The following is a 264,310-nucleotide window of genomic DNA, read 5'->3' as shown; positions in this document are numbered from 1 at the left end:
ACACCTGAAAAAATTATCTTCTTACCTCATTTTAAGATACGCTTGTGGAAATGTGATTCTATTTACTCACTAGTAAAAGACTAGCGAGAACTTAAGAAATTGGGAACAGTTTCATAATAAAACTATTATATCTGAATATTTTGCATTTAAAGAGAATGTGTTTTATATAAATAAGAAAGTGCATTTGACACTTTATGGAATTAACTTTTATCAGATTTGTATGGTAGCAAAAGAAATCTTCAAATGTTATAAAATTTACAATGTAAAGACTGCTCTTTTTATTAAGTCTTTAAAAGAGATGCATTTCATAGTTTGTACATTATGGGTATGGCTTTGGAATAAATCTTTTTATATTTGATTTGAATACCAGACCATTTTCAGAGTTTTCTTTGTCTGAATATTGTATGCTTCCTTTTTGCCAATCTGGTACCTCTAAATTATAAAAATTAACTTGCTGATGAATTCAGTTTAAATAAAAATTACACCTTACATTTATTTAGCAGTTTATTATATGATGCTTTCACAAATAGCATATTGCATAATCCTCATAAAAATAACATAAGAATTGTTCCCGTTTTTCTTTTGAAGAAAATCAGATGCTGTTCAAGGGACTTCATTCACCAAGGATCACAGGTCTTCTGATGCTACATCCATAGTCTAACATTCATTCACTCGTTTGCTCATTCAATAAATGTTGATTGAGCAACTACTATGTACCAGTTACTATTCTAGGTTCTGGGGATACTGCAGTTAAAAGGACAGGAAAAAAGTCCTTGCCCTCACGGAGCTTGCATTCTGGTGGAGGAGACAGATATTAAACAACATAACCAAGTAAAGTGTATTGTGTGCCAGGTGTGATGCCTGCTGTGGAGAGGACTGAAGCAGGAATGAGAGATGGGGAGCGCTGGGATGAGGTAGCGTTGGCGGGCTTAAGTAGAGGGTCACCGAAGTCCTCACCGAGGCAACATTTGACTCAAGAGTTGAAGTCGGCGAGGGAGGAAGCAGTGCAGATAACCGGGCAAAGAACATTTCAGGAAGATGAAAGTACGAGCAAGGGCCCTGAGGCAGCAGGGTGCCTGGCATGTCTGAGGAACAGCAAAACAGCCAGTGCAGCTGGAGTGATCAAGGGGCAAAGGAGAAGATAAAATCAAAAAGGTAATGGGACTGGGGTGCACGTGGCAAGGCTTTGATTCTGATGAGATGGGAGCTATTGGAGGGATTTCAACCAAGGAGTAATGATCTGACTTACTTTGAACAGGGTAACTCTAGCTGTTATGTTGGGAGTAGGCCAGTGGGATGGCAGGTCGTGTTCTCCGGAAAACAGGTGGTAGGATGGCAGTGTGTCGGCAGGTAGTATTTTGGGGAAGGTGTCCATGATCAGCACCTGTGAGTGAGGGGCCTGGCTTAGGCGGAGGGAGAAATGGAACTGTCCTGCAGTAGCAGGGAGATGCAGAGCTGGATGTTCCTTCAGAGGGGTCCCAGACGAGGCAAGCGTTCCTCTTAATCAATGAATCTTCGTGTATGGGCCACCCCACTGATGGGTGTAACCTTGGGCAGGACAGCTCCCTCTAGCTGAGGGCAGTGCCTGGAGAGGAGCTCAGCTGTGATCCATCAGCCGCCTCATTCCCAGCAATCTGCTGGGGTGGGGGTGGGGCCTCCAGTGGTGTCCTGGTGGCTCAGTGCAGCATTCACTAGGGGCAAGTGGTGCCACTGAGCTGTTTCCATTCTCCCTTCTACTGCCTGCCAAAGGAAAGATCTCAAGGCTTCATGAAATTCAGGCTGTATTTGTTTTAAACATGAGTTATAGACAACGCCAAGTATTTCATATTGTATAAGGCTAGAGTAGGCTTTGTGGGCCATGGCCCATATTATTATTATTTTTTGCCCCCACCATCTTTTCAAAATGTAAAAACTGTTTTTCTACTAGATGTTTAAATAGAGAGCAGAGAGGTTAAGGAACTTTCCTAAAGCCACATAGCTAATAAGTAACAGATGGACTGGATATAGCAATTTCTTTGTAAAGGAATTTAAAGTTAAACAGGGAAGTTTATAGGTAACATAGGGAGGAAAGGAAAAATGAAGGAAGGAGAAAAGAAGGGTGGGAAAGAGAAGAGAGAAATTAACTGGGGGAAATAGGAAATAGAGGAAGTAGTCCTGGAGTTAGGCCCTTTCTTGGTGTTACAAAATAGTTTTTTTGAAACATAATTAATGGAAACAGAATTTGAAAAATATTTGCTTTTTTGAAACTAGGCACATAAAAGTAAATCAGTTCAGGTATGATTGTCTTAGAGAAATGAATTGTTTAAAAGAACCTATTCCCAACCAATGGCTATTGCCAGACACTTTAATACCTTTCTTCTGTTTTAGCTTATTTGGCGCGTGTCAAAATATGTCGTAATCATCCCTGTGATAAAAGAAGTGGCTTAAAGCAGTGCACAGGTGTGTGGGCTCTTACTTTGGGAGGTAATGCACATCTCGACCACGAGGTGGCAGTCAAGCCCTTCCAAAAGACTTCTTTATGCTCGGAAGGCCGGTGTAATTACCCAAATCGCAGATTCCAGAGTCCTGAGCGCCAGGAGTGAGGCCTTCTTTCTGTGTGTGATGGATTTTTTTCATTGCTGATTTGAGGGAGAGTAGGCAAATTATCACGGGAAGTTTTCAGATTTAAGTGTGGAATTTCTTAGCTGCACCCAATACCTGAACACCTCGTGCAAAGAGCATTTGACCCCCGGGGAAGATGCTTTTCAGTGACTAGAGCTGCTTAATGGAATGCATTTTTGTTGATGTACAAACAAATTTTCTTGGGATGGGAGCTCTGTGTTAGGATCTATGGGTGGCACATTAGCGCCTCCATTATTTTTAGGAGCTAATTTCTTTCTCGAATTGGTTTTATAGGTGATTGCAAACTCCATTACTGTTGTCATTTAGTTTGAGCAGAACCAAACTGTGAGCAGAGGAGTTCACCGAACGCTAGACACTCAAGAACTGTGCAGTGTTAATTAAGGAGTGCTTTTCTGCATCAACAATGGAGTGCTAATGCCGGCCTTCCCGTGGATCTGACCTCATGCAGCTCTCCAAGTGTGTGATATCTTTTATTCTTCACAACCTCTAGTCGCAGAATTTAGGGCTGTTTTTGCTGAAAGGGACCTTGGAGGTCCTTTATGGCATTTGCCCATTCCACAGTGGTTTATTGACTGCCCACCCAGGCGCTTCCGAACCAAGCGAGGAGGGTTCCTGGGAGAGACAAGTTGTGTGGACTAAAGAATTCAGATATAGACGTCAGGAGGCCCTGACTTCTCAGCCTCGCAGCACGTAAGCTGTGTGATCATGGCCTGGCTGCTCAGTTTTCTTACTTGTAAATTAGTGGTAGTAATATCTATTTGGCAGGGTACATTTAAGGATAAAATAATGAAATAAAGTCACACTTGGTTAGTGCCTGGCTCAGAGCCTATGCTCAGTAAATGCTATTGTTGTGTTTACCATGACACATAGAACTATCATTACTTAAAGCTCTAGTGCCTGGGGAGCATTTTCATTCTGATCTTCAGGCCTCTCCCCAGACCAGGTAAATTGGAACCTCTGGGGTGTAGCCAGCTGACTCTAGTTAAGTATTCCCTGGTGGTTTCCATGCACAGGAGCTGGGAACTGCCGGTTGAGGAGACAGTGATAAAGCTGGTGGCACTAGACAGTGCATGGCATCCAAGTCAGCACTTGTCAAAGTATATTCCACTGGGTAGCGATATGTTACATAAAAGACGGTTTACTTGGAAATGCTGCCTCAAGCCAAATTAGAGTTGGTTATTATTGCAGGGCTTCTCTGCACCTTTGATACACTATTGTGCATTGTGAATCTCTAAACAGTAAGATGTAATATGTGCAGTTTCCAACTGTATTTGACCGCTGGATCTTTTTCTTAAGTAGCGTGAGGATCAGTGTTGGCAAGAATCCCCCTCCAGGGAGGCTGCCATGAGCATTTGCTGTGACCACGGCCTTCTCTGGGGAAAGGGGTACCAGGCAGAGCTTTCCGCGTGAAGATGCTTTAGTCAGTTGCTAAATTTAGCTCACCTTGTTTGTGAGCTAAATCAACTGTGCTACCTGGTCATTGGGACCAAGGATCAATAGCTGAGCCAACGTCTATCCAATTAGGAGGCTGCAAGACAAAGGGTAAATAAATGACCCACTCAGATCCTTTCTGCAAGGGACATTTGCTTGCGAGATGCAAAAACACCAAAGTCCCTCGTTACAAGACAGCAGATCTGAGCTACTGCTGCTTCTCTGGGGTCAGCACACCTCAGAGGCACTGTCCAGTTATCCACAAGGCCACTCATCCCCTCAGGTCATGGACTGGAGTATCGCCCTGGCCATCTGAGAGGTCCTAAGGAGCACGGCATGCAGTGCTCCAGATGTCATTATCTCCACACCACACCCTGGAGACGCAAGGCCTTGGACCAGGCCTTCCTACTCCATCCAGCTACCCTAACATCTTTTGCCTCTGAAGTTGCGGTCATTCCATCAGCAGGACAAATGTAGGTAGAAAGTAATGGTAGTTTCTAGAGAAATCTGGAAAATAAATTGCAAGGACACAATTCTGTTGAAATGCCTACTATCTTGGGTGGAACACTAAGCTGGGCAGAACGTTACATAGGGTGCCAGAGAAATCAAGCCAGTTTGATATCAGGCAGCTGGATGAGGCATCAGCAAGTAGGCGATCCAAGTCCCAGAAGAAAACACGCAGTTAAAGTGGTGTGGACATGCGAATACAATCTGTGCCAAGATGGAAGTGAGGCAAGTACGAGGCACATACTGAACAGACTGCAGGCGAGGCAGGCAGAGGCCAGGACTAACATTGGAAACGCAGCTAAAAAGGAGACCGGAGGAGCAAAATGGGAAATCTAAGGAAGCAAGAACCTGCCTACTGTAGCAACCCTTTAAACTTCTAAGGCAAGTGGAAAATGGGGAGAAAAGCAAGAAAGCACTGATTCACAGTAAGAGCAATTCTACACTGACAGAAAAAAAGTAAATCTTCTAGAGAAATACCTTTGTTTACGTATCATTTTTTAAATGCAGGGGATATTCAGCAACTTTCAGGGGGAGAATGTACACAAGTTACTTTTAGAAGTGTTTATGGTTCATCTTTGTAGATATGGAACCAGGAGATTTTCCTGCCTTAGTTTAGAAGGATGTCACTAGGTCTGCTTTTCTGTAAAATTAAAAGCAAGATATGATGGTGAAGCATCTCACAGTACCATCACCAAACTGAAACATGGAGCCAAGATGGAATTCTCCTTCCGCCTGCCAGGTATTGCTATGCAAATATATCGCCTTTCAGAAATCACTTTGTAATACTATCTATTTACTTTTACTAGATTGTATGTTCTTGGATAGTCTTGCTTTTGCAATTCAAATAGTATTCTATTGAAAAGAAGAGATTATAATGGCTTCTACTTTGTGCAAGCAATAAATCTGGAGGATGGAAAAAAAGTAATATGCAGGAAAAGGAACCCATTCTTTTTCGGCATTGCTTTAAACTAGTGAAAAGGGCCAACAGCTGGGAAAGATGTTATATTCTGCGTTTTGTCCTTTTGCTTCTCCTTCCTCCTCTAACAACAATTTCTCCTCCTCCTCCTTCCAAAATTAGCATTTAAAAGTCTGCTTTCTCAGTGGAAGTAAACAGCACCCATCAGCCAGGAATCCTGCAGAAAGGTCTTGGCTAGTTGGTTCCTAGTGGACGGGATCCTGTTCCAAGTTTCATCCATGGCGATGAGACATTGCAGCCGATTTTGGACTTGCTCTGTCAGCCTGTGGCCGTGCTGTGGAAGAGATCCCACAGCAGCCTGTGGGTAATACCTGCATCACACACTGAGACTTCCTGAGACCCACTGAGGGTAATGACAAGTGCGGGTACATGAAGTCTTACAAGAAATTAGAGGGCTTTGCAGAGCCATGACCAGAGGCTGTGGTAGAGTGGTGATGGTTTTAGGACCTGGTGTCAGACAGGCCAGTGCTGCCGCTTTCTGCCCCAGTGACTCCAGGGAAATCGTTTGCACTCACCGAGCCTCCGTTTTCTCATCTGTAAATGGGGCTATTAAAGGCATCAGCTTCGATGTTGTTGTTAGGATTTATTTGGTCATTCCATGTGCAAGGCACTTTGCTGGGAAAACAATGATCAGGGAATAGGGGAGACTGATGTTAATCAGACAACCACTTGAGTGAGGGTATGTAAGGATAAACTGGGGTTGGCGCCCTGAAAGGAAGGAATGAGCTGTAAGCCAGGAAAAAGCTTCTGACTGGGGTCGGAGGGGTAGAGGAGTCAGTGAAGGTTATTCCCAGGGAAAGAGTCTGGGAAGGGTATTCCCAGGGAAACGGGGAAGGTTAATCCCAGGGAAACGTAAGATAACAGTTAATATCCAGCAACTAGTGAGGCCTCAGTAAACGGGCGTGTAGGAAGAGGAGGCAGATGAGGAGGAAGGATGCTCAGACACAGAGGACTCGGGGTCCTGTGCTCAGGAGCGCCAGGGGAGCCTTTGTGGAGGTGACAGCTTTAATCGGAAATGCCCCAGCCAGGGCCACCAAGGTCTGCAACTCAAGAATGCTCGTCCAGAATGGACAGTCAAGGAGGGCGACAGCCTCTGGGCAAAGGCCCTCGCGGACCAGATGGCTGGACAGAAGTCCCAGGCTCCAGGCCTTGGGACTGGACTTTGCTTCCCACTGAGTGGGTTTGTCAGCATCACCTGAGGACCTCGTCAGTAGAAAGGTGTATGCGAGCCTTCCTTCTCCCTGCCTTTGCATTCTCGGCTGGTAAGTGCAGAGTTTGGACCTATATCTAACTTGTGCAACTACTCATGAAGTCTCTGAGTACCTGGCAATGGTACGCGCATCTGTGCACGTATATGCACCTATGTAAACCCACAGTTCAGTTGTGTAATGTAGCCAGGTGGCTCTGCTGTGGGGGCGGGTGGTTCTGGGCCTCATTCCAAAGTCTTCTTACAAAATACATGCATTCTTAATTCTGAGCAGGGGGGGCTCACTCATTTGCTGAAGTGTTTAGAGTGGGCAGAGACCTACAGAAAATCCTGCTATAGCCGAAAACTTTCAATTGTATATAGGACAACGATCAGGAGGGGGCAAAGAAAAGCTGGGTGTGTGGAAAAAAAAAAAAAGAAGAATGAATTGCTGTTTGGTGGAGTTGGGGGGGAGCTCTCTAGGCAGCTGTTACGAACGATGCTTTACTCAGGGAGCGTGGAGTGGAGGCCGGGGCCTGGCAACGAGAGACTGGTCTCATGGAAGGTCCATACCTGCCTCTTAAACACAGAAAAAAACGGTCTTCACTTAGATGGGAAGTGCTCATGGCCGCTGTGGGCGGTGATTTTTGTCAGCATTCAGCCTTTTGTCCAGCTGGTCCCTGACATTACCCAGGACTCCTGACAAGTTTGCTTGGTGGGTCTTATGGCCTCCTGAAGGCCTTCCCCTGGCTAGAATGGTTTGGACTTGGCCTACGTGGAGATACAGGTTGGATGATGGTACCTTAGGGGCAGAGTGTATCTTGGGAACATTTATTAGACTGGTGCTGAGGACAGTGCCCCCATGGCTTGGATCTGGGTGCCTTCTTCCTGCCTTTCTTTTTTCTTTTTTTTGTCTCTGAGTCAGAGTAGTTTAGTTTCTCATTAAATGCAGTAGTAGCAATTAGCTTTTGAGTCAGTAAAAAAACAAAAACACAAAACCTTTCCCAAGCAACAAAGTGGAATACTTAGAAGGTGGTGTTTGGTTGCAATCATGTCAAAATGTAGACTCATGTGTATTTTAAATTGTGAGTGTATGACATGTGCCACAGTCATGGCCAAGATCCAGTGTATGCTGACCTTCACCCCATGCTTCCCGCCACCCCTAAGCCAACCTCCTCTTCAACAAGTCACTGAAACTGACCTCACACTCCTAGTTTTACACATCACGGAAAGAGCAGCAACATTATTTATCACCCTGAAAAATGCTGCAGGGAGCCCAAGGGTGGTGTGTAATGGTGATGTCAGTGGGAACAATTCATTATTCCATCAACCACTTGGCATGTCAGTCAATGAAAAAATATGTGCTTTAGAACCGACAGCTCAAAATAGTCTTTTCAAGATTGGCATGCCAAGATCTTGATAGTATAATGAATTATTCTTTAAACCTATCATTTCATCACATCAATTTGGCCATACAGACTTTTCTTTTAAAGAGGTGGGTGGGGAGGAGCATGACTAAATTACAGAATTTACCTAAAACAGCAAGCAACATAAATTTGTAACCTGGGAAGGAAAGACTGGAAAGAAGTAGAATTAGAAAGAGTGTTCCTCGGGGAAGATATTGAGGTAAACACAATTATAATTCACAAAAGTATAAGAAAAGTTCCTTGATTTTTATATGACTCTCAAACATGAAAAATAGTTTATTCTCATTGGCTACCTGTAGAATGACACCAAAATTTTTTTTTAAATTAAAGTTTATTGGGGTGACAATGGTTAGTAAATTTATATAGGTTTCAAGGTACAATTCTGTAATACATCATCTACGTATCACACTGATGATACCAAAATTTTATTCTAATTTTCCATAATACTGCACTGGGAAAATGTGAGGTAATTTATTATTCTGTTTGCATTGTGATGCAAGCTTGCTAAGCAATATAGTTCCTGATTATTTAGCACACAGGTGTTTAGGGCAGTCTTGGATTGGACTTTGAGTTTAGGTGGAAGATCAATGTTTTACAGTTAATCTCCATACGTAGATTATTGTCCCCACACTTTTTGTATTTTTTTTTAAAAATACTCATGTGACTAATTAATTCCTTTCATTCTCAAGTCTGACCTCTTCAAAGATTTGCATCCATCTCTTCTCCCTTAAGTGTTCTGAAACCAGGGTGAGAAATTGCACAACTCGCTTGCTTTACAGGGAGTGTTTGGCACATTGGCATGCATTTTGGGTGACTTCTGAGCCTGGCACATAGCATGTTTAGATTTCAGCTGGTCAAATTGCTTTTGTCCTAAATGTCAGCTTTATTTCCAGGAACTGCAGCTGCCATATACATTTTTATTTTTCTCAGATGTCTTCACTGAATTGCTAGATGTAAATAGTTATTCTCTGTCTTGTTAAATAATGCCTATTGTTATGTTAAACGTAATGTTATGTTAAATAGATGTCGTGTTAAATATCATCACAAAATAACAGCGACACCCATTTGTTTTCAGGATCTTAATTGTTCACCAATTGTTTGAAAATAGAGAACAATTTCATTATCCCGCTGCAGAATATTAAGCATTTCATTGAAATATTGCAGGGAAGAAGAGTTATTTCAAATGCCCTTCATGAGTCCTTCACGGCCAGCAAAATGATCTATTCTGCATGCTTAACTATCAACCTGAAGAAAAATCTGGGTATCTGTGACCTTTTAATTTGTGCTTCAAAGAAAACATTTCTTAATGTTATGTAATAAATCAATCATTACTTGCTTAATAACCTTAATGCAAGCCTTTGAAGTTAGCAATCCACAAGAGAGGCTGGGATTTTTAAAAATTGACAACTCGCTGGTCATTTGATGTAAACTGTGTTTTATTGATCAGCTGTGAACAGTCCTTGATATTAGCTGCATGTAAAGGCATGAGATCATGAGGAGTAATGTAAAATGAAGACAATCTTACATATATATATATGCAGATATATATATATATAGTATATATACAGTCTCTGAAGTGCATAGAAAATACTTTTTAGTACTTTAGTATTTGAAATTTGTCAGATAATACTAATTCGCTTTAAGGCCATCTTATTTTGTACATGACCATACTAGCATACACAATATTTATATATTTTATGGTTTATTTAATCTTGAAATGACAATTTTTGTAACTGTATTTTTCTACATATTCTATAGATCCATTATTTAAAATGCAACCTTACCCCTATTCATTCAATCCTCTTTTGTCTATTTGCCTTGATGTCCTTTGTTATCTGAAGAATTTTTCAATTTAGACATTTTTTCAACTTAAAAACAATATCCTAGTTACTTATTATTAATGCTCTATTTATCATACCAAAAAGAAGGACCCTCAATTTTTCTTCTATTTTGTAGATAAACTTCAGATAACACAGTTGCAGAAACACTGCTACTCTAATGAATAACCGCTGAATCATAGGTTTCCTGATTTGAAGTGTATTTAGAAAAAGCAACAAAAGGCAATTAATCTGATAGTAATAGGAATGGAAGTTAATATTGGCCTGAAGCTAAACTGCTCATTGCAAACATGTAGCCTGAATAGTTTACAGTCACAGAGGCTCATTTCTGTTCCTAAAAAAAGTCCTCTCATTCCCGACTGCATACCTGAGCTTGACCCCATTCTTCAGAGAATTCTACCCAAACGTTACCAAGGTCCTATCTTAGTCACTTGTGTACGTAACAGTAACAGTGCCTTTCTCTGAGCTTATGTGGGTCCCTCTTCTCTTTGTAATGAAGAGCCCCTGAAGTGTAGTGATGCTAAAAAGCACAGCTGGGTTCATAGTCTCAGCTCAAGTCTACCAGCTATGACCTTGGGCAAGGAGCAAATCCCCTGGGCCACCCTTTGGGAAGACCTCTCTTAGGGGGTTGCTGTAAGGGTCAGAGAATAATACCTGGCACCTTATAGAAGTTCCAAAAAGCTCTGGCACCCCCCAAAATGGAGGAAAACATGCCACAGTTTCTCTGGTTTGGGCTCCACAGCTCACTCAGAGCTCTCAGTCTCAAGTTGGGATAGCTTTACCGATTGCAGAGTGACTCTTCACTCTGCTCTCTGCTCCTTTCCCATTACCTTTCCATCATTTCTATTCAATAATTAATACTGAAAGGCTTTTCTTTATTGAAACAATGCTCCCAAAGGTTTTTTACATCCTCTCCAGGTTATTTCATTTTCCTTTTATCTGAACACTTGAAACCCATTTAGACAGAGTAGGTTTTATCTGTTCATTTTGCTTCTTTTTTATTTCTTAGGTAGATACTCCATGTTCTTTATAGAAATATATGAAAATACAGATGGGTTTCTTTGAAGGAAACCATAGTATTTATCAGTCCAGACCTAGGCTGTGCTCACAACCTAACACTTCCTCAGACACATACACACAAATTTTATATACACACCTACAGTATAACTTTTATCATGCTGGGAGATATATATATATAGTTGCAATGATGTTGCTAACCTTTTTTTTTTATATCAGAGGGAGTATTCATTATGAATTTGTACCAACTGACAAACAGTTAACCAAGTTTATTATTTGGAAGTGCTGAAAATGCTGCGTGAAAAACTTAGGCGACCTGAACTTTTCTCCACCAATTCATTGCTCTTGCATCAAGACAATGCCCCAGCTCACACGGCACTGTCTGTGAGGGAGTTTTTAGCCAGTAAACAAATAACGGGATTGGAACATCCCCCCTACTCACCTGATCTGGCCCCCAATGACTTCTTTCTTTACCCAAAGGTAAAGGAAATATTGAAAGAAAGCCATTTTGATGACATTCAGGGCATCAAGGCTACGACAGCAGCTCTGATGGCCATTCCAGAAAAAGAGCTCCAAAATTGCTTTGAAGGGTGGACTAGGCACTGGTGTTGGTGCATAGCTTCCCAAGGGGAGTATGTCAAAGGTGACCGTAGTGATATTCAGCAATGAGGTATGTAGCACTTTTTCTAGGATGAGTTCGTGAACTTAATTGTCCCACCTCATATATATATATATATATATATATATATATATATATATATATAATATTTCTGGGTAACCTGCCATTTACTAGCAGGATTTGATGGAACCACTCCATTACCATAAAAATATTTATATCAACATTTTTAGTGTCTGCAGATAATTTAATTGAGCTAATCTCATATCATTGGGCAGTTAGACTCTTTCTAACGATTTAATATTTTAAAAAGCAACCACTGCCTTGAATATCCTTGCACATACATCTTTGTATATCTGCCTGTGGGGACAGAGCCCCAGAAAGTAGTTTCCAGGCTCTCGGCCTCACGTGGAGGAGTGCTGGCTCGGGTAGTAGATGGCCGTCAGCTGTGGCTGATTGGCCGTCAGCTGTAGCCAGTTAGCCAATTAGCCGCTAATATAACTGCTGCGGCTACGGAGGAGAGAGAGAGAGAAGAATGGGGGCTAGCAAGAAGATGGCGGCTGGGCTGGCAAGTGTGGATGGCGGTTTGCGGACAGTGTGGATCCAGCCTCCAGTGAGAGTATAGTGCCGCCAGAGAGAATATAGTGGTATGACTCCCCTACCTATGGCTCCGTGGGTGTTCCTTTTTGGCCTCACCATATCCTGCATTCGTGTATGGGGAGCGGGAGCAGAGACCGCGCAGGCCGCCCCGCATGACAAATGGCGCAGCAAGCAGGGTCCCCCGCATGACACTGCCCAGTTACTTTCTTAGGATAAATTCCAGATACAGCACTGCTGGAGCCCAGGGCGTGCACATTTTTAGAGACCTGATGGCATACTGATGAATTTCCACCCAGAAAAGTGGCACTTTTCATTTAACCCTTTAGCAGATATGCAAGCATCCGACTTCCCCACATATTCACAACACTGGATATTATAAGTTGGCAGAAGGGTTTTGAAATAGAGTTGTAGAATAACTTTAGCACAGAAACACTGAGAGAAGAGAACATATTGGTTTAATCTGTGTTTCATGTATTGAAATCATTCTAAGCACTGTGGTTAGTAAGACAAGTTGTTACCTGATGTTTGTGACAGGATCGTGGCTGAATAGAAAGTATAACCAGCTCTGGAGAGCTGGACCACGCACTGGGAACTATTGTTCTGATTGAATAGACCCAGTAAAGGAGCAGTGGCAAACGTTGTTTAGACTGCCCAAGTGGCTGTCACTTCTCAAACTAGGTTAAGTAAAAAAGGCTACAAAGGTTAATTAAAAGTTAATACCATGCAGTTGGACACAGAGCCTGGGTAATTGTTTCTTCCACTAAGACAAGTATGCAATGCATGTTACAAAGGTCTAGAAAAAAATAAACTTGTGTGACAAAGATGAGACATTTGTATCTAAAGCTGAAGTGCTCTCCCCATATGCCCATGTTAGGTATAAGCCTGAATGCATACTGCAACATTTTGAAATTATCTACAAACTCTGAATGGCTATTCTGATCAGTAGGCTTGGGTTGTTTGTAATTGTATTTAAAATGACATGAAAAAGAACCCCACATTTTTTATTTGGTAAGTTTCAAATGTACACAAAAGTAGAGCAAGTAGTACAATGAGCGTTCATGTACCTATCACCCGCTTACAACAATGATCAATTCAGGGCTGCTGCTGTTTCATCTACACCGCATCCTCTCCTGCACTGGATTATTTTGAAGCAAATCTTTGCTATCGTGTCGTTTTACTCATAAATACTTTGGTGTATAAAAATGATTTTGAATGATTGGTCCTAATCTATGTAATTTTCTGATTCAGCATTATCAGAATATCTTTGTAAAATATTGATGAATTGTACAACCTCAGCAAAATTATTTGACTTCTCTGAGCCTCAGTTTCCTGTTGTGTAAAAGAGATACTAATGATACTTAGACATTGTCGTAGTTTTGTGAGGATTACAGGTAAGAGTTCAGTATACCGTAACATAACATCAAAGTGAGGAAAGTGTTAACTAATTGTCAATGTCATTATCATCACCGGAATTCAGGTTTTATAGAAAATGACATATGGGAGCTTTGGAAAATTGCGTGGTAAGATGTAGGAGCTTAAGAGGCTGCTGGGAAAGAAGATGGAAAATGTGGCAGGTATGTCAGAAAAAAAAATGAGTAAAGCAAAAGATATGAAGAAGGGGCATCAGCAGAAATAGCCAGTAGCCGGGGCATGTAGGACAGTGAGGGCGTGGGTATTCTGATGGCAGTGGCCACATTCGGTGCTCCATTTCTTGGATAAGAACTTGGAGAAGTGGAACATCAGTGGAAGATGGATAAGAAGGACACAGAACTTGAGTTTCAAAAAATGTTAAAATCTATTAAAGGTCAATTTCTGTCATAGTAATAAATGCTATTGTAATGGAGAAGTTGAGCTATACATGGAAACAGTTTTCGAGTCTTGCCTGATGGGTCCCTAATTTCCAGAAATGATCAATAATGCGAATTTATGTGACTAATGCATGTAAATCATCCGTTGGAATTTAAGTTTTGGAGATTTGATTGGCTTTCTAGCTATGTTAATCTTATCAAATGAAGACAGTTAAATGATTCCCTAGATGATTTTGAAATTTTGAATCTGAAGTGGCTATATCCATTATTCCATTCATTGGATACCTCCTTTATTTTCTTATTTATTCAGTCACTACCTAATTCATTCAAAAAATGGCATTAGATAATTTCACAATGTAGAAGCTTTCTAGATCCTTAAATATTTTATGTACATTAGTCTATTTTAATTTTTGTGCATCAGAAATGACTCCAGGCACTAACTTACACAATGCTTGCTCTTTTCAAATCTTATCTGCCCTGTGACCCCTCCCCAAAGGATTAAATAGCCACAGAGATACTTTGATGAATGAATTGCAGTACAGGAGTTAATGGCTGATAAGGTGTTAATGGGTGCTAATCCTCTTAGATACCATTTGCAATTAACAGAGACAGAGACTCCAGACGCCTTGATGGAAGGAATGGATAATATGGACATTTTATTGGCAGTGCCTATGAGAGGAATCTGTTGGGGCAGGAGGGCATTTGGTGTCTTCAAATCAAATCACACAGGAACAAAATGTGTAACTTACATTAAAGACTTCGGATTTTATCTTCAACAGTGTGCCTCCCAAATAAAATGTAAAGTGACATACTCATATTTGAATTTCAGAAAGGTCACTCTAGATTGTATGGAAGCAAGACTGGAGGCAAGGGAAGTAGGAGAGGAGTGTGGAAGTCCAAGAGCTAGGACAATGGCAGAGAGGATGGAGGGAAGTGGGTTGGTATGAGAAGTGTGAATCTATAGGACGTGATTATCAATTTAGTGCAGAGGGTGAGGGTGAAGAAGCCAAGAATGATACTCAGGATGCAGACTTGGAAAACAAGGTAGCTGATTGTATCACTTGTAATAGCAAAGGAGGGATAGATGCTGGTTTTTGAGGAAAGATGGAGAGTCGGTCCCATTTTGGATGTGTTGAGTTCAAAGTGCCTGTGAGGTCTCCAACTGGAGGTACCTGGTGGGTGCAGGAGTCTTGGAGCTGGGAGAAGAGATGTCACTAGCATAGAAATGGGGGTTGAACCGTGGGAATGGATAGGAGCAAAGATAGCAGTAAGACAACAGAGAATGTAGGAGGACTCACAGGTGCTGAGCCCCCTTACATCAGCCTCTAGGGTTTGCAGTTTCGCCTGGTGTAATTAGTTTCTATGAGGAGAATCGTGCCTAATGTCAGGGAAGGTGGCAGAGTCATTGGGCCATCTTTCAACATTTATGTTGGCTCTTGCAGCAGATTAAAGATGGCCATACAGTCTTCGATGTTCCTCCCATCTAGAGGTGGGGTCTATTCCCTCCCTCCTTCCCCTCACTTCTTAAATCTTGGTGGGCTCTGTGACCACTGGTGAAGGTGACATGGTGGCCATGCCCCGGTCCAGGCATTGAGAGCCTGGCAGCGTCTGATGTCTAGCTCTCTGAGTCCTTACTCCTGGGTACCATGTAAGAAGTCTGACTGCCCTGCTGGAGAGACCTCATGAAGCGGCGCTGAGACAGCAGGAGAAGGAGAAAGGCCTGGCTGAGCCCAGCCTTTTAGCTGTCCCTCTAAGGCACCCGTGAGTGAAGCTATCTCAGACTCTCCAAACCAGCCGTCACCTGAACACCATGAGTGACCCCTGTGACCCCGGTCACACCACGTGGAGCAGAAGGATTGCTCAGCTGAGCTCCGTCTGGATTCCTGTCCCACTAAATTGTGATCTACAATGAAATGTCTGTTGTTTTAAGTTGCTAACTTTTGGGGCTCTTTATTCAGCAATAGAGAACTGAAAGGGTTGTTTGTGCCTCATTCCCTCCTAATCCAAGTTTGTAAAACGTAATGTCTTCAGTTGAGTGTGCTGTTAAGCCAAAGGGACTTATACGTTGGACTAAAACCTGTATTTTCATCTACTGTAAATCAAGGATGATAATACCTGCCATCCCCTCTTCTCAGAATTATTTTAGAGCTCAAGTGAGATAATATATGTGAATGCACTTCATAAATTATAAATCACTCTACAAATATAGATGAATTTAAATAGAATTGTAAAGCACTCTACAAATATAGTTTAAATAAAATTTTATTGTAAAAAAGAAAGTTTTAAACTGGTATTACAAATTTTTAAAACATTGTTAATGTACAATGTTAATTAGTGTACTTATAATTTTAAGTTAGTTAATATCAATTAGAATTACTTTGACTCTCCATAAATTGATTTGGAAACTTTTTTAGTTCTTCTGCTTATTTAGTGTTTTGATTCTTTGTAAAAGGATGGAAGTTCATTTTCACCTCTTCTTTCAGCTCATGTTAGTCTAAAAAGGCCCTTGTTTACTTAAAGAAATTGAGCAGATTTATTTTGGCCTAGAACAAGAAACGGAATTGGATCCAAATTGATCCACAGCAGTTACGGCCTTCCTTGCATGCCTTGATGCTAGCTACAGCTGACTAGCTTTTAAACATTTGTCACATTACCTCTTTAGTAAATTGAATTACCAAATTAGCATCAGTTGCTCAGCAATCTGGTGATCTGGTACCAGTTTCCTTCAGGGTAATTGAATTAATTTGTGTAATTTAAATGAACGCTAATCTTGCAATTTTTCCATCACAGTGCCTTTGAAAAAGTGGGTGGATGGAGAGTTCAAATTGAATTGTGATCCTTAATAGAAACATAGAGAGGGATGCTTTCTAGTATTTGTCTTTAGTTATCTGACACATGCCTGTAATGGCCAATTCATAGTAAAAGCAAAACAAAGTCAGATAGGAAGTGGGGGTCAGCTGGAGAGGATCCTGTAGACTAGGGTTTCTAATCTGGACATTATTGGCCATTTTGGGCCAGATAATTCTTTGTTGTGGGGAGCTATGCTCTGTATTTAGCAGCATCACTGGCCTCTACTAGTAGCAACTCCCACCCCTCAACTCAGTTGTGATAACTGAAAATGTCTACAGACATTGCCAAATGCCTTGAGGTGCTGGAATTGCCCCCTGCTGAGAACAGTGGTTGTAAACCATAGAGTGCGTTTTTTCATACGAGGGAAACAAAAAATTTTGACCCCAACTCCTCCCCACATCTTATCCCCATTTCTCCAAACCACACATTTTCTTATCATGTTCTGTTTAATCAGTCCATCTCCAGTGGTCTTTTCCAGGGCAATGATCTTTTGTTTATCTCCTTTGATATTTTACAATGAACCACTCTTTATTAGACCCACTTGGAAACTGACATCCCCATTTAAAGGTGAATTTTAAAAAAAGCCATCCTGTAAACGGTCATAAAACACTTGGTGTTAGGTTCTTAGAGTGTGTGATGAATATTTTAATAGTTAAAAATATAGCTAGGCAGCAAGGAAATGATTTAATGTTGTAAATAAATCTCTTTGTGGGATTTAATGTGCAAAAATGGATAACAACGGCTTTAAGAAATCATTCCCCAAATGATGGGATATATACAATGGTACACGCTGAATGTTGGATCCATATCTGGAGACAGTGTTCATTACATCTTTCTTGGATATCAGAGGAAGAATCTAACATCACTTTTTCACTCTTAGGACCTCATCTCTCTCTCAAAACTAAAAGCCCATAAGGTCAACTTTCTGGGATGTAGTACTGATACCAGACCCCTGAAGACACATTCATCACCTTCCACTAGATATTAACAGTAAGTTGTAACACTGAAGTGGTGCTTATGATGTGCCAGGAGCTTTTCTAAGTGCTTTACGTGTGCTAATACTCAACCCTATCAGCTGATGTCAGAGTTGGTAAGCTAAGGCCTGTGGGCCACATTTGGCTGCAGCCTGTGAGTTAAAAATGCTGTCTACAGTTTTTAAGCTGTAGAAAAAAGGAATGAAAAGAAGAATATTTCTTTACAGCTTAAAATTATATGAAATTCAGTAAAAGACAGGATACAGTACTGTTATCCAAAATATACAAAGAAAACACGAATTTGAAAAAATATATGCACCCCTATGTTTATTGCAGCACTAGTCACAATAGCCAAACATGGAAACAACCAAAATGCCCATTGATAGATGATCAGATAAAGAAACTGTGGTACATTTATACAATGAAGTATTACTCGGCCATAAAGAAGAATGAAATCTTACCATTTGCAATTACATGGATGGACCAAGGAATATTATGCTAAGTGAAATAAATCAGACAAAGGAAGACAAGTACCATATGATCTCACTTATATGTGGAACCTAAAGTACAGAATAAATGAACAAACAAAACAAAAACAGACTCAGAGATATAGGGAAAAAAAACCTGAGGGTTGCTACATAGGAGAGGGGTGGGAATGGGGGAGAAGGTAAAGGGATTAGAAAGTACAAATTGGTAGTCACAATATAACCATGGGGATATGAGATACAGTTGGGGAATATAATCAATAACGTTGTAAAGATTTTGTAAGGGGTCAGATGGGCACTTATCAGGGAGACCACTTCATGGACTGTGTGTATGTCTGACCACTGTGCTGTATGCCTGAAGCTGAACTGAATAATATTGAATGTCAAGTCAATGGAATTGTAATAGCTATGTAGGCTGTCAGAAGGGTAGTAGATTGGGGGAGGGGAGCTATCACTTTGTGAGTGGTGTAAATATCTATTACATTGTATTGTGCACTGAAACTAATAAAAAATATACAAAGAACTTTTAAACTTACTGATAAGAAAACAAACAACTCAATTAAAAAATAGGCCAAATATTAATAGACACCTCACCAAAGAAGATATACAGATGGCAAATGAACATATGAAAAGATGCTCCACATCACATGTCATCAGGGAAATGCAAATTAAAACAGCAATGAGAAACCACTACACACTGATTAGAACGGCCAAAATCTAGAACACCGACAACACCAAATGCTGCCAGGGATGTGGAGCGACAGGGACTCCCACTCATTGCTGGTGAGAAGGCAAAGTGGAGCAGCCACTTTGGAAGACAGTTTGGATGCTTCTTACAGAACTAAATATACTCTTACCATGTGATCCAGCAATCATGCTTTTTGGCATTTACCCAAAGGAGTTAAAAATTTATGTGTACACAAAAATCTGCACAAGGCTGTTCATAGCAGCTTTGTTCTTAATTACCAAAACTTGGAACCAAGATGTCTTTCAGTAGGTGAATGGTTAAATAAACTGTGATACATCCAGACAATGGAATGTTATTTGGCACTAAGAAGAAATGAGCTATTAAGCCATGAAAAAACATGGGGAATCCTTAAATGCATAGGACTAAGTGAAGAAAGCCAATCTGAAAAGGCTACGTACTGTATGACTCAAACTATATAACATTCAACAAAAGGCAAAGGTGTAGAGACAGTCAAAAGAGCAGTGCTTGCCAGGGTGAGGAGGAGTGGGATAAAAAGGCAGAGCACGGAGGATTTTTAGGGCAGTGAAAATACTCTGTATGATACCACAATGGTGGATACTTATCATATATATATATATATATATATATATATATATATATATATATATATATATATATATATATTCAAACCCATAGTATGTACAACACCAAGAGTGAACCCTAAGTAAGGTAGACTATGGGCTCTGGGTGATATGATGTGTCAATGTAGGCTCACCCTTGGTAAAAAATGCACCATTCTGGTGAGGGATGTTAACGGGATGCCATGCCTGTGTGGGGCCAGGGGATACATGGGGAATCTCTGTACCTTCCTCTCAATTGTGTTGTAAACCTGAAACTGCTCTAACAAATAAAGTCTTATAGAAATTATATGAGATTCAAATTTTAGTGTCCATAAATAAAGTTTTATTGGGACACAGCCACACCCATTTATTATATACTATCTATGGCTGCTTTCGTGCTACAGTGACATAGCTGAGCAGTGTGACAGACTGCATGGCCCTCAAAGCCTAAAGTATTTAGTACCTGGCTCTTACAGAAAACATCATCAACCCCTGAGCTGGTACTATTGCTGCTCTCACTTTACAGAGGTGCACATGAAACTACAGAGAAGCAGGTAGTTTGTTCAGTCACATATCAAATATGTGACAGAATTAGAATTTCAATGCTGTCTGGATTCAGAGTTCCTTGACTCTGCTGTATCACAATATGGTGACAATAAAACTTGCCAGTACAGAACTCCTGGTTTTAAAAACAAATTAGCAGAAACAACTCCCCATAATTCAGCTCTTTTTGTTATACTTTAGTCAGTTCATACAGTTCACTTATTTTTTGTACTTAGGTTCCTGAGCAGCGATTACTGAATGAAGTAAAGAGCCTTTTTGCACTCCTTAGGCTGTATTTATTCCCTTCAAAACTTTTAAAGATGAGTGTTTATAGCTCGCCTTTTAAGCAGTGGGATTTCTACCACACCGGAAGCACTCTTGAGGTGCAGTGTCCTGTGAGCTGGGAATGTGGGTGGATAACTGATTTCCAGCGACACAGGAACTAGTGTGGAAAGAGGAAATGTCAAAGGCAGAGGGACAGTTTCTAGGTCTGCTGTAATTGAAGTTTTAATATCTGTATAGAACAATTAGGAACATAAAAAAAAAAATCTCATCTAACAGTCTGGCCCAGAATTGGCCTTGCTTCATTCAATTTCTCCATTTCAGAAGATGAAAGGCTGCATCATCTGCCAGGATGTAGACTCCAGTCCCAGGGAATCATTTTGTTTCTAATCTGATGTTTGGGCCATGACGCCATCAAGATCAGCTCTTTTTTGTGTTATCTTGTTAAAAGGCCCTGGACACGGACAGGTTTCAAACAGCATTTGGCTCCACAGGGAACCAGTTTACAGGTCTTTGGTTTTATTTTATTCCTTTTGGAATTTAGAGGGGAATTCATTTCTTGTAGTAGGTTATAATAAATTCTTATTTTTTAAAACAGCCACACCAAAACATTAAGCATATGGAATATTATAGACCTTAAGTAGAGTGTATACATTTGTCAAAGCTCATCCAACTGTATACTTGAGCTCTGAGCATTTTACCTCTCTTAAAAGGGCCTTAGAGGGTAAAATGTATAGAAACTAGATTTGAAAAAAAAACAAAAACAGTTTGAATAGTTAACTATAGCACCTGCATGAGGCTGGGTAAATCCAGAATTGCTCTCTAGTAATCACTTCTAATTCTTTAGGTTTCTTGAATCCCAGATCAAGGTATCTCCTTGCGGGAGGCTTAAATTCATTCCCTCTAATTTGTATTCTGCATTCCTTTGAAAGCAGTCATTCTAAGGCCACAGAAGGATAACTGATATTTATCCCTATAAATAGTCAGTGTCAGAAAGGTAATCTTTATCTTTGAGTCTCTTTATTATGCCACATTGAATTTACAATTAAATAAAGGTAGAAAATCAACCTGGGATAAGGGGCAGTGAATGTATTTAGGGCTTATTTCCTCTAGCTTGTGAGGAAAGTGAAGTTTAAAGATAAGAAATATGACTTTAAAATAAAAAGTCTTTGGTTTCAATCGTTCATCATGCCTCCAATACATATTTCTAGTCTTAGATATAAATATTTCAGGATCAAGATGCTTTCATCTTCTGCCTTGCAAGAAGGAAAGATTGGAAACAATCTTCCTTAAAGTAAAGCAGCTTTAATCATTGTTTCTAAATCAACTGAACTGTGTTGGGGAAAAAAAAAAAGATGTAAGAATCCTATAATCCCTGGTTTAGTTGTAATGAAATTGTCCAGGCTGGGAAGGGAACAGATGGATTTTGATTAATTTCTACTAAGACCAGCAAGTGTCAACCTCAGTACTCTTTATACACTTGTCAGGGTAAATGTTATATAGTCATAAGAGGACGGAGACAAAAAGATATAAAATAAACATGAATTTATAACTGGGTTATGAATAGTTAAAGGGGGATGTACTAAAAACACCATCTCAGCAACATATCAACATTTGGATTCATTGAATTAGGGCAAAGTTTTCAGATTTAATTCCTTAAAAAATAGCTTTTTTTTTTTTTTTTTTTAAAAGAGGATAATTTATTAAAAAGCAAAGGGTCAGAGCTCCCGAGCAGGAGGGGGTCCCAAATGGGGTGACTGCGTGGGGCAAAGACTCTTACTCTTATATCTTCTCTTGCCTGTTTGAAGAAAGGAACTGACATCTTCTAACGGAAATTCATCTACCAGGTTTTTTTCGCTCTGTTTGCCCATCCTGAAAGCATTAGCAAAATAACTCATTCCTATCAAATCTGCACCGTTTTTCCTGGAGTGAATGAGTTACTTCAGAACAGAATCTGAAGTTTTAGGAAATGGCTGCCTATTGTTTATTCCACCAGGGACCTCCCTGTCTACCTAACAACATGCTAACTAACCTGTCTCACCAATAATATTTTATATGAAGTTACAAAAACTATGATCACTCTTACCCATGTTATTAATTCTTGTTGATCTTTAACTTCTTGATCGTAGTTTCATAAATCCTGTTTTTCCTTAGAGTAGTATAAATCTTTACCTAGTTCAGTGTTATGTTTTTAAAGTTATCAGAAACCTGTATTTTAGAATACTTGTAAGGTGTTCTTTTTTTTTTTTTTAAAGTTTATTGGGGTCAATTGTTAGTAAAATTACATAGATTTCAGGTGTTCAATTCTGTATTACATCATCTATAAATCCCATTGTGTGTTCACCACCCAGAGTCAGTTCTCCTTCCATCACCATGTATTTGATCCCCTTTACCCTCATCTCCCACCCCCACCCCCCTTACCCTCTGGTAACCACTAAACTATTGTCTGTGTCTATGAGTTTTTGTTTCTCATTTGTTTGTCTTGTTCTTTTGTTGTTTTTGGTTTATATACCACATATCAGTGAAATCATATGGTTCTCTGCTTTTTCTGTCTGACTTATTTCGCTTAGCATTATACTCTCAAGATCCATCCATGTTGTCACAAATGGTCCTATTTCATCTTTTCTTACTGCCAAATAGTATTCCATTGTGTATATATACCACAACTTCTTTATCCATTCATCTATCAAAGGACATTTTGGTTGTCTTCATGTCTTGGCCACTGTAAATTAAGCTGCAATGAACATTGGAGCACACGTGTCTTTATGTATAAATGTTTTCAGATTTTTTGCGTAGATACCCAGAAGAGGAATTGCTGGGTCATATGGTAATTCTATTCATAATGTTTTGAGGAACCTCCACACTGCCTTCCATAACGGCTGCACCAGTCTGCATTCCCACCAACAGTGTATGAGGGTTCCTTTTTCTCCACAGCCTCTCCAACACTTGTTACTATTTGTCTTGTTGATGATAGCCATTCTGACTGGGGTGAGGTGATATCTCATTGTGGTTTTTATTTGCATTTCTCTGATGATTAGTGATGTTGAGCATTTTTTCATATGTCTATTTGCCATTTGTATGTCCTCTTTGGAGAAATGTCTCTTCAGGTTGTCTGCCCATTTTTCAATTGGGTTGTTTGTTTTTTTGTTGTTGAGTTTCATGAGTTCCTTGTATACTTTGGATATTAGCCCTTTATTGGAGGCAGTGTTTGCAAAAATCTTCTCCCATTCCGTTGGTTGCCTCTTTATTTTGTCGATGGTTTCTGTTGCTGTGCAGAAGCTTTTAAGTTTCATATAGTCCCATTGGTTTATTTTATATTTTACTTCCATTGCCTTTGGAGTCAAATTCATAAAATGCTCTTTGAACCCAAGGTCCATAAGTTTAGAACCTATGTTTTCTTCTATGTAGTTGTGTCAGGTCTTGTGCTTAAGTCTTTCATCGATTTTGAATTAATTTTGGTACATGGTGACAGATAGCAGTCCAGTTTCATTCTTTTGCATCTGGCTATCCAATTCTCCCAGCACCATTTATTTAAGAGGCTGTCTTTTCTCCATTGTATGTTTTTTGCTTCTTTGTCAAAAATTATCTGTCCAAATTTATGTGGTTTTATTTCTGGTTTCTCAATTCTATTCCATTGGTCTATGTGTCTGTTTTTCTGCCAATACCATGCTGTTTTGATTATTGTAGCCCTGTAGTACAAGCTAAAGTCAGGGAGTGTGATACCTCCAGTATTGTTCCTTTTTCTTAAGATTGCTTTGGCTATTCGGGGTCTTTTGTGGTTCCAAACAAATCTGATGATTTTTTGTTCTATTTCTTTAAAAAATGCCATTGGGATTTTGATGGGGATTGCATTAAATCTGTATATTGCTTTGGGTAATATGGCCATTTTAACTATGTTGATTCTTCCAATCCATGAGCACAGAATGTCTTTCCATTTCTTTGTGTCTTCTTCAATTTCTTTCAAAAATGTCTTATAGTTTTCAGCATATAGGTCTTTCACATCCTTGGTTAAGTTTATTCCTAGGTATTTTATTCTTTTTGCTGCAATTGCAAAAGGAATTGTTTTTTGTATTTCTTTTTCTGAGATTTCATTGTTAGTGTATAGGAATGCAATGGACTTTTGTATGTTGAGTTTGTAGCCTGCAACTTTACTGTATTCGTTGATTGTTTCTAATAGCTTTTTGGTAGAGTCTTTAGGGTTTTCTATATATAGTATCATGTCATCTGCAAAGAGTGATAATTTAACTTCTTCATTCCCAATTTGGATTCCTTTTATTTCTTTCTCCTGCCTGATTGCTCTGGCAAGGACTTCCAACACTATGCTGAAAAGCAGTGATGATAGGGGACAGCCCTGTCATGTTCCTGAACGTAGAGCAAAGGGCTTCAGTTTTTCACCATTAATTTTGAGATTAGCAGAGGGTTTGTCATATATGGCCTTTATTATGTTAAGGTATTTTCCTTCTATACCTCTTTTATTAAGTGTTTTAATCATAAATGGATGTTGTATCTTGTCAAATGCTTTTTCTGCATCAATTGATATAATCATATGATTTTTGTCCTTTATTTTGTTTATGTGATGTATCACATTGATGGATTTGCGGATGTTGAACCATCCTTGTGCCCTGGGGATGAACCCCACTTGGTCGTGATGAATAATCTTTTTAATGCATTGTTGTATTTGATTTGCTAGAATTTTCTTCAGGATTTTTGCATCTGTATTCATCAGAGATATTGGTCTGTAGTTTTCTTTTTTTGTGTTGTCCTTACCAGGTTTTGGTATCAGGGTAATGTTGGCCTCATAAAATGAGTTGGGGAGTACTATCTCTTCTTCAATTTTTTGGAAGAGTTTGAGCAGGATTGGTATTAGATCCTCTTTGAAGGTTTGGTAGAATTCACTAGTGAAGCAATCTGGTCCAGGACTTTTGCTTTTGGGAAGGTTTTGGATGACTGATTCAATTTCCTTACTGGTGATCAGTGTGTTTAGATTTTCCAGTTCATCATGGTTCAGCCTAGGAAGGCTAAATGTTTCTAAGAACTTGTCCATTTCTTCTAGGTTATTGAATTTGTTGGCATATAGTCCTTCATAGTATTACTGGATGATCCTTTGTATTTCTGTGGCATCTATGATAACTTCCCTTTTTCATTTCTCATTTTGTTAATTAGTGTCTTCTCCCTTTTTATCTTAATGAGTCTAGCCAAGGGTTTGTCAATTTTGTTAATCTTTTCAAAGAACCAGCTCTTTGTCACATTAGTTTTTTCTATTGTCTTTTTGTTCTCCATTTCATTTAGTTCTGCTCCGATTTTTGTTATTTCCTTTCTTTTGCTGACCTTGGGTTTCACTTGTTCTTCTTTTTCTAGTTCTTTAATGTGTAATGTGAGGTTATTTATTTGGGATTTTTCTTTTTTCTTGAGATAGGCCTGTAATGGTGTAAATTTCCCTCTGAAAACTGCTTTCGCTGCATCCCCAAAATTTTGGTAGGATGTATTTTCATTGTCATTTGTTTCTATGTATCTTTTGATCTCTCCTCTAGTTTCTTCTTTGACCCAGTCATTCTTTAAGTATATTGTTTAATCTCCATGTATTTGTGTTTTTTCCTGCTTCCTTTTTGCAGTTGATATCCATTTTCAAAGCCTTGTGATCAGAGAATATGCTTGGTATGATTTCAATCTTCTTAAATTTGCTGAAGCTGATTTTATGTCCCAATATATGGTCTATCCTTGAGAATGTTCCATGTCCACTAGAAAACAATGTATAGTCTGATGTTTTAGGATGAAGTGCTCTATAAATGTCAATTATGTCCATTTCATCTAATGTGTCATTTAGGGCTGCTATTTCATTATTTAGTTTCTGTTTGGATGATCTATCCATAGCTGTCAACGATGTGTTTAAGTCCCCTAGTATACTTGTGTTTTGGTCAATTTCTCCTTTTAGTTCTGTTAGTAGTTGCTTGGTATATTTTGGTGCTCCCTGATTGGGGGCATAAATATTGATGACTGTTATGTCTTCTTGTTGTATAGTCCCCTTTACCATTATGAAATGTCCATCTTTGTCTCTTGTTACCTTTTTCACCCTGAAGTCTGTATCATCTGATATCATTATGGCTACACCTGATTTTCTCTGGATACCATTTGCTTGGAATTTCAATTTCCACCCTTTCACTTTGAGTCTATGCTTGTCCTTGTAGCTGAGATGTGTCTCTTGGAGACAGCATATGGTTGAGTTTAGTTTTTTGATCAAATCTGCTACTCTGTGCCTTTTTATTAGTGAGCTCAGTCCATTTACATTTAAGGTGATTATTGATATGTGAGGATTTCCTGTCATTCTATCTTTAGTTTTCTGGTAAGTCTGGGTCTCCATTGTTTCTTTGCCTTTTTGTTGTTGTCTATTATTTCTGTGTGGTGGTATTCTATGATGTTTCCCTCTGTTTCTTCTTTTATTACAGTATATATTTCAGTTCTGGATTTCTTTTGAGTGGTTACCCTTAAGTTTATGTAATAGAAAGTTTGATATTTAGAGTATTCCATTTTCTTCAGCACACTTACTTTCTCCATTCCCATATTCCGGTTCAGGCCTTTACTCTCCCCATTTTATATTTCGGTTGCCACAAATTGTCCCTGTTGATGGTGGTCGAATAGCCTCCTTTAGTATTTCTTGTAGTGCAGGTCGTGTATTAGAAAATTCCCTCAGCTTCTGTATGTCTGGAAAGGTCTTTATTTCTCCTTTATATCGGAAGGATATCTATGCTGGATATATTATTCTTGGCTCATAATTTCTCTCTTTCAATAGTTTGAATATTTGGTTCTACTCCTTCCTGGCTTGTAGAGTTTCTGCTAAAAAATCTGATGATAATCTAATGGGCTTTCCTTTGTAGGTTACTGTCTTCTTTTCCCTGGCTGCCTTGTGGATTCTTTCTTTGTCGTTGATTTTAGACAGTTTCAATACAATGTGCCTTGGAGAAGGCCGGTTGGGGTTGAGGTAATTAGGTGTTCTATTTGCTTCTTGGGTTCGAGGATCCAGTACTTTTCACAAGTTTAGGAAGTTCTCATCTATTATTTGAATAGTACTCTGTTCCTTTCTCTCTTTCTTCTCCTTCCAGTATGCCCATTATTCTTGTATTGCTTTTTCTGATGGAGTCAGAAAGTTCTTATAGAGTTTTTCTTTTAAGTCTCACGTCTCTTTCTTCTTCCATCCGTGTCATTTCCAGGTTTCTATCTTCGATGTCACTGATTCTTTCCTCCATCTGGTCAACTCTACTACCTAAGCTGGCTATTTCATTCTTAATTTCTTCTATTGAGTTCTTAATCTCCAGAAATTCTATTTGGTTCTTTTTTAAAATTTCAATCTCTTTCATAAAATATTCATGTTGTTTTTTGATTGTGTGTCTGAGTTCATTAAACTGCCTTTCTGTGTTTTCTGGTATCTCGTTGAATTTTTTCAGAACTGCAATCTTGAATTCTCTGTCATTTAAGTCACATATTTCCATATCTTTGAGTTCCTTTTCTGGAGACTTTTCACTTTCTTTCTGAGCTGTCTTGTTGTCTTGGTTATTCATGGCAATTACTGATTTATTATTTCTCTTCCTAGACATCTACAGGAGTGGCTTCTGCAACACATTGATAGGAAGAGGTCTTTCTTTTGTTTTCCAGTACTTGTTGGTAGAATGTTTTATTTTCTATCCGACTGCAGACTTTTTTTCTCTCTGTCACTGTAGTGCTATGTTTTCTCTGCACTATTCCAGCTTCTCACACAATGGGAGGATTCCCTGGGAGATGGGCTTCTCCCCTGTTAACAGTTTGCCTGGGTCACAGGGCGCAGTGTCCGTGTGGGTATGCAGAGACCTTTTGAAGTTCCAAAGCTCTTCCTGTACCAGATTCAGAGCCTATGTGTTTCAGCAGTTCTGTTTACTCCTGCAGGGATCCGCCCAGATAGGTGGGGTCAGGGGCGGGGTGAGTTGTGTGAGGTGGCCCAGAGCAATGGTGGCGACCACCACCATAGCCAGCCCTGCTTCCACAGCTCCCTCCCCATTGCCGGAACTAGTTGTGCCTTGAAACTTTGTCTGCAGACCACAGTTCTCAGAACAGCAAATATTCTGGTCTTTTGATCTGACACTGCTATTGTTCCGCTTCTAGCACCAGGCAGGTGGGGGCGGGGCAAGTTCTGGGAGGGTAGGGAGGGGGCGGGTAGTCTCAGTGCCTAGGGCTTCTGTTCTGTGCGGCAGTGAGGGCTTAAATCACCGTTTTCAGCCTTATTCCCCTCAGTCTTTGCTCTGAGGTCTCTGCCGTGAACGTTGGGTTCAGCCATATTATATGCTGTCCCCTCAGCCGTGTGGGCCATAAACAGAGCCCTGGCAGTCTGAGTTCTTCCCTCTCTTGCAGCTGCGGTAGTTCCGGGATACAGCAAGCTCGGAGCACTGAGTAGGTCTGCATTCTGTGCCCTCTCGTCTCTGGCTCCAGCTCCTCACTTCTCCCTTCTCTTCTCCCCAGCTTGCGTGATTCGCCCACCTTTAGGTGAATTCAGTAGTGGACCTCTTCGTCTTGCCTGTCTGCTGTGCAGGGAGTCCTTTGTGGAGTTATAGTTGTTTGATTTGTTGTAAATTCCAGGGGATATTTACAGAGGTTCACCTCACGCCCCCCATTTTGATGATGTGTAATATATAGTTTTGTTTTTTTTCCCCACAAGAGAGGACCCCTTGCCCTTGGACCCCATAAAGTAGGACATCGCAAACGATGGGCTTAACACTGAGAAGAATGCAGACAAGCCTCAGGGAGCTGAGAGCCTGTACCTCAGATTCAACATTTATGATTCCAAGATGACAACTGAAAACAAGGATGAACTTTACATAGATGTCATTTGGAATGAATGCATACAGTTCAGTTGCCATAGTTCACTAGTTTTATGGTTGATATTTAGGGTGTTGAGGGGAGAATTCTCAGCTCCTTATCCTTTGCAGGACCTCCTTTCTCCTCCAGTCTGTCAGCGATCCAACTGAAAGGGGATACAGAAAAATCCAGAGGCTTGGAGTTTTAAACTCAGTATTAACTTGAAATTAGAACTGAAGATTAAAAAAGGCAAAAAACAAAAAAAAAGAAAGAAAAAAGGAATCTGACATGGCATTGGTCCCACATTTGCGTAGAGTCTGAAGTGTTTACCTTCAACAGAAAATCAATAACTGCTTGTTTTAGATTTAAAAATCCTTCTGTCTGGCTATGTCTTCTTCCCAGCATAATTTACATTGTCCATTTCTTTCCGCCTGGTCTATGAGGTGGTCACAGACTGAGAGCCAGCTGAACAAATAGAATCCTAAATATAACCTTCAATATCATCAATACTTAACACATTGCCAATTAAACACAGTATTCATCATTAAAAACAATCTCATTTCTCTTTTAAAAACGAAACAAACTCCAACCTTGCTTTTCAATACTGGGAGCCAAAATGAGATCTTTCTGAGAACATAGAGAAAATGTTCTGTCCTGCACAGCTATAGAGTGATATATTTACCTAAAGCAAAGTGAGGATTATTAATGAAGCATGTGATTGTTATGTCATCAGCCACTAGAATGTGGTGAGTAGTAAATGAATTAGGTACTAATTCAACACTTAGATACTCCATTTCCCCCACTGTTATATTATCTTGTCATCTTAGCTGCGACTTGGAGACAGGATCTGCTTCGGGACAAGGATGCTGGGTCCACTGGAATGGAAACACTCTGTTTGAGAAATCTGACCCGAGGATCATGATTTGATAGTAGCCCACCTTCCTGGTAGTTTCTGTCCATTTTCTGTCTGTCAGGTATGTAGGTGGAAGCAATGGCATCTGTCAGAGTCCTGGCAGAAAACAGCCAGGGCCGACTTCTCCATTACACATAGCAGGCTTCGTGCCTAGAGCCCATGCTACTTTAAAGAGCCCATGAAAATGTTTTTATTTCTTTTAAAAATCATAAGAAAAACATGGATATAATCCAGTCTGGATTCTATTCATCTTTATACCAGCACAGTCATGAAGTATCATTTTTAATATTTGTTCTGGAGGAAGGAGCTCAGGAAGGTAGAAATGCCAAGGGGACAGAAAACTCATCATGTGAACCGAAAACGGATGGCAAACTCAGAAATTTTAACTGAAGAGAATGGAGCAGAGGCTCTTTGCAAAGGTATGGTTTGGGTTAAGAAAACCAGTAAGAATGAAGCACCCAGGACCCAGCAAACATGGAACCATCATCACTTTAGGACCTGAATCAACAGGGGCAGGAGCCATTGGCCAAACCCAACCACAAGCTAGAGGGAAGGTGGACCAGAGGTTTGGTCCATAGAGGCCAGCTCGTAGGACACAGCAGGGCAGATGAGAGTGAAAAGTAGATTGGGGAGGGGATGGTTCATCAGTGAAGAGTCATCACTACTGGGACTCGTATTCCAACTACTCCCCATCTCTGGAATTTTTAAGTGGGTGTAACTCTTGCCTATGTATGGGACTAATAGGATTTATGTATGAATTATAGAAGGAGGAGCTCATTTTCTGGTTCAAAAGAAAGAAAAACACGTTAGAAAGGATAGTACCCCATCAAGTGGCAAGTGACCCAATCTTGCTCATTTGCTTTATTTTGAAAACTTCTGCCTTTTAGGGTTTACGTTTTCCATCCCTTCACAATCATTCTAATCCAACGAGGGGACATTCTGGAAAACTGGTCAAGAAAAGCCTTTGAATCAGACTGCCTGGCCCAGCTTGGGTATTGAATAGCTACATGACCTCTCTTTGCTTCAGTTCCTGTATCTGTAAAAGTAGGACAATGGTAATACATGCTTCATAGGAACATGGGGAGGATTAAATGAAATAATACGTTCAATGAAAAAATATATAGTGCTTATATAAGTAAGCACTATTCTAAGTGCTTTATGTATGTTGATCCATTTAACCACATGGAGAAAGGCAAAGATTAAAACATGAAGAAAGACAAATTTGTGTGGTATTATTTGGGTATCTGCATAGAGCTGTGCCTGAAACTAAGCTCCCACTGGATTTTTCGCATATGTGAATCAAAAAATATTTCCTAATTTTATGAGGGGTTCTTAGCTAGGTAAATTGAATTTCTGACATTTGCAGCCAAGACAGTTCCAATAAATGCTGTAGATATGTATGTTATATATATATTTATATATACATAAATAGACATTTGTTAGCTAAATAAACCAAGGAAAAATGATAGAACGCATAGGTAATTTCTTTTAATGCTTGGGGATGCTGCTGTAGAGTCTTCCATTAAGAGAATTAATGAAAATGACCTCAAATGTGCTTGACACCTATGATGCCTGGTGATTGTGTGTATCTTATTTCAAATACATGCACAACCACCCTATCAGGGCAGTATTAGTTCTATGCCCACTTTATAGAGGAGGATATGATGCACGAGAGAGCTGGAATAACTTTCCCAAAGTCAATTAGCTGGTGGTTGATTGAGCTGGGATCCAACCCCAAAGCCCATGTTCTTTCTCTTAATAGGCTTCTTCCCACTGTTGCACTCAGATTGCAGGGATGGGTAGCCCATGAGTTTAAACCAGTATGGTTTTGCCGTCTTCTTTTGTTTTACAGAATGCTGGGATAACTGCAAGAACAGCAAAGGATGAAGAGGTCAGAATTGAGGCAATGAACACAGCTCATAATAATGAATGAACTCCATGCATCGCTTTTAAAAGGGAACTGGAATAACTGAACCAATGGAGGCTTTCCTCTACCTGTTGCCACACACTGTGTGTATATTAATAGGAGAGCTCTCCATGTTTACTTCTGCAGCAAACTGATAATTTTCCTACCATGTTATGTGCTTTGGCAACTGTAGAAGAGTCTGAAGTGGAGCCCACTGGCCCAAATCCAGAAGCTAATTCTTTTCTAATGATTCCTATTTGTTAACAATCTTCCTTCCCTTATTGAAACAAAAGGCAGGTACTAATGTTGGGAGGACAGTGTGGGAGCAGATGGTGTTTCCAGAGCCCAGAGCCTACGCCCAGAGCGCCTTGGTTCTCCCAGGGTGGTCTGGGGCAGAGGTGGAGGGCTGATGTCTTGAAGCTCACTGCTACAGACTCCAGATTCTGAAGGATTAAGCCTTTGATTCAGCCTTTTTCATATCCTTCAAATCAGGAATGAAGGATGGAGGAACATCTCAGACCTTTTCAAGCCCAGTATACCCATCCCTTGGGGCCAATAGCAAATGATTGCCTGTCTAACTTTCTCTGAACCTTCCCCAGGCCCAAATCCTTTCTCTTTCCTCTGTGCTTCCATAGCTTTAATACAGCACTCATTTTATTTTCCTCTAATGCTTTTTAAACACATTTATTTCCCTCTCTTTATAATATAAAGTCATTATATTCTAGATCACTGGAAATAAGAAAATACTCATAATTCCATTATGCAAAAAGAATCATTCTTAAATTTGTACTCTCTTTATGTTTTAAAAAATATTTTATTTTCTAGTTAAAATCCTGTATCTCCAAAAGGGCAACAATCTCTTTATATTTGGGTGGTTGACGCATAGTAGGTGCTTGGGCAATATTTGCTGAATCTACCTGGTTGACCTGAGCAGAGATCCAGTGTTGATTTTATCTTGCTTTAAAAAAAATTTCCAATTTGTCACATCAAAGTTACCTGAAAACCTCACCAGTCAACAGACCATAAAGAAAGAAACTTCTCTTAGTGAGTAAAGCTCTCGTATCTCTCAGTCTTCTGGCTCTTTTCTTCTGACTTCTTTCTGTCTCTGCCTGTTTTTTCTTTTTTTCAAAGCTTTATTGAGATTTAATTCACGTCCCATAAAATTCACCAATTTAGTATAGTATACACTTCGTTAGTTTTAGTGTATTGACAAAGTTGTGCAACTATTACACCACTACTTAATTTTAGAACATTTTCATCACCACAAAAAGAAACCTCGTACCATCAACACAGTCCCCATTGCCCCCTCCCCAGGCCCCGGCTGCTAGTCTACTTTTCTATGGATTTGCCTATTCTAGACATTTCAGATAAGTGGAATTATACAATATGTAGTCTTTTGTGACTGGCTTAGTTCATTGAATAATAAAATGAAACAAAATGTTTTCAAGATCCATCCTTGTTGTAGCATGTGTCAGTACTTTATTCCTTTTTGTTGCTCCACCTGTTTTTTCCTGTCCGTTGGTTCTTCACCTTCTTTTATTGGGGAACAGTGTGTACTTCCAGGATTTTTCTAAGTCAAGTTGTTGTCCTTTCAATCTTAGTTGTGGAGGGCACAGCTCAGCTCCAGGTCCAGTTGCCCTTGTTAGTTGCAGGGGTCGCAGCCCACCATCCCTTGTGGGAGTTGAGGAGTCCTACCGGCAACCTTGTGGTTGAGAGCCCGAGCTCCAACCAACTGAGCCATCTAGCCACCTGGGAGCTGAGCGGCAGCTCATTGACTTCATTCTAGTTGTGGAGGACGCAGCTCGTTGACCCATGTGGGAATCGAACCGGTGCCCCGTTGCCCAGAGCTCATGCTCTAACCAACTGAGCCACCCGTCCACCCCTCTTCACCTTCTTTTAGAGTTCCATGATAGTACGCGTATGTCACAGGTGATCTGATGGTCCTGCTATTTGATACCTGCCTTCTTTACCCAAGCTGTGTCATATCAAATGTATTTCTTTGCTCACCACTCGCAGGATCAAGTAACAACCCATCTTAGAATTTGCCACACTCTAAGAAGCTCTGTTTATTTTAGTCTTATGTAATGTGCATTTACACAATTGGGTGTCTAACCATCAGAAAGCAAGCACTTTTGAAGGTAACAATCTCATGCACAGAAGGACATGCACATACAGAACAGTTCCCAAAACAAGACAGGCAATCAGGAAAAGTAAAATAGAATTTCTACATGAATGTGTTGTATACTTCATTAAAAAAAGTACATACCTGCCAAGAATTTTAATTAACTGGAGGAAGGATTGGCATCAACTGGGTTCTAGAAAATAGAAAATTTATGTGATGTTTTAAATCGTGCTTATTGTCTAGGTAGTATTAGAACCAAGAGAAATTGGTTCAAGATTTATCTGGAGCTTTAAAATCTAGCCCTCAAATCAGCAACTGTCAATTACATGCTGCCAAGAAGATCACTTATCATTAATGGGTAACAAAATGGATCACTGGGATGTTAGGATAATTCTTTGTAATGAGTTCTGGCTCTAAGTACAATTGAGTTGTTTTCCTAACTGTATTTCAGAGGTCTAGGGTATTTCTGTATCTAATCGACTCATTGCTTTTTCCTCTGCATATTATTAAGGCACTCATCAGCCTTCAATAGCTCTGCAGAAACTGGCTTTGGTTTAAAATTGTGCCCATGATAGAAGGAATGTTTCTACAAACCACTTAAAATATTATTAAGCTATACTCTTTTCCACCTCGGAATTTATTTAATCTCATTAAACCTGAAAAATGGCTAAGCAGTAGGAAGCATTTTCATTTTTTAAAAAATCAAAACATGAAAAAGGATATAAGCATTAAGAGGTAATGAACATTGGACACACTCTCTATTCTAACTGTTTAGACTTAAAACACTATAAAATACTTGGACGTCATTATCTAAAATACTTATGATGGTGTTGTTTTTCCTCGGTAAGAAATTAATTGATAATAAATCCGTGTTGGAGAGTAACTGGAAGTCAAAACAGACTGTACCAGCTTAATTTGGCTTCAGGGATAAGAACAAAGCAGATGTTTGAATTAGTATCTTTAAATATTATCCCTTTAAGTCAGCATTTGGAGTTGAGATTGGTTGTGGAATTTTGCATGGGAAGCTGCAGATTCACTTGTCCAAGGTCTCAGCCTTGACAATGTTTTGGGACTTCCAGAATCTACACAAAACTGTACTTAGACGCAGAACTCATAATCAAGAATTATCCTAATATCCTAGTGATCACAAATTTGCATGTCATCCACGAACAGTAGACACACTAGTTTTCTCGGGATTATTCGATTTTGGCCGTATATATGCTACCAATGTCAGCGCTAATAGCAAAAGCCCAGGATTCAGGGGAGGCGGGTTTTAATACTCTGTTGCTAAGTAATTCTGTTGCTGTGGGTGTCATGTAACTTCCACGAACACCAGTTTTCTTATCGGTCAAAAGGGACTATTGGTAGCTGCCCTGCATACTTGGTGATGTGGAAAGCACTGCGGAAAGGTAAAAACATTAGAGAAATAGAAGGTATATTTTAAGCCATCAAACTATGACTCAAACCAGGGACATAGTAAATATTATAGACACAACTCTCCACATATCAGTTTTCTCTGTTGAGAACATTCCTTAGAAATTTATCCTAAGAAAACAGTCAAAGGTATACATGAAGATATTCATCAAAGGTTTACCCATGATTGTGAAAAACTGGGGTAACCTAAATGTTTAGTCATAGGGGATTGGTGAAATCAATTATGTAATGCTATGTTAAGGAATGCAATGCTTCTGTGAAAATTTATGACATATTGTGAAGTAAAAACAAATTGCAAATTATAAAACAGTATACTATATGGCTATATGGCCCCACCTTTTGGTTTTCCAGAAATAAAATACATGTATTGGGAAAATCTTATGTAGATAAAATGTTAACAATGATTATTCTTGAGTGGGTAGAGTATCAATTATTTTTCGGGTGATTATTTTGTGTTCTTAAAGTTCTCCGTATAAAGAACTATAACTTTTTCATTAGAAGATATTTGTGTGTATGTGTGTGTAATCTCTCTCTCTCTCTTACTCTTCTCGCTCTCTCTCACTCTTTCTCTCTCTCTCTTGCTTTGGTTCTCACCTGGGGACAATTTTGCCCCTCTCTCCATGCCCCTCCACTTTACCGCCCAGTGGATACTTGGCAATATCTGCAGTTATTTTTGGCTGTTACAACTTAGAGGTACTACTGGCATCCGGTAGGAGGCCAGGGATCTTGCTACATATCCTCTAGTGCACAGGGCAGCCCCCATAACAAATAATTACCTGGCCAAAATGTCAATAGCGCTGATGCTGAGAAGCCCTGTGCATTTCCAGCCTGGATCAGACTTCTGTTGCTGGTCTTACACAACTTGGGGAAAACTGTCCACAGTGGTCTCTCTAGGTAACATTCACTCCCATTTTACTTTCTTCTTTCAAACTATCTTCTCTTCTATCCAGCCTATGGAATCTATGCCTCCTCCGAAAGCTAGAAGGGAGATTACATTTTTACCAATCTATTAAGATATGCTGTGACTTTTTGATATTCAAAAACCTGGCTTCTGGGGCTCAGAGACTTTTTCAAAACTATTATTTCTGGCATGGGTTTCAGCAGCCTGTTTTGAAACTCATAAGCCATGGATGGCTTTGTCTCTTTGTCTTCTGAGTTTTGCTTTGTATTTTCCCTTACAGTTGTAAGCATGCTGTCTAGCTGCTCGAATGTGTTGGGAGTGAGGATAGAAAGAAGGGTCGTGAAGTAAAAGTAAGTACAAGGGAATATTTAAAAAATCATCTCACACATATTCCTTAAATTTTATGTCAATGTGTGCTAATGACATACAAAATAAAGTACTGACATGATGAATCATACTTCATTTTTTAGTATAAATTTTGTTTATTTTTGAAACAAGTTTTGTAGGTTATATTTGCAGCATTCAATTCCTACTCCCTATTTTCAATATAAAGTATGTAATAGAGGGTTTTTTTTTAAAGTTGACTAGCTTACTCATTCAGTAAATATTGTTTGCTCACCTACTATGAAAAGCACAGTTTAGTTCCGACAATACAATGGTAAATCAAATTATCTGTGGCTTTTTTTTTTTTTACTTTTTGACCCCTTCTCTATGAACTTTTTTTTTAGATTCCACATATAAGAGAGATCATATGTTATTTGTGTTTCTCTGTATGACTTATTCCACTCAGCAGAATACCCTCTCAGTCCACCCATGTTGTTGCAAATGGTAAGATTTCATTCTTTTTTACAGCGGAGTACTATTCCATTGTATATATGTAACACCTCTTCTTTATCCATTCATTCATCAATGAACACTTAGGTTGTTTTCATATCTTGGCCATTATAAATAATGCTGCAATGAACATATGCATTTTTTTTTTAAAGATTTTATTGGGGAAGGAGAACAGGACTTTAATGGGGAACAGTATGTACTTCCAGGACTTTTTTCCAAGTCAAGTTGTTGTCCTTTCAGTCTTAGTTGTGGAGGGTACAGCTCAGTCCAGGTCCAGTCGCCATTGTTAGTTGCAGGTGGCGCAGCCCACCATCCCTTGCGGGAGTCGAACCGGCAACCTTGTGGTTGAGAGCTCATGCTCCAACCAACTGAGCCATCTGGGAGCTCAACAGCAGCTCAGCTCAAGGTGCCGTATTCAATCTTAGTTGCAGGGGACACAGCCCACCATCCCTTGCAGGACTCGAGGAGTTGAACTGGCAACCTTGTGGTTGAGAGCCCACTGGCCCATGAGGGAATCGAACTGGCAGCATTTGGAGTTAGGAGGATAGAGCTCCAACTGCCTGAGCCACCGGACCGGACCCAACATATGCATTTTTAGAGTTAGTTTTTGTTGTTGTTCTCTTCAGATAAATACCCAGAAGTGAAATTGCTGGGTCATACAGCAATTTTATTTCTAATTTTTTGAGGAAACTCCATACTATTTTTCATAGTGGCTGCTGCACCAATTCACATTCCCACAAAGAGTACATAGGGTTCCCTTTTCTCCACATCCTGGCCAACACTTGTTATTTCTTGTCTTTTTGATAAAGCCATTCTAACAGGTGATATCTCATTGTGGTTTGGATTTGCATTTCCCCGATGATTAGTGATGCTGAGCATCTTTTCACATACCTATTGGCCATCTGTATGTCTTCTTTGAAAAATGTTTATATAAATCGTTGGCCCATTTTTTAATCAGATTGTTTTGTTTTTGCTATTGAGTTGTATGAATTCTTTATATATTTTGTGTATTAGTCCCTTATCATATACTATATGATTTGCAAATATGTTCTCTCATTCACAAGGTTACCTTTTCATTTTGTTGATGTCTTTGCTGTGCAGAAACTTTTCACTTGGATGTAGTCCTATTTGTTTACTTTTCATTTTATTGCTTTTGCTTTTGGTGTCATATTCAAAAAATCATTGCCAACACTTAGGTCAAGGAGATTATTACCTACGTTTTCTTCTAGGAGTTTTATGGTTCCAGATCTTATGTTCAAGTATTTAATCCATCTTGAGTTAATTTTTGTTCATGCTGTAATTAGTAGTCAAATTTTATTCATTTACACGTGGCTGTCCAGTTTTCCCAGAACAATTTAGTGAATAGACTGTCCTTTCCCCATTGTATATTTGTGGCTTTGTTGTTGTAAATTAATTGACCATATATTTGTGGATTTATTTCTGGGCTCTCTATTGTGTTCCATTGATCTATGTGTCTGTTTTAATGCCAATACCACACTATTTTAATTACTATAGCTTTGTAATATACTTCAAAATCACGGAGTATGATGCCTGTAGTTTTGCCTTTCTTTCTCAGGATTGTTTTGGCCATTCATGGTTTTTTGGTGCTTCCGTATAAATTTTAGAATATTGGTTCTATTTCTTTTAAAAATGTTATTGGACAGTTTGGGGAATATAATCAATAATGTTGTAAAGATTTAGTAGGACATCGATGGTCTTATTAGGGAGACCACTTCAGGGACAGTGTAGATACCTGACCACTGTGCTGTACACCTGAAGCTGAAGCTGAATAATACTGAATGTCAGCTATAATTCAATATATATAGTCACAGGATGTGGAGTATAGTGTAGGGAATAGAGTCAATGGAATTGTAACAGCTCTATATGATGTCAGAGGAGCAATAGATTGGAGGAGGGGGTGTAAATGTTTAACTATTACATTGTTTTATACACCTGAAACTAATTTAAAAAGTAGATAAAATTTGGAGTAATAAAATTTGGGTTCAATGACTTTGGTTAAGTCACTTTATCTTCCAAGCCTAGTTTCTTATCTACAAAATTGGACAATATTGTCTTACCTGCCTGGAAAGGTTTTTGTGAGGGGGAATATTTTTTGAAAAACATGTGCCTTATAAAGTATCATATAAATGTAAACAGGAATTTTTATTGTTATTCTCAGTGTGTCATGCACAGACCTCTGTCTTTCAAAGATCCTCCCTCAAAGTTGTCTTCCAGTTAGTTCAAATTAAACATGTGAAAAGAAAAATGTCATTGGAATTTTGATAGGGATTACACTGAATCTGTAGATTGCTTTGGGTAGTATGGACATTTTCACAATATTGATTCTTCCAATCTAATCAATTCAGTTTACTTTTTATTTGTTGCTGTTAAAATATGTCATTAAAATGTTAGAATGTTTTGAATCCCCCAGGGGCAAAATGAACTCAGTGTGGAACCTTGTTTATCAAGACTGGGTGGAAATGTTGGCTTGGGCATCACCATATTCTGCGTGACACCCACCACTTGGTATTCTCTGCCTCATTCCCTACAGCCTGGCCCTATACGCCTAATTTGCAAGGTTTGTTTAGAGATTCATATGTATGTAAAAGAGATTCTCTTGAATTCTTCAGATTGGGCTCAATGTGAGGATAATGCAATACAAGTTTGGCAGGAAAATTACCAAGTCCTAGAGAACAAACTATTTGAAGTCCCTTTCATCTGTGGCACCTAGAAGCATGATCACTGTTATGTTCACAAATTCTACCTCAGTCTCTTTTGCTGATAGAACATGTAATGTGCACAACCTCAATAGATGAGGGCTGTCACTGTACTCCCTAGCTGTTATCCTTCATCTGGCAGCCTCATTCCCTTCCATTGCTTTTATGGTATCGCTAAGAATCTAAGTAGATGATGTTCAAATCCATGTCTCCAGTTTAGATCTTTCTCTGATAGTCAATATTCTGAGGCAACTTAGATTAGGGGAGGAAGCGTTCTCAACTTAGAGACTTTCTAGCTTGAAAAATTACATTAAGAAAGATCAGATATGTTCTCTGAACCTCAGTTTTTCATCTGTGAAATGGTGAGAATAAACACATTCTAATGGAGTAATACAACAAGGAAATGAGGTAACATGAGTCAAAGTACAAATATGTTAGCCATTTCTTACCTGGATACCCTACTCAAATCACAAAATTTCCAGGCACTGGAACTCCCAATAAACTGAGTCAGCAACTCACTGAACCTCTCTTTCAAAGGTGATGCCATCTCAGATCAATGTTTCTCTCTGCTTTGATCTCCAGTTGCTAGATGTCGGCTTCTTCATAACTTCAACTGCACGTTGCCCATAATTATCTGTTCTGTCATGTAGTTCAACTGCCCAAGTAGATGGATCAGTCTCTTAGGCTCCTACTTTCAAGTTCCATGAGGAAAAGTCAGATGGGCCCATGCCACTTTTCCAGTCAGGCCACAAGTCAGAGGTATTAGATGAATGGACAGTCTGTGGCTTAGGCACCCAAAGTCATCTAATTAGCTATTGTCACAATCAGGGCAGCAGGTGGGGCAGACTCCTGCAGTGTGCATTAGGAATTTATAACCGTGTGATGATGGTGGGACTGCCATTCACCTCCTTGCCTGACCTGGTCATGTGAACCCAGCTGGGACAGATTTCTCTAATTTGAAACCAGAGGATAATTCTTGTTGCATTTAGTGTCACATAGTTGGAAGGACATGGCTTTGAACTTTTGTAGGTCATCTCCCCTGCTTTTTGGAAGCCTCCTCTTGGTAAGGGAGAATGAGGCGAATCCATTAAAAATAAATAAATAAAGAAAGAAAAGCTAAGAGATGGGGAAGGCATACGTACACATTTATGTCCTTCTCTTGAGTACCTGTATCAAATTACACTTCTGGGACATCTCTGTTAGGAAACAGATAGCTACCTCTTTTTGCCAATGTCAGTTTGTGTTGAGTTTCCGTCACTTGCAATCAAGGATTGTGGCTAGTACGCTTTCTTGGAAGGGGATTTTTGGCAGGCAGGTGAATGTCTAGTACTTCAGCTTGCTTAAAACCCATGTGATTTGAGGTCTACTGATAGATTTGGTGGATAAGGCCCTGATCAAGAGTATTCCAAATGTTAGATGTCCAAGTGAAGAAACCTCTTAAATCCTACTTTAACATTTACTACCTCTTAATAAATAAAGTTGTTCGAAGGCAGAGGCGAATTCAACTGCAAAAATGAAAGTCAAATGGGATATGGTTTTTGTGGCCTGTATTCAAATAGGGCAGATGGAAAGAATGTTGGAGTAAAACCCAATACTTATTTTTCTGTTTTCTCCAAAATTTTGCGCTAGAGGTCTAGAGGAGAAAATAGGACAGGTAAGGACGGAAAGCATGCTTACTTTTCCCACCATTAGTTTGCCACAATATCAGCTTTTATGATACAAACTCAACATGCTCAGAACCCAAGTCCAAAGACAATTGACTGTCTCCCCCTCTTCACCACTGTCTTCATCTAGGTTGAGTCTGTTCTTGGGAAGGAAGTTGAGTTTGTGAGTAGGAAAGGAAGAGATTCTCAGTACATGTCATCACAGTGTGATATGAAGTAGATGCCCCTAAGAGTTGCAGGGTTAGAAAGGGAAGAGAAAATTAACAGTGGAGCCAGGTTAAGCCCATCATGGGATATGAAAGCGACTACCTCCCCTGTGTTTTCAGGATGTCATTCTCATCAGCCTATCACTGGGCAAGCATTTCTGCCAATAGAGTCACTCCTATTTCATAAATGTCAGCCCCTTGTTGATTTAGTTGTGCCTCACCTTCCTGATTTTGCCCTATGCCTAAATTATTATTATTATTGTAATATTTTTCTTTAATTGGAATACTTTTTAAATCTCACTCTAAATAACAATATCCATGAAATCACGTGACTATTGTTTAACTTTTCCCCCAATATACATTAAAATAAATTACAACTATTAAGAAAAATTCTTCTGTGTTTCAGCTAAAATTGTTTTGTAAACCATCTATGGGATACAAATCACATTTGGGAAAAAACTGGGTTAACACACTGTTTCTTGTGTTACTGCACAAATATGTTAGAAGTATGGGAGGGATCACAGTTAGAAGCTTTGTATCTGGATATCATTAGCCGGTTTCATAAGGTCAAGCTTTAGGAGTCTAAAAGGTGAGAACCAGTATATTTTGATGGAGCACAGGGGTTAGAGAAACAATCATTTTTTTGTTTATTATCTTTCTCCCCAGCTAGACTGGCAGCCTTGTAAGGGTTGGGTCTGTGTCTGTCTTGTTCACCAGTGAATCCTAGCAGGTAGCGGAGAACCTGGCACATAGCAGACACTCGATAAATATTTGTTGGAGGAAGAAATTATGAACTGAATAAGGATTCCATCCAGGTCATCATGGTACACATTTTCAGTTCTGTGAGTGCAGGGATTATGATGCCTTTTTAAACTGCATCTAAAGTGTCTAGCACAAACAAAATGTAAAAAAATAATATTTTTGTTTACACAAAAAATGTTTAGTCTATGTCTGGTCATTTGTATACAAATTGAATCACATCTCACATTTTAAGCTTTAAAATTTTGCCATTTTAAACTGATTTAGAAGAACTGTTAGTTTTTGAAAATTTTAAATTGTGGTAAAATACACATATCATAAAATTTACTGGTTTAACCTTTTTTTCATTGGCATTAAGTAAATTCAAGGTATTGTGCAGCCCTCGCCATCATCCATTTGCTGAACTCTTTTCATCTAGCGACACTGAAATTTGGTCCCCATTAAACAGTAACAGCCCATTTTCCCTCCACCCCTTCCTACATACTCTGGCAACCACCATTTTACTTTCTGTTTCTAGGAATTTGGCTACTCTAGATACCTCGTATGAGAAGAATTATACAGTATTTGTGTTTTTGTGACTGGCTAATTTCTCTTAGCATAATGTCTTCAAGTTTTATTCATCTTGGAGTGGGTGCTAGTTTCCTTCCTTTTAATTCTGATACTATTCCGTTGTGTGTAGATACCACATTTTGTTCATCCATTCATCTGTCAGCGGATACTTGGGTTGCTTTTACCTTTTGGCTATTGTGCTAATACTGCTACTATGAACATAGATGTACAAATATGTCGTTGACAAAAATTTACAATGACTTAATAAGCGAATCAATGAAAGAATGAATTAATAAATGACATTAGTCTTCTGTGTAGCTGGAAGCAAAATGACCACATTGGGTGTTGTCCGAATGTAAGGGATGAGAAGGAGAGAGGACCCCAAAAGAAACATTATTCCTTTGATGATTCCACCCGAGGCCAGTCCTGCTTGGAACTGGCTCGCATTGCTCCATGCAACCGCTCCAGTGTGATCTGTCAAAATGCTCTCCCACGTGGGTTCACAAATCCCTCTTAATGCTAACTTGCCCTGAAGTGCTGCTCTTTTTCAGGCATACATTATTGAAGCAGCTGTGGTCAGTCAAGGGAAGCATAGTGAAACCACCTGCGCGTTCCAAAGTGCATGGGCAGATGCCTTGTCTGAGTTCCTGAAGTTTAAAGCAAGGCTGACCAAACCATCCCAGTCAGGAAAATCATTTAACAGCTCAAACGGCTGGCCACTTCCTAAGTGAGGCGGAGGAATTCAGCATCCAATGAGAGAGACCTCACATCTTTTTCAACATTTCAAGTTCCCTGGGCTTTCTCCCTGACCAGGACGGTGGGGAAACCACCAGAATAGAAAGTGATTCACAAAGACCAGCTGACTCCATTTTCAGATGTTCACGCTCAGGCAGGAGGTTTTATTAGATTCGGCGTAAAGAGGGCCAGAGCTGGCATCGTGCATTGCGCTCAGCATTTAGTCTGGCAGGGGACGTAATGTTCTCTACTCTCTGAGTGAAGGGAGGGACCTCCTTTGTGTTGGGGAGCTGTCAATGTATGAGATACGGATGTATGTCAAAGTAGGCTGAGCTCTAAGAAGCTTGACTCACATTTCCTCAAAAGCTGCTGAAAAACAGACAGACTGGAAACAAAAAATATCACTTGTTTCTTTTATCAAAGTTCTCCCAGTTCCCAGTTTGAAGCAAGGGAAAGCAAAGCACATATCTGGGTAGAAAAGTGAACTTGAAAGCTAGAGGGCTGGAGTGAATAAAAAAAATATTAAAGAACAGTGCTTTGAAAATTTCAAAGACAAATGCAAAGGAATAGACAAATGCTTTTTGCTTTCTGTTCACCCACTCTAGCGCAAATCTTGCACTTAAAGAGACTGGCTCAAGGCATAATCCTGCCATTGAATTGTGATTCCAACTGTGGGCATATTAGTTACCCTCTTTTGAGCCCCAATTTTCCCATCTGTGAAATGGAGATTATAGCCAGGGAATTTACCCTGTAGGATTATGAGGACAGTAATCAATCTGAAATCCTTAGCACCGGGAGCCACACACAAGCCCCCAATTAATGTTTGCTATTATTCTTATTAGTCTCCTAAGTAAAAATGACACTCAAAGTACATGAGCATTGCAAAATTTTAAAACCAAAGCTTCATTTGATAATGAGAGGATTTTATAAATAGGCCTTGGCGAGTCGGAATGTTCCTTCTCCAGGCACAGTCAATCATCGGTGTATTGATTAAGCATCAGCACGTGCCCAGTTGTGTTCTGGAAGTTACACAAATGAAGAAAGTAGACACACTGTCCAAGTCACATAGTGTTATCACATACACAGATGTCAAGTAATGTCTTGTGAGTGTGTGTGTGTGTGTGTGTGCGTGCAAAACCCTGTTGGCAGGACCTACACAGGTTCTTACATAAGAAAATAAATAATTTAACCCCATTTTTATGAAAAAGATGTTGATTGATTTTGTATAACCTCTAAGGATGCAAAATGGTAGCAAAGAGAGAAAGGAAGGGTGTTATGGAATGAATAGCAGGGGTGTTTTCTTACAAGAGGACTTGTTATCTGTTTCTGGAACAACTTTTGCCAGATCTTTGCTTGGATGTCTTTTTATCGTGGCTCAAATGTCACTACCTGATAGGGACCTTCCTTGGGCAGTCAATCTAAAGTAAATCCATTCCCCATTCTTTTAATCCTCTAGCCTTAATTTCTTTTTTTTTTAAAGCATTTATTCTGCTCTGAAATTACCTTGTTCATATATTTATTGGTTTGTTTACTGTCCAGCTATCCCCATGATGATGACCAGAAGTCACATGAAAGCAGGGATCACATCTACCTTGTTTGTCACCACATTCCAGAGTCTGGCACACAGCAGGCTTTTGATAAATAGCTGATGAAGAAGTAATTGAATAATTCAGTCTCATTGCGCCTTTTTTTTTTTTTTTTTTTTTAACACAACTTGCTTTTTCTTGTGGTGAATTTGGTTAGTAAATCTCAATCCATCAGATCATTTTGGCTTCTTATTACTATACAAAATATATCAACCAGGTCATTGGAAATTTGTAGATGAGTCACTGAACTGTACCATCTTACCTTAGAAACATACTTGTGTTTCTAGGGCTGCTGTAACTCAGTAACACAAGCTGGGTGGCTTAAACAACAGAAATTATTGTCTCACAGTTCTGGAGGCTGGAAGTCCAAGATCAAGGTGTGGGCAGGGTTGGCTCCTTCTGAGGGCTGAGAGAATCTATTCCATGCCTCTCTTATTGTCCTGTGGTTTGCCCATAATCCTCGGCATCCCTTGCCTTGTAGAAGGATCACCGGGATCCCTGCCTTCATCTTCTCATGATGTTCTCCCTGTGTCTGTGTCTGGCTCCAAATTTCCCCTTCTTAGGACAGTAGTCACCTGGGATTAGGTCCCACCCTAATGACCTCATTTGAACTTGATTACCTCTATAAGGACCCTTTCTCTAAAAAAGATCACATTCTGGAGCACTGGGGGTTAGGATGTCAACATATGGAGTTTGGGGGACACATTTAAATCCCTAATGACACTAAACATCCAGGATGGGAGAACATGGTCTTAGGTTGAGCCTCACAAAATTGCTTACATTTTTTCCCCTGTAAGGACAAGAAAACCTCAGTGCAGGAAAACTTGGAGATAAAACACTTAAGCAGGATTGAAGTAAACACACAGATCCAGGTCAGCACCATATCTGACACATAGTCTTGAATCAATAAATATTTGGTGAATGAATGAATAAATGTGGAGTTCTTCTAAATGACTTGCTCCCTTGTTTTTGCTCAAATGTTACCCTCTGAGTGAGAACTAGCCTGAACAGCCCATTTAAAATCACAGCCTCCCTTTCTGCACTTGGTTTCTCTGTGTAACACTTGTACCACACTCTGTACTTCACTTATTTGTCATGTTAATTGCCCGCCGCCAACTAGAAGGTAAGCTCCATGGGAGCAGGAATTTGTACTGTTTTGTTTACTTCTGTCTAGACCACCTGCTGCAGTGCTGAGCACAGAGTAAAATGCTCAATTTTATGGGGTGAATGAATGAACGAATGAATGGTGTCAAGAGAGAGCTCTGGCATGTAGTTTCAAGTTTTCCTTGGATTTGTCCTTATGCTACATAGAATCTCAGCACTGAGGGGTATATCAAAGATCACGCCCTTGTCTCCCATGTTTGAATTCTTTCTTAGACTGGTGACAACTTTGTAACATGACTGTGTTTGGCGGCAGAGCCTCAATTTTGATAATAAAAGAGGGAAGGATTCAAAATTTAAATGATACACAAAATAACATGCTGTGTGTGTGTGTGTGTGTGTGTGTGTGTGTGTGTGTGTAGAACAAAGGTAGGGAGAACATAGACAGGAGGCCTGCTGGAGAGTTCAAGCAATAAGCTCAGAGAAGGGCAAATAAACCCTGGAGTGCAACTGGGGCAAGATGACGCCTAATTTTATGTCAATGCAGAGTAAAAAGGCCAGATTGTAAGGCAAAACAATGACAGCGCACAGCATAGGGGCATAGAACACTGCTTCTCAAACTTTACACATTGCTAACCACCTGGGGATCTGGTTACAATGAAGATTCTGATTCCCGGTGGGCTCTGAAAGGCCGCATCCTTAACAAGTTCTCAGGGGATGCCGCTTCTGGGTTACACCGAGGATCAGAGAACTCGGCTTCTGGGAAGATACTTTCTGGGTTGAAATACACGCAGTGACCACTAATTAACTATGTGATCTTCAGTAAGTCATGTTAGATACCTGTCTGCGTCTCGGCTTTCTTGTCTATAAAATGGAGATCAGATGAGGTATTCTCTGTAAAGTGAATACTAGTTAAGTGTCACTGGTTATTAGTGTTACTTCACTTGGAGAAGGGAGAAAGGAAGAGGATTCGGCATGCGGAGCGAGTCAAAGACATCTTAGCTGTATTTTTTTAATAATTTTTAAAAGAAACTATTCAGGTATTGACGTGTGTACGGAATTACCTCCTCTCCCTTGCAAGCAACTTACATAAGAAGCCAGATTAGTCATGCATGTGCTACGCGTAGGGCGGCTAAGGAAGCCTGTTTGCAAACTGGTTTGAGTCCTCGGATGGACACACGATGCGTGGGGATTGTCTTCTATTGCGAGTCGAACCGTTATGCAGGACTCAACGCGGCTCGCAAGTATTCAGAAAGAATACTTTTTCCCAGCAGCTGCCGAGTGGTGGCCACAGAGAGGCGCTCGGGAGCGGCTCCAGGAGCGAGGGCTAACGGCTCTGCCACCGAGCAGGGGCGCGGGGCGGGGAGAGGGCCGACCCACGTGGACCACCCGGCCGGGCGGGGGCAGGGGCAGCAGGCCAGCCCGGCCAATCAGCGCGGCTCGCGGCGGTCCCAGCCCCTCCCCGCGGGCGCGCTCCCAGGGTCCGGCTTCACACTGCTCACTACGCGCCGCCTTGGACCGCGCTGACTGACCCCGCGCGCGGCTGCAGACCGACCCCAGGCCTAGGGTCGCAGCTAATGCTCCCGCAGACCCTGCTTCTCCCGTGGCAGTTTCGAACTTGTCTTTGGAGAGACGTGGCAACTTTCTTTACAGCGAGCCTGAGGAGGTGATGGGCCGTTCCCGGGGTGCCCGCGGGGAGGCGGCACCGTGAGCGTCCTCCTGTGCGGAGATCGGTGCTTCGACTTGGATGCGCAGACTTCACTGCCGGCTGTAGTCGAGTAAGAAGGGATGAAAGGGGAAACGAGGGGCGGGAAGATGGGGTTGGGGTGGCATTGGACCCCGTGCTCAGTTTCTGTCTCATGGGCACCAGCTGCCTCTCGGACTGATACAGACTTGACCCGGCTGCTCATCTCTGTGCTCTGGAGTGCGGGGTGGCCTGTGCGGTAGTTGGCGTGCACCCAGAAGTTAGGAGCCGAGTTCTGAAGTGAGGATGTGTGGCTGGGGAGGGGCAGCGGCTGCTTCCAACTTCTGGGTTCCTGCCTGTCATTTAGAGACCCCGGGGCTGCTCCGTGGATGCAGGAGAGGCCACGTGATGGATAGGTACGAAGAGAGGGAGGGCGAACTCTCCGTGAGGTCTTGTTTTGGAGAAGACCGCCTTGGGGCTTCATCCCTTGGGGCATCATCCGTAGATCCCAATAGGAGCTAGCTGGAGTTAGCAGGTCAGCCTCTACCTGAACCCCTGGTTGCAGGCCTCTTGGTGGAAGGGGCCGCGTGCGTCTGGGACGCACGCGTCTTCCAGTTGGAGGAGCAAAGCTTCCTGCCAAGTTGAGAACTGGAACGGGTCTGGAAGTTCTGCCTCTTTCGAGTTAGGCACCTCAGATTTGTCCACCAAGCCGGTCTGTCTACATTTCTTTCCCCTTTTCAAACCTAATCTTGCCTCATTTGTCCTATCAATCTCTTCTAGAAGGAAGGACAGACATCCTTAACCCTAAACCATGAGCTCATCTTTGGGGAGGATGGGAAGTAGAAAGCCTGATATCCCGCTCCCAGGAAGGCAGCCCAAGCCACATACGGTGCCACTGGTGTGTGTTTCTCCGGAATCAGTATCACTTAACGTTGTTTTTTTTTGGAGGGGGGGGGAAATCCACAAACCCCCCTGAGAACCTCAGCCAAGCTATGAATCAACTCTCCCGTGAGATGTATATGAAAAGATTCATGGACTCTCTGAGACCTACCCATGTGCCTGCCCATGTCCCTACCAGGATTTAAGGACCCCCCACTCCCATTGATGAAGAGTCTGTATCCCTGAACTCTTTTCCCCTTTAACTTTTCAGTGGCTGTCCCTCCAAGATGAGCAAGGTTGATGTGATGTGACAGGCGATCCTGGTGTGTGGGGATGGGTATGTTTAAAGCTTTGGGCTGGCTCTTTCTCCAGTATCCTCTGTACAGGGATTGTCCACAACAACCGGCAGACCCTAGCTGCAGACTCAGGCACCCAAACCTGCATATGTTGATGGCTTAACTCACTGATCACACTGCTCCCCCCCACTCGCCACTTGCTGCACACGACAAGGTCGGGGGAATTTGTCTATGTGTCTGAGCCTTGTTCAGGCAGAGACTAGATTTTTAAAAAAATGGCTAAAATTATTTAGCAACATCCATTTCACAATGTAATCAGTATTTTCCACTAAGTCACTTGAGAACAGGAGTATGTATGACTTGAAGAATTCTTCAATAGCTCGCTGTGGGTTTTACAGTCAGAAGCATTTCTGCTAAGTGTGTAGTCATAAATCAGTGTACAAGCCCAACACTTCCTTTGGATTGGAAATACAGATCTTAATAAGGCAGCATGAGAGCAGTTTTCAGAGTCATTAAGACTAATGATGACTTATGTCCTCCCCAACTGACCGTGTGAGTTGGCTTGGCTCATTTGTGCAGAAAGGTTTCTTCATTTGTGTGGACATTTCTTGGTCAATATTTTCATAGTTGAAAGCTGAATTTCAAGGTTTCTTTTCTCAGTTCTTCTGCGTCATTGTTCTGCATTGCGTGACTTTGCTCTCTTCCCTCTGTACCATCTTAGCTACGCTTTGACACTTTAAAGTTTATTATAAGGTTTTAAGTCATGGTTTGACTTGGCCACTTTTACCTGTTAATGATAAGAAAGTTACCCTTTCCAGAGAAGCAGTCACTGCCAATTCACTTAGTTTTCAATGACTTTAATATTTTTTTTGCTTTACTTCTCCCTCAACATACAAAAACCTACAAATATTCCTAGTTGATTATTGAATATTTTTCATCAGAGGCAACCTTTCCATATTTCTAGTAGTACAATGTTCTAGGTCACTTGAATTTCAATATTCAATTTTTGCTCTTTTTAGAGATGTGTATTGTTTGATGACCTAGTTATATTTAGTCACACACACAAAGGTTCTTTGCTTTATCCCATTACCTCCTTTTCAGTGGCACATAGCCTTTCTCTAATAGCTGCTTTTATCTGCACACCTCACTTATTGTTATATGTAATATACTACTTTGTTATGTAAATGATGTGTTGATGCATGTGATATTAAAACTGCATTCACTGGGGATTAACCCAGGGTATGACATCATCACCAGCCAATCCTCTATTTGATTTGAACATGCATTGACAAAAGTCACATTATCATATTGAGAGAGGGTTTCTATATTGCCTGTGATGAGAGAAAAGAAGAGGGAAGTCTTTGGATCTTCCTAACTCTCAATTAGCTGCTCAGTTGGAGAGTTTTGGGGATTTCTATACTAAGAAGCTTAGTTTAATAATAAAATTATCAGATTGCAGTTTTATAGATCTCTTTAGAATTTGCATAAGTATGTTTTCCTTCTTATGCCTTCTTCCTCTATGAGACTTTTTCACCCTGCATTCTGGCTCTATTTCTTTACATATATGGAGAGCCATCATAATACATAGACTAGCCTTTAGATTTTTTTTTTGTCCTTGAAATAGGTGGAACATCGATAGATAGAGGGATTCATTTCTTTGTGTACGTGTGTTGGTTTTGTCAGGTGTTAGATATAAATCTGCTAGGATTAGCAAAATGACTTCAGGTCCTGAAGCCAATCATAAGCGTGCTTTACCCTAATTTGTTGAGAAGATTCAGGAATGAGGGTGGAGGTCAGGCAATAGGAAAAATGTGACCACAAAGGGATTGGTGAAGTGATCTTGGCCACATTAATCACTTTCTAATTATTTGTTTTGAAATTCAGTCCATACTCAGAGACAGGCTTGAGCTGTCACATGGAGTGGTGCTTTGTAATTCAGCTTGTGATCTTTGAAAACCCACCTCTCACAAGATGAAATTAACTTTGGCTTCTTCCAGTTGCCATTCAAGTTAAATCCATTTTCTTCCATAAAGTCAGTTAAAAGTGCTCTTTTTTTAAAAAAAACAAACAAACCAAAAACAAATTTAATTGCACAATCTGCTTTAAAGAAAGACTCAAAGGATCACAGAATTTTAAATCTGGAACGTACTGCAGAGTTCATTTTTCTAGAAGTTTAAGGGTAGGAGGTATGACTTGAATCCCTAGGATATGGAAAGAACTGGGGTTAGAATGCCAGGGCCCTCCTTCCTAACCCAGTGGGGCTCTTTCCAGTAGAGGCCTGCAGGGAATGACTGTTGTGATGGGGTGGGACCCCCTCATTTCAGCCGTCTCTTCAGAGGAGGACCACCCCCACGTCTTTCGCTGTCAAAGCTCAGTTGAACCCCGCTCAAGGACGGGACAGCTGTGTGCACAGCCAGCTTGGGTCCCTTTCTAGTAACTGTCGCAGCATCTGCAGCTACAAAGGAGACATTTAAAGGGGAGGTGGCGTTGGAAGAGGTTTGGGTGGAGTGACTCAATTTGGACCTTTTTGAACACATGGAAAGGCTCATGTTAAAATGACGATGAGGCAGTTTTAGGTAATGATTTAAGATTTACTTGTAAAGAGAACTCAGAATATTAATTTGTTGTGTGATAGTCTCCTCTTTCATAATTTGTGCTTTTTCAGTTGCTCTAAAACCAAACTAATAATTTGGAATAAAACCCTCCATACTGGCATGGTTGAGAGTAATGTAACTGTATCCTACATTTAGTGAACACTTAGTGTGTGCCAGGAGAAGGGTGTTGATATTGATGGAACATTCTGGTTAATGGATGGCACTCTTTATATGGGTGAACTACTGATTTTCCAAAGCCTGAATCTAAAACCACACTGAATCTTTTTCTGTCACTGTTTTTGATTCAAAAGATGTCCGGATTTCACAGTAGCAAGTCATTAGCATGGACATAAATAATTTTAATTCAGAAGTGTGGTGATGTCAGATATTAGGAACTTCTTGTAAATAAAATGGCAAACAAAAGAGAAGATGCTGTGTTTAAAAAGATTGCCACAAGATGTGGCTAATTTGTCTCCTTTCATGAGATTGTTTGTAGTATTGTTAGTGCAGAAGACTAAAGCATTCCTTATAGAAGATACGAAGATACCCTTATATTTCTTATAAAGGGAAAACACTAGGCTTTTTTTTTCAATAAAAATATGGCACTGCATACACAATAATCTATATTGGCTCTGTTAGTGCTGTAAGTTCATTTCAAACTAGAAAGCAGTTGAACATTTCTGCAGCATTTAAAGTGTCTGAACTAAAGATGGAACTGTCAAAAGCTAGAGTTACTATTATTATTAGTTTTTAAATGACCATTGTGTCTGCTTGAATTCTCTTACTTACACATCTATGCCATATGTGCTCAAGTTTTCTCTGAAAATTCATGGTTTTCTTTCTTTCTTTTCTTCATTTTCAAGTCCTTTGCTTAATGAATCATGAAAATATTGATGAGTCCTTGGTATACCATGGGTACCTTAGGGCTTAAAACCCCAGACTTAGATACAGCTTCTGAAATAATCAAAGAAGGTTTCCAGCAAGGAAGAAATTTAAAGACCGTCTAATGCAGTGGTTCTCAGCTGGGGGCAGTTTTGTTCCCCAGAGGAATACTGGCAATGTTGTGAGACATTTCTGGTTGTTATAACTGGGGTGGTATTGGGTGGGTTTCTAGTGGGTAGAGGCCAGAGATGCTGCTAAACATCCTGTAATGCACAGGACAGCCCCCACAACAATGAATTATCTGACCCCAAAATGTCATGAATGCTGTGCCTGAGAAACCCTGTTCTAGTGCAACTTTTTAGTCCCACAGCAGTGAAATGGATTATCCGGTATCCCCACCTCCTTATTTCTGGCAGGGATCCCAGATTTTGAAATGCATAAGCCAGGATTCTTTTAATCACTCTAGCCTTCTGATTTGAAGATTTCTTTCTTTTTTAATTTATAAAGATAATACACGCTTGGGGTAGAAAATTCAACATTATAGAATCGCGTAAAAAAGGAAGTAAAAAAAATGAACCCAATTCTGTCATTGACAAAATTCCTCTTCATATTTTGTAAATATGTATGCAGTTCCCTCCTTCTGCTTTTATCTTCATATAGATAGTTAGATCTAATTGGTTTTTTATTTTATTTTATTAGTTTCAGGTGCACAAGATAAAGCAATACTTAGACGTTTATCATTTATATCCCTCACACTGTGTGAACCCCCCTCCCCCCATCCACTATCCCTCTGACATCGCACGGAGCCATTACATTTCCACTGTGTCTATTCCTAATGCTGTACTCCGCTTCCTGTAACCATATGCATATATATATATATATATATATATATATATATATATATATATATATAAAGTTATAGTTGGCATTCATTATTGTTCAGCTTCAGGTGTACAGTGCAGAGATCAGGCATCTACATTACCCCTGAGGTGGTCTCCCAAATGGGACACATGTCCATCGGATATCCTACAACATCTTTACGTTATTGATTACGTTCCCCAAATTAGTTTTCAAAACCCCGTGGCCATCTTGTGGATACCGACTATTTTCTAAACCCCTCACCTTCCCCCTTATCCCCACCCCCCGCCCTTCTAGCAACCCTCAGTTTTTCCTCTATGTCTCCAAAACTGTTTCTGATTAGTTCATTCACGTATTCTTTTCTTTAGATTCCGCATATAAGTGAGATCATATGGTATTTGTCTTTCTCTGTCTGACTTATTTCACTTAACATAATGTTCTCTAGGTCCATCCATGTTGTTGCAAATGGTAAGATTTCTTTCTTCTTTATGGCTGTGTAATACTCCATTGTATAAATGTACCACAGTTTCTTAATCCAGTCATCTACCGAAGGGCATTTTGGTTGTTTCCATGTCTTGGCTATTGTGTATAATGCTGCAATAAGCATAGGAGTGCATAAAGATTTTTGAATTGGAGTGTTGGATTTCTCCAGATAGATACCTAGGAGTGGGATTGCTGGATCATAAGGTAGTTCCATTTTCAGATTTTTGAGATACCTCCATACTGTTTTCCATAGTGGCTGCACCAATCTGCATTCCCACCAACAATGCACAAGCGTTCCCTTTTCTCCACATCTGTGCCAGCACTTGTTGTTTGTTGGTTTATTGATGATAGCCATTTTGACTGGGATGAGGTGGTATCTCATTGTGGTTTTTATTTGCATTTCTCTGATGGTTAGTGAGGTTGAGCATTTCTTCATATGTCTGTTTCCCATCTGTCTGTCCTTTTTAGAAAAATGTCTCTTCATGTCCTCTCCCCATTTTTTAATTGGGTTGTTTGTTTTTTTGGAGTTGAGTGAGTTTTTTATAAATTTGTGATATTAACCCTTTATCAGATATATCATTGGCAAATATCTTTTCCCATTCAGTAGGATCCCTTTTTGTTTTATCGATGGTTTCCTTTGCTGTGAAAAAACTTTTAGTTTGATGTAATCCCACATGTTTATTTTTTCTCTTACTTCTCTCGTACGAGGGGCTATATCAGTAAAAACCTTACTCCGGGTAATGTCTGTGAAGTTTCTTCCTATATTTTCTTCTAGGAATTTTATGGTTTCAGATCTTACATTTAAGTCTTTAAGCCATTTTAAATTTATTTTTGTATATGGTGTAAGGAGGTGGTCCAGCTTCATTGTTTTGCATGTGCTGTCCAGGTTTCCCAGCACCATTTATTGAATAGACTGTCTTTACGCCACTGTACATTCTTGCTTCCATTGTCATAGATTAAATGGCCATATGAGCATGGATTTATTTCTGGGCTCTCTGTTCTGCTCCATTGATCTATGTGTCTGTTTTTATGCCAGTACCATGCTGTTTTGATTACTGTAGCCTTGTAGTATAATTTGATGTCAGGTATTGTTATACTTCCCACTTTGTTCTTATTTCTCAAGATTGTTGAGGCTATCCCAGGTCTTTTATGGTCCCATATAAATTTTAGGATTATATGTTCTATTTCTGTGAAAAACATCGTGGGTAGTTTGATAGGAATTGTGTTGAATATGTATATTGCTTTACTCGGTATGGACATTTTAACTATATTAATTCTTCCTATCCATGAATGTGGTATGTGTTTCCAACTATTTGTATCTTCTTTTATTTCTTTCTTCAGTGTCTTATAATTTTCTGAGTACAGATCTTTTACTTCTTTGATTAAATTTATTCCCAGGTATTTTATAGTCTCTGGAGCAATTGTAAATGGGGTAGCTTTTTAAATTTCTCCTTCTGATGTTTTATTATTGGTATATACAATGCAACTGATTTCTGAATATCAATTTTGTATCCTGCTACTTTATTAAATTCATCTATCAGCTCTAATAGTTTCTTGGTGGAGTCTTTAGGGTTATGATATATAGTATCATATCATCTGCATATAATGACAATTTTACTTCCTCCTTACCGATTTGGATGCCTTTTATTTCTTTTTCTTGTCTGATTGCTGTGGCTAGAACTTCCAGCACTATGTTGAATAGAAGTGGAGAAAGTGGGCAATGTTGCCTTGTTCCTGATCTTAAGGGGAATGGTTTTAGCTTTTCCCCGTTGAGTATGATGTTAGCTGTGGGTTTATCATATATGGCCTTTATTATGTTGAGATATGATCCCTCTATTCCCACTTTCTTAAGGGTTTTTATCATAAATGGCTGCTGGATTTTATCAAATGCTTTTTCTGCATCTATTGATATGATCATGTGATTTTTATTTTTCATTTTATTAATGTGGTGTATCACATTAATTGATTTGCGGATGTTGAACCACCCTTGCATACCAGGGATGAATCCCACTTGATCATGGCGTATGATCTTTTAATGTATTGCTGAATTCTGTTCGCTAATATTTTGTTGAGGATTTTTGCATCTATGTTCATTAGCGATATCGGCCTGTAGTTTTCTTTTTTTGTGGTGTCTTTGTCTGATTTTGGGATCAGGGTGATAGTGGCTTCGTAAAAAGTGTTTGGGAGTCTTCCCTCCTTCTGGATTTTTTGGAAGAGCTTGAGGAGAATAGGTGATAATTCTTTTCTGAACATTTTGTAAAATTCACCTGTAAAGCCATCTGGTCCAGGGCTTTTGTTTGTTGGGAGATTGTTGATTACTGATTCAATTTCCCTGGTAGTAATCAGTCTATTCAGGTTTTCTGCTTCTTCTTAAGTTAGCCTTGGAAGGTTGTACACCTCTTGAAAATTGCCCATTTCTTCCAGATTGTCAAATTTGTTGGCATATAGTTGCTTATAGTATTTTCTGAATTTTTTTTTATTTCTGTGGTGTCTGTTGTCACTTCTCCTTTTTCATTTCTGATTTTAATTTGGGTCCTCTCCCTTTTTTTGATGAATCCGGCTAAAGGTTTGTCAATTTTGTTTATCTTCTCTAAGACCCAACTCTTGGATTCATTGATATTTTGTATTGTTTTTCTGGTTTCTATTTCATTTATTTCTGCTCTGATCTTTATTATCTCCTACCTTGTACTACCTTTGGGCTTATTTTGCTGTTCTTTTTCCAGATCCCTTAAGTGTGAAGATAAACTGTTGATTAGTGATGTTTCTTGTCCCTTTGTAGGCCTGCAATGCTATGAATTTCTCTCTTAGCACTGCTTTCGTGGCATCCCATAGATTTTGGGTCATCGTGTTTTCATTTTCATTTGTCTTGAGATATCTTTTGATTTCTTCTTTGATCTCCTGCTTGACCCATTCATTATTTAGTAACATGTTATTCAGCCTCCATGAATTGGTGTGTCTTCCAGTTTTTCTCCTGTAGTTCATTTCTAATTTCATAGCACTGTGGTCAGAGAAGACAAGTGGTGTGATTTCAATTTTCTTAAGTTTATCAAGACTTGTTTTGTCGCCTAACATATGGTCTATCTTGGAAAATGTTCCATGTGCGCTTGAGAAGAACGTGTATTCTGCAGCATTGGGGTGAAATGCTCTGAAAATATCGATTAAATCCAAGTGGTCCAATGTATCATTTAAGGCTGTTGTTTCCATATTGATTTTCTGTCTGGAAGACCTGTCCCTTGTTGTCAGAGGTGTGTTGAAGTCCCCTACTATGATAGTGTTACTGTTGATCTCTGTCTTTATGTCAGTCAATATCTGTTTTATATATTTAGGTGCTCCTATGTTGGGTGCATAGATGTTTACTAGGGTTATGTCCTCTTGTCGGATCGATCCCTTTATTATTATATAGTGCCCATCTTTGTCTTTTAATATTTTCTTCATTTTAAAGTCTATTTTGTCAGAAATAAGTATTGCAACTCCAGCTTTTTTTCATTTCCATTTGCATGAAATATCTTACTCCAACCCTTCACTTTCAGCCTGTGTGTGTCTTTTGATCTGAGGTGAGTCTCTTGTATACAGCATATACAAGGGTCTTGCTTTCTTATCCACTCAGCCACCCTATGTCTCTTGATTGGAGCATTGAATCTATTTACATTTAAAGTGATTATTGATAGGTACATAGTTACTGCCATTTTTGAATTTGTAGTTAGATTGTTTTCATCTTTCTTCTATTTACAGAAGTCCTTTTAGTATTTCTTGCAATGCTGGCTTGGTGGTAATAAATTCCTTTAGCTTATTCTTTTCTGGGAAGCTCTTTATCTCTCCATCAACTTTAAATGATAGCCTTGCTGGATAAAGCAATCTAGGTTGTAGGCCTTTGTTTTCCATCACTTTGAGTATCTCCTGCCACTCCCTCCTGGCCTTCAATGTTTCTGCAGAAAAGTCATTTGATAGTCTTATGGGAGTTCCCTTGTATGTAACCCTCTGTCTTTCTCTTGCTGCTTTTAGGATTCTCTCTTTGTCTTTAACCTTTGCCATTTTAACTATAATGTGTCTTGGTGTGGACCTGTTTGGGTTTATCCTGGTTGGGACTCTCTGCACTTCCTGGGCTTGTATGTTGGTTTCCTTCATCAGGTTAGGGAAATTTTCAGACATTATTACTTCAAATATGTTCTCGATCCCTTGCTCCCTCTCTTCACCTTCTGTTATTCCTCTGATGTGCATGTTGTTGCGCTTGATGTTACCCAGAGGTCTCTTAAACCATCTTCATTGTTTTTTATTCTTTTTTCTTTCTGTTGTTCTGTTTGGGTGATCTCTGCTAACTTGTCTTCTAAGTCGCTGATTCGATCCTCTGCTTCATCTAACCTGCTGTTAATTCCTTCAAGTGAGTTCTTTGTTTCGGTAATTGTGTTCTTTAGTTCTAACTGGTTGTTCGTTATGATTTCTGCATCATTCTTTATGTCGTCTCTAAGCTCCTTAAACATTCTTATCATCAGTGTTCTGAACTCTGTCTCTGATAGGTTGGTTACCTCTGTTTCATTTCTGGAGGTTTCTTCTGTTCTTTTATTTGGGACATGTTTCTTTGTTTCTCCATTCTGGCTGACTCTCTGTGTTTGCTTTGATGTATTAGGTAGATCCCCTGGAGTTCTTAGTTCTTGCTGGGTTATCTTATGTAGTATGTGTCCTTTATATTTGACTTGCACTACTTCATTCTTCTACTCTGCGTGTGCTCTAAAGGTGACTCTTGTGTTGTATATATTGTCCTGTTAAAGAAGATCTTTAATTGCTTTTCGCTTGTGAGTAGGTGGGGTTAACTCCTAGGCTGACTAGTTGTGAGACTTGGCTCTGCCCACCACAGGGTGTTCTGCTGCGTGAGGGTTGACCGCTTAAATGTGGTTTGGCCTCTATGCCCTTTGTGCCTGTAGAGAATTCCCTCTGGGTGTGTCACTTGTAGGTCAAACCCGGTAGTACTCTGGTTGGTCCTGAGTTAGCCTCTGGGTATGTTGAATCTTGTGCCTCTTAAGCTGGGCCCTGGTAGGGCAATTTCAGAACAAAGCAAACCACCAAGCACAGCAACAATAACAACGACAAAGAAAAAATCGAATACATTCACATGTAAAAACAACCAATAACCCCCACTCAACACAGGCAAAGATATCAAAGATATAAAGACAGAACAGAACAAAACAAAAAGCAGTGCCAGTCTTGGCTTAAGCCCACCAAGTAATCTCCAGGTTGTCCTCTGCTGTACCAAAGAGTCCTCTGCATATTGTGCAGGCAGAGCCGTTCACCTGGTGCCCAGAGTGACGTTGGAACTGCAGATTTAGATGCATGGGGCTGAGAGGTCTGGATGGTAGTTTCTACAAAGTCAGTGTAGTTTCTGCCCTTGCCTGCACATATGCGCACTGAGAGTAACACCACCAGCCCTGTGTCCAGTTCTCCTGAGTCTTAGGGCACTTCTTCCGTGTGTGTGTGTGTGTGTGTGTGTGTGTGTGTGTGTGTGTGTGGCGGACGGGAGATTTCTGAGCTGCTGAAAGCCCGGAGCTGCGTCTGCCACTTACTGCTGATCTCTGGGAGTTCCTCCGCAGATGTAATTGCTCCGCCCTAGGCAGGCCAGAAAGGGTGGGGGCTGGGGATGGAGGGGTCTTCTCTCTCCCAGCCCAGCCGTGTCACACTCTTCCCGCAGGCCAGAAAAGGTGGTGGCTGGGGGCGGAGGAGTCCCCTCTCTCCTAGCCCAGCAGAAACCATACTCCTCCCAGCCTGTTCCCTGGGCCAGAGCCACCCACCAGTCTTCCCAGAGCCTGAGCACTAAGGCTCCTCTGTAATCTGACACCACTCCTCAGTTCAGGGGCCAGTTCAAGTCTTGGAAGGGCGGGGGTAGGATTGGAATAGCGGGGGAGGGGCCCAGGTATGGAGTTTGTGTCCTTTGTCTGGCCTAGGGCTTAACTGGAGGTATCAGCTGAGGTTTTTGCCTCAAATGCTGGATATGCTGCCCCCTCGGTGTGAGAGATCAGCTGTGGGACGCAGGGAAAGAGCCCACCTCCTGGCTTTTGTGTTTTCTGTTCCGTCCTGGCATCCCCTGCGTCTCTGCAGCTGTGGGTGTTGGCTGCGTTTCCACAGCCACAGATGTGGCCGCACCTCCACAGTGGAAGGTGCGGGCTGTGTCCCCACAGCAACAGGTGCGGGCTGCGTCTCCACTCCACTTCCTTCCCTCTTCCCCTGCTCGCCCAATTTTCCCACTTGCCAGTAATCCTTGCACGAGTCTCAGCTGTTCTGGGTGATGATCAGAGAGTCCTTTGATGGGTTATAAATGTTCCGTTTCTGATAAGATTTGGAGTAGAACTCAAAAAATGTGCCCCGCTGCCACCATTCCTCTAGACCTAATTGTTTTTGATAAATGGGGTCATACATCATATAATCTGTGTCCTGTTTGTTTACTTTGCAAAGGCCCATGGGAGGGCTTGTGGTGAACTTGATGCTGGGGAACGAGGCTGACACCCATGCGGTCACCTGACACCCATGCTTTCAGTCGACAGCCATGTGGTCAGCAGACACCCACTCGGTGTGTAGACACCCATGCGGTCAGGCGAAATCTCCTTGATTACGGTGACCTCCTCTGCAGGGCTGACCATTCTACATGAATTCATATGAGACTCATATGCTCTGGAGCATGATGAATTCATGAAAAGAGTTATATGCTATTTTTTTTCATGGCTGTATGTTACTCTGTTTAAAAATTCACTTTAATATGTCACGAACTACCCAAAAGTTAAAAGGGATTCTGAGTTCCTTTTAATGCACTCCTCTTTATCCAAGACAGCAAGATTCATAATGTCAGTACTGGAATAAGTCCTTCAGTTCTGCCTTATTTATTGGTGTACAGTCTAAAATTTTAAGTAGTTGAAAGCCACAAATATTTTGTACACTGGGGTCTTTAATTAAAGCCATCCAAAGAAAATGTTTTGGGGGTGAATTCTCTGCATGTGTCAGTGGGGGCAACAGATCACTGGGGCCTGCAGGCTTCCTATTTCCGTTGTTTGGCAGCCCATCCAGAAGCAGCCACGTTGTAATGTAAACATCTGTTACCTGTTCTCTGCTTTTGGAACTGACTATAATGCAACAGGCTTCACATCGGAGACACACAGCTTTCTTCATCTTTATTTCCAGATTAATTCCTTCTCAACACACACCCACACCCACCCACCCACACACAGACAGAAATCAAAAAAGCCATAAAATTGGTTACCGTGGGCCTGGTTGAAAAAACTCAAATTTTCTTCACACTCTGTCCTGTTCTTTGTGCTGTCGAGCCTGCTAGGAGCATGGAGCCCCCGTTAAGCAAGCTGGGGAATAACTGAGTGTATCCCTCATACCAATCTCCTTCTCCTTGTGCTGAATTTCTACTCACCTCAGGCCTAGGGGCTGATGCGCAGCCGGGATTTGGGAAACGAACTGGTTAACATTTAAACATCCCCAGTAAGGCCACGTAGTACCAAAGCGAGGAGGCAGGGAAGGGGTGGGTGGGCAAGGAGACGTTGAAGTGGAATTGGACCTTAGATAGCAAATGTCTATTTCACTAGGTTTTCTGAGGGTATTTGCCATTTTTATATTTGGGAATATTTATTAAGTATTTGCTTTGTTGACCTTGCAAAAAATTGTAGTAGCATCAGTACCTATCATTTGTTGAATAAGGATGTCGTTGGATACTGCACTAAGCATTTTAAACAATTGTGATGAAATACAAATCACATAAAATCTCCCTACTTAACCACTTTCAAGTGCACAGTTCAGTGGCATTAAGTACATTCACATGCTGTGCAGCCATCACCACCATCCATTGGCAGAGCTCTTTCCTCTTGCAAAACCAGAATCCTATTCCCATTAAACAGTAGTTCCCCACCCCGCCTCCAACCCTGGCAATTACCATTCTATTTTCTGTCTCTACAAATTTAATTTCTCTAGGTACCTTATACAAGGAGAATCATACAATATTTGTCTTTTGCATATGGCTTATTTCACTCAGCATAATGTCTTCAGGATTCACCCATGTTCTAGGGTGTGTTGGAATGTCCTTCCTTTTTAAGAACAGATACTATTCCATTGTATGTATGAGGTACAACTAAGTTAATTGTATGTACAATTAAATTCATGAAATTGTTGCAATAATGTTGCTAACCATTTTTGATATCAGAGGAATTATTCATTATGAATTTGTACCAACTGGACAAACAGTTAACCAAGTTACTATTTGGAAGTGCTGAAAAGGCTGCCTGAAAAAGTTAGACGACCTGAAATTTTTGCCAACAATTCATGGCTCTTGCATCACGACAATGCACCAGTTCACAGGGCACTGTCTGTGAGGGAGTTTTTAGCCAGTAAGCAAATAACTGTATTGGAACACCCTCCTTACTCTCCCGATCTGGCCCCCAATGTCTTCTTTCTTTACTTGAAGATAAAGGAAATATTGAAAGGAAGACATTTTGATGATATTCAGGACATCCAGAGTAATATGACAATAGTTCTGATGGCCATTCCAGAAAAGAGTTTCAAAATTGCTTTGAAGGGTGGACTAGGTGCTGGATTGGTGCATAGCTTCCCAAGGGGTTTACTCCGAAGGTGACCATAGTGATATTCAGCAATGAGGTATGTACTTTGTTTCCCCCAAAATAAGACCTAGCCGGACAGTCAACTTTGATGCATCTTTTGGAGCAAAAATTAATATAAGACCCTGTATTGTATTATATTACATTACATTACATTGTATTGTATTATATTATATTATATTATATTATATTATATTATATTATATTATATTATATTATATTATATTATAATATAAGACCCAGTCTTATTTTACTATAGGCACATTAGTAAATTTTTGCTCCAAAAGGCACATTAGAGCTGATTGTCGGGCTAGGTCTTATTTTCGGGGAAACATGGTAGCACTTTTTCTAGGATGAGTTCTGGAACTTAATTGTCAGACTTCGCATGTATCATACTTTGTTTATCCATTCATCTGTGGATGGACACATGGGTTGCTGCTTCCTTCTGGCTATTGCAAATAATGTAGCTATGCACATGGGTGTACAAATATCTGTTTGAGTCTCTGCTTTCAATTCTTTTGGGTATACATCTCACAATTGGAATTGCTGGATCATATGGTAATTCTGTTTTTAATTTTTTGAGGAACCACGATACTGTTTCCTGCAGTGGCTGTATCATTATACTGCACTAAGCATTTTTATGTGCTACCTCATTTAACCCCAACCTGCCCTACAAGGTAGACACAATCATCATCTCCTTTCTGTGCACAAGGGAAGTGAGGCACACCAGGATGAAGCCACACAGGTAGCTTGTGGCAGAGTCACAGTTTCAACTCAGGCAGTGTGGTCCAGAGCCAGAGCTCGCACTAGATCCTCATTCCTTCAATTCAAGAAATATTGACTGAACTCATGGGTGTGGCCCCGCTGTGGTGGGGGAGAAAAGATAAATAACAAACATGTTTATCCCAAGGAGAAGCTCTAAAAGTCCTCATCCTGCCACACTGAAGAATTTGGTTGAGACTTCGCGTTCCCATGGGTCAGACACTCATTGTGTGATTGGTATTTTATCAAAATAATAAGACACCAATAAATATACACTGTGGTTATTTTGCCTGCTAATATTAGTTGTGCATCATATCTTCTGCAATTATTAACCATGTAGCCCGTGGTTTTTAAAATGCCATGCTAGATTTTGCTTCTCGTTGGAGGTGGGGTTAGTGGTGGGTTGAGACAGCACAAGAAAATAATGCAGCTTGGGTAAGCCTTAGGTAGGAACTGAGTAATGACTACATTTTTACTTTACAGCGACAGTGGCAGAGGACATGGGCATCTTTCCTACCCAAAGCACAGCTTAGTGGAAATATTGCAGAGGAAGGCATGTTAGTCACTTTATAGAATTATAACTGATCAATTTTGTGGAACCCGAGTCCTTTATAAGCACCCTATGTTGATTCATTATGGGGATTACACAGTGGAAGAGGCACTACTGGATTGATATGCAAAAGCAAGATGTGAGGATATTTACATACACTTGAAATTAATGTTTGCGCGAATAGGTCGCTGATGGGGTATTCTAATTTGATTTTAAAGGCCTAGAAATAAGCCTGTGTTTGCGGGGGAAAGGTCCTCCTGGAATCCTGTCTGTCAGATGTTGGCAGCTCATTTGCAGGGTTTCTGTGTTACATAGAGGAAAATGGCCTGTGTTTGGAACATGTGAGCACCATGGTCTTCACGGGCAATCAGAGGCAGCGGAGAGCACCCCTAAGCTCGCCATTGAGACTGGCCCAGCGTGGTTCACGGTGGTGTTCTTCATAGTGGCGGAAAGGGGCTTGTCTTAATATATACATGAATAAAGTACACTGATCATCCTACAGAAGTATTAATCAGGAAAGGAAAATATTTCTCAAGCCTGAAACTTAAGGTCACCCTCGGAAAAAGGACTGGCAAGATTCCTAGAAAACTGTTTCTTCAAGACATTTTGATATTGAATTTACTCTTTTCACATTTACAAAGGACTCAGGATCCCAAGTGTAAACTCAGATTCCAGTTTGATGTGCAAATATTTCTGAACCATAGCGTAACTAGACATGAACTTACAAACAGTTGACTACATCCGTATATGAGTTTCACAGTCCTCATTTACTTAGAAGTAAGTGACAAGGGGAGATGGATCTAGAGTTATACTGATTGCAATTTTTTTTTGTCCTCTGCATAGTCTGGATCTTTAAAATCTATTTCATATTGTCAATTTTGTTTGGTATGCTTGTCCTCCATTTCCGGTATTATTGCAGTTTTTAATATTGTCACTTAGACCAGTGCTTAAGAATCACTTAGAGGGCTTTGTTAAGACACAGCTTCCCACCCTGCTCGCCTAACCCCCAGCTACTGGTTCAGCTGTGGGGCTGGAGCCTGAGATTTTGCATTTCCAAAAAGCTGCCCCACATGCTGGTGCTGTCTTACCTTGGACCACACTTTGCATGACTGTAGTTCACGAGTTGGAGTTAAAAATTTTTTAGGTGGAGATTTTTGTAAATCAACACTATTTTAAGTAGGTTGTGAGTTTCTCATTTTGTAATATACTGATAAGCTTGTCTACATAGTATAATTCTGAAGATTACTTTAAATGACTGAGCCAAAAATACAAATTGCTGATTGCATCAGTGTTCTATAAAAGAAACTCATTTTGATAATGTCCCTAAGTTGCTTTTAGAGCATAAGGTGCATTTTCTGTATTTGAGGACTTTTAAACTAAGAATTGCTAGCTGTTTAAATGGATGTTGAGGTAGTTTTGCTGCACGTGGCACATACCCAGCGTAGTGCTTGCTTCAGTCGCCTGGCTGATGTCTATACTGAGTAGGAAAAAAATGTGGCTTCCTCTTTCAAATCTGATTTAAATTGTAATCCTACTGGCAGGTGACAAACAGGAATTTTGTTTTTGTTCCTGTATAGTTAAGACTCAGCAGATGTTAAAAGGTGATGTGGATTTAAGATTTCATATGTCCTGGGAATAATTGAAGATTTAGTCAGGACCAGAAGATGGAGTCACAGATAGAATTATGGGATGTGAGGGGTATGGAAAGCTTTTGTACAGATGCCTGGCTTGTTGCATTTTCCTGCCACTTGGAGGAATAAATTATCTTCTGCATTTGTTTAAACGAAAAGCTGCCAGTGGATAGTAGTTTGTCTTGCACAATTAAAAAAGTGTGAAGTTTGCAAGCAGAAGTCTTTGCTGAATAAAAACAAATGTAAAGAGCTTGATTTTTAAAAGTCTTTACTCATTTAAAAATTGGGATTTGTGAGATTTTTTTTTAGAGATGGTCTAGCTTATATAAACGTGTGGGTGTTGGCAGGAAGGTTAGAATTGACAACCACCAAGAAGAGTGGATGGCCTGGGTCAGAGTCGTTTAACCTCCTCTGTCTCCAGAGCTGTGTTTTAATTCCGTGGCTGGTCTGCGGAACTGCCGTGCACTCCCGAAGGCTGTGGCTTGTTGCATATGACTAGGTTTGTACTAACATTTCCTTGGGACCTATCCGTCACTGTTTTCCCTTCAGCAGGTTTCACTTTGGTCATTTCTGCCCAACTGTCAAGATGCTACAGCTCTCCTCCCTGGCGGCCTGCCGTCTTGCCCTCTGTCCCCGACGAGCACTCAACTCCAGACAGTTAGAAGATGAGGCTTCCAAGTTGCGTGTCAGACTAGGGCACGATACAAGATACCTTACATGGAAGACTAAACAGCAGAAGCATCCAAACTGCCCTGATTTTTTGTTTTTAAAGAACAAATATACACTTAAAAATCCACGGCATTCGATGTAGATTGGAGCCTGGTGTGTGTGGGTGGTATTCTTTGCCAGCTAGTTGGTGTTAGGATAGCTGCTAATACTGTACCATTTGCAGGTGATGCTGCCAGTCAACCCAGGATCACAGCGACTTTGTGGAAGCCCCGCTGGTAACGTGCGTGTCGTAAAAAAAGTAAAAGTAAAATTAGGGTTATATAAAAAATAAAGTTCTCCTTTAATTATTCTCCCAACTCTTTTCTATCCCTCCCTCCCCAAATACTAAAAGTTTGGTTAATATTCTTCTGCACATATTTCAAATATTTAATATACATCATGTCTCAAAGAAATCCAAACATGGGGAGGAAGAATGGATTGATGTCATATGGTAGACTCGCTCGAACCATCTGAAGTTGACTTGTCACTGTTCACTGATCCACAGAAGTAGGAAGCATATCTGGCATTTACCTTCATTTAAAAAGTATAAGGTAGAAACATCATAATATATTAAACTTTTAAATTTACGTTATTTAGATTATGCATGTTTGCTAAATATATAGTATTGTGTGTGAATTTTTTCACTTAAATAGTATCATATTTTACCTCTGGCTCTATAATTGTCTTCCATATCTGTGTTGATACATACATAGCTCTTGTCCATTTCTTTAACGGCCATTATGAATGTACTACATTTTATATTTAGCTGTTCCCCTACAGATGGGCATTCAGGTTTTTTCCATTTTCCCCTATTACAGAGAGTATTAGGAGAATGTTCTTGAACAAATTCATACCTGATCTTACTTGAGATGCAGTGTTTACTGTCTGAAGTCCTCTCATAATTACATGTGCCTTTGTAGCCATGGGCTAGTGTTTTGGGGAGTAGAATTGGAATCACCAGGTCAGAGGGTGTGTTTTGGAGTATCAGGTTGCTTGGGAATGCATCCGGAAAATGTGGGGCTTCAGGGACTCTCTTTCATCATTATATTCTCTTGGAATTAAGAGACATAAACTCCAGAACAGGTCAGGCCCTGGATATTGTAAACAATCTTACGAGTTCCAAAAGAATTTTCCGAGATGAGGGAAATGTTCTGAAAATCAGTGCTGTCCACTGCAGTAGCCACTAAGCCATTATGTGACTGTTGAGCCGTTGTGGCTGCTGTGGACAAAGAACTGAATTCTAAATTTTATTTTATTTTAATTAATTTACCTTTAAATAGCCACAGGTGTATAATGGCTGCTGTTTTGGACAGCGCAGGTAAAACGTATTCACCATCACAGGAGGTACACTACCGTACTATTGAATTTCAGTCCCAAAGTGTTTTAGAAAGTGACTGACTCATGGAGAGTTGGAAGTCAAGTCCGTTTTGTTCAACAAGAGGCCCAAGAGTCTTTAACTGAAAATAGAGAGAGAAATAATCTAATGAAAACAAGACAGTGTTGTTAAGATTTATTGGGCATTTCCCATTCCTCCTTCAGTGACTGTGCTCTGCCCTGGCTGGGCTCCCTGATGGGAACTGCACAGTTCCAGGCAGTTCTTTGTAAAGTGGATTGATGGCTATGTAAATACAGCCATTAACCTTAAGCACCTCAGACAGCTCCTTGGGCGCTGCAGTTTTCTTGCCCTTGAAATTCGGGTTGATGGATGCCAAGATATTACAAAATATATATATTCTTTCTTTTCCTCTAACTGATTGAAGCTGTGGACCTTCCGAGTTACAGACCAAAGGAGCTAGTGAAATTGAGGGCCTACTGGGTATAAATACTTTGGCAGGGCTTTGGGATTCTGTTCTTGCATAGGGATAGTTTGAAGGTTTACTTTTGATAATAGAAGAAATAGGACCTTGTGTATTTGCAGGTACATCTTATTTTTAAAAAATACACAAATGGAGTTATAATTTGAAATCACTGGCTATAGGAAGTTGGTGGAAAATTTGCTTTTAAAGCAAATGGTGATTTATAATTCTGGAATTTTGTATATATTTTAAAATTAGGTGTACCATGCCATTAAAACAATACCTTCTCTTTTCTTGAGAGACAGTTCTAGAAGTAGTTGAGTGGGGACGGTGGAGACAGAAGACAGATAAGATTCCCTGTTTAAAATGCATCTGGTTGTAGGAAAAGCAGAAGTTATATTAGAAGTAGGTTTCTAGTGCCTCGATTTTCCTCTCTGATGTTACCTGACACCTCTTCCACTTGCTTACTCTCCTGTGACCACACTGGCCCTCCCTCATTTCCTAGAATACACTAAACCCATCCCTTCTTCAGTGGCTCCATCCCTTGATGGGCCATTCCTTGGAGCGTGGGTCTTCTTTTTTTCTTTCCCCTTTTTTTCTTTTGGCGTCCTCCTTCTCATCAGTAAGCCTCAAATGTTACCTTGAGTACATAGTTTCTTACCTTCTCAGAGCCAACAGTGATCTGGCCTCTTACAGAGCACTGGTGGGGGTTTCCAGTTGCTGACTACTGGAAATGCTTTGAAAATTGCAACTCAGTGTCTAAATGCATATAGTAGTCATTCCTGAGGTTCTGCTAGAAGCCATGGAGCCTTCTGCTGATGTATGGTGAACTTCCATAAAGCTGGTCGTTGGTGTGAAAACTCAGGGGTATTGGATTCAGAGTTTGGGCTCCTACCTTATCATATGATCCTAAGGGAAATGCCATAATTTCTCTGAACTTTCAGTCTGTTCTACATCGACACATGGGGGTGGAAGTCTCTGATTCTGCTCTTGGGTTTGGATGAGTTAGAAACACCTATGGTTTTATAATTAAATTTCACAGGAAACAAAACCTGAAATCTCAAACCACAGAACAGCTTAGTCTCATAAAGAGTGCAGTTGAGGTGATTTTTACATCTGAAATCTGTTATTATGTTAACATGATGAGAAGTACGATGAGGCAGTATAATACTATGTGAACTGACCCATCTGAGAAGAAGTGTTTAATCTGAGAAGAAATACATCTCGTGGCAAATGTTGCCTTCCAAGATGTTGGAGTGTAATCTTCTGGGAGGTTCCTGAGGTAATGAAAGTCACCAAGTTGGAGAATTTGTGTTTCTTTATTTAATCTCTAATGGCCCACCTATATGAAGTACATGCATACAACACAGGGTTGTGAAGAAATGCTAGTTGCCTACATAATATCCGTTCTCCCTTCCTTTGTAATGGAGTCCCAATTTTTAGGGAAGCACCTGCTGCACAAAATCAGGACCTTTTCACAGCTACTATGGTACCAGGGTGGTCATGTGAGATACATATATACAGATGGTGCCAAAACAAGGTATACACATTTTAAGAAAGGAAAAAAACTGCATTAAAATTATAACACAATGAATGATGCTAGCATTCATTTGATCAACGCCATCTTTTGAGTGAATGTTATACTACACATTGTTATGCAATTCAATTCAACTTTGAAAAGTAATACATAGATAACTTAATCTCTTAAAATGTGTACATTTTTGGCACCCCCTCAGTATATAGAAGGGTCAGGTAGTGTTTCTGGGGAGTCTTCCTAAAATTGAGTGTGGAGCCCTTTCTGGATCTTTTATATCCTGGAATGTGATGTAATAGTCGGTGCTTTAACAGCCATGTTCAACTTTGAGGTGACATCGAGGATGAAGGGAGATGGGAAGAAGGCTGAGCACCGTGACAGAAGCAGCCTGAACCCTGAGGATTGTGTGGAGCTGAAGCCTGTCTAACACTAGACTTCACTTTTGTAAAAGAGCAAGCCAATTTGTGTCAAAGCCTTTATTTTCTAGGTCATTGTTACCTGCAGTGAGGTGAAATGATACATGTGGAATGCAGTGACAAATGAGGTTAGGACCCTACCCTTAATAAGTTCCTAATGCAGTAGAAGGATTTATAGTCTGTCAGTCCAGAGCTCTTTTGAGTTATGTGTAGACTTGGCTTTCGTTCTGGAAAACCTGAGTGATGGGAAGCAAACTACACAACAGATTTGGAATTGGAGGAATGAATACTTCCCAGATAGTACTGAGAGCCATTCCTGGGGAGCATTGAACAGAGATACTCTGTGGTTTGGGGGCAAGAAGTGAAGAAAACTGTCAAGGTTATTAAAAGCCATCAGAGAATTCTCCAAATTGCCAATATTGAAGTTAGTTACAACTCGTTCTCAAGTAAATTGAAGTCTTATCTGTTTGATGTGTTTTGACAGGAAATGTATATTTACTGCCTGAAATGACTCCAATTGCTGAGCTCTGAACCACAGTATTTCATAAATGATTAACATTAGACAGAGCCACTGGAAGCCTCGGACCTTTTCGTAAGCAGCATTCCACAAGAAAGAATTTCTTACAATTGCCAGGTATTTACCCTATTTCCAAAAGTACACATTCACCCTGGTAGGTTTTGAACTTGTCTGTCAAAAATAGTTATTGCTTTTGAAGATAGAGAAATAGTCACTTAAAAACTAAGGAGATAAGCTGATAAATTCAGCATATGGTGATCAATTCAATATTTATTGAATGAGGATAGAACTTTCTCTTATAACTTTCTTCCTCCCTCCATATACTTCCCAAATGCCTGTTTTGCATAAAGTGATGGCTGGGTACGATTCTTGATTCTAATATGGTTTTCATGTTCATTGAACTTCCAGCCTAGTAAGCAGATTTAACTACAGAGCAGAGAGCAGGAAGGCTATTCCATGTGTAGGAAATAAGCCTGCTGAAAGTTCAGAGGTGGGAAAATTCATCTTCCATTACCATTTGGCAGTTAAACTTTCTTATCAACCAATTAGCACCCCAATTATTTTCTACTGGTACATCTCCAACAACAGCCTTAAATGTTTATACTTTAAAGATCCCCTAATGGCTTGAAAACAGAAACGTACACTACAGTTGGTTGGTTTTTAAACAACTAACCCAAGGGCAGAGGAAACATTCCAGGAAAAAATGGACAATTTTGCAGTGTGATACAAGAAATGAACTCATAACGTCTGCTCATGATGGCTTGTGATTGTTGTTGTCTTTTGTGGCAAGGATCTCTGATTGGCCTCTAGCTGCTACTGAGAATGCAGAGCCTGGACACACGCTGTGTGCTTGTAAAGTCGGAATTTGGAGCCAAGGAGCTTATCCTGGTGGGTACTGGAGAACAGTCTCTCAACGAGAAAGGATTCAAAGAGTGAGGTGACTTTGTGAGGCAGCAGCAGTGGCAGGACAGAATTGATCTACCAGAGCCAGGAACAGCGAACTTTTTCTGCAAATGGCTATATATGAGGTTAGTGCAAAAGTAAGTGCGGTTTTTGCAATTATTTTTAACCTTTTAAACCGCAATTACTTTTGCACCAACCTAATAGTAAATGTTTTAGGTGTTGCGGGTCACATGGTCTGTGAGAACTACTCAGCCCTGCCGTCAGAGCGGGGAAAGAGCCAGAGACAATATGTGAATGAATGACATGTCATTTTTGGACATTGAAATTGGAATGTCATATAATTTCCGTGTGTGAAGAAATATTATCCTTTTATTTAAAACTTAAAAACCATTCTTAGGTTATAGGTTGTACAAAAATAGGCAGTGGGCTGGATTTGATCACTGGTGTAGTTTATCCACAGTGGACTAGACTAAAGGCCCCTTTGAATCCCTTTCTTCGGTGAGATGTGTGCTGCTCCATAGCCCAGTGATTTCCAAACTTCATTCACACACTGCCTTTATAGTTTTGTACCATTTAGTCCATATTTATATTGCAATATATTTATATTGGAACTTATATTCAGTCTCATCTTAAACAATAATATGTATGAAATAGTAAATTTAATGTTCTGATTAATGAAATATAGACTAGATGCACCACTACTTAAATAACCTTTGAAATTATTAACTAAAATGAAACCATATAACTTTGTACATAAAATCACAATGTTCTATATCAACTCAGTACCTTTTGTTAATATTTAAAAAATTGAGATCTAACTTATAATAAAGTACCCAAACTAATCATTAGAGCTTAATGAATTTGCACATATAGACACACTCATGAAACCACTACTCAGACAAAAACCACTACTCAGACTTTCCAACACCCAGACAAGTCCCTCTTCTACACCTTCATGTAAGTGGAAACACAGTAAGCATTCTTTCCTGTCTGGGTTTTTGGGTCAACATGTGTCTGCTGTTGTGAGTAGCAGTAGTTTCTGCCTCACTGCTGTGTAGTATTTCATTGTATTAACAGGACACTTCACTTACCAATTTTAGTATTGAACATTTAGGTATTTTCTAGGTCTTGGCTACTGTGTATTAAGCTGCTAGGAAGATTCTCATACGTGTTTTTGGTAGGCATATGCACTCATTTCTACTATATATCCTTGTGTTTATTTTATTTTTTATTTTTATTTTTTAGACTGAGTATTTGAGCCAGTGCTATTTCTTGCCAGAATTATTAAGTAACAAAAATAAAACATAGTTAACACTTATTTAGTACTTATCCTTTGTCAAGCACTATTCCAAATACTTTGGATGTATTAGTCCATCTTTTATTAGTCCATCATTTTACAGATGAAGAAACTGAGGAACAGTGTGAGGAAGCATTTTGCCTGGTTCACATAGCTAGTGACTTATCGAGCTTGAATTTCTTTCTGTCCCTCTCTGTCTTTCTTTCTCTAATTGAGAACATTTTTCAAACATTGATCGGATTAGTAACATTGATTTCTCCAAGTGGTTACCATTCTGTAGGACCTCATACTGGACCGAGGGCAAGCAAGGAATGCATTGTAAACTGAACACCAATGGCCTATGGTTTGAGCTTGAGTTTGAACCTAGGCAGCCTGCCTCCGAAGTACTCTGCTCTTAACCATTCTGCTAAATAAAATAAGCTTTGTCCTGGGCGCTTTGCTGTCCCAGCTGGTGGGGTCCCTTCCCGTGCTCTCTGTCCTCTTCCCTGATGGCCAGCTTTATTTTGCAGCCCCTTCTGGCCACCAGAAGGAGGCAGAACTGAGTTGTCTTCAGAAAACTGGACTCTGAAATCACTTATCTTGGCTTCAGTCCTAACTATCTGTGCAACCCTGGGCAAATAATGTGAGTTCTTTCAGGTTTTCTCATCAGTAAAATAAAGAAAATACCAGGTGAGAATTAGATGGGAAATGCATGGGCAGCACACAGCTCAGTGCTTGGCACACAGGAAGTTGTCATTAAATATTAAATATAAGCAGCCATTGTATTTATTTTGGTGGGTGTTACTCAAAATAAGTGTCATTTAGGCCATTTAAACGCATGCCTGAGCACCTGAGAGTCTTCCCATGTTAATTCCTCTAGGACAGACAATTCCTTCATAACCCCAAGAGTTGATTTCTATTAGTATATCCTGGCTGGGGAAATGTTTTGGGGCAGGATTCGTTCTCCACGTGCCTTCAATCATGTCTCTCCCAGAACCCAGCCTTCATCAGGAACCTGGGTGAATACTTCAAATCCCCAAAAGTGAGATCCATAAGTGGTTTAACACACACCACACACCCAGCGGAAGATAGAAGAGAACCCATAGTATTTTCCTTTGACTTTGTTCATCTCTAGTGGTTTTCGGAAGCCCAGAAAGAGTATTTTTGGGGCTTTCCAATTTTTAGGCTGTAACAGAAGAACAACTGAGTTTGATCTCTCAGGGCTTAAAAGAACAGCCATGAACCTGCGAATGCCTGAATGGGAGACAGTTTTCATTTAAAGCTGTCATCACTTACCTCTGAATGAAGACGCACACTCACGTGAGTAAGGGTTGATTATGGCATGCTGCCTGCTTGCTCTTCTGGTTCCAAACACTTAGAAAATGCAAAGGGATGGTGAGGGGTAGATGGGTAACCAGCGGCGTTCCCTGTGCAGACAAAAACAACCACCCAATATAATGTTGCTTGTCCCATTTTGCATTAATGCTACTGTTTTGCATTTAATTAGTGGCCAGTAGATAGTCAGGCATCTAATATTTTGGTTGTGTGTCCTTGAGCTGTGGCAGTCTTTTAATCACGGCAATGCCCACCCCCTTGCTGTCTTTTGCTGTACTATTCTGCAAGCAAATAAAAACACCAGATTTGATAGGACTGGTAACAATGGAAGGGAGATTTGGGTTTGCAGGTCTTTCCTGATGTCTCATGATTAAAGGGGCCCAGGCAGGTGTGGAAAAGGAAATTGGCTCATCTGCTGTTCAGGAGTGGGCTTCTCTTTGATGTCTTGGGAAGTGGGAAACTGACAACAGGGAAACTAATAGAATGGAAATAATGGATAAAGGTGCGGGAAATATTCTGTGAGCCTATACCCAAAGAATGAAGGAGCAGGATCAGTGATTCGCTCGAACGTAGCTGATGAAACATTGATCCAAAGGGGCAATGGGAGGGGCGCGATGCCTCAGAGGTGAGGTGTGGAGAATTGAAATGATTTCACAGCGCTTGGGCTGATGATCTGGGCACTAGAGCCCTCTGCGTGGGTGAGAAACATATTACTGCTAATAAGGCCTCTGAGCCAAGGCGGCCCCACCTGCTGACATATCCTGACACACGTGCCCCTTCCCCCGGAAGCGTTGTGGCATTTTGTTTTTCTGTTTAACCTTTCCTGACATACTGGCATAAATTAAGCAATCTTCCCTCTCTGTCCCCTAACCACTACCCAAGATTACAAGTGCACTTGTATTTTTGTGTCTCCCCTGTTTATTGGTTCTCTGGTTTATTTATAAGGCATGCAGTGGCTGCTGGTGTCCTGCACATGGACTCTCAGACATGAGTTGAACAAATGATTAGTTTTGGGAATTCTGCTATGGTGAAGACATGCTCTGTATTAGGGGAGCCCCATTTGAGCTTCCAGTTCTGGTTCAGGGTGGTGTGTGTGTGTGTGTGTGTGTGTGTGTGTGTGTGTGTGTGGCTGTGGGCAAGCCAGTTCACCTCTCGCAGCTTCTGTTCCTCCATCTATAGAACTGGCTTGATCATTCCCATCCCCTTGGGGATAAGTGACCAGCATGGGGACCTTGTCCAACACGGCGCCTGCCACCTAATGTCCCTGTTAGTGTCCCCTCAAACAAAATTGACGGGGAATGTAAATCTTTTAAAAAAGAACATTTGGCTCTAATTGGACAGCACCTTTTAATTGTTGATGTTTTGCCTTTGTCTTATGAGAGAATGATAGAGACATGGGGGAAAGCAGTTAAGAAATCTCCAAATGCAGTCTTCAATAGAAAAAAAATGGATTATGGAGGATTAATCTTTATAGTTCATTTTATCGACTGGCTCGGCATAATTGCTCTTCTCGGGAACATCAGCAGCGTCTCTGCTTTCAGCAGCAAGCTGCTCAGACGTGAACCGTGCTCTGAACAGGTTCTGGGGCTACAATTTTTGAAATGTAAATTCAGCACAAGAGACGGATACGACGTTTGACCCTCTTGTTGGGAATGTGAAATTCAAAATGAACAGATATTTCAGGTAAAATCTATCATCAAATCTTTTTTACATGCTTAGTAATTTAATAGGAAGTAAGAGTTGATATTTATCAGACAATGAAGTGCCAAGCACTGTATCACGCTTTTATTGACGCTTGATTAGGACATACTTGTGAGGCTGGGGCAGTGGAACCTGCTTGCATGCAGGATTTAGTGCAGAATTAAGTGCGTAAAAGAAAAATCATGTATAGTCAGAAAAATCCCATAAAATCTTTCTGTGCACACCCCTGGAGAAGAATCATCATCTCCAAAGTTTGAGAGTCACTGAACCTACTACACAGGAAGGAACAAAGGAGTGTTTTCATGCAGGAGTCTGGGCATTCAAAATTGTTGAATAAATGCATGTTGAATGAATTCTGCTTATAACCAACCAAGTTCTATAGTGTGGGTGATATGTTGAGAATTTTTAAGTATTTCTTTGGCTGAAAGTGTTGGCTCACTTCTCTTTTAATTGTAAACCTCTTTAACCTAAATCTATCCCTACTAGAATTGTTTTGGTGAGGTTTAAATGCTGTCGTGGAGACAAACCTGACCCTGGTTACATTCTAAAATGAGTTTGTATACTCAATGTGCCACTGATGGCTCTATTGTGCTGTTGGTGTCCTTGTTTTTATAGCAAAGAAGCTGGAATGTGCTAAGTGACTTGTCAAGGTCATTGTCACAAATACCTGGGTGGTTGTGCATGATCTCACCTCCTCAAGTTCACACCTTTGTGAAATTACCTCTCCTTGAGTGTGGGCAGGACCTGACCTGCTTCTAACCAATAGAATGCAGCAAAGTTGCTGAGATGTCACTCTGTGATTGTGTTTTCTTATGTAAACTCTGCTTGCTAGTAACCTGGCCCTGGAGACTCTTTGATGGCTTGGAGACGTAGGTGGGCATGTTGGGGAAGCTCCTGTGGCAGGAAATGCAGGTGGCCTCTTGAAACTGAGGGCAGCTCTGCTGAGAGCCAGCAAAAACCCTGAAGCTCTCAACCACTGGGATGAAGGTGTAAATGTTGTGAACAATCGTGCAAGTGGGGAAGCAGATTCTTCCCCAGTCCAGTCTCTGGATGAGATCCCAGTCCTGGCTGACATCTTGATTGCAGCCTCATGAGACCCTAAGTAGATCACCCAGCTAAGCTGCATCCGGATGTCTGGCCCACAGAAACTGTGTGATAATAAATGTATGCTGTGTGAAGTCTCCAAGTTTGTGGTAATATGTTATGCAGCAATAGATATCAAAGATAGTCACACAAATACCGCGTTTCCTCAAAAACATGACCGGGTCTTATACCGTATTTCTCCCCCAAAAAAGACAGGGTCTTGTATGAATTTTTGCTCCAAAAGACGCATTCGGGCTTCTTTTTAGGGGATATCTTAGTTTTTCATGTACAACAATCTACGTTTATTCAAATACAGTCATGTTATCTTCTTCTGGAACATTGTCATAACATACTAAATGTGTTCATCTGGCTGATGATCTTAATTGGGGCTTATTTTCAGGGTAGGTCTTATTTTCGGGGAAACACGGTAGTCCCAGGATTTGAATCCAGTCCCATCTGATGGTAGACATGAGGCAGATCTGGAAAGGCCTTAATGACCATCTAGTCCAGCAGCCTTTTGCTGGATGCCTGGATCTTCTACAACATCCCTGGCAAGGTAGTCAGCTTCTGTGGGGCTCCTCCAGACTACAGGAATTCATTGTCTTATGAGGCAGCTTCCCATTTCATTGATTGATGGGTTGATTCCCTTATTCAACAGAAGTATTTTCTGAAGGCCTCCTAGGTGCCAGGCACTGTGTTAGGTGCTGGGCAGAGAGTACAGTGACCATGGGTCCTGCCACTTAGAACTGACATTGTCATAATTGTTCAACACTTATTTCTACACACCCATGAGTTTCATCTTACTGTAATATCTCTCTCTAAGTCCTAATTATACAAAGTGGGCTCCAAAGTATATTTCCCATCCGTTTCTTACAAGACAATACTTCAGATATAAACACTATTGCATCTTGTCCCCCTAAGTCTTTTCCTCAGGCTTGCTATCCTCCAGTTACTGCTACCATTTGCCATATGGCCTTGTCTAGAGTTGTGCAGCCCAGTACAGTAGCCATGAGTCATAAGCAGGTACATTTTTAAAAATTTAAATTGATTAGAATTAAATAAAATAAAAAATTCAGTTCCTCAGCCATACTAGCCACATATGAAGAGCTCAGTAGCCATGTGTGAGAGTGACTACTGCATTGGAGACAGAACATTCGATTGTGGTGGGAAAAGCTGCAGGACAGGGCTGGGCCAGCATCTTGGCCACAGATGCTGAATAAAACCTGGGTTTTCCATGGAATCCTTACAGTGAAGTGAATAATGTAATATCTGTCATTCTGGTCTAGCTATTTCAGAGTATAACTGAACTATCTCTTCTAGTTTTAAATAATATACTTTTATTAATAAAACATAAGATCAAAGTAACATTTTTGGCAGCCATATTGCATTCCACATTTTAAATTCAAAGTCAGTTAAGACATTTACAAGTTATCTTTCTCCATGTGCTACCAAAGAGCAGTGTTTCTTCGATCCTGTCCTTCTCCACTTATGGTTTTAGATCCAAACTTAATATTTTGCATTTACCTCTAGAGAATTCCCTTTTGTTAACTTTCAATGGATTTTTTCAATTGGAGTTTTTTTCAGTTTTGCCTCTGACTTTTTATAACCATTGTTTTCGTTCCTAGCTTCAGGTCATCACCAAATGTGTTGAATGCTGGCAATATCACCATCCAAATTACTGATAAGAAGATGAACAGGATGGCGCCTGGGTAGAGTCCAGTGACGTACCACTAGAGACTCCACTCTAAATGGACATAGACATAATTAATCAGCACTTTGAGAGGAAACCTTTGAGTGGGTTATTCAGCCTACTGATTTTTATTACGGTTAGCCTTTATTTCCTTACAGTTTTACATGAGAGTTTTATGAAAAACTGAGAATATCTTGCTAAACTACAGACTTTATGACCATAACGGTCTCTTGACCATCAGCGTCTGTAAGTATGAAAAAAAGGAATGAGCATTGCCTGGTATGAATTTTTCTTAGTGAATCCATGCTGATTCCAAGTAGTCATCACTGCTGCCTGCCCCATGTTAATAATGGCTTTCTAAGGTTTATTTTGTGAGATGGGCAGGTGCTCCCTGATTTATGATTAGCAGAACCTTTATTTCTCATTTGCTGATGCATGTCCTGTTCTCCAGGATTTTTCACAGTTTGCAACGATGTTTTTGCCTCCTTGCACCTCATGCCATCAATAGCATCTGGGGTTTAATTCATCAGGGCAAGGAGCCTCGGACTCATTTACAGAGGGCAAGCACTCTGACGATTGAGGTACCTATTTTAGGCCATAATCCCCTCTGAGCAGTGCCTCCCCTCCCCTTCATGGAAAGCATCTGTCCCTCTTGACAGAATGCAGACACAGACTGGAGGTTGAGTAATTCCACCTGCCGTCATCATTAGCATCATACCACCTTCCCAAGCAGGAGACCTTTGTCTTCTTGTTGTTCTCCTTGCTCTGAGCTTAACAAAAATAGCCTTTTGTAGTTCTGTGTGTTTTTTGCTGGACCCACCTCACCCCAGCCTTTTGCCTTCCTGACACTCGCATCAGAAGCTGGAAGATTTTTCATTTGAGGATCGAGGCATTCTCCAAGCATATGGCTTTAAAGGAGCCGTCTAGAGAGTGCTATTCTACTGAGAATGACAGTCGTGCATATCTCTGCCTTCACCTTCTATTCAGACAATAAGCATTAATTTCATTGACTACTTTGGGTATTAGTGGAGGATCAATTTCTCTAAACCTTCTCTCCCTTGCCTTTTTTCCTCTCTTGGCTAAAATTGCTTTATTGAGACTGTTTCATGATGGGTGTAATAGACTATGGAAACAGGTTTTCAGATGGCAGTTACTTCCATACAAGATGGAGCATCTTCTCTACAGACAGGCTTCCAACACCTTCAAAACACCATTGCCACAGAAAGTCAGCTATGCACTTCACATGGATTTAACAAAGCCCTGGAATCTGTGGTTAAGAGGACTCTGGAGTCAGATCCTCGGTGGTTAAAATCCCAGCTTCCCTACTTATCAGCTTTATGACTTTGGCCAAATTATTAACCTTGCTGTATTTGAATTTCCTCTAAGGAGGTTCTTGCCTCAGAAGGCTGTTACAAGACGCAAATGAGTTAATATCTATATCTATATATATAACAAGTTTTCAGCATAGTATTTGGCACATAGTTAATGCTAAATAAAAACTCTCTAATAGCGGCAGTTATTATTTCATACCAAGTCTCTCAAGGCTAAAAGGGCCCAGATAATTGAAATTAAAGAGCAGTCAGCTGGTAAAAGCTTCAATCCTAATGTCCAGGGAGGGACATGTGAAATCAATACCTGATTTTCTGTTACGCCAATCAGTGTATCATCACCCAGGATGTGATAACAGAATGGAGATGCAGAGCTGGCTTGGCTGTTTTGAGGACAACTCTTGGTGTTTTGAGGAGTGTCGAGTCTGCATCCTGCTTCCTTATCTGGCCTGCTATATACGTAGGACATCACTTCCCACGTACCCACTCCCACTAGCGCCTTAGTGCCTCTTTCTCATATGTGAAGATACCTTATGGTTTACTTTTATTTTTCCTTTCCAAAATGCCCTGGGACTACAGGCAGTGTGGGATTTTTTACTTTGGTTTAAGCCCCGTTAACACTGAAACTCCAAGTTCAGAGATCTGTAGATGAAAATGTGGTGGGAAAGGAAAGGGAAAACAAGGCAAGGGAAGGGAAGGGAAAGGAAGACAAGGGACGGGAAGGGAAACGAAGGGAAAATGCTTTGGTTTGGTTGGAAGTTGCCTGAGGAGTGCTCTGCAGATTACACAGACCCCGTCACCAGGTGAAAATGAGTTTCCACAGTACACCTACCCCTGACTGATGAGAGCTCCTGCTTATAATAAACGCTCCCCTCCACACACCCTGTGGGGACACTGACTGCTGCTCTAGTGGACTTCTGTGCATCTTAGGACCTTTGGACATGGTGTTCCCTCTTTTTAAAAGCTCTTCCTCCACGTGGCTCCGTCTTATTAAGTCTCTGGCTTCAAACATCAATTCCTGACTACCCTTGCTAAATCATCCTCTGCCCGCTCCCTTTTCCTCATCACTCTTTCTCCTATCATCTCTTTTTATCAGTATCTGGAATACTCATTTTTCAGATGGCTGCTGTCAGAATACAAGCTGTATGAGGGCTGAGACCTCGCCTGTCCTCTTCATTGCTGCATCCCACTGCCTGGAGCAGTGCCTAGCACACAGCTGGGCCTCACAAATGTTTGACGAGTGCATGAATTTTAAAATTCAGTGCAGGGGAAGACTCCTGAAGAAACAGGTACCCTCTGGTACCTCATGTCATATCCTGCAATGCCCCCTCCCGTCCCCCCGCCCCGCAAAGGACTGTTGTGAGCAAGTTCAGAGGTGAATCTGTGGGGAGCTGAGGGACAGAACCTGAGATATCAGCTCACTTTCTGTTCACACATGTGCCAAGCATCCTCCCGCCTTCCTCACAGAGCCTTCTCTGAAGCAGCTGTGTGCTAGCAACAGCCGCCCAGAAGAAGCTGAGAGTGCTTGTCTTTGGTGGAAACCTGATGGGGAAATGCTTTTACTCCCTGTCCTTTGGTGGATGATTCTGGGAGCCATTCCCTTCACTTCTTGGGAGGCCCTGGTGGAATCCAGCCGCCTCAGAGACCTCAGTCATGTACTCGTACACCCTTGTCACAGGCACTGCTTTGGGGACAACCCACCCTGGGACCCATGCATACTGATCCCTTCCCTTCACTGTTGCCTGCCCGCTGTCATAGCCTGCATGGACACTTGTGACATAAAGTGGGAAACCTTTTGTGAACCTCTTTCTTAGCAGTCGCCTGCTTCTGTACTTGATCTCTTTCAGGATGACAAGAGTCTCTTTGCCCTTGGACTTCTGGCACCTGGTATCCTAAAGATCATGGAAAGTTCATCTCCTTTTTTGACAGCTGTTCATGGGCAATTCACTGGTCAGCTCTCCTGGTTTCTTTCTTGAAAACGTAACTGTGGAATCCATCTTGTGATTGCTTTCCCAGGCATGTGTATTTATAGCACTGGCTTTTAGACTGTAGGCTAACTTTCAGAGGCAGTTGCTTTGAAATAGACTTTCTGAAGGACCTCTGTGGGGATAATGAGGCCATTTCTACCCTGGCAAGTTGGAATACATTACAAACAGGGGTTGAAGAAGTACTTGAAGCAATGATGCTTCCTGTACAGGGCAGATTGTTCTTTTTTAACCTTCCAAATATCATTCTGCAACTGTTTTCTGATGCTTTTGTGACTGTTTTATGCCTTACACAGAAGTCATTGAATCATCATCATCTGTCAGTTTTCTTTCAAACTTCCTGAGTCAGTACTGGCAGAACTGATGGGTGAAAGTTCAGCTTCAGTAGGGCGGGGGTGGGGGAGGAGGCAGCTGTGATGCTGCACAGGAAGGCGTGGCTTTGCCAGCTCCTAGGACACAGACTTTAACCTCTTCTGTGCCATTCGTCCGGTTCCTTTGGAGGTTTGATGAAACCAGTGGATCCTCTCTGAGAATAACGTATAGGATCATACATTAGGACTATACAAAATGTATAGGATTGTAAGAGAAGTCACCTCTACTGAAATGTAGTGATGAAAACACTAAGACAATTTTTAGTATAGAACATCTGTTTCTATATTAATGCATTAAGCAACATGATGTATAGGCAGATCCATTAACTAAATAATTATGAGTTTGTGACGGACATACTTTGAAGTATCTGAAGCACACTGTAATGTGACTCGAAAATACCAGTGGTTTCCAGTTTTGACCACGTCTCAGGAACTGCCAGATACTCCTGTGGTTTGTTGGACATTTGTAATCGAAAGAAACAATGAGTTTCAAGTAGAGGTTAGTGAAAATAAAGATGTCAGTTGTTTTCCTCATCCCAGTTCATGGACCCTGAATCCTCTCCAGGGAGCCCAGGTTCAGAGTCCCTGTTCTCAGCCTTGGCAGTTCTTTCAGGCCCATGTGCAGGCTCCAGTTTGCTTGATGGGGGCGACCCCTGCCCCAGCATCTGCCTCACAAGCAATGCCTGGCAAATGCTGGTTGAAGGGAACTGTAGCCCAGCACTTTGCCTGCCGTTGTTATGTGTCAGATAAATGTTAACGACCAGCGTGGTGATGCTGGGATGTTATCTCTCAGGATTCCTCTCTCAGATTTTTTTTTTGTTGTTGTTCCTTTCATCTGTTATAGAAATGGCCATTGATTGGGAGAACCAATGATGTCTGAAATTACTTATTAGATTGAAAATACTTTGGAAAGTGCTTTTACTAAGTTGGTTTTGTCAGCAAGCAGGGTCTGTTTGCCGATTACCATTTCACATAATGTTGTAGAGGAAACAAGTCTGCTTTTTTTTTTTTTTTTTAAGATTTTATTGGGGACGGGGTACAGGACTTTATTGGGAACACTGTGTACTTCCAGGACTTTTTTCCAAGTCAAGTTGTTGTCCTTTCAATCTTAGTTGTGGAGGGTGCCGTTCAGCTTCAAGTTTTTGTCCTTTCAGTCTTAGTTGTGGAGGGCGCAGCTCAGCTCCAGGTCCAGTTGCCGTTGCTAGTTGCAGGGGGCACAGCCCACCATCCCTTGCGGGAGTCGAACGGGCAACCTTGTGGTTGAGAGCTCATGCTCCAACCAGCTGAGCCATCCGGGAGCTCAGCGGCAGCTCAGCTCAAGGTGCCGTGTTCAATTTAGTTGCAGGGGGCACCGCCCACCATCCCCCATGGGACTTGAGGAGTTGAACCGGCAACCTTGTGGTTGAGAGCCCACTGGCCCATGTGGGAATCGAACTGGCAGCCCTCGGAGTTAGAAGCATGGAGCTCTAACTGCCTGAGCCACCAGGCCAGCCCTCTGCTTTTTGTTTTGACGTCAGGTATTCTGGTGTTCAGTAAGGTTCTCATACCTACATACAAAAATGTATACACACAGTTAAAAATAGTAGAAGAGAAAGCCCAAAAGGCAAGATTATAACTAGGGTTTGCATACACACAGTGAACGATGTAGGCGTTGTCTGAAAAAAAATGGTGGTAGGGTAAAAGAGGGAGGGGTGAGTGCCCATTTTCAGCTATTGGAAAGGCATGGCTCTCCACAGTGGTTAGGAGAGCAGGCTCGGAATGCTGGTTAATATCCCAGCTCTGCCACTGGGGCAAGTCACATTACTTTCCTGCATCCAGATTTCCTCCTCTGTAAATGGGGATAATGATAGCACCTACCTCAAAGCAGGTGGGGGAGGCTTAAGGATGTTAAAGCCTAGAACGTTCTTAGAGCTGAGCCGGGCATTTACATGGGCACTGGAGGTGGCTCTTAGCTTCTTCCCTTATTCTTGATAACTCATGTTAGTACAAGTGCAGGTTACAGAGCCCTTCCCTCTACCATGCCTCATTGGAACTTCACAGGAGCCCAGGTAACTCTTAAAAACTATTTTCAAGATAGAAGAACTTGCAGTTCAGAGGAGTTCAGTGATTTGCCCATTGAAAGGATGTGAACCAGGGGAGATGAGAAGCCGAGCTTTGGCATGGCAAGACCTACCTGCCTTCCAGTGTGTGTCATTGCATTTAGTACATCAGCTGAAGTGAGCTTTCAGTGTTCATTTCAGATTTCGCAAATGAAGAGGACTGATCCTTCAGCGCCCAGTACATCCAGTAGAACTCTCTGCATGGTGGCGACTTCATATCTGTGCTAGTCAATACCCCATCCACTCCACGGAGCTACTGATCCCTGGAAATGTGGCTAGTGCCACTGATGAACTCAGTTTTAAATTTTACTTCTCTTAGAAATCCAAAACACTAATTCAAGAAGATATATGCACCCCTATGTTCACTGCAGCATTGTTTACAATAGCCAAGATAAGGAAGCAACCTAAGTGTCCATCAATAAACAATTGGATAAAGAAGACGTGATACCTATGTATACCAGGGATGCCAAAAAAATGTATACAAGTGGACATTTTGGTCAACGTTGCTCAAGAAGTAGTTCACAGTAATCAGAAGTGTCTGGACGCTGATGGTAACCACTTCAACTACCTCTTGTAATTGCAGAAGTCGAACAGGACTTGTATTCATCTTTTGTTATTGGTATATATTGAGTATTGCAATTTTAATACAGTTTTCCTTTCTTAAAATGTGTATACATTGTTTTGCACCCTCTGTGTGTGTGTGTGTGTGTGTGTGTGTGTGTGTGTGTGTGTATAATGGAATATTACTTGGCTATAAGAAAGAATGAACTTTCACCATTTGTGACAATGTGGATAGATGTAGAAGGTATTATGCTAAGTGATATGAGTCAGACAGAGAAAGACAAATATCATATGATTTCATTTAGATGTGGAATCTAAATAACAAAATAAATGAACAAACAAAGCAGAAAAACAGATATAGACTCATAGATACAGAGAACATTTTGATGTTTCCAGATGGGAGGGGAGTTGGGGGCACTGGGTGAAATAGGTGAAAGGCTCAAGAAGTACAAATTGGTAGTTGCAAAATAGTCACAGGGATGTAAAGTAAAGCATAGGGAATATAGTCAATAATATGGTAATAACTGTATATGCTGCCAGGTGGGTACTAGATTAATCAGGGCGTCACTTCCTAAGTTGTATAAATGTCTAACCACTGTGCTGTACACCTTGAAACCAATATACTATTGAATGTCAACTGTAATTGAAAAATAAAAATTAAAAAAATAAAATAGAAAATTTTTTCCCCCTCATTTAAGTTAATTTAAATTTATATGGCTATATGTGCCTAGTAGCTACCAATTGGACAGTGCAGAGAGAGTGGCTCTTGTGTCAGAAGGCTCAGGTATAAAGCCCAGCTCCATTACCAGTTAGCTTTGTAACCTCAGGAAGATAATTTCTGGGAGCTCAGTTTCCCTATCTCTGAAACGGGATCATTGTATTTGGACTCAGTTAAAAACTCACTCCTGCTAGGCCAAAGATGAAAACTAGTTTTCAAAAGTTATAGGAGTTGTTGTGGAATCCAAGGGAAGGGATGAAGGCAGGCCAAGAACTTTCAGGGACCTGACCGTGCTTTTTTGTCTCTTTGCTGCTCTTTGCACATCTGTGTCAATCTTGTCTCGGGAAAGACTGGCCTTCTTTCACTCTGCGTGTAATGAGAGAAAGATGGCCATCCCACACCTCCCGGATTTGTATCTCCTTCAACAGTTTATTCTAGAATGACTGGCTGTCTCTCAGTTTCAATTCTGAGTTCTAGGAAGGGGAAACTTCACTTGGTTTGGCTTGAATTAGCCATGCTTGGGTTAACTACAGAGCAAACCATGCTGCCCTGTTCCCTCTTAGGAAGTTTGGTGGGGGTTAAGGGGCTGGGATTTTCTTAGTGAAAGCAGTACTTGTGAGTTGGATCCACTCCTGAGTGTCTACCGGGTTAACAAAGATACAAGCCCCAAATGGAGTCACTTGTGCTAAGCAAACCAAGACTTAGTTCTTAACCTAACTGCAGTGGCAACCTTCCCCCAACATGTCGTCTTAACCTGTCAGTGTGGAATTTTCTGGTCAGCATGAATGAGATAATCCTTTCCATCCCTCAAGGAAAGATGAGGTAATCTACCACATAGATCCCTTCTGACCTAAACCTGAAAGAATCTTTTTTTATTTATGACTTCCTTGTCTTGCCTTTAAAAACCTTTCCCTCTCTGTAGCCCTTTGGAGCTCCTCTCTACATTCGAGATGAGATGCTCCCCAATTCATGAATTGCCCAGTAAAGCCAATCAGATCTTCACGTTTCCTTGGTGGGATTTTGTTTTCTGACAACAGTTAGAAATTTTGCTATTATACAAGGTAGAAACTGTGATTGAAAAACCACATTTCTTAGGGAAAGGAGATAGGCCATCCTGGTTAAGTTTAGGTTTTCAGATGCATTCATTGATTCAACAAATATTTGTTGATTGCTTGTGCATGCCAGGCTCTGTGCTACGTCCTCTATTAAGGACTAGAGATGAGATGCAAGGTTGAGAGGAGATATCTGATCCTCGTCCTCATAGAGCTTCAAGCCTTATGGGGAAGACCTGTGCTACTATAAAAATGCAATTCTGAAGAATCAGAAGAAAAGACTAAAATTTAGAGATTTTACTGAGTAATTAAGAGAACTTCCCTGAGGAGCTGATGGTTGTCTTGAGATATAAAGATTGAGCAGGAATTAATTAGGTAGAGGACAGAAGAATGTGTCTGCTTCTGAACAATAGGATTGGCATGTGCAAGAGCCCTGTGGCAGGAAGGCTTTAAAGGGCTGCAAGAATGAGCTGGACAATATGGTAATTCATTGATTCTGTTCTCTCTGGCCCCAGTTACCAAAGGTAGTTTGGGATTGACTGAATGGTAGTGCTCCCTTTCCATGGTCTTGCTTTCCATGGTTTCAGTTACCCACAGTCAACTGTAGTCTGAAAATATTAAATGGAAAATTCCAGAAATAAATAATTCATAAATTTTAAATTGCATGCTGTCTGAATAGTGTGATGAAATCTCATGCTGTCTTGCTCCGTTCCACCTGGGACGTGAACCATCCCTTGTCCAGGGGTCTCCATGCAGTAGACATTCCCTACCAGATAGGTACTTAGTAGCCATCTCGGTTTTCAGATTGGCTGCCCTGGTATCTCAGTGCTTGGGTTCAAGTGACCCTTATTTTATTTAATAATGGCCCTAAAGCACAAGAGCAGTGATACTGGCAATTTGGATATACCAAAGAGGAGCTGAGAAGTGCTTCCTTTAGTGAAAAGGTGTGTATATATAGGGTTTGGTACTATCCGTGGTTTTAGGCATCCACTTGGGGTCTTGGAACATACCTCTCGCAGTAAGAGGGGACGACTACATTCACTGTGGTTTTCTCTGTGACACTTACCTCAACCCACAGTGCTCTTGTTCATGCTTGTTTACCTGTTCCCCTGTCTCCCCATGCTAGAATAGAAACCCCAGGGTACTTGTTCATCCTCGATGCCCAGGGCCCCACACAGGGCTGGTGCAGAAGGATGATCAAAAAACACTTGTTGAAGAAATTATGCAGTGGTGACCCACTGAACATGGAGACAGAACATGGAAGGTTGTGCCCAGCTCTTCTGTATGACTTCCTCATGTGGTCGGCCCCCGTACCACTGTCCTCTCCTTTCCGCCTTTTGCCATAAGTTCTGTGTGGCCCTTCTACCTCCTTCACTAAATCAAATCGGAGCAAAACAAAACAAACCCATACATCTACAGATCTTTTCCCTGCAACAGCAAACAAATGAACAAACCAAAACAAAAATTGAAGAATCCCCAAATATCTCTTTATTCCTTTCCCAAACACTCCTGTTACTCTTTTTCATTATTGCCTTTCCAGGAAGTTTTCCTGGGTTACAGCTCTTCTTGACATTGTTAAAGTCTTTATTATTCCAAAAACAATACTATATATTATTGACCTACTTTTTTTGTTGCTCCATGTATGTTTGTCTTTTCTAATTAGATTGTCACTTCTGGATAGACAGAAATTGGTCCTATTGATTTCCCCTAGCAGGTCCTGCTATGCTTAGTATATACAGGCTGAGTATTTTCAGCACCTTTAGCCTGAGGAGCTTTGATAGATTGTAAACGAACTTGTGTTATAGAAGTAAGAGGGAGTACCAACAAATACTGAATCCCATTATGCTCTTGTGTTTATTATATGTAATATTCCCTGTAAATAATTACCATTTCATTTAGAAACTATTAGTGTATTTTGATTTAACTTTTAAAAATGTCATTTAGTGTGATATTGTTATTTAAATTATATAATAATAATATCTTATGTTTATTTAAGGATAGTTCATATTGTTTATAAACATGGCTTTATTAAAAAATTTAAATGTACTTATAATAAAACATCGTAAATCAGTTAACATGTTAGTGCTCTCAAAATACTTCCCTTTCTTGCCACAGGAGGGCACTGTTGTCAAACAAAAAATTATTTTAAGGTTGAAAATTTAATGGTCTAAATTAAACTTTAAAGAAGCATTCTCCCTCTCAGAAATTAAAATGGCCGATATTATTTGCAATGGGCATTGTCTTGCTATGTAATCCTACCACCGTGAAATTTACTGAGTATCGATGTCCATGAGTTGTATGCCATTAATAGCTGAATCACACTGTATATTTCCTAAAATGCTGAGTTACAGCTGGGCGGCACCTTGGCAATCATCCAGTTCAACTATGTTAGTTTACAGGTGAGGAATTTGGGGAGCATAGTGGTTAAATGACCATTTATTTGGAAGTGAAACTGGAGACTTACATTTATTCATTTCCTTAACAACACATATTTAATACCCACGATGTGCAGGGCATTGTGTTAGAGATCAGGGTAGAAGAGAAATTAGATGTTATTCCTCCTTCATGCGGTTTGTTTGCATTTTTGTTGTCAGAGAACAGACCATGCCCATCCCCACTGTAATGATTAATGAAATAGAGGTGCTGTTATCGATATTTATGTACAACTTACTTTATTTCTATGAATATTTGTTACGTGGAAGTTAGGTCATCACATAAAAACTTTTTAGATAAAAGTTCAAGTGCTTGGCAACTTGTGGGTAGCCTCCGAAATATTATATTGGTTATTTAATATGTTAAATAAAGTCCTTGATACTGTTTTGATTATTGGAATAATGAGAAATGAGAGGAGAATTTCCAATTAAAAACTGGTCTAATTAAAAGAAATAAACCCTTAGAAATAACCCTAAGGATAATTGGGCCTTGAGAGATTTATGGCTAAATTGCCATTACAGCTCACATGTTCAGCCCCAGACCTGGGCAGTTTCACTCGGACAACCAACTGTGGAGTCACGCTGAGTGGCTCAGAGTTTGGTGAGTCGTTTATTTTATGTAACTTTCTGGTTTGTTTTCTCTGTTTTATGTACATGGGTTCTCAACAATCCATTATCACTTAGTGATGATTGCTTTTGTACTTTTCTTGGTCAGCGGAAGGCTAGATAGAGGTTTTCTTTATTAACAAAATAAATGCACTGTGGGCCCATACTTCCATTAGAAAGGAATGTGTCATCGTACTTAATAAGTGTGGTTTTAAGGAATTTCTCTGTTCTTAAAATGACACAGTGTGAACCTTATAAAAACCCAGCATGTCTATTTAAATTTTTTAAATCATCTCTGACCAGAGGAGCCTTTTAAAAAAATTCTCTACCTCCTAACTTAGATGAGATGGTATTGGTAACACTTGAAATTGAAATGCCATTTATAAAATTCTTTAATATTTAATAGACACAGTTATTGTCTTTAATGGCTCATTTTCAACATGCTTTAAAATGGTTCATTAGTAAATTCTTCATAGGTGTCTTAAAGCAAGCAATAAAAAAGTATTTTGTGACATATATATATATATATATATATATATATATATATATATATATTACGTTTTGTCAGAAAAATGTGCCTGCTTTAACATATGATGGTGCCCATACTCTGAATTACACAGTAATTCTGTGCACCGTGTGATAATTAGATGATAGCTCAGTGGAAGCATCAGCCATTTATCAGTGCTTCAAATACATTCATACAAACATCGATAATCTGCTAAATACATTTACTTTCGTCAGCACTCTCAAATATAAGAAGTTCATTAATACTGGTCTTGTTTCAGAATAAATTTGTCAAGAGAGAGGTTATATTTCATTTTGCTTACTTTTGTGGAAAAGCTGTTTGACAATTTCCAGAAGACAATTCAATGTGGTTGTGTTATTTATGCAACTGGAAATAGAAACATCTTTCCTCATTTCTGTCTGAAGAAAGGATGAATTATTTCATGTAGGCAGCTTACATTTTGAAATTTCCATGGGTTATCACTTAGTGGGACCAGCATTTCACCCCTTTTCTACTAGTAAAACTTCTCTTTACTCCCCAGATGCAGGTTGCTAATTTATGAAACATTTCTCCCTTCTATCATTTTTGTCTTGATTGAGTAGAATTTAGTATGGAGAAATGATTTACCACAATGTCTAAACTCTTATGGGTGTCACATCTTACATTGGTAGCTGTTAGAATTATTCCTGCTTGTGCCCTGATACCCAAGGGTCTGAGAGCCGAAGCACAGGGCTATTCCAGTAGATCACACCCAGGAGGTTGGGTGTAGTGATGGTGAGTCTGGAAATAGCTAATTATTCAGATGTGCCCACTATGGAGGTGATGCAAGATGGAGCTTGGAAACCTCCCTGGTGAGTGGGCAGGCAGGAAAGGACAGTGTTGTTTAGTAGCACGAGGACTGTTTGTTTTGTTATTGAGAGTCAGCCTTACTGTTTTGTTGCAAAAATGCTTCTGAATTGTTGGAGTGGATGCACAGACAAAAATCATTTTTTTTGTTTGTTTGTTTCAGTGATGAATTCCTTCATAGAAATCAACTGAAGTAATTTGGCCTTTGTGTATTTTGTTCTGGCTCTGGTGTATTTTCGCCGAAATGTTTTAGAGGGGTTCTGATCTGAAGTGCAGTTGTTTTCCATCTGTTTGAAAAATGGCAGCTGAAGCACTCAAGGTCTTTAGAATTCTTACCTGTTTGCTCTTAATTTGGAAAATGACGTAAGCCTTTAATAAATCTGTAGCAAATCAAAATCACTGTTTTTCTTTAGCTTTTCAGAGATGAGGCAAAATTTGTTTAAGAGTTGATATAAAACATCTTAGGCTCCAAGCCAGAATCTGCTAGCAAATTCTATTCAGTTGCCTGTACACATTTGTCCACAGAAGTTTCATCTACAGGTTGATGGTCAATGTCTTGAATTCCTGAAGAAAGACAGGTTTATTTTCAGCCTATTTACTAAAGCATGAAAAGGGACTGATCCTTTTAGAAAATGATTTTCACCAGAATTGAAACAATAGATACCTTGGTGCCTGGTGGCTTGAATTAAATCCTGGCTTAGCCACTTGCTACCTGAGTGACCTTGGGCAAATCACTTAGCCTCTCTATGCCTTACTTTCCTCATGTGTATATCACGATATAAATAAATCTTACTTTTAAGTGAGTTAATATTTTGAAGTGCTTAACGCAGTGCTTGGTCCATAGTAGGCATTATGTAAGTGCTTTTTAAATAAAAACAAATAAGCCTTCTCTGGGGGCATGGGTGAATGCTCAGAATTGAATTAACCAGAACATTTTATCAACTCTCCTCATTGTTAGAATTGGTAATAAATTCTAAATCATTTTAGAATATCTTATAAACTGAAGTCTTTTAGTACATATTTGTCTTATTTTTATATGACTTCTGACTTAACGAAAAGTTGAAAGAATAGTACAAATAAGTCTCATATATCCTTTATCCAGATTCACCAATTGCTCACATTTTGCTCATTTGTTTTCGCATTCATTCATACATTCATTAATTCAATTCACTTTTCTCTTCCTCCCTTTTTTACCCCTTTCTTCTTTTTTCTATCTTTTTTTTCCCCCTCAGAATCATTTGAAAATAAATTGAAGACGTTTGTCCCTTTATTCTTAAATATTTCAACACGGACATTCTCTTTCTTAACTACAGTATAATGATCAAAATTAGGGAATTTAATGTTGACAACACTAATTTGTCAACTAATCTGTATAATCTATAGGCTATGTTTAGAAATTGTTAATTGTCCCAATAATGTCCCTTATAGATATATGTGTGTATATATGTGCATATGTGCTATGAGGTCAGACAATTAAGTTCACGAACTCATCCTAGAAAAAGTGCTACACACCTCATTGCTGAATACCACTACGGTCACCTTCGAACTACTCCCCTTCATAAGCTATGCATCCACGTCTTTAAAACAATTTTGGAACTCTCCAAAATTTAAAGCAATTTTGGAACTTTTTCTGGAATGGCTATCAGAGCTGTCATTCCATTACCCTTGATGTCCTGAATGTCATCAAAATGTCTTCCTTTCAATATTTCCTTTATCTTTAGGTAAAGAAAGAAGTCAATGGGGGCCAGATCAGGTGAGTAGGGAGGGTGTTCCAGTACAGTTATTTGTTTCCTGGCTAAAAACTCCCTCACAGACAGTGCTGTGTGAGCTGGTGCACTGTCGTGATGCAAGAGCCATGCATTGTTGACAAAAAGTTCAGGTCATCTAACTTTTTCATGCAGCCTTTTCAGCACTTCCAAATAGTAAACTTGGTTAACTGTTTGTTCAGTTGGTACAAATTCATAATGAATAATCCCTCTGATATCAAAAACAGGTTAGCACATGCAGCAGGTTCGCAAACTTAATTGTCAGAACTTGTATGTGTATTTGTGTGTGTGTGTGTGTGTGTGTGTGTGTGTGTGTGTGTGCAGTCAACCTGAGAATGTCTCTGTATGTGTGTATTTTTTTCTGGCCCAAGATCCAGTGTAGAATCACAATTGCATTTAGTTGCCATGTGTCTCTCTTTTATTTGGGACACTTCCATATATGCATATATTTTTCATGACCTTGACACTTTTTTTTTCTTTTTTTCAAATTTACCAACATTTATTTTAGAAATCATAGTATGTGGATGTAAAATACAAATATATTTTCCACCTATAGAAAATGCCAGAAGGGCATTTGGATTTGCAAATTCCTTGCTAAATTTCACATGTCCTTCTGGGGACCTCACAGATACTTTTTAAGAATTCATATATTTCAAATTTGATTTAGTATGATTTTAACTCATGATTAGATCCAGGTTTAAGGTCACTGTGTCTTAGATTTTAAAAAGCACTGTGATATTTCATCATTGTAGGATTTTAGAATGAAAAAATGAGGAGAATTTGATGCCGTACAGATTGACATGTATGGAGTGAGGTGAGTGTAGCCAAACTAACATAAGAGATTATGAGAGTGCTTATTTATAACAAGTAAATTACTGTATTCCAAAAGAGTAAACTTCTTAGGGAATTCACCCCACTATTACCATGTTTCCCCAAAAATAACACCTAACCGGAAAATAAGCCGTAGCATGATTTTTCAGGACATCCCCTGAACATAAGCCCTAATGCATCTTTTAGAGCAAAACTTAATATAAGACCCGGTCTTATTTTCGGGGAAACACAGTAGTGAAGGCAAGTAGATCAAGAGAAAAGAAAGGTAAAGCCTTGATATTTCCTTGGTAAGAAATTAAATGTGGGCATAATTCTTTCTTGTGTACAACAGAAATAAACATCTGAAGAATGGTCCCCTCTTTCTGGGAACCTCAAAGTTTCTTGGTACCAGCAAACATGAACAGGCATTCTGTGCTTTTGTCGTAAAAGAGTGGCTGTCTCCATGTAATACCAACACATAAGGAGAAAGATGACAAGTGTAGCCTACGCTATAAATGCTGAGTCTTTTTAGTTCATCCTGAGAATTAGTGGGTGCACTAAAAAATTTTTTTTAATCTACTTTTTTTAATCTAATTTTTTAAAAAATATGGGTAATGTCTTTCATCATTGAAAATACTGTTACTCTTCAAAATTAATACCTTTTGAAGCAGACTAATAGGAAGGACTGCTCTATTGCTGGGGAACAACAGAGAGAAATGAGATGACTGAAAGGACATGCTTTTGGTGCCATGCACAGTTGTCAGTGCTCTTGAATGTACTAAAGTTTGGAAGTGACAAGAAAGAGTTAATCCTTTTACGTAAGTGCCTAGGGTGCACTCTGGGAAACCCGCACTGAATGAGTTACTGCTCTGCCTAAAATTAAGCTCCTGGCTTCTTGTCTGGCATATGAACTATTAGATCACATTTTTTTTTCACTGGTGGATCCATTTTTTAATGAATTGAAAACAAAAATCCCCAGTGGTTCTTTTTATGTGAAGAAAACAAGATAAATATTAGCCATGAAAGGTCATTTTGGTTTCCAGTATGTGGGGAGTTCATTATGATAGGTTCCGATAAATTATACTGTGTATTTCTTTCCAATAAGAGGTCACATTGTGCCCTTGGGTGGACATCAGGATAAACATACTTAATAAAGTTGGGGGATCTGAGAGATGAACACTTCCCAGTTTTGTTTTTTTTCTTTCCTCATATTTATACAATTATTCAAAGCTACTTCCCTCTTGTTGAGCGAATCACTCGAGGCCCACCTTCTCCTGTAACCCCAAATGGTGGGTCTTCAAGTCTGCTACCTAAAGTCTTCTCTAGATAAACGTGTAATTATCTTCAGGGGCATCTAAAGAAGAGAAAAAGCTCAATTGTGCTTTGTGATGGATTTGTGATGGGTTCAACAGGATTCTAAAGTAATTAAACTTTGTTGCAAGGATCATTTTTATACTGTATTTGTAACTTTAATACTTATTGATATATATTATTATTTCTCTCTAAGCCCCACCTCTGGGAGAGATGCATTTAACTTAACAACGGGAAAAATGGTGCAGTTTCATGTTCCATTTTTTTCTTGAGATGTGTTTGGTTTGGAATCATCTGAGTCCTTTTGGTAAAAACATGTTTGCTGAGTGAAAAGGTCCTTTTACGGTAGGTCTGTGCATTGAAGTGGTGTGTCAAGTGTCACTTACATATTAGTAAGTGTCCTTTGCATTTTGGTATGTTTTATATTGGAAAGACATTTGCCCTCTGCCTCCCATTAACATTTTTTAAAAACCATCCTTGCAGGTTGTTCAGCATCATTTTTGGGTGTATATCACACAAAGCTAGGGGTTCAGCTCTTCATGCTGGCTTTTCCACTGCTCCGTGAGCTGCAAAAGTTGCAGAACTCTTGGGAATGGATCATTCCCAATGTCCATTTTCATCCTTGGTTAGTGAAATGGGAGAGTGAAATTTTGCATCATGAATGGTTTGGAAGCCTCTGTAGAATTTTGAATGCCATTGCTGTTGAGGAAATTTCTACTTTAGAACTGTATTCTCTTAACTAATATGTGGCTAGTTAATGAGTGCAGAACTCTTTAAAAATACGGATGTGTGTGGCTGTCTCCCACTCACCTGAAACTGCAAATGTCATTGTAGAAAACATTATTTTGCTACAGGGAAATTGTATCATCTCAACATTAAAATGCTAATGGCTTCCTGTCTTTTTTGTTTTTTAAATAGGTCTTTCAAGCTAAGATAATTTTTTACAACGGCAGAAATGGTTGGTCCTAGCTACAAATGGGAATTTGGAGTCACGCTGAAATACATCCTGAAATAATCGTGTTTGACTGGAACGAAATCATATGAAGTCTCCAAGGTAAAAATAATTTTAACACATACCTAGAGATGATATCTTTATGAAGCATTAAGAATTTAGTAAAACAGAGTATCCTAAGGTTGATGACTTTTTAGAAAAGATTTCTTTTACACTGAATTTTTGGGAATTTGGGGAATCTTAGCTTCAAAAATTTTAGCTCTCATCTTTGACATTATTTCAGTTTGTAAAGCAGTGTTTTGGCTACTCAGTAGGGTGAAAGGTGAGATTTTAAAGATAAACCAGTTTTGTTTTACGTTTGGACAAAAACGTTCAATGCGGAGGAAACTGAAGTCTCATGGTAGATGTGGTAGGTCAGAAGTCCTTACATCGGGGCTCTGGGTTATTGAATGAAACGAGGAACTATTGCTGAATAGCTGCCCCTCCTTCCCAAGCCTCAAGCATTTCTCCAGGGAATCACAGCTATTGTTAAATAAATACTTGTTCTAGGCACTGGGACCTTACTGCTATTCACTCAGAACCTGGCACATAGAATTGTCCATTTGGCATGTCTGCCCTTGAGACTTTTGGAGTTTATTGTTGGGATTAAGCCAAAAAGACAGAACCTTTCTGATAATATGGAATAGAGACAATTGAATTCAGGGAAGTGGTGATGGGAGAATCTGAGAAGTAAAGCAGAAGATATAGAGGCAGCCCGGAGACTAGCAGAAGCAGGCAGCTGCTCCCATCCTGGGGCTGGTGGAATGAAGGAAGGAAGTAGTGTTTGCCAGCGCCTAGGGAAGGGACCTTTAGTGGCAGCTGGACTCATAGTGGACCCTTCTGGTAGGAATGGCACCATGGAGGAGAAATGGCCAACTCCATAGATCCTGCCCAAGACAGAGAAGGTGGGGAGAAATGCCACGGCCTTTCTCTTCCACCCTCCAGGCTCCAGCCAGCATCTCCTATTGCTTAAACTCAGCTGGGAGGCAGCTGATTCAGGAACCTGGGGAATGTATCCTATAGGAGTCACCCAGGTGGAGGGCAAAGATAGAGCTGAGGGCAAAACAGGCCCAACCTTGGACAGGGTTCATATTTGAAACCTTTTCCCATGACGTTTTTATGAGCATGGCATGGGCTTTTAATACCTCAGAGGATGGGTCTCCTCTCTCTCTCTATTAAAAATTGTTTTTCAATTACAGGTGACATACAGCATAATATTAGTTTCAGGTGTACAACATAGTGATTAGACGTTTATGTAACTTCTGACATGATCGCCCTGCAGATAGGTGTTCTCTTGAGGATGACTCCTAGAGCCCCAAGACTAAATTTTGCCTGTGCCATGGAATCTTCTATGTGAAGGTGGACAGTAGTGTGACGCACTGCCAAGATTCCCCTTCAGGAATGAAAGATTTATTCCCTCAACTGTTGGGGGTACTGCAGAAGATGGCCTAAAGCTTTTTCGAATTGTCCTCAATTCAAAGAGCCTCCTTGCCTAAGATGACCCCCTTTTTTAGGAGCAGCTCATATCCAGTGACTGACCAACATGGAAGTGTAAAGGCTCGACTTTTCTGCCCAACTTGGTACCACTGAGAAGGGGCATCTTCAACTCTCCATAGGGTTACCTGAGGCCCTTCCTCCCTCTACCCTGCCTTCTTCCCTCCCCTTCCACAAGTGATGATCCCAAGAGTACCCCTTAATTACCCTCCTGCTCACCAATTTCCTCTCAAACTGGGCTTCGCTGGGAACCCAACCTTCGGGACTCAGATCATCTCAAATATATTCTCCAATTTTGGTAAAATACACCCAGACAAGTTTAGGTGATACAGGAACTGACAGACAGATGGAAACTGACATTCACTTGTTTTGGTGGGAGAGATGATAGCTCACCCGAAAAACCTACTCTGATTTTGGAGATTCTGAATTGGGTAGGATGTTGTGATTGGAGGCAGGCTGGGGAGCCAACCTGCTAAGCAGGACGAGTGTGTAAGGGAACTCCGTGGGGGACAGAGGGCTAAGCAGGACGAGTGTGTAAGGGGCTCCGTGGGGGACAGAGGTAAGAAGCCGGTAGGAGACCTGGGCACCTGGACCCTGGATTAAGGACAGGAAGGTGGACTTAGGACCAGGTTGAGTCAGGCTGTTTCAATAAGGAGAGAACAATTTCCCTTGAGATTCTTGGAAATGTTGCTGACGTCTCAGAGAGTGAATAGTGGACACATGGATTGGGCCGGGAGGTTCTGGCCCGGAGACCTCTCTGGGGAATGCCGGCTGAAGGGAAGGAGAGCAGGGCAGTGCTCTGTGCCTTTGGGCACCGTTTTCTTCAGGGCCCATTTTCAGTGACAGAAATCTTGAGATTGACCTGTGTCTATAAACAGGGAAGCCAGACATATGGGTTGAATATCCAGTTGGATCTTTGTAAACCAAACATATGGAGAAACTTGGGTGAATGGATTGTTACCCATGTTTGGTAGACAGAATTCTAAAGTGGCCTGCAAAGTTTGTACCCTCTGGTGAACATGTCCTGTGTTAGCTCCTCCCCTAGAGTCTGGCACATTTGTGACTGTAATGGAGTCCACTCCTGTAATTAGGTTATGGTTATATGGCAGTGATGAAGCCATTTTGTAGATGGAATTAGGGTCCCAAATAAATCCATGTTGAGTTAATCACAAGGGAGATGATCACTTACTGAGGCGAGCCGTGCCCAGGCACTGGGCCTTTCCTGGAAGAGGAGAGTCAGACTGCAGGGCCTGTGGAGCGGCCACGTGGCCGAATCTGAATGCAGCCTCTAGGAGCTGAGAGCTGCTCCTGGCCTGCAGCCAGAACACAGAAACCTCCGTGATACAGGCCCAAGGAAATGGATTTGGTCAACAGCAGGGGGCTACTCAGAAGCTGTCCTTCTCCAGTTGAGCTGCCAGAGGAGGACACACCCAGATGGCACCTTGATTTTAGCCCTGTATGTCCCTGAGCAGAGGACCCAGCTAGAATGTGACTCACGGAAACTAAGATCCTATATTCACATTGTTTTAAACTGCTAAGTTTGGCAGTTTATTTGTTGTACAGCTATAGAAAACTATGCTCCATTTATCGGATTCCTTGAAATTTTCCCTTTTTGGGCCACTAATTGCTACTGGAAGCCAAGGTGCCTGATCCAGCCAGCAAATGTGTTGTGTTTGGTTTGCACTATGTTTTAAAACCAAAATAAATGGAATTAGTTGCCAACAAATAAATGTGCAGACTGCATATCAGAATCCGGCTTCTCCGGGAAAGTTATTGCTGGCTCCCCCAGGCTGACATTGTGCATTGTGTAACCGGCTGGGTAGGAACCAAGCCCGAGACAGACAAGGCTCCCAACGCCTGCTGCTCAGCCAGCCTGTTCACTCACTCACAGCTGTTTGAATGTTTGGCCCTTGGAAAGAGAGAGGAGCCTTTGTAACATTTAGATCAATTACTGATATTGGGGATAACAACTAGAATTTTAAAACATTGCACATTGGGCAGAGTATCTCATTTGAAAATTCAGTGCATATGAAATCTTGAATCTCCATGCTTTCCCTACTTAATAATCAGTTAATCAGTCCCCTCAATTGACAATGTAATTAAATAACAGCACCTCCAGCTCATGTAGGCTGCATGTTTTCTTTGCCGCCACTAGTTGCTCCTAGGGTTTCAGTCTCTCGTGTGTGTGTGTGTGTGTGTGTGTGTGTGTGTGCGCTGAGGCGGAAGACGGGAGACGCACTTTGAGAAACCAAGCATTCAGGCCCTTTGGAGCATAGACCCGGTGTTTCTATGTCAGTTGAGAATGTTCCAGATTTCCCAGCTGAAGGACAGAGAGAAGCCAATGCTTTGTATCCCTTTTAACACCGACTTCCTCAAAGATGATCTTAGAATCTTGCCATGGCCTGGCTGCTTCAAAGGTAGACTGAATCTCAAATTGATGAGCAATATGACACCTTTTCAACATGATATATTTGACTCAGTGTGTGTGTGTGTGTGTGTGTGTGTGAGTGTGTGTATGCACGCACACATGCACTTGGTAGCTTGTTGGCGGTCTTCTCCCAGAGGACTGTGAGGTGGTCACTGGGTCCCCGAACCTCTGCTCTCCTTTCAACATGGAATCGGGGTTCTGGTAAAAGCCCTGCTGGGCTGGCAGCCTTGGAGGCTGGACCCTTCCCTCCAGGACTTCCTCAGGGCTTTGTCTCTAGTGTTTCCCGAACATGAACCCAACCCTATGGGCCATGTCTTTATCATCTGCCATGAATTTATACATCTTGTATCTGTAAAAAGGGGGTCCTTGATCCACTGTAGTGGATCATATTATCACAGGCACCATGAGACACGTTCCAGGCAGAACCTGCTATCGCTGGAGTTTTCAGAGGCCAAGCACTCTGGCTTTTGCTTGAAAAAGTTAATTTAAAAAATGAGCAAACTAAAAAGTTAATCAAGTTCTAATTTCCCTATAATATCAAAAAGGGCAGAACATTAGAGGGAAAATGCATTTTTTATATTTTCATTTACTCTTTCTTTTTGGCGTTTGTTTTAGAATAGATGGCACAACCACATTTATGAACTGAATTGTCTTTTTTTTTTTAAATTAAAGTTTACTGGGGTGACAATTGTTAGTAAAGTTACATAGATTTCAGGTGTACAATTCTGTAATACATCTTCTGAACCGAATTGTATTTGAGCAACTGTTTTGATACTGTCCATCCACGTGAAGCTAAGTTCATTTATTTTTCCAGCTTCATTGAGATGTAATTATCACATAGCACTGTGTATGCTTAAGGTGTACAACGTGTTCCTTTGGTGTCTATGAATTGGTGTCACCATGTGAGCTGCCACCTCATCGCACAGTTGCCATTTCTCAGCAACATTCAAGTATATGAGGCAGTGTCATTAGCTGTACTATCTTGCTGGATATTAGATCCCCAAAGTTGTTCATTTTATAACTGGAATTTTAATCCTCATACCTCCCCATTTCCCCCACCACTCAACTCCTGGTAACCACCACTCTGCTATTTCTGTGGGTTTGTCTTTTTTAGATTCCACATATAAATGATATCATAGAGTACTTTTCTCTCTCTGTCTGACTTATTCCACCTAGTATAATGCCCTCATGGTCCATCCATGTTGTCACAAATGACTGGATTTCCTTCTTTCTCATGGCTGAATATTATTCGTGTAGGTGTGTCTGTACATATACTCATATATACATATACATGTGCTACATCTTCTTTATCCGTTCATCCGTGAGGTCCATATGCAGTTAAGTGTATGTTATATTCACCTTGCCTGTATTTCCACCCGGCTTTAAGCTATGAGGCAAGTCTTCTAGGCCTTAATATATAGTCAAAGCAGGGAAAGGCTCTTGGGCTGGGTGTGAAAGTTTTTGTGGTTTTTTTCAGATGCAGAAACCTGTGTATTTTGTTTGAATCCAGCTCTCTGTGTAGCTGTTAAACTTCATGATGTAAAATAGTATACAACCCCCATGTTCTATCTGGACAACTCAGGATCCACCCTAGGGATTCATAAATAGATTAGACTTCTCACCGAGACATGTTGCTAACTTGAAAAATTCTTAATTATGAAAGGTGTTTATTGAAAATGGAGCTAATGCACAGTACACATAAGGTGTGATTGGCCTTCTGTTTCCTTGTGGGAAAGGAAGTCGAGTGCCGAGCTCTTCCACCTCCCCTGGGTGGCGTTTGCCGAGAAGCCTTGCTCACCACTTGCTTCCTGCTGTCTCTTTCTCTGCAGGATGAGAGTCTGTGCTAACTCAGTATTGCTGTCACACTGGCTGTTGCTGGCCTACCTGTTAATGGTGTGCTGTAAGCTGATGTCCGTCTCGAGCCAGCACCTCCGGGGACACGCAGGTAGGCCCTTTTAAGCTCATTATGCACCACTGAGCTCAATTACTAAAACCCTTTCAAACGTCAGAGTCCATATTTTAGACTCAGGTAATTGACAAGAACTTTTGATGGTGTGTAAACAACCAGAGGAAGCATGAAACACAGCAGGATAAAGCAGTTTAACAGTTTGGTACTGAAAGAGCGTTGTTCTGGGCATCCTGTAAGGATATTATCCATGTTTTTCTTTTTTCTTTTAAACTTTCCTGAGTACACTTGCATTTTTGTAGTGATTTTTTTCCAAGGAATTCAGAAAACTAGCAGCACTTTATTAATTTTTTTAAGTACATGAAATTCATCTTTATTATTTTTAATAATTCTTCTTTTATTTATTTATTTATTTATTTTTTACTTTTGCAATTAGAGTTTACATTTAATATTATATTAGTTTCAGGTGTACGGCATAGTGGTTAGACATTGGAAAGAGATTCCCCTCAATAAGTCTACTACCCACCAGGCACTATACATAGTTATTACAATATTATTGACCATATTCCCTATGCTGTACTTTACATCCCCATGACTATTTTGTAACCACCAATTTGTACTTCTTAATCCCTTTACCTTTTCACCCAGCTCCCAACCCCCACCTCTCTGACAAATATCAGTTTGTTCTCAGTATCTATGAGTGTTTTCTGTTTTGTTTGTTCATTTGTTTTTTAGATTCCACATCTAAGTGAAATCATATGGTATTTGTCTATCTCAGTCTGATATGTTTCATTTAGCATAATGCTCTCTAGGTCCATCCATGTTGTCACAAGTGGTAAGATTTAATTCTTTTTTATGAACAGGTAATATTTCACTATATATATATATATAATTCCACCTCTTCTTTATACAGTTATCTATTGATGGACACTTAGGCTGCTTCCATATCTTGGCTATTGTGAATAATGCTCCAACAGCACTTTATTTGTATATATATAAATTCTGCCTTCAAAGGAAGCTGCAATATATATATATATATATATATATATATATATATATATATAAATATTGCTATATATATACACATATATATGTATATATATATATACACATAGCAATATTGCAATATATATATATATATACATATATCAGGGCTATAGTAAAGGGAACTTTCAGGTAATTTCAGATAATTTCAGACCCTTTTAAGATGTGTGGAGTAAAGATGATGAATCGTTTAAGAAAGAAGAAAGAAAAAGAAGGAGGCGGTAACTCTTTCATGGGCCCTAAAATGGAATGTTTCTAGTTTTAGAGAATCATGCCGATTTCTAGTGAGACCCATGTCTATACTCTGCTTATTTCTAAAGAAAGATTAACATAATCAATAAAGCATGTGTGTGTTTGTGTGTGTGTGTGTCTGTTTCTCTCTGCCTTTTCTTGTTATATATATGTTTAAAGTGACACAGACATGGAAACTCCCAGTGAATTATATTTTCCTGAATAATTTATATTTATCAGAAGACTTGTTGCCAAACAATTAATTTACTCTCTCTGCTTTGGTGATCTGAGGTGTGACAGTGCCAGGCATGCTTTGACTTTTTAGTGAAAGAGTGAAGCTGAACTATAAACCACGTATGTGCCAGAATTGTAAAGTCTCTCTCTAAAAGGTCTTGTATATGGAGAAGTTTGTTGGCTATCCTGACCCTCAGACATACACAGGTCATACTTTCCACTCAGTTATTCTGATACTTTAAGGTTAAGGCATAATTTTAGACTTAAGATAATTTTTAAAATCTTTCATGACTCAATTTTCACTCCTCAAGTTTCAAGAAGGCAAAGCAAAATAATAATTGAAATTTCAGTGAACTGGCATAAAATCCATACCATGTGCCCTGTAAGTGCCCCCAGTTAGTTGGTTATTGTGTTGTGTATCTTTTGATGAGTTTGTTCTCTAGTGTCCTAGAGTGCTGACGTCATTAGCTTTGTCTGTTTAGTACACATCTCTTTTCTTGGGTGTCAGTGGAGTCAGGTTAGCAAACAGGCAAAGCATTTCAGTGGAGTGGGTTATCACCAGCCGATTTCCAGATTTCTAGGAAGTAGGCTTCAGGGATTGTGTTGAAAAATGATTAACATTTGAAGGAAATAAAGGACATGACTGAACCTTCAATTTTTATCTGAGTGGAAATCTTCGTTTCCTACCATAATACTTTGAATTTGGAAAAGGTTGAACTACAGGGATAAATATAAATTAAGGTTAAAATTATATACACCAGAAATGTGGATAATATCTTCACTCGACAGCAGTTGGTATAAGAGATGTCTGAGCAAAACCTGGCTAAATCCTGCTAAAGAAATGAAATTTTCACCCTAGAATTTCTAGATGATTTTATTTGGATTATCATCACATATCCTCTGGTTTTGGGTTTTTCTTTGGCTTTTGAGGGATTCTTTCTTCTTTCATCTTTGGAATTTAAGTCCCTCCCATTCCCTCAGCTAAACAACTGACAAAGCAATCAAGATGGTTGCTTGCCTGCAGGGGGCTCTGTTCTCTTACTGAACCTGCTTGCTGCCTGGACAACTATAATATCTTCACAAAAGCATCCTTTGCCTAACAGCCAGGACCCCCAAAGCTGACCTCTGGCCTTCTGCAGGTAGTGTACCTGTTGAGAGTGAGGGCTCCTGAATGCTACTATGAAGTCTTACTCCCTTACATGTTTCTTATGCTGTGTCCCTGGAATATAGTCTGTGCTAGATGAATATTTATTATTAGATGATTAATTTTGTCCATTTGTCACTATGTGATCAATTATATAGTTCTCTGCTGGTGGTAAAATTCCAAATAATATAGGCAGGTGTGAAAGATATCCTCTTAACTTTTTGTTGACTATTGTATTAGTCTGGGTTCCTTAGAGAAACAAAACAAAAAAGAGATACGTACACCTCAGCTATATTGTGGGTTCAGTTCCAGACCACCACAGATAAAGCAAACCTCACAGTAAAGTGAGTCACACGAGTTTTTGGTTTCCCAGTGCACATAAAAGTTACTGTAATTTTCTAAGTGTGCAATAGCATTATGTCTAAGAAAACAATGTACAGACATAGGTTAAAAAATGCTTTATTGCTAAAAAATGCAAACTATCATCTGAGCCTTCAGCCAGTTGTTATCTTTTTACTATTGGATGGGTTTTGCCTCAATATTCATGAAAACTCAGTATCTGTGAAGTGTAATAACACGAGATGTGTGTGTGTGTGTGTGTGTGAAGAGATTTATTATAAGATATTAGTTCACACAACTGTGGAGGCTGGGAAGTCTCATGATCTGCAGCCTGCAAGCTGGAGACCCAGCAGAGCCAGCTTTTGTGGTTTGAAGGTCTAAGAGCCAGTGAGTCGACGGTGTAGAGTCCAGTCTGAGTCTGAAGGCCTGAGAACCAGGAGGTCCAGAGAAGATCAATGTTCCAGCTCAACAGTCAGTCGGAGAACAGAGGTCAGCCTTCTTCCACCTTTGAACCTGTTCAGGTCCTCAGTGACTGGATGAGGCCAGGCATACTGGGGAGGGCTACCTGCTTTTCTTACTCCACGAATTCAAATGCTGATCTCTTCCAGAAACACCCTCACAGACACACCCTGAAATAATGTCTAAGTAGATATTTGGGCATCCCATGGCCCACTCAGGCTGACACATAAAATTAACCATTAAGCCCTAGAAAAAAAGAATGTGCATACCCACATGTGTGTACACACATGCGTCAGTCACTGTGTACTCTGTACCTTCATTTCCGTCCCCATTTAACAATAGAGTTTAGAGATTTTTTTCACTTGAGCACTTATGGAGTTATATCATGCTCTAACACTGTGCCATCATCTGTTGTGTGCATGTGCCATCAGTTGTTTGTTCACTCCTAATTTTGGTGGACATTGATCTTGTTACTAGTCTTGTGCAAATATGTATGTCTTGACTTCAGGGGAATTCTTAGTAGTGAAACTCTGAGTTAAATGGCATGTGAATATGTTAGAGTAAGCTAAGTGCTGTAACAAATAGAGCAAAGATGCATAATGGCTCCAGTGAAAGAACTTTCATTTTTTGTTCATGAGTGCTGGGTGGGTCAAAGATTGGCTGCATGATCCTCCTCTATTGCAGTGTTTTTGGAACCCACGTAGGTGGAAGCTCTCTCATTTTCAACCTGTGGCTTCTATGGTTGTTCTGAACTGGTCTGCATTGCGGCCGGCTGGGAGGGGAGGTGGGCCAGGAGGGTGTACCTGGGAGGTGTTGATGAGCCAGGCCTGGATGCGGCTGCACCATTCGCTCTGTCCTGCCATTGGCTGGAGCTTCTGCCCATGGCCACTCCCAACTGCCTGGCAGCTGGGGAACACTAGTTGTGGACTCAGGAGAAGGGGAGAATGCGAATTTTGGTGAGTACCCTGCAGCCTCTGACATAGCACATTAACATTTTAATAGTGTCACAGGGGCTGGTTCCCCACATCCTCATCAACTCTGGGTGCTTTCAAGTTTTGTGTTTTTTGCCAATATAGTAATGAAAACTGCTATCTGATTGTTTTGACTTGCATCTCTTTTTGACTAAAGACTCTTATTGTGCTGGTGGACTATTTGTTTATCTTTGAGCTCTTTAATCCTTCATTCATTTTCCCCTTGGCTCTCTCTATTGTTTACTTGTCAATTGGCAAAAGCTCTTTGTGAATGGAGGACAGTGGAGTGGCTCTTCCCTTGTTCCTTCCTGCTGCTCCTCCCACCACTCCCATTCCAGTGAGGGTGTGTGTGTGTGTGTGTGTGTGTGTGTGTGTGTGTATGCAGGCGCGCGCGCACGCGTATATGTGTGGTGCGGAGGGGTGGGGGCTGTAAATTTTCTCTAATGACCTTCCGGAGAAGAAAGTCCAGGATCCTTGCCATGGCCAGGTTGTTTTCTTCCTAGTGTAGAGCTCAGCTGCTGGAAAACCCAAGGGTCAGAAGCAGCTGGGGGCTGTGTACGGAGATGCTATGAAGTTCTCTCAGGTCTTCACTCACCAAGCAGGTACCTAAGGAAGCTTGGCGGCAGGAGCAAGCTGCAGCGCTCATGGCAGGGCCTGTGTGTGAGTGTCCAGAAGGGCTCCTGGGACTGTCCCAAGGGCTTATGCTTGGTGCTGGCCAATTACAGGAACAGTGGCCCTAGGAAACCCTAGTTACAGGTTTACTGGATGCTTTTAATGGCTTGGATGAGAAGAATGGCTTATTGAGGGTTGTATATAAACAAGGAGAAATTTTACAACCCACTTCTCTAAGATGGAAATGGAAGGGAAGAAGGTGGGACTCCCCCGCAGTTTGGGGAGATGGGTTATTAGGTGTGACTTGAAGTTTCATTTTTGTTCAAACATTAAAAGCCAATACAAAATAAAAAACCCACCTAGTTTCTCTGCGGTCCCAGCCACCGCGGCCCTGTTGTCTGCACCCCAGGAGCATCGCTGCCCGTGTCTGGAGCGCCACATGGGCTAAGAGAATTTTTTACTTCGTCTGCATGCCACTCAATTATGATTTTAAAAAATAAATCCAGAGTGACGTCATAGGAATGGCGGCAGCAGGGCACACTTTTTGAGTTCTCCTCCTGATCTTATCACAAACGGGACATCTATAACCCATCAAAGGACTCTCTGCTCATCACGCAGAACAGCTAAGAGACTCGTACATGGATTACTTGAAGGTGGGCAAATTGGGCAAGCAGGGGAAGAGGGAAAGGCGTGGAGTGGAGATGCAGCTGCATGTGTGGCTGTGGAAACGCCGCCGGCATCCGCAGCTGCAGAGATGCTGGGATCCCAGGACGGAACAGAGAACACAAAAGCCAGGAGGTGGGCTCTTTCCCTGCATCCCACAGTTGATCTCTCCCGCTGAGGGGGCAGCCAGTTGGGCCCTACGTCGGACAAAGGACACAAACTCCATACCTGGGTACCTCCCCCCGCTCTTGCAATCCTACCCCCACCATTCCAGAGATTTAAACTGGCCCCTGAACTGAGGAGTAGTGTCAGATTACAGAGAAGCCTTAGTGCTCAGGCTCTGGGAAGACCAGCGGGCAGCTCTGACCCAGGGAAGAGGCTGGGAAGAGTGTGATTTTTGCTGGGCTAGGAGAGAAGAGACTCCTCCACCCCCAGCCACCACCTTTTCTGGCCTGCGGGAGGAATGTGACATGGCTGGGCTGGGAGAGAGAAGACCCCTCCATCCCCAGCCCCCACCCTTTCTGGCCTGCCTAGGGCGGAGCAATTACATCTGCGGAGGAGCTCCCAGGGATCAGCAGTAAGTGGCAGACGCAGCTCCGGGCTTTCAGCAGCTCAGAAATCTCCTGACCGTCACACACACACACATACACACACACACACACACACACACACACACACACAGAAGAAGTGCCCTAAGACTCAGGAGAACTGGACACAGGGCTGGTGGTGCTACTCTCAGTGCGCATAGGTGCAGGCAAGGGCGGAAACTGTACTGACATTGTAGAAACTATCACCCAGACCCCTCAGCCCCACGCATCTAAATCTGCAGTCCCAATGTCACTCTGGGCACCAGGTGACCGGCTCTGCCTGCACAATACGCAGGGGACTCTTTGGTACAGCAGAGGAAGGACAACCTGGAGATTACTTGGTGGGCTTAAGCCAAGACTGGTGCTGCTTTTTTGTTTGTTTGTTTGTTTTGTTTTGTTTTGTCTTTATAACTTTGATACCTTTGCCTGTGTTGAGTGTGGGTTGTCGGTTGTTTTTACATGTGAATGTATTTGATTTTTTCTTTGTTGTTGTTGTTGTTGTTGTTGTGCTTGGTGATTTGCTTTGTTCTGAAATTGCCCTACCAGGGCCCAGCTTAAGAGGCACAAGAATCAACATACCCAGAGGCCAACTCCAGACCAAACCAGAGTAGTACTGGGTTTGACCTACAAGTGACACACCTAGAGGGAATTCTCTACAGACACAAGAGCCCATAGATGCCAAACTACATTTAAGCGGTCAACCCTCGTGCAACAGAACACCCTGCGGTGGGCAGAGCCAAGTCTCACAACTAGTCAGCCTAGGAGTTAACCCCACCTACTCACAAGTGAAAAGCAATTAAAGATCTTCTTTAACAGGACAATATATACAACACAAGAGTCACCTTTGGAGCACACGCAGAGGAGAAGAACGAAGTAGAGCAAGTCAGATATAATGGACACATACTACAAAAGATAACCCAGCAAGAACTAAGAACTCTAGGGTATCTACCTAATACATCGAAGCAAACACAGAGAGTCAGCCAGAATGGGGAAACAAAGAAACATGTCCCAAATAAAAGAACAGAAGAAACCTCCAGAAATGGAACCAAATGAAACAGAGATAACCAACCTATCAGAGACAGAGTTCAGAACACTGCTGATAAGAATGTTTAAGGAGCTTAGAGACGACATAAAGAAGGATGTACAAATCATAACGAATAACCAGTTAGAACTAAAGAACACAATTACCGAAATAAAGAACTCACTTGAAGGAATTAACAGCAGGTTAGATGAAGCAGAGGATCGAATCAGCGACTTAGAAGACAAGTTAGCAGAGATCACCCAAACAGAACAACAGAAAGAAAAAAGAATAAAAAACAATGAAGATGGTTTAAGAGACCTATGGGATAACATCAAGCGCAACAACATGCGCATCATAGGAATACCAGAAAGTAAAGAGAGGGAGCAAGGGATCGAGAACATATTTGAAGTAATAATGTCTGAAAACTTCCCTAACCTGATGAAGGAAATCAACATACAAGCCCAGGAAATGCAGAGAGTTCCAACCAGGATAAACCCAAACAGGTCCACACCAAGACACGTTATAGTTAAAATGGCAAAGGTTAAAGACAAAGAGAGACTCCTAAAAGCAGCAAGAGAAAGACAGAGGGTTACATACAAGGGAACTCCCATAAGACTATCAAACGACTTTTCTACAGAAACATTGAAGGCCAGGAGGGACTGGCAGAAGATACTCAAAGTGATGGAAAACAAAGGCCTACAACTTAGATTGCTTTATCCAGCAAGGCTATCATTTAAAGTTATTGGGGAGATAAAGAGCTTCCCAGAAAAGAATAAGCTAAAGGAATTTATTACCACCAAGCCAGCATTGCAAGAAATACTAAAAGGATTTCTGTAAATAGAAGAAAGATGAAAACAATCTAACTACAAATTTAAAAACGGCAATAACTACGTACCTATCAATAATCACTTTAAATGTAAAGGGATTAAATGCTCCAATCAAGAGACATAGGGTGGCTGAGTGTATAAGAAAGCAAGACCCTTGTATATGCTGTATACAAGAGACTCATCTCAGATCAAAAGACACACACAGGCTGAAAGTGAAGGGTTGGAGTAAGATATTTCATGCAAATGGAAATGAGAAAAAAGCTGGAGTTGCAATACTTATATCTGACAAAACAGACTTTAAAATGAAGAACATATTAAAAGACAAAGATGGGCACTGTATAATAATAAAGGGATCGATTCGACAAGAGGACATAACCCTAGTAAACATCTATGCACCTAGCATAGGAGCACCTAAATATATAAAACAGATATCAGCAGTAACACTATCATAGTGGGGGACTTCAACACACCTCTGGCGACAAGGGACAGATCTTCCAGATAGAAAATCAATATGGAAACAACAGCCTTAAATGACACATTGGACCACTTGGATTTAATTGATATTTTCAGAGCATTTCACCCTAATGCTACAGAATACACTTTCTTCTCAAGCACTCATGGAACATTTTCCAAGATAGACCATATGTTAGGCCACAAAACAAGTCTTGATAAACTTAAGAAAATTGAAATCATACCAGTTGTCTCCTCTGACCACAGTGCTATGAAATTAGAAATGAACTACAGGAAAAAAACTGGAAGACACATCAATTCATGGAGGCTGAATAACATGTTACTAAATAATGAATGGGTCAACCAGGAGATCGAGGAAGGAATCAAAAGATATATTGAGACAAACGAAAATGAAAACACGACGACCCAAAATCTATGGGATGCTGTGAAAGCAGTCCTAAGAGGGAAATTCATAGCATTGCAGGCCTACCTAAAGAAACAACAAAAATCAGTATTCAACAGTTTATCTTCACACTTAAGGGATCTGGAAAAAGAACAGCAAAATAAGCCCAAAGGGAGTACAAGGAAGGAGATAATAAAGATCACAGCAGAAATAAATGAAATGGAAACCAGAAAAACAATAGAAAAGATCAATGAATCCAAGAATTGGTTCTTAGAGAAGATTATCAAAATCGACAAACCTTTAGCCAGACTCATTAAAAAAAAGAGAGGACCCAAATTAATAAAATCAGAACTGAAAGAGGAGAAGTGACAACAGACACCGCAGAAATACAAAAAATTTTAAGAAATTACTATGAGCAACTATATGCCAACAAATTTGACAATCTGGAAGAAATGGACAATTTTCTAGAGGAATACAACCTTCCAAGGCTAACTCAAGAAGAAACAGAAAACCTGAATAGACTGATTACCACCAGGGAAATTGAGTCAGTAATCAACAATCTCCCAACAAACAAAAGCCCTGGACCAGATGGCTTTACAGGTGAATTGTACAAAACGTTCAAAAAAGAATGATCACCTATTCTCCTCAAGCTCTTCCAAAAAATCCAGAAGGAGGGAAGACTCCCAAACACTTTTTACGAAGCCACTATCACCCTGATCCCAAAATCAGACAAAGACACCACAAAAAAACAAAAACAAAAAAAACTACAGGCCAATAACTCTAATGAATAAAGATGCAAAAATCCTCAACAAAATATTAGTGAACAGAATTCAGCAGTACATTAAAAAGATCATACACCATGATCAAGAGGGATTCATCCCTGGTATGCAAGGGTGGTTCAACATCCGCAAATCAATTAAGGTGATACACCACATTAACAAAATGAAAAATAAAAATCACATGATCATATCGATAGATACAGAAAAAGCATTTGATAAAATGCAGCAGCCATTTATGATTAAAAACCCTTAAGAAAGTGGGAATAGAGGGATCATATCGCAACATAATAAAGGCCATGTATGATAAACCCACAGCTAACATCATACTCAATGGGGAAAAGTTAAAACTATTCCCCCTAAGATCAGAAACAAGGCAAGGTTGTCCACTTTCTCCACTTCTATTCAACATAGTGCTGGAAGTTCTAGCCACAGCAATCAGACAAGAAAAAGAAAATCGGTAATGAGGAAGTAAAGTTGTCATTATATGCAGATGACATGATACTATATATAGAGAACCCTAAAGACTCCACCAAGAAACTATTAGTACTGATAGATGAATTTAGTAAAGTAGCAGGATACAAAATTAATATTCAGAAATCAGTTGCATTTGTATATACCAATAGTAAAGCGTCAGAAGGAGAAATTAAAAAAACAATCCTATTTACAATTGCTTCAAAGACTGTAAAATACTTGGGAATAAATTTAACCAAAGTAAAAGATCTGTACTCAGAAAATTATAAGACACTGAAGAAAGAAATGAAGGAAGATACAAATAGATGGAAACACATACCATGTTCATGGATAGGAAGAATTAATATAGTTAAAATGTCCATACCGCCTAAGGCAATATACATATTCAATGCAATTCCTATCAAACTACCAACGATGTTTTTCACAGAAATAGAACATATAATCCTAAAATTTATATGGGACCATAAAAGACCCCCTATATCCTCAGCAATCTTGAGAAATAAGAACAAAGTGGGAGGTATAACAATACCTGACATCACATTATACTACAAGGCTACAGTAATCAAAACATCAAGGTACTGGCATGAAAACAGACCCATAGATCAATGGAACAGAATAGAGAGTACAGAAATAAATCCATGCCTATATGGCCATTTAATCTATGACAATGGAAGCAAGAATGTACGGTGGGGTAAAGATAATCTATTCAATAAATGGTGCTGGGAAACCTGGACAGCACATGCAAAACAATGAAGCTGGACCACCTCCTTACACCATATACAAAAATAAACTTAAAATGGCTTAAAGACTTAAATGTAAGATCTGAAACCATAAAATTCCTAGAAGAAAATATAGGAAGAAACTTCACAGACATTACCCGGAGTAAGATTTTTACTGATATATCCCGCGCGAGGGAAGTAAGATAAAAAATAAACATGTGGGATTACATCAAACTAAAAAGCTTTTTCACAGCAAAGGAAACCATCAATAAAACAAAAAAGGATCCTACTGAATGGGAAAAGATATTTGCCAATGATATATCTGATAAGGGGTTAATATCACAAATTTATAAAAAACTCACTCAACTCAACTCCAAAAAACCAAACAACCCAATTAAAAAATGGGCAGAGGACACGAAGAGACATTTTTCTAAAAAGGACATACAGATGGCAAACAGACATATGAAGAAATATTCAACCTCACTAACCATCAGAGAAATGCAAATAAAAACCACAATGAGATACCACCTCACCCCAGTCAAGATGGCTATCATCAATAAATCAACAAACAGCAAGTGCTGGCGTGGATGTGGAGAAAAGGAAACTCTTGTGCACTGTTGGTGGGAATGCAGATTGGTGCAGCCACTATGGAAAACAGTATGGAGGTATCTCAAAAATCTGAAAATGGAACTACCTTATGATCCAGCAATCCCACTCCTTGGTATCTATCTGGAGAAATCCAAAACTCCAATTCAAAAGTCTTTATGCACTCCTATGCTTATTGCAGCACTATACACAATAGCCAAGACATGGAAACAACCGAAATGCCCATCGGTAGATGACTGGATTAAGAAACTGGTACATTTATACAATGGGGTATTATGCAGCCATAAAGAAGAAGGAAATCTTACCATTTGCAACAACATGGATGGACCTAGAGAACATTATGTTAAGTGAAATAAGTCAGACAGAGAAAGACAAATACTATATGATCTCACTTATATGTGGAATCTAAAGAAAAGAATAAATGAATGAACTTGAATCAGAAACAGTTTGGGAGACATAGAGGAAAAACTGAGGGTTGCTAGAGGGGCGGGGGGTGGGGTGGGGATAAGGGGAAGGTGAGAGGTTTAGAAAATAGTTGGTAACCACAAGATGGCCACAGGGTTTTGAAAATTAATTTGGGGAACGTAATCAATAATGTAATAAAGATTTTGTAGGGTATCCGATTACACTTGTCTCATTAGGGGGACCACCTCAGGGATGATGTAGATGCCTGATCACTGCACTGTACACCTGAAGCTGAAGCTGAACAATAATGAATGTCAACTACAAGTTTGTATGTATATGTATGCATGTGTATATATATATATATATATATATATATATATATATATATATACATATACATATGTATATATGTATATATGTATATATGTGTATGTGTATGTACTTACAAGAAGCGAGTACAGCATTAGGAATAGAGACAGTGGAAATGTAATGGCTCTGTGCGATGTCAGAGGGATAGTGGATGGGGGGAGGAGGGTTTACACAATGTGAGGGATATAAATGATATACGTCTAAGTATTACTTTGTCTTGTGCAACTGAAACTAATAAAAATAAAAATAAAAATAGAAAAAAAACCCCACCTAGTTTTCACAGGATAAGTGGTTGGAATCTTTCATAAACTTCCCCAAGTGTCCAGAGATAGTATTGATAAGGAATTAGAAAACACAAAAGAACCCCTGTTGTTTTTAAGATTCTACTTGACATCATGATTGAGCAGGAGACCACATGAACTTCTGTACCTTAAGCCTCAGATAAGGGGAAGGGGCCAATTGGTAGGTTAGCTTCTTTTAAAGGAAGCCAGAGTTAGCCTTATTATTTCCTCAACTAGCAATTTGCCTTTTGTTCCTTTTCCACCCCAGTCAGCAGAATGTTTCCCCGCAAGAGGGCAGCAAACATAAGGAAGTGGAAAGATGCTGGCATTTGCAGAACATTGGGTCATGGAACTAGTCATTTAAGGATCTTTGTGAAAGCTTCATAGGTGTAGACAGGATGAGTTTGTGGCACAGACCACTCCACATCCTGGAGACCTATCCCTGGGAATATTTGGACACTTCAAAATATTTAAATTTTTCCCTTTGAAAACAGAATCAGAGCTACTTTTCCTATGTGGCTGAACTTGGGTGCTGCTGGTTTATAAGTTTATTTCAATAGTGCCAGTTCCCCAGAGAGCTTTATGTATGACCTGTTTTGGCCTGTTTCAATTCCACCGAATGCTGTGGTGCCCAGCTACTATTTAATATAATCTATTTCAGTGTAAAGCCTCCTATTTAATATATTTTGTATAGGTGTGAAGGCCTTGTAAAACTGGAGACACTGGGATGCAGCAGTAAATGGAGTTCAGTGTTGGTGCTCTGGAGTCAAACATCTTGGTTCTGTGCATCCTGGCTGTGTGACCTTGTCCATGCCACTTAACCTCTCTGAACCTGCTTCATCATCTGTGAAGATGGATCTCATTATTGAGATCTGCTTCCTCCTTTTGAATGTATTCCATTTTATAGAGGTTCTGCACTGTTCAAATTTATGGACATTTAGGTTTTCTCTATTACAAATGATAATGTGAAATATGAATGTTGTGATTGTGTGTTTTGGTGAAGGGTATTATTTTTAACTTAGGATAAATTATTTGAAGAGTAGTCATTGCATCCAAGTTTGGGCTGAGGTTTCTGTCCCTTCTAATGACTGAAATTTTGTAGGAATCCTGCAGATGCTTTTGATTGGAATGACTATTTTAGCCCTAATTTTCCATAAGAAACCCCTATTTCTTTCAAAGATAACAACTGGGTGAGGAACATAACTTCTACTACAGTTTGTGAGTCTTACATGTGATGTATTATTTGTGAAAATTTCAAGTAATAAAACTGTATATGTAAGCTTCTATTTTTACTTTAAAGACTACAATGAATTGTACTTTTACAGATGGTTTTGAAAACTTTCTTTCCTGCATTGCCTGAGTTCTGACACTAGGGGACAGGCAAGGTTTAGAAGAGCTAAATAACGATGCAGGACTATTGCAGCACTGTTCAGTGCAAATATGAGACCCACAGATGTAATTTCAAGTGTTCTACAGCCAATTAAAAAGTAAAAAGAAACAGGTGAAGGTAGGTTTAGTAATATATTTTATTTAACCTTGTCCAAAATATTGCAATATGTGGCGGGAGCCACATTTCAAGTGCTCAGTATAGCCATATGCGGCCAGAGGCTACTGTGATCAATACTGTAGCACAAGCTAAGAAGCTGGGTTTTAGCATACTTTCTGAAAGATTCAAGTATTAGTTATTTGATTCATGGGTCAATCATAGGGTACAATGTGTTATGTCCCTTTATTTCACTTAATTTCTTTTTATGTTTTATTTACTTTTTCCCCCTAAATGACTACTTCTAAATTTATGGAAAGTACCAGATAAGTGTGGTTTGTAATCTGAAGTCATTGTGGGAAAAATGGCCCTGTTTTTTAATGCTCTGCCTATATGATCATTATTTTTTGCAAGAGTGGATTTTTAGAGAGAAATATGGCGAATAACTTGAAGTAGTGTGTGTGTGTGTGTGTGTGTGTGTGTGTTTGTGTTATGTGATAGTATCAGCCTTAAATTTACCTCCTGGAAAGCTTATTTTGACGAATAATGGGCATTTACCCACCGGAGTGAAATTTGATGATATGGGTTTAATATAGTTTTTTCCGTAATTGTCTCTGGCTTCCTCCCTCCTGACCCCCGCTCCCCCCATGAATGGTTGTTCATTAACTGTATGGATACTTTCATGTAGGCAAGACATAGGAAGATCCTCTAGTTTTATTTTTATTAATAAAAAAAGGATTGTATAATGGTCACGAAGCTTGTGTTCTGGTAGTGACTGATGATGCTCACTTGAGTCTCTCCAGGGAGATCTTACACTAAAAATCCTAGAGGCCGCATACAGCTATGTTGTAGCTGGGTCTTGCAGGGTGGAACCCAGGACATTGTAGTATTTAGCAGTTGCACTGGTGATTATTCAGACCTGCAGCCAAAAATGAGAACCACTGATTCAGAAAACAGAAAAAACATCAGAAGTTTGACTCTACCTCTTACTGAGCTACTGTTTGATACGAGTGGTGATGTGTCTCCATTTCAGTCTCACCATGCTGCAGCTAGACTGAGGAGAGGTACGTGGTGTGATCAAAAAATACGGTGAATGCTAGTGCCCAGTGCCATCCAATGGAAGGCAAGGATCCTCAATATGGGAAGCGGCCAGTCGAACCTTAGTAACAGTGTGTGACAAGTTTCAACTTGTTCGGTGCAGTTGGTCAGGTGTGAGCTATGGTTGAGAGAAGGTGTGTTTTAAGGTGTGCCATAAATCACCCTTCATCATGACAATGCTCCATGGCACATATCGCTTCTGATACAGCAATTTCTGTCAAATAAAAACATTACTGGTGTGTCCTCATCCACCTTATTCACCAGATCTGTGCCCGTGCAACTTCTGGCTCTTCCCCAAAGTCAAAATGTTTCAGGACATCGAGGCAGCTACGACAGCACAACTAAAGACACTCACAAAAGAGGACTTCCAGAACTGCTTCAGAAAGTGGCAAGAACAATGGGATAAGTGTGTTCAAAGTGAGGGGGAGTATTTTGAGGGGGATTAATGCCAATGTGTCTTTTATTGTAATAATATTTTTTATTTAAACATTCACCGCATTTTTTGATCATACTTTGTATATTTTCCCCCATAAAGGTAACCTCCATCTCCTCCCCTTTGGAAGGACTGTGAGAATACTTATGCATTTTGCACTGGCAGGACCATTCTGGATGCTAAAAGCCTCTATCTAGTGTGAGGAATTCCACCGACCTCCCTTGTAACCTACATTATTTTTCTCCGGTGCCATCTTGATGGGCTCATCATAATCTCAGCATTTAATAAGAAGGGAATGAAACATTATCTGAGGTGTTAATATTCAGCTTCTTCTCATCTCCTTGGCTGCAAGTTCAAGTCCCAGTGCTGTTGGCAAGGTCAGCTTTGCAAAGTATCTGACGAATGAGTGTGCTTCTCATCCTTTTTCATGGGAAGAAAGGGTTGTTTCTCTGACAGGGGAGTAGAGAATCTCAGTTCCTTAAATGAGCTTGTGAGCCATCTTCCCTGGCAAGCAGGCTTTTTCTCTAGCTCCTCTTTGAGTCTTTGAGGCAGAACAGGGCTTTGAAGCGTTCTCTAGGTAGTTAGGAAAAAGATCCACCTTACCCTTGAGAAGAAAGTTCCTCTTTCTTCTTTCAAATCATGCACTTAAAGTTATGTAAACAAAGCCTACAGTTTGGGGTTTAAAAAGCCACGGGTCAATATCTCATCTGTGTGTCAGTGCTATGCAAGGAAATCAGAATCTTTTGTCCCATATAAGGAAAGTAAAATCGTTGTTATAATGATTCAGGAGGAATCAGATGGGGGCAGGAAGAAAAATGAGCTTTTGTGTTATCCTAGGTGTTGCTTGGATGCTTGCAATATTTTGGCCCATATGGTGGTCTCAGAATAGCTTGCAGACAATAATGTTATTGAAGGGGCATTTAAAAACCCATTAAAAAGGATTAATTGATTGTGAGAAGATTGTGTACAAGAATTGAAAACAATTCTTCTAATGCTGTGTGCTATCCATGCTTATGTTTTAGGGAATGTCTGAAATCAGATAAGAACTATAACTGATTTAAATGGGGCCTGAACGTGGTGGGCATCTTCACTGGGCTCTCGCTTCCTGTTCCTTAAACCTGTTGCAGAGAGAGTAATGGGATCCCAGAGCCAGAAAGGGGAACAATAGAGAACTTTGTTTCAGGAAAAACTAATATGGGTGTGAAATGAAATAAATGAATCAATGCACAATGTTGTTAGAAATGGCTCATTTTTCTGTAGTTTCTCACTGTGCATAGCTACAGCAATGCAGGGGTCGGGGGTGAGGGATTTGAAAAACTTGAACCTGGTAGTGACTGAAGGAGCACCAAGTTAGTCTCCTGTCTTTTCCCCCTAAATCAAACACAGGTATATACTCCGTTATTTGGAAAGCATTTGCAAGGGATGGTGGAAGTCATTTCTTTGAAGAGGCGCTTTGAAACCTGGTAGGATTTGAGCCAGAGAAGTGAGCATGCTTCTGTTTTCTCCCCAGATGGCCTGCAGTTGTCTCACAGCCTTCCACACAAGTGCTGCCCAGTGATTTCTGACTGGGGATATCGTATGTGTTTGACCTGTTACTGGTCAGTCACATCCGATAGGAAATCATTACTGTATGTAAAGTGAGGGAGCCGCATTTACTATTTTTCCAGTTGGTGTACTTTTTTTTTGTTTTTAATTAAAGCTTATTGAGGTGACAGTTGTTAGTAAAGTTACATAGATTTTACACAATGGAATACTATTCTGCCATACGAAAAGATGAAATAGTACCAGTTGGTGTACTTTTAGGGCACCATCTGGAAACTTGAAACACCCACAGGATGGCGTGATCAGCGTTTTGGTTGTCAGGTGTGTGAGTGTGTGAGTGTGAGTGTGAGTGTGTGTGTGTGTGTGTGTGTGTGTGTGTCTGTCAGTCTTTTCCTGAAGAAAAATGACGCTGTTTGATCTCTCCAGGTGACAGCAAGAACACTGCTGGCCTATCTCTTCCACCCTGTGTTCGGCTGATCTTGAATTTGTTTTCCACTGAGCATGGCTTGTGACATGTTAGAACCTGGATTGTTTCTCTAAGTTGCTGAAACCTTAATTTGAACCCTATTAATTTTATAATTTGTGATGATCCTGAAACTATAGGCTGACGTTTACCCATGTGCTGTCTACAAAAAGAGATTTGCTGAGCAAATAAATGGTGTAAACATATTTGCTGGGATCTGTTTAAATTATCTTAAAAAACGGTTAAGTGCTTTGGAAGCATGTATTTGACACAAAGTGAAAATGCTTTTGCATTTGCTCTGTAAAGCTCTAGCTAGCTCTGTGAATTACTGAGTAACAAAGTTACTCAATCTCTCTGAGCCTCAGTTTCTTTTCTCTGAGCCTGGAAACTGATGTAACAACGTCCTCTATCTCAAAGTGTTTTTGTTATGTTTAAATGAAGTAGTTCATATAAAAAGTTTGGTGTTATGCTTGGCATTTATTTTAATTCTTAAAAACAGCTTTATGGAGATGTAATTAACATATAGTAAATTGCATGGTTGAAAGTGTGAAATTCAATAGGCTTTAACTTATACAGATGTCTACGAAACGAACTCCATGATCAAAATAATGAATATACCCATCACCCCTGAAAGTTTCCTGTGCCCCTTTGTAATCAGTCCTACTTACCCCTTCCAACCCCCACACCCCATCCCTAGGCAACCAGTATTCTTTTTGTCATTATAGATGAGTTGCGTTTTCTGAAATTATGTTTAAATGGAATCATACAGTATGTATTTTGTTTGTTTGTTTGATTCCTTTCTGCATAATTGTTTTATGATTCATCTATGGTGTTGTGTATATCAATAGCTCCTTTCTCTTAATTGCCAAGTAGTATTCTATCATGTGTCACACTGTTCATTTACCTGTTGAAGGACGTTTGGCTGTGTCCAGTTTGGGCTATTACAGATAGAGCTGTTATGAGCATTTTGAACAAGTGCTTATATGGACATGTGTTTTCATTTCTCTTAAGTAAAATACCTTGGGAGCAGACTGTCTGGTTCATATGGTAGATGTATGTTTGACGTTTTAAGAAACTGTCAAACTGATTTCCAAAGTGGTTATACCAATTCATACTTCCAAAAGCAGCATACGAGAGTCCCAGTTCCTTCACATTCTTGCCCACGCTTGGTACAATCAGTATTTTTAATTTTACCCATTTTATAGGTGTGTAGTGATATCATACGGTGGTTTTAATTTGCATTTCCCTAGTGACTAATGACATTGTACATCTTTTCATTTGGTTTTCCGTATATCTGTGGTGAAGTACCTATTCAAATCATTTGCCCATTTTTTAAAAGTTGGGTTGTTTTATTAATATTGAGTTTTGAGAGTTCTTTATGTATTCTTGCTACAGTGCCTTCATTGCATAAATGAATTGCAAATATTTTCTCCCATTCTGTTCATTCTCTCAACAGTCTCTTTTGAAGAGCAGAAATTTTTTGTTTTAATGAAGTTCAGCTTACCAATTCTTTTTTTAAATGTATTGTCCTCTTGCTGTTTTAGAACCATTTGCCCCTATCCCATTGTCACAGAGGTTATTTTCTATGTAATGTTTTGGTTGTAGGCTTTACATTTAGGCCTATGACCCATTTTGAATTAATTTTTTATGATGCACTTAATGCATTTTTAGTAGGTAAAAATATTGCTCATTATAAATTCTTCTCTTCCTATCTAGGTGAAGTTGCTAAGAGTACTTGAAAATAATAAAATCATAGATTTATTTTTAAATAAGTTAGGTATTTTAATAAGCCAGACTGATAGTCCCACACTGACTAGTCTGAATTAGTGAGTTAAAATAAATGTGTGCAGTAATTTAAACAATACAGTTATGTAGATAAGAATATTTTAAACAGATCACATCTGTGCATCTCTGAACAATGAGGAACGCCAACCTGGAAGTCAAGGAGACCAGTTTTCTTCCGGACTTAGGCAATAACTACTTGTGTAGACTATGATAGATTACTGTGACAAGTTGCTTAATCTCTTGGCCTTAGTTTCTATAGCTGTAAAACATAGAAGTCAGATGAGTTTTTAAGTTCACAGTATATATAGATCTGTCCTCTAGGGGTAGGGTACATTCTTATGGATCCTTACATCCATTTTGGTACCAGTAATTACAACCATTTTGGATTGGATAGATATCCCTCATCCATATCTGTCTCATTTTTCAAGCATGTGTTGATGGCATTTTCATAGAGAAAACATAGAATTGACTTAACAGGACTTTGACTTGTTGTGTGATTTATTCATTTTTATAATCAAAAAGTACAACAGTGCAACCACTGTCTGATTGAAAATATACTGTGCACTTTATTTTTCTAGTAAAATGTATTCTTATTCATTTTTCCTGGGGAACATCCAGCTAGAGGATCTATTGCTAAGGTTCTTTCAAGCTTTGAAGTATAATGAGGCCATGATATAAAAAAATTGGTCAGCACCTGTAGCTAGTGGCTTTCGTTCAGCATTGCTCAGATGCCAGTTTCTTCAGATGGTTCCAGCCCAAGGTGAGTAACTGGACTCTGCTCCCCAGCTCCTGCAGTGATCCTCCCTCTGCCATCCCCATGCTGCTGATGGCATGGGTGGCATGGGTGGCAGAGAGAGTGATGCATTTCACTATTAGAATATATTTGTAGATTGGGCCCTCCTGAAGAGGAGAGTTAGAATCTTTCTCTGTGAATATCTTATAATATGTGCTAGCATGGAAACCCTATGGATCATGTTAATAAACAGGCTAATTAGGGTAAAAAAGAACATCCTATAAGGACTGTCATACGGTCCATATACTGCTATGTGCCGATTTAGTAACAGCCACATGTCTACATACACACATGCACTTGCCATAAATTTTATTTACAAATTGCTTGGGTTCTTAGAGTATTTTAACATAACTGATTTCTTTTTTTTTTTTTTTTAATTTATTGGGTGACAATTGTCAGTAAAATTACATAGATTTCAGGTGTACAATTCTATATTACATCATCTATAAATCCCATTGTGTGTTCACCACCCAGAGTCAGTTCTCTTTCCATCACCATATATTTGATCCTCTTTACCCTCATCTACCACCACCCCCACCCCTTATCCTAAGGTAACCACTAAACTATTGTCTATTGTTTCTCATTTGTTTGTCTTGTTCTTTTGTTGTTTTTGGTTTATATACCACATGTCAGTGAAATCATATGGTTCTCTGCTTTTTCTGTCTGACTTATTTCACTTAGCATTATACTCTCAAGATCCATCCATGTTGTCACAAATGTTCCTATATCATCTTTTCTTACCGCCGAATAGTATTCCATTGTGTATATATACCACAACTTCTTTATCTATTCTTCTATCGAAGGACATTTTGGTTGTTTCCATGTCTTGGCCACCATAAACAAAGCTATAATGAACATTGGAGCACACGTGTCTTTATGTATAAATGTTTTCAGATTTTTTGGGTAGATACCCAGGAGAGGGATTGCTGGGTCATATGGTAATTCTATTTGTAATTGTTTGAGGAACCTCCACACTGCCTTCCATAGCGGCTGCACCAGTCTGCATTCCCACCAACAGTGTATGAGGGTTCCTTTTTCTCCACAGCCTCTCCAACACTTGTTACTATTTGTCTTGTTGATGATAGCCATTCTGACTGGGGTGAGGTGATATCTCATTGTGGTTTTTATTTGCATTTCTCTGATGATTAGTGATGTTGAGCATTTTTTCATATGTCTATTTGCCATTTGTATGTCCTCTTTGGAGAAATGTCTCTTCAGGTTGTCTGCCCATTTTTCAATTGGGTTGTTTGTTTTTTTGTTGTTGAGTTTCATGAGTTCCTTGTATATTTTGGATATTAGACCCTTATCGGAGGCACTGTTTGCAAAAATCTCCCATTCAGTTGGTTGCCTCTTTATTTTGTCGATGGTTTCTTTTGCTGTGCAGAAGCTTTTAAGTTTCATATAGTCCCATTCGTTTATTTTAGCTTTTACTTCCATTGCCTTTGCAGTAAAATTCATAAAATGCTCTTTGAACCCAAGGTCCATAAGTTTAGTACCTATGTTTTCTTCTATGCAGTTTATTGTGTCAGGTCTTATGCTTAAGTCTTTGATCCATTTTGAATTAATTTTGGTACATGGTGACAGATAGCAGTCCAGTTTCATTTTTTTGCACGTGGCTATCCAATTCTCCCAGCACCATTTATTGAAGAGGCTGTCTTTCCTCCATTGTATGTTTTTAGCTTCTTTGTCAAAATTATCTGTCCATATTTATGTGGTTTTATTTCTGGATTTTCAATTCTATTCCATTGGTCTGTGTGTCTGTTTTTCTGCCAATACCATGCTGTTTTGATTATTGTAGCCCTGTAGTACAAGCTAAAGTCAGGGAGTGTGATACCTCCAGTATTGTTTTGTTTTCTTAAGATTGCTTTGGCTATTCGGGGTATTTTGTGGTTCCAAACAAATCTGATGATTTTTTGTTCTATTTCTTTAAAAAATGCCATTGGGATTTTGATGGGGATTGCATTAAATCTGTGTATTGCTTTGGGTAATATGGCCATTTTAACTATGTTGATTCTTCCAATCCCTGAGCACGGAATGTCTTTCCATTTCTTTGCGTCTTCTTCAATTTCTTTCAAAAATGTCTTATAGTTTTCAGCATATAGGTCCTTCACATTTTATTCTTTTCGCGGCAATTCAAAAGGAATTGTTTTTTGTATTTCTTTTTCTGAGATTTCATTGTTAGTTTATAGGAATGCAATGGACTTTTGTACGTTGATTTTGTAGCCAGCAACTTTACTGTATTCGTTGATTATTTCTAATAGCTTTTTGGTGGAGTCTTTAAGTTTTCTATATATAGCATTATGTCATCTGCAAAGAGTTGATAATTTAACTTCTTCATTCCCAATTTGGATGCCTTTCATTTCTTTCTCTTGCCTGATTGCTCTGGCAAGGACTTCCAACACTGTGTTGAAAAGCAGAGGTGATAGGATACAGCCGTGTCGTGTTCCTGAATGTAGAACAAAGGGCTTCAATTTTTCACCATTAATTATGAGATTAGCTGAGGGCTTGTCATATACGGCCTTTATTATGTTAAGGTATTTTTCTTCTATACCTATTTTATTAAGTGTTTAGTCATAAATGGATATTATATCTTGTCAAATGCTTTTTCTGCATCAATTGATATATTTATATGATTTTTGTCCTTTATTTTGTTTATGTGATGTATCACATTGATGGATTTGCGTATGTTGAACCATCCTTGTGCCCCGGGGATGAACCCCACTTGGTCGTGATGAATAATCTTTTTAATGCATTGTTGTAGTCAATTTGCTAGAACTTTGTTTAGGATTTTTGCATCTGTATTCATCAGACATATTGGTCTGTAGTTTTCTTTTTTTTGTGTTGTCCTTACCAGGTTTTGGTATCAGGGTAATGTTGGCCTCATAAAATGAGTTAGGGAGTACTGTCTCTTCTTCAATTTTTTGTAAGAGTTTGAACAGGATTGGTATTAGGTCCTCTTTGAAGGTTTGGCAGAATTCACTAGTGAAGCCATCTGGTCCCGGACTTTTGCTTTTGGGAAGGTTTTGGATGACTGATTCAATTTCGTTACTGGTGATCAGTCTGTTTAGATTTTCCAGTTCTTCATGGTTCAGCCTTGGAAGGCTATATGTTTCTAAGAACTTGTCCATTTCTTCTAGGTTATTGAATTTGGTGGCATATAGTCCTTCATAGTATTTTTGGATGATTCTTTGTTTTTCTGTGGTGTCTGTGAAAACTTCCCCTTTTTCGTTTCTGATTTTGTTAATTCGTGTCTTCTCTCTTTTTATCTCAGTGAGTCTAGCCAAGGGTTTGTCAATTTTGTTAATCTTTTCAAAGAACCAGCTCTTTGTCACATTAATTTTTTCTATTGTCTTTTTGTTCTCTATTTCATTTAGTTCTGCTCTGATTTTTGTTATTTCCTTTCTTCTGCTGACCTTTGGTTTCACTTGTTCTTCTTTTTCTAGTTCTTTAAGGTGTAACATGAGCTTATTTATTTGGAATTTTTCTTGTTTCTTAAGATAGGCCTGTAATGGTATAAATTTCCCTCTTAAAACTGCTTTTGCTGCATCCCCAAAATTTTGGTAGGATGTACTTTCATTGTCATTTGTTTCTATGTATCTTTTGATCTCTCCTCTAATTTCTTCTTTGACCCAGTCCTTCTTTAAAAGTATGTTGTTTAATCTCCATGTATTTGTGTTTTTTCCCACTTTCTTTTTGCAGTTGATATCCAGTTTCAAAGCCTTGTGATCAGAGAATATGCTTGGTATGATTTCAATCTTCTTAAATTTGCTGAGGCTGATTTTATGTCCCAATATATGGTCTGTCCTTGAGAATGTTCCATGTACACTAGAAAAGAATGTATAGTCTGATGTTTTAGGATGAAATGCTCTATATATGTCAGTTGTGTCCATTTTATCTAATGTGTCATTTAGGGCTGCTATTTCGTTCTTTATTTTCTGTTTGGATGATCTATCTATAGATGTATTTAAGTCCCCTAGTATGATTGTGTTTTGGTCAATTTCTCCCTTTAGTTCTGTTAGTAGTTGCTTGGTATATTTCGGTGCACCCTGATTGGGGGCATAAATATTGATGACTGTTATGTCTTCTTGTTGTATAGTCCCCTTTACCATTATGAAATGTCCATCTTTGTCTCTTGTTATCTTTTTCACCCTGAAGTCTGTTTCATCTGATATCATTATGGCTACACCTGATTTTCTCTGGGTACCATTTGCTTGGAGTGTCAATTTCCACCCTTTCACTTTGAGTCTATGCTTGTCCTTGTAGCTGAGATGTGTCTCTTGGAGACAGCATATGGTTGGGTTTAGTTTTTTGATCCAATCTGCTACTCTGTGCCTTTTTATTGGTGAGTTCAGTCCATTTACATTTAGGGTGATTATTGATATGTGAGGATTTCCTGTCATTCTATCTTTAGTTTTCTGGTAAGGCTGTGTCTCCATTGTTTCTTTGCCTTTTTGTTGTTGTCTATTATTTCTGTGTGGTGGTATTCTATGATGTTTCCCTCTGTTTCTTCTTCTATTATAGTATATTTTCAGTTATGGATTTTTTTTTTGAGTGGTTACCCTTAAGTTTATGTAAAAGAAAGTTTGATATTTAGAGTATTCCATTTTCTTCAGCACGCTTACTTTCTCCATTCCCATATTCTGGTTTAGGCCTTTACTCTGCCCCTTTTTATGTTTTGTTTGCCACAAATTGTCCCCGTTGATAGTGGTTGAATAGCCTCCTTTAGTATTTCTTGTAGTGCAGGTCGTGTATTAGAAAATTCCCTCAGCTTCTGTCTGTCTGGAAAGGTCTTTATTCCTCCTTTATATCTAAAGGATATCTTTGCTGGATATATTATTCTTGGCTCATAATTTCTCTCTTTCAATAGTTTGAATATTTGGTTCCACTCCCTCCTGGCTTGAAGAGTTTCTGCTGAAATACCTGATGAAAATCTAATGGGCTTTCCTTTGTAGGTTACCGTCTTCTTTTCCCTGGCTGCCTTGAGGATTCTTTTTTTGTCATTGATTTTAGACAGCTTCAATACAATGTGCCTTGGAGAGGCCTGTTGGGATTGAGGTAATTAGGTGTTCTATTTGCTTCTTGGATTCGAGGATCCAGTTCTGTCCACAAGTTTGGGAAGTTCTCATCTACAATTTGTTTGAATATATTCTCTGTTCCCTTCTCTCTTTCTTCTCCTTCTGGTATGCCCATTATTCTTATATTGCTCTTTCTGATGGAGTCAGAAAGTTCTTGTAGAGTTCTTTCATTTCTTTTAAGTCTCAAGTCTCTTTCTTCTTCCATCTATGTAATTTCCAGGTTTCTATCTTCGATGTCACTGATTCTTTCCTCCATCTGGTCAACTCTACTACCTAAGCTGGTTATTTCATTCTTAATTTCTTCTATTGAGTTCTTAATCTCCAGAAATTCTATTTGGTTCTTTTTTCAAATTTCAATCTCTTTTGTCAAATGCCCATGTTGTTCTTTGACTGTGTTTCTGAGTTCATTAAACTGCCTTTCTGTGTTTTCTTGCATCTCGTTGAGCTTTTTCAGAACTGCAATCTTGAATTCTCTGTCATTTAAGTCACATATTTCCATATCTTTAAGTTCCTTTTCTGGAGACATTTCACTTTCTTTCTGAGCTGTCTTGTTGCCTTGGTTATTCATGGCAATTACTGATTTACTATTTCTCTTCTAGACATCTACAGGAGTGGCTTCTGCAAGAGGTTGATAGGAAGAGGTCTTTGTTTTGTTTTCCAGTACTTGTTGGTAGAATGTTTTATTTTCTCTCCAACTGCAGCCTTTTTTTTTCTCTCTCACATGGTAGTGTTATGTTTTCTCTGCACTATTCCAGCTTCTCACACCATGGGGGGATTCCCTGGAAGACGGGCTTCTCCTCTGTTAATAGTTCGCGTGGGTCACAGGACACAGTGTCCATGTGGGTATGCGGAGAACTTTTGATGTTCCAAAGCTCTTCCTGCCCATGTGTTTCAGCAGTTCTGTTTCCTCCTGCAGGGATCTGCCTAGATAGGTGGGGCCAGGGGTGGGGTGAGTTGTGAGAGGTGGCCCAGAGCAATGGTGGTGACCACCACCACAGACAGTCCTGTTTCCACAGCTCCCTCCCTCCCCTTTGCCGGAACTAGTTGGGCTGTGAATCTGTGTCTGCGGTCCACAGTTCTCAGAACAGTAAATATTCTGTTCTTTTGATCTGACACTGCTACTGTTCCGCTTCTAGCACCGGGCAGGTGGGGGCGGGGCAAGCTCTGGGAGGTTAGGGAGGGGGCGGCTAGTCTCAGTGCCTAAGGCTTCTGTTCTCTGCTTTGCAGTGAGGGCTTACACCACTGTTTTCAGCCTTCTTCCCTCAGTCTTTTCTCCGAGGTCTCTGCTGTGAGCGTTGGGTTCAGTCGTGTTATGTGCTGCCCCCTCAGCCCTGTGGGCCATAAGCGGAGCCCTAGGAGTCCGATTTCTTCCCTCTCCCACAGCTGCAGTAGTTCCGGGAAGCAGCGAGCTCAGAGCACTGAGGTAGTTCTGCGTGCTGGGCTCCTTCTCCGCACTTCTCCCCTTCTCCCTCGCTGGCGCGATTCGCCCACCTTTAGGTGAATTCAGTAGTGGGCCTCTTCGTGTTGCCTGTTTGCTGTGCAGGGAGTCCTTTGTGGAGTTATTGTTGTTCGATTAGTTGTAAATTCCAGGTGAGCTTTACAGAGGCTCACCTCACGCCACCATTTTGATGACCTCTAACATAACTGATTTCCTGTGCAATTTTTGTGAATTTTATTTTATGCCTTTACAATATTTGTTTTGAGAGGAAGTTCATATGTTTCACCATGGCAAAAAAAAAAAAAAAAAAAAAAAGAAAGATGATTTGCTGTGAGTGTTTTCAACTGCATCTTAGCCTACTTGCCCTGATCAAGTCCCCTGGTAAGGGTTGCTGCTAGCCCAGCCCTCTAGTGGCATCACAGAGAGCTATTTCCCCACAGAGAAGGGAGTTGACAGTCATGTGGGAGGCTGCTCAGGTGTCACCAAAGATTAGCTCTCCCTTGGGCCAGCTGGGGAAGGGAATGGAGGAAAAGTTGGTCAGCCATAGACAGCAGTGGAATGGCTGCATCACTGCAGTGTTGGGACATGGAGATTATGTGTGACCCATTTGTGGGACATCAGTGAAGTTTTTGTTGCAGCATCCCCCATCATATGCCCAGTAAATTTAATCTCCATTCCTCACATTTCTCTTCTTAATCTGCACTTCCAGTGTGTGGGAATCAGAGGACAGGTCACAGATGCCTTGATTTTCTGGTGAGTCCTACCCATTTGGGGAGAGAGGAGTAAATGAATACTTGGAAACTTCCGGGCATGGGATCTTCACTGAGGGTGTCGAGCTGGGCCAAAGGGAAAAAGCTCCCACCCCTCTACGGCAACATCCAGCAGCAAGTCAGTGTCTCTTCCGGGTCCTGGGGGGGAGCCAGCACCCTCAGTGCTTTCATCCATGGCATGTAGGTCTTCTGTAGCCTTTATCACTGGGTAAGAAAATGATATGTGTCTGTCTCCCTTCCAAAGCAGGCAAGAGTTCCTAAAGTTTTGCTGTAGGTATCTGCTTTTGTTTCACAAGATACCTGGCACAATATAATTTTAAAAAAAATCAATTGAATGAATATTTACTATAATAGGGTATTTTCTCTCCTAAAGTAACATTTCCCAGGGCCTTCATCTCAGCATTTTACGATGCAAGTGGGAAAGATTTTTCTGAGTTAGTTCCTGATAGTGAATAATGAATACATCAAGATTCCAGGTGCTGTGGAATATTTCTTAGTGAAAGTCCACCACATGACGTCTTCGTTGTCTTAGTAAGGGACACTGAAGTTGCTCTGGCTCTCCACTATCCCAAAACAAAACAAGCAAAAACAACAAAAATACATTGATGTGATCCATCCATGTAAATATCCCTGTAAGGACCTATTCAGGAATTTCCCTGGGGTAAATGGATGGATTGCATGGCATTGGTTGGGTGGGAGGGGGTGCACACGTAACATTATAAAATACTAACAGATGGCTGGCCACAGTGACCTTTCTCCTCTATAGTCCCAGAAGCTGTGTGTGAAATGCCTTCTTTAAAAGGAAGGAATTTGAGGCAAAGGTTTTGGAAAATAATTTCCGTGCTTCGCTTGATCAGTTTCAGGGTCACAGCCCAGTGATAAACATATATGATTAGCATGTCGAGTTAGGGACCTAAGTGCTAAATAAGTGCTTGTGGACTTGAACTATCTTTTTTTTTTTTTTTTTTAAATTTATTAAATTTATTGGGGTGACATTGGTTATTAGTAAAATTATGTAAGTTTCAAGTGTACAATTCTAAAAGCGTAATCTATACATTGCATTATGTGTTCACCACCCAGAATCAGTTCTCCTTCCATCACCATATGTTTGACCCCATTTACCGTCTTCTACTACCCCTCTCTGCACTTACCCTCTGGGAACCACTAAACTGTTGTCTCTGTTTATGACTTTTTGTTTCTTTGTTTGTCTTGTTCGTTTGTTGCTTTCAGTTTTATATCCCACATATGAGTTAAGTCACGTAGTTCTTGACTTTTTCTGACTTCTTTCACTTAGCATGATAATCTCAAGATCCATCCATGTTGTCCCAAATGGCAGTATTTCATCTTATGGCTGAGAAATAGTCTATTGTGTATATGTACCACATCTTCTTTACCCAATCATCTATCAAAAAACACTTTGGTTGTTTCCATGTCTTGGCCACTGTGAATAATGCTGCAGTGAACATAGGGGTGCGTATATCTTTACAGATAAATGTTTTTAATTTTTTGGGTAGATACCCTGGAGAGGGATTGCTGGATCCTACGGTAATTCTATTCTTAATTCTTTGAGGAACCTCCACACTGTTTTCCATAGTGGTTGTACCAATCTACCTTCACACCAGCAGTGTATGAGGGTTCCTTTTCCTCCATTGCCCTTTAACGTTTGTTATTACTTGTCTTGTTGATAACAGCCATACTAACAGGTATTATGTGGTACCTATGTCACTGTGGTTTTGGTTTGCATTTCTAATAACCAGTGAAGTTGAGGATTTTTTTCATATATCTGTTGGCCGTTTGTCTTCTTGTCTGTTCAGGTCCTTTGCCCATTTTTTATTTCGATTGTTTGTATTTTGAGGTTGAGTTATAGGAGTTCTTTATATATTTTTGACATTATCCCCTTATCTGAGGTGTTGTTTGCAAATATCTTCTCCCATTTGGTTGGTTGCCTCTTTGTTTTGTTGATGGTTTCTTTTGCTGTGCAGAAGCTTTTTAGTTTGATGTAGTCCCATGCATTTATTTTTGCTTTTACTTCCCTTGACTTTGAGGTCAAATTCATAAAATCGTCTCTAAGACCAAGGTCTATAAGGTTAATACTTATGTTTTCTTCCATGCAATTTATTGTTTCAGGTTTTATATTTAGATCTTTGACCCATTTTGAGTTAATTTTGGTGTATAATGACAGATAGCAGTCTAGTTCCATTTTTTGCACATTTCATTCCAATTTTCCCAGCACCATTTATTGAAGAGGCTTTCTTTTCTCCATTGGCTCCTTTACCAAAAATTATCTGTCCATATTTATGTGGGTTTATTTCTGGGTTCTCAAATCTAGTCTATTGGTCTGTGTGTCTGTTTTTCTGCCAATACCGTGCTGTTTTGATTATTGTTACTTTGTAGTATAAACTGAAGTCAGGAAATGTGATACCTCCAGCCTTGTACTTTTTTCTCAGGATGCTTTGGTTATTCAGGGTCATTTGTGATTGCATGCAAATCTGATGATTTTTTTGTTTGTTTTATTTCTTTAAAAAATGCCATTGGGATTTTGATGGCGATTGCATTAAATCTTTGTATTGCTTTGGATAATATGGCTATTTTAACTATGTTGGTTCTTCCAATCCGTGAACATGGAATATTTTTCCTTTTCTTTGTATCTTCTTCAGTTTCTTTTAAGAATGTCTTATAGTTTCAAGTGTATAGGTCCTTCACATCCTTTGTTAAGTTTATTATTGTTAAGTACCTAAGTATCTTAAATACTTTATTGTTTTAGTTGCAATTGCAAAAGGAATTATTATTTTTTAAATTTCTTCTTCTGAAATTTCATTGTTAGCATATAGGAACTCAATGGATTTTTGTACATTGATTTTGTATCCTGCAACTTTGCTTTATTTGTTTCTTGTTTCTAGTAGTTTCTTTGGTGGAGTCTTTAGGGTTTTCTCTATAAAGAATCATGTAATTTGCAAAAAGTGACAATTTAAATTCTTCATTCCCAATTTGAATGCTTTTTATTTCTTTCTCTTGCATGATTGCTCTGGCTAGGACTTCCAATACAATGTTGAATAACAATGGTGACAGGGGACGTACCTGTCTTGTTTCTGATCTTAGAGGAAAACCTTTCAGTTTTCACCATTAAGTATGATATTAGCTGAGGGTTTGTCATCTATGACCTTTATTATGTTGAGGTACTTTCCTTCTATACCCATTTTATTAAGTGTTTCAATCATAAATTGATGCTTTATCTTGTCAAATGCTTTTTCTGCATCTATTGATATGATCGTCTGATTTTTATCCTTTATTTTGCTTATGTGGTGTATCACAGTGATAGATTTGCATATGTGGAACCATCCTTGTGCCCCTGGAATGAACACCACTTGATCGTAATGTTTAATCTTTTTAATATATTGTTTATATTCACTTTGCTAGTATTTTTGCATCTGTGTTTCTCAGCAATATTGGTCTAATTGGTGTGTAGTTTTCTTTTTTTATGTTATCCTTACCAGGTTTTGAAATCAGGTTAATGTTGGCCTCATAAAATGAGATAAGAAGTGTTGTCTTGTTCTCAATTTTTTTGGAAGTGTTTGAGGAATACAAATATTAAATCATCTTTGAATGTTTGATAGAATTCACTAGTGAAGCCATCTGGTCCTGGACTTTTGCTTTTGAGGAGGTTCTGGATGACTGTTTTAATTTCTGTACTATTGATCATTCTCTTTAGATTTTCCATTTCTTTGTCATTCAGTCTAGGAAGGTTATATATTTCTATGAACTTGTCCATTTCTTCTAGTTTATTGAATTTGGTGGCATATAGTCCTTCATGATATTCTTGGATGATCCTTTGTATTTCTGTGGTATCTGTCATAACTTCTGTTTTATGTTTGATTTTGTTTATTTGTGTCTTTTCTCTTTTTTCCTTAGTCTAGTCAAGGGTTTGTGAATTTTATCCATCTTTTCAAAGAATCAGCTCTTCGTTGCATTGATTTTTTTCAATTGTCCTTTTGTTCTCTATTTCATTTGATTCTGTTCTAATTTTATTATTTTCTTCCTTCTGCTGACTTTGGGTTTCATTTGTTCTTCTTTTTCTTGTTCTTTAAGATTTAATGTTAGGTGTTTTACTTGGGATTTTTCTTATTTCTTGAGATAGGCCTCTAATGATATAAATTTCCCTCTTAATACTGCTTTTACAGCATCCCAATAATTTAATACAATGTATTTTCAATCTCATTTGTTTCTATGTATCTTTTGATCTCTCCTTTTATTTCTTCTTTGACTGAGTTGTTCTTTAGAGCATGTTATTCAATCTCCAGATATTTGTGATTTCCCCCCCTTTCTTTGGTTGATCTCCAATTTCAAAGCATTGTGGTCACAGAATATGCTTGGTATGATTTCAATCTTGTTAAATTTGTTGAGGCTAGTTTTGTGTCCCAACATATGGTCTATCTTTGAGGTGTTCCATGTACGCTAGAAAAGAATGTATAGTCTAGTGTTCTGGGATAAAAAGCCTCATAAATGCCAATTATGTCCATTTGGTCTAATGTATCATTTAAGGCTGATATTTTGAAATTGATTTTCTGTTTGGATCATTTCTCCATAGCTGTCAATGGCACATTTAGGTTCCCTTCTACAATTGTGTTTTTGTCAGTTTCTCACTTAATTCTGTTAGTAGCTGCTTTAAATATTTTGGTGCTCCCTGATTGGGAGCGTATATTTTATGTCTTCTTGTTGTGTTGTTCCCTTTATCATTATGAAATATCCATCTTTGTTTTTTGTTACTGTTTTATCCTGAAGTCTGTTTTATCAGATGTAGTTATGGTTATACCTGTTTTTCTTTGGATGCTATTTACTTGGAGTATCATTTTTGACCCTTTCACTTTAAGTCTATATTTGTCCTTATTGCTGAGATGTGTCTCTTGAAGGTCACATATGGTTGAGTTTTGTTTTTTGATCCAGTGTACCTTTTTATTGGTGCGTTCAGTCCATTTACACTTAGGGTGATCATTGATACATGAGGATTTCCTATAGTCCTTTTATCTTTTGTTTTCTGGCAGTTTGGTGTCTCCATTATTTCTTTGCCTTTGTGTTTCTGTCTGTTATTGTAGTTTGGTGGTATTCTATGATTATTTCCCTCTATTTCCTCTTTTTTATGGTATGTGTTTCAGTTCTGGATTTTTTTTTTTTTTTTGAGTGGTAACCATTAAGTTTACGTAAAAGAAAGTTTCATATATACAGTAGTCCTTTTTCTTCAACATGCATCTTATCTCCATTTCCCTTTGCAAATTCATACATTTATCTCTTCCCCTTTTGTGTTTTTGTTGTCACAAATTATCCCTGTTTATGCTGTGAGTTCATTTCTGAGTTGCAGTAGCAAATTTTCTTCTTGTCTTTTTCTTTTTTTATGTTTTTATCTACTTTACCCTTTATGCTATGTTTAAGTGTATAGTGCCCTATTCTGTGTAGAGGTTATCATTTCCTGCTACTGTCTGTCTGATAGTAATCTTACTCATAGTTTTATATCCTTTGTCTTTTTGTTTCAGGTAGAATAACCTCCTTTAGTATTTCCTGTAATGCAGACCTGGTGGTGGAAAATTCCCTCAGCTTCTATATATCTGGAAAGGTCTTTATTCCTCCTTCATATCTAAAGGACAATTTTGCTGGATCTATTATGCTTGACTGGTAATTTCTCTCTTTCAATATTTTGAATATTTGATTCCATTACCTCCTAGCTCATAGAGTTTCTGCTGAAAAATCTGATGATAATCTAATGGGCTTTCCTTGGTAGGTTACCATCTTCTTTTCCCTGGCTGCCTTGAGAATTCTTTGTCATTAATTTTTGACAGTTTCAATATAATGTGTCTTAGAGAAGGCCTGTTACGATTGGAGTAATTAGGTGTTATGTTTGCTTCTTGGATTTGAGGAACCTGTTTTTTTTTTTTTTTCTCTGTAGGTTTGTGAAGTTCTCATTGACTGAATAGTTTCTCTGGTTCCTTCTGCCTCTCTTCTCCTTCCGGTATACCCATTGTTCTTATATTGCTCTTTCTGAAGAAGTGAAAAAGTTCTTGTAGAGTTCTTTCGTTTCTTTGAACTCTCAAGTCTCTCTTCTTCAATCTGTGCCATTTCCAGGTTTCTATGTTTGATATCCCTAATTCTTTCCTCCATCTGGTCAGCTCTATTTCCTAAGCTGGCTGTTTCTTCATCTCTTGTATTGAGTTCTTCAGCTCTAGAATTTCTATTTGGTTCTTTTATAAAATTTGAATCTCTTTGGTAAAATGTTCACTTTGTTCTTTGATTGTGTTTCTGAGTTCAGTAAACTATTTGAGTTTTCTTGCCTCTCGTTGAGATTTTTCAGAACTGCAATCTTGAATTCTCTCATTTCAGTCACAGATTTCTATGTTTTTAAGTTTATTTTCTGGAGATTTTTCATTTTCTTTCTGAGCTGTCTTGTTTCCTTGGTGATTCCTGACAATCAATGGATTATCTCTCTTCCTGGGCATCTATGGGAGTGAATTCGGCCTCAGGTTGATATGAAGAGGTCTTTCTTTTTTTTCCAGTAGGCAGTGCTGGAACATCTTATTTTCTCTTTCCCTGTTCCAGCTTCTCATGGTGGAAGATTTCCTGGAGAGGTTGGCATCTCCTCTGTGACCAAGTCACCTTTGTCTCAGGGCACCACTTTTGTGGGAGGATGTGGTGGGTGATGGGCTTTGGAGTTCCTGAAATCCCAGTGCTGTTACTGCAGTGCGATGCTGGGGTATGCATCTCTGCGGCCCTGGGTGTCCCCGCTGGGGTCAGCTGCAGAAGGTGGGGGCAGGGATGGGTGGAAGGGGTGGCTGGTATGTTTGTGTCTTTGTTCTCCTCCAAGTAGTGGTGACTGCCAGACCATAGCTGCCTCACCCCAATATTTTCTCTGTTGTCACTGGAATTAGCCACACTATGCATCTGCAGCTCAGGAACTGTCTTTCCAGTTCTCACGGCTGTAGATATTCTGACACTGCTACAGTTTTTTCTGGGGTCTGTTGCTAACACTGGGAGGTTGTGGGGGAGGCGAGCTCTATAAGGGCGGGGGAGGCGGCCAGGCTCTGTGGCTTTGTTTTCTGCCGGGCAGTGAGGGCTATTAGAACACAGTTGTAGCACGTCTCTATCCAGCCTTTGTCCAGAGGTCTCTGCCCCAGTCGCTGGGTTCAGCCGTAGTATTATATATTGATCACTCAGGCAGTGCACCTGCAATCTCAATCCTACCCTGTCCCAGAACTGCAGTAAGCTCCACGCTGTGTCCGTGGTCCCGTCTCTGCAATTCTTCCTTCCTTGTTTACCCCAGTTCACCCACATTTAGATGTTTCTTTGTGGGTCCCTCAGGCATGTTTGTGTGTTGCACAGGGAATCATTTGTTGAATTATAGCTTTTCAACTTTTTGTAACTCCGGGGGCTCCCTCATGGCACCGTGTTTCTGACATCACTTTGAACTGACTTTTAGAAAACTCTTGATAACCACAGTATTCAAGTGTTCTATACACATATTAGGCATACAATTTTAATTTTGTAGTTTCTAAGAAAACCTGATGCTAGGAATGCACAAAGGTGCATATTTGCACTTGCAATTGGAATTTTAGATTCTCCTTTTGTTAGAGTCACAAGTGTCCACACTGGCTGGTCAGCCAAACCTGTGTCTCCATTGTTTCTTTGCCTTTTGTTGTTGTCTATTATTTCTGTGTGGTGGTATTCTATGATGTTTCCCTCTGTTTCTTCTTTTATTTCAGTATATATTTCAGTTCTGGATTTTTTTGAGTGGTTACCCTTAAGTTTATGTAAAAGTAAGTTTGATATTTAGAGTATTCCATTTTCTTCAGCACGCTTACTTTCTCCATTCCCATATTCCGGTTCAGGCCTTTATTCTCCCCCTTTTTGAGTTTTGGTTGCCACAAATTGTCCCTGTTGATGGTGGTCGAATAGCCTCCTTTAGTATTTCTTGTAGTGCAGGTCGTGTATTAGAAAATTCCCTCAGCTTCTGTATGTCTGGAAAGGTCTTTATTCCTCCTTCATATCTAAAGGATATCTTTGCTGGATATATTATTCTTGGCTCATGATTTCTCTCTTTCAATAGTTTGAATATTTGGTTCCACTCCCTCCTGGCTTGTAGAGTTTCTGCTGAAAAATCTGATGATAATCTAATGGGCTTTCCTTTGTAAGTTACCGTCTTCTTTTCCTGGCTGCCTTGAGGATTCTTTCTTTGTCGTTGATTTTAGACAGCTTCAGTACAATGTGCCTTGGAGAAGGCCTGTTGGGATTGAGGTAACTAGGTGTTCTATTTGCTTCTTGGATTCGAGGGTCCAGTTCTGTCCACAAATTTGGGAAGTTCTCATCGACAATTTGTTTGAATATATTCTCTGTTCCCTTCTCTCTTTCTTCTCCTTCTGGTGTGTCCATTATTCTTACATTGCTCTTCCTGATGGAGTTAGAAAGTTCTGGTAGAGTTCTTTCATTTCTTTTAAGTCTCAAGTCTCTTTCTTCTACTATCTGTGTCATTTCCAGGTTTCTATGTTCAATGTCACTGATTCTTTCCTCCATCTTGTCAACTCTACTACCTAAGCTGGTTATTTCATTCTTAATTTCTTCTATTGAGTTCTTAATCTCCAGAAATTCTATTTCGTTCTTTTTTAAAATTTAAATCTCTTTCATAAAATGTTCATGCTGTTCTTTATTGAGTTTCTGAGTTCATTTAACTGTCTATCTGTGGTTTCTTGTATATCGTTGAGCTTTTCCAGAACTGCAATCTTGAATTCTCTGTCATTTAAGTCACATATTTCTGTATATTTAAGTGCCTTTTCTGGATATTTTTCACTTTCTTTCTGAGCTATCTTGTTGCCTTGGTTATTCATGGCGATTACTGGTTTACTATTTCTCTTCCTAGACATCTACAGGAGTGACTTCTGCAACAAGTTGATAGGAAGAGGTCTTTCTTTTGTTCAGCAGTTCTGTTTACTCCTGCAGGAAGCCGCCCAGATAGGTGGGGCCAGGGGCGGGGTGAGCTGTGAGAGGTGGCCCAGAGCAATGGCAGCGACCACCACCACAGCCTGTCCTGCTTCCACAGCTCTCTTCCCTTTGCCGGAACTAGTTGGGCTGTGGATTTGTGTTTGTGGGCCACAGTTCTCAAATATAGCAAATTTTCTGTTGTTTTGATCTGACACTGCTACTGTTTCGCTTCTAGCACCGGGCAGGTGGGGCGGGCGAGCTCTGAGAGGGAGGGAGGCGGCTAGTCTCAGTGCCTAAGGCTCCGTCCTCTGCTCGGCAGTGCGGGCTTAAACCACCGTTTTCAGCCTTTTTCCCTCAGTCTTTTCTCCGAGGTCTCTGCCGTGAGCGTTGGGTTCAGCCGTGTTATATGCTGTGCCCTCAGCCCTGTGGAGCCCTGGCGGAGCCCTAGCAGTCCGATCTCCCGCAGCTGCGGTAGTTCCGGGAAGCAGCGAGCTCGGCGCACTGAGCTGGGTCTGAGTCCTGCGCCTGAGCTGCGTCTCCGCCCGCTTCTCACTTTCCTCCTCCCTCCCGAATCTCCCACCTGTAGGTGATTTCAGTCGGTAGTGGGCCTCTTCGTCTTGCCTGTCTGCTGTGCAGGGAGTCCTTTGTGGAGTTTTTGTTGTTCGATTCTTTGTAAATTCCAGGGGAGCTTTACAGAGGCTCACCTCACTCCGCCATTTTTCCGGAACCTACTACAATGTATTTTCAATCTCATTTGTTTCTATGTATCTTTTGATCTCTCCTTTTATTTCTTCTTTGACTGAGTTGTTCTTTAGAGCATGTTATTCAATCTCCAGATGTTTGTGATTTCCCCCCCTTTCTTTGGTTGATCTCCAATTTCAAAGCATTGTGGTCACAGAATATGCTTGGTATGATTTCAATCTTGTTAAATTTGTTGAGGCTAGTTTTGTGTCCCAACATATGGTCTATCTTTGAGGTGTTCCATGTACGCTAGAAAAGAATGTATAGTCTAGTGTTCTGGGATAAAAAGCCTCATAAATGCCAATTATGTCCATTTGGTCTAATGTATCATTTAAGGCTGATATTTTGAAATTGATTTTCTGTTTGGATCATTTCTCCATAGCTGTCAATGGCACATTTAGGTTCCCTTCTACAATTGTGTTTTTGTCAGTTTCTCACTTAATTCTGTTAGTAGCTGCTTTAAATATTTTGGTGCTCCCTGATTGGGAGCGTATATTTTATGTCTTCTTGTTGTGTTGTTCCCTTTATCATTATGAAATATCCATCTTTGTTTTTTGTTACTGTTTTATCCTGAAGTCTGTTTTATCAGATGTAGTTATGGTTATACCTGTTTTTCTTTGGATGCTATTTACTTGGAGTATCATTTTTGACCCTTTCACTTTAAGTCTATATTTGTCCTTATTGCTGAGATGTGTCTCTTGAAGGTCACATATGGTTGAGTTTTGTTTTTTGATCCAGTGTACCTTTTTATTGGTGCGTTCAGTCCATTTACACTTAGGGTGATCATTGATACATGAGGATTTCCTATAGTCCTTTTATCTTTTGTTTTCTGGCAGTTTGGTGTCTCCATTATTTCTTTGCCTTTGTGTTTCTGTCTGTTATTGTAGTTTGGTGGTATTCTATGATTATTTCCCTCTATTTCCTCTTTTTTATGGTATGTGTTTCAGTTCTGGATTTTTTTTTTTTGAGTGGTAACCATTAAGTTTACGTAAAAGAAAGTTTCATATATACAGTAGTCCTTTTCTTCAACATGCATCTTATCTCCATTTCCTTTGCAAATTCATACATTTATCTCTTCCCTTTTGTGTTTTTGTTGTCACAAATTATCCCTATTTATGCTGTGAGTTCATTTCTGAGTTGCAGTAGCAAATTTTCTTCTTGTCTTTTTCTTTTTTTATGTTTTTATCTACTTTACCCTTTATGCTATGTTTAAGTGTATAGTGCCCTATTCTGTGTAGAGGTTATCATTTCCTGCTACTGTCTGTCTGATAGTAATCTTACTCATAGTTTTATATCCTTTGTCTTTTTGTTTCAGGTAGAATAACCTCCTTTAGTATTTCCTGTAATGCAGACCTGGTGGTGGAAAATTCCCTCAGCTTCTATATATCTGGAAAGGTCTTTATTCCTCCTTCATATCTAAAGGACAATTTTGCTGGATCTATTATGCTTGACTGGTAATTTCTCTCTTTCAATATTTTGAATATTTGATTCCATTACCTCCTAGCTCATAGAGTTTCTGCTGAAAAATCTGATGATAATCTAATGGGCTTTCCTTGGTAGGTTACCATCTTCTTTTCCCTGGCTGCCTTGAGAATTCTTTGTCATTAATTTTTGACAGTTTCAATATAATGTGTCTTAGAGAAGGCCTGTTACGATTGGAGTAATTAGGTGTTATGTTTGCTTCTTGGATTTGAGGAACCTGTTTTTTTTTTTTTCTCTGTAGGTTTGTGAAGTTCTCATTGACTGAATAGTTTCTCTGGTTCCTTCTGCCTCTCTTCTCCTTCTGGTATACCCATTGTTCTTATATTGCTCTTTCTGAAGAAGTGAAAAAGTTCTTGTAGAGTTCTTTCGTTTCTTTGAACTCTCAAGTCTCTCTTCTTCAATCTGTGCCATTTCCAGGTTTCTATGTTTGATATCCCTAATTCTTTCCTCCATCTGGTCAGCTCTATTTCCTAAGCTGGCTGTTTCTTCATCTCTTGTATTGAGTTCTTCAGCTCTAGAATTTCTATTTGGTTCTTTTATAAAATTTGAATCTCTTTGGTAAAATGTTCACTTTGTTCTTTGATTGTGTTTCTGAGTTCAGTAAACTATTTGAGTTTTCTTGCCTCTCGTTGAGATTTTTCAGAACTGCAATCTTGAATTCTCTCATTTCAGTCACAGATTTCTATGTTTTTAAGTTTATTTTCTGGAGATTTTTCATTTTCTTTCTGAGCTGTCTTGTTTCCTTGGTGATTCCTGACAATCAATGGATTATCTCTCTTCCTGGGCATCTATGGGAGTGAATTCGGCCTCAGGTTGATATGAAGAGGTCTTTCTTTTTTTTCCAGTAGGCAGTGCTGGAACATCTTATTTTCTCTTTCCCTGTTCCAGCTTCTCATGGTGGAAGATTTCCTGGAGAGGTTGGCATCTCCTCTGTGACCAAGTCACCTTTGTCTCAGGGCACCACTCTTGTGGGAGGATGTGGTGGGTGATGGGCTTTGGAGTTCCTGAAATCCCAGTGCTGTTACTGCAGTGCGATGCTGGGGTATGCATCTCTGCGGCCCTGGGTGTCCCCGCTGGGGTCAGCTGCAGAAGGTGGGGGCAAGGATGGGTGGAAGGGGTGGCTGGTATGTTTGTGTCTTTGTTCTCCTCCAAGTAGTGGTGACTGCCAGACCATAGCTGCCTCACCCCAATATTTTCTCTGTTGTCACTGGAATTAGCCACACTATGCATCTGCAGCTCAGGAACTGTCTTTCCAGTTCTCACGGCTGTAGATATTCTGACACTGCTACAGTTTTTTCTGGGGTCTGTTGCTAACACTGGGAGGTTGTGGGGGAGGCGAGCTCTATAAGGGCGGGGGAGGCGGCCAGGCTCTGTGGCTTTGTTTTCTGCCGGGCAGTGAGGGCTATTAGAACACAGTTGTAGCACGTCTCTATCCAGCCTTTGTCCAGAGGTCTCTGCCCCAGTCGCTGGGTTCAGCCGTAGTATTATATATTGATCACTCAGGCAGTGCACCTGCAATCTCAATCCTACCCTGTCCCAGAACTGCAGTAAGCTCCACGCTGTGTCCGTGGTCCCGTCTCTGCAATTCTTCCTTCCTTGTTTACCCCAGTTCACCCACATTTAGATGTTTCTTTGTGGGTCCCTCAGGCATGTTTGTGTGTTGCACAGGGAATCATTTGTTGAATTATAGCTTTTCAACTTTTTGTAACTCCGGGGGCTCCCTCATGGCACCGTGTTTCTGACATCACTTTGAACTGACTTTTAGAAAACTCTTGATAACCACAGTATTCAAGTGTTCTATACACATATTAGGCATACAATTTTAATTTTGTAGTTTCTAAGAAAACCTGATGCTAGGAATGCACAAAGGTGCATATTTGCACTTGCAATTGGAATTTTAGATTCTCCTTTTGTTAGAGTCACAAGTGTCCACACTGGCTGGTCAGCCAAACCTGTGTCATGGCCCACCATCGTGGTGCTGCTTTCACTGCTTGGATGCAGTGCAATTCAAAGTTGATGCCTGGCTGGGAAGTTCTCTGCCTAAATTATTCCCATTATTTCCTGAGTCTCAGTCCATTAACCAACTTGGTCAAAAGGCCAGGAAGAGAAATGGCATTCTGGAAATATTATTAGCATTTTGCGGTGAATGCTAACTACTGTACTTTTACAGCTGATTAAGTTTGCTCTCTCTATTTCATTATATATTATGACAGGGATTTTGAGACTGAATTCTGTTAAATAATAAATAGAACCAGCAAGGTCATTTTGTACCTGACCAAAGGAAAACTTTGCAGGAAGAAGACATGAATTGAGAAGGTTTAGTTAAGTGTCTCATGGGGGTTAAAGGATTTAAGTTTTTCAGAATCAAACAGAATCAAATAAATATCAAACAGATATTTGCAATGAAATATGACTGTTACCAATTGTGTGTTGCCAGTGATGTCATATATATATATATATTTTTTCGTCTGAAAATTTGGTTAAGATATGGTTTAAAGAAGAGGTCTCAAAGTAATGGCCCAGAGGTAATTTAGGTCCACAGATGAGTTTTGTTTGGCCCAGATTATGTTTAAATTAAAAAATAAAATTAGTTGCATTACTTGAAAATCACAAGATTTCACATAAAATCCAGACTTTGGGCAACACTGGGTTTTTATTTCTTCTTTGTAATGGTTTGCTGTAGCTGACTGCAGGCTGCCCCCAGCAGATGGGGCATTTGTCATTCTCTATGTGATCTGCTTCCCTCATTTATGTTGATTCTCTTGACCATGCAGTATAAGCAATTCAATTTGAGAGACTTGACTTACATATTCCAGAATGAATATAAAAATAGCTAAAATATTTTATTTCAAATATCAAGTGTCTTTGTCATTTTGTAGCACAATGGTTGAGAGTTAGGGCTCTGGAATCAAAATTTCCTGGAAACAAGGGCTGGTTTTTTCCCCTATCAGCTGTGTGACCTCAAGCTGGTTATTTAACCTCTCTGAACACCAGTTTCCTCAGTTAAGTAAGACAGCAGTTGTATCCACCTTATAAGGTTACTGTGAGGATTCCATTTGCATCTCTGTGAATGTGTATCCACTAAATACTAACACATACATACACACTACTTAGAATAGGGCTTTGTTCATGCTAATCCATCAAATATTTTTATATGCAATTTGGTTGAAAAAGAAAATTTAATTGGTAAATACAGATAGTTTCTCTTCCTTTTCCCATCAGCTGAGATAGGCAAGAAGTAGTATTTTTGCTTCACGCAGGCGTTCCTTGACATGACGAGTACGCTAGGTTGTTAGTATTGTTAATTCTAGCCTAACATAGCTACAACAAGGAAATTGTGAAAGCTGATGGACATTATCCTGTTCTTGATATCCTTCCAAGCAGTGTGACTTGAGGAAATGGCACGTGTGTAAAGGATGCGAAGCATTTCCACAAAGCATTTTGCTCCTGATTGCGAGCCTTGTTCCTCATACGTGAATCAGATGGCTTACAGGATGGCCTCCATACTCCAGCCGTGGAGATGGAGATCATGCCATTCTGATTATAATGTGAGCCCGCAGCTCACATGGATTATAATGTGGATCCAACAGCCCGCAGAGGGCAAGAGAAGAAGGGTCACTCTCTTTAGTGGCAGCGTCTCATGGTGGTGTTTGGTGTTTGATAAGCAGATGGAGAGTCAGAAGTCAGATTTAAATTATAGGATGATGGAATGAGATGGAGATAAATTGGCCTGCTCTCTTGACTGTTATTGTATTATATGGTGGTTAATACATTGTATTTCTTCAGTCAATATGGCTTTCTCCACTCTCTCCTTTTCAAAAAAATGATGTTGGCTTCCAACGCTATTTAGCACCGAAACTAAGTACTGTTTGTGAGTGGTTTTCTCTCTGGAGCTTTAACATTCAAGGAAAATTATGACATTTAATTATAGTATGTGTGTTTGTATGCATATAAATATATACATATAAACTATATAAGCTATAGTTTATATACGAGGCATGCCAAAAAAATGTGTAAGAGTGGACACTTTGGTCAACGTTGCTCAAGCAGTAGTTTGCCGCAATCAGAAGTGTCTGGACGCTGATGGGAACCACTTTGAGCACCTCTTGTAATTGCAGAAGTCAAACATGACGTGTATTCATCTTTTGTTACAGGTATATATTGAGTATTACAATTAATAGTTTTTTCCTTTCTTAAAATGTGTACACATTTTTTTGACACCCTCTGTATACTATGCTTATATGTATATAACATTTACCTATATAAATAAAATGTATATTTCATAATGTACTTCTAGATAATTTATTTTTAGTTAATAAATTAATAAAGCAATCATAGTATGTAGAAGCCATTTTTAATTTCAATGATTTGGAATTACTTTAATGAAAATTAAGAACATTACCTGAATGATTAAAGTTTCTATTCATGGGTTCTCATTAGTTCATATCTAACATTATTTCCTGTTTATCTTCTTTTCACATTAACTCCAAACCTTGGTGTTCAGGCATTGGTTTTCCATCCTTGCCCTGCTCTATGTATGCTTAATGTACTTAGTGAATCCACAGAGCATGGTGTTCTTTATTAAGGGGGACTTTGTCCTTTAGATGTGTATTATTTAACAATCATGCCCCTGATGTATTTTTGAGTTTTCAGAAATGGCTGTGTGTCAACATTTTGACAGTTTGCATGAATTGGAAGAAATCATAGAATGCCATTGTGAAAGGGAATCTGATTGCCATACTTGGACATACAACAGGTGCATGGTAGCTGATAAGAATGCTCAGAGAATTTAAGTTTCATTCATAAAGAATGCTGTTTGCATGACAATGAGTTTAACTGAGTGTAATAATTATTATGATGTTATTACCAGTCACTGGGGCAAATCCTCTACCCTGTGCATATCCCATGTGACTTCCTCTGTGACCCTGGAGTCTGTGTTGTTATCCCCTCATATTTGCACTGAGGCTCCGACTTGATCAGTGACTCACCCAACATCACACAGCCAGCAAGTGAAGCTGGCACTGGAATTGCACCTGGTTCCCTCCAGAGTTCACGTCCTTCCCCTCCACACCACAGTGCTTCCCCAGTGATATGGTTCATTTCTATGTTATGCTTCTCACCTGTGCCTCCCTGAGAATGGCTGAGGTACAATTATTATTTCTTCTATCCATGTGAGTGCTGAAAACCATATTCTAGGGTTGACCACCAGTACCGAATAGTGCCGACATAGTGCCGAAAGTGGAGCCATAATATCTTTTTTCCAGCTCAAGATTCCTGCCTGAGTACTGTTCTTATGAGTTAATTTAAAAATCATGTGAAGGTTACTGTGACATATGGTGCCTACAAAGTCTGTTACCTCAAGGGGCTGCCTAATGGGTTGAAAATATAGGTCAAGAGACATTTCCATAGGCCTCTGGAAGAATGTTCTAAGAAGAAATAGTCAGACAAGTTAGGCATATTTGAGAGCATTTCAATCTTTGAAGAGGGATGTCTTTTTCCTCTGTGCCATATTAGACTGAACTCTCAGAATGATCTTCTGTTCTGTTTTTAATTAAATGTGACAAATAATTCAGCATTGTTATTTTAAAACATTTAAAGACACAGAGCTGCCTTAGACCTCCCAGTCTTCTTTTCCCATGGTGCCCCCACCCAGTTTGCTCCTCAGAGGTAACCGCTGACATCAGTTTGGTGTATTAATGGTTAGGATCGTGTTCATCTGCATATAGTTATCGAGCAAACTTAACCAAATCAGCTTACTTTTTCCCTCCTAACAAGGAAGCTAGGGGTCGGTAGTCTACAGTAGTATAAGTGTTCAGCAATCCAGACCCCTTCTTCCTTTCTGCCTCAGCACCTTTGGTGTGTGACTTTTGTCCCCATGGTGGAAAGATGGCTACTCTGGTTCTAGACATTGAGTGTGCATTTTGGGCAGGCAAAACAGGAAAGGGCAAACGGAAAGAGGTGTGTGGCAGCTAATTCTGGTCATTTTTTCAGGGAAACAATAGCTTTTCTGGAAATCAGGCCCGGTAAAATCTGCTTACATTCCCTGGATGGAACATCGTTGCATGACTAACTTGGGGGGAAAAAAATCATGTTTCTGATAGTAAGGATGTTGTGTTGGCATTACCAGTGTCTGTTTATCCACTCAGTGTTTTTCAATAAATTTATGTACATGTTTATGTACATGTTAAATCAACCTCTATTAACATGAATGACATCTACTATACATATTGTTTTGCAACTTGTTTTCCCCTACTTGTCAGTTTATGTTAGCAATTTATTGGGCTTCATTGAAAAAATCAAATTTTCTTCATATTATGTATAAAGTAGAAGAGTAAATCAAGTTGTTCCTATCATTTACCAACACTGTTGATTTTAACCATTTTGCATAGAAATCCATCTAAGCTATATTTTACTCTTTCCTTTTTTGTAAATTAAGAAATACAGAATGTAATTGAACTCTTTAGTGTTGGCTACTTTAGAAACATCTAGTTTTGAGTTTTGTGGTAGCCCCAAGCATAGTTTTGTTGTGACTTAGGTTTTTCCATCTCTTACTTAGCTTTCATATAATCATCTCTTATTTATCCTTCTTAATGTTCTGGGCCCTAATAACTCCACTATCTCTATTACAATTCTTCTGTGGGTTTGAGAACAATGGTGTTAAGACTGTATGTTAACTAAGAGTGAACTGGTGTGTATCTAGATAGTTATAAGTAACATCTAGAGATACCGTGTTGGGAGGAATGAGAGCTCAGTAGAATTTTCTGTCAAGGCTGTGTTCCAGAAGCTTGAAGAAACAAACCAAGGCCTCATAAAAAAACAAAACTAGAGATAAGAACATATTAGAGGATACTGTTTTTTTGTTTTTTGTTTTTTTTTTAACTGAGTCTAATGAGAGGTGAAGATTATTCATTCAATCAATGAGGCTTTGATCATGGATCTGTTCCTTACTCCATGTAAATGCTGTGAGATTCTAAGAATCCTACGCCTTGGTATCTGCCCACACGGAACTCCGGGAATACAGAAATAAATAGGGCACAGTGACTGTTTCATATTTTAGAACTCATTAACTGATTTAACATATTTACTGAGCACCTACTGTGTGCTAGACACTAGTCAGGGGACATAGCTGTGCAATGGGAGAGTAAACATGAAAGAGCAACTAGTGGACATGCAGCACTGTTGACAATTAGTGAAAATGTCTATGATTCTAGTATATTCTCTATATAGCAGATCGTGTCACTTGCCTTGTTGTAACCCTCTAGTGGCTTCCCCTGATCCTTAGGATAAAGCCCGTAGTTCTTCCCACGACCTTCAAGACCCTGTCAGACCTGGGCGCTGGCTAATCCCCTGACGTCGTCTCCTGCCACTTTCCTTCTTGCTCACTTTGTTCCAGCCATGCTGGCCTCCTTGCTGTTTCTCAGAGAATATTCTCGTCTCAGGCTTGTGTTCCCTCTGCCTTGATCCCTCTTTCATCTCCACTCTTCCATTTCACTGAGGACATTTCCTAAATGCCATCTCTTCATGTATCCCCGTCTCCTACCACATCACACTCTCTCCCCTTACCCTGCTTTATAATTCTTTATGGAACTCATAATTATCTGATATCCTATTATATTTTCATTTTTTCTACCGTTTATTGTTTTTCTCTGTCATCAAAATAATATTTACAGTTATATCCCCTGGGTAGTGCCTAGCACATAGGTGCTCAGTAAATATTTGTTAAATCAGTGAATGAGTTCTAAAACCTGAAACAGTCACTGTGCCCTATTTATTTCTATATTCCCCAAGCCCAGGAATATGTTCAGCAATAGTAATAACAGTAATAATGAATGTTTATTATTGAGGCTCTCTATACTCTAGGCCCTGTTCCAAATGCTTTGTAAGTATTCATTTATTTAAAAAGCCTTTGTGGTAGGTCATACTATTAGCTCTATTTGTACATATGAGGAAACTGAGGCACAACAGTTGAGCAGCTAACCCAAAGTCGTGCTAATAGAAAGTCAGGGATCCGGAATGCCTCAAGCTTGGGCATGCTTCCATTCCTTAACCTCCTCGCTGTAATTTCTTTACCTATGCATTGAAATGAGTAATTAATAAAGGGTCATATCATGGAAAACAGATGGTAAGAGATTGGAGGAACATGTAGAAGGGTGCTAATTGTGTTCTATAAATTAGACATAGGATAGGAATTAGCAAAGGGAGTGATCCAGGGAAGGTAGAGGTCATGGCCCAAACCCCCCTCACCTGAACCCCACCTCAAAGGGGAGATGGGACTCACCTGGATTTTAAGAACAAGTCTCTTCTAGGCAGAAAGGAGGAAAAGTGGGCATTCCAGAGAAAATTAATAACAAATGATAAATCATGCATTTAAAATATTACTTACAATAGACTTGAAGGTCATTGAAGGAAGGTCGATGTTATGGAGTCACACTCTCCTGTATTAAAAACACAACTGACTTCTGTCTATTAACTCCGGAAGATGTATTTTTAGAACATTAGCAGGGAAAAACATGTTCCCGCCCCACCCCTTAACTCTAGTAGATAGTAATAATGAAGGCTAATAGATATATAAACATTGTGACACTCCAACTTTATATCTATTTGACATTGTAAATTAAAGTATAATTTACTTATTCAGAAATCACATTACTTCGCACATTATTACCACGTTCTTGCAAAAGAGACAGGTGGATCACAATTGAACCTTTGCATTTCTTATTTAAGAACGCTCAGTTTTCCTTTGAAGGAAGAAGAGTTTATTAAGGAGGAATTATTTCATAATACTATTGGGAAACATGTAGGATTTTTAGATCCAAAAGGATTATTTAGTTCAATCAGGCGTATGAGATGAGGAAGTTTTTTTCCTCCCTGCCCCAGGGCTCATAAGAACCAAGGGTTTCAGTCTTTGCTTTCTTTTTGATAGATGACAGTGCTTCGTTCAGGATGATGTAATAATGTTTGGGAACATTGTCAATGAATTTCAGTGACTAAGGATTCAGGATTAGTAAATCTGAACAGAAATTGATTGCAGGTGTGTATTGATTTTTATGCTGAAGCTGAAGCCTGGCTGTCATGCAGGGTGTCATGCGGGGTCTCTGGTCCTGCTCCCCACATAAGAACGCAGGATATGGTGAGGTCAAAGAGGAACACCCACGAAGCCATAGATAGGGGAGTCATACCACTATAGTTTCGCTGGCGGCTGGGTTGGAGACACAGGAAGCAGGAGCTGCATGATCCGCAATCCATACTCCGCTTCTCTGCCAACCAACCAACTCCACTTGCTAGCTGCAATCCACCCTGCTAACCGCAGTCTGCCGTGCTAATTGCAATCCGCACTTGCTAGCTCAGCCACCATCTTCTTGCTAGCCCCCATTTGCTGCTAGCGTAGCCACGGCAGTTATATTAGTGGCCAATGGCTCACTGGTTATAGCTGACGGCCAACTACCCACACCTGATGGCCATCCAATCACAGTTGATGGCAATTTACTACCCGAGTGAGCACCTTTCCATGTGAGGGCGAGAGCCTGGAAACTGCCCTCCTGGCCAATTCAATTTAAAAATTTTAATTGCATTTTGGGAGGCCTGGTAAACGACATCACCCACTCTAGGTCTGAACTGGTTGACAGTCATGGAGTCAAGCAAGTGGAGATATCCACATGACCTTTGGCACTGTCACAGCTGACTGAACAATGTGCTGTTAGGTCTGTAGCCAACAAGGGTTGCTAATGTTTCGCTCTGGAATTAGGTGGACTTTCATACCTGTCACTGGCAGAGTTGGACAACCACAGACCCTCTGTACAGGAGTAGCCCTCAGATGGCTCCAAACTGATCAAATGCAAAGTGACCACATTCAATTAGTCACTCCTCTTTAGATGGCTGGTCCCTCCTAACATGATTTGGCATGAAACAGTCACCTCCCTCTAGCCCAGCTCCTCCTGACCTCTGTAGTTCTGTATAGGCTTTTTTTCAGTCTTGAGACTCAAGAGTCAGTGGTGATTCATCATTTTTTCTCAGTCATCAGGTGGTAAGACCTCAAGTAGTAATTCTCAAAAAGTGGTCTGTAGTCACTTGCATCAGAATCACCAGGAAGTTCCCGAAAGCTGCAAAGGAAATGCGAGAAGTAGTAGGTTTTCCCCCAGCCCCACCCCAGGCCTCTAGAAGCATCATTAGGAAGAGCTTTTGTTTGGGGGTGTGGGGACAAAGCCCCAGAGAGCAATTTCCAGGCTCTCAGCCTCACATGGAAAGGTGCTGGCTCGGGTAGTAGTAGATGGTCATCAGCTGTGACTAGTTGGCCTTCAGCTGTTACCGGTTAGCCATTAGCCACTAATATAACTGCTGTGGCTAACATAGCAGGCAGCGGAGTGTGGGTTGCGGATTGCAGAGAAGCAGATGGCAGGTTGCGGATAGTGTGGCTCCTGCTTCCTGTGTGTCCAACCCAGCCGCCAGCAAAACTATAGCGGTATGACTCCCCTACCTATAGCTCCGTGGGTGTTCCTTTTTGGCCTCACCATGTCCTGTGTTCTTATGTGGGGAGCAGGAGCTGAGACCTGCATGACACCCTGCATGACAGGGGAATAGTATTAATATAGAACAGAAAACTGGACATAAATATATTTCAAGGGTGGAGGACTGGATATGTTGCATGTGTGCACACACGTAAATAAAATAGTTTTTTCCACAAAGCAAAACAAAAACCACATGTGCTTGGCTCCCACTCAAATATACTGAATCAGAGTCTCTTGGTGTGAACCTGGGAATCTGAATTATTAAGACCTGGTCATTCTGGGGCATGCTAAAGCTTGCTCACCCGCATCCCATAGGTATGACCTTCATACTGTCTCCTGAAACGGTTTCCCTGCATTTTGCTGCCACTATCGCAGGGTACAGCCCCATTTATCTCTCCCTCAGGTTACTTTGCCCTCTAGTTTTGCCTTCCTTTGATTTTTCCTACCTACTATGACCATATGAGTGAGTTTTGAAATCAGATCACCTGATTTCTAGCCTCCCCGTGTTTAGTATTATATATACTTGATGATATGAGCCCATAGCAGATCAGATAGAATTTGAAGAGCAGACCATAGATTCTGTTTTTTTTTTTTTTCCCCAATGAAAGAGGCAATTGTGCAGCCTCGTGGTAAATGGCAAGCAGCTAACCACAAACCCTCTTTAAAAACTGAAGGGTGGGAAAGGCATACAATTGGATGAACTTGGTAAAGGCTGGTGAACCTGAACAAGCTCTTTGATAGTGCATCTTTTGGGAGAGAAGAGGCCTTGTGAGACAACCTGAATGAAAGTTGGGTTTTTGTGGAAGGATTGGTGTTCCAGTTATTTAATTGTACATGAGAAATGACAGAAACTTCATGACTTAAAACACCATTTTATCGTGTTCCGACTGAGGATGAGGAATTCTGGCACACGTGGTTGGGTGGTTCTCCACATGGACTGGGCTGCTTGGTGGTATACAGCTGGCACCTAGCCAGGACCTGAGGATTCAAAGTAGCTTCACTCACATTTATGGCACTTTGTGGACAGCTGGAAGGCTGAGCTCAGCACGGTTCCTTTGCATGTGTCTCACAGCCTAGCCTCTCCACTGAGTTTCTCCAATAGGATTATTGCACTTCTTAATAGTGGCTCAGGGCTCAAGAACAAGCTTTCCAGCAGCCAAGAGTGGATTCAGTCAGTCTCTTGAGACCTGGGCCCAGATACTGGTACGATGTCCTTTCTGCCATATTGTATTATTCAAAGCTGTTCCCGAGCACGTTTGTTTCAGGTGGAGGGGACATTGAGCCCATCTCTCCTTCAGAGAAGAGTTAAGCACTTGTGGCCATCTTTAATCTGTCATGAGTTACTGCCACCTTTTAGATGAATATATTGGCAAAAAAGAATTTAAGAGATCTGAGAAAAGGGAAATATTGTTTTTAAAAGCAAGAATCCTACTAGAATAGCCAAAGAAACATAAATAGTAGAAAACCTGTATGTGCATTATATCCATCAGCAGGAGTTTTCATTGTTTCATTTCCCGGGAAGGATAGTTTGTGCTAGAGGTAGAAAATTTATTTAATGGAGACCTTTTAGAGGAGTGTTTTTATTTTCCTCCTTAGTTTTTTTTCTTTTTCTTTTTTAGGTTGGCTTTCTCCTTGGCAAATTGTTCCAATGAATCACGTTGTTTTTTGTTGGATAAGCCAATGAGGTGTAAAGGAGATAGTCCGACACATTCTGTGTACTACAAGCTGTGCAAGTTCCCATACTGAGAGTCGTACCTGAGAGACTGGCAGAGGGGTTAGGACCACGGTCTTGCGGTGGGAGTGGTGTAGAGCAGGCTGCATTTCCTCTGGAGATGCCAATGGGAACTATTGCCAGAGCCAAGGGCACTGGATGTAGAAGATGTTAGAGGGGCACAAGGAATGTTGAGGAGATGGGGAAGCAATGCAATTCAATACACCTGTCCGTTTTTACCTTTAATCCAAGCTCATGGTACCCCTGCCACCAAGGCAGTTGACCCACCATGGACAGAGGGAGGAAAAGGCTACTGAAAGTTTCTACCTATTGATGTAAGATGCCTGCTTCCTAGAGAAAAAGCATACAGGTCACAGGACACTCCGGTTACATCTTGTGCCCAAAGGACTAAAAACAGGAGTGGAGATCATTATTTTTATTTGCTGACGCATGACGAGAACAGAGGGAAGATACCGTCTGGTTCATTTTCTCTCATCTTGTGTAATATTGGAGTATACGTAGGGCAGGGCCTCAGAAAATGGTTGACACATAATTTTGTATATGGTCCACTTAAATATGGAGAAGACAGGTTTGCACATGTGTTGTAAGGTGGCATAATGTGACAGTTAATGGCCCAGGCACTGGGGCCAACTTCTTGTGGTCAGATCTTGCTTCTGACATTTAACAGCTGTGGAAACTAAGATTAGTTACTTAATCTTTCTGTGCCTCAGTTTTTGCAACAGTAAAGTGGGGCTAGTAATAGCATCTACCTTTTCGTATAGTTGTGAAGATTAAATACATTATTGTACATAAAGTAGAAATATGAGGTCCGACAATTAAGTTCACAAACTTGTTGCAACAATGTTGCTAACCTTTTTTGATATCAGAGGGGTTATTCATTATGAATTTGTACCAACTGGACAAACAGTTAACCAAGTTTACTATTTGGAAGTGCTGAAAATGCTGCATGAAAAAGTTAGACGACCTGAACTGTTCGCCAACAATCATGACTCTGGCATCACGACAATGCACCAGCTCACACGGCACTGTCTGTGAGGGAGTTTTTAGCTAGTAAACACATAACTGTATTGGAACACCCTCCCTACTCACCTGACCTGGCCCCCAATGACTTCTTTCTTTACCCAAAGATAAAGGAAATATTGAGAGGAAGAGATTTTGATGATGTTCAAGACATCCAAGGTAATATGACAACAGCTCTGATGGCCATTCCAGAAAAAGAGTTCCAAAATTGCTTTGAAGGGTGGACTAGGGGCTGGCATCGGTGCATAGCTTCCCACAGGGAGTACTTCGAAGGTGACCATAGTGACATTCGGCAATGAGGTATGTAGCACTTTTTCTAGGATGAATTTGCGAACTTAATTGTCTGACCTTGTAGTGCTATAAAAGTGATAGTTATTAGCAGCAGTACTATTTATCTTTTCTACAGATATTCCTAGCATCAATTCTTGACACAAAGTAGGAAGTTAAAAATGTTGGATGAATGAATTCTGCATGTGTTTCACTTAATTTTTGGAGGACAAGTTCAAAGCAGGAACTACTACACACAAAGGTGATAAATGTTTTCAAAACACCTGGGAAATGAATGTGGATTTTATGACCAAGTGATTTCATTCCTTACTGTGCTCAAATCTACTAATTTGGAACTGGTGGCCTTTGAGAAGCTCAATTCCTCTCAGACTCCTCTAGTAAATCAATTGGAAGCGACAAGACATGAATTGTGTTGGGTGACAGTCATGCCTTGTGATTTAGCTCTGGAACTGGTGGCCTTGTGCTGTCCGGGAAGAAAGGCAAGAACAATACCAGACAATTGTGGAATCACAGATTCAGTACAAATTAAAAGTGTGTGTGTGTATGTGTGTTTTATTTTTTAGAATCACCTTCTAGTTAGACATGTAAAGAAAGGAGGGGAGCCTTTGAATGGTGCTAGATTTTTGCATGATTACAGTGTTATTGTCTTAACAGTGAAGTATGGAATGTGAGACAGGGCAAGTCCAGGGTAAGAAAGAAACTCCACTTAGTTTAGTATTTTAGGAAATAATAGTAACTGGAGCAAGAGTAGCAGTTGTTGGTCAGTCCAGCCCCCGTCAGGATGGTAAGCCAGCATGGTGTTTGGCAGGCATGGTGGCACCAAGGGACAAACCGGGAGAGGCTCCTCATGCAGGAAGTGTTTGCTGCTAAACCAACCGTGGAACTCTAATTTTTCTATATGGTGAAAGGCTAGGGCTCTATTTTCCCTTCTCCATCGCCATAGTGGGTACCTGTGAATGTCTTCAGCCAGCTTCTCAGCTTCTGTCTTTGGGTATTGAAGGAAAGAGAATTTAAGAGTTTTAATTTATGTTTTAAAGCCATATATGTTGTATCTCTTGAATTTTTCTTGGAGAGACTACTGACCTATCCTTACAAATGGTTTGTCTAAAACCCTTGAGTGGCAGACCTTGATTTCTGGTCAGGGAAGGTTTACTTATGCAGCTCATTTGAAGTGGGGTCCTCTCACAGTCTTCCTCTGTTCTTAAGACTTAGCGTAAGGGCACAAAAGCACCTCTTTGGAGAAAAGACAGTATCATATCAAAGCTTCTTGTTAGAAACCAAGGGAGGCAAAGAAGAGAGCTCAAGAAAGCCATGTTTCTCTCAGGCTTTCTGCCTGTGGATTAAGTCTGTGGCCAGTGCTTCATTTTCACGGTGGACTCATCAAGGGTCTCCCCCATTTTCCTTCCACACCAGCCCAGTGCCTCTGTGACTGTGGCTGATGTCTGATCTCCCAAACCTCTAGCCAGCCTCTGGAGTTGCTCTCTTTACATTTTTCCTATTGACTGTGACTCTAAAGACCTGGCACATCCTTTGCAACAAACTTGTGTAGTGAGGATCAACTGATCTCCAAGTTAACACTTCTAATGGGTTAATGTGAGGTTGGGAAGCAGAGCACAGGGCATCTGTCAGGGAAAGGAAGAATCAGAATGAGTTTTTTAAGAGGCAGGGGGATGTGTCTCAGTATGAAAGGTTGTGAATCGCACCAGGGTGTTAATGACCCCTACATTGCTGCTAACTTTAAGTCCTGTTTGAAGCATTTGCATTTACATCATGTCGTCAAACGCCTGCCTTGACTATTAATATGTGTAGCTTAAAGCCCATTTCATCATGAATTACTTCTTTTGTTTGGGATATTTCCAACGTACTTAAATGGTGTTAACAATATTTCCCACGATGATAATTTAACTTGAGCAAGTCTTGCCACATCTGAAAGATCAGGGCACATTTCTCCACTTCATTCAGATCTCTGCTTAAAAGTCACCTTCCTTGGCCATCTCTATAAAAATCCTCTTCTGTTCTCTATCACCTTACTATTCTTCATGGAACTTTATCGCTGTCTACATTTTACTGTATTTATTTGTTTATATGTCCCTCTGTCAGAGTATAATCTCCATGAGGGCAGAGACTTTTGTCTATTTTTGTTCACTGCTGTCACCCCATCACCTAGAACAGGGATCGGTAAACTATAACCCACAGTCCAAATCTGGCCCATAGCTTGTCTTTGTATTGCCTGAGAATCTATGACTTTTACATTTTTAAAGGGTTAAAAAAAGGTAAAAACTTGAAGAATGTCTGTGCAACAGAGACCCATATGTGGCCCACAAAGGCTAAAATATTTACTATCTGACTATTTAGCGAAAACATCTGCCAACCCTGACCTAGAACAATGCCTGGCTTTTGAGCAGGTCCTCAACAAATACTTGTGCTGTGAATGAATGAATGTTGATTGGTTTACTAAATTATGGAATCTCCATCTAACTAGAATGATGCCTCACAAACATCTGTTGTTCAGAAAACTTTCTTGAATAAGGTCATGAAGACATGAAAATAAATTAATGTCACTGAAAAACAATAATTGTAGTAAAAATATTTTTATAGCTCAGACTTGTAGCACTGAAATCCTATATACCCACAAGGGCACCTTAAGTCATTGTTTTACAATAAACTATTGCTCACAAATCTCTCGTGGTATTGTAAGTATCACAAAGAAAAATAATAGTGATGGATACAAATGGTGTTTCTTGATTTTTACCCCAACTCTACAGGGTATAAAAGTGTCTCTTTTGTGAATAGTGCTGCAATAAACATAGGAGTGCATACTTTTTCGAATTAGTGTTTTGGATTTCTTTGGATAAATACCCAGGAGTGGAATTGCTGTGAATCATAAGGTAGTGCTATTTTTAATTTCTTGAGGAACCTCCATACTATTTTCCATAGTGGCTGCATCAATTTGCAATTCCACCAACAGTGCATGAGTCTTCCCTTTTTTCCACATCCTCACCAACACTTGTTGTTTGTTGATTTATTGATGATGGCCATTCTGACACATGTGCGGTGGTGTCTCGTTGTGGTTTTGATGTGCATTTCTCTGATGGTTAGTGACATTGAGCATCTTTTCGTTGGCCATCTGTATGTCCTCTTTGGAAAAATGTCTCTTTATGTCCTCTGCCCATTGTTTGATCGGGTTGTTTGTTTTTTTGGTGTTGAGTTGTATGAGGTTTTTTTTTTTTTTTTTTTTGGTAATAAATTTTGCATGTTAACCCCTTATCAGATGTATCATTGGCAAATATTTTCTCCCATTCAGTAGGATGTCTTCTTGTTTTGTTGATGGTTCCCTTTGCTGTGCAAAAACTTTTTAGTCTGATGTAGTCCCATTTGTTTATTTTTCGTTTTGTTTTCCTTGCTCGAGGAACTCAGTAAAACTATTACTAAGGGTAATGTCTGAGAGTATACTTCCTATATTTTCTTCTAGGAGTTTTATGGTTTCAGGTATTACATTTAAGTCTTTAATCCATTTTGAGTTTATTCTTGTATATGGCTTAAGAAGGTGATCCAGTTTCATTTCTTTGCATGTGTCTGTCTAGTTTCCCCAGCAGCATTTATGAAATAGACTGTCTTTACCCAAATGTAAATTCTTGCTTCCTTTGTCATAAATTAAGTGACCATATAGGCATGGATTTATTTCTGGGCTTTCTATTGTGTTCCATTGACCTATGTGTCAATGTTTAGGCCAATACCATGCTGTTTTGATTACTGTAGCCTTGTAGTATGATTTGATGTCAGGTAGCATGATACCTCCAGCTTTGTTCTTCTTTCTCAGGATTGCCGTGGCTATTTGGGATCTTTTATGGTTACATATAAATTTTAGGATTATTTGTTCTAGTTCTGTGAAAAATGCCATTGGTATTTTGGTAGGGATTGTGTTGAATTATATATTGCTTTGGGTAGTACGGACATTTTAACTATATTAACTCTTCTTATCCATGAGCATGGTATATGTTCCCATTTATTTGTATCTTCTTTAATTTCTCTTTTCAATGTCTTATAATTTTCTGATTCCAGGTCTTTTACTTCCTTGGTTAAATTTATTCCTAAGTGTGTGTGTGTGTGTGTGTGTGTGTGTGTGTGTGTGTTTGTATTTTTGTTTTGATGTGCTTGTAAATAGGATTGTGTTGTGTGTGTGCTTCTGTTGTAGTTGAGCTTTGATTTCTTTTGGTGCATAAGAGGGTGAGAATGACTTGCAGGCTGACTGAGAGTGAGGACTGGCTATGCCCACAGCGTATGAGCTGCTGTGTGTGGGCTGACTGACCCCTCAGAGCGGGATTTGCCACCGTAGGCTCATGTGCCTGTTGAGACCCCCCTTTGGGTGTGCTGCTTGTGGGGCTAACCAGGTAGTGCTCCGGTCGGGTTTAAGCTGGCCTCTGGATGTGCTGTTTCTGGTGCCTCTTAGGAGCATCTCCCATGCAGGCCAATTTCAGCCTGGCCTGTGACTGTCCCCGGGCTACCTGGTTGGAGCCACAAAGCTGTATGTGGTTGGCTGCTGCCTGTGCTGGACCTAGTGTCATGTCGGGGGTGGCCTTGCTATGAATTGAGGCTGGCTGTCACCAATAGTGGGCCTGAGGCTGTCTAACAAAAGGCCCCAGGCTCCCTTGGCCTATTGCCACCTGCCAGCTGCTTATAAGGCTCAGCTGTTGAGCAGGCCTCCTTAGGTGTGAGGACTGGAGTGGTTGGCTTGGTATTGAGAGTGCCCTCGGCAATGCAGTGCTAGCTTCTCAGGGTCCTAGGGAATCGTGAGACATGGCTGGTGGTTTTTACAAAGTTAATGCAGATTTAGTTGTTGCCAGTATCTGGGCTGTGACCACTTCACCAAGAGCCCTGAGAACACTGCAGCCAGCCACTGCTTGCCTAGGGCTGGCAAATCCCTGAGAGCTGCCCAAGAGTGGTTGTGGTGCTTCTTTTGGGTTACTGTCCACCACCAAAAGCCCTCTGGGCTCTAATGGGCCTTTCGATGCTGTAAAAGCTTCTGTGGTTTGTGCAGCTGGGTTGTGCTCACAGGAGCTGAGAGTGCCCTTGGCAATGCAGCTGGAGGTGGGCGGGGCAGGGTTCCAAGGAGGTAAGGGGTGTGTGTGGTGGTTTCTAAAAAGTCAGTGCGGTTTCAGCTCCCAAACCAGTGCCGGGCCTGCAACTACCCTGCAAAAACGCCCCGAGAACACTGCGGACAGCCACCATCTGCCTCAGGCCCATAGGTCCCTGAGAGTAGCCCAAAAGACTCTGTGTCGCAGGTTTTGGTTCAGCACCCATCACCAAATGTTTCCCAGGCTGCTGTAGATCATCTGCCACTGCAAAAAGTCTTCCGCAGCTTGTGGGGTGAGGCCACAAGTGTTCCAGGCAATGCAGCACCAGCTGTGCGGGGGGGGGGGGGGGGGCACAAGTACCCTGGGCATCACCAAGGCGGATTCCAGCAGATCAATGTGGTCCCAGACTTGACCTTTTGGGAGAGGGCTCAACACAGAAAAGATGGCTCCCTCCTGTAAGCCAAATGTGTGTCGGGCTCCACATGGGAATAATAGTGGCTCCTGTCCCTCTAGCCTTGGCCCTGAAGCCACACAACTCAGTCTTTCCCTATTTATGTCTGGGCCTCTCGAGCTGCTGCAAGCAAGTGCGTCTGTGTGCGGGCTCTATAAGAAGGCGTCTGGGTTTCTAGCTGCCTTCTGTTCCACTGGGATGGGCAGACAGAGTCCTTGCTGATTTTCACTGCTAGGTATTGTGGGAACTCCTCTTCCTGGCACAGGACCTCTAGGCTGGGGAGCCCGATGTGTGGCTGGGACCGTTCCCTCTTCAGGGGACCTCTGCCACTGAGGTGTCCCTCCTTGTGTTCAACCACTATCTGGGGGTTTCGGGTCAGCCCATCTTGCATCACCACCCCTCCTACTAGTTTCAATGTGGCATCTTTTTTAGATCCTTAGTTATAGGGGTTTTGTCTTCAGATGATTCTTGAGGTTGATTTTTCTACAATTTATTTGTAATTTTGGTTTGATCTTGGAATGCACTAGGCATAGCATGTACCTAATCCACCATCTTGCCAGTTTTGTTGTCTCAGCTACCTGCCCAAGGACCTCAGGGGGCACTTATTTAAAAATGTGGATTCTTTGACCCCACCTCAGACTCACTGAATCAGAATCAGTGGAGGGAGGCCCCAGGGGTTTATAGTTTTCACAAGGTCCATATGCAATTCTGATATTCACTAAGGTAAAAAATAGTCATTCTGAATTCAGTTATTGGCTGGAGTGGTAGGAAGGGAAGGTTGAAATTTATCTATCAATGTAGAGTAAGAACGCTCACATCATGAATGAGCACACTACATGGAAGTGTTTCCCAGGCTTCCATGTTATGTAAATCACACTTGGGCATCTTGTTAAAATGTGGATTCTGAATCAGGTCTGGAGTGGGGCCTCAGACTCTGCATTTCACAAGCTGTCAGGTGATGTTGATGGTGCCTGTTCTTGTTACTCGTTTAACATAACATGGAATTAGAGCAGGAGTTGGCAAATTTTTTCTTTAAAGTGTCAGAGAGTAAAAGTATTAGGTTCTGTGGCTCACACAGACTCTGTTCTAGCTACTTAACTCTGCTGTTGTAGTGCAAAAACAGACATAGATTATACATAATTGAGTGGGTGTGGTGTTGTCCCAATAAACATTATTTACAAAAACAGGTGGCTAGTCAGATTTGGCCTGAAGGCCATAAATTGCCAACCCTGGGTTAGAGAATCATAACAATTTTTTATATTATCACTGTTGAGAAGTATTGAACACATTCCACACGATGCGTAATTTGCTAGGTGCTTTCTTTCATTCATTTGCATCCTGGTATAATACACAAAACTAAAGATCTGGAATGTTAAAGAACTTACTTTCTCAAGGATGCACATGGCCAGGTGGCAGAGGTAACACTTGAACCCTGACCTCTGGACTGCCATCTGAATGTTTTTTTCTACTACACAAGAAGGGTTTCACATTAGCAATAAGTCTTGCTTTGGAAATAGCTTTTCTTTTGAAGGACTACTGTAATACAACCTTCAGCAGGAGATTTTATATTTTGTTCTCTCTGTATTCTCACTGCCTAGAAGAGTACCTGGAACGTAGTAGGTACTCAATAAACATTTATTGAATTAATGGCTATTTCATGATTTCCCACTTCTAATATTAGTGTTTTTATAGGAAGCGATTTTAGAAGTTAAGTAACACAACCAGTGATATAGTTAGTGAACCTCAGTGTAAGTCCCAGAGCCCAGATTTTTCTCCACACTGTCTCCTTTGTACTCAGTAGGTCACTTAAGTTTGATAAGTACCATTTGCATGGACCTAAATTGTTACCTTGTGACTTCTAACAGATATTAATCCCTCTTAATTTTGAGCTTCACTCTCTCCTCAGCATTGGGAATAAAGTTGTGTTTTGGCAAACCATCCTGGTGAATGGAGGAATCAAGGAATTTTCCTGGGCAAGAGATCCCAGATAAAACCTATATCTTCTTGTGATTGGGGAATTTCTCCCAAACAGAATCAATAGTTAATTTTCATGCTACCAGTTAGAAGAAATAAGGGGACTGACTGAAGGGTAATACATTCTCTTCTTCGTTCTTCTTTGTAGTTTCTCATTTTAGAGCACTTAATAAGATTTAAAAAATGAAGTCCACAGACCTTGCTGGAATGGGTTTCTTGGTAACAACATTGCATATTATTAGAAAATACACTGGAATTTGCATGCGGTTTTGACACAAAGTGAAAGGCAATTTGGTAGGTGAGTTTAAAGCATCATAAACAATTTAAAAGAGGCCTACATGAAGCAGCCGAAAAAAATGGCTGTTCTGAAATGGAATTACTAAAGTAAAGATACTGATGAAAGGCTGAGAGTCTCTCTGGCTTTTGGAGGGAAGAAGGAAGGCACAGCTGCTGAAGCTATAAAGAGACTAACTTGAGAAGTCATATATATTTATCATTTCTAAGCATTCTTGCCCTTGTGACCTAATTAGGTCACTTGCAAGCCAACTTTGTTCCTATGCAAGACTGCCACACGATATCTGGGCTTGGTAGTGAAACTTCTTACAAAAATTTTGTCTCTATGCTGCACTTGAACAACTAACTTAGATGGAGAAATCATGACTTTACAATTTGGGGGGTTATTTATTAATGATTTCGTTATTATTATACCTTCTAGAAGCTAGCTTGCAAGGAAGAAATACATTTGTTTCTGTCCTGTACCTCTGGCTCATTCATTCAACAAGTATTTGAATTCTGTGTATCAGGTTGTATTCTCATGTGGGGAAATGAAGTCTTTGCCCTCAAGGAACTTTTAATGATGGTGAGTGGAGGTAGACTGAACAAACACAAAAAAGTAAGCATTAGATGGTGATGAGTTCTAAGGGGAGAATTGACACAGAGTCAAGGGATTGGGGGAGCAGTGTGGGTGTGGGGGAGGCAGTTATTTCAAATGGGATCGTCAGGAAAGGCTTTACTGTGAAGTGCCATTTAGACAAAACCCTGAGGATACCTGGGAGCAAGGGATCCAGGTGGAGGGCACAACAAATACCAAAGCTCAGGGAGGAAGGAGGGAAGCAACAGGTAGAGAGGCCAGAGGGTTAAGTGGAGTGAACGCTGTACTTCTCAGCCCTGCACTGGCACAGAGATAGAATTAGGCCTCACCACTGTGAAGACTTTGGCATCTATCCTGAGTGAGATGCAAGATCTTGGAGGGCTTTGAGCAGGAGAGGACATTATCTGACTCACAGTTTAAAAGAATCAGTCTGGTTGGTGCATTGATGTGTAGGAGGGCAAGAGCAGAAGCAGGGATACCAGTTAGGAGATGGTTGAAATAATGCTGGCAAGAAATTTGAGTGGCTTGGCTGAGGGTCGTAGCAGGAGAGGGGTAAGACCTAAGCAGACTGTGACAATGCTGTGAAATGGAGCGACACGGTTTTGCTGACAGATGGAATGTAGATTGTAAGAGAAAGGGCTCAAGGATGATGCAAATACTTTTGTTTTGAGCAACCAGAAGAAGGGAGTTGCTGTTTCTGAGGTAAGGAAGTGTATGGGAGGAACATGTATGTATGGGGTGACAATGGGAACCAGGAGTCTGACTTGGGGTATGGAGAGATGAAATGTTTGTTAGCTACTCAGATGAAGAAGTCAGGAAGGCACCTGGATACGAGGTGGTGAAGATCAGGGAGGACGACTGGGAAGGTGGTGGGGACGGTAGCAATAGCAGTTACTATTCTGGGCCTGTTATTTGGGTTGCATGAGCACCATAAGCAACATTCTTTTCCATGTGTCTGATTTGAGAACCAACTGGTAAATTAAAGCAAAAGTTATACAGGTAGAGAATTGAAACCTCAATTTTTTTGCTGTTGATGGCAGGATTAGAGAATGTGGCTTTGGGTCTGTGGCCAAGTGGACTTGTCCATACTTTACTATTGAATCAAATGGACTCACCTGCCAGGCCTGGTGGAGGAGGACATTTTCAAGGGTGGGTCCCTTACTGCGTGGAACCGAACAGACGAGAATGTCAGCCCCTGCTCAAGAAAGCAGACCCTAAAAGAGAGCGTGCCACAGGCAGACCTTCGAATGCCCTCTTTCTTTTCCCTAAGCTTGCCAGTCAGCCAATTGCACGGTGTGCTTCCTCCTCCAGAACAAGGTTCCTGAGGTCTGGGGAGAGAAGCCAGAGTGAGCATGAACTCTTGTAATGGAGTACGAGGAGTCAGGAATACATGTTCCCCCATCCATCTCTGCATGTTAGATGCTTTACACTAATTGTTTCATGTATTCTTCATATTTTGTCAGCATTTTACAGATGAGACACCTCAAGCTTCAAGATACCACTTTACTTAAGATCATGTAGCTAGCTTAGAATGGGAAGACCTCGTGTGCATTTGACACTGGTCTTTTATTCCTCTGCTGTTTTATAAGGAAGTGAACTGTGAAACGGGTGATCATTTTATTTTCTAAAGCTATAGACATGAAAGTGTTTTTTGTTATTATTGATGGGTGCTAAGAATGGATGTCTGTTAAGGGAAATTTTTAGTTAAAGTCACAAAAGAATTAAGAAAAATAGTTCTTCCAACCAAATATTTACACACAGTTTAACAGAAAAGTGGTGGACTGTTTATTCTTATTCGACTTATTTTTAGGAAAACTTCTTTTCATTTTTATTCCTAAATGCCTGAATGCTTTAGGTATTCAAAATAATCTTTACTGGGGTCCTTAGACAGACATGCTACTTTACATTTGGATGCTATATTTCATACAAAGTCAGGTTTTAGTCATGGAAAATTCTAGACACGGTCTCTGTACATCTGCTGAATCCTTGATTCTCCTCTATTACACTGATGTTCTAAGCCACCACATATTCTCAAACTCATTGTTTTGCCATGTAAAGTATGGTTGGAAGTATGGTTAGTGTGGTAGGTGCAATGGTGGTTCCCCCGAGAGATCCACATCCTAGTCCCTGGAACCCTAGAATGCGTCGCCTTATGTGGTGAGAGGGACTTTGCAGATGTGATTAAATTAAGGATCTTGAGAGGGGGAGATTGCCCTAGATGATCAGTGGGCCTGGTGTAATCACAGTGATCCTTATGAGCGAAAGAGGGAGGTGAGAGTGTCAGAATCAGGAGATGTGATAACAGATGCAGAGATTGCAGTGATGTGATTGCTGCCCTGGAAGATGGAATGGGCCCATGAGCTAAGCAATGTGGGCAACTTGTAGAAGCTGGAAAGACAAGGACATGGCTTCTCTCCTAGAGCCATGGGAAGGAACAGCCCTGTCGGAACTTTGATTTTTTAACCCAGGAGATCCATTTTGAACTTCTGCCACCCGGAACGGTAAGGTAGTATTTGTGATGTTCTAAGCCACCACATTTGAGGTAATTTGTTATAGCAGTAATAGGAAACAAATACAGTAAGTATTAAAAAATGGTCTGTGTTGTTGTTATTTTTAAATAACTTAGAGTAGCCCTTTAGCCCTTGTTCACACCAGGCACAATCACTGCACCACGCACTGGACTGCTTTTCCTGAGCCACCTTGGCAGGTGTTCTGTAAAGCCTATGGACTGTTCTTATAATTACATTTTTAATTCATAAAATAAAATCAGTGCTACAACAAAGGAAACCCATTATATTGAAATAACAGTTATTAAATATTTTTCAAATGTGCGTTAAAGTGATATTTGAACCTCAGTAACACATTACAAAAGATCTTGTGGCAGGCCTAATAACTACTGTAACTTTGAATTAGTAATGAGTATAAATGATATCTCAACACATCTGCAAAAACTGAAATGGGAGACGAAGATTTCCGTGATTTCTTTTGGTGACAAAAATCACAGGTACTGCTGATATTTTTGTATTTCATTGCTTATATTCTTCATCGAAGGAAATGCTAGATTTCAAGCAGAGGTTCGTGAAATAAAGATGTAACTTTTCTCTCTCTATCCAAGTTCCACTCACCGTGTCCTTGCTCCCCGCCCCATCACCTCCCACTTCTGGCTGTGGACCCCTGGGGTCCTCAAGTATGACACCCTGGGACGAGCATTGTGAAAAGACGACAGGGAAATATGGTGACACCTCAAGATCTTAATACTGATATTAAGAATCAGTGTATGTATTCTGTAAATCCTCAGGGTTGACGGGATGATATGTCTCTTTGGACAAGGAGGTGACTGCTCTATTCTTCGGGAAAGGCCAAAGCCATTCTTGTAAACCCAACATAGTTTATTTGGGCCTCATGGTTTTTAACATTACCTGTAAAGATAACTGACCAGGAGAGAGAAGCTAGCAAATAAACAATTTTAGAGTAGGGTAGGGTGGTAAGAATGAAATTAATTCCTATTAGCAAAGCATTAAAATAACTAAAGGATTAAACAGTTTTATAAGAATATCAGTGAAGTTGCCTCTTGGAGGTAATTTTGGATAGGTAATCGTGCTTAGGAAACTTTTCTTGACTAAGAATGTGTAAGAAGGTCCTGTGAATTGTGCTGACCATTGTCACCGAGCAGAATAGGCAATTGAGCTTCAGTCACAGTTCACAAGACATGCTTCTCTGATAGCAAGTGGCTTGTTTGGTGAGAGTTTTAGGCTTAAATCTGGCACCTTGCTTTGCTCATAGTAGGCATGTAAATGTTTGTTAAATTCGTTTCATTCAATACCACTTTACATCCTAGTCACCTTTTGTGCTACATTTTTTTAAACAAGTTGGCATTTGTTTTCACTGGATAATTTAAAAAGACAGCTATGGCAGCCACAAGTAAACAAGTAGCTTTTCAAAGCCATCCACATCTGCCATATAAAAAGAGTGAGCATAATACATTTTTATTTTGTTAACATGAGGCTCAATAGGATTGCAAAATTAACACCAGTAGAGCTTTCTACAGGCTGTTTCCATTGCAGATTTACTGGAACAGAACTCGCAAATATCTTTGTAAGTGATGGATTTGACAGCCGTATCTTTAAATAGAAGACACAGAGAGCTGGCTGTTAGGTACTTAACATGGCTTAAACATGTCAATATTTTCTCATTTTTCTTTTGGATAAAAAGTTACCTGTCGGTAAAACACCTGAGTGAAGTGTAGTTATTGGGAATGTGCACTCATGGCTTCACTCTTGGGGCAAGGTTGGTTCACTCTTCAGGGTGGCATGGATGTGAGGGATCGTACCTGAGAAACTTGCAAAATTCATAATGCACATCAGCCAGGACTTCTTTTTCCTGGAAAATAAATCAGTGGGATTATTTTCATGGTTCATTTGCATGTATTATCATTGTCTTATTGTTCGGTTGATGCTGTGTTTATTCCTCAGTATTTTTGAAAGTTCTGAGTTTGCACCTAAATTAATAGCATGGTATTTTGGCGGTGGTACAAAAGTTACTAATTTTTGGCACGGTTTTCACATCATACATCAGTGGATGCATGAATGACATTATTACAGAACTTAAAGATTTTAATTTGTAAGTATTGACTGTTATAACAACAGCACAATAGTGAGTAAAATAGTTTGCAGAACAGTTCTTACAATACTGACAGTCTTGTCGGTATCTGCATACCAGCTAAATTAACACCTTCATGTGTAGTATCAGTTTGTAATTCCCATGTCTCAGTGACTTTGAAACTAAATTTTTCACATTTTGTTTAATTGTGGAGGGTTTACATTGTTTCTAATTTTGTATATAAAGTGAGACTTTAATAATATTTCTTTTTTTTTTTATAGTTCATTTCAAATTTGTATATTTCAAAATTGCAAAAAGACAACCATATTATATTGGCAATAAATCATATTTCTAGACAAATAACTGTAAGCCACATACTGTTATACTGAACTTTAAATTCATGTCCAAATTATTTTATTGTACTGGAATTTCATGGTATTGTTAAACTCAATTCAAAAACTGGCAATTCAGAAGAGACATTATCAGTTCTGATTCATATGATCAAATGTGCTTTCAGGGTTTGCATTTGTACTTTAAAATTTCACGTCTGCTGCGACCATCATATAGGTGGCTTGTTGCTGACTATGACACTTGTACTGTATGCTAGGGGTGTGAGAGCATTTCTAGGAAGTGCTCTAGATGTGCAGGCTGATTCGATTATTGTAGCTTTTAATGGTATTTAAAAATATTTGTTGCCCCTCTGCTTCCTGCCTCATTCACGTCATGTTTGGTTATACAGTTTGTTTTGGCCAATGCTGTCTGAGGGGAAGTGACATGTATAGGTCCTGAGCCAAAGTTTAAGAGTTAGTTAGGTTTCCCAGGTTCTCCATTCCTCCTGTCATGGTGAGGATCAATATTCCAGATAAAGGCCGTTCCCTTACTTTGTGTCCTAGAATGAAAGTGACCTGGAGCCAGAAGCATTGTTGATCTGCACTGGACATTTGACGTCGGTGAGATGTGAACCATTGTTGTAAACCACTCAGATTTTGGCGCTGTTTGCTATCTGTGGTGTAATTGACCCGATTCTGACTGCTGTGCCACACTTCATCGCTCCCTCTAGGTTTTTAGAGAAAGGAATGATCAGTTTGGGCTTGTGCGTATGGGATTTGAGGTGAATTATATGGGAAAACATAGAATTTAGAAATACAGGTGAGGATGCGCTTTGTCATAGAGAAAGCAGAGAGTCCAAAGGTGAGAAGATGAGATTTGGGACTGTTCATGACCTTTTTAGGGAAAAAAGTAGATTGGGGCGGCGCACTCGTATGGCTTGAGTAAGCAGTAAATTATTTAGGGGAGGTAGGTTAAACTAGATTGTGAACACTTGAAGGGAACTTGGAACTTTGGAGAGCTTTTGCATAAGATGAAGACATTAGTAATGTTGCATTTTAGGATGATTGGTATGGCAGCAGGATGGATAGAGGGGTTTTGAAACAATGGAAGGACACTTTTTAGGGACTTGCTCATGGAAATGAACGATTCTGTTTTCTGCTTCTCCTGTATGTTCTGTTACTGCTTCTTCTGTATGTCTGTTCCTTCTCTGTTGTGACTGGTTCCTTAACCTCTTTATTTTCTATCCCAGATCGCATCAGACCCAGCCCTCTTTTTTCTAATAAATATTTTACAGCACCTCCTTTATTGTTCCAAAACAAAATTCACAAATCATATAATCTACTTATACACATAATTAAAAAATCCCTACAATATGGTGCCTTACTCTATTATAAAGGAGAAACTAAAAAGAAGTAATAAAATAACCGATGGTTCAATATATAAATATTCATGCATGATAATACTAGAGGACACAAGGACGTTATCAGATAACTTGTAAGTTGATGTAGAAGAGACTGAGAGTCAGACCTTCAGCCCAAGTGGGTTTCTTGATACTCCTTCTCTACTCTGAGTTTCTCCTTGGGACTCACACATGGCAGGACAGGTAGCTACCCAGCAACCCACAGGAATCGTTATGGCAGATCATGGCCTTGAATGCAGGAAGGTCACATCAATTGTGACCAAATCAGCTTTGTCTAGGACAGAATTATGGACCAGGAATGTTTTACTCTCATCATTTCAGCAATCAAATCAACTCCTCCTCCTCCCATTTGTCAGAGTAACTGTGAGAAGGCAGAAATTTCAAACCAATTCTGTTGTCCTTTCTAAATTACTCATCTCTATATTTCTAGTTATCTAGCACAGGACATAATAGGCATGAACAAATAGATGGGTGGATCTCACATGTGTTTATTGAAACTTGGTGAGTACAAAATACTATGACTAGCCACAGTAAATATAAAATCAGCTACCTTTGTAATTCAGCAATGAAGGAAATTTTCAATAAAGATCTTTTTAAAATGTTATTTCAGGTACTAAATTAGGTGTCAGGGAGCAAGGGAAAATGGCACAGTATCTAGAGAATGGTGGAAAGTTATACTTAAGTTAAAGCAAACCATACCGTTAAGAGTTCTCCCTCATGTTGTATAGATCTTTTTCTTAACAGTGCACTTGGGTTTTGACAGCAAGTTTCTTCTTTAAGAAAGCAGTTGAAATTCTATTTCAAGTTCTGTGTTGTGAAAATATGGTAATTTAATTGAAAGAAAGGCTAACTTCTTTGCCACGTAACCTTTAAAAAATGGGGTTACCGTATGCATTACTACTGCATGGGAAATCTAGGTGATGCTTAGAAATCTTACTGTGTGGGGAAGGATTGTCATTCTTCTGTATGTGCCAGAAGGTTCTCTCTCTGGTTTGTGTGGTTCAACACTCTTGTGTGTTGGCTGCTATTCCATGTAGAGTGTTTCTAGAGCTTACATATTTATGGAAACTTTGGTCATCTGCTGCTCGACTTCTATCAGGATGAAGAACAATTTTCAGTTTGAACAAAGCCATGCTCATCACACCAAAGCACTTTTACAGTATTTATCTTCCAATGCACTAAATTTTGTTGTTCTAAACACACATTGAGGTATTGCTTGCTGCTTTTAAAAAAAACAATTATCCTTTCTCTCTCTCTCTCTCTCTCTCTCTCACACACACACACACACACACACGCACACACACACATGAAAAAAAACAACAACACGCTGTATTTCTGGGCCAATGTACAGGACTCTAAACATGACAAAGATTTATTTTGACCTTCTGCTTTCACATGTAAATTAGGATACTTGAAGCAGAAGGCTCCATATTTTCTTCCAGTTCATGTGTAATGCTAACAGATTGGTATGAATCAAAATGGAACACTTAGAAGCAGATAGCATTTATAAAATGTCAATTAGAGAAGGCAAAACTGCATATACAAGTTAGCTAACTGGTGATATCCATTAGAATAGTTTTCACTATTGTTTAATGCCACTATTATCCTTTTGCACCAGAGTAAAAATATAATGTAACCTCCATCCTGTTATTCTGAAAAACCTCATGAACATAGGTATCAATATTCCTTGAAGATCCCAGTGGCTTGCTTGCATCTTGTACCTATACATACTGTAGGTTCCAGGTGTGGGGACAGAGCCCCAGAGGGTGGTTTACAGGCTCTCGGCCTCACGTGGAAGGGTGCTGGCTCCGGTGGTGGATGGCCGTCGGCTGTGGCCGGTTAGCCAATTGGCTGCTAGTATAACTGCTGTGGCTACGGAGGAGAGCCGAGGACTTCCGAGGAGAGCCGAGGACTTCCGAGGATTGCCGAGGAGAGCGGAAGAGAGGGGAGGAACAGAGTCGAGAGAGTGGAGGAAGAGAGTCGCCGGTCGGTTGTTGGAAAGGCAGACGGCAGGTCGCACGTCCGGTGAACCCAGCCTCCAGTGAGACCGTGGTGGTATGACTCCCTTACCTATGGCTCCGTGGGTGTTCCTTTTTGGCCTCACCATATCCTGCGTTCTTGTGTGGGGAGCGGGAGCAGAGACCCCGCAGGCCGCCCCGCACGACAAGTGGCGCAGCGAGCAGGGTCTCCTGCAAACAAGGCTCCGCACGACACAGGGCTCCGGGCAAACAAGTACAGCCATGTGCCACTTAAGAACAGGGATACGTTCTGAGAAACGCATTGTTAGGCGATTTCGTCACTGTAGGAACATCACAGAGCGCCCCTACACACACCTAGATGGTAGAGCCCACTACACACCTCGGCTCTGTGGTACAGCCTACTGCTCCTGGGCTACAAGCCTATACAGCATGTTCCTGAACAAAACAACAAGATTAAATCAAGCACCAGAGAAAATGATGCAATCAAGAGATGCGGTAAGCATGAAATGTATGAGACCTCTGCTGGCATAACTTAGCACACTGTTTTACAGCAATTTTTTTTTCATTAAGTAGAAAGAGTGCACTCTAAAATAATGATAAAACGTATAATAAATGCATAAACCAGGAACATAGTCATTTTTTATCATTAGTGTATGTCCATATTATATGTGCTATACTTTTATTTGATTGGCAGCACAGTAGGTGTGTTTACACCAGCATCACCGCAAACACATGACTAATGTGTTGTGCTATGATGTTAGGACATTAGGAAGTGATAGAAATTTTTCAGCTCCATTATAATCTTATGGAACCACCATTGTATATGGGTTCCTTGTTGACCGAAACGTCATTAGGTGGCGCATGACTGCACATGGAATTTTTTGTAAAGAATTTGAATGATTAGAGGAATAGTTCAAACTTCAGATTACAGGTTTTTCCCCCCCATTAATGAATAGGCTTTCTTAATTATGTAAATCATATGTTGATGAAGTATAGCCCTTAGACTACCTCTGGCCCACTGTCTCTTTCTGTGGGGCCTCTGAGCTAAGAATATCCTTCACACTTTTAAATAGTTACATTTTAAATGGTTGTTCAGACATTGACATAATAGCATTGATTCAGTTGATTGAGCCTCGAAGCCTAACATAGTTACTCTTTGGTCTTTCAAGAAAAAGTTTATGCCAACCTCTGAGCTAGATTATGTTGGTAAGATTTTGCCTAATTGAATTGCCCTGGAGATTATGAGGTGGGTAAAAATGCCTGCTGGACCTCATTCATGGGGTGCTCAACAGACATTTGTAGTAAGTAGCACATACTACAGCACCACCACAGTTCGTGCTGTGAGTGGAGAAGCTTAAAGAACTAAGAAGCTTCTTAATCTCATCTGTTCACATAAACCACTGAAGAGGCATGAATGGTTCCCAGCCTGGACCTGTATATTCCCCCAAAGTCTGCAGCAAAATCCACAGGGATCCTTGTCCTTGTTCAGAGCGACAAGGTGATGGCCAACGAGGCAGAAACAGAATAAAACAGGGACACATCAGCAAAACAGTAATTCTTCCTGGCATTTTGGCTGGTGGGGACATGCATTTGAGCTTCACTTGGAAATCTGCATGGCAATGACAGTATAGCAGATTCTGGAATAATGTCATTTTGTTCACATCATTTTGTTATAATATTGACGGGATGTCTTAGGAACTTAACACTTGTTTGTATCAGTTAGCCTATGGTAAAAATGGTTTCATTATACGTCGTTTCTCTTAAAGTCACAGAACCTATCAGTGATGTTAAGTGACGATTTACTGTCCATGAACACAATATTTATTAAATCTTCAATCTCCTTCAAAATAAAACTAGTGATTCTGGCATGGTGGGTGACCTTTCCTGGAACTTAAATCCAGAACAGATCTGGCTGTGGAACCCTCCCTGGGGTCTTAAGAGAGTGGTCATGCAAGTCAATGGAAGCAGGCAGCTGTGGCCATTGGACACTTGAAAGCCCAGCTAGCTTTGCAACTGTGGAAGGATGGTGCCTGCTCTCCTCCCCTCAGATGCTTGCCACATGCCCACAGCTTTGGTGACAAAGCTGATGTGCCATTATTTTGGTCTCTTTTGCCTTATTTTCAATTCCACGTCTCACTAATGATGATTCCAATTCATTTCTTCCCATGTTTCGGTTCTCATTAAATTTGTGGAATATGCACCTAGCAGAAGAATTTGCTTTTCTTTCTCCCTTTAAATTTGGGCAAGCTTTCAGACACACCTTAATGAAATCCTTCATGTGCAGCCTCCCATTCTGGTGCCCGGCCCTGGAGAGCTTAGAAGCAAGTATGGAACAAACCTGTTAGGTGGTTGTGGATGCGGAGGCAGAATGCACACTTTCTGAGTTTGGGCAGGTTGCCCAACCACTCTGTGGCTCAATGTTTTCATATAAGCAAAAGAGCCATTGTGTGTTTCCATCTGTTTTGAAAAGTTTGATTCTGTAAGTGACACTGGGATAGTACTGATAAAAAAATTGGCTTTATACCACAAACTTAGTTGCTTAAAACAACACAGATTTATCATTTTACAGTTCTGGAAGTGAGAAGTCCTAAAATCAAGTTGTCTGCAGGGCTGGTTCCTTCTGGATGCTTCAGCTGAGAATTCATTTCTTTGCCCTTTCCAGCTACTCCTAGAGGCCTTCTCATCCTTGACGTGGGCTCTCATCACTTTGCTTTCTCCCTCTTCTTCCCTTTTCATGCGGCCTTCTCCTGCCTCTGAGCCTACTGCTTCCCTCTTATAAGGACCCTTGTGACACATGAGCCCACCAGAATAATCCAGAACAATCTCCTCATTTCAGGGTCCTTAACTTCATCACACCTGTAAAGTGCCTTTGTCAGGTAAGGTAGTATATTCGTAGGTGCTGAGAATTAGGACAGGACACTTGGGAAGGAAGAAGTGGCTTTGTTCTGACTGGCCTGCATTCCTAACATGTCTCTGTTCAAAAACCCTTGGATGGTTCTCCTTTGCCTAGAAAGTATTTTCAAGTTTTATCTTTCTTTGAAAATAAAGCAAACAAAAACTACAATAAAACGGATTGCAATTTCCTTCTTACCCAGATTACTAGGGAGCTCAGGGACATGTTTAAACTTAATTACTATAACCATGTTGACATTTAAATGTGCATATTTTATTATTTTCCTCTGTCTTATTTTACGTTGTATAAGTTAATTTTATTAATTGGTCTTCTCTGAAAAAGACAGTTTATGATTTTATTCTGTTTATAGATTTTAAAAATATTGAGTAGCACTCCTATGTTCTTTTTGGTAGTAAGGAATCTGAATCCTAAACTCAGGCATAGTTTCTCTATAGTTTGGCCAGTTTTTCTTTTTCAGCTTCATCCCCTAGTCACTGACCCATATGCCCCACTACAACCAGCATGTGGCTTATGTAGGGACAGCAGAACTTAGCCTGGCTCTTATAAGTTTGCTCATGTAGGTCTTTATTTTACTCAGGTCTCTTTCCAAGTGGCAGAAACTCATCAGCAAAAGGAGAAAGTGGTGGCTCTTGTGAAAGCACAGCATGCTCTGGCTATAGCTTGATTGAGCTTCAAACAACAGCTCTGGGATTCGGTTTTTCTCTATCTTTTGCCTCTGCTTGCTTCTGGATTTTAGTTTTATTCTTCTGTTCTATGTGGTGGCAAGATGGCAGCAGCAGTTCAAGTCTTACAGTTTTTTCCTTTTCAGTGTTATGGGATAGAGCAATAAACCCGTTCATTGGGTATAAGACAGGTTACCTCTAACTGGGCCAACTTGGGTAGGCTTGAGTCATGAACTCATCAGTTATTGTGACAAATGCAAGGCAGCAAATGCAAGGCCTCAATATCTGAGGTATGGGTCATAGGACTTGTAACTGGAGCTGGAAGGTAGGGACCCCACATGAACCACAAGATTGGGAATGAGGAAGGGCCTTTTACTGAAGGAAAGTCAAGCTCTTAATTCACTTGCAGGGTAATGGATGCTAGGTGACCCCAAACTAACCACAGTTGAAACTGTCCCCGTCTAGAATGCTTTCTGACCTCTCTGTCATTAGTATCTGCATCTATTTTTTAACTTAGCTAAAAATTTTACCTCTTTTCTGAGTCCTTTCTCCAGTATTCCCAGCACAAAGTCATCTCCATCTAATTATCTATGGAATCTATTCCTTCATTTAACAAACATCTCATGTATATTCTCCTCTGGGCAGTTCCCTTGGTTTGTGCCAGGCTCAGCTGACTTTGACTGGCTTTGCTTGTGTGTCAGTGGTCACTGAGCAGGTCAGCTAGGGACTGACTGATCAGGATGGTTCCACTGTACTCTGAGATAGGCTGGCTGTTGGCTGGGTGATGGGTGACTGGGCCATGTGTCTCTCCTCATCGGACCTGTTGGCCTGTTCATGTTAAAAGAGCAGCAAGAAAGCAAGCCCCCAGGTGCAGTTACTTTTTAAGTGTTTGCTAATGTACAGTTAGCCAAAGCAACTCACAAGTCCAATGTCAATTCAGGGGTGGAAAAAGACTCCACCTCCTGATGGGAGAAGCTACAGGCACTTTACAACGGCATAGCTAAGAGGAGGGGAGGAATTTGTTGACAATTTTGCAGTCCACCATGATAGGTTTATGAGATGGTTAGGAGATGGTATCGTTAGGACTATTTATTGGTGACTGACTGAATGTAGCAGGTGAGAAGAAATAAGAGAGAAGCACAATTAATTAATTTGTCCTGTGTGTATATCATCTGCTTCTGACGAGCATGTAAATGTAGGACAGAGAGAGTAACGAAATACAAGAAAAACTATTGCTGGACACCTCAGACAGTGATTTCTACTTCTTAAGCACATATTTGTTGTCCAATTAAGTAAAATCATGCTCTTCTCAGTTTTGTCACCTGCCTGAGTTTGACCAACTCGCAGCACCAATTTTGCCCCACATGGATTGTTAGTCTATGTCCTCCATTTCGTTTCAAATAAACCTTGCTCAAAATGTTGCTATTTGAGAAATGAGAAATTCCTACCTGAAAAATCTATACACCCTGGTCCTTCCTGCAGGATGCATTAGGTAGTCTTGTGTTGAAACCTTGCTCTTTGGCCTTGGTTCTTTGTGTGTGTATACACATAGGTCAATATCGCTGTAATTCTAGTAACACTACGTTGTGATGTCCATGGTTGCTCTCAGATTCATCCAGTGAACGGAGTAGAGAAGACTGCTCCATGGGGATAGGCTCCAGATCTTGTTGCTTGGGACTATGTCCTCAGGTCTCACACAGGATCTGATGCAAGTAGGCTTCAAATACTGACATGTTGAATGAGCGAGCTCTTGGAATTTACTCTGTAGTTCATGGACTTGTATGTCTGAATTGTTTCCTAAACAAGAGATACAAAAGCACATCAGAAAACTAGCCTCCACTCTAGTTCACTTCCTTCAGCTCCTTACTCTAATTCCTTAATAAACTCCACATGCAGAAACACTTCTCTCTGTTACTTGCAGTTTTTGTCTCAATCGCTATGAAAATCCAAGTATGGTTTTAAATGTTAGTAAAGGAATTACAGCACTATGACTTTAATTTTTCAAAGTTAATTGTGATTTTGTTTTTGAAGCATAAATGTGATTCAAAAGCAAAGGCTATAACTGATACCTTATAAACTTTTATTTCCATCTTTATTAAATTTATTGGAGTGACATTGATTAGTAAAATTATATAAGTTTCCAGTATACATTTCAATAATGCATCACCTATATATCACATTGTGCATTCACCACCCAGTCAGTTCTCCTTCCATCACCATATATTTGACCCCTTTTTCCCTCTTCTACCATCCCCCTCCCCCCTTACCCTCTGGTAACCACTAAACTGTTTTCTGTGTGTATGAGTTTTTGTTTCTTTCTTTGTTTGTCTTGTTCTTTTGTTGCTTTCAGTTTTATATCCCACATAGGAGTAAAGTCATAAGGTTCTCAACTTTTTCTTTTTCTGTCTGACTTATTTCACTTAGCATAATAATCTCAAGATCCGTCCATGTTGTTGCAAATGGCAGTATTTGATCTTTTTAATGGCCGAGTAGTATTCCATTGTATATATACCACATCTTCTTTATCCAATTATCTATTGAAGGACACTTTGTTTGTTTCCATTCTTGGCCACTGTGAATAATGCTGCAGTGAACAAAGGGTACATATAGCTTTATGGATAAATGTTTACAGATTTTTAGGTTATATACCAGAAGAAGGATTGGTGGGTCATATGGGAATTCTCTTCTTAATTTTTTGAGGAAACTCCATACTGTTTTTCACTGTGACTGTACCAATTTACATTTGTACCAGTAGTGTATGAGGGTTCCTTTTTTTCCACAGCCTTTCCAACATTTGTTATTACCGTGTTTCCCCGAAAATAAGACCTGGCCAGAAAATTAGCTCTAATGCGTCTTTTGGAGCAAAAATTAATATAAGATCTGGTCTTTGCTCTGGCTAAGACTTCCAATAGTATGTTTAAAAGCAGTGGTGATAGGGGATAGCCCTGTCTTGCTCCTGAACATAGAGAGAAGGGCTTCAGTTTTTCCTTTTTTATCATTATGATATTAGCTGAGGGTTTGTCATAGTATGTGGACTTTATTATGCTGAGGTACTTTCCTTCTATACCTAATTGATTAAGTGTTTCAATCATAAATGGATGTTTTATTTTGTCAAATGCTTTTTCTGCATTTCTTGATATGATCATCTGATTTTCACCCTTTATTTTGCTTATGTGGTGTATCACATTGATTGATTTCCATATGTTGAACCATCTTTGTGCCCCTGGAATGAACACCACTTGATCGTGATGTGTAATCTTTTTAATGTATTGTTATATTCCATTTGCTATTATTTTGTTTAGAATTTTTGTGTCTATGTTTATCAGAGATATTGGTCTAATTGGTGTGTAGTTTTCTTTTTTTATGTTATCCTTACCAGGTTTTGGAATCAGGGTAATGTTGGCCTCATAAAATTAGTTAGGAAGTATTGTCTCTTCCTCAGTTTTTTGGAAGAGTTTGAGGAGGATAGGTGTTAAATCATCTTTGAATGTTTGACAGAATTCACTAGTGAAACCATCTGGTGTTGGACTTTTGCTTTTGGGGAAGTTCTGGATGACTGTTTCCTTACTGTTGATCAGTCTATTTAGATTTTCCAGCTGTGGGTCATTCAGTCTAGGAAGGTTATATGTTTCTAAGAACTTGTCCATTTCTTCTAGGTTACTGGATTTGGTGGCATATAGTCCTTCATAGTATTCTTGTATGATCCTTTGTATTTCTGTGGTATCTGTAGTAACTTCTCTTTTATTTTTGATTTTGTTTATTTGTCTTTTCCCTTTTTTCCCTTAGTCTAGACAGGGGTTCTTCAACTTTATTAATCTTATCAAAGAACCAGCTTTTTGTTACATTAATTTTTTTCAATTGTTTTTTTGTTCTCTATTTCATTTAATCCTGTTTTAATTTTTATTATTTCCTTCCTTCTGCTGACTTTGGGTTTCATTCGTTTTTCTTTTTCTAGTTCTTTAGGATGCAAAGTTAGGTGGTTTACTTGGGATTATTCTTGTTTTGAGATAGGCCTCTAATGATATAAATTTCCCTCTCAATACTGCTTTTTCAGCATCCCAATAATTTGGTACGATGTATTTTCATTCTCATTTATTTCTATGTATCTTTTGATCTCTCATTTTATTTCTTTTTTGACCAAGTCATTCTTTAATAGCATGTTTAATCTCCACATATTTGTGTTTTTTCCCCGCTTTTTTTTTTTTTTTTGCAATTGATCTCCAATTTCAAAGCATTGTGGTCAGAGAATATGCTTGGTTTGATTTTAATCTTATTAAATTTGTTGAGGCTAGTTTTGTGTCCCAACATATGGTCTATCCTTGAGAATGTTCCAGGTGCATGGAAAGGAATGTACTATGTTGGATAATTAAGTTCATGAACTCATCCTAGAAAAAGTGCTACATACCTCATTGCTAAACATCAGTGTGGTAATGTTTGAAGTACTCCTTTTGGGAAGCTATGCAGTGACGCTAGCGCCTAACCCCCCTTCAAAGCAATTTTTGGAACTCTTTCCTGGAATGGACATCAGAGCTGTCATCATATTACCCTTGATGTCCTGAATGTCATCAAAATGTCTTCCTTTCAATATTTCCTTTATCTTCAGGTAAAGAAAGAAGTCATTGGGGGCCAGATCAGATGAATAGGGAGGGTGTTGCACTACAGTTATTTACTAGCTAAAAGCTCCCTCACAGACAGTGCCATGTGAGCCGGTGCATTGTTGTGATGCAAGAGCCATGAATTGTTGGCGAAAAGTTCAGATCATTTTTGTCTAACTTTTTCACGCAGCCTTTTCAGCACTTCCAAATAGTAAACTTGATTAACTGTTCATCCAATTGGTACAAATTCATAATGAATAATCCCTCTGATATCAAAAAAAGGTTGGCAACATTGTTGCAACAATTTTGTGAACATAATTGTCCTACCTCATATAGTCTCATGTTCTGTAAATGTCAGTTATGTTCATTTGGTCTAATATGTCGCTTAAGGCTCATATTTTCTTATTGATTTTCTGTTTTTCCATGATCTATCCATAGCTTTCAATGGTGTATTTAAGTCTTCTCGTATATTTGTGTTTTTGTCAGTTTCTCCCTTTAGTTTTCTGTAAGTAGGTGCTTAATATATTTTGGTATTCCCTGCTGGCAGCATATATGTTATGTCTTCTTGTTGTATTGTCCCCTTTATCATTATGAAATATCCGTCTTGATCTCTTGTTACCTTTTCTATCCTAAAGGTTGTTTCATCTGATATAAGTATGACTACATCTGATTTTCTCTGGATGCCATTTGCTTGGAATATCATTTTCCACCCTTTCACTTTGAGTCTATATTTTTCCTTGTAACTGAGATGTGTCTCTTGAAGGCTGCATTTGGTTGGATTTTGTTTTTTGATCCAGTGTGCTACTCTGTGTCTTTTTATTGGTGAGTTCAGCGCATTTACATTTAAGGTGATTGTTGAGATAGGAGGATATCCTACAGCTATTTTATCTTTTGTTTTCTGATAGCTCAGTGTTTCCATTATTTCTTTGCCTTTGTGTTTCTGTCTATTATTTTAGTTTGGTGGTATTCTATGATTTTTTTTCTTCTGTTCACAGTTTTTTGGTGTGTATTATGTGTCTTAGTTGTCGGGCTCCTTCCTTCCTTCCTTCCTTCCTTCCTTCCTTCCTTCCTTCCTTCCTTCCTTCCTTCCTTCCTTTCGAGTGGTTACCATTAATTTTATGTAAAAGAAAGTTTCACGTATACAGTGACCCCCTTTCTTCAGCATGCATTTTATCTGAATTTCCATTACAAATTCAGAACTTTATTCCCCCCTCTTTTATATCTTTGTTGTCACAAATTATCCATATTTGTTATGTAATTTCATTTCTTAGTCGCAGTAGCAAATTGTCTTCTTCTTTTTCTTTTTTCTTACATTTTTATCCTTTTTACCCTTTATGTTATGTTTAAGTGCCCTATTCTGTGTAGGGTTTGCCATTTCCTCTTTCTGTCTATCTGTTAGTATCTTGCTCATAGTTTTGTATCCTTTTGTCTTTTTGTTTCAGGTGGAATAACCTCCTTCAGTATTTTCTGTAATGTAGGCCTTGTGGTGGAAAATGCTGTGAGCTTCTGTATATCTGGAAAGGTCTTTATTTCTCCTTCATATCTAAAGCATAACTTTGCTGGATATATTATTCTTAGCTGATAATTTCTCTCTTTTAATAGTTTGAATATTTGATTCCACTCTTTCCTGGCTTGTAGAGTTTCTGCTGAAAAAAATCTGATGATAATCTAATGGGCTTTCCTTGGGAGGTTACCATCTTCTTTTCCCTGGCTTTCTTGAGAATTCTTTCTTTGTCATTAATTTTTGACAGTTTCAATATAATGTGTCTTGGAGAAAGCCTATTAGGATTGAGGTAATTAGGTGTTCTGTTTGCTTTTTGGATTGGGGGATCCCATTCTTTCCATAGGTTTGGGAAATGGTCATCTACTATTTCTTAAAATAACCTCTCTGCACCCTTCTCTCTTTCTTCTCCTTCTGGTATACCCATTATTCTTATATTGTTCTTTCTGATGGAGTCAGATAGTTCTTATAGAATTCTTTTATTTCTTTGAATTCTCAAGTCTCTCTCTTCTTCCATCTGCATGACTTCCAGATTTCTATCTTCAATATCACTAATTGTTTCCTCCATCTGGTCAGCTCTATTTCCTAAGTGGCTATTTCATTCTTCATCTATTGAGTTCTTCAGCTCCTGAATTTTTTTTGGGGGGTTCTTTTTTAATATTTCAATATGTTTGGTGAAGTATTCATTGTGTTTTTTTTATTTTATTTCTGAGTTCATTAAACTGCCTATCTCAGTTTTCTTGCATCTTGCTGAGTTTTTTCAGGAATCTTGAATTCCATGTCATTTAATCACATATTTCCATGTCTTTAAGTTTTGATTTTTTTTTTTTTCCCCCTGGAGATGTTTTATTTTCTTTCCTAGCTACCTTGCTACCTTGGTTATTCATGGCAATTAATGGATTATTTTTCTTCCTGGGCATCTATGGGAGTGAATTCTGCAGCAGTTGATATGAAAAGGTTTCTTTCTTTCTTTCTTTCTTTCTTTCTTTCTTTCTTTCTTTCTTTCTTTCTTTTTTTTTTTTCTGCTTTCCATTTGGTAGCATCGGAGTGTTTTATTTTCCATTCTTCTGTTCTGGTTTCTTGCATAATGGGAGATTTCCTGGGGCTTTGGGCTTCTTCTCTGTGAACAGGTTGCCCCAGTCTCAGGGTACTACCCCCACAGGAGGATGTGGTGGGTCATTGGGTTCTGATCCCCTGAAATCCCAGTGCTGGCCCGGCAGGTAGATGCGGAGCTGTGTGCCTCCCTTGCCCAGGGTACCTCCAGTTGAATCAGCTGTGAAAGGTAGGGGCAGGGTGAACTGGGAGACACTGCTGGTGTGTTTGTGTCTGTGTTCTCAAGTAATGGCGACTGCCAGACCACAGCTTCTTGTCCCTATAGCTCCTCCCTTGTCACCGAAATTAGCCACAGTGTGTGTCTGTTGCTCAGGAACTGTCTCTCCAGTTGTCAGGGCTGCAGATATTCTGACATAGCTACAGTTTTTCTCTGGGGCCTACTGGTAACATTGGGAGGGTGGTGGGAGACAAGCTCTGGGAGGTGGGGAAGGTGGCCAGGCCCCATGGCTTTGTTTTCTGCCTGGCAGTGTTTTCTGCCTGGCAGTGTTTTCTGCCTGTTAGACTGCAGTTGTCACACTTCTGTATTGGATCTTTGCCCCGAGGTCTCTGTCCTGATTGATCAATTGATAACTCGGTTTAGCTGTGTTATATGCTGATCCCTCAAGCAGGATTTCTGGGGCCCAGAGAGTGTACCTGCAGTTTGATTCTCCCCTCTCCTGGGACTGCAGTGACCTCTGTATCCCATGGTACCCGTCCCTTCTCCTTTCCCTCCTCTCATGTTTGCCCCAATTTGCCCACCTTTAGATGTTTCAGTGCAGATCTCTCAGATATGTTTGTGTGTTGCATAGGGAATCCTTTGTTGAATTGTAGCTGTTCAAGTTGTACCTTCAAGGGGAGATATCAAGGACCAGCACCCCTCATGCTGCCATGTTTCTGACATCACTCTGGTCTATCTTTCTTTCCTCCCTCCCTCCCTCCCTCCCTTCCTTCTTTCTTTCAAACAAAGGTTTTTATTAAAGTGAAAGTACAGCTCTCTTACGAGAGGGGGTACCTGAAACTGGGATGCCCCTCGCTCTGATCTTTATAACTCTTGGCAGATTAGTTTTTTTCCATCTGTATCTACAACTTGGTTCTGCAATAGCTGCATTTATTTTCTCTTTGTCTTTTTGATGGGGTCAATTCCTACTACTCTTTGTCTTAGTGGGGTTAAGTGGGTGGATTATTAAAACTAATAATGAAGAGAATCAGAATCACTGTGTCACATTCAAGAATTGGGTTACATCATGCTTTCTGAGGTGTGGAGTGTATATCCTTCCTTCCCCTACAAATGATTGACAAAGATATCTTCTGAGTTGTCAGTTGCTGGTGCTGATATCTGCATGTGTGCCTAAGTTGTTTACTAGTGAGATGAGTACATAGTTTGGAATATTGAAATCAATGTGAAGGAAGGAGGGAACCATGGAAAGTGGGAAGAAGTGATATGGAAGTGCTGAGAAGGTGGGAGATAAGACCAGTGGTCAGTCAGGGGAAAGAAGAGAAAGTCATCTGCAGGCCAGAGCTGTCCCTGTTGTTCTTATTTCATTGAGAGTGAGTGTCTTTAAAGTCATCTTGGGTTACTTTGTGATAATGTAGCATACGTATATTTAACTGAATAAAATACATCTATCTTTATATGCCTTATGGCTTTTAAAATTAGAAAAAGAAGAAGAAATGAAAACAGCCAGGAGAGAAAACACCTGCTCCTCTTGTTAATGATTAGTTCTCCAGGGAAGGGAGAAGTAGGGGGAAAAAGTGACAGAAATTAATTGGTGCCATCTTTTTTAGCTTGTGTTCATAGACAGTGAGTGACTCCTTGTAAGATGAATTCCATATTTTCTCATCAATGCCAAAATAAATCATCATATGACTACCAAAGTGTGTAAGATACTAGAATTGTCAAGAAAACCATTTATTCCAAAGAGAGGAGATTGAAAAAAATAAGAGTGGCCCGGGTCAGGATCCTAGCAGGTCCTCAAAAGGTGTTTATGTCCCATTGATTCGGACAACCTGCCCACTTTTAAATGAGTCATCAGGGATAGGTGTAAGGGGAACAGCTTTGCAGTTCCAGTGTCTCGACACATTTTTTGATTGTGCCATTAAACACAGTAAGTCTACATCGTGAGTTATTTTATAGATCAGCAGGTAAAGAGATGACATTTTCTGAATTTCACTTTATCTGATTTGGAATCCCTCTTTATATGCCTACTTGTGATTCATTGTTACGGAGTGAATTAAACTTGCATGTGTGATGCAGTTTTTAAAATCCATAACTCAAGCACAGCAATAAAAATGGAAGCTCTCTCTTTTAAAGAACTGGCTCAAAGTCTCACTCATTCCTTTTGCGTGAGATCGTAATTGTTACTTACTGTCCATGAAGTTCTGCTAACTGTTACAGGAGAGAGTATTGGTTCATGCTAAATGTTTTTCATGTTCTCGTGCTCATATATAAGCTCGAAATTGAAATGCCATTTTTGTCATTTACCTTTATGACTAATCATTACTTAAATGGCAATTAGAATTCCGAATTGACTGCCAAGCTATGAACCACCAAATAGGATTGCTTATCTGAAACAGTTTGCTGCAAAACCAAACCGTTGAACGAATTACAGGCAAGCAATTAAAACACAGGTTGTTTTTCAGTAGAGCAATGATCATCTGTACAGTTATTGGCCCTATATTCTCTTAATGATGCAATCTGCTTAGTGGAATTTAAAAACAATGGTCCATTCTCCTTTTCTATTTAGTAAATTTTGGGGTCATGCCATCCTTTTCTGAATTGAATCAGAGGATTTCATTCGAAGATCTGTCTCCCAGTGTGGGATTTGGATAAGTCAGTTTCTACTTCCCTGAAATCAGAGAGTGATTAACTACCTGTATTTGCCTGCCAAAGTTGAAATGCTTTGTAGAGTCAAGAATAATAAAAGCAGAAATATAGGAAAAATGTAATCCCACTATAAGAGACAGTATAACCCCTTGATCTCACAGAAGCAATAGTGCAGCTATACAGGGATAATGAAGAGAATGAGGAGGCTTTTTACCTGTGTATAGATGGCCATCAATTTAATAGAAATATGAAAGTATTAAACTCATTTCATTTTAGTGTTTGAGATTCTGCTTGAATTTAAGATGAAAGGTCTGAGTTTCATTGCAAGTGGAAGCAAAGTTGTATCTATCTTCAGGACACATTTTGTTTGCAATAAGTGGCAATCTTTTAATCTAGTTAATTTGAAAGCATCTTAGATGAAAATTATTGTCACACAAAGAAACATAATTACAAAATGACAATGGCAACTTTAGACCAATTTAGGAACCTAGAAGATTTTCATCAACCAAAATGGCAAGAGACAGTGTAAATCAATCTGATATTTTTTTCCTGAAACTTTGAAAGCTTTGAGGGGATTATCTTTGGCATATGAGTGCATCATATTTTGAATCTGAAATAGAGTTATTCTAGTGTTAGAAAAAGTTTTTCATTCTATTGTCTATTGTAGAGGTTTGCAAACGTTGCTCTATTCTAAAATCACCTGGGGAGCTATAAAAATTCCTGATGTCCAGAACGTATCCCAGACCGTGCAATCGGGATATATGCCACCAAATTTGAGATTTTAATTCTGTCTTTTCCGAAAAATTTTCCTTGATTCATTGATGAAGAAAATGGTTGTCAATGAGTGAGTCCATTTATGTAATCATAGCTTATGTTCTCAACTAAAAAGTAGAAATAAGACTAATAATTGAGGACTTCCCTCCACTAATGATGATGAATTAAGGATTTTTTGTTCATTAACATTTTATCCTTGATAAGTAGTATTTAATAATGTGGTATCAGTCCACATTTCATTTTATGCATAAAATGAACTTGCAAGGATGAATGTTGATGGCATATTTCTAAGAAAATTATGATTAATAACTTCAGAAAATCTAGATGACTAGTGAAATTCATTGGCAGTCCATTAATATTGAAAGTACTATGACTTTTTTCCAGTTGCAGGGTTTCATTAGAATTTGAATCCCTGCCTTGGGGTTCAGGGTGTGATTGACAGGAGGGGATTGTAAGCTGGTGGTGTGTGGGTCGTTTAGCCCAAATATGTGCTATGTAGGTCCTGCACAGTGTTTCTGTGTCTGGGAATATCATGTCAAAAATTCTACTTTCGGTTGCTAACAAAAGATTATCATGTCCAGAGCTGAGGAGCTGCTGCTCCCCCAGACAGAGACATGGCTCCCACTCGTTTCCGTGCCCAGTTAGTTCCGTGGCCACTTCTCTCATTTACTTTATAGTCTCTTCAGCTTGAGATCCCTGCTTCATACAAGGCAGTAAGGGAGGCTATGGTTTATTTCTTGGGTGTCTGGTCCTTCTGATTGACCTAAAGTCTTATCTTGTCTTCCCCACGCCCCACCCTTAAATGATCGTGTGTTCCAAAGAGAATTATCATCCTTTGCTGCATTTCCTAGGGTTGCCATAACAAAGTACCACAAACTAGGTGGCTTAAAACAGCAGAAATTTATTATCTCCCAGTTCTGGGGGCTAGAAGTCCAAACTTAGGGTGTTGGCAGGGCCATGTTCCCCCTGAAGGCTCTAAGGGAGGCTCCTTCCTGCCCCTTCTAGCTTCTGGGGGTCCCAGGTGGTGCTTAGCTTGTACCTTCAGTACTTTAGCATCTGCTTCTATTGTTACACTCTGTGTGTCTCTGTATTCACATGGCATTTTCCCCTTCTTATTCATAAAGACACCAGTCATACTATATTAGACTTTATTTCAACTTGGTTATATCTGCAAGGACCTTATTTCCAAACAAGGTCACATTCATTCGTACTATGGGTTAGGACGTCATCATATCTTTTTTGGGGACACAATTCAGTCCATGACACTTGCATTGAACATAGAGAGGACCAGTGTGACTATTGGCCCCTGGGCCATGTGTAGTCATGTGCTTAGGGTGGGGCCCTTTTGTGGACCAGGTAGCCTGATATCAGTTCATATTATGGAGATGACTCCAGCCCAGTGACCGTGTTTTAGTTCCTCACCGTTTTGCTTCCTCTTTCAGTCACGTCTCTAGGAGTTTCCATCCACACACCTGCCTTTTCTTCCCACTAAGCCACCATACACATTGGAAGTTGCCATAAATACTTCAAAAGGAAATCATTATGGTGGTTGGAAGTGGGCACAGATGCCAGAGTAAGGTTCTTGAGGCTCACTTCCTGCCTTCATTAGTGCAGAGCTGATACAAAAGGTGGGAGAGACCCTGTCAGTTTTCCACTGCTTCTGGGTAATGCTCTCCCCAATTTGCCCCATGTTTGCAGATCCAATGGTTGTGGCCATTTTGCTATATTACTGTGGTGTTGTAACAGTGTTTTCCCTGGTTGTGATGCTCTGAACTTATGTCTGATTTGAGGTCATTTGCATAATTAATTCAGGGGATTGCCACCTCCATCTGAATGTGACACTGACCTTCCACCTGAGAATTTATCGTGTCAGTGAATCACCTGAGTATACTCAGCATGATCCTTTTCCTCAACACACAAAGGGTTCTTATTTTGTTCAATTATGAGTATTGTCATTTTATCCAATCTAATAATCTGTCTTTTAATTGGTAAGTTTAGATCATTTACTTTAATATAATTATTGGTATATTTGAACTTAAGTCTACTATTTTATTCTTTGTCACTTCTGCTTTTGTTCCTTTGTTTCCCTTTCTTGCCTTCTTTTGGGTTATTTGAATACATTATACTATTCTATTTTAATTTATCTATTGGCTTTTGAGCTATATCTCTTCGTATTATTTTTTATTGGTTGCTCTACTGCATAAAGTGTACCTATCTCATCTTCCACAATTTACTTTAGAGTTAGTATTTTGACACTTTAGGCAACATGTAGAAGGCTTATAAGCATATAGTTCCCCTTATCCTCCTTGCTTTATATTATTGTCAAATGTAATACATCAACATCCACTGAAAACCCCACCAGATAATGCTATTATTTTTGGTTTCAATCATCATACATATTTTTAAAAATGTAAGTGGAGAAAAGTGGCTTATATTTCATCGGCTATTCACTACCTATGCTGTCCTTCCTTCATTGATAAAGTTCTGTATTTCCCTGTAATATAATTTCCCTTCAGCCTGGAGAATATCCTTCAGCATTTCTTGTATGGAAAGTCTGCTGCAGATAAATTGTACTCTCATTTTAGAGGTGTGAGGTCACCATGATTTCATTGACATGTGTGGATAGGTGCTGAGTGTGTGTTTTTCTTTTGCTTCCTGAGCAAAAACAAAGTAAATTTGTCCAGTGGGTATTTCTTTGGTGCCTACTATGTGTGTATCCATCAGACAATTGATGATAAAGCAGTGAAGAAACAAACAAATAATTTGCCCTTGAGGCTAACATCGTGTGTGTGTGGAGATAGCCTATAAATAAACAAAGCATAATGTGTCAGATGTCATGAGTTCTATGGGGAAAAATAAAGCAGGGGTCAGAGATGGACTTTTAAATCTGGTGCTCATGGATGACTTCTCTGAGAAGGGATTGTTGGAGTAAAGGCTTCAGTCAGGTGAGGGAGCCTGCTCTGATGGTGTCTGGGGGGAAGGATCTTCCTGGGGAGGGAACAGCAAATGCAGATGTCCTGAGGCAGAAGGTGACTGGCAGACTGGCATGCTTGAGGAGCAGCAAGGAGAGAGTAAGGGTGAAGGGTGGTAAAGAATGCAGTAATGAAGCCAGGTAGGTGAGACCGGGGCCATAGAGATGCTGCTGGGAAAGAGGGAGAAGGAGTAGCCATGTACTGCACCTCAGCCTGAGGTTTGCATAGGGAAAGCTGTGCAAAGATCTTTATTTGAAGATCTTGACTCTCTGAGGCTAAAACCTCAAATACCTAGGACCTGTCTCTCATCAAAATATATACATGTAGACCTAGCTTTGCAATCTTCCAATTTCACCAAATTGGAGAGAGACCATTGAATTATATCTTATGACTTTTACATATTGACAACTAAACAGTTACTTTTTTAGGAGCTCTGAGCCACGTAAAACACCTGTGGGCCGAAATGAGGTTCCACGTTGCCAGTTTCGGAGCAGTGGCCTAGAAGCTCCATCACACAACAAGCAACTCCATTCCATCACTCCGTGTGGAAAACAGTACGTTTGACGTTTGAACATCAGGAGTGAGAGATTGGGGGTGCTGATCTCTGTGCGGCTGAAAATTTCAGTATACCCACAGTTCCCCCTTCGCATCGCAGATTCCCAACCATGGATCGAAAATAGATTTGTACACAGATCGCTTTACATCTGATCTGTGCTCCAATGCCTTCTTTTGTTTAATTCAACATTGTCGTCCAGGACCATGGGCCACAGTGAATAACTTGGCGGAAAAGTATTCTCTTTGCTCTTTGCAGGTGTCGTGTAGATTAGATGTGCCCTGGTGCGGGCAGTTATGGGGCTCCAGTTTGTAAGTGGCTCAAGGACAAGTCCCCTTATGTCACTGGGCATCCAGCCTTCACCTTTCTTTCCTCTTTGCGTGGCAGACTTTGGACATCCGCCTGACTGTATTGCCTGAGATGAGAGGTTTATTATACTTAGCACAGCTTTCTCCACAGCCTGCTGATATCATTATGATTGTTATCTTCTCCTTATCTTTCCACTCTCTCCCTTTTATGAGGTGAAAAAAGGTAGAAGCATGTGACAGTGAGGGCATGTGCTTTTTCTTCCTCAGCCTAATGGATGAACAGCTGGGAGTTAATGAGCTTTTAATAGTGAATGTAGGGGGTTAGTTTGTTGCAATTTTAGTCTCCTTTGAATACTCTGAGGTCTTGTTGTTTTTCTATTTCGCCCTAACATTAGCTTTACTGATACCTGTAAACACCTGTTTAAAATTCACCCAACATAGCAGGAAAATATTTCTTTTTGAATCACCTTGGCCACAACTGACTCTCCCTTAATTGTGAGGAGACTGTGGAACTTCACGTGAGGTTTTTATCTTCATTTTTAAGATCCTCAAAAAATGTTATATAGGATTAAATTTTTTATATAGCACAGTAATGAGAAAAAAAAATGTTGCATGAGCTTTTGTATATTTTTCTTGACCCATTTTATTTTTTCTACTTTGACCTTAAGGGAAAAACAAGACGAAAGCCTTTCTCCGCTAATACATTTTATAGCAATATTCTTAGCCTTTATTTCTCATTTATCTTTTCCCCTAAATTAAATTTTCCTCAGACTTATTCGTTAGAAATTCCAAGTGATAAAATGGTTTCTTATAGCTAAAAAAAGTAATCATGATTAGCAATAATACCTAACTTTTATGCAGTTTATATATCACTCTATAAAGCTTACAAATCACTTTCATGCATTTGTATTTTCTCATTTAGCATTCACAATTATCTTGTGAGATGAGCTGCAAAAATAGTAATACTATTTTACAAAGTAGAAAACCAAGGTAAAATACATTATTACTCAAGGTTAAATGGTTATAAAAGCTAATCCATGTACATGGTAAAATTTGAAAGAGTACAAAAGATGTACACTACTTTCCCTACCTTGGGGTTTAGCATAGTTAATCATTTTCTTGCCTTTCTTCCAGTGGTTTTCCATGCACATTCGATCTTGTCTATACTTTTTTTTTAAACCCAGGCAGAGAAGATTCTCCATACTGTCCTGCAACTTGCTTTATTTATTTAATTATATGGGTAGAAATGGAATATATATAACAGACCCTGCAGATCTACCCCCTAGATTATGGGGACTTAGCATAGTTTATTTAACCAGTCCCCTATTAATGGACCTTTAGGTTGTTTCCAGTTTTTTGGTACTATGGAAGAGTAGTAGTCTGAACAGCCTTGAACATTATCTTTGTGTATATATTGCACACATGCTTGTTCTTAGACAAATATGCAAATACCTAGAAGTAGAATTGTTGAGTTATTGGGTATGTACATATAAAATTTTGATGCATATTTTTGAAATTGTCCTAATACTAATTACCATATTTACCCAGTATAATAACTTACACAAAAGATTATGCCCTCCCTCACAACTGCTCTAATACTTTAAATCATAAAATTATTTTTTAATTGCCAGTCTGAGTTTTAATTTTCATTTCTTTATTAATGAAGTTGAGCATCTTTTCATATGGTTATAAGCAATTTGTATTTGATTTGCAGTTCTCTGTTTATTCATGATTCTTTGGATTTTCAATGGTCTTTTCTTATTGATTTTAAGAACTCTTTATATATTGAAGAACATATCTCCATCTGTCCCATTACAGATATTTTCCTCAACTTATCATTTGTGTTTTGACACTTTTTTCATTAAAAAAATTTTTTTCTTGCAAGTAAACTTGAGAAAATCTGAAAAGCAAAAAGAAGAAAATTAAAGTCACCATAATCCTGTTATTTTGTGACAACCAGTTTTGTTATTTGCTATATGTTCTTTCTGTCCTTTTCCTGTGTGTGTGTGTGTGTGTGTGTGTGTGTGTGTGTGTGTGAGAGAGAGAGAGAGAGAGAGAGAGAGAGTTGTTTTTCAAAGTTTATTTTATATTGCAATTCTGGAGTCACCTGGAATGTCAAACTAGGTGGGAAGCTTTGAAACAGATTCATCCACTTGTTTGTGTCCTCTCCTCCTTTCCATTTTCTTTAGAAAGGAAAATCCTCAGTGCTTGCAAGGATTCTTTTTTTGTTTCTCTAAGTTTACTCCTGGCCTCTCGCTGTTTGGTCTTTGGTCAAAGCTCTGAACCTCTCAAGCTGCATGGGATCCTTTGTGTTTTTGTCTATCTGATTCTGAGACTCTCTGCCTTTGTCATAGTTTGTTATTGGAGATACAATTACTGGGTTTAGGATCAATTACAGAGTTTCTCTCAGCTTGCGTTTTTTTAAAGTCAGGTTTATTTAGACATAATTTACATATGCACAATTACCTCTTTTAAATGTACACTTTGATAAGTTCTCATAAATGTATACAGTAAGTGTAGTCATCGTAATCATGATACAGAACGTTTCCATCAACCCCAAAGTTTCCTGAAGCACATTTGCAATCTACCCTCTCCCTCAGCACACAGCTCTTGGCAACCGCTGGTCTGATTTCTGTCCTTATAATTTCGGTGTTTCTAGATTGACATATACATGGAATTATATAGTATGTAGACTTCTGTGTGTGGCTTCTTTCCGTTAGTGTAATGCATTTAAGATTCATCCATGTTGTGTGTGTTAGTAACTTATTCATTTTTATTGTTAAGTAGCATTTCATTGTGTGGATATACCACAATTTGCTTATCTATTCACCAGGACATTTGGGATGTTTACACTTTTTGCTTATTAGGGGAAAAAAGCTGCATGCAAGTCTTTGTGAGGAAATATACTTTCATTTCTCTTGGATGGACACCTAGGAATTCTATAGCTGGTTTGTATGCTAATTTTATGGTTAATTTTACATAAACTGCAAACTTGCTGTCCAAAGTGTCTGGCTATAGCATTTTGCATTCCCACCAACAATGTATGGGAGTTCCAGTTGGTCTGTATTCTCATGAGCAGTTGGTTTTGTCACTTCTATGATTTTAGCCATCCTAGTAGGTACCTAGTAACGTCTAATCATGCTTTTAATTTGCATTTCTCTGATAACTTGCTTGTATACATACTTTCATATGCATATTAGCCGTTCATAAATTTTCTTCGATGAGGTGTCTCTTCAAATCTTGTGCCTATTTTGGGGGGAGCGGAAATATTTGTTTATTTTAATATCTGACTGATTTGTAAGAGTTCTTTATATATTCTGGATAGAAGTTCTTTATTAGATGTGTTTTACAAACTATTTTTCCCAGTCTGTTATAATCCTATTTTTCAAAGTGTCTTCTGATGAGCTGAAGTTGTTAATTCTGATGAAGTTCAATTTATGTATTTTTGTTTTCTTGTTTATATTTTTGGTGTCATATACATATCTAAGAATCCATTGCTAAATGCAGGGTCATGAAGATCTATCCCTATGTTGTTTTTCTAAAAGTTTTATAATTTTAGCTGTTAATTTTAGTTTTATAATTTATGCTTGTTTTTAAATGGATATTTACATCTATGTTTATGAGAAAACTTGGTTGGTAATTTTCTTTGCTTTCAATGTTTTTGTTTGGTTTTGGTATCAAGGTAATGCTGCCACATAAAATGAGATAATAAATGTTTCCTCCTCTTCTGTTTCCTAGAATAGTTTATGTAGAATTGGTATTAATTCTTCCTTAAATATTCAGAAAAATTCAGCAGTGAAATAATCTAGCACCTAATTTTCTTTCTGGGAAGATTTTAAACTAAAAATTAAATCATTTTATTAGGTGTAGAGATACTATATCTTTTTGAATGAGCTTTGGTAGTTTGTGTTTTCCAGGGAATTCTTCCAATACGTTATCAAAGTTATCGTCATAAAGTTGTTCATAATATTCCCTTATTCTTTATTGTCAGCGGGAACTGTAGTGATGTTTCCTCTTTCATTATTGATATTTGTGCTATATATTTTTTCTTCTTTGTTCTTCATCATTCTGGGGAGAGTTAGCAATTTACCTGGACTTTTCAAAGAAAAAACTTTTGTTTCATTCATTATAGCTATTGTTTTTCTGGTTTCTCTTTTGTTGCTCTATGCTCTATTGTTGTTTTCTTCCTTTGGCTTGCATTGGGTTTAATTTGCTTTCCCTTTTATAGTTATGCGAAATCTTAAACTTTAGACTTGAGACCTTTCTTCCTTCTTAATACAAGCATATAATTCCATGAATTTCCATTTAACACTGAGTCAGCTGTGTCCCACAGATTTTTGACATGTTGGTTTCCATTTTCATCTCATTTGAAATAGTTTCTAATTACTCTTGCAATGTCTTTTGTGACTCATGGGTTATTTAGAAATGTGTTGTTTAATTCCAATAGTTGGGATTTTCCCAAATATGTTTCCGCTATTTATTTCTAGTTTTTTTTTTCCCCCTTTGTGTTCAGAGAACATACTTTGTATGATTTCTGTTCTTTTAAGTGTTTTAAGCTTTTTATTTAAAAAGTCTAGAATATACTCTGTCTTGGTGAATGCCCCATGTACACTAAAATGTATATTCTGTTATTGGGTAGAGTTTCATAAATGTCAATCAGTTGCTGTTATTTGTTTACTGGACTTATTCATTACTGAGTGTAGAGTTTTGAAGTCTCCAAGTACAATTGTGTATTTTTTATATTTCCTCTTTCACCTCCATGAAATTTTGCTTTGTGTATTTTGAAACTCTGGTATTAGATGCATGTACATTTAGGATTATTATGGCCTCTTCATACATATTGACCCTTTTATTATCATTAAGTTCCACTTTTTACTTCCAATATTCCTTTTTCTGAAGTTCATTTGATCTAATATTAATATAGACATTCCAGCTTTTCGTTTATTAGTGGTTGTATCCATATTTTTCCATCCTTTTGCTTTTAACTAATCTATATGTTTATATTTAAAGGGGGTGTCTAGTTGGGTTTTGTTACTTACCTATTCTAATAATCCTGCATTCTTTTGAATTAATTGAATATTATTCATGATTCTATTTTTCCCTCCATTATGACTAATTATCTATGCCTCTTTGCTCTACTTTTTTTTCTTTTTTTTTACAAGTTTTTAATGGTGGTTGGCCTGCACTATCCAGTATTGTAGGTACAATCTATATATGACTATTTAAATTTTAATCTTTAATTTATTAAAGTTAAATACAATTAAAATTTCATATCCTTCGGTGAACTAACCACACTTCAAGCGCAAAGTATCCACATGTGGTTAGTGGCCACCATATCCGATGGTGCTGCTCTGGAGTTTAACATATGTGACTTTAATTTCTTGCAATCTACCTTCAAGGAATATACCACTTTATGCACAGTGTAACAGCCTTACAGTAGCGTGCTTCCATTCATCCCTGTCTCCTTGGTGTTATGGTTTAAACCCTTTAATATGTAGCTATTTTTGGTTTATGCAGTCATAATTTAAAGAGAATGAAAGTAAGAAAAATGTTTCCTATTTACCCACATTTATACTATTTCCAGCACTCTTTATTTCTTTGTATAGATCCAAATTTCCATCTAGTGTCATATTTCTTCTGCCTGAAAAAATGTCCTTATTATTCCTTGTGCTGATCTTGTGGCATTCATTTTTCTTAGCTTTTGTTTGAGAAAGTCTTTATATTCTCTCTCTTTAAAAATTATCATTCAGGTTGAAATGCAGTCTAATTTCTTTTGTGATTTCTTCTTTTACTCAAGGATAATTTAGTAGTATGTGACTTAATTTCCAGTGTTTCTGGTTATCTTATTATTATTGGTTGCTAATTTAATTAAATTGTGTTCAGATATGCTTTTTATATGTTAATAGTTTTAAATTTTTTGAGACTTCTTAAAGGGCAAACAATGTGGTCTGTTCTGATAAACGTACCATATGTGTCCCAAATAATGTATTATATATTCTGCTGTTACTGGATACAGTGTTCTGTAAATAAGTCAAGTTGGTTGATAGTGTATTATGATTTTCTGTCATTGTTGATTTTGTCTAGTTGTATTAGTTGCTGAGAGAAGGGGGTGAAATCTATGAATATAGGATTATCAATTTTTTTCTTTTAACTCCAGCACTTTTGTTTCATGTATTTTTAAGCTCTGATGTGTACACTTTAATGAGTTCTATATTTTTCTGTTAAGTTGACCTTTTTGTTATAATGAAATGTCCCTCTTTATCCATGGTAATAAATTTCATTTTGAAATATATTTTATCTACTCTTAATATAGCTATTCCAATTTTTTATGCTGATTTATTTTTTTAATTTTGTCCATTATGACAATCTTTGCCTTTTAACTTAATTCTATAGTACCATTACCATTTGCTATAATTTCTGATATGTTTGAGTTTGAGTCTACCAGTTTATTTTTTGATTTCTGCTTGTTGCTTCTCTTTTTCTGTCCCTCCATTACCCCATTCCTGCTATTTATGAATAGTTTTTGGAATTCTACTTTAATTTTTCTGTTGTATTTTGACTCCATTTGTGAACATGATATTCTGGTTTGGCAGTATTTTTTGTTTTTTTGTGGTTTTTTTTTTTTTTTTGTGTTGTTTTTAGTACTGTAAAGATGTTGCTCCATTGTCTTCTGGGTTATTTTTTCTTGATTTCTTTTGTGTGTCTCTTAATATTTATTGAATGCAAGACAGTGTGTATAGAATAGGAGACTGAGATAAATATTATTTACGACCATATATAGGCCTAACTCGTTTTCCAGCAGGCCATGGGTTGAGTCAATAGAGTCTGCAATGCAGCTGGATTTGCTTTTTGTTGTTGCTCTCATTACCCTTAGTGCCCCATAGGCTTCCCATCCCTTCAGCAGTGGACCGTTGCTACCTTTTGCTCAGTGTGGGACATGTACAGAAGTGGTCTCCCTCCCTGCTTTTGTCCTTTCCCCAGGAGCAGACTGACGTTGCTCATTACTCAGTGCAAGTCTTGTGACAGGAGCAGGAATTTGTATGGCTCTTCAACTTGAGCATCAGTCTTAGGTGCATCCTGTATGCCTGAGCGGCAGGGGTGGGCCTTTCTCCATGTTCTTGCTCCTGCTCCTCCCTCCATGATGGCTGAACTTTTCCTGGTATTTGTAGGATGGAGACAGTTTTGGTGGAAGCAGGTTTCCTGCCCTCCTCCGCTCCCCCCCTTTCACCAGTGGCACTAGGCCTCTGCTTTTTGTCATTATAGGATCCTGGGAATAAGTGGGTTCCTGTTTTTCCTCTAGTGGCTGGTGGCAGTGTGGGCAAGGGTACTTAGGTTTTCCCCTCCTTACAGTGATCACCAGTCTTTGTGTGGGATTGCAGATGCCTTTTTCATAGTATGTGAGGAGGTTCTAGGACAATGAGTCATGTGCTGCTCCCCAGGGACAGCTGATCCCGTCTTACACCTGGACTGCCTAGAGTCTCTCTCTGTCTTACCTTCTCTTTCACATGAGCACCCAGCAGAGGTCCTTGGAAAAGAATGAGTGCAAATTTATCTTGTGTCTGGGGCTCTCCGCTCACATATGGCCTTTAAAAGTAGTTAAGTTTTTTTTTCTTCAATTTTTGGCATTTTTTTTTTTTAGTTGGGGAAGGGGAACAGGACTTTATTCGGGAACAGTGTGTATGTCCAGGACTTTTTTTTGTTTTGTTTCCAAGTCAGGTTGTTGTCCTTTCAGTCTTAGTTGTGGAGGGTGCCATTCAGCTTCAAGTTGTTTTCCTTTTAGTCTTTGTTGTGGAGGGTGCAGCTCAGCTTCAAGTTGTTGTTCTTTCAGTCTTAGTTGTGGAGGGTGCAGCTCAGCTTCAGGTCCAGTTGCCATTGCCAGTTGCAGGGGGCTCAGCCCATTATCCCTTGCGGGAGTCGAACCGGCAACCTTGTGGTTGAGAGGACGCACTCCAACCAACTGAGCCATCCGGGAGCTCAGTGGCAGCTCAGTTCAAGGTGCCATGTTCAATCTTAGTTGCAGGGGGCAATGCCCACCATCCCTTGCAGGACTCGAGGAATTGAACTGGCAACCTTATGGTTGAGAGCCCACACTCCAACCAACAGCCATCTGGGAGGCAGGTCAGCTCAAGGTGCCATGTTCAATCCTTAGTTGCAGGGTTCGATGCCCACCATCCCTTGCCGGACTCGAGGAATTGAACTGGCAACCTTGTGGTTGAGAGCCCACTGGCCTATGTGGGAATCAAACCAGCAGCCTTCGGAGTTAGGAGCACAGAGCTCCAACTGCCTGAGCCACCGGGCCGGCCCTAAATGTAGTTAAAATTTTAGTTGTTGTCTCATTTCCTGCTTTTATGGCAGCTACCTTTTTCTCCCCGCTTCTGACAAAAGTCAAACAGTTCATGTCCTCAGAGAGCCATGCCATCCTTTGGAATTCAGTTCACCCAAATTTTTTGTGACTCTTTTATGGGCTCAAAAATGTCATGATTTTGTAGTTTATCTGGTTTTTTGTTTGTTATTGTGGCAATTTCTTTATTTTTCAATTTTTCTGTATCCTAAGCACAAGTGGAACCCCCTCCTATCCTTAACTGTTAATTTTTTAAAAGGGTTTTTGTTATGTAATTCACTGTCCAATATATAATTTTCCTCCATTATGCCTCTGAGTTTTACATCTTGATTAGAAAGGGCTTCCTTACTCCAAAATAAGAATAAAAAACAACAACAAAAAAAACAAGATACAGAAAAAACTTTCATGTTTTCTCATCATGCATTTACATTTTATTGTTTTATGTTTAAATTTTTGCCTTTATGTTTAAATACACCTGGAGTATATATTAGTGTATAGCATTATATACTAACTCAGATTTTGTTCTTTCTAAGTGGCTATTGAGTTGACTCAATACCATTTGTTGATTAATTAATCTTTGCTCTACTTCTTCTCACATGTGTGCTATTAAGGGGCAGAGGCAGGATTCAGGCTACACACTTACCTTTTACTGGTTATTCCATTTAATCACATTGTCTTGGTTTATTTTCTGATGTTGTTGCTTGAGAGTACAGAGCATGAAAAGAGTTTTCCTTTCCAGAAGGAATGCTTCTGTGTTAATGGTCTTATCTTTCTCACTAATAGTACTGTAGTACTAACAATATACTGTAAATGTTTAGCATAGTTTGTGAATTCTTGTGTTCTGTTCTGATTGAGCTTAGCAGGTACTTCTAGGAGTAAACTCTTTTTCCCACAGGTTTTCTTTCCAAGGATTGCCATCTCTCCTACGACTGGAGCTTGGCAAGGGTTTCCTACATCAAATTCTAGGCCTAGTGTGACCATTCTGGTTCATCTCCTAGATGAAGAAGCAAAGGTCCATTTCTGTTTGGTTTCTCCCTCCAGATGCTTTGTTTCTGTATCAAACACATATGTTGGCAAACATGTTGACAACACTGTTCTGATCTTAGGCTGTCATTTATCCTTGATAGAATTTTTTCTCTTACCATGCATTCTTTCATCACTGTTCTCAGTTTTCCTTGTTTTCCTGTCTTCCCTACCTTTTCTTAAGTTGCCCAACTCTTAGTCTTCTCCCAACCCGTAATTTCATTAAAAATTTAATGAAATTGTCCCTATTCCACAATTTAATTTACCTGTTGTGATATAATAAAGAATATATCTGTCCATTGATAGATGACTGGATAAAGAAGATGTGATACACATACGTGTGCACAGATACACAGACACACAAAATGGAATATTACCCAGCAATAAAAAAGAATGAAATCTTCCAATTTGCAAAAACATGGATGGACCTAGGGGGTGTTATGCTAAGTGAAATAAGTTAGTCAGAGAAAGACAAATATTGTATGGTTTCAGTTATATGTGGAATCTTAGTATGAAAACAAGTGAACAAAACAAAAGCAGACTCATAGAAACAGAGATCAAACTGATGGTTGCCAGAGGGGGGGAATTGGATGAAATAGGTGAAGGGGAATATGGTCAGTAAGTTTGCATGGCGACAGATGATTACTAGACCTAGTGTGGTGATCATATTATAAGGTATATAAATGTCGACCACAGTTATGTACTCCTGAAACTAATATATTGTATACCAACTATACTTAAATTATATACATATAGTTATATATGTAACTCTCTCTCTCTCTCTCTCTCTCTATATATATATATATATATATATATATATATATATATGTATGTATCGCAAAGCTTCAAATCTCTTGAAATTTCCTGAGTGACAGGACTGTCTTGGTTCTGCTAATGACTCATGGTGGGCCTGTAGATGGCTTCAGGATGGTGGCTGGTCACCAGAAGGACCAAGCATGTGATTGATTAGAGGGCTGGTGCTTTCAACTTTCTGATCTTTGGTTAGAGGAGGAGACATGGAGATCAAGTTCAGTCACATGGCCAGTGACTTAATCAATCATGACTGTGTAATGATATCCCAATAAAAAGTTTGGACACTGAGTTTGGCGAAGCTTCCGCGTTAGTGGACACACGGATATGTTGGGAGGGTGACTGGCCCTGAATCCAAGGGGAAAAGGCGTGGGAGCCTGTGTCTAGGACCCTTCTAAATCTTGCCCTATGTGTGTCCATTAAAATAAAAATGGAATCATAAGTATAGTGCTTCTTGAGTTCTGTGAGTTATTCTAGTGAATTTTCAAAGCTGAGTGGGTCATGATAACCCCCAAATTCATAGCCAAGTTAGACACAAGTGTGGGTGACTTGGCGTCTGAAGTGGGGGCAGTCTTGTGGAGGATTTAGCCCTTCACCTGTGAGATTGCGCTAACTCCAGAATTGTATTTCAGTACATCCCTATTGGGGTAAAACAGAGCACCTGGTCTCATAGGGGACCCTGCCCCGTAACGGGATGGATGCTGTGTGCTCTTTTAGGAATGACTGAGCAGAATTGAACTGTGACTTTTGATTTTAGTAATTTTGATTTTATTTAATTGACACCTGAAATTCTTCCTCATTAGTAAAATTTTATTGGAATTTCATCTCTTAATGGGATAAATATTGGGGAGGGAGCTTTGAATGTCAGCAAATTTCAAACTCTCCTTTTGTTGGGTGTTTATCTAGATATGTTTATTCCTATACCACAGTGAGATATAGGCTGCACAAAAGTTATTCTTTCTTTATAAAGTGGAAGAAGCTGAGCTGAGTTTGGACAGCAGGTATATATCTGTCTCTATCATAGGCATATCCTATATGTTTAGATAAAAGAAAACAAAAACAAAAACACCAAACAAACAATGTATGGAGAATAATCTGGAAGTTAATTCCTGTAAAGCTGTGTGTGTGTACCTCTTGGAAAGTCTGTTTCAAAGCAAAACTTGAGTTTTCCGCATGCTGAGCACTACTCCGAATCCACACAAATGAAGTGACCTGCGGGCACTATATTCAAATATAGGTTGTATGCAAATAGTAGACCATTTTTTCTAAGGGACTTGAGCATCCAAGGATCTGGGTGTTCACAGAGGGTCCTGGAACCAATTTCCTGTGGATACTGAGGGACAGCTCTGTGTGTGTGTGTGGTGTGCGCATGCATGTAAGGACTTAGCTGTGAATGTAAGATACTATGGATTTGCAAATCATCTGGCTGGTTAGGATTTCAAAATATATGATTAAATTTATCAAAGTAATAACTGGTATATATTTGAAAAATTAACTGCCTAATCTCTCTGTATCCCTAGTCCCACTTTCCAGCTGCAATTACTGTTTTCTTTTTTCATATCTTAGATTTTCTATTAACACCCCATTTCTATGTAATATACATATACTGTGACTTTTTTGATTCATAAAATTCATACTGTGAATTTTAGATCTTATGTATTAACCTTCTATTATGATAGATAAAGGTTACCTTTTCTTTCTTGGATAGTTTACTGTTTCTAATAAACTTTATTTGCATCTATGAATGTTTTCAGCTTATGCTTATCACATTTAATTTTGTTCCAGACATCTTCTCCATTCTGGCTTCTTCCATTCTGGCTAGCTGAAAAACTAACCCTGGGGCTTTGTTTCACCAATCTTTTGGAGTGGATTCTTTGTTTCTAACTTTGCTCCTTTTTTGTTTGTTTTGTTTTTAACTACAGCATATCCTCCAGTCAATTTCTAAACAATTGAATTCATGAAAATAAAAGTTTTGAGACAATATCTGAAATATTTGTTGTGTCACATTTTATTGATATTTTTGTTGGATGTAGAAATATTTTACTTTAGAATTTTGAAAGCATGACTCTAGTTGTTTTAACATACAGTTTTGTTTTTGAGATATTTGATAAAATTGTTTTATTTCTTTTTCCACAAGTTAATATTTCCTTCTCCTGGATTCTCAAAGCACTTACCATGTTTTGTTTGTTTGTTTTTGTCTAAATTTCATGACGATGTGTGTCATGGTGTAGGTCTACTCTTCATTCTGTGTTTCTGTGTACTACGAGGATCAGCTCTTTCTGAACTTGGCCGTGTCGTATTTCTTTGATGATATCCTCACTATGCTTTTTGTTGTTGTTTTTTTCCCCCTCCAGAATAGGATATTGGGCCATCTGGGTTGTTTCTCAAAGTATTTCTTGTTTGCTTTCATAATTTCCATCGATTTATAGCTTTGTTTTTTCAAATGTTCTGAGAGATTTCCTTTGGGAAAATTATTGCTTTTAGCTATTAAAAATTTTTCAAGACTGCTTTTTTTTTATTGTCTAATTTATTTTATCATTGCCCTTTGCAGTATCAGACTACCTGGATTTGAGATGTTCCTTTTTTTTCAGTATCTGATAGCTGGTGGATGACCTTGTGAAACTTGGTCTTGTTCCCTTCCATTCCTTATTGTCAAAGATATAATAAGAATATATATATTCTAGATCTGTGACTGAGATTTCATATATATTGTAATTATATGTAAAACTAGTAAGGATATATATCATATAAGTGTTTATTGTATATTACATATATTAAATATTAATAAACAGAATACCTGGTACATTGTAAGGGTTAATCACCTCTCTTCTCCGCCCCCCTTCTTTCTTTTGGAGTCATACCACTATAATTAGTACTCTTAGATCCTTGTCTGTTCCTTGCATTAACTTTTTGTTTTATTTTTTTCTGTTTGTTTATTTTGGTCTTTTTCATATTGGAGACTTTCTCCAAATGTTCTACCTCCTTATGGAAGAATGAAATCTCTGAATGTGGATAGGACTTGGTGACCAGTGGGCTTTGTGTTTTGAGTATTTTGGCTTTCAGCCCCATGCCTTGAGGGACCTACAGAGGTCCTTGGAAGTGAATCACTCTCATCCCCTCACTTCTGCCCTTCTCAACCAGTCACTCCTAATCCACCTGCTTTTTATCTTCCCAAACACTAATAAGTGTCTCTCAACTGTGGTACCTCCACTTCTGTTCTTTGCTCTTGTTAGTTGGGCTCTTTTGTCTTCTTTTACAATAGTTTTAGTTGGGTGTTAGGAAAGAGAGAAGATCAGTCTAGGTGGATATTTTACTGTCTTTAACTGGAATTAAAAAAATTAAAATATCTATTGAAATCTGGCTCTGCTAAGTGCCATTAAGGAGAGAAGTCCGTGGTGCCATGTTAGGGTAGTGTTCTGATATTTTAATTCTGGACTTAGATACTTCAACATATATAATGTGTCAACAACAATAATGTTTATAAGAGAGTTTAAGACCTAAAATATTGTTTAGGTTATGATAAAATATATTATGCAATTTCTCACTGAAGCTATTTTAGTTAGAAGTGAAACAGAACAAAATTTTCTAAGAGGAAATGTTAAAAATACATATGTACTTTTTATGTTTTAAATGTACAAATGGAAGTTTATCACCAATTTCTACATTATATGTACATAGATCTAGTATTTATTGTTGATCTATGAGCTCAAAACTGAGATGGTTTTGCATACAAATTTAGCAGAAAAATAAGAACTCTATCCATCTGTATATGAAATGTTGAAATCACCGCTACACATATTGAAAGCGACTTGCAGGGACTAAACTGAGTCCTTTTGTTTACTTTTATCTTTTTGTTTAACTCTTAATTTGGCAATATACACACAATTTTGTAACAGTTTCTTTGAAAGTGCACCAAACTTTTTCACTTCTCTTTCTGTCTTCTTTTCCTTGTGATAAACCGTATACTTTAGTTGTGTCCCAGCTTTTGAGGGAGTGCTAGGAAATGGCGAGAGGGTATCTGAGGCTGAGAGGGGAGGTGCCAATGAAGCATAATGTCAGTTTTCTGCTTCATCAGTTACCTCCAAATGGAGAGGCTTTTGGCAGTCTCTTCTGTTTCTTCAATTATGCTCCCCTTTTAGAAGAAAGATGCTCATTCTAATCAACCGGGCAGAGGGAGCCACTTCATTTGACTTCCTGTCCCTCATTGTTCCTGCTTAGTTCGAAACATTTAAAAGTACAAGACAATAATATTAGGTTGGTGCAAAAGTAATTGTGGTTTAAAAGGTTAAAAATAATTGCAAAAACTGCAATTACTTTTTCACCAACCTAATAAAACCAGGAACTTGGGAAATAAATTAGAGTACCCAGTATAGTCCAATACAATAGGGATGGAAGTCATAACCCACATTATTGGAGATATCCTAAATTTTTTATCGACTGGCTTCTGATGGGAGAGCTCATGATTTAAAAGGCAAAGGATGAATAGTTGTAGGGAAATAAAGGAATTCATATGCCAGGTGAGAAAAATTGAAAACAAAAGAGTGCTGACTCTCTCAAAACTTGAAATCAACGAGTATCGGTGGGTAAGGGGACTCTTGTGATGTTCATTGCTCTTAGAAAGCATGGACTTTTTCCTTATTCAGAGAAATATAATTGTTTTTTAAAAAATGAACTGAATACAATTCTTTGCACTTCTTCCTAAATCTTCTCAGGTGAATTGGTTAAATAGTCTTTAATAATAATGGCAGTAATAAGAGTTACTATTATTATTATTATTGCTACAGCTAATACTTATTAAACACTTATCATATGCCAGGCACTATATTGAACCTAACATGGAACCTCTGCAGGTTTATTATTTTGCAGGCAAGGAAACCAAAGCAAAGAGAAGGCACTTGTTGAAAACTCACAGAAATAGACATGACAGAGTATTTAAACAGAAGAGCCTGGGGTCTTTACCTCTCATAAAATACTTTCCAGTTATTTCTTGTAATGTTAGCTTTCCCCTCCTAACTTATTTGGACACTTTTTAAACTAATGAAATGTTGAAAGACAAGTACGATGAACATCTTTATATCTCTTACTAGATTTACAACTTTTTACATCCTACCATATTAGAACTACCGATTACATGCCTCTATGCCTATCTAGGTATTCTTTCTTTTCTGAATTGTTTGGAGGCAAATGGAAAACTGCTATGTTTCCTAAGAACAAGACCATTCTTCAGTACAATTTGGCATAGTAATAACCCATGTTGACATAAACTAAGGCAGATAATAAATTGGGCTTAAAAATCCAATTTACTGAACGTGTACACATACATTGAGAGAGACTTTTTCAGAATCATGAACGATCCCCCAAAATTTTGCCCAATCATGTTTCCAGTGTGATACTCTTTGATGTGAAGTATTTCACTTAATTAGTGACAGTGTATGAGTCAACTTGGGCTGCCATAACAAAATATCACAGACTGGGCTTAAGCAACAGATATTTATTTTCTCACAGTTCTAGAAGCTAGGAGTCAAAGATCAAGGTACCAGCAAGTTTAGTCTCTAGTGAGGGCTCTCTTCTTGGCTTGCAGATGGCTGCCTTCTCACTGTGACCTTGCGTGGCCTTTCCTCTGTGTGGACGTAGAGAGAGAGGGAACTCTGTTATCTCTTCTTCTTCTTGTAAGGATACTAGAGCTTTTGGATTAAGGATGTGCCCTTAAGAACTCATTTAACCTTAATTACCTTGTCATATCCCCAGATATAGTCACCTTGGGGTTTAGGGCTTCAACATGAATTTCGTGGGTTGGGGGGCACAATTCAGTCCATAACAGACAGTTTGATGGAATACTTCTGAAAATTTTATTTGTAGTATCTAGGAGAACAGAACAATCGTAGTTATTCCCACAGAGAGGGAATGTTTCAGGCAGATGGATAATTTTCCTCGAATAAGGGTGGGAACATAGGAGGCAGGTCTTTATGGAAAAAGGAAAAGATAGCTGGGATATAATAAGGCTTAGACTGGATTTTGCTGCATGGCTTTTCAGGGAAAAACATTGTAATATAGTATTATAATGTATCATCTTTCATTTTGTAATTCCCTCTTACCCATGATCATAAATGGCTACAAAAGCCTTGAGGTGCTTCACCGGTTTCCTCAAGGGCTTCTCTTTGCCACTGCACTCTTTTTTGAACAGCCTATGCAGCTGACTTCCTCTTCTTCAATTGTTGACCTAAATCTGCCCAAATTCTCAATGAATGGCTTTGAGTGGTATTCAAGCAGCTCTCTATTGTCACTTTTGTTGATGTTATGAAATTCTTCAACCTTTGCGATATTTGCATCATTGGACCATTCCTGACAGACTGACTAACAGACTTGATGGGATAGTCTCTGGTGTTGAGTTGGGACTAGTTTTATGTGTGGCTGGGCGTATATTTTTATTGTGATGATTTTAGTGTGTACCCACATAGCAAGAAACACACCTCCCATGTAGACCATTCTCCACAAGGGTAATATACAGAAAACTGGGAAAACCAACATTATAAGTGAACTGTCTGTGCCCCTATTAAATGCCTGCCTCTTCTTTTACACTCCACCCATTCTCTCCTACCTACTCAGGCATATCTGTAGCAGTTTCCCTCTCTGTTAGATTTTTCCCTGTCAACAAACATGTATGCTGTAACTTCTCACATCTTAAACAAATTTGCTAACATCCATATATCCTACCAGTTACATTGTCATTTCTTTTCCTTTCTTTACAACACAATTTTTAGCTATAATTGTCTCCAATTTATCACTTTTTATTCTCTCTGAAAGCCATTCAGTCATGATATTCCTCCATTTTTTTTCTGATATTTTTCTTGTTAAGATCACCAGTGACCTTAGTAGTGCAACATCCAGTGTTTCTCATCTTCCTTGAATTCATAGCAGCATTTAACATGATTGCTCCCTCATTCTTGACACCTTTTCTACCAGGCTTCCAGGACACCACACACGCACTCTTGGTTCTCTTTTTAGGCCACTGACTACTCCTTTTCCCATACTCTTATCATTGAAGCGATCCTTTTCTTTAGCCTCTGGCTATAATTATTCCTTTGGGGGATTTTAGCCAGTCTCACGGCTTTAAATACCATCCTCATATTCCAAAGATGAGCAACTGTCCATCTTAAAAATAGACTTCTCTCTTGAACGCCAACTCACGTGTCTCACTGCCTATATGACCTTCCTCAGTTAAATGTCTAATCAGCACCTGAAACTTCACAACCAAGCTCCTGGCTTTCCCTCGTTTACAGGATGATCCCACCCTTCTCATTGTTCAAGGCAACAACTATGGAGTCTGTGCTGACCTCTTCTTCTCACATCCCACACTTAACCCATCCACAAATCCTGCCACCTCTGCCTAATAAATAGACCCAGAATCCAACCTTTTCTCACCGTCTCCACTGCTGTGACTGAGCCACGGCGTCTTGACCTCTCCTTGAATTATAGTGACAGGAGCTGTGTCCCTGCTTCCATCCTTGCTCTCCTTTAGTCTGTTCTGATGACAGTAGATCCTTTGAACATATATGTCAGATCACGTCATTCAAAGTTCAAAATTTCTAGGGGCTTCCCATCCCATTGTGAGTAAAAGCCCAAGCCCTCACAGAGACCCACAAGACCTGTGTCATGTGCCGTTTCGTCCTCCATTATCTTTCTGGCATCATTTGCTACTAATCTCCCTTCTCTCACATAGCTGTGGTTATGAGGGCCTCTTTCTCTCAGACATCTGCCAGGCTTTTTCTCTCACCTGCTTTCATTTCTTCCTCAAATGTTAGTTTCTTAGACCCTTGCTATTTAAAATTGCATCTTTCCTGCTTTGTGTTACTTTCATCACTAAAATAAGTAGCTTACTATATTCATTAAGCACTTTAAACTTCATAGCCATCATATGAAGTACTACTTATACATGAGAAAAATGAGATTGAAAGGCTCAATCAAATTACTCAATCCCGGAAGCTGGCATTTCAGCTCAGCAATTGTGACTCCAAGTCCAGCCTCTCTCTTTTGTTACCAGTGGGTAAGGAGAGTCCAGTTCCCCCCTAGGAGAATGGTCAGGTATTTCTGTTTGGTATTCCTGCTTGTTGAGGCCAGAGGCATCTCTTTTCTTTCCTGTTCTATCCTCAATCCTAGCAGAGGGCCTGGCACGTAGTAGGGGCTCAGAAAATATTTGGCTCCACAACTAAGTTACCAAGTTTGTCCAGCTGATGGTCCCCTGGCTACCATAGTCTCAACTTCTTTACTGTGACATTTCCCTTTTTGACTAAAAGCCAACTTGGGGCAGGGATAGGGGAAGAATGTTGAGAATTACAAGGGAATACCAGGATTCCTGGGATGCTTTCCAAAGGCAGTGACTAGCCAAGTCCTCGTTCTGTGCTTTCATTTCATGAAATTTTGTTTTTAGCTTTCTCTTTCCTCTGTTCTGCTCCCATGGAGAGAAAGGCTGAGAATACCACAGAGAAAACCACATTCAAATCAAATAAATGCCTCTCCTTACCTCACTGAAGGGTGAGGTTTCCCTTTGAGGGTGTTTTTGTGTGTGTGCTGTGCAGGAGTAGGAAGGCAAAAAATGTTTGAACAAAAGGAAAAGGATCCAAGGGAAATAATTACATGAAGAAATCTGGTGCCTTCTGTCTATCAGCTTTCAAGTAGTTTTAACAGAAGAACTTCTCTTGCAAATGTGGTTTTGCATTTTATAACTTTGATAATGGGAAAGCTTTACCTGCACTGGGACAAATGGGTATTTCCCCTATTATTTACAACTTTTCTTAAAAGCATATTTAATAAGAATAAAAAGATATGCATTTAAGAAATTTACTCTCTCTCCAGATGAAGTTAAACCATTCTTTATGGCAATCCCAAGCAATCAATTTTTCTGGAAAGGATTATCATAACGCTTTTAACGGTGTCTACGTTAACTAATTGGGTAAGTGTGGGATCAAGGCAAGGTATCTTGCATTTTACATTCCTGCCAATCTTTTAAGTCATTTTTTTGAAAAGGAAATGTACAACCTGAATGCAAGTTGAGAAGTGTGGAAAGGAATTAAGGAACAGTTTCATTTCCCCATTTATACAGCATGTTTTCAAGAGCACTGAGAAGAGTGTGTGGCACGTAGTACACTGTACATCAATAGAAATGAATACCCTCCATCTACCTACAATGACACACCCCAGAGAGAAATGGCCCAGCAACTGACAAGCATTAACAGCCAGCACAAAGGGGATAGTGTTTCGTTTTCTCTTTGGCACATTTCTCTCCAGAGCACAGCTCCACTTCTGGGAAGCTCAGTCTTATCTACTCCAATTCACACCTTGCAACTCTAAAGGAAACTGTATATGAGAAGTTTCAGCTACAGTCTCTTACTTATTACACAGGTCTTATGTTATGTACATATATTTAGTTATCAAGATGGATCCCCGACCAAAATATTCCCTGCTGCTTAAGATGGAAAATGCATCTTTTTCAAAATGAATTTACTTGAAGTGGCCACTCCCTGGTATTATGTTTATTGAATAAGACATCCCTTCACTACCTCTTTAAAGAACTAAGTTTATCACAAAACAACTAATTTTTCGTCTGTTCTTTGCTTTCATTTTTTCCCATCCAGCAATACTGTAAGTTGTATGATGTTTGTGATGGTTAATTTTATATATCAACTTGACTGGGCCACGGAATGCCCAAATATTTGGTCAAACGCTATTCTGGGTGTTTCTGTGAAGGTGTTTTGGAAGGTGTTTTGAATAAAGCAGATTAACCCCTAAGGTGAGTGGGTCTCATCCAATCAGTTGAAGGCTTGAATAGAACGAAAAAACCTGACTTTCCCCTGCGTGAGAGATTTCTTCCTGTTTTAGGACTGGGATATCAGTCTTTCTCTGCCTTTGGACGTGAACAAAACACTGGTTCTTGCTGGTTGTTGAGCCTGACAGCCTTTAAACTGGAATTACACTGTCAGCTCCCCTGCTCCCCTGAGGCTTTTGGACTCAGACTGGAGCTAAACGGTCAGCTCTTTGAGTCTCTAGCTGGCCAACTCAACCTGCAGCTCTTGGGACTTGCCAGCCTTCATAATCAGTTTCTCCTCCCCTCCCCTCCCCTCCCCTCCCCTCCCCTTCCCTCCCCTCCCCTCCCCTCCCCTCCCCTCCCCTCCCTTCTCACCATCTCTCTTACTCTCTCACCATCCATCCTTTCTCTCTCTGTGCTCATATCCTATTGATTCTGTTTCTTTGGGGAACCCTAATACCATGTCATAAAATGAACTACTCAACTGAGTATAATCAGTGATTTCTGAGCATAGTCTATACTGGATCCTTACCTTTTGCCATCATTTGAGCAGTTTAAGTACCTGTTTCTAAGTACCTATCTCCTATGCCAGGAGCTGAAGATCACAAAGAAACAAGGCAAGGCATATCCTTATTCAAAAATCATAGTCCAGTGTCAACAGTACACAAATTCTAGAAAGGCTGTCTATATACAGTCCCACAAGCAATGTCATCAAGTAGGAAAGATGTTTTCAGTGGGGAACTGAGCCACGTCTTGTGACCTGCTAAGATGGAGATGCCATTTTGGCTCAACTTGGGGGAATACTAGCTACTACAGCTCCTTTTTCCTTCTTCTATGAGAGCATGGGCTCTGTCTAGGTTCAAATCTCACTGCTTTTCAATTTTCAGTTGTGTGACCTTGGACAAATTAATTTTTGTACATTTTGTTAAATGTAAAACACAAATATAGTACCCTCACCATAGCACTTTAATAAGATTATGCAGGTTAATATTTATAAAAAATTGAGCACAGTGCCTGCAACCTACCATATTTTATTAAATCTAAGATGCTGTCAATTGTGAGATGTGCTACTATTTTTGTGTATTTCTGAGAAAGAAAAACAATGCCAATTATAATGGTAAGATGCTATCAGTTGTGACACCTCCTGATGTGATAAAAGATGAAAAAAAATATTTCTTAAAATCAATAAAGTACAGTAGTTGGTGCTATATAAATTAATACAATCCTAGACTAGTCAAGCTGATTATTCAGAGACAAGTTTAAATAGGGAAAAAAAAATAGTTTGCATTTGTAGATGGTTATCTAAATAGCAACAAAATACTAAACAAACTATATTATTAATGAATATCCCAATCACTTCTTGACTATTCTAAGAAGTTACTAAAGCATATTTCTTTTATTTTCTTAGTGAGGTTTAAAGCTGCCTTCATTACAGACTCCCTAGGGTCATTTAAAATCTAATTAAGGCATGATGGCTGTTATGGACTGAATGTCTGTGCCTTTCTCTCCCCTCAGATTTGTCTATTGAAGCCCCAACCCCAATGTGACTGTATTGGCAGAGAGAGTCTGTGAGGGTGTGATGAAGGTTCAATGAGTTCATAAGGGTGGGCCTTATGAACTGATAGGGCCAGTGTCCTTATAAAAAAGGGAAGAGACACCAGAGCTCTCTCTCTCTCTTCCATGTGCAGACATAGTTAGAAGGTGGCAGTTGCAAGCCAGGAAGAGGATTCTCACCAGGCATTAAATTGGTCAGCACCTTGACCTTGGGCTTCTAGCCTCCAGAACTATGAGAAATGAATATCTGTTGTGTCAGCCCCCCAGCCTGTGGTATTTTGGTATGGTAGCCTGAGAAAACTGAGACAATGGCCAGAGAAGACAGTCAGAGAGAGGACTGAGGATAAATTCACATTGGCACCCCTACATGGCTAGCCATTAGCTGTCTGGTAATATTTGACCTGAAGGTGCTTATTTGCAATTAGAGACCAAAAAGGGTCTCCCCACCAACTCTTCCTGGTCCTCACTTTTCTGCTGAGTCAGTGATAACGCCCTATACTACAGTACTAATATTGTAATTACTATTGTTTTTATTTTTTATAGTTTTATACAACTACCAATGGGAAATCAACATTCTTGTTGTGAACATTCAATTAGGTTTATAGGTTTAATTACTTCTTTCATATTTATGCTTTCTTCTATAGTAGATTGAAAACTGTCTCTCACTCTAGTGGTTTGGTTCTGTGGGTACTGACTGGTTCTTCTTTTATGTATTTTACAAATGTGTTTTGACTTAGTATTTGTTCTCACCAGTAATTGAATTTTGCTCCCACCAACATTTATGATAGTATGACAGGGAAGGGCCAGAAAAAATTCAGAATAATATAGAGGCTATTTTGTGAAAGGCGTATCTTTATAGATTAAAAATAAGAATTATGGAACATTTTAAAACTAGTTTTAGTATTTGAAGCACATGTACCAAAGAACAGAAACCAAAGAAAGCAGTTATCCATGGAAATCCTTGGGGAAACCTGTTTTAATGAGAAGATGAAACTGCTTGTAATTCACAGAACAATTTATATGTAAATGGTGTATCTGAAAATCGTGAGGGTGCTCAAAAAGGTTATCTTTTATTAATAATTTCTAAACATTGCCTCCTCTGAAATCTTGTTTACATTGTTTTTATCAGAGCAAAGTATAGCCAGAATAGGTATATTAGTTACTTGTTCCTGTGTAACAAACTAGCTGAAATCTTAGGAGCTTTAAACAATTGACATGTATTATTTCACATACACTCTGAGCAGCAGGAATCCGGGAGTGATTTAGCTGGGTAATCCTGCCTCAGAGTGGTCAGATTACAGATCAGCTGCCGGCTGGGGTTGCCATCTCTGAAGCCTTGACTGTGGCTGTGTGGGATCTACTTCCAGGCTTGCTCATGTGACGGATGGCAGGAGACTTCAGTTCCCAGCCACAGAGACATCTCCATAGAGCTGTCCACAGCATGCTTTTCCCCAGAGTGAGTGATGAGCAAATAAGCACGTGCACCACTGTCTTTTATAACCCAATTGTGGAGGTGACAAACCATTACTTTTGTTGCTGTATGCTATTGGCACACAGACCAACACTAGCCCAAGGTGGAACGGAATCTGCTCACAAGCTCACTTACAGGGCTAGTGGCAGGAGACTTCAGGTTCTTGCCACAGACGCCTCTCATGCCATGGTTTCCTCAGAGTGAATGATTCAAGGGGTACAGAGAGAGTGGCCACCCAACCTGGCAAGTGACTTACCATCCCTTCTGCTGTGTGCTCTTGGTCATAAGGACCAATTCTGGTACCATGTGGGAAGGGACTGCCCAAAGCTGTGGATACAGGAGGCAGGGATGATTGGGGACTATCTCAGATGGTGGTTTCCACAGCTGACGTCACCTTGAGCAGCATGACAGACTCATGGAATGGAATTTTCACTTAGGGCCAGCTGTGAGAAATGATCCTCTTATCATTAAGCTAAGTTCTCTGTTGATTCTGCTGTCTCCTGGTAATCTTCCAATAAATTCCCTTTGGGTTACATTAGCTCAAATCAGTTTCTGCTGTTATGACAAAAGAATCCTAACTGATAAAATGGATTCCAATGTAAATTAAGCTTGAACTACTTTCTGTTTGTTATAGCACTATGGAAGTCAGGTTTCTCAGTGCTGGTGATGGGAGCTACAAACACAGAATGTGGAGACAAGAGTGGGAGCCTGTGGTGTTGGTTTGGAATTGGAGTTATCTGTGTGAACTCACGCTGTCCGTACACACACTTCTATCTGCCCTTTCAGCGTCAGATCACTCCCTAGTAGTGACGAGTAAACCTGTGTGCCAAGATCTTGGTTTCTAAATCTAATGCCCCACTAAAAATAGTCAGGGCGCCTTTGAGAAAAATGGTGAGGGCAGGGAAAATATAAGATAAGCCTGGCATATCTTTGGGGCCAGAAAGTTAGTAGAGCCTCAGAGAATAATGGGGATGTGTCAGAACGGCAGAGCTGCCAGTTTGATGGGTCTTCTCCTGTTGAGGGCTGAGATAATTTGAACATTAATATAGAATCAGTTGTGCAACCATCATATCAATAATTGATTCAGGTGGAAATCATTAATGGATGCTAAACATAGATAAAAGTTGGATGACAAATGGGATATTTCTATATCTCATATCTCCTCTTAAAAATATTTATTAATTATAAAGAGAAAAATAGTTCCGTTACAGATGGAGACACCTGGCAGACACCACCTTAACCTGTGATCAAAGTAATAGCACCGATGATGGGGCAGATCTGTCATATGCCTCCTGATGTGACATACATAGTATCACCTCTGTGGCATTCTGCTAAAAATGCATTACCCGAATCTAATCAACAGGAAATATCAGACAAAACCAAACTGAGGGTCATTCTACAAAATAACTAGCATGTAATCTTTGAAAATGTCAAGGTTAACAAAGATAAAAACTAAGGAATAGTTTGTGCTTAAAGAGGCTAAAGAAACGTGACAACTAACTGTAATGCAGGCCGCTGGGCTGGATCCTGAGCAGGGGGAAAATGGCTATATAGATTATTTGGGCAATTGGCAAAGTGTGACTATTAATTGTAGATTATATAATAGCGTGGTGTCAGTGTAAATTTTTGATTTGTAAGAGAATCTTTGTTTCAGGAAACATACACTAAAGTATTTAAGGGTAAAGGGGTGTCATATCTGCAACCTACTCTCATGGCTCAAAAGAGTATATGAAAGAGTGAACGATAAAGCAAATGGGGCTGCAAGCTTACAGTTAGTGAATCTGGGTAAAAGGCCTTGTTTTAGTTTGCTATTGCTGCTGTGTCAAATTACCACACATTTAGAGGCTTGTTCCTGTAGGTCAGAAGCCTGGCACAGTGTGGCTGGATTCTCTGATCAGGGTCGCACCACTGGGTTAAAATCAAGGCATCAGGAGGCCCTGGGGAAGAAACCCCTTCCAAGTGTGTTCAGTTTGGTGGCAGAATTCAGTTCTTTGTGATTGTAGAACTGAGGCCTCCATTCCTTGATTTTGGCCCCCTCCTTCAAGCCAGCAGTGGTGCTTTGAGTCCTTTTGCTTTCAATCTCTCTGACTTCCCTTTCTGCTTCATCTCTCTACCTCTAAGGACTCATGTGATCACAGTAACCCCACCCAGATAATCCAAGATAATTTCCCTCCTTCCCCCCCACCCCATTTTTTTTTCCCAGCTCCAAAATGGTCTCTACTTTTTTTTAAAAAAAATATTTATTTATTTTTAAAAATCCACAAAAGTTATGCTTGTAACCATTTTTAGGCGTATAGTCTGGTAGTGTTAAGTATATTCACATCAATGTGGAATAGACCATCAGAAGCTTTTCATATTACAAAATGGAAACTCTATCCACTGAAGAACAACTCCCCTTTCCTTCCTGCCCCAAGTCCCTGGTAGCCACCATTTTACATATTGTTTCTATGAGGTTGACTACTTTACATACCTCATATAAGGGGAATTATGTAGTATTTGCTTGTTTTTGTGATTGGCTTAATTTAATTTAGCACATTGTCCTCAATTTCATCCATGTTGTGCAGTGCTTGATAGGATTTCCTTCCTCTTCAAGGCTGAATAACATTCCACTGTACGTATAGATCACGTTTTGTTTACCCTTTCATCTGATGGATATTCGGGTTGCTTCCATCTCTTGGCTATTCCGACTACTGCTACTATAAATATGGGTGTGCAAATACCACTTTGAGACCCTGATTTCAATTCTTTTGTGTGTATATATATCCAGAAGCAGGATTGTTGGATCACAAGGTAGTTCTATTTTTAATTTTTTGAGGAAACTCCATGCTGTTTTCCACAGTGGTTGCACCATTTTACAATCCCACGAACAGTGCACAAGTGTTCCAATTTTTCCACATCTTCAACATTTGTTATTTTCTGATTTTTGAAAAAATAGGAGCCATCCTAATGGGTGTGAGGTGATTTCTTATTGTGGTTTTGACTTGAATTTCTCTGATGATTAGTGAAGTTGAGCATCACTATGCTTATTGGCCATTTGTATATCATCTTTGGAGAAATGTCTATTCAAGTTCTTTACCCATTTAAAACATTATTTTTCAATTACAGTTGACATACAATATAATATGCATTATATTAGTTTCCAGTGTACAACATAATGATTAGACATTTGCATACTTTACAAATTGATCACCCTGATAAGTCTAGCACCTACTTGTCACCATACATATTTATTATGATATTATTGACTATATTCCCTATGCTGTATTTTACATCCCTGTAACTGTTTTTATAACTTGCAATTGTGCTTCTTAATCCCTTCACCTTTTCCACCCAGCCCCCCAACTCTCTCCTAGCTGGTGACCACAAAATTTGTTCTCTGTATCTGAGTTTTTTTCTGTTTTGTTTGTTTCTTCTATTCTTTAGGTTCCACATATAAGTGAAACTATATGTTATTTGTCTTTCTCTGACGTATTTCACTTAGCTCAATACCAATTTCTCCTTCTTAAAATCAACCAATTAGTAATCTTAATTACATCTGTAAAATTTTCTGTGCCATGTAAGTAACATAACATAACCAGGGGTTGAATGTCTTGGGGATTGAATTTCTTTCTACCACAGGTTCATAAAAGTTTTTTGTACTGTTCCTGACACCTTTTTAAAAATGTTCAAAAATAGCTTTATTGTTTTTATATGAAAAATAACACATAGGGACTGTAAAAATAAAAAAGAAAATCAAACAAACGTGAAAAATACACAGTGAAATGATCACTGAAGTCCCACCTTCCTCACTGTTAATTCTTTCTTTTAGATTTTTAAACATTAAAATATAGTTAATATACAATATTACATTAGTTTCAGGTATACAACATGGTTATTCATCATTTATATACCAAATGAAGTGATCGCGATGAGTATTAAGCATCTGACACCCTACCTACAAGTAGGTAGTATTGACTATATTCCCTATAATGTATTACATTCCTGTGACTTACTGATTTTATAACAGGAAATTTGTACCTTTTATTCCCCTTCATGTTTCTTCCTCTTCCTCCCAACCCCTTCCCCTCTGTCAACTGTCAGATTGTTCTCTATGTCTATGAGTCTGTTTCTGTTTTGATTATTTTGTTTTGTGATTCCACAAGTGAGATAACATGGTGTTTGTCTTTCTCTGCATGATTATTTCACTTATCGTAATATCCTCTAGATCCATCCATGTTGATACAAATGGCAAGATTTAATTATTTCTTATGGCTGAGTAATAGTCCGTGTGTGTGTGTGTGTGTGTGTGTGCGTGTGTGTGTTTACACACACACGCACACACACCACATCTTTATACATTCATCTATCTGTGGACATTTAGGTTGCTTCTGTATCTTGGATATTATAAATAATGTGGCAGTGAACATAGGGGTGCATATATCTTTTTGAATTAGTGTTTTTTTTTTCTTTGAATAACTGCACAGAAGTGGAATTGCTGGGTCATAAGGTAGTTCTATTTTTAATTTTTTGAGGAACTCTATACCATTTTCCATAGTGGCTGTATGAACTTGCAATACCATCAACAGTTCATGAAGGTTCCCTTTTCTACATATCCTCACCAACACTTGTTATTTATTTATTTATTTATTTATTTATTTATTTATTTATTTAATAATAGCCAATCTGACAGGTGCGAGGTGATATATTACTGTGGTTTTGATTTGCATTTCACTTATGATTAATGATGTTGAGCATTTTTTCATGTGCCGGTTGGCCATCTGTATGTCTTCTTTGGAAAAATGTTTATTCAGATTCTCTGTCCATTTTTAAATCAGATTGGTTTTTGATGCTGAGTTGTATGAGTTCTTTAATACATTTTGAATACTAACCCCTTGTTGGATGTGTCAATTGCAAATATCTTATCCCACTCAGTGGGTTGCCTTTTCATTTTGTTTATGGTTTTCTTTGCTCTGCAAATGATTTTTAGTTTGATATGATCCCATTTGTTTATTTTTTCGTTGTCCTTGCCAGGGGAAACATAGCCACAAAAATACTGCGAAGATCGATGTCTAAGAGTTTACCACCTATGTTTTCTTCTAGGAGTTTTATGGTTTCAGGTTTTATACTTAAGTCTTTAATCCATTTTGAGATTATTCTTGTATATGGTGTAAGAAAGTGATCCATTTTCATTCTTTTGCATATAGCCGTTTAGTTTTCCCAACACCATATATTGAAGAGACTGTCTTTACCCCATTGTATATTCTTTCCTCCTTTGTCATAGATTAATTGACCATATAGGCGTGAGCTTTTTTGTAGGCTCTCTATCCTGTTCCATTGATATGTGTGTCTGCTTTTATGCTAGTACCATGCTGTATTGGTTACTATAGCTTTGTAGTATAGTTTGAAATCACTGAGTATGACACCTCCAACTTTGTTGTTTTTTTTCAAGATTGTTTTGGCTATTTTAAATATAAATTTTAGGATTATTTGTTCTAGTTGTGAGAAGAATGCCATTGGTATTTTGATAGGGACTACATTGATTCTGTGGATTGCTTTGGACATTTAACAACATATTGATTCTTTTGATGAGCATGGTGTAGCCTTCCATTTATTTGTGTTGTCTTCAATTTCTTTCATCAGTGCCTATCGTTTTCAGAGTATAGGTCTTTTACTTCCTTGGTTAAATTTATTCCTAGGTATTTTATTATTTTTGATGCAGTTGAAAATCGGATTTCTTTCCTTGATTGCGCTTTTTGATGGTTTGTGATTAGTGTATATACACACAGTTGATTTCTGTATATATTTTTTTGTATCCTGCAAGTTCACTGAATTCATTTATTAGTTCTAATAGTTTTTGGTGGAGTCTTAGGATTTCCTATATATAGTATCATGTCACCTGCAAATAGTGACAGCATAATTATTTGTAGTAATCTCTTAGGATTCCTTGTATTTCTCTGGTGTTAGTTGAAACTTGCCCTCTTTCATTTCCCATTTTATTTATTAAAGCCCTCTCTTTTTCTTTATGAATCTGGCTAAAAGTGTATCAATTTGGTTTATCCTTTTGAAAAACCAGCTCTGATTTCCATTTATCTTCCTTTTTTTAAAAATTTATTGGGGTGACAATTGTTAGTAAAATTACATAGATTTCAGGTGTACAATTCTGTATTACATCATCTGTAAATCCCATTGTGTGTTCACCACCCAGAGTCAGTTCTCCTTCCATCACCATATATTTGATCCCCCTTACCCTCATCTCCCACCTTCCACCCCCTTACCCTAAGTTAATGACAAAACTATTGTCTGTGTCTATGAGTTTTTGTTTCTCATGTGTTTGTCTTGTTCTTTTGTTGTTTTTGGTTTATATACTACATATCAGTGAAATCATATGGTTTTCTGCTTTTGCTGTCTGACGTATTTCGCTCAACATTATACTCTCAAGATCCATCCACTTTGCCACAAATGTTCCTATATCATCTTTTCTTACCGCCGAATAGTATTCCATTGTGCATATATACCACAACTTCTTTATCCATTCATCTACCAAAGGATATTTTGGTTGTTTCCATGTCTTGGCCACCATAAACAAAGCTGAAATGAACATTGGAGCACACGTGTCTTTATGTATACATGTTTTCAGATTTTTTGGGTAGATACCCAGGAGAGGGATTGCTGGGTCATATGGCAATTCTATTTGTAATTTTTTGAGGAACCTCCACACTGCCTTCCATAGCGGCTGCACCAGTCTGCATTCCCACCAACAGTGTATGAGGGTTCCTTTTTCTCCACAGCCTCTACAACACTTGTTACTATTTATCTTGTTGATGATAGCCATTCTAACTGGGGTGAGGTGATATCTCATTGTGGTTTTGATTTGCATTTCGCTGATGATTAGTGATGTTGAGCATTTTTTCATATGTCTATTTGCCATTTGTATGTCCTCTTTGGAGAAATGTCTCTTCAGGTCCTCTGCCCATTTTTCAATTGGGTCGTTTGTTTTTTTGTTGTTGAGTTGCATGAGTTCCTTGTATACGTTGGATATTAGCCCTTTATCGGAGGCACTGTTTGCAAAAATCTTCTCCCATTCAGATTGTGGCCTCTTTATTTTGTCGATGGTTTCTTTTGCTGTGCAGAAGCTTTTAAGTTTCATATAGTCCCATTGGTTGATTTTAGCTTTTACTTCCATTGCCTTTGGAGTCAAATTCATAAAATGCTCTCTGAACCCAAGGTCCATAAGTTTAGTACCTATGTTTTCTTCTATGCAGTTTATTGTGTCAGGTCTTATGCTTAAGTCTTTGATCCATTTTGAATTAATTTTGGTACATGGTGACAGATAGCAGTACAGTTTCATGCTTTTGCACGTGGCCATCCAATTCTCCCAGCACCATTTATTGAAGGGGCTGTCTTTCCTCCATTGTATGTTTTTAGCTTCTTTGTCAACAATTATCTGTCCATATTTATGTGGTTTTATTTCAATTCTATTCCATTGGTCTATGTGTCTGTTTTTCTGCCAATACCATGCTGTTTTGATTATTGTAGCCCTGTAGTACCAGCTAAAGTCAGGGAGTGTGATACCTCCAGTATTGTTCTTTTTTCTTAAGATTGCTTTGGCTATTCGGGGTATTTTGTGGTTCCAAACAAATCTGATGATTTTTTGTTCTATTTCTTTAAAAAATGCCATTGGGATTTTGATGGGGAGTGCATTAAATCTGTATATTGCTTTGGGTAACATGGCCATTTTAACGATGTTGATTCTTCCAATCCACGAGCACAGAATGTTTTTCCATTTCTTTGTGTCTTCTTCAATTTCTTTCAAAAATGTCTTACAGTTTTCAGCATATAGGTCTTTCACATCCTTGGTTATGTTTATTCCTAGGTATTTTATTCTTTTTGCTGCAATTGCAAAAGGAATTGTTTTTCGTATTTGTTTTTCTGAGATTTCATTGTTAGTATATAGGAATGCAATGGACTTTTGTACGTTGATTTTGTAGCCAGCAACTTTACTGTATTCGTTGATTGTTTCTAATAGCTTTTCGGTGGAGTCTTTAGGGTTTTCTATATATAGCATCATGTCATCTGCAAAGAGTGATAATATAACTTCTTTATTCCCAATTTACATGCCTTTTATTTATTTCTCTTGCCTGACTGCTCTGGCAAGGACTTCCAACACTATGTTGAAAAGCAGAGGTGATAGGGGACAACCCTGTCGTGTTCCTGAATGTAGAGCAAAGGGCTTCAGTTTTTCACCATTACTATGAGATTAGCTGAGGGCTTGTTATATATGGCCTTTATTATGTTAAGGTATTTTCCTTCTATACTTATTTTATTAAGTGTTTTAATAAATGGATGTTGTATCTTGTCAAATGCTTTTTCTGCATCAATTGATATAATCATATGATTTTTGTCCTTTATTTTGTTTATGTGATGTATCACATTGATGGATGTATCACATTGATGGATTGTGCCCTGGGGATGAACCCCACTTGGTCGTGATGAATAATCTTTTTAATGCATTGTTGTATTCGATTTGCTAGAATTTTTTTGAGGATTTTTGCATCTGAATTCATCAGAGATATTGGTCTGTAGTTTTCTTTTTTGTGTTGTCCTCACCAGGTTTTGGTATCAGGGTAATGTTGGCGTCATAAAATGAGTTAGGGAGTACTGTCTCTTCTTCAATTTATTGGTAGAGTTTGAACAGGATAGGTATTAGGTCCTCTTTGAAGGTTTGGTAGAATTCACTAGTGAAGCCATCTGGTCCCGGACTTTTGCTTTTGGGAAGGTTTTGGATGACTGATTCAATTTAGTTACTGGTGATTGGTCCATTTAGATTTTCCAGTTCTTCATGGTTCAGCCTTGGAAGGCTATATGTTTCTAAGAACTTGTCCATTCAATAACTAGGTTATTGAATTTGGTGGCATATAGTCCTTCATAGTACTCTTGGATGATCCTTTGTATTTCTGTTGTGTCCGTGATAACTTCCCCTTTTTCATTCGTGATTTTGTTAATTAGTGTCTTCTCTCTTTTTATCTTAGTGAGTCTAGCCAAGGGTTTGTCAATTTTGTTAATCTTTTCAAAGAACCAGCTCTTTGTCACATTAACTTTTTCTATTGTCTTTTTGTTCTCTATTTCATTTAGTTCTGATGTGATTTTTGTTATTTCCTTTCTTCTGCTGACCTTGGGTTTCACTTGTTCTTTTTCTAGTTCTTCAAGGTGTAATATGAGGTTATTTATTTGGGATTTTTCTTGTTTCTTGAGATAGGCTTGTAATGATACAAATTTCCCTCTTAAAACTGCTTTCGCTGCCTTCCAAAAATTTTGATAGGATGTATTTTCATTGTCATTTGTTTTGATGTATCTTTTGAATCTCCTCTAATTTCTTCTGTGACCTAGTCATTTTTTAAAAGTATGTTGGTTAATCTCCATGTATTTGTGTTTTTTCCTCCTTTCTTTTTGCAGTTGATATCCAATTTCAAAACCTTGTGATCAAAGAACATGCTTGGTATGATTTCAATCTTCTTAAATTTGCTGAGGCTTTTATGTCCCAACATATGGTCTATCCTTGAGAATGCTCCATGTACACTAGAAAAGAATGTATAGTCTGATGTTTTAGGATGAAGTGCTCTATATGTGTCAATTCTGTTCATTTCATCTAATGTATCCTTTAGGGCTGCTATTTCGTTATTTATTTTCTGTTTGGATGATCTATCCATAGCTATCAATGATGTATTTAGGTTCCCTAGAATAATTATGCTTTGGTCAATTTCTCCCTTTAGTTCTGTTAGTAGTTGCTTGGTATATTTCGGTACTCCCTGATTGGGGCATAAATATTGATGACTGTTATGTCTTCTTGTTGTTTAATCACCTTTACCATCATGAAACGTCCATCTTTGTCTCTTGTTACCTTTTTCACCCTGAAATCTGTTTCATCTGATATCATTATGGCTACACCTGATATTCTCTGGGTACCATTTGCTTGGAGTGTCAGTTTCCACTCTTTCACTTTGAGTCTATGCTTGTCCTTGTAGCTGAGATGTGTCTCTTGGAGACAGCATATGGTTGGGTTTAGTTTTTTGATCCAATCTGCTACTCTGTGCCTTTTTATTGGTGAGTTCAGTCCATTTACATTTAGGGTGATTATTGATATGTGAGGATTTCCTGTCATTCTATCTTTAGTTTTCTGTTAAGGCTGTGTCTCCATCGTTTCTTTACATTTTGTTGTTGTCTATTATTTCTGTGTGGTGGTATTCTATGATGTTTCCCTCTCTTTCTTGTTTTATTACAGTATATATTTCAGTTCTGGATTTTTTTTTTGAGTGGTTACCATTAAGTTTATGAAAAAGAAAGTTTGATATTTAGAGTATTCCATTTTCTTCAGCACGCTTACTTTCTCCATTCCCATATTCTGGTTCAGGCCTTTACTCTCCCCCTTTTTATGTTTTGGTTGCCACTAATTGCCCCTGTTGATGGTGGTCCAATAGCTTCCTGTAGTATTTCTTGTAGTGCAGGTCATGTATTAGAAAATTCCCTCAGCTTCTGAATGTCTGGATTTCTCTTTCATATCTAAAGGATATCTTTGCTGGATATATTATTCTTGGCTCATGATTTCTCTCTTTCAATAGTTTGAATATTTGGTTCCACTCCCTCCTGGCTTGTAGAGCTGCTGCTGAAAAATCTGATGATAATCTAATGGGCTTTCCTTTGTAGGTTACCGTCTTCTTTTCCCTGGCTGCCTTGAGGATTCTTTCTTTGTCGTTGATTTTAGACAGCTTCAATACAATGTGCCTTGGAGAAGGCCTGTTGGGATTGAGGTAATGAGGTGTTCTATTTTCTTCTTGTATTCGAGGATCCAGTTCTGTCCACAAGTTTGGGAAGTTCTCATCGACAATTTGTTTGAATATATTCTCTGTTCCCTACTCTCTTTCTTCTCCTTCTGGTATGCCCATTATTCTTATATTGCTCTTTCTGATGGAGTCAGAACATTCTTGTAGAGTTCTTTCATTTCTTTTAAGTCTCAAGTCTCTTTCTTCTTCCATCTGTGTAATTTCCAAGTTTCTATCTTCGATGTCACTGATTCTTTCCTCCATCTGGTCAACCCTACTACCAAAGCTGGTTATTTCATTCTTAATTTCTTCTATTGAGTTTTTAATCTCCAGAAATTCTATTTGCTTCTTTTTTGAAATTTCAATCTGTTTCATAAAATGCTCATTTTGTTCTTTGATTGTGTTTCTGAGTTCATTAAACAGCCTTTCTGTGGTTTTTTTTTTGCATCTCGTTGAGTTTTTTCAGAACTGCAATCTTGAATTCTCTGTCATTTAAGTCACATATTTCCATATCTTTAAGTTACTTTTCTGGAGACTTTTCACTTTCTTTCTGAGCTGTCTTGTTGCCTTGGTTATTCATGGCTATTACTGATTTATTATTTTTCTTCCTAGACATCTACAGGAGTGGCTTCTGCAACAGGTTGATAGGAAGAAGTCTTTCTTTTGTTTTCCAGCACTTGTTGGTAGAATGTTTTATTTTCTCTCCAACTGCAGCCTTTTTTTCCCCTCTCTCACACGGTAGTGCTATGTTTTCTCTGCACTATTCCAGCTTCTCACACCATGGGGGGATTCCCTGGAGACGGGCTTCTCCTCTGTTAATAGTTCGCCTGGGTCACAGGGTGCAGTGTCCGTGTGGGTATGCGGAGAGCTTTTGATGTTCCAAAACTCTTCCTGCACCAGATTCAGAGCCCATAAGTTTCAGCAGTTCTGTTTACTCCTGCAGGGATGCGCCCAGATAGGTGGGGCCAGGGGCGGGGTGAGTTGTGAGAGGTGGCCCAGAGCAATGGCAACGACCACCACCACAGCGGGTCCTGCTTCCACAGCTCCCTCCCCTTTGCCAGAACTAGTTTGGCTGCAAATTTGTGTCTGTGGTCCACAGTTCTCAGAACAGCAAATATTCTGTTCTTTTGCTCTGACACTGCTACTGTTTCGCTTCTAGCACCAGGCAGGTGGGGGTGGGGCGAGCTCTGGGAGGGTAGGGAGGGGGCGGCTGGTCTCAGTGCCTAAGGCTCCGTTCTCTGCTCGGCAGTGAGGGCTTAAACCACCGTTTTCAGCCTTCTTCCCTCAGTCTTTTCTCCGAGGTCTCTGCCGTGAGCGTTGTGGTCATCTGTGTTTTATGCTGCCCCCTCAGCCCTGTGGGCCATAAGCGTAGCCCTAGCAGTCCGAGTTCTTCCCTCTCCCTCAGGTGCAGTAGTTCCGGGAAGCAGCGAACTCGGAGCAGTGAGCTAGGTCTGCGTCCTGCGCCCGCGCTGCTCCGTCTCTGCACTTCTCCCTTTCCTCCTCCCCCGCTCACGCTATTCGCCCACCTGGAGGTGAATTCAGTAGTGGGCCTGTTCGTCTTGCCTGTCTGCTGTGCAGGGAGTCCTTTGTGGAGTTATTATTGTTCGATTAGTTGTAAATTCCAGTGGAGCTTTACGGAGGCTCACCTCACGCTGCCATTTTGATGACGTCTCCCATTTATCTTTCTATTATTTTTTAAGTCTCTATTATATTTATTTCTGGTTTGATCTTTATTACCTTTTCCTTCTAATAACTTTGGCTTTGTTTCTTTTCTCCTCCCCTCCCCCCAGTTCCTGTAGATATAAATTTAGATCGGCCCTTAAGTTTTTTCTCATATCTTGAGCTTGGCCTCAATCGCTATGAACTTCAATCTTAAAATGATTTTGTTGTGTCCTGTAGATTTTGGAATGTTATGTTTCCATTTTCATTTGTCTCAAGATATGTTTTGATTTCCTTTTTCATTTATTTGATAACCTATTGATTAAGTTAACCTAAAGTAGCATGTTGTTTAACCTCCACGTGTTTATGTGTTTTTTTCCAGTTTTCTTTTTGTAATTGGTTTCTAATTTCATGCCATTGTGGTGTGAGAAGATACCTGATATGATTTTATTCTTAAATTAATTGAGACTTGTCTTGTGGAGTAGTATGTGATCTATCCTGAATGATGTTCCATGTGCTCCCTGGACTTGGATATCTGTCTCCTTCACCAGGTTAGGGAAGTTTTCATCCATTATTTCTTTGAATAGATTTTCTGTCTTTTCTCTCTTCTCTTCCTGGAACTGTATTATGCAAATGTAAGTACGCCTGATGTTGTCCAGAGGTCCCTTAAACTCTATTCATTTAAAAAAAAAAAAAAAAAAAGCTTTTTTTTTGTTTTGCTGATTTTCACTAGTTTGTCTTCCATGTCGCTGATCTGTTTTTATTCATTATCTAATCTGCTATTGATTCTCTCTAGTGTAGTTTTCATTTTATTTATTGTATTCTTGAGTTCTGATTTTTAGAAATATTTTTTATTTCTTTGTTGAAGTTCTTACTGTGTTCTTCTATACTTTTCATGAGTCTGGTGAGCAACCTTATGACCATTACTTTGAATTCTGTATCTGGTACACTGCTTGTATCCATTTCATTTAGTTCTTTTCCTGGGGTTTTTGTCTTAATTTTAATTTGGAAAATATTCTTCTGTCTCCTTATTTGGTCTATGACTCTATTCCTGGTTGATCAGCTATATTGCACAGTATTGGAAGAGTGGTCTTATGTAGAATGTGTGTTGTGTGGACTGTGTGTATGCTTCTGTTGTGGTTGGGCTGTGACTGTTGAGGTCATGTTGTTGGGTGGTGCTAGCCCCCAGCTTGTTTGCCTGGACTGCTGTGGGCACACTGGTGGGTTAGGGTGCCCCTGGCTTGGCTGGCTGTAAGGCCTGGCAGCCACTACTTCTGGTGTGCTGGTGTACAGGGCAATCCTCTGGTGTGGATGGCTGTAAGGCCTGGTCTCTACTGTTATGGGTATGTTGGTGTGTGTGGTCTGGCCTCTCATACCCACTTTAGGTGTGCTCCCATGCCACCAACCAGGTGCTATGGCATGGGGTGGTTCTTTGGAGGCCTGTCAGGGCCATCAGCTCAGTGCTGGTGATGGGCCCATTTTATGGGTACCCCTGGTTGCTGGAGGTGGGCAGGGCACCACTTTGGAAGGTGATTTGGCTGGGTGCGTCCTCAGGGGAATGCTGGGTAGATGGCAGGGTTAGCAGCTTAATGGAAGGTGTCAGACCTGGCACCTACAGCACTGGCTGGCTAGATAGAAGGAGAGCAAACAAAGCAAACAAGGGAAGAATGGTATGTGTTAGTGCCTCCATTCCCAGAGAGAGCCCTGCCAAATCCCCCACAGACACCCTAAAATTCATCAGTATATCTCTTCGTGTATGACCCGGGTGCATTTCAAACTGCTGTATCTATGCTTTGACTCAGAGTGAGTGAGTTTGTGCACAGGCCCTTTAAGGGAGGATTCTCACTTTCCCAGGGCCCCTTAGTTTGCTGGTTCTCACAACCCGATGTTATGAGAACCTCCTCTTCTGGGTGCAGGTCCCCCAGCCTGAGGAGCCTGAGGTGCGTCTTAGAAGCCTCGCTCTTCAAGGGGCTTCCAGGGTTTGTGATATCTGCCCCCCTCATTGTGGAAACCCTGTTCTCTGCCTCCTAACTTATCTCAATGTGGCCTTTTCTTTATATTCTCAGTTGTAGAGAATCCGTTCTGCAAGTCTTCAGGTTGTTCTTGGAGATAGTTGCTTTACATTTAGTTGTAATTTTGACGTGTTTTAGGGAGGAGGGGAGCCAAGGATATTCCTACTCTGCCATCTTGACCCCACCTCTTTCCTCTTGACACTTTTATATAAATTTGAAATTATATCAAAATGAAAAGTTACAAAGATTCATGAGCAAAGCACAGGAAGTTGGAAAATGTATTCATCATTCACGTAGGCATCAAAATTAGTCATCATTCAAGTTCTTGGTGATGTCATTTCCTCCTAACAGCACTGGATCTGTTTTTTTCCCCCCATTACCTACCAGGTCACCACCAAATCAAACAGGGGACCTGTGAAGTGGTTGCTGTGCACAGGTGCTGTAACAAGAACCGTATAGAAGAGCGATCCCAAACAGTGAAGTGTTCTTGCTTCCCAGGGCAGGTTGCTGGCACAACTCGGGCTCAGCCTTCTTGTGTTGAAGGTAAGACCTTTCTGGTCAGGTTCTTGTAATATTGAAGAAGGACCTGAAACTACCAAGGATCTTCCAACTTTGCTGTCTTTGCAATGCACAGAAAACTAGGTTGCTTCTAGGTCAGTGTCATTCCAAAAATGACCATAAATACAACTTCACCAATTTCATGATGAGTAAGGTATTAATGATGTCTCTTAAGAGGGGAAGAATGTAAAGGGATTAGAGAGTACAAATTAGTAGTCACAGTATTGCCATAGGGATATGAAAGACAGTTTGGGGAACATAATCAGTAATGTAAAGATTTTGTAGGGGATCAGATGGGCACTGGGCTTATTAGGGAGAGGACTTCATGGACTGTGTAGATATCTGACCACTGTGCTGTACACATGAACCTGAAGCTGAATAATATGGAATATCAACTATAACTATATATATGTATATATGGTCACGGGATATGGAGTACAGCATAAGGAATAGAGTCAATGGAATGTCAGAGGGTAGTAGATTGGGGGAAAGGGCTTATCACTTTGTGAGGGGTGTAAATGTCTCCAATTACATGGTTTGTACACCTGAAACTAATATTTTTTTTTTTAAAGTGCTATCAGTGGGGAGTTTCATTACCAGATAACCAGGAAGATGTGCTTTGATCTCTTCTGGCCCTCCAGAGCTCACCACCAAAGCAGTTGCTTCCTTAGACTCTTTCTTCTTCCTGCTATCAGACTCTGTACTCAGCCTGGTTTTCTTACTTCATGTTTAATGTAATAGACAAATATTCTCTTAATTTCTAGTTTATTTAGCAAACATTTACAAAACATTTTCTTTGAAGCAACTTCTCTGAAAATAGTTGGGGATCATGTATCATTCATTCATTGTCTCCAAATCTTCTGGCAGAGTACTATGCCAATGGTTAAAAAAAAAAAAGTGAATGTTGATGGTTATAGACGGAGGCCTGGGATTGATTCCTTTTGATGTCCCTGGCTTCTTCCAGCAGATGCCTTGTTAGAAACAAGTATTAATCCCCAGGAGAACAGATAGATGAGGTTAAGCTTTCTAGTAGTTTCTCTGTAGTGACAGAAAACCTCCCTGAAAATGAAATAAACACTTCCAGTCTTACCTGATGGATGTCTAAAGGTGAAAGTTAAAACACACGCACACACACGCACACACACACTCTTAACTCCAGATCTTACTGCACTATCAAAAGTAGTAGCTAACTTACCCACAGCCCACCTCTCCTACCAAACAAACACAGGCACACATTTATGGGCTGTATTATCATGTATTATCATCAGTGGTGTTGTGATATGGCATAATCTCAGCCACTTTTAAAGCTGGAAATGTAAGTGGAGAATTTCCAATGTACAATTCCTTATCAGAAACCTTTGGGGCCAAATGTGTTGCTAAATTTAGATTTTGTCAGATTTTATAAAGGTAACATAATGCATATCCCATCTATTACCTAACAAAAATCACTCATATGTATTCTCCAACTGTACTCCATAATCACAGATATTAATATTTCTACAGTGAGATATGTGAATATTCATGCAGAATGGGATAAGGCAGGATGAAGAACCTTATGTTAATTCAAGTCATATTTTGCTGCCATAGTACAGAAATCCTTTTCATTCTCAGAGCTTTTTGGATTTAGGGATTGTAGGTAAAGGATTGTGTACCTGTAGAAAAGACAAAGATCTTTAATATTTAAAAAGGCATTTGAAAGAAACTTGCTAAGTTCCTATACCCCCAGCTGGGATATATTTTCTCTATCAATTGAATCCAGATCATACCCATTCTGTCTCCTTGTTCTCCCTCAACTCACTCCACTTATCTCTACCCCACTGTTACCTCCACAGTCTGGGGGCCAACATTACATCTTGCTGAGCTTACTACTCCTAGTGTTCCATTTTCCATCTTGTAGCAAGAAAGATGCTTCTACAAAAACAGAACGGATTAGATCACTCTCATTCTTGAAACCACACTTCAGTGGCTTCTGTCTTTAAAAGAAAATCCAAAGTTTCCACTATGGTTTATGAAGCCCTGCCTAATTTGACTCTGTTTCACTTCTCTCTTTCAACTACTCTACCCCACCCCACCTGGAGTCCTTTCCATTTCCTTTTATCGCTTCACTTCACCTACAGTATCCTTTACCTCAATCATTGCCTTCTTCCCTGCAACACATTTTGTCTATTTAATCCCTACTTTCCTTTCAAATCTCCTGTATGTTCTTGTATCTCCTCCTATTTCTAGTTCATAACACGGATCCCAATTTGTTGTAAAAACTTATTGAATGTGTGCCTTCCCATTATTCTATAGTTGCTTGAGGACAGGAACTGGGTCTCTTATTTCCATCTGCCCTCATTGGCTGGTGAATGAATGAGTTTTAACACAGCAGAGAATTGATTCATCTTTCCTAATCAGATTGTTTTTGAAAGGTAACAACTATTTTTGCTTGCCTCTGTAGATTGTTAAACTTCTATAGAAGCTTAAGAATCATGACATAAAGTATATAAATACTCTCTGTTTAGCCTAGAATCTTTGGATATAGTCTTAGATATCTAAATCATGTTTTACAGTATTCAAGGTACCTTTATGGTACCTGGAAAGTATGGAATTGGGTAGCAAATACTATTATTAGTATCTTTATCTTAGTAAAGGAAATATTAATACCTTACCCTAAACAAGCTTGTTTTATATTTGGGCAAAAATCCCCTTGGCCACCGTCCTAGGGGTAACTATATTTTCTATATATTTCTATATTTAAGATAGGTCTGTAGAAAATGTGATAGATTCAATATAAACGTGAGCTATACATGAATGGTATTACATTGGGTGTTTCTTAAGCCTACCTTCTTTATTCCTATCAATATTATGATCCAGATCTAGTACACATTGCTCTAACTTAGTTTTTCAATTGTCCTAAAGTTTTCCATTGAATGGATAGTCCATAATTTATTTAACCTTTCCTCTACTGAAGGGCATTTGGTTGTGTCTATGGAAAACCAGCAGACTCACAGGCTAGCTACATGATTTCCTTAGTGTCGTAGAATCAGTAAGTGATAGAGACCAATTATTTGGTATCTGAGGAGTCTATACAGTAGAACTTTCTATGATGATGCAAATGTTATTTCCATATAATTCTGTATCTATATGTAATCATGCATGTGTGTCCAGTACGGTTTGTAGTGACTAACCACATGTGGCTGTTGAGCATTTGAAATGTGACTAGTTTGAACTGAACATTTGAGATGTGACTAGTGCACATTTAAGTTTAAATGGGAACTTGTAACTAGAAGTGTCTTTTGGACAGTATAGCTTTGCGGTCTGACAATTAAGTTTGCGAATTCATCCTAGGAAAAGTACTACATACCTCATTGCTGAATATCACTATGGTCACCTTCGAAGTACTCCCCTTGGGAAGCTATGCACTGATGCCGGTACCTAGTCCACCCTTCAAAGCAATTTTTGAACTCTTTTTCTGGAATGGCCATCAGAGCTGTCATCGTAGTACCTTCTGTTGATGTCCTGAATGTCATCAAAATGTCTCCTTTTCAATATTTTCTTTAGCTTCAGGTAAAGAAAGAAGTCATTAGAGGCCAGATCAGGTGAGTAGGGAGGGTGTTCCAATACAGTTATTTGTTTACTGGCAAAAATTCCCTTACAGACAGTGCTGTGTGAGCTGGTGCATTGTCGTGATGCAAGAGCCATGAATTGTTGGCAAAAAGTTCAGGTGGTCTAACTTTTTCATGCAGCCTTTTCAGCACTTCCAAATAGTAAACTTGGTAAACTCTTTGTCCAGCTGATACAAATTCATAATGAATAATCACTCGGATATCAAAAAAAAGGTGACCAACATTGGTGCAACAAGTTCACTAACTTAATTGTCACACCTCGTATAAATTTAGAGCACCATTTGTGGCCAGAGACTACCCAGACATGAAAAATGAGATTGTGATTTTGTTTTCATGTCTGTGACCCCTGCACATTGCCTGGCAAACAATTGGTGTTCAATAAATGTTTATTGGATCAAAATCACTGAGGAGGTATAGGAAGTTGTAGTTTAGGCTTTAGTTAGGATATACAAGGTGTAATCACAAAATACAGTGAATGATTAAATAAAAATATATTGCAGTAAAAGACGCATGCAATTAGTCCCCTTCAGAATATACCCCTCACTTTGAACACACTTATCCCATTGTTCTTGCCACTTTCTGAAGCAGTTCTGGAAGTCCTCTTTCGTGAGTGTCTTTAGTTGTGCTGTCATGGCTGCCTCAATGTCCCGAATCGTTTTGACTTTGGGGAAGAGCAGAAGTGCTATGGTGCCAGAGTTGGTGGATAAGGCGGATAAGGACACACCATAATGGTTTTATTTGACAGAAATTGCCATATACCAGAAACAATGTGTGACATGGAACATTGTCATGATGGAGGATGAAGTAAAGACAGTCACGAAAGAAGACTTCCAGAACTGCTTCAGGAAGTGGCAAGAATGATGGGTAAATGTATTTGAAGCAAGGGGGTTTAATGGCAATTTGTCTATTTCTGTAATAAATTTTTTTTAATTTAAACATTCACCATATTTTTCAATCACACTGCATATATCTGTTTTCACATCCCCCTGATCTTCTAGTCTTCATCTAAATATGTTTCCGTTAGGGCTTTTTAGGTTTACCTGCTAAATCTTTATCCTATAATAATTATGCAGTTTCATGCAGTTGCATGACTTGTGGGAAGATTTAGTCTCTGCTGATACATTCCTCGTTTGTCAATAAGAATAGAGAGGATCTAAAATATAAAATTCATTTGAATTTACATTTAAATTAAAACAAAGGCGAAAAGACATTGGAATAGGGCATTACTTCAGTTGGCCCTGAAGTTGGAACCTCCTTATGCATTTTCGTTAATCCATACCTCAGATACTTATCTGGTGTTTGCATAGGCTTCTCCATAAAAACAGAGCTTTTACTAAGCAGCAAGAAAAACGAGCTGTTTTCCCTTATCAAGATTTTTTTGTAATAATTAACTTATGAGTCCCCCTGAATTATTGAAATGTGTCTTTAATACACATTTGGGATTTGGAGGAAGGGATGGGGAATTATTTGACTGAGGCTATGGTTATTTGGGTCCTAACACAGACAACTGTTTAGCTGGTAAGCGTTTTTCCTTTTGAATCTTCTCCCAGCATAAAGAGGCTGTTTTGTGGTGGGAACTGTATTCTATGCATTTATCAAAACACAGCTCTATAGAAACACTCCTGAATGGTCTTAATGCTAAAATGAGATAAATGTGTAGTGCAATGAAGCTTAATTTATTTTGTCAAAGTAAATGCTTTCTAAATAATCAGATTTTTTTTTTTTAAAAAAGAGGTATCAGACAAAAACTTAGGAATGGGAGGCTGTTACTTTTTAAAGCTTTTTTTTTCTTTTGATGATGCCTGAATTTCTTTTTTCAGATGTCAGAATTCGCTTAGTTAAGGATGAGAGGTATAGTTCGTACTGCAGACAAGTCCCATGGCTTCATGGACTGTGTGATGAGACACAGGATCTATCTGAAAGATGTGATTTCACAGGGTTTTCCTGCTCGTGCTTTCTGTACCACTTAAAGGTGAAGCAGTTTTCTGGGTTTTCTCAGTGGCAGTCAGGTGAATGAGAACCTGTGGCAAAAGCACATTGGGAGTGGGAAGGATGTGTACCTGGCATATGTTGGTTCGTTTATTAAGTCTTAATTTAGCACCTTTGTGCCTGTCATGTCCTGGATGCTGAAAGTAGGATGATAATTAGATCCAGGTCCTGCTTTCAAGGAACCTACAGTTTACTAAGAAAGATAGACAAACTCTAGTAAATGAAGGACTCCAAGGAGAGCAGAGAAAGGGTCAGTGGTGGTGCCCCATGAGAAGCAATGAGTATGAGTTTACCAGGTAGGAGGGAACTAGGGAGAGCACAGCATAAAGCGTACGAGAGTGAGGGGGGCAAACTTGGGGACTGGAAGTAGCTAAGTATGGCTAGGAAATGGTAGAAACAGAGCCGTTGATTTTGGAGGCCGTAGACGAAATCAAGTTTTAGGATTTAATTCCTGCCTTCTGGGAATTTGTATTCTAGGAGATTGGATGAAGCAGAGTATGCCAGTAAAGAAAGGGGATGAAGTGCTAGGAACAAAATTTGTATAAAATACCCTAAAATTTTTGAGAAGGAAAAATGTGATCCCCGAATTTGGCAGGTCATATTGTCAGCATAGGTCTCATGTCTAGCTCAGGATTACCCAGGATGTGTGTGTGTGTGTGTGTGTGTGTGTGTGTGTGTGTGTGTGTGAGAGAGAGAGAAAGAGAGAGAGCGCAGACTTTAGACTTGTGGACTTGGCCGCAGTAGGGGAACGGAGGAAGGCAGTGGAAGAGTGGTGTCATGGTGTTTACTGTGGACTAGGATTCTTTTCACAAGCCAAAGCTTTAATGAGGTCTGATGAATTAGCTCAGCTTCTCATTGTGGGCTGAATACATCCACATAACCATAAGTCAGTGTTTATCAACCAGGATCGGTTTTGCCCCATGGGGATATTTGGCAATGTCTGGAGACGCTTTTGGTTGTCACACTGGGCAGAGGATGCTACTGTCATCTTGGGGATAGAGGCCAGGCCTGGTGCTAAACATCTTACAGCGCACAGGGCAGGCCTCCATTATAAGGAATCATCCAGCCCCAAATGTCAATAGTGCCCAGGTCAAGGAATCCTGCCTCAGAGGCCCCACTGCAGGTGTATGTGCTGTCTCAGATGGCATTTAGCTGAGAGGACAAAACTCAGTCCAAAAGAGCAGTCTGCACATTCGTCTACTGCGTCAACCAGTTCTCAGTGTACACTGTGGAAGTAACAATACTGTGTTATTAGTGGCCTGTGAGAACAAGTAAAAGATTCCTTAAGAAAGGTCGTCATGCTCTAACTACTGCTTTTATGAGTGTTATATGGGTCAGGTTGGAATGGCTTCTTTTCTTGAAAAACAAGAAATATAAATTGGCAGGCTTTCTACCTAGTGATCTTAAAAATTAATAAATGGCTTAAATTTTAAAGAACACAGTGAGCGTCTTGAAATAAGAATGATAAGAGCAAAATAGCTAAAGATAAAATACATTAAAATTCCAGAGCATATTCTGGTGGTCGTTTCCATTTTCTAGATGATGTATATTTTAGAAAGATGTTTTCTTAATCTTTTGGGCCATAGCGTCAGTGCAAAACTACATTTTTCTTTAGAAAAGCCTTCACTCCGTGTAAATACAACTAAATGAAGTGAACAAATGACAGACCAACTCTTAAGAAGTGAGTCCGTTCATTGTTAGCTTTATTCAAAGGCGGGCTTATTTAAATAGCTATATAAATACATACTGTATTTTATTTAATGGGGTGATATGTATTTGGGATAAAGGATAGGGAAAAAAAAATCCTCAATCTATTTTATACAACAGAGAGTAAAGAAAATGCACCAGAAGCAAAGTAGCTAATTAGCCACATTACATTTTCAGCTAGAACATTATAAAAAGTAGTAGTCACTACCACAAATCCAGGGCTTCACTGTCTTTTTTTCCTCTCTTTCTGCATAAAACTAGAAATTTATTACAGGTTGGCATCTTGAAGATAGGGAGATTTAGTGTTTTCATAAGTTAGGAAGGCATGAGGCTTTTTAAAGGATTTTATTGTAAAAATAGAAGTGAGAAGATCCTTTCTCATTTAAAGTATATGATGGTATTTTGTAACAGGGAAAAAACTGTTGCATCCCACAAATTCATTTTCCTGGGGAGACAAGGCTCAGTTAAGTGGGCAGATGTTCTCCTGAGTTATTTTAATAGAATCCTACTGCTGGGCTCTTTGTCTCAGCTCTAGCTGGCTCAGTATGCACTCAAAGCTTAAACTTCCAGGCTGTTTAATCACCTTATTCACCGCCAGGTCCAACCCTTGGTTGGTTCTAACCTTAGTTGTGAGTTCCTTAGTCAATCTTTAACTCATAAAGGAATTTGAAACTTTTATTTTGGCTACTATGGTGGCTCTTATTATGTCTGTCTTTTCTGAAAGAACATTTGTTGTTAAGTCTTTCACGATGAAACGCCATCATAGATGAAGAACTTATAGGGGTACCTCACTCAACATATTCTTCTATAAGATATTAATATGATTTCTGTTTTTGCAAATAGAGAAATAGTTTAAATCCCAGGGCAACTTGCTATTATAAGGAGCCTATTGTGAATCTGTCTTTAGAAAAATCACTCCATATTTTCCAATTAAATGAAAGAAAAATGATAAATAATTTCACAAGTGCTTGATTGCATGTGCTTCCTTCTTTTATTTATTTAAATAAATTAAATTTAAATCCTTAAAGAAAACACTAGGCACATAATATTCTTTTCTGTAGTTAAGAATTGGTATATTTTTCTTTGATGAATGCCTGAATCCATCATTTTATGCCCCCTCAAGCGCCTTTACTTGGCATCAGAATTTTCTTGGAACCCCAAGAGTTCAGTAAGAAGTTCTGATATTTCTCTGCTGTGAAGTTGAGATAATCTGATTTATTCTATTTCTTCTGCAGGGAATTTGTTCCCAGATTTCTCACTCCTCAATTGGTCTCTTGCAGACTCCCTCTGTCCCCCATTGTTTTACCACCCCTGCCAGGCCAACACGACTAGCAGTGCAGGTTCTCCTGGCTTATTGCACTGCCTTGCTCAGAAACTTTCCATGGCTCCCTACTGCTTAGAGAATCAAGTCTAATCTTAAGTTGGCCTCAAGAGCCCCTTCTCGCCCATCCTCCTTAGCCGGGCATTCAGTTTCCTTGCTGACACCTCCCTTGAGCCACCTGGGTCTGCTGGCCTCCACATGGTCCACTCACTGTCCCACCGCTCCATCTGCCTTCACTTGGACAGACCGCTAACCACCTGTCAAGGCTTCTTTTATCTCTTCCATGTAGCTCTGCTACCACACAAGATTAGATAGTTCTACTGCTGAGTGAAAGAAAGTGTCTAAGGAACAATTTTAAAGATTAAAAAAAATTATTTTAAATTCAGCTTTAACTCTGTATAAATATCACTAAGCTCTGTCAACATTTATATAACTTTTGCAGTCCTGCAGATGGTATTTTAAATTGAGGGGTGGAAACCATCTCTTATTTATCTTTATATCCACTTGGGACCAACCCAAGGTATTCAGAAAATAATGAATGGCTGGTCAGCACTATGAATGTGGTCAGATGCTACGTAGCACTTCTTCATCTAAACTGTTATTGTAAATTGCAGCATAGTAGAAAGACGGATGTACAGAGCATTAAAATCCAGATTCTTTTTTCAAAATTTTTATAGGGGAACAGTGCGTTTTTCCAGGACCCTCAGCTCCATGTCAAATCATTGTTTTCAATCTAGTTGTGGAGGGTGCAGCTCACTGGCCCATGTGGGACTCGAACTGGCGACCTTGGTGTTATGAGCACTGCGCTCTAACCACTGAGCCAACTGGCCACCCAAAATCTAGATTGTAATGCCTCCTCTCTTACTTTATGGAAAGTTCTGGTGTTTATTTCTCGAACCATTTGCTTTTCCACCTGCTTCTGAAGGTTGTTGGGATAATCAAAAGAGGAATAGTAGGTAAAAGTTCTTTGAAAGTGACAAAACTCCATCTAGTTTTAAGATGAGATTGTTACGATATTTGGGGCTAAAAAGAATATAACTTTCTCAGGCTTTGACCCAGTGTGTCCATTCACTCAAGTTCAGTTGCAGTCTCTGACAAAATTAATAACTCATTTAGCTACATTCCTTTCTCAGTGTTGGCACCTTCTCATTTAAATAGCAAGTGATTCTCCTGGATCACAAATCTGCCTTCCTCGGGTACTATTGGTGCTGATGGGAATAATGGGATAGTAGCTCAGTATTTGGCCGGAATCTGGAACGGTGGCCGCTTTTGTGCATCAGGGTAGGTAGACACAATGTGCGGCTACTTCAGCTGATAATGAAACCATCCTGTGCCCTCATGATGCCATACTGCATTTGCTTGACAGAATAATAATTTTGAATGCACTGACTTGCTGTGTTACTTACTTTTGTCACTGATTCTATACAAGGAGTTGTTTCTACTAGAGAACTCCGGTGTGAGGGTGGGGCATATATTTAATGGTTAGAGCATGGGCCTCAGCATTAGACTGCCTCCATCCAAATGCTGCCTGACTGTTTTCAAACTATGTGACTTCCGGCAAGTCACTCAGTGACTCTGGGCCTTGGTTTTCTCTTCTCTATGAGACTCAAGAAAATAATTTTAACCTCAGGGTTGCAGTGAGATTGAAATTAGAAAATTCAGGGAAGGCAATTAGTAGAATTCATAAAAATTTGCTTGAACTTGAGTTTTGGACTTCTTAGGTAGCAGGAGTTCAAATCAAATCCATTGAGGTATATTTCTATCAAAGTGTTGCTGTTTGAAGAAGGAAAACAGGGCTAAGCTAGTCCCCATTTCCCCCACCCATCCTCCCAGCCCCCCAGTGCTCTGTCCTGTTCCAGCCTATTAGTTGAGCTCACCTTTAAAACTCAGTCACAAACAACCCTTTTTGTCCTTTGAATCTGTGGGAATAACCAGCCAAATCGATGGTGCTTCCTTTACTTCTCTTCTTCTGCCTCCAAACCCAGAGAGCTGGGGTGCTAGTTTCTGCTCCATGGGCTTAAAACACAAATCATTTTATTGGCGGACTGCTGCGGGCATGGTGAGGTAAGGAGGATAGCTAATTCACAGGTGAGCTAACTAGTCTAGCATGCGGCACCTGAGGGAATGTCAGGCCTGCCCATCTTCACTTTGTACCTCGTAATTGACTTCAAATTACTCACCACTTGCTGGAATGGCTGGAGAGATGAGCACAATGTATGATGGAAATGTTTACTGCTTTTAGTCTTTGTTGTTGACAACAAAAAGCATCAAACATATACCAACTTTGCACTATAAAAATGCAGCCTACAAGCAAAGATGATGACCACAGTAACAGCTAACGTTTCCTGGGAACATAGTGACTGGCCCAGAGTCAGCTGAGACTTTCATACAGATTAGCTTCGTTCTCCACATCCTGTGGTGAGCTTCCATTTGTACCGCCATTTTACATATGAAGAAACTGAGGCTGAGAGGAGTTCAATAGCTAGTTCCAGGTCATTTGTAAAAAAGTAGCATGGACAAAATAAAGAGGCCACCAACTGAATGGGAGAAGATTTTTGCAAACAGTGCCTCTGATAAGGGGCTAATGTCCAGAATATACAAGGAACTCATGCAACTCAACAAAAAAACAAACTAACAACCCAATTGAAAAATGGGCAGAGTACCTGGGGAGACATTTCTCCAAAGAGGACATACAAATGGCAAATAGACATATGAAAAAATGCTCAACATCACTAATCATCAGAGAAATGCAAATAAAAACCACAATGAAATATCACCTCACCCCAGTCAGAATGGCTATCATCAATAAGACAAATAGTAACAAGTGTTGGAGAGGCTGTGGAGAAAAAGAAACCCTCATATACTGTTGTGGGAATGCAGACTGGTGCAGCCTTTATGGAAGGCATTGTAGAGGTTCCTCAAAAAATTACGAATAGAATTGCCATATGACCCAGCAATCCCTCTCCTGGGTATCTACCCAAAAAATCTGAAAACATCTATACATAAAGACAACTGTGCTCCAATGTTCATTGCAGCTTTGTTTACCGTGGCCAAGACATGGAAACAACCAAAATGTCCTTCGATAGATGAATGGATAAAGAAGTTGTGGTATATATACACAATGGAATCCTATTTGGCGGTAAGAAAAGAGGATATAGGAACATTTGTGACAACATGGATGGATCTTGAGAGTGTAATGCTAAGCGAAATAAGTCAGACAGAAAAAGCAGAGAACCATGTGATTTCACTGATATGTGGTATATAAACCAAAAACAACAAAAGAACAAGACAAACAAATGAGAAACAGAAACTCATAGACACAGAGAATAGTTTAGTGGTTACCAGAGGGTAAGGGGGTGGGGGGTGGGAGATGAGGGTAAGGGGGATCAAATATATGGTGATGGAAGGAGAACTGACTCTGGGTGATGAACACACAATGGGATTTATAGATGATGTAATACAGAATTGTACACCTGAACTCTATGTAATTTTACTAACAATTGTCACCCCAATAAATTTAAAAAATAAATTAACAACAACAACAACAACAAAAAGTTAGCATGGCCAAATTCAAATCAAGTCAGGCATACCTTGAAGCTTGAGATCACACTATGTTATAATTAGTCAACTACAGGGAAAAAAACTTATTTGCAGAGTGTATGGCTAATTGGATTCTTTAAATTTACTTGTGGTAAACTAATTCTTATTAGCAATCTTTGAAGTCCACGTACTAATCTATATTGAGCTTTGTGTTGTCCACAAAGCAGGAGCAGTGTCACATTAATTGGCCTTTGTTTTCCAGCATCTATCGTGATTCAGAAATGGTGGTGTCACATGCATCCTTGTTTGGAAGGAGAGGATTGTAAAGTGCTGCCAGATTACTCAGGTTGGTCCTGTAGCAGTGGCAACAAAGTCAAAACTACGAAGGCAAGTATAGACAAAACACAACGGTGATTTCATTTCAGCATTATTAACTCTGGGGTTCTCCCCTTCATTTTATGCTGCCATCAGGAAACCAACATTACCTATATTGGTAAACCTGGTTGGGCAGTTCTACCGTATTTGGCCTTTTGGAAAAGCCCTCTTCCCAGCATCACCCTTTATGTCAGATTTTACCGAGCAGTGACTTGGTGGGTGAATTTGTTATTTCAGGCAAGGCTGCTAAGTTAATTTCAGATCTTTCCGGGTCAAATATACGGTGACTGAAGATTTGACATTTGGTGTGAACACACACTGCAATATACAGATAATGTATTATAGAATTGTACACTTGAAGTCTATATCATTTTCTTAACCAGTATCACCCCAATAAGTTTAATTAATAAAAGTTTACAAGAGTCGACAAGCTAGTGTATCAAAATGACATGGCAAGAATCTACAGATGGATGATTTACTAAAGTGGAAATATGTATGCCTGTAAGGAGATTTAATGTTGAAGACTCTGATTCAAGTCTTTCGAGTCAAAAGTTTCCTCCCCAAATGGTTTTCTTTCCAGTTCTCCCTGTCTCTGAAGGACACAGTTGTCAACCCAGTTCTTGAGCCAGAAATCCAATTTCTTCCTTATGTTCCCATGTCTAATATTTATTTTGCCGGTGGTACTGTGACTTCCCAATCCCTGCATGACTCTGCATCACTGTACTTACAGCCTCTGTCCGGCCCACCCGGTGTCTCCTCTGGACTATTGAGTTGCTGCCTCACATCTGCTCTTGCTCCCGGTCAGCCTGTTCTTCATACGATGATTACATTCATTTTCGTGAAACGTGAATCTTCTAAGCTAGTCAGCCCCCAGGTTTTCTACTGGTTTCCTCTGGCTACTTAGTCTACTAGCCTGGGCCTGTCAGGATCTTAATAAGTCAACGGGCAACCTACCTGCCCTCCATTCTTTCTGCTCTAGCCGTCTTTGCTGGCTGTTAGTCCCTCTTACGTGGGTATCTGCAGTTTTAAAGGAATATGCTCTTCATGGAATGTGTTACCCTCCTTTTATTTCTAGTTTTACCATTATTTCTTCAGGGAACACTTCCCTGATTGGATTCGTGTCCCCTTTATCTTTGAGCATTTACTATGGTTATATTTTGCGTCGATGGGTATACAGTTGACCCTTGAACAACTTGACACACCTCCTACCCCCACGCAGTCAAAAAACCATGTATAACTTTTGACTTCCTCAAAATCTGTGGTCCCTCGGTCTCGTGGGAGCCCCACAGATACCCAAATATACTGATGATTGAGTCTCTTATATAAAACAGATAGATAATTGCATACAGTCGGCCCTCTTCATCCACGGACTCCCAACCTGCAGATAGAAAGCACTACAGGTATTTATTGAAAAAATTCTGCATGTAAGTAGACCCATGTTATTCAAACTCGTGTTGTTCAAGGGTCACCTGTACTTATTTGTTCAGACCTAGAGCTTTCTGTTCAAAGCAGAGCTGGGAAATCATGTCTGTTTCTGCTTACCCTGATGGTCTCAGAGCTCACTGGATGTCTCATTAACTATTTTTTGAATGAAAATTAGTAAAACAGGACATTCTGTGATATTAGAATGAGACAGACTAGAATGGAGTGACTCTATAGTTATGGTTTCTCTCTGAACTTTGGCCCCTCAGGAGGTATAATGATTATTGAATGGCTTCTCATCTTGCTTACGGTTCTCCCTTTATAAGTATTTTGAATTACTAAACAGAGTTCTCATTCATCTTCAACTACTGAGGTCAAAAGCAGGTGAATTCTTCTCTTCATTTTGTGCATGAGATATTAGAATAAGTTGTTATAAGGTAAATATTTAAATATATGCCATTAATATAATAAAAGATATTTAAAAACATGGAAAATAATATATTTTGTAATAAATTTTAAAGTAAATGTAAATTTTTGTTGATATTATCATACCAAAAATTATCAATAGTATATTAAGTCAGTTGATTAAGTTACTTTTTATCTATTTAGAGCATAATTTCAAAACCAAGCCTATTTCCAATTATTAATTGCAATTATCATCTAACTTGCCCTTGTCAGTGATACCAAGAGGACCAGGATAAATGACCTGATACATGTGTTTATATCCAGGGCAGTGAAGTTCACGGAGTCATGTTGGAGGAAGGAGGTTAACACTCCATCATTTCTATCAGTGCCTCCTCTAAGCCGATCCCAATGAAATCCCAATCTATGTAAACCCAAGTGTGCCCGCTAAGCAAACCCTGCCTTACACTAATTCTGTTCTCGTTTTGCTACTGGCCCCTTTCAGCCATATTCCCTAACCGCTCAAATGAAAATCTTGGAGTTACCAACGAGCTAGGAGCTTACTTACATCCATCAATGATAAATTTTTCTTTTACTGACTGTAATTCTTGTAGACCAAGAAGTAACATTTCAGAAGGTTATGCTTGCATTGATTTTTACATATAAATATGAAACAGGATCATGAGTGCAAGCCAGCTATGAACTGGAAAAGAATATGTCTAAGTAGCCTCTTGCTACAGTGATTCCCTCTCCGTTTATGTACAGTTACAGAGGGCATTTGCAGGAAGCAAACCTTTGGGGGCATTTGGCTCTGAGTGCTGGGAATACAAGTTTGCTGTAGCTAAGTCCTCAACAGTAGTGACATTTCATTTGGCACTTTGAAGAGTTGTAGAAACATAATATAGTTCCCTAAGCTATTGTGATGCTTAGCTGCTTTTTTTTTTTTTTTTCAGTGATAAGCCACTTGAGAATAATCTCAAAGTTATAAAACTTTGTTTCCTTTATTAATCTGAGTCAGTGTGACTTGAACTGCATAAAACGTTTTATGTATTTTTTGGATCTTCTGCACATACAGTCAAGTCATTTGTGGAGGTGTGACTGGCTTCTGTGAAGAGCTTGGTGCCCACAGAAGCTACATCTTTTTCTTAAAACCACCTGACCTTACTTCACTGGTGAGATAGCAGCTCTACAAAGGTAGAGCAATTACCACCCTAAAGGAGAGGGTGTTAAATACATAACAAAATAATTTTCCTTTTCCTTAAACTGTTCATGCAGAACAAAGCATAGAAGGGCCAAAAGGTAAGATTGTCTGTCTACAGTAAACCACCTATGTCAGAATTTTATTTTCCATTTACATGCAAATATGAAAAGAGTTAGCAGTTAACTTGAGGTATTAATAGGCTTAGATGAAGATATGAAGATGAGAGGGAACAACTCCCTAACCAGTCATTTTGTCTTTCCCAAAGCATAGAAGGTTGGCATTGAGTTTATTCTGCCTGTGTAGTTTTCAAGGTCCCCAGAAAGGGTGCAGCTATTACTTCTTGTGGAAAAATATAACTCTCTCTCTGTCGTCCTACCTCAATTTCCATTTTCTTAATTCTGAGTTTTACTGCATTCTCTACGGTAAAGAGTTAGTTTTTTGTCTGAGTTGTCAGTATTAACGTTCCTCGCAAGTGCATGACATGGTCTTTGTACAAAAGCCAAGCATTTGCCATGGCGTTTGTGGTTTGAAAATGGAAGTAAATCATATTAAATATCAAGAACTTCCAGATTGTTTTTAAAGATTTTATTGGGAATGGGGAACAGGAATTTATTGGGGAACAGTGTGTATTTCCAGGACTTTTTATTGGGGAACAGTAGTGTGTTTTTCCCAGGACTCATCAGCTCCATCCAAGTCAAGTTGTCCTTTCAATCTTAGTTGTGGAGGGCGCAGTTCAGCTCCAGGTCCAGCCGCCGTTGTTTGTTGTAGCGGGCGCAGCCCACCATCCCTTGTGGGAGTCGAACCGGCAACCTTGAGGCTGAGAGCACGTGCTCCAACCAAGTTGTGGAGCGTGCAGCTTGCTGGCCCATGTGGGAATCCAAGCGGCAGCCCTGTTGTCCAGAGCTCGCGCTCTAAATAAGCGAGCCACCCATCCGCTCTCAGAGTTTTTTAATGTTCTTACTTTTACAACATCTACTAAGGGTGAAGAGCTATGTCTCTAGAACAGTTCTCAACTAGGGGAAATTTTCCCACAAGGGCTATTTGCTGTCTGGGGACACTTTCAGTTGTCACACATTAGGGAGGGGATGTTATGGGTACCTACCGGGGGGCTCTGCTAACCACCGTAAAATGCACAGGGCAGCCTCCACGGCACAGAGTTGTCTGGCTCCCGATGTCAGTAGTGCTGAGACTGAAAAATTCTGCTTTAGAGAATAGTATATGTTTTTTAGTAGCTCTTTGCAAGCATCCTACCTGATCTTCTTAACATCATTTTGTTCTTCAAAGTGTCTAATTGTTTCTAATATTTTATATTGGAAATCTAAGGTAGAAGTTAGGAATTTAAAAAACAGGGTGTTTCTTCAACACAGCCATCACTCTCAAGATCTAAGATGACCAAGTCCTCCTGGTATTGTCCACAGATGGTCTCTAAGTGATCCCTTTCTCTGTCTGTTGGGCTACCACCTTGGGCCATCCTCATCCTCTTGTGCCACAATGTTATAATGATTGATATCAGTAGCTGTAGAAGCATCACTGTGGGCAGTTGTTAAAAATGCACTGCTTTGAGCTCCACCTCCATGACCTTCTAGTCTAGTGAGCCTGGGGTGGGGCTTAGAAAACCATACTTTTAAAAAATGGTTGTGGTGACTGATGAACAAACATGCAGGAGCCACTGGTTTAACTGAGCTCCCTACCTGCTCTCGGCTTGAGCCTTTGTTGGCTTATACTCTGCTCTCTGTGCCACCAGAATCAACTCCCTGCCCAGGTTCCCTCCTGATGAGAGACCATTCATGAATCCCCATTGGTAATATGTCGAAAATACAGAGTATAAGCACTTTGGGGATGGGCCTTCCCTGACACTCACCTAGTAAGCCATGTATTTCCACACCCCATTGCTTTCTTCTCCATCTCCTTTCTCTTCTAAAATTCCACTTGTCTTTCCAGGTACAACTGAGATGGCATCTTTACCCTGAAGTCTTGTTTCCCCTGATTCCTACAGCCAGAGCTTAAAATACTCAGGGTACCATGTCACATGTGAGTGAAGCTAATATTGGCATGTTAGCAACCATTATCCACCAAAATTCCAAATAATGATGAACCTTCCTTATACGATCAGCAAAATGAAAGTTTTACAGGAAAATAAATCCTAATTTATCTGATCCAACTTTCAGTGTAGATCGCCTCTAAAATGAGCGGGGCATGGAGAATGAGCTTCCTTAAATAGCATGCTTTTGAGAATTCCATCCTAGATGCAGATCAGTACTTGACTGTAAACACTGTTAGGTCATATATAGACACATGATCAATCTGGAAAGAGCTACCATGGCAGCAGCCACCCTTCTTGAATGTTAACCACATGACAAGCACTGGGCCATGCAATTCAGTTCACATGTTTCAGTCATTCTTCACTGCAACTGAAGGGAGCGGGTGCTATTTTTACATTAGGCAGATGAAGAAACTAAGGCAAAGCGAGCCAGTCCTCCGTATCCAGAAAATGACCGATTCAGTCATCAGGTTTTTCAAGCCAAAGGCTAATCCCTATTTCTGTCACATTCTTCATCCTGTTTGTCACACATTCTCTTGGCTTCCCCTTTCATCACTTCATCCAAAGTGATCCCTTTAAGATGCAATCTTTTCTTACCGCTGACTAGTATTCCATTGTCTATATACCACATCTTCTTTATCCATTCATCTATCGAAGGACATTTTGGTTGTTTGTATGTCTTGGCCACAGTAAATAAAGCTGCAATGAACATTGGAGCACACATGTCTTTATGGATAAATGTTTTCAGATTTTTTGGGTAGATACCCAGGAGAGGGATTGCTGGGTCATACGGTAATCATATTCATAATTTTTTGAGGAACCTCCACACTGCCTTCCATAGCGGCTGCACCAGTCTGCATTCCCACCAACAGTGCATGAGGGTTCATTTCTCTCCACAGCCTCTTCAACACTTGTTACTATTTGTCTTGTTGATGATAGCCATTCTAACTGGGGTGAGGTGGTATCTCGTTGTGGTTTTGATTTGCATTTCTCTGATGATTAGTGATGTTGAGCATTTTTTCATATGTCTATTGGCCATTTGTATGTCCTCTTTGGAGAAATGTCTGTTCAGGTCCTTTGCCCATTTTTTAATTGGGTTGTTTGTTTTTTTGTTGTTGAGTTGTATGAGTTCCTTATATATTTTGGATATTAGCCCCTGAGTTCCTTATATATTTTGGATATTAGCCCCTTATTGGAGGTGTTGTTTGCAAAAATCTTCTCCCATTTGGTTGGTTGCCTCTTTGTTTTGTTGATGGTTTATTTTTCTGTGCAAAAACTTTTCAGTTTCATGTAGTCCTATTCATTTATTTTAGCTTTTGAACCCAAGGTCCACAAGTTTAGTACCTATGTTTTCTTCTATGCGTTTATTGTTTCAGGTCTTATGTTTAAGTCTTTTATCCATTTTGAGATGAAATAATGTCATTTGCGACAACATGTATGGATCTTGAGATTATTATGCTAAGTGAAATAAGTCAGACAGAAAAAGTAGAGAACCATATGATTTCACTGATATGTTGGATATAAAACTGAAAACAGCAAACGAACAAGACAAACAAATGAAGAACCCAAAACTCATAGACACAGACAATAGTTTAGTGGTTACCAGAGAGAAGGGGGGTAGGGGAGTGGTAGATGAGGGTAAAAGGGATGAAATACATGGTGATAAAAGGAGAACTGACTCTGGGTGGTGAACACACAATGTGATATATAAATGATGTATCACAGATTTGTACACGTGAAATCTATGTAACTTTACTAACAATTGTCACCCCAATAAACTTTAATTAATAAAAAACAAAAAGATACCATCTGCCATGAGTTCCTTGTCTCACCTTTGTACCTCAGTCAGAGAAAGGCCAAAAATCTTGCATTGACCTGTGGTCCCCCTTGCATTTACCTTTCCACCTGGAATGCTCTCCCCCAAGACTTTCAGGGCTCCCTCCCTCCCTTCCTCCAAGTGTTTCTTCAAACATCTCCTTCTCTGACAATCTCTATAAAACAGTAACCATCTACCGTCCCTGCCCCAATATTTCTTTTCTCCATTATACTGATTTACTTTTCTCCATAGCACATAGCACATTAGACATATTATTTATTTGCCTGTTTGTCCCATCCTTTCTTCCAGAATAGGAATCAGCAAGCTATGGTTTGCTCGCTAAATCCAGCCCATGGCCTGTGAGCTAAGGTGGGTTAGATATACAATTTTAAGTGCTTGGAAAAATAAAAAAGAAACTAACATTTCATAACATATGAAAATGATATGAAATCCAAATTTCAGTGTCCAAATAAAGTTTTATTGGAACAAAGCCACACCAATTAGTTTGCGGGTTGTATTGTCCATGCGGCTTTCGTAGTATAAAGGCAGAGTTGAGTAGTTGTGACAGTGACTATACACCTGCAAATGTGAACATATTTACTGTCTGGTCCTGGAGAGAAAAAGTGTGCCAGCCCGTACTCTAGGTAAGCTCCATGAGGATGGGGTTTTTGTTTTGTTGCTGTATTCCAGCACAAACGGAAGAGCTATTACATTGTAGAATACATAAATAAAGGCCATTATCAGTTAATAGTGAATCTGAGGTTTGAATAAATACCTGATTGGATCTAAAGACCAGGCATGATGACTGCTATCAACTAATATAATTTAGTTTGAAAATATTTTCATGGTGTAGACATGTTAAAGTATTAAACTTTTTTTTCCTAGTTGGTGTATTGATTAATGTGTAAAATTTCTTACATGAAGAAATCAAACTATAGAAACTACTGACCTATTTTCTTAGATTATAAATAATGAGACTGGGGCATTTAAAAATGGAATTGAAAAAAGCACTTTAATGGAGGTATGTTTCTAGTCCATATGGCAGTTTTATAAAATAATGTATTTTTTTAAATACAAGTTAACTACATTAGAAAAGGTACAAAGGCGACATTTTCATCTTGACATATGCTGATTTTAATCAGCATTCATTTGACAAAATCTGAGCACCATTTACAGAGCACGCTCAGTCAACCTGACGTGCCATGAATGTACCTAGTCTGATGGGATTTTTATAACTCCACAAAATACAAAGCTGGGACACATAACACCATGTTGTAGAAGCCTTGGTGCATGTTTTCTTTTTTTTAATAAAAAAGTTACAAATATTTTCAATTACAGTTGACATTAAGTATTATAGTAGTTTCAGGTGTGCAGCGTAGTGGTCAGACATTTATATAATTTATGAAGTGATGTCCCTGACAGTCTAGTACCCACCTGGCACCATACATAGTTATTACAATATTGTTGCTCTATTCCCTGTGCTGTACTTTATATCCCTGAGACTATTTTGTAACTTTGAATTTGTACATCTTAATCCTTTTTCACTCAGCCACCCAACCCCCTTCCATCTGGCAACCATCAAAATGTTCTCTGTATCTAAGAGTGTGTTTCTGTTTTGTTGGCTCGTTTATTTTGATTTTTAGATTCCACATACAAGTAAAATTATATACCAAGGTGCCAAAAAAATGTATACATGTTTTAAGAGATGTTATCTTAAAATGTGTATACCTTTTTTTTTGGCATCTTTTTTTTGGTGTTCTCTATCTGACTTATTTCATTTAGCATTAATACTCTCTAGGTCCATCCATGTTGACGCAAATGGCAAGATTTCATTCTTTTCATGGCTGAGTAATATTCCATTGTATATGTGTACCACCTCTTCTTTATCCAACTGTCTATCGATGAACACTTAGGTTGCTTCTATATCTTGACTATTGTAAATAATGCTGCAGTGTACATAAGGATGCATATATCTTTTTCATTAGTGTTCTGGATTTCTTTGGAAGAAGAGGGATTTCTGGGTCATATGGTAGTTCTATTTTTTATTTTTTAAGGACCCTTCATGCTCTTTTCTAGAGTGGCTGCACCAATTTGCAGTCCCATCAATGCATGTTTTCTTTGCAACCTAAAAACAAGAAATGTCAAGAAGAATTCAAAGTTGATTTGGTGATGTTGGTTATGGATAGAGGTGCAAACTGCTATACCCTACACAATGACACGGGCAGGGACATATGCGTCTAGTAGCAGGAAGGATTATCTTTGGTGGGTATGAGGCATTGAATGCTCACTTATTTAATTTGTTTTAGGTAACACGGTAGCAAAGAGAGGTGTGCTTCAATTCTGGAGGAGCTACAAGACGCCAAGCTCTTTCGTTTGAATTAATGTCCTGGCCACTTTGTGGAAAACTGTGTTGGATTTCCAGCAACAGCATACGTGCATATGTGTGCTGTAAGGAGGAGTTTTCACTTAACGGTCCCAGCCCTCCCCTCTGTTCTTCATGATTTTATTACATTGAATTGTAACCACAGGCTGCCACACAACTGACATCCTATCCAGATCCCAAGGAACATACCTCTAAGAAATGCTGGAGGAACAAACCACAGACTTCAGAATGGATCACCACTAAAGGAATATTGGGTCTTCAATTTCTTTCTCAATGTGGACATAGGTTTGACACGGTCCTCATTCTTTCCTCTTTTGAACTTTTCCTTTAGCCTTTGCATTAAAGTGGTTTGAAATGGGTCTAAATAACAAAACATTTTGGCAAATATATTTGTGGATGTAGGTTAATGAATTCTGATAAAATGGTCATGGAAATTTATTTTATAAACATTGAAGAATAGCAGAACTTATTGGGGTTATTGTGTATGCATTTTATTTTTGCTTTTGATTTAAAATTTTTGTATTTTAATTTCCATTGTTACATTAGGAGAAATAAAATGTAAGCATTTTAATTTCAGTGCACCATTTTGCTGAGTGCTAAGAAAGCATATGAACGTTGATATTTTATAACCAAAGCTCTATCATGACATATTTACCAAGAAATAAAACCTGTTGGGATTTTTATGGCTAATGTGTAGTCATAGAAAACATTTAACATAGAAAACAGTCTCTGTTTAGATCAAGGGTGATTTCTTAGGTCCAGTTTATGTCAATTATATTAAAATATTTTGTTAACTCCTAGACAAGAGTCTTGAAATGCTGAATTTTTGACTGTAAATGATTTATTCTTAAGTTAGCTCTTTACCTGCTTATTTGTTAATAACTTTATTTAAATGTAAGTAAAATCTGAGTCATTTTTTTCTTGGTTTAATGATTTTTGTAGCTGATGTTTCTCCACATATTCTTAGAAAGCTGTCATGCAGAAAAACACTACAGATGAAAAGCAACTGACCCAGATTTTAAATGCATAATGTTATTAAAACACACACTACTATAATAATATGGGATAGATTTTATATATAGTAAGAAATGCCCAAAGCTTATTTTTTGCACTATTATCCCTGTGCTCTCACAATTATGGGGAAAGTATTACTATAATGTTTATAATAGTAACATTTTATTCTCGCAAAAGGAATGGAAATAGGTGATATCCATTTGTTTGCTATATTTTGTTTGAATTTGACTGATTGGATGCTTAACAAGAATTGTTTCTTGTTAAGTAAAGAATAAGTAAAGTAAGTAAAAAATTCTTTCTGTTGATGGCTTATGGCATACTATAAGATTTGGTGCTTATTTTATTACCTTGTGTTGACATCCGAGGCTTGCAAATTTTAAATGCAAAAGTGAAAAATAACTTTAAAAAATGATATTTAACTTTGGGGATGTGAACTATATGGAAAACTTGAGACTTACATATAGATTGCTACTTTATTTCTTCTCCAAAACCATGTAGTATTAAGGAGTTAAATCTAGGGAGGTTTAATTAAGTTTAGGCACATTCATGATGTTTTATGCATACTCTGCTGCCTTTAGTATAAGACCTTCCTTTGTAAGAAAAGAGTTAAAAAATAATAAGTAGATTTTATAGCACATTGTCTTTGCGCAAGCATCTGATCTTGTATCCTAAATAAAATCAAGTAAATATGACACTGTTTCACCTTGAGGTACATTTCTAGGGTGTAAACTACTCCCAGGGAATAAATGGTCCATTTGGGAAAATGGCAGGTATCAAAGCTGCCGTTTCATCCATTATTGCTGCAAAGTATACTTTTTACCTCTTTCAAAAGTTAGCCATGAAATGGGACTTTCATGAGAAGCATTTTAATGTTATCATTCCTAGTCTTTTTCTGTAGGACACTTTTCTATATTTTCCAGAATTTAAAGCAAAGATCCTGAGGGAGTCATGAGGGTATCAGTCATGCCAGCATGAGGCCCTTTAATTGTGGTATGTGTGGTCTCAAGACGAGACCCCTTCAGTTCTTATACCTTAAAACATGGAGCTGCTCAGCTTGGGCGCCGACTCAGCCTGGGTCTCACCAAAGGAGCCAGTGAGGTTTTACAGCTCCCTCTCAGGTCCCGATTTCCTGCTCTAAATCATACATACCTTTTTAGTACCTGCCCTGGGAAAAGTGGAACCTTGTTCATACATTAAATTCAACAAACACTTAATGAAACTTCCCAAGAACCCCTGAGTTGTTGGGGAAACTATCCACCCTTATATACAAATCCGTTTTTGCTCTCAACCTGGGAGGGCTGATGAATATCCCCATTTTATAAAAGAATTTAGGACCCAATAAAACTAAACTTGCCTATATTCACATAGGTAGTTCCCATTGGAAAATATATGGTGAGGAATCATGAAACAGACAGGAAATTATAGAGCTATTTTCCTTTGAGTACTTTTAAAATAACGTATATTGTCCTGTGTTCTAGCTGTCAGGGAGCTGCGCTAGTCTTAGGATCTGGCTGGTATCTGCTCTGCTTTATCAGGGTCAGATTGGTTTGTTCCAGCACTTGCATTGTCTGCCACTACCTTATAATATTCCAGTACACTCATGAAAAGTGTCGTGCTGCTATTATTGTAACATGGGGTAAAATATTCACTATTTAATTTCTACTTGAATTGAAAAGAGTGACTGCCTGCTTTTTTATTTATTTAAAGGAGACTATTGGCCTGGGGTAATAGGGGGAAAAGTTGCAGTGCTCAGTGGTTGGACGTAGACTATAAAAATCTCTGAGGTCATGTACACCACCGTCTACACTGGCAGAACACCAGCCCACGCTGCACAGTCTCTGCTCGGAGACTGCATGGGGCAGATGTGGCCCCAGCACATTCTGTGGGTTTCCAGGGGCTTTGAAGACGTGATGCAGCCACACTGAGCCCTTGTTCCCTCATGTCCACACTATCAGATGGGGCGCAGGCGGCAGCCCCTTCGATGGGTGGGAGGCTCCCAGTCCAGCACCAGCACTGCTAGGCCAGCTGCCCTCATTTGGACGTTTGCCCATTCTGTGGAATTTTGGGAAAGAATGTGTCAGTGCACATGGTGGGGAATTGACTCCTGAAAGTGTCAATGGAAACAACCTCACCAAAATGCCTATCTCGTAGATAAATTCTCCAGGATTGGAAGAAGTTTCTGCACAAGATTCTTTGTGATGGGCTCTTAAGGACCCACTGACCAAAGATGAATCCACTGATAACTAACTTCACCACTTACAGTCTCTGAAATAGGCAAAGCAGGGGTAAGTGTTGTACCTAACGTACATGAAGTCTTCTACACGTGCGCTCGGGGGCGCAAACTGTGCCTGTGTGTCCAAAACATGCTGCCTGTTTCTATAGCTACACATGTATCAGAACACAGCTATGTGTTATCTCTGGCTGTGTTTGCTCTACAACAGCAGAGTGGATTGGAAGTGACAGCCACGTGGTCCACAAAGCCTGAACAATTGACTCGTGGATATTTTACAGAAAAGTTTGCCGATTCCTCTTCTACACAGTGGAAGAACAGGGTGTATTTATGAACTCATGGGGACACTGGAAGTGTCAAAGTGTCCAGGTGAGGGAGGCAAACAAATATAGGCCCTGCTGTTTACCTTTCACAGCTTTATAAAAGGGGCATGAAGATATATACACCTTGCAGGAGTTTTAAAAAGAGTTTTCTATCAAAAAACTCTTAGCATCGTGATTAGCAATTAATAAGCTCTTGATAAAGTTGTGCCTCTTTTATGAATAACTTGTATTCTGAGTGGTCACCTCATAGAGAGATAGAACCACACAGCAGGCCCTGGCCTCAAAACTGGGACGGAAGGTGCAAGTGGACACAGCTGACAGAAAATCGGGACCACATTGGACGAGACCTTAAAGTGTTTTCTCCTTGTTTCCAAGTCAGTGAGGACTTTGAGAAAGGAGAGCAAGGACAAACTCAAGAAACAACTCAAGGAATATAGCTTCCCCTTGACCTTTGCAGTCAACTTGGCGGGAAGTTGAAAATGCCTGTGCTCTCGTCATGGCCAGGTACATGTCTTGGGCCCGTGACACCTATCTGGTGGAAGCCAGAGTACCCCTGGAATAAAGACATAGCACACAGGTGTCCTGATTTGAATCTGCACCCCAAGATGACAAATGCAACACATACATGAAAACACTGTTCTCTCAAGTTCATCTTGTAAAAAACTCAAACCCCATCCGGCAATTACATGAAAGGAAACAATCATTTCAAGTTACAAAGTAATCTTGTGAACAGAAACTTTGAACAAGAGTCCCTTAAATAATTGAAGAACAGTTACTGAAGCATGTTGGGAGTCTTCATAGTATTGATTTTGGTCTGTGAACAAAGCAGGGCTCTGCAAGTTCATGCATTTGTCCTTTCCTCTCCTATTTGGTGCTATGAATATTCACAGCCTGCTTACATGTTAGGAATGTAAAATGGTACTTTCTTCATGTTGTTCATTTGGGTTTTTGTTCTCTGTGGGTGGGGTCCCTGACCCATCCTTTAATTATCAGCTTTGATTCTCTTAATGAGGAGTTATCAAAATAGTTCATGACACTGAATTATTAATTGAATAAGTGTAATTAATAATCAGGGAATGGGAGCAAGCAGATGAACTGTGATCCTCTCCGTCCTAATCTGAAATCCTATTCTCAACAGTTAGTTTGGGTATCTGAACTTCCCTGCCCTCTTTTTGATTTTCATCTTCACTCTCACTTTGTTAGATATATTAAGTTCAACATTCAGTGTTTTATACACCATTCATGGACATCATAGAAAATGAAATCATGTCTTTACTATTTTAGCATTGCAGTAACTGAAAAGAAAACATAAAAAGTAATCCATAGTTTCTCTCTTAAGCACTCTCTCACACACAAATCAATAGAGCAGACTGCTTAGGTCAGCTCCGTATGGGTATGGACTGAGATAGGAGTCAGGACAATACTTTGGAATATTTAAATATTTATGAGTGCTATATATCTGACAGAGGACTGAAAGTGATTCTTAATGCCACAGTAAAGAAGCTAGAGTAAAACCACTAAGCCTCAGCTTCAGAAAAAGTTAGTGACAACTCTTGAAACTGTCAAAGTTGGGAAAATGGCATGTGATGCTGCCTGCTGCTATGTCAATCAGTCTTTCCTGATTCTCTGCTTGAGCACAGATAAGTGGGAATAGGGGAGGGGACCTTTAAAAGATGCCGTGTCTGATATTCTCAAGGGAATGGGACTTCGCCTGTGGATAATCAGTATGGATGGCTCAAATTTGATGATGTAGGCGCTTGAGCTGTGGTCAGGGAGTGGAGTAGAAAGAGACTTAAGTGTGGCTGTTATTTCATGTCTGATTAGACAAAAGGCTATTGTAGAAGGTCTTCCCTGTTTGTTACTCCGTTCATCTTCCTGTGGTTTAGAACTACCTGTGTTGGTTTCTCTTTCTTCTCCTGACACCTCAAAGGCAAAAAAGGGTCAGAGTGGGGAGGGGTCTGTTCAGGCTCAGAGTAGGGCCTGGAATCAGATCTACTCAACAGAAAAATATTTGTGAAAATTAATAGATTTGATTGCATGAAAAGCAAAATCTGTACATGGCAACACCACATAAACCAAACTAAAGGTTAACCTGGGAATCATATTTACAGATTTCATGGAACACAAAATGTTAATATCCATGTAAACATAGCTTTTACAAACTAGTTCACAAAAGATGAACACCTCAACAGAAAAGTGAACAACAGTTACAATAATTCACGAAAGAAGAAATAAAAGAAGGCCACTGGCTTCCAGTTTTGGATGAATAGTTGAGACTGAACAATCTTTCATGTATCAGTTTGGCCAATATTAAAAAGAAAGAGAATACTTAACAGTCGCAAGAGTGTAGTGTCATACTGCACATATTGCATACCGGGAGCCTTAGCACTATAGTATTTCTTGACTCAACAGTTATATTTATAGGAATTTAGGAGTTAAGAGGCCGAGTGGCATGAGCGAGACTAAGAATCACAGAATTGTTCATAAGAGCAAAAATTCAGAAATCCCAAATAACCATCAAAAGGGACTGTACTTTTTGTTCTGGTCAGATAATTTTTCCCTGGAAAAAACACCTAAATCACCTAGCAGAGAACTCAAAGATGGTGAAGGGCAGACTAGATGGGGACCTTAGGACTTAAGAAACAACCCAGCATGAAGTCTTGTTTGTTGCTGTGGTGGTGGTGGTGTGTGTGTGTGTGTGTGTGTGTGTCTGTGAGTGTGTATGTGAGTGTGTATGTGTCCTGTGAACACTGGCTGGGCGTTGGAGAAGGCTGCAACCCAGAAAGGCCAAAGGTGCAGACAAAATTACTGCTCCCAAAACCTGATTTTTTTCACACAAAGTAGTGGGAAAGGGGCAATACAACAGCACAAAAACCTTTAACCACGTCTGCCTGTTCTTGCGCAATCACCATGAAAGCCATCTGCAGCCACCCTCTCCTCCAGTTCGTGCTGCCTCAGGGAAGTGTGCGGGTGGAGCACTACCCTCCATGCTCCTCTCCCACAGCATTGAGTCTGTTCTGTTTTTGCAGAGCCTGTGGATGAATTTGGACTTCCCCTACCCTCTTACAGCACGAAGGAGGTGTGTCTCTCCCCATGTGGCTTGCATGGAGAGCCCTGTCTCCATATTGAGGCAGCACCCTTCCTCAAGAGCCTGTGGGCAGAGTTCTGAATTCTGTGTTTCTCACCCAATGTAATGAGGTGATATTCCTCTCCTGTGGGCAGAATTCTGACTTTTAACCCCAGGCCACCATGAGAGTAGTGAGAGGGCATCCCTGCCCTGTGGAGCCTCTGGGCAGAATTTTGATTCCATCCCCTCTGCAGGAACAAGCTGAGACCCCCAGGAATGTTAATGCATTAAACCCTGCCTTCTGTCCCCACCCTGTGGTAATGAGGCACCCCCAGCCACCACTGCTGGACTCCTGTCATCTAGGTAACACAGGAGAGGGGTAGAAGAGAACAGCACTGCAGAGGCTTTATAAACTGACTTTTGAACCATGACGTTCAAGAGTGAGCCACGACATGCATTTTGAATCTAACAGATTGACTAGCTGCCAAAAATGGAAGATTTAAATAGGAACCAGAGTATGACAACATATTCAAAATGTCCAGGATACAGTCCAAAATTACTCACCATATCAAGAAAAAGGAAAATCTTAACTCAAATGAGAAAATAGGATTAACAGATGCCAACACTGAGATGACACAGATGTTGCCATGTTCAGACAAGGATTTTCAAGCAGCTGTCATAAACATGCTCCAACAGGCCATGATAAAAACTCTTGAAACAAATTAAAAAATAGACTATCTCAACAATGAAATAAAGATAAAAAGAAGAACCAAAGTGAAATGTTAGAACTGAAAAAATACAATAACCGAAGTAAAAACAAAAAGCGCTCACTGGATGGGTTTCATGCAGAACTGAAATGAGATAGGAAAAAAATCAGTGAACTTGAAGGTAGACTAACAGAAATCATCCAATCTGAATGACAGAGAGGAAATAGTGGACATGAAAATAAAAGCCTTACGGACTTGTGATTCAATCATCAGAGAGCTAATATTCAAGTCCTCAGAGTCTGACAAGGAGAGGGGAAAAAACACAGAGCTGAAAAAGTACTCGAAAAAATGGCTGAAAACTTCTCAAATTTGGCCAAAGACATAAACCTACAAATTCCAGGGTACATGTGTGAACACAAATTTTCATATCTGTGGGATAAATACCCAGGAATTCAATTACTGGGTTGTGTGATAAATGTATGTTTCAGCTTATAAGAAAAGTTGCCAAACTTTTTCAGAGTTGTGGTACCATTCTACATTCTCACCAGCAATGTGTGAGAGATCCAGTTAGTCAACATCCTCGCCAGCATTGGACAGGTGACCCTTGATATTTATGCATGGTAATGGTAGTTAAGATCTATAAAGTTCCCCAAAACACTGAGTTAGTGAGCGCTGAATCATTGCTCCTAAGGGAACATACAAGGCTATATTCCTATGAGCCTCTGGTCACAACATTTTCATCAACTGATCAATATACACAGGGTGCCAAAAAATGTATATACATTTTAAGAAAAGAAAAGACTATTAGAATTGTAATACTCAATATATACTGATAACAAAAGATGAATAGAAGTCATGTGTATACATTTTTTTGGCACCCCTGATACTACCTTGTTTTATGTGTGTTTCTGTTTAAAGACACTTTATTTCATACATTAATATTGATTGATTAACATTTAACTCATGGCTGATAGCCCTGTAACTCATGCTGGAACAACACTTATTTAACATAAGTATTTTCTCTGTAAGGCACATTGCAGCCTTTTTGTGCTTAGAACCACTAGCCAGCACTTTAGCACTATGCTTGCGAGCCATTTTAAACAGAGAAATCACAAACAAAGAGCACAAAACTGCAAGAAAAAGTGGTGCTAAACATACCTCATAAAGGACACCTGTTTACAGTATGAGAGCTTAAACTAGAAGGCAGAGTGTCACCGAGTTTAACCTCAGTGGAGAACGTTTACGCTAGGTGACTCAAATTTTTTACCGCTTTGTGCAGGCACATGTCCAATTGATTGTGGAAGCACTGTGAGTATTGATTTTGGGGTTACAAGTAACTTTTAGCAAGTAGACAAACTCACAAATACAGAGCCCATGAATAATGAGGACTGATTGTACCACCATCAATTTTCTGGTTTTGACAGTGTATCCCAGTGATGTAAGATATTAGTGGAAGGATATGGGCATAAGGTACATATGAACTCTACTATTTTTAACTTCTTGTGAGTCAAACTATTTCAAAATATAAAGTTATTATAAAGGGAGGGTGGCTAAATATGGTATCTACAAGCAATGGATTATTATAGAGACATTAAAATGTTATTGATTTATATAGGAATGATCTAGTATAATCGGTGTTAATTGGAATACATATATAGATCTCATATATAAAATGTTACGGGAGAGGACAATGTGTGATTTTAACTTTCTTCTTTACATGGTCCTTATTTGAAACAGGTTTACTAATATATTTAATCTCTAACTGGGCTCCCATCAGATATTCCCTTGGCTTACCTAGTCATTCTGACCTAAACTGAGTAATCCTTCCAGGGCAGGGAAGACAATCCAGATAGCTAGAAATAACATTCTGTCAAAACTTTCCAAGATGATCAGTCTTTCAACTTGATCTCTTAAATAGAAGTCTCACCAACCAAGAGCTGTCATGTATCAGAATGTTTGGAAACAGTGTTGCCATCAGAATTGATCTATTACCTATCCGTCTGATCCCCCACATTGCCGATTTTGATGCAAGCCTGAGGCATCTATGGCTCCACTGTATAGAAATTGCTAGAGAGTTAAAGGGAACTGATGTTTATTGAGCACCCACTATGTGTAAGAGACAACATAATAATGTGCCAGTATTTTCCAGATGCAATGACTGGATCTTAGGGAAATTGAAAAGCCATTCCCACGACTCAGAAATAGTGTCAGAGCTGAGATTTCACATCTCTTGTCATACTTCCCTAGTATACTTCTCAGAGGTTTGCAATTTGAGAGTAAATATTAATGTAGAAACCACAAGTCATTCTCCAGCCCTTAAAGCTTGAGCAACCCCTCCCTAGAGAAGCATCGTAAAGATAAAGCCACACCAGGGTGGGGATATTAGAAGTCAAAATGAGAGAGATTTGGAGCCTAATGCTGAAATTCATTCTGTAATTACATAAAACTGTGCAGAACTGGGAATTTGAGTTCTTAGAAAATAAGTAAATTTAAATGAGAGTTCTTTAGCTAAAAATTTGATAAGACACTAATTGATTTTAGTAAAAAGACATTATGTGAAGTATAGTCAGCAAGACTGATAAAATGAGGAAATACGTGCGTTGGAGTTTAATGGAACATCAGTCAATTGCAAAGACGTCTCAGCAGAAAATAGGAGCCCACAGGATGCTCTGAGAAGGAAGGAGTTTGTTTTTCGTGCCTGACAGGAACAACGGGCAGGGCCTCGGGGAAAATCTCTTCTGGTTTTGCACCTATGCAAGTGATGATCAATGGCCTTATGATCTGACTGCCAGACACAGGATTCCCTCGGCCAGTTTAAGGTTTGTTCAGTTAGGGAAAGGTATCCCTTAAGGCTGGGCCACTGCTCCATGCAATGGTTCAGAGAAGAATGATCAGATCAAAGCCTGAGGGAAAAAAGGCGTATCTTAATTTGATCTCTAATGGAGCCCGGATACCATATGTATTTTTCAATTCCTCATTCTACTTGCTCACAATCTTTCTCTAACTAAGGAGAATTTCCTTTAAGTTCCTCTCTGCAAAAGTCTCCTTATCAGAAAGACAGTAAGTATTGTGTTATCGGGAGCAACATCAAATCAGTTCTAATGACTGTTTTTGGACTGAAACACAGGTATCAGAAGGACAAATTGTAAAACCAAGTTCTGTGTAATGGCATCCCTGTGGAGGGACGCCATTTGGTTTGATTCAGTAGATGTTGATTTACTGAATCAAACCAAAGCCTTTGTTAGCAAAAATTCCTAAAATTAGACATTTGATGATATATAATGTTTAAGCCCTGTTTTAGCTTTTCAATGAATGTGTAAAAACATAGTAACTCTTTGGTTCACAGCAAAAAAACAGAAAGGGTCAAGAAACAAAAGTTTCCTTTACTTTTGTTTTGTTCTGATCTTTGGAATATCTGTGGCGTGGTACAGATCAATTGCTAAAGATGCCTTTATACATCAAATGTATTCAACGCATACATACACTCAATCATTCAGAATAATTCTGTGCTCATCTAATCAGAGGTTAAGATACTACAGCACATCAGCTTCAATTTTCCTGCAGTTTGTATTCTCCAATTGTATTTGATATTTAGTTATCCAAACAGTTCCTAGATACCAAAGGAGATGTGTAGTTAATTTGCCCATTAGAATTTAAGATGTTTTGAAGGGTAGGCAGATCATGTTCACGAACTTGACTCTTTCAATCATAGTGATAGCCTCCCTAGGGTGAATCGTTCCCCTTGGACTTGCTGTTTTAAACTTTTATTTAGAAGTAATTACAAGACTTGCAAAGATAATACACGCAGATGGGTCCCTTGTCACTTTCATGCTCGTTCTATGTTACGTAACTACAGCGCAATATCAAAAGCAGGAATTTGCCATTGGCACAATGTTTGTGTGAATAGTTTTAGATGAAGAGCTGTTCCATTACAACAGAGACCTCCCTCAGTTACCCCTTGTAGTCTCACCGCTACCCCTGCTGTCCAACAGCCTTAACCCTTGACAAACACTAATCTGTTTTCCATCTGTATAAAAATTCAGCATGGTGCCTTTGAGATCCATCCAAGTTCATGTGGCAATAGTTTAGTACTTTTTATTGCTGAGTAATATTCCATGGTATGGATGGGGCACAATTTGTATAGCCATTCAACTGTTGAGGCATATTTTGATTATTTCCAGTTTTTGGCTCTTACAAATAAAGTTTCTATGCTAAGCAAAATAAGTCAGACAGGAAAAGTTAAGAACCATATAACTACACTCATATGTGGGATATAAAACTGAAAGGAATGAATGAACAAGACAAACAAAAAAACAAAGACTCCTTTACACAGACAACAGTTTAGTGGTTACCACAGGGTAAGCGGGAGGGAAGGTGGTAGGAGAAGGTAAAGGGGGTCAAATCTATGGTGATGGAAGGAGGATTGACTCCAGGTGGTGATCACACTGCAATATATAGATGATGTATTGTAGAAATGTACACTTGAAACCTATATAATTTTACTAACCATTGTCACCCCAATATATTTAATAAATCAAAAAAGATATTTACATGAATCTCATAGATATTAAACTGATCAAGTGTAATTTCAACCACACATAGTATAAGGATGTTAGATGTTAACCATAGATGCAGTCAAATACCAATAATAAAATATCATATGGTAACATTCATTACAAAAATGCATATTAAATAACATTTTGTAAGTAATGTGTCATAAAAAACATTTTTTAAAACAAAAGAAAAACAAGCAAACAAGTTTCTATGAAAAATCATTGTATAAATTTTTGTGTGAACATTAGGTTTTAATTTCTCTGGGACAAATGCCCAATAGTACAATTGCTGGGACATTTGGTAAATGTTATGTGCATGTTTTTTAGAAACGGCCAAGTTATTTTCAAGGGTGAATACCATTTTACATTCCACTGGTAATGTATGTGTGATCTAGTCTCTCCACACCCTCACCAGTACTTTAGCTGTGTTTGTTTTTAATGTTGAGTTTTGAGAGTTCTTTGTATATTCTAGACATGAATCCTTTGTCAGATATGTGGCTCGCAAATGTGTTCCCCCAGTCTGTAGCTGGTCTTTCCCTAACAGGATCTTTCACAGAATAATAAATGTTTTAAACTTTGATGAGGTCTATCAGTTTTTTCTCGAATAGATCATTTTTTTTATGTTATGTCTGACAACATTTCATTAAATTGTAGGTTCTGAAGATTTTCTCCCATGTTGTCTTCTGTAAGTTCTATAGTTTTACATTTAAATATATGATTCATTTTGAATTAATTGTTTTTATAATATGTGAGGTTTAAGTCAAAGTTCATTTTTTACTTATGGATCTGCAGTTTCTGTAGCGCCATTAAATTGCTTTTGTACCATTATCAAAAATCAGCTGACTGTACTTGTGTGAGTCTGTTTATGGATTCTCTATTCTATTCCATTTGCCTATGTGTCTATCCCTCCATCAAACATAGTCATGATTACTATATAATAAATCTTAAAATGGATAGAATGAGTCCTTCTACTTTCTTCTTATTTTTCAGAATTATATTTAGCATCTTAGTTCCATTACAATATGATTGTGTTAAACCTACATATTAATTTTTGAAAAATTGGCCTTTACTAATTGGTGTCTTCCAATCCATGAACATGGACTATCTCTCCATTTATTTATTTAGAGCTTTATGTCTTTTGTCAGCATTTTGTAGTTTTCATCATACAAGTCCTATACAGGTTTTGATAGATTCATACCTCAGTATTTCATGTTTTTGGAGTAATTGTATTAATAAATGGTATTGTATTTTAAATTTTATTTTCCACATGACCATTGCTAGTATATAGAAATACACTTGATTTTTGTATGTTGATCATGTTTCCTGAGACTTACTGAAATCACTTAAAAGGGCTAAGTTCTACAAGGTTTTCCTTTTTTTTTCTTGGTACATTCTTTGGGATTTTCTACGTAGAACATCATGCCATCTGCAGAAAGAAGTGATTTTATTTCTTCCTTTCTGATATGTGTGACTTTTCTTTTCTTTTCTTTTTCTTTCCTTATTGTGCTGGCTAAAATTTCTAGCACCGTGTTAAATAAAAGTGGTGAGAACAGTCATCCTTGCTTTGTTCCTGATGTTAGGGAACAAACATTTAGTCTTTCACCATAAAGTATAATGTTAGCTGAAAGTTTTTCATAGATGCTCTTTATCAAGTTGAGAGAGAGTTCACCTCTATTCCTTTGTTTCTGAGGGTTTTATCAGAAATAGGTATTGAATGTTGTCAAATGCTTTTTCCTGCATCGATTTATATGATCTTATCCTGTTTCTTCTTTAACCTGTAATAGGATGAATTATATTGATTGATATTTGGATATTATAATCATCTTCCATCCTGGAATAAACCATAGTTGGTCATGGTGTGCAGATTTTTTTTTCATATATTACTGAATTCTATCTGGAAATATTTTATTAAGGATTTTTGTGTTTATATTCATGAAGGATATTGATGTGCAGATTTTTTTTTTTTTTTTTGTACTGCTTTTGTCTGCCTTGGTATTAGAATGATTTTGGTATCAGGATAATTTTGGTATCAGGATCTTATAGAATGAGTTGGGAAGCATTCCCTCCTTTTCTATTTTTGCGAAGAGTTTGAGAAATTTTAGTGTTAATTATTTGTTAATTATTCTTTAATAATTTGATGGAACTCACCAGTGAAGCCATTTACTACTTCTTGACTTTTTATTGTGAAAAGTATTTGGAATACTGTTTTAATCTCTTTCCTTGTTATAGATCTATTCAGGTCTATTTTCTATTTCCTTTTGAGTTAGTTCCAGTAGTATGTTTCTTTCTAGGAATTTTTCCATTTCATGTAGGTTATCTAATATATTGGCATATAATTGTTCATGGTATTCTTTTTATTTCTGTAAAGTTCTTCATAATGGCCCCACTTTTATTCATGATTCTAATAATTTGAGTCGTTTTTAATCTTGGTCAGTCTAGCTAAAGAGTTGTCAATTTTGTTGATCTTTTCAAAGAATCAACTTTTTGTTATTGTTGATTTTTCTCTATATTTTTTCCTACTTTTTATTTCATTCATTTTGGCTCTGATCTTTATTACCTCCTTTCTTCTGTTTGTATTGGACTTAGTTTGCTTTTTCCCCCTAGTATTTTAAGGTGTAAGGTTAGGTTATATGTTTGAGAGCTTTCTTTTTTAATATAGATGTTTACAACTATGAATTTTCCTCTAAGCACTGTGTTAGTTGTATGCCATAAATTTTGGTATGCTGACATTTTATTTTCATTCATCTCAAAGTACTTTCTAATTTCCCTTGTGATTTCTTCTTTGATCTCTTGGTATTTAGGAGTATGATGTTTAATATTTACATATTTGTGAATTTCTCAAATTTCCTTCAATTAGTGATTTCTAATTTTATTCTATTGTGGTTGGAGAACATACTTTGTGTGATTTCAATTATTTTAAAATTTATGGACATTTTATTGCTTAACATATGGTCTATACTGGAAAAGGCTTCATGTGCATTTAAAAATGTGTATTCTGCTGCTGTTGGATGGAGTTTTCTATAGAAGTTTATTATCTTAATTGGTTTATAGTGTTATTCCAGTCTTCCTTTCTTTGTTTATCTTCTGCATAGTTGTTTTATCCATTATGGAAAGTAGGGTGTTGAAGTCTCCAACTATGATTGTTGAATGGTCTATTTCTTCCTTCAGTTTTGTCAATTTTTGCATCATGTATTTTGGAACTCGGTTGTTAGGTGCATCTTTCTCCTCTTGACATACTTTTTATCTTAATCAACTCAGTTGTGACTTAAATATAGATCTAGCACTATTCTAAATGTATTGTGCAATTTAATAACTAATGTTCAAGATTGGGGCCAGAAAACTTTTTCAGTAAGTGGCCAAAGGGTATTTTAG

General features: G+C 39.4%; 1 protein-coding gene across 2 annotated transcripts; it reads left to right on the top strand.

Moving 5' to 3' along the window:
• Positions 1-48,066: 48,066 nt before the first annotated feature.
• TAFA4 (TAFA chemokine like family member 4) lies at positions 48,067-250,352 on the top strand. 2 transcript variants are annotated; one of them, XM_019711725.2, is made up of 6 exons: positions 48,076-48,495; positions 96,201-96,336; positions 102,025-102,140; positions 227,069-227,224; positions 239,667-239,791; positions 248,968-250,352. In XM_019711725.2, exons 2-6 carry the CDS (start codon positions 96,323-96,325, stop codon positions 248,977-248,979), a joined length of 423 nt encoding a protein of 140 aa, XP_019567284.1. In that variant the 5' UTR covers positions 48,076-48,495; positions 96,201-96,322; the 3' UTR covers positions 248,980-250,352. The 2 variants fall into 2 exon arrangements, with proteins under 2 accessions (XP_074169352.1, XP_019567284.1); XM_074313251.1 differs by lacking the exon at positions 239,667-239,791 and having other exon boundaries at positions 48,067-48,495.
• Positions 250,353-264,310: the final 13,958 nt, after the last annotated feature.

The sequence above is a fragment of the Rhinolophus sinicus genome, linkage group LG10 (assembly GCF_036562045.2).
Source record: "Rhinolophus sinicus isolate RSC01 linkage group LG10, ASM3656204v1, whole genome shotgun sequence".
Taxonomy (NCBI): domain Eukaryota; kingdom Metazoa; phylum Chordata; class Mammalia; order Chiroptera; family Rhinolophidae; genus Rhinolophus; species Rhinolophus sinicus.
This window is presented reverse-complemented; position numbering and strand designations above follow the sequence as displayed.

Excerpts from the sequence above, each read along its gene's own strand:
- TAFA4 (XM_019711725.2), top strand. Across the intron at positions 102,141-227,068 it reads GCACCTCCGGGGACACGCAG|GTCACCACCAAATCAAACAG; the intron begins GTAGGCCCTTTT and ends ATTACCTACCAG. Across the intron at positions 227,225-239,666 it reads TCAGCCTTCTTGTGTTGAAG|CATCTATCGTGATTCAGAAA; the intron begins GTAAGACCTTTC and ends TTTGTTTTCCAG.